Source organism: Lytechinus variegatus, chromosome 11 (genome assembly GCF_018143015.1).
Source record: "Lytechinus variegatus isolate NC3 chromosome 11, Lvar_3.0, whole genome shotgun sequence".
Classification (NCBI taxonomy): Eukaryota; Metazoa; Echinodermata; class Echinoidea; order Temnopleuroida; family Toxopneustidae; genus Lytechinus; species Lytechinus variegatus.
In genome coordinates, this window is record NC_054750.1 from 29267396 (window position 1) to 29547266 (window position 279871).

Consider the following 279871-nt stretch of genomic DNA (forward strand, 5'->3'; position numbering starts at 1 on the left):
GGCGTCAAGAAATCTGAGTCTGAAGTGACTGTTGTTACTTAAAAATGGATAGGGTTCATTCAAAATCCACCAAGGACATATGATTTTGGTGTCCACTCAATGATTTCATGATTAAAATGATACTTTCGACTGGTTAAAAAGATATGCATTTGTCCATTTTGCCTAAATATCCAAGAAAGTTTTCAAAATGGCATCTAAAACGACTCCTATCACTCAATAATGGTTAAAGTTTATACAATATTCATTTGTGTTGGTGTCTACATGGTAGTATAAAGGGTCATGTAATACATTCGACAAGTAACAAGATAGTTTTCCATTTTGTCAAAAAAATCCATGGTAGATTAAAAATTTCATCAAATGGGTGCTGTTACAGACTCATGAATCAATATCGCATACATTTCAGTGTAGGCACCAAATATTTCTCACAGGTGGATATTGTATGAATGATGTATCCCCTTTTAAGTAACAATAGTCATTTTTAGAACCCATTTTTGGAAGCCAACTTGAATTTAAAGGCAAAATGGATAACCGCATAATAATTTTAACCAGTCCTTAAGTATTTCAACCCTTGAAATAATATTGTAAACACCAAAATAATATCCCCATTTATATGTTTAATGTTCCATATCCACTTTTAAGTAACAACAGTCATTTAAAGAGAAATGCCAGTAGTTGCAGTAAACACTGATTTCACGAGAAAGTTTGTAAAACCAGGCTTTATTGTAAGCATATCATCGAGGATCTAGATCTGGTACAGTTACATAAACTGATCTTTGTGAAATCTTGAAATTTAAACTGAAAAATGTTCACACTGAAGATAACCAACACAGATAGGCACTCGTGGGACAGTGTATTATTATTGCTGGAATAAAGACCCGACGGAAGTGACCAAATCCGCGCTTATTTTGCTGATTTCTCAGCAATTACACAATTTCTTCCAGAATCCTTTGGCACATATTTTTTATTCATGCAAACAGACACTTGGGTGGTCATTATATTAAACTCTGTAAGAAGTCATTTTGAGATCGTTACCAAAACTGGAATTTATCTTTAAGATCTGCACTCTTTTAAAGGAGAATGAAACCTTTGGAACAAGAGAGCTTGTGTGAAAACAGAAAAATCAAAGGAACAGATCAACAAAAATTTGAGAAAATCGGACAAATAATGAGAAAGATCCTCACATTTGCAATGCGACAAAGATGTGTGTCACTTGTGAACAACTCTCCCCATTGATTTAGTATATATTTCACTTGCTTTTTGTAAATTGCCTCTTTTATCACATCTATCAGTAGATCATGTGTTCTTTCTATAGGAGGGCATGTAATACATCATGGATAAAGAGTTTGTATCACCATTAGAAAAAGCAAAAAGAGACATTTTGAGGGTATTTTATAGTCCATCAAAGGGAAAGTTGTTCACATGTGACATCACATATTCCTGTCGCATTGCCAATGAGAGGATCTCCATAGCATTAATGATTGCAATATTCAAATGCTCATAATTATCTCATTATTTGTCCGATTTTGCTCAAACTTTCTTTATTCTTATCTTTGAATTTTCTGTTTCGACACAAGCCTACTTGTTCCAAAGGTTTCATTCCCTTTAAGCAATCTTGGATTTTTGGACAAACTTGACACCCAGCTAAACTGATGTATGTTTTGATTCATCCAGGAAAGTTAAATATCGGTGGAAAAAATAAATCTATTCATCTGGAATTACTTGTTGAAGTAAATGACAGTTTCACGTCCGATCCGGGACGCTTCTTCAGCTCTTCTGAACTGGCGGGAAATTGTTGTTGCCGATTGGCGCCGAAGCACCGTCGATGTTATTGTCTTGGAGACGTCGAGGAATTTTTCGAATTACATCCTGTAATCCAAAAAATTCCTGTGCGGGAATTCGAAAAGACGTCGAGGAAATTAGCGGAATATCGCAACAATTTGAGGTTTAGTCTACGGTGCTTGCAGTCGGATATTATACCACGCAGTTCACGGATCAAAGCCACTGTCAAAGGATTTCGTGCTCATACCATCATTCATAAAGCAGAGAGATCTTTAGTGAACGAACGTATCAGGCAAACAAATTTTACCGTCGACATTTTACACGGGAAACTTGACAAACTAAGGAAACATTTGGTGGAAAGCCTACCACAGGATTTTTATGAACGCGTGGTAAAGTTCACCGAGAATGCGCAGTTGATCATGGCCGTTCTAAGAGTCGTCAAATCAACAAGTTCGCGAGGTAAGTTGATCGAGAAAACCACTCTACAGCAGCGGACAGGGATAAACACTGGAGAAATCGTATGTCCAGTGACATTTTGTTGGAGGAGAACGAAGTTTGGGTGAGAAATCTATCGGACAAACAGCTTAGCAAACGCGAAATATCTGTGTTAGCTCGCGGTTGCCCCAGAGGGTATACCGTACGTTGACTACATTACAGCCACCGAGTCCGCGATCAAGAACAATCGTATCAACCAAGATTTTGCCGCGGAAATTCGGGGGGAAAGTTACGGCCACTCTCTCGAATGAAAAAAAAACCACCTCCCAATTTATCGACAGAGGAAACTAGCCGCTCAGTCTTTGACGAAGGACAAGGATATAATCCTCAGTGCAGACAAGGGGAGATGCACAGTGGTTTTGAATAAGACAGATTATGATAGCAAAGTTGGTCTATTGTTACATAACAGTGTTACCTATGAACATGTAAAGCGAGATCCTTCTTCCAGCTTCAAGAAAAGAGTCATTGAAGTGCTACAACAGTTGGAGAAAGGTGGCTTTATTGACAAATCTACTTACTTTAGTTTGTATCCCGGCAATGACATTCAAGCCTTTTATGGTCTACCAAAGATCCACAAGGAGGATATACCTTTGAGACCTATTGTGAGTAGCATTAACAGTATTACGTATAACATTGCCAAGTTTCTTTCATCTGTTCTCAGCCCTTTGGTGGGTTTATCGGAGCGTAACGCACTCAATTCTAAAGACTTCATTGAGAAGGTACGGGACATCAAAGTTGAAGACGATGAATGCATTGCCTCCTTTGATGTGTCCGCACTTTTCACTAGCGTTCCTCCGAATAAGACAGTAGAAACAGTTAATTCGCAAGCGCCTTATTGACGATCCCAATTTAAGCTCAAGAACTAAACTTAGCCCGGATCAACTTTGTCAACTTTTAGAACTCTGTCTTTCCACCACTTCACATATAACGGCAATTTGTACAAACAAAAGCATGAATGTGCCATGGGATCACCAATTTCGCCAGTTCTTGCCAATTTGTACATGGAAGACTTTGAGAAATTTGCCCTGAGTTCTTTTCCCGGCATCCCACCTGCCCACTGGTTTAGATACGTGGACGATACTTGGGTCAAGATAAAGACTACGGAACTTGATTCTTTTTTCGATCACATCAATAATTGTGACCCGTCTATTAAGTTCACAGTGGAAAGAGTCAAGGACAAACTAACTCGCGTTCTTGGATTGCCTCATTATACCATCGAGGAAGACGGATCGCTGAGCTCGTCAGTCTCCCGGAGGGGCCACTTACATTGACGAGTGGATACCATGCGCGACCAAAAAAACACGTAAAAAGGATGTCTTTTTCACGATAGGGCACGTTACGTACGTAACGTGATAAGGGTGGCAAAAACACAAAAATAATGAAAAAAGGGTATCTATTTCGCTAGGAAAATTACGTGTTTAGGGTCTAATTTGCGGGGATGATAAAACAAAATTAAAATGTTTTATAAAGGATGTCATTTTTGCCCCAACACTTCGTGTTTAGAGTCCGATTTGCGCGAGGTGTAGAAGCTAGTGGGGTCGTACTAAACCAAATAAGGTAAAGCCGACGACCGAAGGAACCGTAACAATAAAACATTCCTGTACTTGTTTAGGGGTCCATTTCAGGGAAAATTTGCCAGGAGTGTCGTTTTTGTTTCCAATACTTGTTAAGGGTAGGGTTTCACACGCCAATACTTGTTAAGGGGTTCATTTTCAGAATATGGAAATTACGTGTTTAGGGTGCTTTTCGAGACCCCTTGGTCGCGCATGGTATCCTCTCGTGAATGGAAGTGCCCCCCCCCCCCGGGGTCAGTCTTCAGAAAAGACAGCCACACAGATCAATACCTGTTGTTTGACTCTCATCATCCGCTCATCCACAAGTTGGGAGTAGTGAAGACATTGTTCCACAGAGCTTCATACATTCCTTCTTCTGAGATAACCAAGGAGAAGGAACAAAAACATCTCCGAGAGGCTCTACGTAAGTGTGGTTACCACGGGTAGAGCATAGAGAAAGCCCTTCACCAGCGACGCCAACGTGAGAACAACCTTCCTCGACCGACCGAACAGGGGCGTCGCTTCGGTGTCTCTGTCCCCTACGTCAGTGGCCTTTCAGAGAAAATCCGAAGGATCCTGTCTTCTTACCGCATCCCAGTGTATTTCAAACCGACTAACACACTTAGGCAGAATTTGGTTCACCCGAAGGATAAAGTTCCCAAAGACTAGAAAAACTAAATTGTCTATGCTATCCAGTGCCAAGAGAAAGGTTGCAGCGCTAATTATATTGGTGAAACCAAACAACCCCTCTCCAAGCGGTTGTATCAACATCGCAGATCTGGCGCATCGGGATACGATTCTGCCGTATACTCCCACCTGACTACGTCTAAACACAACTTCAAAGATAAAGACGTGCTCATCCTAGACAAGGAACGTTGGTGGTTTGACAGCGGGGTCCGTGAGGCGGTCTACGTCAACGCAGAGAACCCATCTCTCAACAAAGGAGAGGATTACGACATAACCTCTCTCGGATTTACAATCCTGTAATCCGAAAAATTCCTCGACGTCTCCAAGACAATAACATCGACGATGCTTCGGTGCCAATCGGCAACAACGATTTCCCGCCAGTTCAGAAGAGCTGAAGAAGCGTCCCGGATCGGACGTGAAACTGTCCTCTACTTCAACAAGTAAGTCCAGATGAATAGATTTATTTTTTCCATCGATATTTGACACCCAGCTGTTCTTAAAACTTGACACAATGTATTACTTCAAATCCACAATGTGAATTTCTAATGAACTATGTCTACTTTTAAGAGCCACAGTCAATATAGACCCTGCATTTTGGAGGCCATATCACATTTTTGACATATCAGACCACTGACTGCCCCTATTAACTTGTCCTAATGTATTATTTTGAACCTTGAAACCAGTGGTTTAGCCACCAAAATGACATCTCCCATTCCGATATGAAATAAATTGTATCCGCTTTAAGTATTAGCAGCTGTTTTAAGATTAATTTTTGGAATTCATCTTGGAATTATGGACATACCAGACCACTTACTGCCCTTGTAACTTATCCGTATATATTACTTGACCCTTAAAACCAGTGGTTTAAAGTTAAACATCGAAAATTTCATCACATTTCCCTGGTCGATAGGAAATCAGCCTATGTCTTCTTTAGGTTTTAGCAGCCATTTCAGAATAATTTTTTTGAAGCCATCACGGATTTTTGTGGAGCGTTGTGGCCCAGTGGATTAGTCTTCGGACTTTGAAACAGAGGGTCGTGGGTTCGAATCCCAGCCATGGCGTAATTTCCTTCAGCAAGAAATTCGTCCACGTTGTGCTGCACTCGACCCAGGTGAGGTGAGTGGGTGTCTGGCAGGAGTTTATTCCTTGAAATGCCACCGCGCTGTAAAAGGCTGCGGGGCTAAAGCTAGGGTAATAATATACAATGGAGCGCATAGGGACGCATTTGGCAGTGATATGCGCTATATAAGCATGTTGGTATTATTATTATTATTTTTGGACTCACCAGACCACTCACTGTCCTTGTAACCTTTTCCAATTTACTACTTCACCCTTAAAATCATTGAATCGAAACCACCAAGTTGCGGATTATTAGCACAAGGCAGCCATTTTTTGATGCCATCTTTGAATTTCAGGTACCCTGGAGTCCTTATATTCACTCTACCCCGTGTCAACAAATTTTTTTGCCTCCTAGACCATGGAGTATGAAACCAATTATGATTCTAGGGTGGATAATGAGTGAGTCATATTCATTAATTTTCAGTGAATGGTGGCCATCTTGGATACTATCTTGGAAATAACCACTTTCCCTTATCATGCTGATGCGGATTTTTGTAGATTTCAGTATAACATTCCTGAGGTCAAATAGTACTAAAAACTGTTGAAAAACAATTTGTTGCAATTTTTCCGGGTTAGGGTATTTTTGGCCGTACATTGAATAGTCTATAATAGGCTCTACCTTAGAAATTGAGGCACAATGCAGGTTTTTAAGTTCGGAAGTTCTATAAATCTTTTAAAGGTCAATAAATGAAACATTACATATTATTTCAATACTGATTATATTTCAGTTTCAGTTTTATTTTTTTCTCATTTCCAACAAAACAGTAGACAAAATCCATCATGGATACAGTTATAACAATTGAAATGTAATAAAGAAACATGTAACTATATATATATATATATATATATATATATTCATCTAAATTATACATTTGAAACTTAATATGGATTATGGAATATTTCTGGCTGAAAATGGAGAGGTCCACTGTGAAGCTGTGCTTGTAAATCGTGGACCCCTCAAAATAAATTATTCATTAATATTAGATTACATAATTAAAATAATAATAGTGGCCAAAAGAGGGAAGGGAAATGAGAAATAGACAATAACATGATGCATGAAATGAGTAATGCACGAAGAATAACAATGAGAGACGATGAGAAGAACATACCTCCATGTGGACTAAAATAAGAAAATGTTTTTAACATGCATATTAGTATGAAGCACACGGGCAAAGGAAACGGATCAAAGTGTATGTCTTGTTGAGAAGTGGTGACGAGTTCTTCGGATACCAACAATAATAACAATGATATTGATAATAGAGATAATAATAATGGTGATGATATTGATATTCACAATAATGATAGTGGTAATAATGACAATAAAACAAGGGGCAAACTAAGTACAACAGGGAGAGCTAGGTTTTATACGTAGCCAATAAAAATGTCTTAATTTTCTTTTTTTGAAGACTGCGAGTGAAGGGGAGTTTTTCAAATCTATATGCAAAGTATTCCAAAATTTAGAACCTTCAAAATTGAATGTATTTTGTGCTGAAAGTGTTTTTAGTAAAGGTAAATGAAATTCCTCAGACTGTCTAGTGGGATATTTATGAATAGTTTGATTCTTTATAAACATGTCATGAAAAACTAAGGAAAGGGCACCAGAAATGAATTTATACATAAATTCGCCAAGATGAAACAAGTAGAGATCGTTTACTTTGAGAATATTATGTTCAAGGAAAAGTGGATCTGAGTGGGTAAGAAACGGAGCATTGCAGATTATACGAATTACTTTTTTGTAACAATTTATTTTTTTCTAAAGGAATTTGATGGGTGTTTCCCCAAAGCAAAAGTCCGTAATTGAAGTAGGGTAAAACAAGGAATAATAAAGAATAAGCAAAGATCGTTGTGGAAGATGTGATTTTAGTCTGTTAATGATATTTCGAGAGATTGTTTTGCAAATATTTTCAATATGTAACTTCCAGGAGAGCTCGCTATCAACCAAAACACCTAAAAATTTTGTATGAGAAACCTGCTTAAGTGGGGGTATTGTCAAACATAATTTGAGTCGGTAATGAAGCTAAGGATAACGAAGACCTCTTTGTGTGAAAAGCTTTGCATCATTTCAGTAATTATGTTTGCATCAATATGATTTCTTTTGTTCTCCTTTTCTTTCTTGTAATACATGCACGCATATAAGAATAAGTCAACTATAATTTCTTCATTTCCAAGGGGGATCCACACTTTACAAGCTTTGCTTTTTAGTGGATCCCCCTCATTTCCATTTATGCTCTATATTATATTGTTTTTTCTGTTTTACGAAGTGAGAATGCCCTATGAAATTGTACTTGTATTTGTATTGCTTTATATTACTTTGTGTTTATATGTTTTGAATGTAAATGAAATTAAAGAATTGAATTGAGAGAGGTACTAAATAATATGTAATTCGTCTTCAAAAGACTTAATGACAGTTTATTGGTTCTTATCCATTCTAAAACATTTCGCAACTCTACATTGACGACATCAACAAGAACATTAGGATCTCTGTGTGAAAAACAAGTTAATATCATCTGCAAATAATATGAATGACAGTAAATTGGACGATTTATGAAAATCATTTATATAAAAAATAAACAACAAAGGGCCTAAAAGCCTCCCTTGTGGAACACCACAAGTAATATTTCTAAAATCGGATTCTTGCTCATTTAAATTAAACAAAATGTTTTCTGTTAGAGAGGTAACTCCTGAACCACTCAAAGGTCTTTCCACGACACCGATATGATTGATTCTATAAAGTAAAATGTCATGATTTATCGTATCGAAGGCCTTGGAGAAGTCCAGGAATATACTAACTGTGTGAGAAGAAGAGTCAGTTGAATTGGCAACCTTTTCTACCAAAGTCATTAAAGCATGAACAGTACTATGTTTCTCCTTAAAACCAAATTGGAAGTTTGAAAAGATATTTTTTTCTTTAAGAAAGTTATCATTCGAGTGAACACTATTTTTTCTAAAATTTTGGAAAAAGAAGACAATAACGAGATTGGCCGATAGTTACCTACTTCAAGTGTGTCACCCTTCTTGAATAATGGTATGATTTTAGCAAGTTTCATGGAATAAGGAAATTCATCATGCAGCAGTGATAAATTAAAGATATGGACCAATTGATCTACAATGTAAGGAATAATGGCCTTTAAAATAACGTTACTGATTCCATCAAAGCCGGAACTTTTTTTATCTTGTAAGTTGGAAACAATGTTTGTGACTTCTTGTCTATTCGTAGGAAAAAGGAAAATAGAACTTGGATTAGCAGGACCTAAGTCAGTAAAACACCTGTCAGAAGGGAGAATATTTTCAGACAGATAATTTCCAATTGAGGAAAAGTAATTATTGAAAATATTCGCTATATATTTTGGATCTTCAACAATTTCATTATTATTCCTGATTCTATTTATTTCAGAAACTCCTTTAGTTCATTGCCTGTTTGATAATTTTCCATGTGTTTTGGGTATCGTGTTTGAACATTTCCAAACGATTTACAAAATATTTTCTTTTTTCTAAACGAATGATATTGATTAATGTGTTTTTATAGGACGTATACTTTAATTTTGCTTTCTCAGTACCCTTTAATTTGCATTTATAAAAAGATTATTTTTTGATTAATTGAGCGTAGAATAGATTTTGAAATCCCAGGAAGTTTTCATAATTTGTTTTATTTTTTTTGTTTTGGCATATTATGTCCAGCTGATTGCTTCATATATTTAGGAAAAAGCTTCATATGAATTATTTAAGTTTTCATTTATGTAAACATTCGACCAATCATAATTTTCCAAATTAATACCAAGACGTGCCAAACTTTCGGCGTTAACTTTACGTCTGAATAGTGAAGAACTATTGGTAATTATAGGTTGTTTCAGTGGATAGTGCATTGCAATAGGGTAGTGATCAGTGATATCCGAAATTATTATATAAGAATCAGGATGTGGAATTACATTTGAAAATATATTATCGATTAAAGTAGCAGATGTATTTGAAACGCGCGTTGGTTCGGAAACGAGTGGCAGACAAGAGGCCGATAAAATCAACTCAAGAAATTCTTGAGAAACATTGTTCAGTTCATGGTTCAATTAGTCTAAATTAAAATCTTCCATCAGAAAAAAAATCTTTATTGTCAAAATTAATATCTCTTAATAAATCTGAAAAATATTGTAAAAAATCTTGAGTACTAGAGCTTGGGGATATATAAATAACATCGGCGATAATATTCTTATTTCCAGTAATAAAAATTTCAATGAAGAGTGATTAAAAAAAAAAACGAAATTTCATTCAAAATAGTATAGTTAACTGATTTTCGAACGTAAAGAGCAACACCACCACCAACTTTATTTTTTCTATTTTTATTAATAAATTTATAATCCTTTATATGAAATGGGTGGTTTAAATCGTGATTTAACCAGGTTTCCGTAAGGCCGATTAGAGTGAAAGTGAAAGAAGTTCATCAAAATGTCGATTCAAAATTCTGATATTTAGGTGAAGTAAGGAAAATGTATTTGATTCAAATTCTTTCAAGACACTGGAAAACTGATAGACGGTTATGTAATTAGTAATTCCTCGTTGGGCTGGGTCATCAAAATCAAACTCTAAGTTTACAGATGAAGAGTTCATGCTATCTCTGATAAGATTGTCGTATAAATTAGTAGATGTAAGAGAGGCATCATTAGATTGAATAGGTCGATGTAACTCGAAGAAATCGTCATCACCAAGTCTATGGAAAGGCAATGATTGTCTAAATAACGAATCATACATCGTCATAGATTAAAAAAGTATTTTCTCATCACAGATACTTGGCGATTTAAAGGAATCATGTATAAAATGGCTCTATCAGCAAGTTGTAGAGGATGTGGGGAATGAACAACGTCCACATGAAGTAAGATTGGAGACGAGTATATGGATAACAAATGCAATAGGAAGAAAGTGGCGATACAGAATAAAAAAAGATTGGAGAAATGAACACACGATGATGATGATGATGATGATGAATAAGAAAGGAGATACAAACACAGAGTCTCTGATGGCACAAGAAACTTGTGCCATCGTGTGTGTCTTTACTTCAGAAAAAAAGAATCTAACGGCTGGAACATCATAGGAAGAATATCAGCATTAGAGTTAATAACAAGAGCTTGTATATTGAAGAATTTTGATAGAGGTATAAATCATGAAATATACTTGTAATGACTTCATTCTAGTGAGGAAAAAATGGCAATGTTTTATAAAAAGTAGCAAATACTACTATACTGATAAAACAACTCTTATTTAGTTAATTTGGAAGATATTTCATTCGCACCACTAAGGACAACAAAAAGGGTAAGCTAAAAGATTGAGGATATATTGTTCATTCAAATAAATAGTAAATGTGCATGTGTGTTGGGGAGCCAAAAAATAGAGTTTATGTGTTTCTTTCTGTCTATCAGTAATTGGAAATTAGCCGAGAAGAATATAATTGACAATTCGAATAGAAGTCCTTTAATCGTAAATTGTATTCTAGAACGAGTGGCCGAATGGTAAAAGTTGTATGCCAGTCAGGGGGGCTAGGGGAGGGGATATGGTTGGTAGGATGGTTATCTAACTGTAAGTCTTCAGATAAAAACATTCTAGCTGTCTAGGGATGATAAAAGACCATAAAACAGTTCAATTTTTAACCAGGCGCAAAATTGCTAATACATCTGATTTTAGGGGGTCTTGATATAGGTGATCCCCCCCCCCCCTTCTCAGGCAGTGGGTGAGGGTCGATAAAATTCGAATCCCATCATTTTTGGTCTAAAGGGACTCTATTGAAGCCAAAACAACCAAAAAAAAATCAATTTTGGCAAAGAAAAATCCTACGGGACTGCACACCATACCGCACTAGTAGGGAATCACACAAAAGCTGTTATCTTTTTAATGATAAATTTTTGCTGTCAATTATTAAACTTTTTTTCTCATAATTTGTAAAGTTGGGAGTCCATCTTTTTATAGCCCTTTCGCGTGGTACTCTTTAGTCGATAAGCAATAAAGAGATATAATCACTGAACATCAACAGCATTGACCAATGAGAACCAATTAAACATTAAAAAACTTATCACTGTCACGGCTTAGCATCAAATAACGTCTAAATATAGGAATATAAACGATGTAGATAAGAGTTGTCATTGCCGCAAATACATTCAATTCAAACCACAAACATAACCAGAATCAACTCTCCAGACTGCTTTTCGGTGGCAAGAGTGCATGCAAAAGGAAGACCTCGGCTTTTAAATTGATTGGAAAATATTGCATGCATCAAGGTATATTGTATTGTATTATATCAGATTTCAATTTACCAATGTATGTACATGTCAGCAAAACAAGGATGAAACCTCGTTGAAGAAAGTTGGCCTTTTCGATCTGTATAGAAAAAATGAAAAGAATTAAAATCAAATAGTTGAAGTATGGTGATGAACCGTGTTTGTAACACGTAAGGTTATCAAATCTCTCCACTCCTCACCCCTCAAAAAACATTACGTGGAAATGTTATTCTCATTTCCCCTGCCTCTATCTCTTCTCCTCCTCTTCTCTCTATTTTCTTCTCTTCTTCCCCCTGTTTTTCTATCTCTCTTTTCTTCCCTTCCTTTTCCCTCTTTCTCTATCCTTTATTTATTCTTACCTCCCCTCTTTCTATTTCCTTTTCGCTTCTATTCCTCCCCGCCTTTCCCCCCCTCTCTCTCTGTCTGTTTCTCTCTCTGTTCTCATCTCTTTTATTTCACAGTCTCTTAGACCCGTTTGTATGTTCGCAAGGTCATATATTTAGTGAAAAAATATATTATTGTCGTCGATGTTGATTCTTAATGTTTATCCGTAAAAATAGAATGAGAGAACTAAAGTATACTTTCGATCTTGCAAAGGATGTGTTTTCTGCTATTTTGAAAAACTTAAGATATTCGCAAACTTTTAAAACCCTCAAAATCAATAGGAATATAGTCTGAAGGGTCATGTTCACCCCAGAAAAAATGTTGATTGAATCATTAGAGAAAAACCAAACAAACATGATGTAAAAGAAATAACATTTTAAAACTGCGCTGATACTTTTCACAAAACATTTATGCGCACAACTCAGTGATATGCAAATGAGAGAGACGATGATGTCCCTCACCAATTGTTTTGCTTTTCATTGTTTTAACTACACAACATTGCATTATATACGGACAATAATGACCAACCTAACTGAACCAAAAACTGTTTAAACATTGGTAATTCCACATGTTGAGAGAGGAATACACCTTTTTTCACGTGACAATGAGGAGAAAAATAAGATTCATATTTCATAAAAGAAACAGTGAGTGGGTGATGTTATCTCTTATCCTATATGTATATTGATTGAACATAGATTTTATTAACGGAACAATGGGCAAACAAAGAGCCGAGTTTTGAAACCTTCCAGGAAATTCTAGACAGTCATAATAATACAAGATATTAATTTTACCATAATGGTTCATTCAACCAACCATAATACCCCTGTTCACATCAATATCAAAATGAAACATATTTTAAACTTCTATCTTCTGTAAAATTTTGATACCAATTTGAATTTGTATGTTAGGTTTTCACTTGTAGTTTTTTACTTTGTTCATGCATGCCATGTAACAAGGCTTCAAGCAAATGCAATTTTGGTTTGATTTTTTTTTCATTCTTGGTTTAAATTTGTTATAAGAATGGTTTGTAATAGGAAGCTGCACACTAAAGGCTCCGTTTTAGCAGGCCCTCCATTCAGGGTTGGCACATGTTAAACGGTGTGTTTAAAACGTGTCTTAAAAAGTATTTTTAAACACCCGTTTTTTCCAAAAAAAAAACATGTTTAAAACACCGCATAGGCTTGCGTGTTGTAAATTTCCATGGATGTGATTTTAGATGAATGTTTTTTTTTTGTGGTTTTTCTGAAGTGGTGTATTATTTTTTTTCTAATTAATCAAAACTCTTTCTCATAAATACCACTCCTTTTCCTCTTTCCCCTTCCCCCTTTATTCTCCCTTTCTCCATTGCTTTGTCATGTTCCTTTTCTCCCTGTTCAGTTGTGCACATCAATCCATATAAAGAATATCATCATTTTAACAAGCATATCTGAGTGTTGCACTCAGTTTTGGACAGGGAAATAATACTATTCAAAATAAGCTCAAATACATAAATGTATAATTGAACATGTTGAATGAAATGGAACTGTTGCACAAGCATAATGATACTCTTGAGGTATACACGAAAGCAGGTGAAACTTTGCACTTCGTAAAGATGAAGAAAAGCACCTTAAAGAGAATAAAGTCAGCCAGCAAACCATAACCCTAACAATCACAGGAGACCTTAATTGCCCCTCAAAAAATTATATGATAAATCCCTAAACGTGAGAGGGCCACGCCATGCTGTTCAAAACTATTTTGGGATGCATGTATGTATGTATGTATGCGGTTATGATATTACACAGCAAGTGCATGTCAGACCCCTGAATTGCTAAAAATGTGATTCATGTATAGAGCCAATCGTAAATTCTCGCCAATATCCGTATCTGTATCTTTATTTGTACTTTCTGTTAATGATTGTAAAATTATTGCCAATAATTTGTTATTCAAAAACGCAAACAAATTCTTTAAAAATGTACATAAAAAATAAAAAAAAACAGATAAAAACATTAAAAACATTACAGATTATTTTTTTCTAATGTGCGTTGATCAAAATTCCACCATGAAAATTAATAGGCAGTTCAAAGCTTTTCTTCATAGATTTAACTAAAATTGGCACAATTGATTCAAATAAAATGCAGCATAATGATTACAGGGGTGGCGGAATGGTTTTCAAAGTGGGGGGGGGGGGCTGACCATGCAAAAATCCTAACAATATAGTCATTTTTACTTTCTTGTACACGGTTTTGGAAAAAAAATGGGGGCTGAAGCCCCCCCCCCCCTTCTTCCGAGGCCCCTAGATTAATCAAATTAAAGTTTGAAAATTCATAGATTATGTCAGTTTATTCCATTGTGCAGATTGACAAGACTGAAAATGCCCCAGTACTGTATGTATATAAACATGTATAAGGGAATAAAGTTATAAAATGTCCACTCACTTTAGTGTTCAATTTCCATGATTTAATATTTTTGGGGGAAATAAGAAATTTTCTGTTAGAAAGACAGTAAAAATAAAACTGTAGTCATCTCCAGAGTCTTGTTCCAAAATATTTTTAAGACATCAATAGCTTAAATCAGACTGTAAAGTATAATTGATTTACGGAAGATTGTGTCATTCGTTGGAGAAAAAGAAAACGCTTTAAAACAACTAAAAACGTTTTATTTGTTTTTGTCCCGCCTGCATAGCAGAGCAAAGCTATTGGCACCGCTTTTCACCGCTCGTCAATATTGAAATCTTAACCAAGGTTGAGTTTTTTTAAATGTCATCATAACTTAAAAAGTATATGGACATTGAACATAGAGGTAATCAAGTATCACTAAACATTTTCCTCAAGTTTCAGGTTACATGACCAAGGTCATAAGTCATTTAGGGTCAATGACCTTAGACCATGTTGGGGGAATCAATGTCGAAATCTTAACCAAGGTTAAAGGGTGATAGTGTATCATGGAAGATCCTGCCTAAGCTCCAGGTCACATGACCAAGGTCAAAGGTCACTTCGGGTCAACAAACTTTGACCATGTTGGGGTTATTTGTGGAATTGTCATCATAAATTTAGGTAAGTTTATAGATCTAGTTCATGAAACTTGGGATATAATTATTACGACCCATTCTCTATTCCAACTTGCTTGTATTAAAATCTTGATTATATATTTAATAAAGAAATTTACTAAATGTTTATTGGTTATATCGTTTGAAATAAATGAAACAAAAGAAAATAAAGACTCACCATTTCCATTGGTGCTGGAAAAAAATCAACAGTAAAGATTCGACGAAATAAGCAAACTATGATTGGTAGTATTGTTCGTGTTATGTTGTTTTTACTTCAGAAAAAGAATCGACACTCGGCCCGGGGAGGCAATGTTTGTATATATATTCGAGCTCAAATGTGACCAATTGATCGAACAAAAGTCTCTCCTAGGCTGTTGAACGACGTCGCTCGTTGTAGGTACAATGGAAGTCTTCTCACGGGTTACAAGGCGATTCAGGATCTGTTCCAAGAGATATAGTCCCCCTTTTATAATTTTATTCAAAAATATGTTTTTTCTCGATAATTTAAAAATATAAAGTAGAGATCAACTCAGTACTAATAGAGTCTAGTTTAATCTATATAACGATTCTGTGTAGTTCATGTAGTGGAACGAGATATGATGAAACCATTTCGAATTATCACTCCTTCGCGCATCTATTCTGCGTATCAACTGTCGACCTTTACTGAAGTCTGGATGGAACTGACTTCTATCCTAACAGATGTATTCTAATTATCTTCTGCTTCCTCTGCTGTGAGCAGTTCCCATCGCGCACCTCCCACCGACATGTAAATCTGGTGATCACGTGACCATCTCAAACGCCAATCAGACACCAAAATATTGTCCGACTGGAATTTATTGGCAAATTTATCCCCTTCTCTCTTTCAAGCCCGACAGTTTTCCGTATCCTGTGTAGGCCTCTTATGTGTGTGTGAGAGAGAGAGATTGATAATTATGTGTATGTACAGGTATGTTTAAGGTTATCCACTCGTCTTGGTGATAACTTTTACTACAAAACATAAAACAAAATTTGAAGCGCGGATCCGGGGGTGGTTCTGGAGACCAAGAAGACATTTTCTTGTCCATCTAGATTTAAATTTCAAGATTTAGAACCAGAAAAAAATTGACAAGCAAAAAAGAAAAAAATGGGGTCTTCAACAGGTTATAAAGGACATTTCGCACCAGAAAAAATGACAAGCAAAAAAAAAAAAAAAAAAAAGGTATTCAACTTAAGATGGGACCACTGGCTCCTCAGGAATTGGTTGTGACTCGTCGGGGGGGGGGGCAGGGGATAGGTCCTTTGAATGTTTGGTGATTCGTCAGGGGGGCAGTCTGCCCCCCTGCCCCCGTAGGTACGCTAATGGTGACGTCATCACCACTCGTAGGTTCTATTGTTTGTATAATATGGAAATAACCGTTTTAAGAAACCAAACTAAATTTTCTAATGCCATTAACTACTTTACATCAATTTTTTGAATGAAATTCTAAGTGTTAGATTGACCCCATCCCCTCCCCATGTTTTTAAGCATTTTTTTCATCTACATTTATTAACAGAGGGTGCTGACGTAAATCTAACTAAGCAAAATAGGCTCATGAAAAAATGAAGGTAATTTGGTCTCGACAAATTTGACAAGCGAAAAAAACTGTTTCATGACAAAATCTTCGTAATTTTCCTTAAATTTACTTTCCAGAGTTCCAGTGGTGCTGTCTTTGGAAAATAACACACGCAGCACCCCCTGTCCCATGGCCATTGGTGAACCTCCTCCTTTAAGGAACACGTCGACTACGCCGTCAAGTCTGAAAATAATTTTGTCGACACTTTTTGTAGGCTTGCACGCCCGACCCCCCCCCCCCCCCCCCGCCCCCCCCCTCTCCTCCGGGGTCGGAGGGACCGCATGCGTGTTCCCCAAATGTCTGGTAAAGGGGTACTTTTTGCGGGACAATTAATTTTTTCCTCTCTCTCATTCTCTTAATTTTTGGAGTCTTAAGAAATTAAAAAAGGGGTTATTTAGAATATCTTGAATAGTCATAGAAAACTTGATCAAATCTCGGGATCACTTTTTTTAAATTCCTGCTAGTTTTGAAAGCTTGTCCTCCAACGTGACATCAGGGAACCTGTATTGTAATGACAGCTTACCTGAGATGAAGGGGGGGTGTTGTCTGTCCCTGAGATATTGATATGGGGTTGGAATGAGAGCTTACCCGACATAGGGGGGGTACATTGACTCATTGAACAGTGTTCCGGATTTAGGGGGTCTCCAAGGTAGGAAAAGCCAACGAAAGGGGGGTTCAGAAATTTTGGCAGATATGAGATAGGGGGTGCTTTCAAAGGGAGGGAATGAGCATAGGTGTACCCTAACACTGAGGGGGGTGGGGCAGGCTCCCACGCGTAGAAACATTTAAACATGCCTTTATTTCACCGGAATAATTCAAATCTTTAACATTCAATAACTTCGTTATTTATTATCATATTTTGATTGAAATTAATTTTCAGCATTTTAATCTGTGAATATTACTCTATTTAGTGAAATATCAATATCCTCAGCCTGGATTTAAAGAGCTATGTTTTCCAATTTTAGATTTGACGAAATACAAGTTATAATTGGACATGGGGGGGACAGGATGTTTTATTGTCAGTGTATGTGGCATCGGCACATAATCACTTATTTCTAATTTTTTAATGCGTATAAATTTTCTATGAGAGGGAAGCAACACCAATTTTCAGCAATAATGATAATGCAAATTAGCCTTCATGCGCCACAGAATTCGAAATTAACTTTATTTCATCCTGACATTTGTTTGTAGTCAAGGCAACCTAGTATATTCAAAACAAAAGTAAAGCATGAAATATGGTGAGATGTGACGACAATAGAAAATTATATTACTCTCCTTTGAAGTAACAGTAATTTTTCCCCAACATTGGTCAAAAGTATTAATGTTTTCACTCCACATTCACTCTATGATCCACTCTTGATAACAACCTAATTCATTTTACACAAAGTGTACACTTAAAAGATTAAACTCTCCAAAGAATTGCTGAGACAAGACAAAGTAATCTAAAACCTTTCTATTGTAATTTAATATTATCATTTTGGTCTTATTTCCTGACCTGATTTCTTGCCGTGAAAGAGCAAAGTAAAATCAAGCTTGGGTAGATTCGGTGGGTCAAATGGGCCTGTAAAAACAAACTTGTAAAAAATATCATTGGTGAAATGAATATGAAATATTTACCAGTATTACATTTCACGTGTTATGATAAAACTAATAATAAATCCACCCCAACACGTTGGGAATAGTGAGCTGATGACGTCATCTGTTCTTTCACTAGTATTACGTCCAGTGTAACTTGTGAAATTAATCGAAAGTATTAGTGATAACTATCAATTTACTTCATTAATGTTTTTTTTTTTCTAGTTCAAAGCTTGATTGATTTTATCTCTCTACTCATGTCATTTTTTTGTAGGCTTTCCCCAATTAAAGAAGGAGAGAAGGAACAAAACCAAAAACAGAAACGGTGAATCATGATGCTATTTTCAGGTATTGTGTGAGAAAATAACACAAAATTCGTTATTCATTTTGCAAAAAGTCATTTTTTACTCGCTCGCTTTGCTCTCTTGATCGGGATTTTCGATATATAAATTTTGCCACACACACCACGCTGTGCCCCCACTGAACTATACCACACGTATAGTTCAGTGTTTGCCCCTAATCTTTTGGACCATTACACCACTGCTAACTGCCATTTTCTCAAGCACCTAAACTGGATAAATGATGTTGCACTTATGAATAATTAATACCTGTAAAATGGTTTGCAGCTTTGGGTATCGGCCCATTGTCTCTTATGCTAATTATTTATGGATCTAGCTACACACGAGGGGAATCAACTTTCAGCAATTATACTAATGAGTGGAAGCCTTCATGCCCTACATAATTCAGAATTAATTCTTTTTAAACCTCACGCATTACGAAGTCATTGCAACTTTATGTTTACCAAAAAAAAACTTTTAATAAAAGTATTTAAATAGTTAAAGGAAAATGAAACCTTTGGAATAAGATAGCTTGTGTGAAGACAGAAAAATCAAAGAATGAGATCAACGAAAGTTTGAGAAAAAAATGAATGAATATTAAGAAAGTTATGAGCATTCGAAGTTAATTATTGTAATGTAGATCCCCCATTGGCAATGCGACAAACATGTGTGATATCACGTGTGAATAACTTTCCAATTGCTTTCGTATATATTTCACTTAAAATGTCTCTTTTATCACATCTATCAGTAAATCTTTATTTCTTTCTATAGGAGGGCATGTAATACAGATTTTTAAAGAATATATCATGGATTAAGAGTTTGAATCACCATAACAAAGGCAAAAAGATTCATTTTTGGGGTATTTTATAGTCCATCAAAGGAAAAGTTGTTTACTTGTGGCATCACACATATTTGACGCATTTTTTTTTCTTTTTCAAGATTTTTTATTTCTCAACTCATTCCATACATAAGTATCACATGCACAGATACATCATAATTAAAAACAATGGCATACATTTCAAACAATTCAAATAAATGATTCATTTTGTATACAAAATATTCCATTTTTTCGATGCACGTTCATCAAATTACGTTTAAAAGGAATAATTCTCTCGGTTGTTTCAATTTTTTTCCAAACCAAGCATAAAATGAGCAAGAGTGGGTTTGATATTTCTGTATTTACATGAATAGATGAAATGTTTTGCAAACAACACAATAATATTGCTTAGATGAAAATTATTGAGGGTTATAACTCCAAAACAAATCTCAATGTCACTGAATTGTGTACTTCTAATATGCTTGGCCTTCAACCACTCGTGAACTTCCTTCCAAAATGAAATTACATATTCACATCTAAGAAATAGGTGAACAATTGTTTGAACGTGGTTTCACAGAAATTACATAAAGGAGAATCTTTTACTCCAATTTTAATAAAAAATCTTGTGTTGAAATTCTTCTGTTAATGAATTTAAATTGGAAGTTTCGAAATGTATTATCAATTGATGACTTATGTAAAGGAGGGAAGTGAGAGTTCCAAATATGAGAGTCTGACAAATTATCACTCAAATCATCTTGCCATTTGATTTCTTGGTTCGTCATCGAAATGGACATGTTCCTTTCTAAAAAAGTATTAAAACACAATTTCGTAACCCATTTACTTTTCATAAAATGACCTAATCTATCGTCTACCATGTGATCATCGTGATTGATGTCATGGACATTTTTTATTAACGTTTTTCCATTCTAATGGTAAAGCATGTAAAAGAGAAAATAGCATAAAAACGATTCATTTCCAAATTTATTACATATTTATTCATATGACATAAATGAACCGTCTAAATTTAGTCGATTTGACATTTTCCGAACCTAGAAATGTTCTTTCCGATGAAGTTTTTTTCTTGATTCGTGTTCATATGGGGTCCTAGAACAAATTCAGCTTGGTTGCCAAAATTTGCCGTTTGGGCAATTTTGCTAATTTGCATAAATCCAAAATGGCCGCCAGATGCCATCTTGAAAACCTAACTTTTGAACCCCTGTCCACAAAATGATGAGTAATGACTCGTTTTAGGGGCTTAGAGATGTGTAGAACTGATTTCTGTAATCATTTTTGCAATATAAGGTCATCTTTAGGTCAAATCCAAGATGGCCGCCATATGCAATCTTGAAAAATTGACTTGTGTTACCTTGCCCCAGAATGACGAGTAATACCTCTATTTAGGGGTTTTAGGAAGTGCAGAATACATTTCTGCTTTCTATTTTGCAATATAATGTCATCTTCAGTTCAAATCCAAGATGGCCGCCATATGACGCCATCTTGAAATATCAATTGTTGAACCCTTTGCCCCAGAATCATGAATAATAACTCTATTCATGAGTCATTAGGTATGTTGACTCAATTCATGTAGTTATTTTGCACAAAGGATCATCTTCAAGAACACGCCGTTTTCACACACAGATTTTCAAAAATTTTCCCTACTGTGGGAGGGGGGACACCCCATCCCACCCTTCCCCCTCGCTTGCTCCGCTCGCTTGGACTCCCTCGCATACCACCCCAACCCCCCCCCCCTTTATAAAAAGCTGGATCCGCCCCTGCTCTCTCTCTTTCTTCTCCTCTTCCAACTCTCTCCCTCTCTGTCTGTTTCTCTCTCTGTTCTCATCTCTTTTATTTCACAGTCTCTTAGACCCGTTTGTATATTCGCAAGGTCATATATTTAGTTAAAAAAATATATTATTGTCGTCGATGTTGATTCTTAATGTTTATCCGTAAAAATAGAATGAGAGAACTAAAGTATACTTTCGATCTTGCAAAGGATGTGTTTTCTGCTATTTTGAAAAACTTAAGATATTCGCAAACTTTTAAAAACCTCAAAATCAATAGGAATATAGTCTGAAGAGTCATGTCCACCCCAGAAAAAAAATGTTGATTGAATCATTAGAGAAAAACCAAACAAACGTAATGTAAAAAAATAAAATTTTAAAGCTGCGCTGATACTTTTCACAAAACATTTATGCGCATTACTCAGTGATATGAAAATGAGAGAGACGATGACGTCACTCACCAATTTTTTTTTCTGCTTTTCATTGTTTGAACTACACAACATTGCATTATATACGGACAATAATGACCAACCTAACTGAACCGAAAACTGTTGTAATTCCACATGTTGAGAGAGGAACAAACCTTTTTTCACGTGACAATGAGGAGAAAAATAAAATTCATATTTCATAAAAGAAACAGTGAGTGGGTGATGTTATCTCTTATCCTATATGTATAATATTGATTGAACATAGATTTATTAACGAACCAATGGGCAAACCAAGAGCCGAGTTTTGAAACCTTCCAGGAAATTCTAGACAGTCATAATAATACAAGATATTAATTGTACCATAATGGTTCATTCAACCATAATACCCCTGTTCACATCAATATCAAAATGAAAAAAAATTTAAATTTCTATCTTCTGTAAAATTTTGATACCAATTTGAATTTGTATGTTAGGTTTTCACTTGTAGTTTTTTTTTTTACTTTGTTCATGCATGCCATGTAACAACGCTTCAACTAAATGCAATTTTGGTTTGATTTTTATTTTTCATTCTTGGTTTAAATTTGTTATAAGAATGGTTTGTAATAGGAAGCTGCACTCTAAAGGCTCCGTTTTACCAGGCCCTCCATTCAGGGTTGGCACGTGTTAAACGGTGTGTTTAAAACGTGTCTTCAAAAGTATTTTTAAACACCCGTTTTTTCCAAAAAAAACATGTTTAAAACACCGCATAGGCTTGCGTGTTGTAAATTTCCATGGATGTGATTTTAGATGAATGTTTTTTTCTGTTTTTTTCTGAAGTGGTGTATTATTTTTTTTCTAATTAATAAAAACTCTTTCTCATAAATACCACTCCTTTTCCTCTTTCCCCTTCCCCCTTTATTCTCCCTTTCTCCATTGCTTTGTCATGTTCCTTTTCTCCCTGTTCAGTTGTGCACATCAATCCATATAAAGAATATCATCATTTTAACAAGCATATCTGAGTGTTGCGCTCAGTTTTGGACAGGGAAATAATCACTATTCAAAATAAGCTCAAATACAAAAATGTATAATTGAACATGTTGAATGAAATGGAACTGTTGCACAAGCATAATGATACTCTTGAGGTATACACGAAAGCAGGTGAAACTTTGCACTTCGTAAAGATGAAGAAAATCACCTTAAAGAGAATATAATCAGCCAGCAAACCATAACCCTAACAATCCCAGGAGACCTTAATTGCCCCTCAGAAAATTCTATGATAAATCCCTAAACATGAGAGGGCCACGCCATGCTGTTCAAGACTATTTTGGGATGCATGTATGTATGTATGCGGTTATGATATTACACAGCAAGTGCATGTCAGACCCTGAATTGCTAAAAATGTGATTCATGTATAGAGCCAATCGTAAATTCTCGCCAATATCCGTATCTGTATCTTTATTTGTACTTTCTGTTAATGATTGTAAAATTATTGTCAATAATTTGTTATTCAAAAACGCAAACAAATTCTTTAAAAATGTACATAAAAAATAAAAAAAACAGATAAAAACATTAAAAACATTACAGATTATTTTTTTCTAATGTGCGTTGATCAAAATTCCACCATGAAAATTAATAGGCAGTTCAAAGCTTTTCTTCATAGATTTAACTAAAATTGGCACAATTGATTCAAATAAAATGCAGCATAATGATTACAGGGGTGGCGGAATGGTTTTCAAAGTGGGGGGGGGGGGCTGACCATGCAAAAATCCTAACAATATAGTCATTTTTACTTTCTTGTACACGGTTTTGGAAAAAAATGGGGGCTGAAGCCCCCCCCCCCCCCTTCTTCCGAGGCCCCTAGATTAATCAAATTAAAGTTTGAAAATTCATAGATTATGTCAGTTTATTCCATTGTGCAGATTGACAAGACTGAAAATGCCCCAGTACTGTATGTATATAAACATGTATAAGGGAATAAAGTTATAAAATGTCCACTCACTTTAGTGTTCAATTTCCATGATTTAATATTTTGGGGGGAAATAAGAAATTTTCTGTTAGAAAGACAGTAAAAATAAAACTGTAGTCATCTCCAGAGTCTTGTTCCAAAACATTTTTAAGACATCAATAGCTTAAATCAGACTGTAAGGTATAATTGATTTACGGAAGATTGTGTCATTCGTTGGAGAAAAAGAAAACGCTTTAAAACAACTAAAAACGTTTTATTTGTTTTTGTCCCGCCTGCATAGCAGAGCAAAGCTATTGGCACCGCTTTTCACCGCTCGTCAATATTGAAATCTTAACCAAGGTTGAGTTTTTTTAAATGTCATCATAACTTAAAAAGTATATGGACATTGAACATAAAGGTAATCAAGTATCACTAAACATTTTCCTCAAGTTTCAGGTTACATGACCAAGGTCATAAGTCATTTAGGGTCAATGACCTTAGACCATGTTGGGGGAATCAATGTCGAAATCTTAACCAAGGTTAAAGGGTGATAGTGTATCATGGAAGATCCTGCCTAAGCTCCAGGTCACATGACCAAGGTCAAAGGTCACTTCGGGTCAACAAACTTTGACCATGTTGGGGTTATTTGTGGAATTGTCATCATAAATTTAGGAAAGTTTATAGATCTAGTTCATGAAACTTGGGATATAATTATTACGACCCATTCTCTATTCCAACTTGCTTGTATTAAAATCTTGATTATATATTTAATAAAGAAATTTACTAAATGTTTATTGGTTATATCGTTTGAAATAAATGAAACAAAAGAAAATAAAGACTCACCATTTCCATCGGTGCTGGAAAAAACTCAACAGTAAAGATTCGACGAAATAAGCAAACTATGATTGGTGGTATTGTTCGTGTTATGTTGTTTTTACTTCAGAAAAAGAATCGACACTCGGCCCGGGGAGGCAATGTTTGTATATATATTCGAACTCAAATGTGACCAATTGATCGAACAAAAGTCTCTCCTAGGCTGTTGAACGACGTCGCTCGTTGTAGGTACAATGGAAGTCTTCTCACGGGTTACAAGGCGATTCAGGATCTGTTCCAAGAGATATAGTCCCTCTTTTTTAAATTTTATTCAAAAATATGTTTTTTCTCGATAATTTAAAAGTATAAAGTATAGATCAACTCAGTACTAATAGAGTCTAGTTTAATCTATATAACGATTCTGTGTAGTTCATGTAGTGGAACGAGATATGATGAAACCATTTCGAATTATCACTCCTTCGCGCATCTATTCTGCGTATCAACTGTCGACCTTTACTGAAGTCTGGATGGAACTGACTTCTATCCTAACAGATGTATTCTAATTATCTTCTGCTTCCTCTGCTGTGAGCAGTTCCCATCGCGCACCTCCCACCGACATGTAAATCTGGTGATCACGTGACCATCTCAAACTCCAATCAGACACCAAAATTTTGTCCGACTGGAATTTATTGGCAAATTTATCCCCTTCTCTCTTTCAAGCCCGACAGTTTTCCGTATCCTGTGTAGGCCTCTTATGTGTGTGTGAGAGAGAGAGATTGATAATTATGTGTATGTACAGGTATGTTTAAGGTTATCCACTCGTCTTGGTGATAACTTTTACTACAAAACATAAAACAAAATTTGAAGCGCGGATCCGGGGGTGGTTCTGGAGACCAAGAAGACATTTTCTTGTCCATCTAGATTTAAATTTCAAGATTTAGAACCAGAAAAAAATTGACAAGCAAAAAAGAATAAAATGGGGTCTTCAACAGGTTATAAAGGACATTTCGCACCAGAAAAAAATGACAAGCAAAAAAAAAAGAAGGTATTCAACTTAAGATGGGACCACTGGCTCCTCAGGAATTGGTTGTGACTCGTCGGGGGGGGGGGGCAGGGGATAGGTCCTTTGAATGTTTGGTGATTCGTCAGGGGGGCAGTCTGCCCCCCTGCCCCCGTAGGTACGCTAATGGTGACGTCATCACCACTCGTAGGTTCTATTGTTTGTATAATATGGAAATAACCGTTTTAAGAAACCAAACTAAATTTTCTAATGCCATTAACTACTTTACATCAATTTTTTGAATGAAATTCTAAGTGTTAGATTGACCCCATCCCCTCCCCATGTTTTTAAGCATTTTTTTTCATCTACATTTATTAACAGAGGGTGCTGACGTAAATCTAACTAAGCAAAATAGGCTCATGAAAAAATGAAGGTAATTTGGTCTCGACAAATTTGACAAGCGAAAAAAACTGTTTCATGACAAAATCTTCGTAATTTTCCTTAAATTTACTTTCCAGAGTTCCAGTGGTGCTGTGTTTGGAAAATAACACACGCAGCACCCCCTGTCCCATGGCCATTGGTGAACCTCCTCCTTTAAGGAACACGTCGACTACGCCGTCAAGGCTGAAAATAATTTTGTCGACACTTTTTGTAGGCTTGCACGCCCGACCCCCCCCCCCCCCCCCTCTCTCTCCGGGGTCGGAGGGACCGCATGCGTGTTCCCCAAATGTCTGGTAAAGGGGTACTTTTTGCGGGACAATTAATTTTTTCCTCTCTCTCATTCTCTTAATTTTTGGAGTCTTAAGAAATTAAAAAAGGGGTTATTTAGAATATCTTGAATAGTCATAGAAAACTTGATCAAATCTCGGGATCACTTTTTTTAAATTCCTGCTAGTTTTGAAAGCTTGTCCTCCAACGTGACATCAGGGAACCTGTATTGTAATGACAGCTTACCTGAGATGAAGGGGGGGGGGTGTTGTCTGTCCCTGAGATATTGATATGGGGTTGGAATGAGAGCTTACCCGACATAGGGGGGTACATTGACTCATTGAACAGTGTTCCGGATTTAGGGGGTCTCCAAGGTAGGAAAAGCCAACGAAAGGGGGGTTCAGAAATTTTGGCAGATATGCGATAGGGGGTGCTTTCAAAGGGAGGGAATGAGCATAGGTGTACCCTAACACTGAGGGGGTGGGGCGGGCTTGCACGCGTAGAAAAAATTGAACATACCTTTGTTTCACCGGAATAATTCAAATCTTTAACATTCAATAACTTCGTTATTTATTATCATATTTTGATTGAAATTAATTTTCAGCATTTTAATCTGTGAATATTACTCTATTTAGTGAAATATCAATATCCTCAGCCTGGATTTAAAGAGCTATGTTTTCCAATTTTAGATTTGACGAAATACAAGTTATAATTGGACATGGGGGGACAGGATGTTTTATTGTCAGTGTATGTGGCATCGGCACATAATCACTTATACTAATTTTTTAATGCGTATAAATTTTCTATGAGAGGGAAGCAACACCAATTTTCAGCAATTATGATAATGCAAATTAGCCTTCATGCGCCACAGAATTCGAAATTAACTTTATTTCATCCTGACATTTGTTTGTAGTCAAGGCAACCTAGTATATTCAAAACAAAAGTAAAGCATGAAATATGGTGAGATGTGACGACAATAGAAAATTATATTACTCTCCTTTGAAGTAACAGTAATTTTTCCCCAACATTGGTCAAAAGTATTAATGTTTTCACTCCACATTCACTCTATGATCCACTCTTGATAACAAACTAATTCATTTTACACAAAGTGTACTCTTTAAAGATTAAACTCTCCAAAGAATTGCAGAGACAAGACAAAGTAATCTAAAACCTTTCTATTGTAATTTAATATTATCATTTTGGTCTTATTTCCCGACCTGATTTCTTGCCGTGAAAGAGCAAAGTAAAATCAAGCTTGGGTAGATTCGATGGGTCAAATGGGCCTGTAAAAACAAACTTGTAAAAAATATCATTGGTGAAATGAATATGAAATATTTACCAGTATTACATTTCACGTGTTATGATAAAACTAATAATAAATCCACCCCAACACGTTGGGAATAGTGAGCTGATGACGTCATCTGTTCTTTCACTAGTATTACGTCCAGTGTAACTTGTGAAATTAATCGAAACTATTAGTGATAACTATCAATTTACTTCATTAATGTTTTTTTTTTCTAGTTCAAAGCTTGATTGATTTTATCTCTCTACTCATGTCAATTTTTTGTAGGCTTTCCCCAATTAAAGAAGGAGAGAAGGAACAAAACCAAAAACAGAAACGGTGAATCATGATGCTATTTTCAGGTATTGTGTGAGAAAATAACACAAAATTCGTTATTCATTTTGCAAAAAGTTATTTTTTACTCGCTCGCTTTGCTCTTTTGATCGGGATTTTCGATATATAAATTTTGCCACACACACCACGCTGTGCCCCCACTGAACTATACCACACGTATAGTTCAGTGTTTGCCCCTCATCTTTTGGACCATTACACCACTGCTAACTGCCATTTTCTGTCGCGACTTGTTTCACACTCAAACACCTAAACTGAATAAATGATGTTGCAATTATGAATAATTAATACCTGTAAAATGGTTTGCAGCTTTGGGTATCGGCCCATTGTCTCTTATGCTAATTATTTATGGATCTAGCTACACACGAGGGGAATCAACTTTCAGCAATTATACTAATGAGTGGAAGCCTTCATGCCCTACATAATTCAGAATTAATTCTTTTTAAACCTCACGCATTTCGAAGTCATTGCAACTTTATGTTTACCAAAAAAAAACATTTAATACAAGTATTTAAATAGTCAAATGAAAATGAAACCTTTGGAACAAGATAGCTTGTGTGAAGACAGAAAAATCAAAGAATGAGATCAACGAAAGTTTGAGAAAAAAATGAATGAATATTAAGAAAGTTATGAGCATTCGAAGTTAATTATTGTAATGTAGATCCCCCATTGGCAATGCGACAAACATGTGTGATATCACGTGTGAATAACTTTCCAATTGCTTTCGTATATATTTCACTTAAAATGTCTCTTTTATCACATCTATCAGTAAATCTTTATTTCTTTCTATAGGAGGGCATGTAATACAGATTTTTAAAGAATATGTCATGGATTAAGAGTTTGTATCACCATAACAAAGGCAAAAAAGATTCATTTTGGGGTATTTTATAGTCCATCAAAGGAAAAGTTGTTTACTTGTGACATCACACATATTTGACGCATTTTTTTTCTTTTTCAAGATTTTTTATTTCTCAACTCATTCCATAAATAGGTATCACATGCACAGATACATCATAATTAAAAACAATGGCATACATTTCAAACAATTCAAATAAATGATTCATTTTGTATACAAAATATTCCATTTTTTTCGATGCACGTTCATCAAATTACGGTTAAAAGGAATAATTCTCTCGGTTGTTTCAATTTTTTTCCAAACCAAGCATAAAATGAGCAAGAGTGGGTTTGATATTTCTGTATTTACATGAATAGATGAAATGTTTTGCAAACAACACAATAATATTGCTTAGATGAAAATTATTGAGGGTTATAACTCCAAAACAAATCTCAATGTCACTGAATTGTGTACTTCTAATTTTGCTTGGCCTTCAACCACTCGTGAACTTCCTTCCAAAATGAAATTACATATTCACATCTAAGAAATAGGTGAGCAATTGTTTGAACGTGGTTTCACAGAAATTACATAAAGGAGAATCTTTTACTCCAATTTTTAATAAAAAATCTTGTGTTGAAATTCTTCTGTTAATGAATTTAAATTGGAAGTTTCGAAGTTTATTAACAATTGATGACTTATGTAAAGGAGGGAAGTGAGAGTTCCAAATATGAGAGTCTGACAAATTATCACTCAAATCATCTTGCCATTTGATTTCTGGTTCGTCATCGAAAGGGACATGTTCCTTTCTAAAAAAAAAGTATTATAACACAATTTCGTAGCCCTTTTACTTTTCATAAAATGACCTAATCTATCGTCTACCATGTGATCATCGTGATTAATGTCATGGACATTTTTTTATTAACTTTTTCCATTCTAATGGTATAACATGTAAAAGAGAAAATAGCATAAAAAACGATTCATTTCCAAATTTATTACATATTTGTTCATATGACAAATGAACCGTCTACATTTAAAACATCTTTGACATATTGCATACCTCGGAACCAATTTCTGTATAAAATTATTTTTTTATCAACTTTGATATGTGAGTTAAGCAAAAGAGTTTGAGAGATAATTTCTTTAAATTTTACAGGGTTGTAGTATTTATAAAAAGTCCATGCATCAAGAACATCTTTACAAAATACATTGTCAAAGTTTATATGCAAATCAACAGACTTCATATTACATTGAAAGAACAATACATCGTCAAACCTGTCAAGTAACGTTTCAAAAACAGTTTCCACTTCCCATTACTGTGTCTAAGTAACGCTTTAACCAAGCTGTTTTTATTGCATAATTAAAATTCAACACATGTGGCATTCTAAGCCCTCCTTCTTTATAATCGTTGTGAAGTAAATATCTTTTTATCCTATCTGGCTTGTTACTCCATAGTTCAACAAAAAAGGGGTGCGGTGGATTCGGTATTATACCAAATACATATATAAATTTCGGGATAATAAGCGTTTTTATAATCACAATTTTGCCGTATAGGGTAAGAGTTCTAAGATTCCAAATGCGAAGCGTCGATTTCACTTCTTTAGTTTTTGTTTGTAATTGAGCTCATAATAATAATATAAATCGTTAAGTGGAATTTTCATACCAAGATACAAAATGAAATCACTTGGCCATGAGAAAGGAGTATCTCGACAAAGAAAACCTTCAAAATTACCAAGTCTAACGACGCTACATTTATCAATATTAACTTTCAGTCCTGACGTAGAGTTAAAATCATTCAAAACTTTTAAACACATCTGCAAGTTGGATTCGGTAGGATGGAGAAAAATCGCAGTATCGTCTGCATATTGGCTTAATTTTGATTCATTATTTTCTATGGAGATTCCTTTTATATTCTTATGTTGACGGATCATTATACCTAGAATTTCTTCTACCAAAAGAAAAAGATAGGGAGAGAGGGGACACCCCTGTCTTACTCCTCGCTTTATTGGACAAAGGGTTTGAGGAGAATCCGTTATTGATAACACATCATTCAATGAGTATAACAATTGTACCCAACTTACAAAATATTCATCAAAACCAAACTTACGTAATACTGTATGCAAAACTTCCAATCAACCATTTCGAACGCTTTTTCGAAATCTATACAGAGTGCAACACCAGGTATATTTCTATATTTACAATAATCCATTGTGTCAATAAACAGTCTAATATTCTCGCCGATGTAACGGCCTTTTAAGTAGCCACACTGATCTTCATGAATAATTGGGTCTAATATTTTTTAACCTCAATGATATTATCTTAGCCAAAAGTTTATAATCATTATTCAATAGTGGAATAGGACGCCAGTGTTTCAAAAGAAGTATACTTTTGTCTTTTAGGTAAGGTAATGATTCCTTCTCGCATTGATGGGCAAAGCGAGTTAATTTCATAACATTCATTAAAAACGGCACATAATAGTGTATAATAGAGTGTTGATATCATTCCAAAGAGTTCTATAAAATTATATTGAAATACCGTCTGAACCCGGTGTTTTATCATTAGCAAAAGTACACATCACATCAAAACATTCCTTTTCTGTTATTTTTTACCTAACAAAGATCGTACATTTTCACTTACTTTTGGTATATTAAGTTCGTCAAGAAAATTCAAAGTCTCAACACTATCTTCTGATAAATAGAGTTTACCATAAAAAAGTATCTCTTCTTCCAGTATTTCTTTCATATCTTTAACAAGATCATTAGGGGAAGGCGGGGTAAGTTGTGACAGGTTTTGCTTTTTGCATGTTAGAATTGATATGATTAATAATCTTGTCGAAATAAGTACCTTGCCTTGAAATTTAATTCTTCTGAAATATTTTCCACCTATATATAACTTTCTATTCCCACACTGATAGTCATCGTGACCTTTGAAAAAAACGATGTCAAATGGCTCAACTTGCCCCATATATGGGGTAAGTTTGAGCCACCTTCTGGGGTAAGTTGAGCCACAAAAACTATGTACAAAATATAAGAGGGGAGAACCAGCATGTAAATTTTTTGTTTAAAGTCTTTTCACTTGCTAATTCTCTATAAATACTAACATCCTTTAAAAGGAAAAGAGCAGTCATGTAAATTTGCTCCTTTCAGCCAGCATTTCAATCGATTTTTATGGTTTGTTTGTTTGTTTTTTAAGATACATTACCATAGGAATTACCACGGCTCAACTTGCACCATGCTGTTTGGCTCAACTTACCCAAGTCCGAACTTAGTGCAATAATTTTGTATCCACGCATTTATTATGCATCCATCATATAAAAGACTATGACAAGAATGAAGATCCATACCTGGACTAATATAGTAATAATGTTGTTATCATGTCTTTATTATATTTAAAGACGTGTGTGTTTATAAAGGACATCTATTTCACACTCTTTTTTACTTTTTGGCTGAAATTCATATTTTTCCCTCTAAAAAACTACTTTTTGTTTCAAAGTTGAAAACAATATGGTGGGGTTAGGGGTTATGCTATGGGTCATCAATACATGACACCACCACAATGTCTGACTCATTCATTATTGGCCTTGGGGCTGGTGGCTCAACTTGCCCCTATGCTCAACTTACCCCGCCTTCCCCTACTTGTCTCCAATTTTATAATACATTTCTTTTCGTAATTTCTTTTTTCCAAACTGAAAAAATATTTTGTATTCCGTTCTCCTTCCGCCATCCATTTTGCTCTCGTCCTTACAATGTTCCCTCGGATTTGTTCTTCTTGTAATTCCTCAAATTCTTGTTTCTTTTTTTCTAGGCTTTGTAGCAATTTTTCGTCTGAGGTTTCTAGTTAGATATTAGCCAAAAGATTTATCTCTTGTTCTAGTAAACTTAATTTTCCCCTTCTCTCTTTAGACTCATTCAAAGAAATTTGAATACAGATTTGTTTTACTCTGAATTTCAGATACTCCCATAGACTCATGGGAGATAAGTTACTAAACTCAGACAATGTATGATGTATTTCATTTCTGATAGTTTCTACATTATTTTGTTAAAGGAAGTGTACTGTTTCCAGAAATCTGGTACTCCTTTTGGCACAGATTTCCTCAAGGACAGTGATATACAAGAGAGTGATCAGTTTTATAGCCAAATGATATATCTGATATTTCAACAGATGATGCAAGGCTTCTCGATATAAGAAAATAATCCAATCGACTTTTTCTGGTAAAATCTGGTGAATTCCATGTATATTTATATTTATGTTTATTTATCCTTAATATTTATTTATCCTTAAGGTTCTCCAAATATCTATTAAATCCATATCTGAAATTATATTTTAAATTGCATCACTACATTTTGGGTGGTTTTGAATTGGATTCGGGTACCTATCTATTATAGCATCAAACACAATGTTAAAATCCCCTCCGATAATAAATGGATCTTCCCCTTTCTCATTTAACTTAGTGTGTAATTTCAACAAAAATGCATCATCATCAATGTTTGGGCCGTACACATTGGCCACGGTAACCGTTTACCATTCATTTTGAAAATAACTATGAGAATCCTTCCAGAGTCATCGCGTGTAACATTTAAAATATCATAAACAGCAGAAGGTTTAAACAATATACCTACTCCTGCACTGTCCGATCTACCGTGACTAAATACAATGTTAAAGCCCCATTCTTGACACCATATCTTTTCAGTGTTTGGAGTGCTATGTGTTTCTTGAAATAAGCTAAGATGAAAATCAGAATTTCTAATCAAATTCAATATTATCGTCTTTCAAAAGAATTGCCTAACCCTTTCATGTTAAGAGTGCATATCTTTATTTCAATTACATTTTCTGTCATAACATAGTAAGATTGTAAGTATGCTTATAATTCTACAAGTAATGATATATTTGTTATGGAATTACTTACAAATAAACTTGCATATTCGTTTTTCGGAAAGAGTTGAGATTTTATCCTAAATTTATAGGATAGTATGGAAAAAACAGGAAAAAAGTAAGAAATTGAATAAAAAACGAACATTGTAGATTTATACTAATGCACGCTTAAGAAAAAAAATCTACAAGAGGGTTCAATTTAATTCCCTTTCAGGTTCAAAAGGAGAGCAGGGACAGTTTATATATCATGCCTTCAAGATAAATTAATGTTCAACAATACAATAGTCAAATTGAGCATCTGACACGAATATACAGAGATATTTCCAGCAAGTATCCACTGTATTGTATGAATTTGTTTGGTTGGTTGATATGACTGGTGAAAGTAAATTATAGAAACTTTTGTAAATAAAGTTACTTTAGGCCTGATTTTAACGTCAGTTTTATAAGTCCGACACTCGTAATGTTTTTAGAGCACCAGGAGTTTCCTTTGGTCCATCTTTGTATTTAATCAGACGGGGGACAGAATTCGGGATACAAGCAAACTTGCTTTGCTGTCGTAACTGTTTTACCTTTTCCATTAGTTTCTTGTGCTCTTCTCTCGTGTCGCTGTGTACGTCGTCGCTAATGCCGACCTTCTGGCCTTTGATATGAACATCTTTCAAAATTTGCGCTGCGTTTTAGTATGCTGTCTCTGTCCGTGAATCGAATCGGAGAAGCTTGACGTGCATTGGGCGTGGCTTCACTGGACCTTTCCTTGATTGGCGGACTATGCGTTTCCCACTAAGATGTTTTCGGATTATTGGACCAACATTTGCCAACATGTCGCGAGGACGGTCAATAAGACATTTGTTTTTAATCAGCACAAAATGTTATCCCAGTTAAGTTTTTCAAACCTCTTTTTCTCCTTCTTTTTCTTCCACCACTCCCTTTTTCTATTTTTCCTTCTCTTTCTCACTCTCTCTTTTCCCCATTCTTTTCTTACCCTTTTCGTCTCCCTTTTTCGACTCCCCATGGATCAGTACATATACCCATCAAAAGTTTTACGGCCAAAAAAGTGAACAAATGAAAAACGAAAGTAAAGCAAACTGGGCTAAATATTGGATATTGTTTTCTGAATATTGGTACTTTCTAAAAAAAATACTAGATTGTTTTAATTATACAGAGTTATGAAAAAAATGTTAACTCTCGACTTTTCTCGAGCTATTTGAAATCGTATATCTACAGAGATGTATATATTGCCAATATAATGCATTTTTATGTATCTATCACAATGCTACCACGAAATGACAAGACGTCAGTCATAGAATACTTTAGATATTTATTGAATACAATCAATCACGGATGATAGAAAAATACCACATTTGTGGCCATTTTGAAATATCCATAGGTGTAGTGATTACCAATCTTCATAAGTTTTTTTTTAATTCATAACTTTCTTATTGTCCGATATTCAAACTTTCACCAATCAATTTGTCTGATTTTCCTTTTTCCACTAAAAAAACAATTTTTTTATTTATTCATTCATTCATTGCAACCATGACAGTTGGATTATTGACAATGATATTGACAGGTCTCCGAAATATATTCCACATCAACTTTATGTTCATGGAGTAAGACTGAAAGTTCATCAAGCTTCGGTATTAAAGATCTGGAATAGGTTTCATTAAAGTTGGCATATTCCATCTATCACATCCAATTCGAATCAAATTATAATGTTTAATGCGTCTCGTATCTGGGAGACTGGTCTTACTATGGTTGGCAGTTGTAATCAAGACTTGAATATTTCGTTGTTTCTAGAACCACCTCTACTTCCACGATATTTACATAGTCTTCTGGATATACCGAGGGATTTTATCAATTTACATCAGGAGGAATTCTTGCACCTACAGTTACATTAGAAGAAAGAAGCAATATGTGTACTATTTAGGTGTCTATAAGACGCTTATTTACAAAATCGGGGTTTGCCTTGTAGTTTTAGCTTTTTATTCTCAATAATGGTTGTTTTCAGGGTTTATTAGTTCTAATACATGCACTTGTACACATGTTTTATCTTGGTTTGAGAGTTTTTTAAATCGGCTGCTCACAAAGTTAAACAATACCTTTAATCAATGTCCAACATAGGGACGCCGATTAATGTTCGATATTGGGGCGTCGAAATAATCTTCAACTTACGTGGGCGCCGAATTGATGCTCGAACTAGGGGAGCCGAATTAATGTCTGACAAGGTGGTGCCGAATTGATGTTTGACATAGCGGCGCCGGATTGATGTTCACCCCATAAGGGGGGGGGGGGGATTCGAATTAATGTCCGACAAAGGGGCGCCGAATTCATGTTCAACATTCGGGCGCCAAATTGATGGTCAACTTGGGGGCGGCGCTGAAGTTTTACCTCTGGGCGGCAAATTGGTGTCAGGCATAGGGCCGCCGGATTGATGTCTGACCTAGGTGAGTGGAATTAATATTCAACCAAGGGGGAGGTGGCGCCGAATTGAAATTTTTCCTAGGGGCGCCAAACTGAAGTTCGACATAGGGGCGCCGGATTAATGTTCGACATGGGGGGATGCCAAATTGATGTTCAACCTCGCGTCAATTGTTTAGTAAGGTGACCATCCTTTTCATTGATAGAATGTCTATCTTTGGGTCAAAATATTAAATATTTTTGCAGCTCGTGCTTCGCGCTCGCATGAAATGTTTCTTTCGATACTCATCCTGTTCATGATTACCAAAAGTGCTTAAAAGGGTCCAAATTTTAGGTTAGAATGTCATTTATCAGCTCGCGCTTCGCGCTCACACAATGGTTTAAATAGATATCCATCCTTTTCATGTACACGAATTGCGCTCAGAATGTCAAGTTTTGGGTCGGAATATCAAAGAATATTAGCTCCCGCTTAGCGCTTTCATAAAATGATTGGTTAGATACCAATCCAGTTCATGAATACCAATAGTGCTGATAATGTCAACCTATTCATGATCACAAAAAATGCTTAGAATGTCCAGTTTTGGGTCGGACAATCAAAAATTGTCTGCTCGCATCTATTGTTTAGATATACATATTTTCACGGTTGCACAAATTGCTCAGAACTTTCGATCGGGACACACATAAATGAAAATATAAGAAATGTTCGATTGGTAGAATACATCTGAAATGTTTCTCATTTTAATAGAGCTTCTATGTAACAATGAGTAAAAAGTTACCCAATATTCAAGGAATGTGCTTGTTTTGTAATTCAATGTACGTTTCATTGGTAATTTTCAAACAATATTGCATGAAAACTAGTGTGATTTTATCCAACAAACATCATTTTAACCTGATATTGTGCAAATCCCTTTTTAATATGTAAAATATCACGCATTTTTCTTTGCATGGCGTATCCCCCTTTGAATCTCTATGCAAAACTAACATTTTTTTTCGATAGCAAAGGGTATATACACAAAGTTCATGAACTATTCTAAAAATGTCATCAGAGAACTTAATGGCCAAATTTGAGGTTAGCGAACATTTATGAGACTGACAGATATTGAAGCAGTTCTGGCATGAACGACAGCATAACCACTTCCGTGAGTGTAATTTCAGTTTTCATAGATAACTATAATCGCTTATATGTTAACTTTTTTTTTTGTTTTTTGTTTTTTACATTATATACATTTCCCACTTACAAGGGAGAATTCTGACCGGCCGCTATATTTACAGGTGCACGCATACGACACACAAATTGAATATTTACTTGTGAAAATTTGGTCTATTTATGCCAAATATCCATACTTTTGCTTGGCTGATGAAAGCATGTGTCATTGACTATCAACTTCAATGAGTGCCCACATAAACAAATCTTTATCCATGTCCAAAATGTTGGGACCTCCAGGAAACGGCCCCATGTAATGTCTCTGTGGACTGGGCCACATCATCATCGTCAAAGAGCAAAGCGATTGATCGCTGCTGTTCTTCTGTTTGTTGCTGTTGTTGTTGCTGGTTTCACTTTCATTTCTGTTTTGTTTTCAACGATTGATCGTACACAATAATCAATGTAATCAATCGTAGAAATCAGACCCACCATCATTTGCTGAGCCTCATGATAATGTCTGGGCCAAGGTTGTCCTTACTGTTCTGGCTGTCCGACTATATGGAGTGATTGCATGGGGATTTACAACTAAAAGAAATATACAGAAAATTTTTTACTTTACAAAAACGAGCAATCCGTCTAATAACTCATTCCAATTACCTCTCTGAAAGTGCACCTCTTTTCGAATGAAACAATATCTTACCGATTCAGAATATCATATCATTACAGACCTGTTTATTCATGTACCAATGCCACAACCATATGTTACCTAAGTCTCTTCAAGATTATTTTAAAATGAATAATTTATATCACTCATATCAAACTAGAAATTGTAACAGTTATCACCCTCCTTTGCCACGCATAGCTTTAACTAGACGATCTGTTTTTTTATTTTGGACCACTCTTTTGGAACTCATTACCGAATTCTGTTAAATTATCAAAATCTTTAAATCAATTTAAACGTGCATGTCTTCAAAACAAAACACTTTTAAACACGGCTTTCCATTTATTGTAATGATTTGTTTTCACCCCCCCCCCCTTCCCTTCTATTTGACGTATTTGTAATTATGTTATGTTTATATTGTTTGTTTACTTTACATGTATTAATATGATTTATTCTATACTTTAGGGGCCAATTTATACAAGCAGTTATGCTTTCTTTGACCCCTCCACGTGTAATATATCTTTTAATGTCAATGATTTGTATATACGTATATTTTTAATTGTGGAAATAAATTTGAATATACTGACAAATTGTGTAAATTGACCACGAGCATGGTACGTCGTACCATTTGAGAAGTTCGGACCTCCAGCGCTTGACTGCTGCACAGTCCGCTTCTCAGTAGGAGCTACCGTCGGGCTCTCCGTCGTTCCACCCTAGTGAGAGAAACATATATTTATAACTCCAGGTTCAGAATAGATTTAGAAAACAGAATGGGACTGAAATAATTATCAAGCCCTATCGCTCGCAATGGTGGTCTCCTACATTCCTCTAAATAATCATTTCGTTCAACGAATGATAAATTTTGTTGATATTTATTTTCATTGCTTATGTATAATGTTGTTATACCTGTGTGTATGCCATGTTGTATACTCACACTATGATGTGAATGCAGAAATGAAATAAAATAAATCATTTTGTTTAGTAAATCGAGAAAAAAAAATCGTTTTTTTTTCGACGAAGCAGTAATTCAAGAGGCCAGTGTTCCCCCCCTTATTGTTTTCTTTGTTAAAAGCGTCATTCCCATCGTAATATTATTCCAAATATTGATCATGATAATATGCGCTTTCGTATTTATTTTGTATTGTGATTTATTGTCTACTCATTGATTTGTATCTCTGTCAAAATTGAACATACATAAATAAAATGTGTCAGATAGTTTTTTCCCAAAATTCGCTATGAAATCCCTATAAAATCTTAAAACATGATAACATTCACTGCAATATATATATATATATATATAATCTCCAAAGCCATTCAGTAACCACATTTGAATAACATGCTGTACACTGTGAAAAATATTGTTTAAAATTTTTAGAGGGTAATTATGTTCAACCAATTTGAGACAGTATTTTAGCCACTGCGGGAAGCATCTTGTCCAAAAAAAAGAGAAAATGATAAGCAGCAATTATCTTAGAATGGGCAAAATTTTCATCACACTGAATAGAAAACAAGTGGAATGCCTCTGGCAGTCTCGCCTGCATTACGCAATTCGATATAGCCGCAGTGCTGACTTGAAAACAGCTAATGAATAATTATTAATTATTCACAGAAGAAAACACTAATGATAATTAAATATTGTGTCCATTCAACCAAAATGACCTTTGACCGTGATCATGTGACCTAAGACATGTGCAAAAACAATCATTCATACTTGATTACCCTTATTTCAATGTTTCTTGAGCTAGATCCATAAACTTTCTATGTTATGATGCCAATTCAACACATACACCCAACACTGCCAGATGTCAATAACCTTTAAATGACACCTTTGATCTTGGCCATGTTTTTGGTGCTTGCATTGTCTTTTTAACAAGATATACAATCTGTTGTACTAAAACCTCCCATTTTCAAGTCAATATACACAAAATATATTTCCTCGCACTTCAAATTATTATTGTTTTATGTATTCACATATGCTTCTTTTCATGACTACTTAAAGTGATTAGTAGTAAAGGTACGCGTATATTACCATAATTTACTTTTGTTCTAAACAAGATTATGGATCAATAAGTAAAGTATGAAATGATAAAATATGGATCGATAAGTATGAAATGATAAAGAACATGTGACAACGACGTCACGGACTGAGGAATTCGACAAAAACAAATGACGTTATATGATTGTGAAAAATAATAATGACGTAATTCAAAACATAATAATGACGTCATTCAAAACAAGGTAGAACAAAAGAATTTGCGGCAAGCCTCGATAATGGCAAAACAAGACAAAAGTTAGGAAAATAAAACAAATAACGCAAATGACTATGATTTCATATTTATCGATCCACATTTTTATGATTATCGATTCATATATCGATAATCAATAATCATATTGTATACAGCAATAGGGGTTATAAATATAATCCCTTAATCGTATTGTTTACAATAATAGGATTATAACTAAACCATTATTTTAAGTCACGTACTTAACATTCTTCCATATAGTATTGTTACGATACTGCAACAAATAACAAAGAAGATTTTTAAATATAAAGTTTAAATTTTCCTTTTTTTATTACAGGAAATAATTATACATAAATAAAACAAATAATGATCTTACATAAATCTCTTGAAGTGTCTGATGTACAATCCCGAAGTGATGATACTATATCCAAGTAATAATCCAAATGATAAAATCCCAGTTGACTGGCGAAAATTCACAATGATGGCGATGATGAAACTGATGTTGAAGTCCGATGAATAATAAGAGTCACTGCAACGAGTTGAAATGTCCGTGAAGACGATGTTGATGATGATTAACAGTCAATTTCAGCAATCCATGGGTTGAAACGTGTTCATTGAACAGGTTGATGATGTTGATGAGAACTGATAATTTCTCTCTCAAAATAACTGCAAACAGTTCATTGATGCATAAACTGCTCTGATCTGATCTGGTGAAGTGATCTCATATGATGTGATGTGATCTCCTGCTCTCATATGATGTGATGGTGTGATGATGTCCTTAAAGAAACTGCAGCTATATATACTAAGTTTCAACTAATCTAGAAGCTTCTAAAAAATGTCACCACCATAGAAGGTTCTAACACCTTCTTCCAAAAGAACATTCTCCTATAATGGAGCAGTCAAAAATCCAGAAGACTCTTGAATGACCTCATTGAAATCAACAGTGTGTCAATAACATAGCTAAGCCTATTGTTCCTAATCTCTATTCAGAAATAACAATACAACTCCTTGGCCTTTTAAATAGGCAAGGCCTGCATAATAAAAAGACATCTGGAACGTTCTTACAAACATGCTGTGGAATGTACTTGATCATTCTAGGCTATTCTTAAAGAGGAAATAACTAATAGATTAATGTAACTGCTTTCACAATTCTTCTACAATTATTCTTATATATAACACCTCCCCCACCGGGGAAAAGAAAGCTTTACCGTAGTAAAGGTTTCTTTAAGATTACTTTTTTCTTTTAACTGTTCAAAGTCATCTTGATAAATCATTTACAGTTATCGTGTACAAAGATATAGTACTTAACGAACATGTTAAAATAAATGAACATCAAAGATGTTTTCTTCAAATGACACACTTGGTCAAAATCATGAATAATTTCACTTTTTATACTCTTGATAGAGCATCAGCAATTACATTATTCTTTCCCTTTATGTGTACAATTTTCAAAGGGAATGGTTGGAGCATTAGGCTCCATCTGTACAGTCTTTGATTCTTTGTTTTGAATTTCTCCAAAAACACAAGAGGATTGTGATCTGTATAGACTGTAATCTCTCCATTGGTTAGATACACCTCAAACTGCTGAAGGGCTAGTACGAGACTCAGGGCCTCTTTTTCAATAGTTGAGTACTTCTTCTGAAATCTATTGAGTTTCTTAGAGAAGTAGCACACTGGTTTTTCGATGCCTTCTTCATCTTCTTGGAGCAATACTGCTCCTACTCCAACATCACATGCATCAATTGCTACTTTGAATGGCTTTGTGAAGTTTGGAGCTGCCAAAATAGGCTCATTCACCAAAATGGCCTTTAATTTCTCAAATGATCTTTGACATTCGTCAGACCAAACATACTTCACTTTTGCCTTCAGCAGGTTTGTCAGAGGACTAACCACTGTACTGAAATTTGGAACAAATTTCCTGTAGAAGCCACTCATACCTAAGAATCTGAGCAATTCTTTCTTAGTTGTGGGAATTGGGAAGTCTAAGATAGCTTGTATCTTGGCTTCTCTTGGTAGCACTTGCCCTTGACCAACCACATGACCAAGATATGTGACTTTTGCCTTGGCAAATTCACTTTTCATCAGATTCACTACTAGATTGGCTTTGTCCAGCCTGTCAAACAGTACTCGCAAATGATTCAGATGATCATTCCAAGTATCACTGTATACTAGGATGTCGTCAATGTATACGACACAATTGTCAAGTCCGGCAATCACTTGATTTGTCAACCTTTGGAAGGTTGCTGGTGCATTTTTCATTCCAAAAGGCATGACTTTGCATTGAAACAAGCCTTCAGGTGTAACAAAGGCTGATATCTCTTTGGCTCGGTCAGTCAGTGGCACTTGCCAATATCCTTTAAGCAAGTCTATCTTTGTGATATAGGCAGAATTTCCAACCCTATCAATACAATCTTCTAACCTAGGAATTGGATACGAGTCAGTCTTAGTTACTGCATTTACCTTTCGGTAATCAATGCAAAATCTCTGAGAGCCGTCTGGCTTTGGAACCATTACAATGGGAGAACTCCAACTACTCTGACTCGGTTCGATTATGTCATTATCTAACATAAACTGTATTTCCTTATTCACCATTTCCAACTTGCTTGGATTGAGCCTATAAGGATTCTGTTTGATAGGCCTTACATCACCTACGTCTACATCATGTACAGTTAAAGATGTACGACCTGGTTTGTCTTTACACACATTCTCATATTCTCTTAACAGGCCAGATATATCATTTCTCTGATCTTCAGGCAGGTGTTTTAATGCCTCATCCATATTTCCTAACATCTCTGAGTTAGACAACTTTACACCACATGGTTCGTTCTTAGATACATCTGTATAAGACAATTCATTATCTGTCTTTCCATAGCATTCTTCTTCATGAACATCTACATGTTTTTCTTCTTCTTTGACCTGTGTTGTACCTATTGGCTGACTAGCCTCTCGCTCAAAGTATTCTTTTAACATGTTTACATGACAAACTCTTTGAGACTTTCTTCGATCAGGGGTACTGATCACATAGTTGACATCATTCAATTTCTTTTTGACTATGTAGGGACCACTAAACCTAGCTTTCAAGGGCTCACCTTGCAAAGGCAATAACACTAACACTTTGTCTCCAGGCTTGAAACTTCGCTCTTTTGCATTTTTGTCAGCGTGAGCTTCCATTTTTCCCTGCGACTCTTTCAAGTGTTCCTTAGCCACATCACAAGCTTTTGAGAGCCTTTCTCTAAACTTTGACACATGTCTAGAAGGTTTACATCATCATCCTGAACCATAAACCTCTCTTTGATAAGCTTTAGAGGACCCCTAACCTCATGACCATAGACCAATTCAAATGGACTGAAACCTGTGGACTCATTCGGGGAATCCCTAGTTGCAAACAGAAGGAATGAGATCCCTTTATCCCAGTCATCGGGATAGTCTTCACAATAAGCCCTAATCATGGTCTTCAAAGTCTGATGATAGCGTTCTAACGCTCCTTGGGACTGTGGGTGATAAGCAGAGGACTTGATCTGCTTTATTCCCAACTCCTTCATAACTTGCTGAAATATTCCTGACATGAAATTTGACCCTTGATCAGATTGAATTTCCTTCGGCAGACCGTACCTAGTGAAAAACTGCACTAACGCCTGCACCACTGTCTTTGCAGTGATACTTCTCAAAGGTATCGCCTCTGGAAACCGTGTAGACAAGTCCATAATCGTCAGGAGAAATCTGTGACCCGACCTCGTTCTGGGTAAGGGTCCGACACAATCAACAAGAACCCTAGTAAAATATTCATCAAATGCAGGAATGGGTATCAATGGAGCAGGCTTGATAGAAGGCTGTGCCTTACCAATAATCTGACATGTGTGACATGTCTTACAGAAATGCACAACATCTTTGTGCATCTTAGGCCAATAGAAATGCCTCATAATTCTATCTTCTGTCTTCCGAATACCGACATGACCTGCCATAGGTAACTCATGAGCCATTTTCAGAATATCTGTGCGGTAACAAGGAGGAACTACAACCTGGTGAATTATACACCAATCTTCATCAGCTGGTCTCCGGGGAGGTCTCCATTTCCTCATCAAAATGTCATCTTTGATATAAAAACACTCAGGAACCTTATCAGCCTCAGCCTCAGAACATGCTTTCTGTGACAAGCTTTTTAATTCTGGGTCTGCCTGTTGTGCCTGTACGAGGGAGGATTTACTAAACAAACTATCATTGTTAGCAACAGAGCCTTCAACACTATCCCCATTCAAATCCTTGAAAAAGGTTTCAGCTAACCAGACATCAGTACTCTCCTCTACATCAGCAGATTCCGCATCATCCTTTTCAGCTCTACGAGTCTGAGACCTAGTAACAACACAATCCGGGAAAATCCCTGGAAAATCTTCCTGCAACAATTCAGTTTCAGCTACCTCAATGGGCTTTTCCGAAACCACTGGAGATGCAACAACTTTATCTCCAGCCAAGTCGTTACCTAACAAGAAATCAACACCTTTCATGGGTAATTCTGGAACGACACCAACAGTCACAGGACCACTAACTAGGTCACACTTTAAGTCGACCTTATGCAAAGGAACCGACATGAAATTTGGGCCAATACCTTGAACTAAGACGTTGGCCTTTTCTGAACTCTCCGGAGGAAGAGCCGAATCACCTGGCACCATCAGGGACTGTGCAGCCCCTGTATCCCTAAGGATCACCACTGACCTACCAGCAGCACCAGTCGAACAATGGGATACTTCACCATCATGCAAAAAACTTCTAAAAGTTTCATCAACCTGTTTGACTTTATCAGCAAATACTAGAGAAACACTCTCAACATCTCGATTGGGCTCTGATGGAACAAACTCCATCGAGAGAACACTTGTTTGCTTGACAAAACCCATGTCTTTCTTAACTTTGGTTGGCATTCCAACCAATTTCCAACATGATTCTTTCAAATGTCCCGATTTATGACGATGAGTACAAATTTTGGAACTACGACTCTCAGACCTTTTGGTTGATTCTGTGCCCCCACTAGCCTGATTCTTGTTAGCGTCTTTGTCCTTGCTTGCATATTTTCCCTCACTAGGTTTATTGTGGGATTCAAATGACCCTTTACCTTTCTTTTTCCAATAATTCTTGAAAGGAGGCCTATCTCCACTACCCTTATGTGTGACCTCAAATTCATCAGCTACTATGGCTGCTTTACTGACTTCAGTAACTCTATGGTCATCTAAGTGAGATTTAATGCCAAAAGGAAGACTCTTTTTGAATTCTTCTAGGAGGACAACTTCCCTAAGGTGAACAAAATCTTTGTCTACTTTCAGTGATCTGTACCACTTATCGAACATCATTTCTTGTTCCCTAGCAAATTCAACATACGTCTGGCCTGATTGTCTTTGCATGTTCCTAAATTTATGTCTGTACGCTTCTGGTACTAACTCATATGCATTGAGAATTGTTTCTTTTACTGTAGCATAGTCACATGATTGCGTTTCAGAGAGCGAAGAATAGACTTTTGCAGCCTTTCCAACGAAAACACTTTGGAGGAGAAGAGTCCAGTATTCCTCTGGCCAATTCAGTCTCTTGGCCACTTTTTCAAATGACACAAAATATGTATCAACTCCCTCTTCATCAAATTTTGGCACAAGGCGAATGTTTTTCGCCACATCAAAGCCTTGGGGAGATTTATCTTTAGCAGAGTTAGTATTTGCATGAGCTAACTCCATTTCTTTCAACTTTAACTGGTACTCCAATCTCATTCTCTCCTTTTCAATGTTTATTTTCTCCATTTCAAGGTTTTCTTTGATTCTTTCCTTCTCAAGATTTTCTTCGATTTTCTCTTTCTCGACATTCTCTTTCGTTTTCATTTCCATTTCAAACTTTGCCAGTTGAATCTGAGCATCATCTGAAACAGTAACAGAAGTTTCAGACTCCTCTGTAAGCTTCATGTGACTAGCTAACAAGTCAATTATCTCTGCCTTCTTTAATCCTGGGGCTAGAGATACACCCAAATGATCACAAACTGTTATCAAATCATCCTTCTTCAGTGACTTCAAATGATCATATGACAATTCTGTCATTGCAAGAAATTCTTCAACATCAAATGTAGCCATAGTGAATATACACAAATACAAGCAAGTAATAACACAGTACAGTATATTCTAGAACTTTCCAAAAATTTCCAAAATGTTTCCAATTCAAATTGGCTTTTGTTTCAAATTGACTTTCGTCTCAAATTGGTTTTTATTTCCTGAAAAACTGTTTTTAGTTTCAAATTGGCTTATACAAATTTGGTTTTCGTTTCAAATTGCCTTGGCTTGTACAAATTTGGTTTTCGTTTCCCGGACAAGCCCCCAAAATTATTTGTTACGATACTGCAACAAATAACAAAGAAGATTTTTAAATATAAAGTTTAAATTTTCCTTTTTTTATTACAGGAAATAATTATACATAAATAAAACAAATAATGATCTTACATAAATCTCTTGAAGTGTCTGATGTACAATCCCGAAGTGATGATACTATATCCAAGTAATAATCCAAATGATAAAATCCCAGTTGACTGGCGAAAATTCACAATGATGGCGATGATGAAACTGATGTTGAAGTCCGATGAATAATAAGAGTCACTGCAACGAGTTGAAATGTCCGTGAAGACGATGTTGATGATGATTAACAGTCAATTTCAGCAATCCATGGGTTGAAACGTGTTCATTGAACAGGTTGATGATGTTGATGAGAACTGATAATTTCTCTCTCAAAATAACTGCAAACAGTTCATTGATGCATAAACTGCTCTGATCTGATCTGGTGAAGTGATCTCATATGATGTGATGTGATCTCCTGCTCTCATATGATGTGATGGTGTGATGATGTCCTTAAAGAAACTGCAGCTATATATACTAAGTTTCAACTAATCTAGAAGCTTCTAAAAAATGTCACCACCATAGAAGGTTCTAACACCTTCTTCCAAAAGAACATTCTCCTATAATGGAGCAGTCAAAAATCCAGAAGACTCTTGAATGACCTCATTGAAATCAACAGTGTGTCAATAACATAGCTAAGCCTATTGTTCCTAATCTCTATTCAGAAATAACAATACAACTCCTTGGCCTTTTAAATAGGCAAGGCCTGCATAATAAAAAGACATCTGGAACGTTCTTACAAACATGCTGTGGAATGTACTTGATCATTCTAGGCTATTCTTAAAGAGGAAATAACTAATAGATTAATGTAACTGCTTTCATAATTCTTCTACAATTATTCTTATATATAACAGTATTTTTTCCCGCCACTCCTCGAGTTCATCCCTATTAACACCCACCAAACGCTCTATCCAATCAGAGAGCTATTAATAGCTCTCTGATCCAATTAAGCAATGTCTCAAAGTGGATGACCAAATTCATTCTTTGACTTAAAAACGGTCTGCTGGGAAGATAACGATTAGCATATTTTTCATTCTATGAAAGTTTGTATTGAGCCTTTATCTGCATTATCACATTCCCAGGTTTCAATCACCAAGGCGTGGTTATGCACCGCTGATCATTTCCCACTCTTCAATGAAACTTTCTATTAAACAATAGATGGCGGGTTCGTGTAGTCACTGTCCTTGTAATCCCTACCGGTCTTTTTGACAGTGCTTATCATTCTTTAAATCCTTTGTTTGTTTGTTTTTGGGGAATTTACAATTTCCAATGTTATTCTAAATGATCGCAATCTTAACACAAATTTTACTTGTTTTATGACTGTCTGAGAAGTATTTTACTTTTCTAAGATGTAAGAAACATAATCGTTTCTGGCTAATGGATCTGACGTCATGTTTGCTTTTTTTTATTCTTTTTATTTTTCTTGAAATTCATCTCTCAAAGTATACCAACTCATGTCCTTTAAAAAAACAGTCATTTTTTTAACCAGTAGAAACCTCTGTAATAATCAAATGTTCTTTATAGCCAATTTTAGGCTCAGCTTTTTTTTTCATTATGTCTTGTCTCATTTCCCCCGTTATAAATTCTAAGTTTTGCTTCTGAAATTGTTTTATTGAATTTTTTTTGGGGGGGTGGTCGGTCTTGCTATTCTGCCTATACATCATTGACCAAAATGGCCCTTATTCATTTTGTACTTGTATATTATGTTCCAATTGCTGATACACGAGCACCACTTTTCAACATGAACACACCTCTATGCACGCACACACTCACCTGCACCAATTGCAGTTGACCTCTCTCCAAACCTCCGGTACTTTACATTTTCACGCCCCCCCCCCCCTGTTTAAGTCACATAGTTTTACCCCAGACATTATCATTGAGAATTCACAAAATAGCAAATATTACACTCCCCAATAATTTAACAACAAATTAAACAATACTTCAAATAATATTTCCCTTTTTCATGCAAACATAAGAAGTATAAATAAGAACTTTGAATATTCAGTTAACCTCTTTAATACACTCATAAAACAACTTTCCGTTTTCCGTAATCGGCTAACCGAAACATGGCTACATGAGCATTCCCCAGATATTTTTAATCTACCTAATTATAATTTGATAAGGACAGACCGCAAAGAAAGACGAGGTGGTGGTATTGCTATTTATATTTCACAAAATGTTAAATTCACAGTTCGTTCTCATGCAAAATTATCTCATGCAGAATCCAAAAACATTATCATTGGATTGGTTTATAGACCCCCTAGTTCAAATACAAACCTCTTTCATGATGAACTAGAGCAGTTTCTTTATAAAATAGGGGACGAAAACAAACGTATTTTTCTACTCGGGGATTTTAACATCAACTTCTTGCCCTCAACTACGGAAGCTTAAAAATGCCACCTACAAATACATTGTTAAAAGAAGAGGGTATTTTTTTTTGTTTTGAAGTGGTACATTAGTAGTATAAAGACATATTTAAAATTCAATAACTTCGTCATTTATTATCCGATTTTGATCACATTTTCAGCATTTTGCACTGTGAACATTACTCTATTTAGTGAGATATGAATATCCTCAGCATGGAGCATTTCTTTAAAGAGCTATGTTTACCAATTTTATAGAACTTAGAATGAAATTCAAGATATAATAGGACATGGTAGGAAAGAGGATGTTTCATTGTCAGTGTATGTTAGGCACATAATCACTTATACTAATTATTCATGCGTATAAATATTATATGAGAGGGAAACAACACCGCTTATCAGCAATTGTAATAATGCAAAGAAGCCTTCATGCACCACAGAATTCGTAATTCGTCCTTACGTGTTTGTAGTCAAGGCAACCTAGTACATTCACAACAAAAGAAAAGCATACAATATGGTGAAACTGTTTGAAAACCTAAATGGGACGAAAGTAACAATTTACATTTACTCTCCTTTTGAAGTACATGTAGCAGTAATTTTCCCCTGACATTGCTCCAAAGTATTAATGTTTTTACTCAACATTCACTCTCTGATCCACTCTTGACACCGGCCTATTTCATTTTACACAAATTTCACTCTTTAAAGAGTAAACTCTGCAAAAAATTGCTGGAACAAGACACAGTTATCTAAAACCTTTCTATCATGTCTATTGTAATTTAAACATTATCATTTTGGTCGAATTTCCTGACCTGATTTCTTGCCGTGAAAGGGCAAAGTAAAAGAAAGCTTGAATAAATTCATTGGGTCAAATGGGCCTCTAAAAACAATAAGTCCTAGCCAAAAATATTATTTTCCTCTTTTCATTTTCAGTTTTATTTTCACCACCATTTTCTCCCTCACCCTCTCCTTTGCCTCCCTTTTTCCATTCTTTAATTTCTACTTAAAATTTGTATCGTTATCATCGTTATCATTAAAATTATTATCTAAATTACTTTCCATTCTCTTTTGTCGCTTATTCGCTCTATTTTGGTATTTTGTAGAATATGTATTTTAAGTTCGTTTTCAGTCCGTCTCTTGTATATAAGTTATGTTAGTTAGTAATGGTAGTAAGTTTAGGGACTTGCCCTTTTTACAAGCTCTGCTTTTCTTGGCAAGTCCTTCCGTTCAGATGATTTATCTTCAATATTTGTTATGAAATGTCATAAACTGTATGTGGGCCTATTATTTGAGAATGTATTATTTTGAACATGTATTTACACTGTTACTTCGATTATATCATTTTTGGAGCAGAAATAAATAAATCTAAATGTAAATTTAGACCTATTATTGTTGAATATTTTTATCAAATGAAACCTACTCATAATTCAGCGTAATGAATATTGACTAGTGTCAAATTTCACATGTTATTATAACATCAATAATAAATCTACTCCCAACTCCTTTGGAATAGTAAGTGGATGACGTCATCCATTCTCTAACTACTATTACGTCCAGTGTAACTTATTAATCGAAAGTATTAGTGATAACTTCATTATTTTATTTCATTCATTTTTTTTTCTAGTTCAGAGCTTGTTTGATTTTATCTCTTTACTCATGTCAACCTTTTGTAGGTTTTCCAATTAAAGAAGGAGAGAAAGAACACAAAAGAAATAGAAACAGTGAATCATGATATTTTCTGAAATTGTGTGATAATTCAACACAAAATTCGTTATCCATTTTGTAAAAGGTCAAAAATTTTGACTCGCTCGCTTTGTTCCCTTGATCGGGATTTTAAATATAGATATGATGTCATACACACCATGATGTGCCCCTCATCTTTTGGACCATTACACCACTGCTTACTGTCATTTCAGTCACAGCTTCTTTCACACTCAAGCGCCTAAAAGACAATTGTATATCTTTACACTGGATAAATGATATTGCAATTATGAATAATTGATAATAATTGATTCCCGTAAAAGGGTTTGCAGCTTTGGGTACCAGTCCATTTTCCCTTATCCTACCTTTTTTTATCTAAATATACACGAGGGGAATCAACTTTCAGCAATTAAACTAATGAGTAGAAGCCTTCATGCCCTACATAATTCATAATTAATTCTATTACAACCTCACGTATTTAGAAGTTGTTGCAACTTTATGTTTAAAAAAAACTTTTAATACAAATATTTCAATAGTTAAAGGAAAATAAAACTCTTTGAACAAGATAGCTTGTGCGTAAACAGAAAAATGAAAGAAACGAATCAACGAAAGTTTGAGAAAAAAATGAATGAATATTAAGAAAAATATGGGTATTCGACGTTTAGATCATTATTGTAATGGAGATCCTCTCATTGGCAATGCGACAAAGATGTGTGATATCTTATATGAACAACTTTCCCATTGCTTTTGTATATATTTCACTAAAAATGCCTCTCTTATCACATCTATCAGTAAATCTTTAATTCTTTCTATAAGAGGGTATGTAATACAGATTTTCAAAGAATATATTATGGATAAAGAGTTTGTATCACCATAAGAAAGAGGTAAAAGATACATTTTTGGGTTATTTTTGTAGTCCATCAAAGGGAAAGTTGTTCACATGTGACATCACACATATTTGTCACATTGCCAATAGGAGGATTTTCACAGCTTTAGTGATCGCAATATCCAAATGCTCATAACTCTCTCATTATTTGTCCCATCTTTCTCAAAGTTTCTTTAATCTTTTTTTTTCTCTTTCCACACAAGCCCAATTATTCTAAGGGCTTCATTTCCCTTTAACTATTGAGGAGTATATGAATTCAGAGTAGAGAAAATGAATATTTGCTCTCTTTTTGAAACGACTGATTTTTCCCGAGGTTGATCAGCTGGCGAAGAAGAAGAAGGAGGAGAGGTAGACGAGGAAGAAGAAGGAGGAGGAAGAGGAGGAGAAGTAGGAGAAGAAGAAAAAGAACAAGAAGAAGAAGAAGGAGAAGATGAACAAGAAGAAAAACAATTAGAAGCAAGAAGAAGAAGAGGATGAAGAAGGAGGAGAAGAAGAACAAGTACAAGAAGAAGAAACAGAAAAGGATGGAGAAGGAGAGGTAGACAAGGAAGGAGGAAGAGGAGGAGAAGTATAGGAGGAGAAAAAGAGGAACAAGAATATGATGAAGAAAGAGAAGAAGACGTAGAAGAAGAAGAAACATAATTATTTTTATGGTGGTCTAGTGGCCAATAAAAAGTCGTCAATCCAATTTGTAATAGGTCCATGATCCAATCTCCTCTTCACCTTGACCCCCCCCCCCCCCCGTCACACTTTCCTAGCTAACTGATCAAAGCGGGATCTCTTCAGTATGTTGATGTTTTCTTTTCCATTTTGTTAAATTTGAGTTATATTCAATGGTATTCTAATTCTATTTGGTTACAAAGGCAATCTGTTGAATTACCTTTTTTCGAAGAGTGGTCAAACTAGATTTTTTGGGGGATTATTGGATTTTCGGCCAACATTGGCCAACATGTCGCGAGGACAGTCAATAATTAATTAGCACAAAGTTTTACCCCATATAAGTTTGTCATACCTCCTCCAACATGTCCAACAAAAACTCTTATCATAACCTCCTCTCTCTTTAGTACTTTATTTCTTCTCTTTCTCACCCTTCTTTTGCCTCTCTCTATTCATCTTTCCCGTTCCTTTTTATCATCTCTCTCCCTCCCCACGCTCTTATTTTTTTCTTTCGGTCCCCCTTTTTTACTTTCTCTTTCTATCTTGCTCTCCCTATCCCCTTCCTCTTCGTACCTATCAATTTCCCTTCCTTTCCTTCGACTGGCTCTTTTTCCCCTTCCCTTTTCCCCCTATCCATTTCATTTCTTTTCCTTCTGTTTTTCCCCTCGCCATTTCCCTTTCCCTTCTTCCTTTCATTTCTAGTTTCCTTTTCTTTCTTTTGTTATCCTTCATTTTCTTCCACCACTCCCTTTCTCTATTTTCCTTTTCCTTCTCTTTCTCCCTCTCCCTCTCTTCCCCATTCTTTTCTTCTCCCTTTTTCGACTCCCCATGGATCAGTTAATAGGCTTGTACCCATCAAAAATTATACGACCAAAAACAGGAAAAGGGAACAAATTAATGAGAAACTAAAATCATGCAAACTGGGCGAAATATTGGATATTGTTTTTTTTATATATTAGTACTTTCTAAATATTATTATAGAATATTACATTTTTCAATTATACAGATTAATAAAAATTGTTCACTCTTGACTTTTTAGAATTCTTAGATATCTTATATCCACAGATATATATATATATATAGGCCGAAGAAGGCCGAACTAAATGGCCGAAAGCTTGTATTAATAAAAGTTGAAGAAATCCAGGCTACGTCTGCCGCTTCAATGCTTTTTGAGCTTCTTCGCCAATACATTACTCACTGAAGCACCCACGCAATGTTTAGGTCTTTGCTCATCACAATTATATATATATATATATATATATTCAATATAATACTTTTTTATGTATCTATCACAGTGCTACCACGAAATGACAAGACGCCAGTAATAGAATACTTAAGACATTTATTAAATACAATCAATCACAGATGGTAGAAAAAATACATTTGTGGCCAATTTGAAATCTCCATGGATGTAGTGATTACCAATATTCATAGATTTTAAAATTCATAACTTTATTGTTTGTCTGATATTATTTAAACTTTCACCTATCAACTTGTCTGATTTTCCTTTTTTCCTCTAAAAGCAAGATTTTGTTTGGGTTGGATTTCCTTTAACCTTAGTCCAAATGTGGTAATAAACGGTAATATTAAATGTAGGTTAAAATTTTGTATTCCGATGGCAAGGTTTAAATTAAAAGGAAAGTTGCCCTGATGATAGCCTGGGTCTAATGAAACCAGAAAATTTGAGAAATGTGTCGGTGGAGGTTTGATGGAAATCCGTAACATTTTATTTTGTGACGTCACAGACGAGCAGTTGCTCTATACTTCGTGTAATATAAAAAGAAAATCCCAATTTACTTTCAAAATTGGGAGTGATTTTATTTCTAAGGTGGACATATCACCACACACACAAATTTATATTACCTTTTGTACGGTTAACATTTTATTCATCATAATCCATTTGAAAGTGAAATTCATAGAATTTAACGATGTATTACTACATGGAACTGGGAAAGTTTTATTTTTCTTTACTGGGGTTGCTGATGTAAATTTTTAAAGAAAAAAAAAACCCAATCCATTACAAAAATGGAGGTCAAATTGGTCCCGACAAATTTGCAAATATATAAAACAAGGTTTCACTACAAAATGAACATCATTTTGATTACATTTTTATGTTTTTTTTACACATATTCCAGAATACGTGGGGATATGTAGCCTCTGGGGAATAATAAACGCCGCATCCCCAAAGAAATTTGTGGGTGCTAGCACCCCCAGCAACCCCGCTTCCCAGGTCAATTTATTACAAACTGCAGACATATAAAACAAGAACTTCCAAAAAAATCATAACTTTTTTACCTGTTAATGGATTTTCATACATCCCTCACCTATATATATATATATATATATGTGTATTCTCATTTTCAGCTTTTAATTGAACGGACTTATCGTGGAGGTAAACTTCCCCCGTATGATTTTTAAAACATAGGCCCTACGTATTCGAAAACACACACAAAAACATCAATCCATGCATGAAACGGCATTTAGATATATAGAAATAATTAGGAGCATTTTCTTATTTTTACAATGTGTCGCAAACAAACATCATCGACTATTCACAAAGAACAAATTTTCACTTAAACGTATATACACGAATTATTTTTGTATTTTTAACACAAGTTTTGAGTTGTGTTTCATTAAACGCAGATTTTCAGCAACAAGCCTCAGAACTGTCAAAGCAGAGCGGGTGCTGCTCAATATATTCGAATGCTTCTTTAAAATAGTTCATTTTTTCTTATGGTGCTGCGCCCTAGGTTCGACACAAATACCACAAGCAATTGGGTGAATTGTTCCTTAAGACGCTCATCCTGATTTTTTTTTTTATAATACAGATAATATAAAAGGTCATTCTAAGACACTGAAATATATATGTTGCGAGACCGCGATCACCGGCCGAGGTCTTAAGGGGAGGGCCGGGTATCTGCCCGCACGCCCCCCAGCCAATGTATAGCTCATAGTCAAAATCCCGCCTTACTGAGGGTCGAGAGGTTGTCAGTTGAATTGGATAATAAAAAGAGAAAGATATAAGAAAAATAGTTTGGCGGAAATGTATCCACAGGGAACACACTTTATTGCTTAACATCCAACAAACTGTTTCACTCTTGCTTCAGCAAACACTTTATAAAATATCCACCCATTCATAACAATCCACAAGCATGATAGGAAACATAAATTTATGGAATGGTGGTATAAACAGGATGTTAGGAGCGGCTGGAGGTGTTGTGAATAGTCTGCTAAAAGCCCCTTTCACAATTTATGGTGAGACTGCTTACGACCGCTACGATTGTGTGCAACATAATTACATCATGTATATTTTGACCAAAATATGATTGCAAACGATCGCACGATCATTATTTTGAAAGCCCCTTAGCCTAAATGAAGGGGGTAGGCCTATTAGACATGTTCGATGAGTAGAATACATTTCAAATATTTCTCATTTAAACGAACTTCTCTATAAACAATGAGTAAAATGTTACCCAATATTCAAGGAAACATGCTTGTTCGGTAACAAAATGTATGTTTCATTTGTAATTTTCAAACAAAATTGCATAACATCTCGTGTGATCTTATCCAACCAATACCCTTGTAACCCAATATTAAGCAAACCCCCTTTTATAGTGTAAAATATAACCCATTATTCTATGCATGGCGTATGCCTCTTGAACCTAAATCCATGCAAAACTAACATTTTCTTTTCTAAAACATAGGGTTTATACCCAAAGTTCATGAACTCGGCTGAATTTAACATAAGACTTCGTGGCCAAATCTGAGGTTAGCGATTATATGAGACAGAAATTAAAGTTCTGGCATGAACCACATTACCACTTCCATGCGTGTAATTTCTACTATTTCAGTTTTCACAATTAGCATTAATCACTTATATGTTAACTTTTTTACATTATATACATTTCCCATATATAGGGAGGATTCTGACCGGGTGCCATATTTACAGGCGCACACATTGACACACACACAAAATGAATATTTACTTTTGAAAATTTAATAAATTCATACTAATAAAAACTATACAATTGCTTGCTGATTAAAGCGTGGGTCATTGACTATGAACTGCACCGTAACAACATAATGAAATCTTCAATCATGTCCAGAGTGTTGGATTGGACAACATAACACAAAGTTTCAAAAGCTTGATGTTGTTGTTGTTATTGTTACTGGCTTTCGCTTTAATTTTTGTTTTCGTTTTTAACGATTGAGCATACACAAATAAATATTATAGTCAATGTAATCAATCTTAGAAATCAGACCCACCATCATTTACTAAACTTCATGATATTGTCTGAGCCAAGGTTGTCCTTACTGTTCTGGCTGTCCGACTATATACTGACATATTATGTATCTTTTCGATGAGCATTTTACGTCCTTCCATTTGAGAAGTTCAGACCGCTGGCATTTGACTGCTACACAGTCCTGTCCATGATTTTGATTGTTGGGCTGTCCTTGATCCCGCCCTATTGAAAGAAACATATATTTATATTTTCAGTTTAAGATCAGATTCAGAAAACAGAATGGGACTGAAATAATCATCAAGCCTAATCGCTCGCAATGGTGTTCTCCTGCATTCCTCTAAATCATCATTTTGTTCAATGCATAATACATCTTGTTGATATTTATTTTCATTGATTATAAAACTACAATCATATTTCCGTTTTGAAATACCTTCGTGTACGTCATGTTGTATAATCATATTTCAATTCAATTCAATTCTTTATTCCATTTACATTCAAAACATAATACAAAGTAATATAAAATGATACAAATCAAGTACAATTTTACAGACGAGCATTCTTACTTCGTAAAACAAAAACTAGTATAATATTGGACATAAAAGGAAATGAGGGGGTCCACTAAAAAGCAACGCTTGTAAAGTGTTGATCCCCCTTGGAATCAAATGATGTGAATGCAGAAATAAAATGAAATAAAACAAAATATATAATTTTCTTAGTAAATCGAGAAACATTATCGATATTTTTCGACATAGCAGTAATGCCAGTGTTTTGACCAGCGTTTATTTTCTGCTTTGTCCCCCCCCCCCCCTCACTCCCTTCATAACTCGCTGTTGATCATGATTATATGCACTTTCTGCTTTATTTTGTATTGAAATTTATTGTTATACTCATTAATTTGTAACTCAAAAAGAAATAAAATGTTTTAGATTTTTTTCCCAAAGTCGATATTAAATCCTTATATCCTTATAAATCCTCATACTTCTTCCTTGAAGTTAATAGCCGACGTCACTGGGGGTTGGTCTGTTTATGGTCAAGGTTTAGGAGTTAAATGGTATTGGGGGTTTGTGAATTGTAAACATGTGAATTTGAATGACTGAAAGGAAAACAGGAAGTTAAATACATACTACATAACAGTAAAACAAAATATAGGGTAAATGTGTAATTTTTTTACCGCCAAGAGGGTGATTATGTGTCTAACCATATTAATACAGATTTGACAATAGGACCAACTTGAACCATATAGTATCAGACAATGCTAATTCCACATATTCAGGGAGGAATTGATTGTTGTTTCACTTGACAATGGGAAGAAAAGTAGAATACTTCATATTTCATAGAATAAAATAAATTACAACAGAAATAGTGAGTGGATGATGTCATCAGTCTCCACATTTGAATACCGATCAGGATGTGCATTATAATTGTTTTTTGAAAGTACGCAATACTTTGAAATGTCCCTACTTTCTTATTGTAAATCCAATTTTGATGAAATTTTCAGTGTTATGCAAGTTGGATTTTTCTCTTTTTTATCCAAATCAACCTTTTGTTGGGGTAGACTTGTCCTTTAACGACATATGATTTCAAATCTACAAATGGCTGATCGTCGATCCATTGTAAATCCATAGTTTACTCATGGTTATACGACTATGATTACAATGGATTAACCACGGCTACGACGGTAAAACTGAATGGTATTTTAAGCCTGTCTTTGACATATTTTTGAACATACATGTTCTATTATTATCAAAAAGGTCGATTAATGTGTACTTACACGATGAGCTTGGTGGAGTTCCATTACCATCGACATCACAGACGAATTCTCCCTCTGTTGCTAGGTCGTTACAGTTGATCCATACGCTCTTCTTCACGTCGAAATTTTCCCGAAGAAAGACGGCCTCTTCTTTAGTGTTGAGAAAGAGTAGAGAAGGCAATCTGTATCCATACGTAGTGTTAACCGGGTCTAATTCAGAACAGAAGGCCTTAGCATCAGTCCAGTTTCGTAGCGGCTCATCATACATACTATAACATTTAGAAGATGTACACTTCCATCCTGGAGCTAAATGGGTTATTGAAAAGATAAATCGCAATCATGAAAATTAATAAGCATATTAATGATTTTCTCATTAACACCAAATCGACGAAAAACAGCTTTGCTGATTCGATTGTTTCTTCTTTTTTTAGTCTGTACAAATACAATTATGTTAATAAAAAATGATTTCTTTTTGTTCTTTAATTCGAGAGAAATGACAATGCATATATACAAATACACATCAGACAATTCGATAAGATTAAGGATTATGTAAGGAGATAGTAATGAAGAGCCCAGTCGAAGACCAGTGATTTTTATTAACATTTTAATTGAACTTATTTTGTAATTTGACACATCTTGTCTGCATAACTTATCAGGCTGCTCTGGAGAAAGATTTACAATAAATTAATTTTCAAATAAACACACACAAGGGACATTTTTGGATAGCAGTTGGTCTAGTACCCGTTTTCTTTCATTAATTTCGCCAAATTAACACTTATATTAGTCCAATGAGAACAACTGCTATATGGACAAAATGGCTATTGGACTAACCGGTAAGAAATTGTGAGTGAACGAATTGGCAATAAGACCCTGTGCATAGTGGACGAACTGATGGTTGACCAATGACAGTAGCCGATTTGGTCATTGGACAAATTGGCATTGAACCGCGAGCCGTACATCATCTTAATTCCCTTTACATTCATGACTTTATAAGTTATACTTACGAGCAGGAGAAAATTGTGGATTAGTGGATCCTTCCGTGGTGATCTCTTCGTCTGAAATTGATTTTAATGCAGAAACAATTCAAACCAAAATACGTTAACTCATATCATTTGAATAAAGTAACTAAAATAATAGGGTTTCAGTTGACGAAAGTGAACATATGGTCACACTGTTGAATTTGCGCATTTTACAGTGTGTATATTTTCTAATGGTCCCCAATGTGAACACGCTGTGAACAGTCCCATTGTCGAGGTGTCCTCAGTGTAATAATATCCTCACACTGTTGAATTTGAGCATTTTAAACGTGTGTATGTTTTCAAATAGACGAAAATGTGAAAACACTGCACTCTAAAAAATGAAGTGCTAATTTAGCTCTTAAAGAACGTGTATAATGACTGCACTTCGGAATGCTGATTTGTCCAGTTCAAATTTGAACTAGACAAATCAGCACTCCGAAGTGCAGTCACTATACACGCTCTGTAAGAGCTAAATTAGCACTTCATTTTTTAGAGTGTGTGATCACAATGAAACTGTGTTGTTTCCAGCAACGGCCATTCAATTATTTTTCACATTTTCACATGTATGCATCTATACCCATTACTTGATTTCTAGACCTAGAGTTTTTTTGGGCAAAATAGTCATTTCATTTCATTGTCAAGCATAACATATCTAAACAGTCATTATCAGTACTTGCCCTTGAGTGATACCGAATTGCCTTATTTTTACACTGCAAAAACTCCAGTGTTAAATCAACACCAGAGTTTTACAACGTATTATTTCATTAGGGAAAGGGGAGAAGTGCATACGACAGAGAATGAGAGAGGAATGCTTTCTTACCAGTGTCAGTGGCAGTGTTAGAGAGTGTTGTAGTAGTTGTTGTCGTGTCGTCCTGGATGAAAGTTGATTCTGACAAATAATGACAATATAATATCAAATGATGTGAAAAGAGCCATAATTGTGCAAGGGTAGTGAGACCTTATTGCAAACAACACAATGTCCCACAGTATGTGCCACGGTGTGTTCTCAGTGTGGAACGTAATATGAAGTCCACTTCAACAAAAATTTGATTTGAATGAAAAGAGAAAAGTCTAACAAGCATAACACTGAAAATTTCATCAAAATCGGTTTAAAAAAAAAAGAAAGTTATGACATTTTTAAATTTTACTTAATTTCACAAACCAGTTATATGCACATTCCCGTTAGTATGCAAATGAGGGAGCTGATGACGTCACTCACTATATCTTTTGTATTTTATTATATTAAAATTCTAATTTTCTCCTTATTGCCCTGCGTAACGAAGTTTTATTTCATCCTAAACATGTGAAGTTACCATTAACCTATACCATGCTATGGTTCATTCAAGTTGGACCTTGTAAAATCTGTAAAAAATAAAATATTGTATAATTCAAACAATACAAAACAAAAGAAATAGTGAGTGAGGGACATCATCGGTTCTCTCATTTGCATGTCATTTGACTAAATTGTACATATAACTATTTTGAGAAATGTGAAATGAAATTTCGTGAAATGTGGAATTACATTTTCTGAAATGACTCTAGAATATCATATAACTTTCTGACTTTACATCCGATTTTGATGAAATATTTAGCTTTATGCTTGTCTGATTTTTCACTATTGATTTAAATCAAAATTTTCCCGAAGTGGACTTGACATTTGAATTTGACCATTTCATTTGATAGTCCACTATGTGAAATATTCACACTCTTATCGCACTGTGTGAAGGTGTGTTCTTTCCAGCAGGGGTCATTTCCTTATTTTTTTTTATGCGTAAAGTTATTACTTGATTTCTAGGTCTTAAGTTCTTGCAAAACTTTCACGCAAAAGTTACCAAATAAACTACATAATCGTTATTATATTATCAATTGCCGTTGAGATTTGATGATTATACCAAGTCATGATATTTTTGTTCTTATATTAGTAAAGGGAAGGGGATAACGTGAGACAGAATGAGAGAGGAATGCTGTCTTACCAGAGTCAGCGGCAGTTGGAGAAAGTGTAGTGGTAGTTGTTGTTGTCGTGTCGTCCTGAGTGGAAGTTGATTCTGACAAATAATGACAATATAATATCAAATAATATGAAAAGAGCAATAACTGTGCAATAGTTTGACCTTATCGCAAAGAACACAATGTCCCACAGTGTGTGCCACGGTGTGTTCTCAGTGTGGAACGTAATATGAAGTCCACTTCAACAAAAATTTGATTTGAATAAAAAGAGAAAAGTCCAACAAGCATAACACTGAAAATTTCATCAAAATCGGTTTAAAAAAAAGAAAGTTATGACATTTTAAAATTTTACTTAATTTCACAAAACAGTTTTATGCACATTCCCGTCAGTATGCAAATGAGGGAGCTGATGACGTCACTCACTATATCTTTTGTATTTTATTATATTAAAAATTCTAATTTTCTCCTTATTGCCCTGCGTAACGAAGTTTTATTTCACCCTAAACATGTGAAGTTACCATTAACCTATACCATGCTATGGTTCATTCAAGTTGGACCTTGTTGTAAAATCTGTAAAAAATAAAATATTGTATAAATCAAACAATACAAAACAAAAGAAATAGTGAGTGAGGGACATCATCGGTTCTCTCATTTACATGTCATTTGACTAAATTGTACATATAACTATTTTGAGAAATGTGAAATGAAATTTCGTGAAATGTGGAATTACATTTTCTGGAAATGACTATAAAATATCATATAACTTTCTGACTTTACATCCGATTTTCATGAAATATTTAGCTTTATGCTTGTCTGATTTTTCACTATTGATTTAAATCAAAATTTTCCCGAAGTGGACTTGACATTTGAATTTGACCATTTCATTTCATAGTCCACTATGTGAAATATTCACACTGTTATCGCAATGTGTGAAGGTGTGTTCTTTCCAGCAGGGGTAATTTCCTTGTTTTTTTTTTCCTGCGTAAAGTCATTACTTGATTTCTACGTCTTAAGTTCTTGCAAAACTTTCACTAAAAAGTTACCAATAAACACATAATCGTTATTATATTATCACTTGCCGTTGAGATTAAGGATTTGATGATTATACCAAGTCATGATATTTTTGTTCTTATATTAGTAAAGGGAAGGGGATAACGTGAGACAGAATGAGAGAGGAATGCTGTCTTACCAGAGTCAGCGGCAGTTGGAGAAAGTGTAGTGGTAGTTGTTGTTGTCGTGTCGTCCTGAGTGGAAGTTGATTCTGACAAATAATGACAATATAATATCAAATAATATGAAAAGAGCAATAACTGTGCAATAGTTTGACCTTATCGCAAAGAACACAATGTCCCACAGTGTGTGCCACGATGTGTTCTCAGTGTGGAACGTAATATGAAGTCCACTTCAACAAAAATTTGATTTGAATAAAAAGAGAAAAGTCCAACAAGCATAACACTGAAAATTTCATCAAAATCGGTTTAAAAAAAGAAAGTTATGACATTTTTAAATTTTACTTAATTTCACAAAACAGTTATATGCACATTCCCGTCAGTATGCAAATGAGGGAGCTGATGACGTCACTCACTATATCTTTTGTATTTTATTATATTAAAAATTCTAATTTTCTCCTTATTGCCCTGCGTAACGAAGTTTTATTTCACCCTAAACATGTGAAGTTACCATTAACCTATACCATGCTATGGTTCATTCAAGTTGGACCTTGTTGTAAAATCTGTAAAAAATAAAATATTGTATAATTCAAACAATACAAAACAAAAGAAATAGTGAGTGAGGGACATCATCGGTTCTCTCATTTGCATGTCATTTGACTAAATTGTACATATAACTATTTTGAGAAATGTGAAATGAAATTTCGTGAAATGTGGAATTACATTTTCTGAAATGACTATAAAATATCATATAACTTTCTGACGTTACATCCGATTTTGATGAAATATTTAGTGTTATGCTTGTCTGATTTTTCACTATTGATTCAAACAACATTTTCCTGAGGTGGACTTGACCGTTAAATTTGACAATTTCATTTCATAGTCCACTATGTGAAATATTCACACTGTGATTGCACTGTGTGAAGGTGTGTTCTCTCCAGCAGGGGTCATTTCCTTATTTTCTGTGCAAAGTTATTACTTAATTTCTAAGTCTGAAGTTCTTGCAAAACTTTCACGCAAAAGTTACCAAATAAACTACATAATCGTTATTATATTATCACTTGTCGCTGGGTTAAGGATTTGATGATTCTACCAAATCATGTTATTTTTGTTCTTTTCTTAGTAAAGGGAAGGAGATTGCATGAGAGAGAATGAGAGAGGAATGCTGTCTTACCAGAGTTAGCGGCAGTTGGAGAGAGAGTAGTAGTAGTTGTTGTCGTGTCGTCCTGGGTGTAAGTTGATTCTGACAAATAATGACAATATAATATCAAATAATATGAAAAGAACAATAATTGTGCAAGAGTAGTTTGACCTTATTGCAAAGAACACAATGTTCCACAGTGTGTGCCACGGTGTGTTCTCAGTGTGGAACGTAATATGAAGTCCACTCCAACAAAAATTTGATTTGAATAAAAAGAGAATGTCCAACAAGCATAACACTGAAATTTCATCAAAATCGGTTAAAAAAAAGAAAGTTATGACATTTTTTAATTTTACTTAATTTCACAAAACAGTTATATGCACATTCCCGTCAGTATGCAAATGAGGGAGCTGATGACGTCACTCACTATATCTTTTGTATTTTATAAAATTAAATATTCTAATTTTCTCCTTATTGCCATGCGTAACGAAGTTTTATTTCACCCTAAACATGTGAAGTTACCATTAACCTATATACCATGCTATTGTTCATTCAAGTTGGACCTTGTTGTAAAATCTGTAAAAAATAAAATATTGTATAATTCAAACAATACAAAACAAAAGAAATAGTGAGTGAGGGACATCATCAGTTCTCTCATTTGCATGTCATTTGACTAAATTGTACATATAACTATTTTGTGGAAAAATAAGCGGAACTTTAAAGTATCACAACTTTCTTATTTTTCATCCGATTGTGATGAAATGTTAGCATTATGCTTGTCTGATTTTTCACTATTGATTCAGATCAATGTTTTACCAAGGTGGACTTGACCTTTAAAATTTGACCATTTCATTGTCCACTATGTGAAATATTCACACTGTGATTGTACTGTGTGAAGGTGTCTTCTATCCAGCAGGGGTCATTTCCTTTATATTTTCCACGCAAAGTTATTACTTGATTTCTAGGTCTGCAGTTCTTGCAAAACTTTCACGCAAAAGTTACCAAATAAACTACATAATCGTTATTATATTATCACTTGCCGTTGAGATTTGATGATTATACCAAGTCATGATATTTTTGTTCTTATATTAGTAAAGGGAAGGGGATAACGTGAGACAGAATGAGAGAGGAATGCTGTCTTACCAGAGTCAGCGGCAGTTGGAGAAAGTGTAGTGGTAGTTGTTGTTGTCGTGTCGTCCTGAGTGGAAGTTGATTCTGACAAATAATGACAATATCAAATAATATGAAAAGAGCAATAACTGTGCAATAGTTTGACCTTATCGCAAAGAACACAATGTCCCACAGTGTGTGCCACGATGTGTTCTCAGTGTGGAACGTAATATGAAGTCCACTTCAACAAAAATTTGATTTGAATAAAAAGAGAAAAGTCCAACAAGCATAACACTGAAAATTTCATCAAAATCGGTTTAAAAAAAAAGAAAGTTATGACATTTTTAAATTTTACTTAATTTCACAAAACAGTTATATGCACATTCCCGTCAGTATGCAAATGAGGGAGCTGATGACGTCACTCACTATATCTTTTGTATTTTATTATATTAAAAATTCTAATTTTCTCCTTATTGCCCTGCGTAACGAAGTTTTATTTCACCCTAAACATGTGAAGTTACCATTAACCTATACCATGCTATGGTTCATTCAAGTTGGACCTTGTTGTAAAATCTGTAAAAAATAAAATATTGTATAATTCAAACAATACAAAACAAAAGAAATAGTGAGTAAGGGACATTATCAATTCTCTCATTTGCATGTGACTAAATTGTACATATAACTATTTTGTGGAAAAATAAGCGGAAATAAAAATGGCATAACTTTCTTACTTTTCATCCGATTGTGAAGAAATTTGTAGCATTATGCTTGTCTGATTTTGCACTATTTTCCTGGAGTGGACTTGACCTTTGAATTTGACCATTTCATTTCATAGTCCACTATGTGAAATATTCACGCTGTTATCGCACTGTGTGAAGGTGTGTTCTTTCCAGCAGGGGTCATTCCCTTATTTTCTGTGCAAAGTTATTACTTGATTTCTAGGTCTTAAGTTCTTGCAAAACTTTCACGCAAAAGTTACCAAATAAACTACATAATCGTTATTATATTATCACTTGCCGTTGAGATTTGATGATTATACCAAGTCATGATATTTTTGTTCTTATATTAGTAAAGGGAAGGGGATAACGTGAGACAGAATGAGAGAGGAATGCTGTCTTACCAGAGTCAGCGGCAGTTGGAGAAAGTGTAGTGGTAGTTGTTGTTGTTGTGTCGTCCTGAGTGGAAGTTGATTCTGACAAATAATGACAATATAATATCAAATAATATGAAAAGAGCAATAACTGTGCAATAGTTTGACCTTATCGCAAAGAACACAATGTCCCACAGTGTGTGCCACGGTGTGTTCTCAGTGTGGAACGTAATGTGAAGTCCACTTCAACAAAAAGTTTATTTGAATAAAAAGAGAAAAGTCCAACAAGCATAACACTGAAAATTTCATCAAAATCGGTTTAAAAAAAAGAAAGTTATGACATTTTTCAAATTTTACTTAATTTCACAAAACAGTTTTATGCACATTCCCGTCAGTATGCAAATGAGGGAGCTGATGACGTCACTCACTATATCTTTTGTATTTTATTATATTAAAAATTCTAATTTTCTCCTTATTGCCCTGTGTAACGAAGTTTTATTTCACCCTAAACATGTGAAGTTACCATTAACCTATACCATGCTATGGTTCATTCAAGTTGGATCTTGTTGTAAAATCTGTAAAAAATAAAATATTGTATAAATCAAACAATACAAAACAAAAGAAATAGTGAGTGAGGGACATCATCGGTTCTCTCATTTACATGTCATTTGACTAAATTGTACAGATAACTATTTTGAGAAATGTGAAATGAAATTTCGTGAAATGTGGAATTACATTTTCTGAAATGACTATAAAATATCATATAACTTTCTGACTTTACATCCGATTTTCATGAAATATTTAGCTTTATGCTTGTCTGATTTTTCACTATTGATTTAAATCAAAATTTTCCCGAAGTGGACTTGACATTTGAATTTGACCATTTCATTTCATAGTCCACTATGTGAAATATTCACACTGTTATCGCAATGTGTGAAGGTGTGTTCTTTCCAGCAGGGGTCATTTCCTTTTTTTTTTCCTGCGTAAAGTTATTACTTGATTTCTAGGTCTCGCAAAACTTTCACGCAAAAGTTACCAAATAAACTACATAATCGTTATTATATTATCACTTGCCGTTGAGATTTGATGATTATACCAAGTCATGATATTTTTGTTCTTATATTAGTAAAGGGAAGGGGATAACGTGAGACAGAATGAGAGAGGAATGCTGTCTTACCAGAGTCAGCGGCAGTTGGAGAAAGTGTAGTGGTAGTTGTTGTTGTGTCGTCCTGAGTGGAAGTTGATTCTGACAAATAATGACAATATCAAATAATATGAAAAGAGCAATAACTGTGCAATAGTTTGACCTTATCGCAAAGAACACAATGTCCCACAGTGTGTGCCACGGTGTGTTCTCAGTGTGGAACGTAATATGAAGTCCACTTCAACAAAAATTTGATTTGAATAAAAAGAGAAAAGTCCAACAAGCATAACACTGAAAATTTCATCAAAATCGGTTTAAAAAAAAAGAAAGTTATGACATTTTTAAATTTTACTTAATTTCACAAAACAGTTATATGCACATTCCCGTCAGTATGCAAATGAGGGAGCTGATGACGTCACTCACTATATCTTTTGTATTTTATAAAATTAAATATTCTAATTTTCTCCTTATTGCCATGCGTAACGAAGTTTTATTTCACCCTAAACATGTGAAGTTACCATTAACCTATATACCATGCTATTGTTCATTCAAGTTGGACCTTGTTGTAAAATCTGTAAAAAATAAAATATTGTATAATTCAAACAATACAAAACAAAAGAAATAGTGAGTGAGGGACTCATCAGTTCTCTCATTTGCATGTCATTTGACTAAATTGTACATATAACTATTTTGTGGAAAAATAAGCGGAACTTTAAAGTATCACAACTTTCTTATTTTTCATCCGATTGTGATGAAATGTTAGCATTATGCTTGTCTGATTTTTCACTATTGATTCAGATCAATGTTTTACCAAGGTGGACTTGACCTTTAAAATTTGACCATTTCATTGTCCACTATGTGAAATATTCACACTGTGATTGTACTGTGTGAAGGTGTCTTCTATCCAGCAGGGGTCATTTCCTTTATATTTTCCACGCAAAGTTATTACTTGATTTCTAGGTCTGCAGTTCTTGCAAAACTTTCACGCAAAAGTTACCAAATAAACAACATAATCGTTATTATATTATCAATTGCCGTTGAGATTTGATGATTATACCAAGTCATGATATTTTTGTTCTTATATTAGTAAAGGGAAGGGGATAACGTGAGAAAGAATGAGTGAGGAATGCTGTCTTACCAGAGTCAGCGGCAGTTGGAGAAAGTGTAGTGGTAGTTGTTGTTGTTGTGTCGTCCTGAGTGGAAGTTGATTCTGACAAATAATGACAATATAATATCAAATAATATGAAAAGAGCAATAACTGTGCAATAGTTTGACCTTATCGCAAAGAACACAATGTCCCACAGTGTGTGCCACGGTGTGTTCTCAGTGTGGAACGTAATGTGAAGTCCACTTCAACAAAAAGTTTATTTGAATAAAAAGAGAAAAGTCCAACAAGCATAACACTGAAAATTTCATCAAAATCGGTTTAAAAAAAAGAAAGTTATGACATTTTTTAAATTTTACTTAATTTCACAAAACAGTTTTATGCACATTCCCGTCAGTATGCAAATGAGGGAGCTGATGACGTCACTCACTATATCTTTTGTATTTTATTATATTAAAAATTCTAATTTTCTCCTTATTGCCCTGCGTAACGAAGTTTTATTTCACCCTAAACATGTGAAGTTACCATTAACCTATACCATGCTATGGTTCATTCAAGTTGGATCTTGTTGTAAAATCTGTAAAAAATAAAATATTGTATAAATCAAACAATACAAAACAAAAGAAATAGTGAGTGAGGGACATCATCGGTTCTCTCATTTACATGTCATTTGACTAAATTGTACATATAACTATTTTGAGAAATGTGAAATGAAATTTCGTGAAATGTGGAATTACATTTTCTGAAATGACTATAAAATATCATATAACTTTCTGACTTTACATCCGATTTTCATGAAATATTTAGCTTTATGCTTGTCTGATTTTTCACTATTGATTTAAATCAAAATTTTCCCGAAGTGGACTTGACATTTGAATTTGACCATTTCATTTCATAGTCCACTATGTGAAATATTCACACTGTTATCGCAATGTGTGAAGGTGTGTTCTTTCCAGCAGGGGTCATTTCCTTTTTTTTTCCTGCGCAAAGTTATTACTTGATTTCTAGGTCTGAAGTTCTTGCAAAACTTTCACGCAAAAGTTACCAAATAAACTACATAATCGTTATTATATTATCACTTGCCGTTGAGATTTGATGATTATACCAAGTCATGATATTTTTGTTCTTATATTAGTAAAGGGAAGGGGATAACGTGAGACAGAATGAGAGAGGAATGCTGTCTTACCAGAGTCAGCGGCAGTTGGAGAAAGTGTAGTGGTAGTTGTTGTTGTGTCGTCCTGAGTGGAAGTTGATTCTGACAAATAATGACAATATCAAATAATATGAAAAGAGCAATAACTGTGCAATAGTTTGACCTTATCGCAAAGAACACAATGTCCCACAGTGTGTGCCACGGTGTGTTCTCAGTGTGGAACGTAATATGAAGTCCACTTCAACAAAAATTTGATTTGAATAAAAAGAGAAAAGTCCAACAAGCATAACACTGAAAATTTCATCAAAATCGGTTTAAAAAAAAGAAAGTTATGACATTTTTAAATTTTACTTAATTTCACAAAACAGTTTTATGCACATTCCCGTCAGTATGCAAATGAGGGAGCTGATGACGTCACTCACTATATCTTTTGTATTTTATAAAATTAAATATTCTAATTTTCTCCTTATTGCCATGCGTAACGAAGTTTTATTTCACCCTAAACATGTGAAGTTACCATTAACCTATATACCATGCTATTGTTCGTTCAAGTTGGACCTTGTTGTAAAATCTGTAAAAAATAAAATATTGTATAATTCAAACAATACAAAACAAAAGAAATAGTGAGTGAGGGACATCATCGGTTCTCTCATTTGCATGTCATTTGACTAAATTGTACATATAACTATTTTGAGAAATGTGAAATGAAATTTCGTGAAATGTGGAATTACATTTTCTGAAATGACTATAAAATATCATATAACTTTCTGACTTTACATCCGATTTTGATGAAATATTTAGCCTTATGCTTGTCTTATTTTTCACTATTGATTTAAATCAAAATTTTCCCGAAGTGGACTTGACCTTTGAATTTGACCATTTCATTTGATAGTCCACTATGTGAAATATTCACACTCTTATCGCACTGTGTGAAGGTGTGTTCTTTCCAGCAGGGGTCATTTCCTTTATATTTTCCACGCAAAGTTATTACTTGATTTCTAGGTCTGCAGTTCTTGCAAAACTTTCACGCAAAAGTTACCAAATAAACTACATAATCGTTATTATATTATCACTTGCCGTTGAGATTTGATGATTATACCAAGTCATGATATTTTTGTTCTTATATTAGTAAAGGGAAGGGGATAACGTGAGACAGAATGAGAGAGGAATGCTGTCTTACCAGAGTCAGCGGCAGTTGGAGAAAGTGTAGTGGTAGTTGTTGTTGTGTCGTCCTGAGTGGAAGTTGATTCTGACAAATAATGACAATATCAAATAATATGAAAAGAGCAATAACTGTGCAATAGTTTGACCTTATCGCAAAGAACACAATGTCCCACAGTGTGTGCCACGGTGTGTTCTCAGTGTGGAACGTAATGTGAAGTCCACTTCAACAAAAAGTTGATTTGAATAAAAAGAAATAAGCCCAACTAGCATAACACTAAACATTTCATCAAAATTGGATTTTAAAAAAGAAAGTTATGACATTTTTAAATTTTACTTAATTTCACAAAACAGTTATATGCACATTCCCGTCAGTATACGAATAAGGGAGCTGATGACGTCACTCACTATTTCTTTTTTTATTATATGAAATATTCTAATTTTCTCCTTATTGTCCTGCGAAACGAAGTTTTACTTCTCCCTGAACATGTGGAATTACCATTACCATAACATGTTATGGTTCATTCAAGTTGGACCTTGTTGTCAAATCTGTAAGAATTGAAATATTCTATAATTCAATCACTACAGAACAAAAGAAATAGTGAGTCAGGGACATCATCGATTCTCTCATTTGCATGTGACTAAATAAAATTGTATTTATAACTATTTTGTGAGAAATAAACGGAACCTTAAGATGTCATAAATTTCTTACTTTACATCTGATTTTGATGAAATTTTAGCACAACATTGTCCTGAGGTGGACCATTTCATTTCATAGTCCACTATGTGAAATATTCACTCGGTGAATGCACTGTGTGACAATGTGTTCTTCCCAGCAGGGGTCATTCCCTTATTTTCCAAGCAAAGCTATTACTTGATTTCCAGATATAAAGTTTTTGCAAAATTTTCACGCAAAAGCCACCAATTAAACTACATGATCGTAAAATAAGTAAAGGGAAGGAGATAACATGAGAGAGAATGAGAGAGGAATGCTGTCTTACCAGAGTTAGCGGCAGTGGTAAAGAGTGTAGTAGTAGAATCGGTTGTTTTTGTCGTGTCGTCTTGGATGAAAGTTAATTCTGACAAATAATGTAATATTACCAATGCAACGATGATGTATGTTTGTCGATTCAAGACATTTTCGACGCAAGGTAATACATTTATAGCAATTAATACTTGAATTCCTGAGCTTTGTTTTTCGCATCACCCCTTTATCCCCAAGGTGAAGTAATACATGACAAAAAAAGGTTGTGATAAATGCATAAACCAAAGTTAGTGAAAAGATGCTTACCAGCTGTAGAAGTTGATGTCGGGCAATGGGGAGTCTGTGAAGAAGTTGATTCTGAACATAAAGCATTAGATAAAATTCTAAATATTTTATGAAAAGAGAGAGAGGGGGATGGGAGATAGTTGGGAGGGAAAAGGAATATATAATGTGAATAATACACAAAAACATAACAAATCCACTTAATGCTTATTAGCCTCAAATTTTTGACGATATCCGTCGTCTTCTTTAGGAGTAAATAGGCACCTTTCGCAAACCTCTACAACGCGAGATTAGAGTCGGGTAACTCAAAAGTTAACGATTAATCATAGAATCGATTTTCTAGATTGATTGTACATTACAGTCAATACAATCAAACGTAGAAAGCTGTTCTACAATCATTGCTAAGCTTTGTGTTACAGGCCCTATAGATCTTGCTTTTCGTGTACAAAGCTCTTTCATACGATTCTAGCATTCCATGCCATTTGCCTGCCTGAGCTCGCGGCGTGACTGTACCTGTATCATGGCTATGACTCCAGCTGGCTGGAGACATGCGAAATGTAGATTATGGCATGGATAAGAAAGTGGTTTTTTCAAACAAATCGAGTACATATTGAGTAAGTAAAAACTTACCGAATTAAAGCTTACATATAGATCATTACAGTCCATTGAATCGATATTGCATTTAATGTGCATTATTGGTGGATCACTGGCAATTGATTCCATGGGTCAGATCACCTCTCCAGCTAGCAGAACCATTTCGCATGCGTTGACATGTACACAGCATGTAACAGGCCATAAACTTTCTAAATTTGCGGGGTTTTTGTCTTTTGCCTGCTCCTTCTACACAAACGATATGCCTCTCGCACACAATGTAATGGGCAGTATGTTTTATTTTCCGCAGAAATGGGGGATTTCCCGGGGGTGGAACACTTCCATTGATGAGTGGATACCAGGCGTGACCATAGGGTTTCGGAAAGCACCCTAAACAAGGGCAGTAAGTCATTTTTCCAGATTATGAAAATGCATCTCTTAGCAAGTATTTGGGTTGTGACACCCTACAAGTATTGGTAATATATCCCTTTTTCAGTATTTTAATCATCGTTTTTCACACCCTAATAACGCTACATAGGCCTATACGTAACGTACTTGCCCACTCTGTCCCCTATTACGCGTGGTCGCTCCTCGTATCCACTAATCAATGGAAGTGGGCCCCCGGGCGGCCTCTCGAGCTCTAGGAGGAGTCAAAAGTGGCTTTGGAAAGTCGTCCTCAATCGGATTTATCGCTGTTACCATAGTAGCAACCAGAATTTTGCACACGAAACAAATATTGAATGTTTCCGTCGCAGATGCGAAACGAAAAAAATCTCATGGCACACAATTTGCATTGCAGGACAGAGTTTTACGACCATGATGACGGGCCCAAAAAGTCTCTTCCAAAATCAACTACCGTCGTAAATAAGCGTGCGCGTCCTTTAAACGAAAGATCGGGAATGACATGAAGAAGACGAAGGGTATCGTCGAAACGAAAATTTAAGGCTAATAAACATTCACTGGATTTGTTTTGTTGGTTAACAGTTAAGTTAAGCCAGTAAGTAAAACTATAAGATGTTTGGACCACGGATAAATATATATATATATATTTAATATAAATGCATAAAATATCACGTATTGACTTAATCGATAACAAGACAAATACAATCAATGCTTTTGCCAATTAAATCTTATCTTTATCAATATCATTGGCAAAATAATTAACTAGACTTCTTTTGTTTTGTTCTATATATATATATATATATATTGCGTGAAAGAAATGGATAAAGAGAGCAATGGTAGGCGTTGCTCAAATCACGGTTCCGCAGAGCTATCTACCCTTTGGAAAATTGGTGATGCCGAAAAAATGTCTCTGCCGGGAATCAAACCCGGGCCCCCAGCTTTGAACGCCGGTGCCTTAACCACTAGACCACAGAGACGGGTTAGTGACTAGGGCGACCCCGATCCTATTGACCGTCAGATTTTCGACACTACAGTGCGAATCAAAAAAAAAGTGTACACTTTGAAAAAAGCCCTGGGAATTTAAGAATATACAACATGTTGGTAATTTTATCACATATAATCTTGGGTTTGGGTCTCATCTATCCAATGAAAGTAAAAGTTTTGACAGAATATTACACTTGAGTGAGCACTATCCATTCTTGCAAAGCTCGCAGAAATCTGTTTGCGCAGAAATGCTCGTTTTCACGCTGTGTCAAGGGGAAAGGGCAAAATCAAACTTACCCTGCGGAACATTTCTCATACATTTTCCTTGCACTTTTAGTCAATTGAAATAAAACGGATACATTCAAGCATTTTGTAACAATTTTGCCACCCAAATTGAAATTTCAACACTCAGTAGGTACAACCTTTACTTTTCTGTGCCAGCTGGATCTGAAGACATAAATGAATCTGAAAAAAAGTTTATATCAGACATCTCCAGCATTTTTTCACTGAGTTTTTATAATTTAAAGTGGGTTTACATGTCATTTTTTCATTTAATACTTGTTTCTCCACACTTTTCCCGAGCTTGACAATGAATAACAAAATGAAAATCAAGCCCAAGCCAGTTCATGTAAATCACAGCTCAATGTAAAGCAAATTTCGTCACAATGGCCTCGGTGTGTGGGGGAGTGGGGTGGGGCACAATGCACTCTTTGAAGTGTTTTGGGCAAGAAAACAAGTTAAAAAGTGTAAGATATCTTCAAATCAATATTACTAGCTAAATTCCTCGTGTTCTTCATGATTAAGGCCTACTTTTATTCGCATGAATATTTCAAAGTTCTGCGCAAATCATTTTTCACTAACTTTTAAAAAGTAAGTGGTGCTTACTCAAGCGGAAATACTTTTTGACAGATATATCGTCATATGCTTAAATGGATCAGTACCAATGATAAAATGTGGAAAAATTCTCAGGATATTACAAATGTATAATTTTACAGGATTTTTCCGAAGTGTAAACGTTTTTGGATACGCACTGTATACCAATTATAATTTCCTTTGTCGGGTGTAGGTGGGTTTTGAACAATGACAAGCCGCCATGCCTCAGCTGGATCAAAGCTATTGCTTTGATGCAGTACACGTATGGGATAAAGTATACAAATGTGTGAAGTAATACATGTACAACAGCTTATATATATATATATATATATATATATATATATATATATATATATATATATATATATGTGTGTGTGTGTGTGTGTGTGTGTGTGTGTGTGTGTGTGTGTGTGTGTGTGTGTGTGTGTGTGTGTGTGTGTGTGTGTGTGTGTATAGCGAGAGAGAGAAATGACATTTTGATTTGTGCACACTAGACCCTTTCCATCGGTATATACATAAAGCAATGAAGTCAAATCGTCTTTATTTTTTCATTTGAATATATTTACCAAAACAATACCTTTACTGTACCATCAAACAAATTCAAAGGAAAAATTGAGCATGCATTCATACATAGTATATTTGGACCATGTTATAATGATAATCATATTCATTTCTCACGTGAAGAGCAGTCACTCCCTCTATACCCGCGAGAACAGTGACACTTGTAGCCTTTCATAGTCTCCTCACACCAGCCGTTCTTACAGCGATCTTTAATACAATCTGGCAAGATAGATAATGAAAGAAAGAAAGAATACGAAATGAAGTTACTTATAGGCCTACTCCAATAGCATGAGGGGGCACTAAATGGCGTCTGTGACAAAATTTATTGTAACCTAACGTGAGCGAGTCGAGCGAGCAATTTTTTAAAACTTTTTATAGATAAAGATATAACATGGTGATAAATGTTGGCATTTTATTCCAAAAATGAAGACATTTTAGGCTTTTCTTGTTTTCTTTCTTTTCGTTTCCTTAGTCCCCGCGAGGAACTTATTAGGGATCATGGTCCGAACCCGCATCTATAAGCCATTAAGCAATAGGCCATCTTCTCCTTTTTTCTGAAACTGATACGAGACATTGCCAATGACACCAAGGAGGAAAAGTCTGGTTCGTGCTACATGAAGATAGAAGTCTGTATTTCGAAAGGCTTGAGAGCACTTTAATAGCATTCTCTAGTAAATGCTTTAGAAGATAATTTCTAAGGTGGGTAAAGGCTATGCAGTCACTAACTAACTAAAAGTGAAAGACAGTTTCCGCAGGTCCATGGCAAGCAGGACAACTTAGGTCGGAAACTAGTCTGAGGATCATGCACATTCGACTTTGGGTGAGATCAGTGCTGGTAAGAAGCTGTGCTTTCATATGGATGGCTACCCAGAGATGTACATGGTGAATGGCGGACGGGAATACATGATAGGGAAGCACCAAGTCAATATCATGGAACAGAAGAAGGGATGACTTAAGGGAGGTTTCCTCGGAGAGGGCCTTACTTTCCACTGCATTTGTTACTCTCATCTTCCATGTCAGATACGAGCAACCTTGCTGCAGGAGATCCAGTAGAGCTGGAGGATTGTACTTCTCTAGCAGAACCTTGAGGACTTTGATAGTAGGAATAGTAGGCTCATGGCAGACAACGCTCGAAAAGATCCTGTGCTCAATTCTGTCAAGTGAAGTGAAATAATCTTTCCCAGATAACGCAGGTGTAGGAAATTAATTGAGTCAGATAGAGGGGAACCTCTGTTAGCAGAGGAACAGCCCCATGTGCATGCAGTTGTCCTAGGAAGACCAAGAAGCTTTTTGAAAAGGTGGTTCTGCATCGCATCCAAGGGCCTCGTATCTCTTTCCGGTAGGTTAAGAGCCTCAATTTCGTACGACATTCTGGGGGCACAGAATGTTTTCAACAGTGAGGAGACAATGACAGGAGACAAACCACTCCGGTAAGCACCAGTACCTTTCAAGCTGTACAAGGCCCTATTAACTTTTGAAAGATCTCATGGGTGCGGTTCGGTTTATAAGAGGAGCACAAGACACCAAGGTGAGGATGGCAGGCCTGAACAGGAATGGTGTCTGAACCAAAGTGCCATTGGAAGACTGCAGAGTTACGTCCTGGGTCTAAAAATCATTACAACACTTTTAGAGGGATTGATGGTGTAGTGCAACTGTTTGGTGTACTCCAAGAATATCAAGCATACGCTGTAGATCTTAAGGGCTGTTGGCGAGAAGTACTACGTTATCAGCAAGCACGAGGGTTCCTGTGTATCTGGTAAGTACTTCACAACATGTGCCGCTCAACAACACAGGAATTAATGCTTATATACATATGATAAGCCGTGAATTTCGGATGAAGAACAAGCGAATAAATAATTAAGAGGAAATGAGAATGGTGAAGATTGAAAAAAAGAATGCCATAACTTCATAAGATGAAAGGTTGAAGAAGAAGAAAAAATAAGAAGTCAACAGTGCAGGGGCCGCGGAACGGTTTTCAAATGGGGGGGGGCTGAGCCAAAAGTTGGAGGCTGACCATGCTAAAAATCACAATCATATGGTCATTTTTACGTTTTTGTACACGGTTTTGGACAAAAAAGGGGGGCTGAAGCAACCCCCCCGGTTCCGCGGCCCCTGCAATGGATAATGACTGCTCACAAGATATCTGTGTAACGGCTTTAATCAACACTTTTGTAAAACAAAACACCATTTCAAGTTTTTTTTTTTTTTTGCAGGAGTTTCTGCATTTATTGTAAAGTCAAAATAAATTTTACAATACATAAAACATAATCGTAATATGACATGAAAGTACATTGTAATGTGACAGATTTATAATAGTATAAACAAAATTTTAGACATGAATACAATAAGGATAAGACAAAGTAATGAAAAAAAAAGCAAATGCAGTGGCACACTATATAAGCAAAAAAAATGCTTGAGCAATAGCAGCCAAAGGGGGAAGAGCGCTACATGGAAACCTAATATTTTATACTGGTCCGGGTCTGGAAGAAAATGTTACGTCACAAATTATTAGAAAAGGAGAAAGAAGAAAAAAGAAGAAATGAAGAGTGCGTGTGTGTGCAAGTGGGTGAACGTGCAGGTGTGATACTAAGAATACTTCGATAAAAGATATTTTTTCAATGAAGCTTTAAAAGAAAAGATAGATGCAGTGAGTTTTATATCATTGGGCAAATCATTCCAGATGTCTGGGCCGTGATGTCTGATCGTTATATGTGCGAATATTGTTATCGGGTTTGTGAGGTGGATGTTGGATGAGTGGCGTGTAGGATATGAATGAATGTTGCTGTTGTAAACAAAAATATCTTGAAAGGGTGTAGGTATAGATTTAGTTGAAAACTTGTACATAAAAATGGCAGTTTGGAAAGTATGAATGTCATGAATTTTTGATGTTTTCAGGTTCCGAAAAATTGGATCAGTATGTGCTAAAAATTGCGAGTGAGAGCAAATGCGGAGTGCTTTCTTTTGGAGGCGTAGAATTGAGTCTATTTTGGTTTTGTTGCAATTGCCCCACAATATGTTGCAATATGATATATGTGACAAAATAAAAGAATTGTAAAGCATAAATAGCGATCTTTGGGAAAGACAATATTTCAGTTTGAATAGTATGCCAATACCTCTGGCAACAAGTGTGCTAATATAACGAATGTGACTATTCCAAGTTAAATTAGAGTCAATGAATACACCTAAGAATTTCGTTTCTTGTTTTTCAGCAAGATGGATGTTATCAATGTTAATGGAGCCACGAAATATATGCTTAGAGTTGATGTGTTTAAAGTACATGAAATTTGTTTTGTTAATGTTTAAGGAGAGTTTATTTGATTTAAACCACTTGGACAATTTATTCAATTCATTATTGAGTACTGTTACAAGCGTTTCTAAGTTACTGTGTGAAAAAAATACATTGGTATCATCTGCGAAAAGAACATAAGTAAGTAGGGGTGAAGCATTGATTATATCATTCATATAAATTAAAAATAACAAAGGGCCTAAGATAGAACCCTGTGGTACTCCACACTTAACATTGCAAACTTCAGAAGATTTAGAGTTAAAATAAACATATTGATATCGATTGTACAGATAATCTTGAAACCATGATAAAACAATCCCTCTGATTCCATATTTTTGTAATTTATTCAACAGTATATGATGATCGATAGTATCGAATGCTTTCGATAGATCCATGAAAACTCCGACAGTATGCTCTTTTTTTGAAATGGAATCTGTTATTTTGTTGTATAATTGTAAAATTGCATAGTCAGTTGAATGTTTTGACCTGAATCCGTATTGATTAGGAATTAATAAGTAATTTGTGTCCAAAAAAGAATATAGTCGTTTGTAAATTATTTTTTCAAGTATTTTGGAAATGCTTGGTAATAATGAAATAGGGCGGTAGTTGGCGATTTGGCAAGGGTCTTCTTTTTTGTATATGGGAATTATTTTTGCAATTTTAAGTTGATCGGGGAAAATTCCATTTGTGAGAGATAAATTGAATATATGTGATAGTGGAGAAGCCACAAAATGAATTATTTGTTTAAGTAAATGTACACTGATACCGTCATGACCACTAGATTTAGTAAGTTTAAATGATCGAACTATTTCTAAAATTTCATAAATATTAGTGGGATTGAAAAATAAGGAATTTTCAGTATGGTTGTCTAAATATTTTGTAAAGTCGTTTGCATTAGTTACTATTTTAGATGAAAGGTTAGGGCCAACATTGGTGGAAAAAGAATTGAATGCATTAGCAATTTCGGAAGGATCTTGCGTTTTATGCCCGTTTAGAAGGAAATCAACATTATTAAGATCATGCGTTTTTTTACCTAACATTTCATTTACTGTGTTCCACAATGTTTTGTTATTATCTTTGTTGTTTTCTATTTTGTTAGAAAAATACGATTTACGAGCTAGACGGATTATTGATGTTAATCTATTTCGATATTTTTTGTATTTGTGTATATGTTCTAGAGTGGGAGATTTAAGCGATATCTTATATAATCGATTACGAGTGAATATTGATTTAATTATACCTTGGGTGATCCATGGTTGTTTATTCTTCTTTTTACTTGGGTTGATTCTCGTCAGAGGTATATTTTTGTCATAGTATTGAAGAAGTTTATTTAGAAATATATCATACGATCTATTAACATTATCTTCTCCAAAAACGTCTTCCCATCCCTCTGCACTCAAATCAGTTTTAAGAGCATCTATGTTATGTCTAGTTTCTTTTCGCCGGGTGACTTTTCCTTTAATGTGTGGCTTATGTAAATGTTTATAATCTCGGCATATCGTAAAGATTGGTAGATGGTCAGAAATGTCGTAGTAAATTATTCCGTTGTTGTTATTATTATTATCTAATAAATTTGCATTGCAAAATATATTATCTATTATTGTGTGTGATGTACTTGTTATCCGCGTTGATTTATTTATCAGAGGTTTAAAAGAAAATGATGAAAACAAATTAATTAACTGTTGGCCAAGAGGAGAGTAAGGCATTGATATGTCTATGTTGAAATCTCCCATGAGATAAATATCCTTGTTTTCGTGTGATATTGTTTCAAGACAGGATTCCAATTTATCGAAAAAAATGTTAGCGATGTTATTTGGTGGTCTATAGACTACACCGACTAATTTGTTTTTATTGTTATCATCAATAATTTCAATGAATAAAGATTCTATACCTTCAAGTTGAATGTCATGTCTTATCTTGAAATGTAAATCATTATGAATGTAAAGAGCGACACCCCCTCCCATTCCACGTTTACGATCACTATGTTTAAATGTATAATTGTCAATATTAAAAATGTTTGGTGAAGTTGAGTGTAACCAGGTTTCTGATATGGCGATTAAGGAAAAGGGAAATGTATTCAATATGGATAAAAACTCACTGAAAGTATCAAAAAATTTTTGCAAGCTTCTAATATTTATGTGCATAATGCTAAAGTCGGTTGGTTTGTCGATTTTGGCTGTGTTGAAAGCTGAATTAAATTCGTTTGCAGTGTAGTATTTACACTGGGGTGTAAAGACTTCATTATTCATGAATACGTCGTTTATGTTCATAAAAGGTTTAATAAACTTCGGTTTGAAATAAGGAGTAGTGAATTTGAGGTGAAAGGTGCGTGCAGGTGAGAGTGAAAGTGAAGTATGTACATAATAATAATAATAAGGGTGTGTCGGATGTTTTGAGCGTACATGATTGTGTGACGAACAGACTCCGGGCTGCACAGTATAACAAACAAGAGAGGAAAAAAGAAGGGGGATCCTCCGGAATTTTGTTAACCTGTACAAATGCATGTCTTTGGTTGAAATAAATCTCGAGGTTTCATTAGTCTCAGAATAATAAAAAAGGTGAAATCTAGGTTGGCATAATACAATGAATACTAACAATGTTCTATTTAACTTCATGGATAGGATGTCACCGAAAAAAAATCAATTTACCTATCATTCAAGCGTATTATGGAATGTAAGAGCGAGGAAATCAAATTGTTTACAAAAGTGAAGTATGTTGACAATGAGGATATCCATTTACATATAAGAATCGTATCCAGGTCATTGATCTACAGTTTTAGGTCTATATTGTCGATTATGTAAAGATGCATGCAGCTTACATTTGAAAATCGGAGTGAAAGTAAGATACTATTAAAATGGAACAAGGTGATTGAAATAACATGAATAGACAAACGTTTGCATGGAACATAGAAAGTATGCAAATGATTAATACAAGCAGGGAGATAATACAGCAAAGGCATAGATACTATAGAAATTACTTTCGACAAGGGATCTCATTTACATAATGATTGTGAGAAAATTCCCGTAAGGGTAATATGCACATGCATGTACCACACTATACTATTCAAAGTGGATTAGAGCTTCATTGAATCTTGCATAAAAAGGAAAATGGGTTGCAGAATTACACGCTGTGTGTAGCGAGTTCAAGCGAAGCCAAAAGATTATCAGATATTTTTAGCATAGTAAAAATAAAAAATAGATCCCTAATGTGGAAAAAGAACAGTATAAAAAAATCAGACAATGCAACAGGTAACAAAGTGACCATTTTAGAAAATTGCAATAAAAGAATCATTTAGTGATGAATAAATTCAGGATACCAGGGGTTACATATCGTGACAACAGAAAATTCTTATATGGAGAATGAGAAAAAAATTGTTCCTGTACTGAGAATATGAAAAGTGTCATCAACTTTAGATTGTCAGTTATGTTCAAAGACATATTTTTAATGAGTATAATACACAAGGAAGACTCGCTCCAATTCAATGAATTCCTAATTTTATTTCGGAATTCGTCATTACAGAAAAAAAAACTAGAATTTTTTTCCCATTATTTGGTTACGGATTTTGCAGAAAGATCAACAGTTGCAAAATGAATATTTTTTTTTTTTTAATGTTACTTTATACATTGCCCAAATGCAAAAATCTGAATATTAGAATAAGAGAATGCGTCATTTATAATTCACGTTCATGTAATGCTGATCTGACTCTGTCAACCTATCGCAATATAACTTTTTTTGTCGTTAAGATCGCATCGACCAAAGAGAACATCCTTTTTAAATTATACAGAGATAGATCCTGTGAAAGGACTCGGAATATCTAAAAAGGTTATAATTTCAATTACAAACAAGCGAGACAATTCTGAAAGTAGAATAATATACTATTAGTTTGGTTTGATTTTGGCTAGAATGTGGTGAAATTTTTAGATTGAACTAGCTGATATGATAATGTAAACTCATATTATCACAAACAAATTGAGTTATGCATACGATTCAAGGGTGTATATATATATATATGTATAGACAAAATACATGTTGATCTATTCTGTTAACATAAAATATCTCGTTTATATTGAAAAAAAAAATGCACTCCTAAAAAAGTCGAGAAAATAAAATATATCAAAAGGGGAAATGTCTAACCCTGACTATTATTTGAGTTGGAAACAGCTAGACTAGTTTGTGATGGCTTTTCAAATAACCAAATAATTCGATATGACTCATACTGTCTACATGACCATAATTATATAAATCTGTTCATAGTAATATGATAGAAAATTCCAAAAGTATATACACAGAGTGTAGAACAGAATAGTACATTTGGCTGGTTAAGAGTTGAATGTAAGTATCAACCGTTTTCAATATGTTAGACCACTTTCCCGGTACAGCATATTAAAAATGTCTTCGTACCTGATGGGCGTCTATGACGATTATTCTTTTTTTTTTTTTCAAAAGAACATGTACATAAAAGATAACATCTAAAATCAGATAATCTTTGTATATTACTGAACTGTCGTGAAATTAACGTCAGATTGACGCACATATAATGAGAAATATCACAAATCATTCAAAATAGGATTATAGGCAAAAAAGCAGAATATCTCCAATACATCAACGAGAGAGACTCCAATGAAAACATCAACAAGGTATACTCCAGCATGTATGACCAAAAAGATTCTGAAATATCAATATATTAGTAGACAGTATAAATTGTTGTTGTTAACAAATAAGATAAAGGAAACTTGGAACTTTAGACAAACATCTGCTCTTTCCGAAAATAAAATAACCAAAGTAATTAGCATACCCAACTGCCATGACTGTATATTTCATTCATGATAGATACAGATATGGATAAAAAAAAATTCTGTATTAAGCCATTTCAGGAAGTTAAGTAACCAAACTAACTAACAGATTTGATTATGTATGTCGTGATGAATTACAGTTATATCATCGTTCGTACGTAAAGACATACGTCAACAACATAATAACAACGAATTAATTAATTAAGTTTAAGCAAAACATTAGGAACGTATAGGAATATCCATGTTACATCATAGAGGTGGACTCCAATAAATTAGAATAATTGAAAAGGCTTGAATAACCCCAGAGAAGTAAATTGCTTTATAAAAAGTAGACAATTTTTTGGGCAAATTGTAACTTGAAAACAAATACTTTAGGAAATGGAGTAACCAAGTTTTGTCACGATAAATGAAGGTAAATGTTTTCAGTTGGTGCATCTTGAGTCTGAAGAGTATGAAATACCCCTTAGGAAGTAAGATGCTTCATTCATGACCATTTTATTTTGTTTATTATTATTTTTTTATATTGTAAACAAAATCAGGCATTTTAGCATGGTGGAGTAACCAAAGCAACTGAGGGGTTAAACAGCAAAAGTATGATAAATATCGCTATGGAATCTCCAGTAAATTCATCTTTGAGTCTCAAGAGTATGAGATACCATTTGAAGATGCTACATTTTTAGTACATGTATATAAATTGTAATCTAACATGACTATAACAGTTATTTCTGGAAATGGAGTTACCAAAACAACTGAGGGAGTACATAAAGAAACAGATTTACTGTTCATACATCTTGAGTCTGTAGAAATAAGATGCTACAAAGTTGATTTTTTTGTTCTCCTGTATAAACCAAAGCTCCATTTCTAGAAGCATGGGAAATGATGTAAATAAAGTATCTGAGATGTTGAACTGCATGCAGGTAAGTACAGTTATTAGTCATAATAAATACCTAAAAATTGATTTTCATGAGAATAATTGAAAAATAGCTGTCAAAAACTGGTTAGATTCCTTGTTGTTGCATGATAACAGATTTCTTTTTTCTTTCAAACATAGTATTACATGAAAATAATCATGAAGAAGAATTTCATTTATTCATCCTGGTGCTGGTAGTCATTCCAAGTGGACGCTCCTTTTGGTTTCCATTGAAGACAAACCTTGGTGTTCTTAAGAAATATCTTGGTCGAGACGCCATCCTTTTTTCTCATGTCATATGCAACCTTTGCGAGATGACCGCGTCTGGCCTTGAGGGCAGGGGGGAGGTCGGTGCGGATCGAGATGCGTTTTGGAGTAGGACTACCAGGCATGGGTTGCGCGTTGACTCGTGGTCGTCGATCTCTATTTTCGAAGGCTGATAGAACTTTATTTCGGTCGGTCATATACACAAATTTGACTATTATTGGGTTTGGGCGCTGTAGGTTGAAAGCTTGCGTCATGATTTGCGCGTCGGAGAAGGCGATGAACGTTGACAAACGCCATGTTGGCCGCTTCGTCTGCGTCTATTCCTAGGTCAACGATGCACTTGCGGATGACTTGAAATACATTCTCGTTAGGATCCTCATGTAGACCATAGAAGAGCAAGTTGGAACGGCGGTTGTAGATCTCCATCGAAGTGAGCTGATTTTGTAGGTCAGCAATACGAGATTCAAGGTTGGCAGTAATTTTCGGGATAATGTCCTCGATCTCTTCGACTTTTCCAGAATTAAACTCAACAGCTCCTTCAATATCACTCACTTTGGTTTTTATAGCTGCAATATCACCTGTAAGATAGTCCAGCTTTTCAAAGACCCTTGCAAACGAAGTTTCCATGTTTTTGTTCACGTCCATAAGTGAAAGCGATCTGTCCGATGTAGCTGTGAGCTGTTCGTTGCGTGTTACCGAAGACTCAATAGCACTGGGGCCAGAGGCGTGGCTTCGCTCATTGGTCTTAGGGTTCGATTGCGAGCGTAAGTCGCGAGGCATTTTACCTTGTGTTGTTCACTCTAAATGTTATCAAAAAACATGAAATGAATACAAGGTATCCTTCCAAAAATAGGTCCAGTGTATACTATAATCCCAAAGCAAAGTTCGTAGACTGTAATAATCCGGAAAAATGACGACAGTGTGGGTGAAATTAGAGGTAAAATAGAGCAAATCAGCCCGGAGCTGTCTGAGTAGTTGTTCACACAACGGTGTCCATGTAGCAAAACGTAATACATGTTCCAAGTATTACGTTTATTACGTTTTCCCCTTAATCCATCGCATTATTACATTGAAATGAAAAAACGAGAGTTTTCGTTCTTTTCTTCATAATCCGGTCATTCTGATGTAACTTTGTTGGCATTTACATCAGTATTGGTATCACATGAGCACAATAACATAACATATACAAAAATAATATATAACGAAACAACGATACAATATTGAAATACAAACAATATATCAACAGAGTATTATACTCATTCAACAAAATGATAACTTAGAGGAATGCAGGAGACCGCCATCGTGAGCGAAATAAGGTTAATAATGAAGGTGGCCTTGTTAGATGGTGCATACATGTTTCCTTTCAAACCAAGACAGTGGGTACCACTCCTGCAACCCAGTCATTACAAGTTCCAGGGTCTATAGCTTTGAAGAATCAATCATATCAGGTAACTTGAATATAATGAATTATTCATATTACACTAAATATGCTAAATGGACATTAGACCAAGAGTGAATTAGACCAAACGGTCAGGAGACCATAATGACAATTACACTATAAGTGATAAGTACTGGTTACTGAACCAAATTACATTTAGAATAAGGGTATAGCTAGAATTGTCCATATGATTGGCAAAATAGCCCAAGTAAATAATAAAGAAAGTGGCATGTAGACGAAGTGAATGTCAGACTATCTGGAAATTGGACGAAGTGGAAATTAGACCATTTTTGTTAGACCAACTGGAAATCAGACTAAATGGTTTTGCCAAACTTGTCATTAGCAATATTCAAGTGCAGATAATGGATAATAGACGAACTGGTTGTAGAAGAAGTTGGTTTAGATCATGCAAATTGGACCAACTGAGAATTATACAATGTGGTAAAGGACCAAAAGATATTTCCCCGATGATGTGATGTTTAAAGTTTCATCAAATTGATTCAACTAACCATTTTAAGCCTACTCCACTTATTTTCATTTTTTTAAGCACTGAAGTTCTGCTCTCATATTTCTTCATTTCTTTTCCATTTTGTTTTCATATCATTCGTGTTGTTTCCCTTTTCTTGTTCTTTGGGGTTTTTTTTGTTCCTTTGCTGTTCTATTTCCTGCTTCCTATGACTATTGTACAATAATTACTTAGAGGTGTCCACTCACTGCCAAATTGATTTTGATCATTTTAGTGGACCCCTTCATTTTCCAGATCTTTATAAAGTATATGATGATTTGTTTTTAAATAATACTTCGTTTTCCTAACGGGAAAATATCATATATTGTACTAGACAGCTGGCAGCCGTCTGTTTCGAGGATTTTTTTTTGCATTTCTTAATCTGTGCTTTCTCCTCGGGAGCCAACGGAGTTCAGCGGAACGACCAACATAACATAGACCGAACTTTTTGGTCTAATATTGTACCTACCTCAACTAATACTGTTTGTATAGGTTTCATTTGCAAATGTTCTTGTAATTATTTTCACCCATATCATTTTTTCTGTTGAAAATGATATAAACCAAAACCATTCAAAAAAATTGAACGTTCTTCTGCTTGTCAACTGCAGAAGTTTTTCACGGATATATTATCAGTCAATAGCAGTTGCCGTGGTTGAAGGGCGGCGTCAATGAGGGGGGGGGGAGGGCGAACAAGCATGAATTCATATTTTCACAGTTGAATCCCACTACTTAAAGGTGAAGTCCACCTCAGAAAAATGTTGATTTGAGTCAATAGAGAAAAATCAGACAAGCTCAAAGCTGAAAATTTCATCAAAATCGGATGTAAAATAAGAAAGTTATGAAATTTCAAAGTTTCGCTTATTTCCAACAAAATAGTTATATGAACGAGCCAGTTACATCCAAATGAGAGAGTCGATGATGTCACTCACTCACTATTTCTTTTGATTTTATTGTTTGAATTATACAATATTTCAATTTTTACGAATTTGACGATTAGGACCTCATTGCCTGAAGCACAAAATGTTAAAATAATGGAATTCCACGTGCCCAGGGAGGAATGAAACTTCATTTCACATGACAGTAAAAAGAAAATAAAAATATTTCATATTTCATATAACAAAATAAAAAAGAAATAGTGACTGAGTGATGTCATGAACTGCCTCATTTGGATGTAACTGGCTCGTTCATATAACTATTTTGTTGAAAATAAGCGAAACTTTAAAATGCCTTATTCTTATTTTACATCCGATTTTGATGAAATTTTCAGTGTTTGCTTGTTGAATTTTTCTCTTTTTATTCAAATCAAGTTTTTGTTGGGGTGGACTTGTCCTTTAAACCCCTTTAATTTATACTATTCTTCCACTTTTCTTACCTTTCTTTTTTTCACCCTTTTTCCTACCTTTCTTTAGTACTTGAAAAAAAAATCAGAGGGTGCTCCATGGATCTATCCGCGGAGGATTATTCAATTATTACTTGGGGTGCTGAGCATTGTCACAGCACTCATAACAATAGATAATCCTCTGTGGATAGGACAATGTGGTACTCCCTCCCCTCCCCCCCCCCCCCCCCCGTTGCACTGTCCCTTTCTCAGTAAATCCTAACCTAGGATTTTATTATAGTTCTTATCAGTGGTTAAAAAAGTGATGTAAATACGCAGCGATGTTGATATATATCTTTTTAATACTCATGGTTGTAATTGTGAAAGTACTCAAGCCTAATTCGATAATTAATCATTTAGTAATGATGATTGTGAACATCGCTTTGTTTATCACTCTCTGTTAATTGTCATTTCATGTTGCTAAGGCACCAAACAACAGAGGGGAAAATCACCAGGACTTGGGGAGCAGAAACATATCGGTACTAATTAGATATATCTTCATACGATAGTTAAAAAAAATTCATTACAATATACACACCACAACGAATGATTTCTTTCCCCTGTCACTCGCCATTACACGCTTGTCACAGAAGACGCGTCGTATGGTGGGGTGAGCAGAAAATGTGAGAAGCATGGGCCTATCTACATGTGGGCAATTCAATTACATTAAGTTTCAAATGACATACCTGAAAAAAAAAATCATTTTATTTTATTCAAAATCATAATTCAATAAAGGTTTCCCCAACAGTATAATGAACAGGGGTGTCGAATTCACGTTTCGGACGTTTTTTCTGGGGAGAGGGGGAGGTGTGAGCAAAAGTTGAAAGTGCTAAAAGTTTAATCATATTTTTGCCATTCTTAAAGGTTACATATTGCTTTTCAATGTTCTTTAAAACAACATATTTGCATTTCACAATTGATTTTTTTAAAGTAAGTTGTCATTTTTTATGCTTGCACACCTCCTCCCCCCCCAAAAAAAAATAAATAAATAAATAAAATAAAATAAAAATTAAAACTAAAAAATAAATGAATAAATAAAAATACAATTAAAAATCGTAATAAAATAATGATTATAATTATATAAAAAGAGTTTAAAAGTCTTAACTCACATGGGAATCTGCACACCCTGTGTCCCGGTGGGATCCCGAGTTTGCTCTTCCTTCTTGGGCAGGCAGCTTCCTCAGCAGTGTAAGGAATGATCTTAGGAATCTTCTGCACCATGCTACCATTGGGATGGAGTTCCTTCTTACATTCATGGAACATTGGTATGGTGTAGTTGAGTCCTAGTCCGTCTGAACAACAGGAGGCGGGATTCTCTATCTCACTTGAGGAGACCAAACAGGCTTGGAAAAATATAAACAACCAATAAAATATCACTTGTATTGGTAAAAAGCAGAAAATGGGTGGCAATGGCGACATTTAACTACAGGTATGTTAATAAAGGTGTAATAATGCAAGAAAATGTATCACATTCAAATGGTATTTAAAACTTATGACATTTTAACAATTTGGTATAGTAATGGAGGGACCACTGGCATATTGACCTAAAAAAATATGGATGTCGGTTACGTTCATACGAGGAAGTGTAGAGACCTAGCATAAAAATGCCATTATTTTACAAATGAATGGGCTCTGAGGGCCATCGAAAATTCATCTCCCGCTAGCAGTTAACCATGTTAACATGGACTAAAATCTATAACAAATGTCGCAGAACAAATTTGAAAGTTGCGTGATGAATATGCATGAAATCACAATTTGATAGTTTATTTCTTTATTTATTTCTTTTAATATGGTAACAGAGAAACGTGGGTTTGGGGCTGCGCTGTCGGATTGTAGTTTGCAGTATATAATGATAATTTCAATTCAGGTGAATTCATTTATACTATATACAGGGGCCACACGGAGCGAAATCGGAAGCGGGTATGAAAATAAATGAAACCATATGATGGTCATTTACACTCTTGTTAAAGGATGATAAAAAAGTATGGCCCCGGACTCTCCGTTCCGCGGCCCCTGTAGTATTCCCCGTGCGAACATTAGGTTCAGATGGTAGATTTCAATAAGATAATTTGGCATTGTTAAATTTACGTTAAGCTTATAATTGGTTTACACATGTTAAAATGAATATTGATTAGCGCGCTTACTGGAAAGAATACAGTGCCCTACATTGTGAGTAACAGTGTGAAATAAACTTTACTGAGCATTAAGGTGATGGTCGACCATGTGAACACGCTTTAAAACGACACACCGTCGAGGTGTCCACATGCGAAAATATATTTACACTGTTAAGGTTGTGCATTTTATAGTGTGTAAAGTGTGAATATTTTCACTTTGTCCACTATGTGTACACACTGTGTAACACTGTGTTCATGTGCCCGCGCCACAGGCTGGAGGGGGGGGTAAACTTAAGTGAAAAAAACAACAATCCAAATGAGAAAAATAATGAATTCAGTGGTTGGTTGGTACAACAAATTAAAATGTTATTTCATGACAGCAAAAAATAATAGAAAGACTTTGATATCAATAGGGAGGAAGAGAGAGAAAGCGAGGGGGAGAGAAGCACGAACGACGGAGAAGAGAGTGAAATACAGAAAATAAAGCAACAAAAAAAAGAATAAAAATCATTAATCATGATGAAAACTACATGAATATTCTGTATAAGACACAGATACATTATCTTGCTATAAGATTTAACACAATTATTATTAGAGTTTATGCGACTTTCGGGTCGCAGAATGTTTTTTTTTTATAATCTAAAATTTGTAATCAATCACTTTGAAATACCCTCGACTCTTGCATTCTAATTTAATTTTCTAAATTGCTTTCCATTATCTCTATTCAGAGGATATATTTGAAGAGTGGTACTTCGTATTTTTACAGCTAAACACAATTCAGTTTATTAAGGTTGATACAGCAGCGGTAGGGAGGTGTTAGCCAAATTGTCTTTAGATATTTTCATTTTAATCTACTTTTTTTAAATTTTTTTTACGAGAAGAGATGCAGTGAAACTCCTGACGCCCTCGTATTCCGATAATGAGCTTTTACATCAAGGCTTGAAATCGAATACATTATATTATTTGTTCTGATTATTTGTTACATGACTACGCTTTTCTGTTGTCATTTTAAAACAAGTAGGTGAAGGCGGGGTAAGTTGAGCCACCACCCCCAGGCCGATAATGAATGAGTCAGACATTGTGGTGGTGTCATGTGTTGATGACCCATAGCATAACCCTTAACCCAACCACCTTGTTTCCAACTTTGAAACAAAAAGTGCTTTTTTAGAGGGAAAAATATAAATTTCAGCCAAAAAAGTAAAAAAAGGTGTAAAATAGATAAGTGCTTTTTTTACCCACACACGTCTTTAAATATATTATAGAAATAAGAACAATATTGTTAGTCCAGGTATGGATTCCCATTGTTGTCATAGTCTTTTACATGGTGAATGCTTAACAAATGTGTGGATGTGAAAATATCGCAATAAGTTGGACTGGGGTAATTTAAGCAAAATCAACATGGGGAAAGTTGAGCCATGGCAATTCTATGGTGATGTATAATAAAATATTCAAAAAATGTAAAAAGCCATTATTATGCAGGCAAAAGGAGCAAATTAACATGAAAGTTCTTTTACTTTTGGATGTTAGTGTTTATAGAGAATTAGAAAGTGAAAAGACTTTAAATGAAAAATTGATATCCTTGTTCTTCCCGCATACATTTTGTACATAGTTTTTGCGGCTCAACTTACCCCAGACGGTGGCACAACTTACCCCACAGATGGGGCAAGTTGAGCCATTTGACATCGTTTTTTCAAAGGTCACGATTCAGTGTGGGATTTGAAAGTTATCTATACTTAGGTGAAAAGGATTTCCCAAGAATCAAACTTATAGGCAAGGTACTTATTTCGACAATATTACTAGTCATATCAATTCTAACATGCAAAATGCAAAAAGTGCCACAACTTACCCCGCCTTCCCCTTCTATTTTTCATTTACCCAAATTCATCTCATGCTGCAAAACATTCTTATGGAAGAGATTATTTCAAATGTTTTTGTTTTGATTTACTTGATTTGATTCTCATAATCGGGTTAATTTCATGTTTAGTTTCATTAACGTTATCATTATCATGGTCATTATCATTATCATCGTCATTTCTTTTTTTTATTTTTATCATCATCATAACACTAGCATGTACATTCCCAGGAGTAGTATATTATTACTGTCTTTATTATCATCACTTTACCGTTATCATTCTGTTTATTATCAGTATCATTATCAATATATTAGTAAAATTGTTTTGGCTATCACAATCTGCATGCAGCCCCTCAGAAGTCCACCTATTTTCGTCTGCAAGGATTTTTATTTTAATGATGTAACAATATAGTCCAGTCAATATGGGTATAGACCCACTACTAATTGCAACACGGGATATTCAACTGCGATGCTTTCCAGGAAGGTCACCTTAACATACAAAATGTCGCCAAAAAATCCAAGCAGTGGAAATATATGAAATTTGTATATTGTGCAAATTAGCCATAAGAAGTTTGAAAAATAAGGAAAATAGTCCAAAGATTACAGATTAAGTCTCCAAAACAATTTAATTTGAGCGAAAACCCTTGATAAATAAACATATTCAATGTTTTTAAAAAAAATGTCAACAAATCTATTTCATTTTCATATTATGCAAATATAATCATCCTTCTATGGAGAAATTCCAAGATATTGTGATTTTTCTTACTGACTGCTTGAAAACATTTCATTAATGTGGAAATTCGTGTGCTTCTATCCCTACAATTAGGCAATTCTATCCAGAATAGCACTTTCTAAAATGCCTAATCACATCCTCTGATCTTGAAAACGTAAATAATATACTGAATATTTAAGCGTTTGAGAAATTCCCGGTTTTTACCCACAGACAAGGATAATTTGCATAAAATTCATAGTTCAAGTATTTGAATGTCTTAGGACTTCAAAATTGGTGTTTGGGAGGATTTTGCTATATGAAAATTTAAATTGATCATTTATATTCAATTATCGAAGAACATATTACCAGTATCTTTCCTTGATTTTGAATTATATTAGGATCAATTTGCATGCTTAGTGAAGGCAGCATATTAAGTTGAACACTGAAGTGAAATGTTTTCACTTCAGTCAATGAGAGAAAAATGAGAATTTCTTGTCGTTTTCCATTTAGGGATACTTATTTGCATAATATGCAAATGAGGCAGATTTGCTTGCTTTTTATCAAATACATTGAACTTATTTGTTCTTCATGAACGTTTGTTCAAATTGCAGTGCTTTGGACCCCTAATTTGTAATTTGTGGATTATTTTACTAATTTTAATGGCTAATTTGCAAAATATGCAAATTGATTTTCAGGAATTAGAATTAATTATCATGCTTTGTGACAGTAGCATGTAAATGTAAGAAAAATCACAATATCTTGAATTTTTTTCCATATAAGGATGCTTATTGTGCAAATGAGGTAGATTTCTTTGCACATTTGATTAAAAGCATTGAATTCATGTATTCATCATGAACTTTCCTTGAAATAATATTGTTTGGACACTTAAATTGTTTATATTTTGAGGACTATTTTCCATTTCTTTCTAACTTTTTATGGCTAATTTGGCTAATATGCAAATTTGATAAATTTCCACTGCTTGGATATTTAGGGACTTTTAGTAAGTTGTTTAGGCGACCTTCTTGGGAAGCATTGTGGTGGGCTATCCTGTGTTGCAATTAGTAGTGGGTCTAACCCTATATTGACTGGACCATGTTGTTTCATCATTAAAATCAAAATCCATTACAAAAGATGTTCAGTGTAGCTTTGGGACTAGGATCGCATCTTGAGTGGCCTAAGGTACTCCTCTTGGCCCAATGAATTTTAGGGTCTCTTGGTATGCTGTTCAGGCGACCTACTGTTATGTGATGATAAGACATATCTCACATATTCAATATTATATCTATACATAATCAATACTAAATCAATACCTCTACAGGAAGTATACCAGCTCCAACTTTCATTAGAAAGTATTAATTACTCATTCTTCTTCCAGCTAAACTTCTGACGCACACACATTTTATGGGTTTCTTATTCACTAGAGTCTAGACCAGACCAATATAAAAGGGGTTCACTTCTGAACCAAAATCAGATGGTTACAGATTACTTCAGAGATTGTTACATTGGTTAGAGGTGACTTTACAGATTGTTCCAGAATACAGACAGCTACTGAAGAGTTTATATTTTATACTGCAGAGTACAGTCACCATCAGACTTACTCATGTTCCTGTATTATTTGTCATCATCATCACCTTAGCTATCATCTTCAATAAATGTATATATGAACTGTACAGGCTTTGTATTGACTCCTTCATTTAAGTCTGGTTGAAAGTTATAGTGCAATCGATCCAGACCCCAACACAACACTACCTGGAAAGCATTGTGGTGAAATATCACGTGTGGCCATTATATGGGTCTAATCCTATATTGACTGGACTATATTGTTACATCATTAATATCGAAAACCATAATATGCAAATGATGTAGATTTATTTTTGCACATTTTATTAAAAACAGTGAATTCAGTTATTAATCATGTATTTCCTTCAAATCAAATTGTTTGGACACTTAATTTTTGATTGTTTCAATTATTTCCCTTTTTAAACACTTTTATGCCTAATTTGCATAATATGAAATGTCATAAATTTCCACTGCTTGGATTTTGGGCGACTTTAGTATGCTGTTATTGGTGGGTTACCCCCTATTCTGGCTAGTTGACCGAACTGTTATTAAATATTACAATTATCAGATCTCAACTTACCCATGCATGTAAATGTCAGCAAAACAAGGATGAAACCTCGTTGAAGAAAGTTGGGCTTTCCAATCTGTGTTAAACAATGAAAAGAATGAGAATTGAATAGTTTGAAATAGTAAAGTAGTGAATCGTGTTCCCTCCTCACCCCTGACAAAAAATAATAATCTGGAAATGTTATTCCCCCCCTACTCTCGCGCTCCCTCTCTCCCCCTCTCCCTCTCTGTTCGTCTGTCTGCCGGTCTCTCTCTCTCTCTCTCTGTTCTTATCTCTTCTATAGACCCGCCCCTCCCATTGAAACATTGACTATGAGAATGATGGATATACTATGTTTGTTTATTGAAATGTCGATTATAAATGTTTCTTCACAAAATAAAATAAAAGAAAACTAGGATACTTTCCATCTTATGTTTTGTACAAAGATTCTAACTTAAGAGATTGGAAGAAAAATAATTTAAAAAATCAAAAGCAATAGGAATATAGTCTTAAAGGTCAAGTCTACCCAAGAAAAAAAATGTTGATTGAAGCAATAGAAAAATGAAACAAGCATAGTGCTGAACAATAAAAGACGTGTTAAATTTGGGTTACTTTTCACAAAATATTTGTTCTCACAACTCAGTGATAAACAAATAAGAGAGAGAGATGACGATATCCCTCACTTATTATTTCACTGTTTGAATTTCACAACATCTCAATTTTTACAGATTTGGGAATAATGACCAACCTAACTGAATCATAAAATGTTAAAACATTGGTAATTCATGGGCATACAGATGGGGGAGGGGGATTGAGGGGCTCTTGCCTCCCCCACCCAACCACCCCCCCCCCCCCACAAAAAAAAAAACACGTCACGACCAAGAAAAAAAAAGGAAAGGGATAAAGGTGAAATATCAAATTATTTTCTGAATATCATGGCAAAATCTATCATAAACTTTGAGTTTTGTAATTAAAAAATGTCGAAATTTTTGCTCGCTCGCAACTTCTTACACTCTAAAAAAATGAAGTGCTAATTCAGCTCTTAAAGAGCGTGTATAGTGACTGCACTTCGGAGTGCTGATTTGTCTAGTTCAAATTTGAACGAGAAAAATCAGCACTCGAAGTGCAGTCACTATACACGCTCTTTAAGAGCTGAATTAGCACTTCATTTTTTAGCGTGTAGTAATTTTAAGCGATACGTATTATCTAGTTCCCTCCAAATGTTTACTTCATTACACCCAATGTGGTAATTCCACATGTTCAGAGAGAAATAAAACTTTTTTTTTCATATGACAATAAGGAGAACATTGAAATTCATATTTCATAATATCAACAAAAAATAGTGAGTGGGTAATGTCATAAGTCCTCTCATTTGCATACCGATCACTAGGATAGGCATACATGGATAGCCGTTTGTGAAATTTAACGGAACTTTAAACAGCTATATTTTTTACATCGAACTTTGATGAGATTTTCAGTGCTATGGTTGTTAGATTTTGTCTCTTTTCATTCAAATCAACTTTTTGTTTGAGTGGATTTATCTTTTTATATTGACCGAGTATAAATTTATTATCAGAATACTGAACAAACCAAATGCCGGCTTTAGAGACGTTCCAGGAAAGTCTTGACAGTCACAAAATTAAAAGATAAATCTATTTGACCATTTGGTTCATTAAACCATAACACCACTGTTCTTATCAATACAAAAATGAAACCTATTTAAAATAATATCGTTTTTTAACTTCTGTAAATTATTGAATAACAATTAATTTCCCAAAGTCTAATACTTGTCTTAACCATAATACTCCAAGGATGGCTCGGCTGTGGAATTCACTCCCCTCCAACACATTCCCTTTAGCTCCCAACATGGAAGATTTAAGAATAGTGTTAAGTGATATTAATTAGCTTTATGGAAAACCTTGTATTTTTATTTAATGATGTTTTTTACGTGGCAGTCATGGGTCACTTTTCATTGTTTCATGATGGCAACATCAGGCCCAAACAATATTCTAAAAAATAAAAATATTTGGTTTTCACGAATGGCCTTTTACGTCCTCAATATTTTGTCTACAAATTGAAGAGTATTGGCGTCCAAACTGCCGGGCAAACTGCTAGCTGGGCTTTGGTTTAACTAGAAGTCTGCCAGGTCAATTGCTTTGCTTCTTTATTTAAATCAATCATTATACAACAATATGATATTACAACCTATCAATATGCAGAAAACGATGATATTGAGGAAAAAGATGCTACGACGTTCTGATAAATTTCTTGTGTACAGAAATTATATTATTTTTTTCGTAGTTTCAACTACAATGCGTCCATGCATATAACAACACATTAGGCAAATTATTGGTAAGAACGTTCTTCCTTTTTATGATCATAAATTTTGGTGGGAACTTTTTTCTTCTTGATTCAATTTATTCTAAGAATGTTTTGTAAAAGGGTGCTGCACTCTAAAAACTCCATTTTAACAGCCCCTCATTTCCAACCTGTTTGTAGGACAACCTTGATTGTATATTATTTACTTAATGTTTTTTTATTATATCAAGATGTTCGGGCCAAACTAAATGTTTCAAATGAACGAAAAGAAAGAGAAAAAACGATGACAAAGACTCATCATTTGCATGAAGAAATCTGCTAAATATTTGTGCTTATGTCATGAGGTAAAACAGACATAAATCAATGGATATAAACGAAATTTGAAAAAAAATAACAAAGACTCACCATTTTCGTCGACGTTGAAGAGAACTCGATTGTAAGATTTGACAAAATGCAGCAGAATATAATTTGTGGTACTGTTCGTTTTATGTTGGTTAACTTCAGAAATGGAATTGGGTCTCAGGAGGCAATGATTATTGGTAAATTCGAAATAAAATGTAACAATTTCATACAAGAAAAGTCTCTCTGCAAGGCTGTTGGATTACGTCGCTCGCTACAGGTATTTTTTTTATGATTTCAAAATATGAAGTATAGATCAACTCAATAACACAATAGTCTAGTACAGTGTATATTCCGATTCCGTTAACAATGAAATGATATCACTCAAATTGGTTTACGTAGTGGAACTAGATATGATGATAACATCTCGAATTATCACTCCTTCGCACATCAGTTCTGCGGATCAACTGTCGACCTTTACTGAAGTTTGGATGGAACTGACTTCTATCCTAATAGATGTATTCTAATTATCTTCTGATTCCTCTGCTGTGAGCAGTTCCCATCGCGCACCTCCCACCGAAATGACAATCAAGTGATCACGTGACCGTATCAAACTCCAACATTTATTTCAATAAGACACCAACATTTTGTCCGAGTGGAATTAATTGACAAATTTGTCCCCTTCTGTCTTTCAAACCCCGACAGTTTTTCGTATCCTGTGTAGGCCTCTCATGTGTGTGTGTGTGTGTGTGTGAGAGAGAGAGAGAGATAGTTAGATATGTGTGTGTGGGCGTACGTATGTGTGGGTGTATGTATGAATGCTTAAGGTAACTTTTTTCAATAGTTTCAGTCCAGTCGTCTTGGTGATAACTTCAACAAAACATAAAACAAAGTAATAAGCGCGGATCGGGGGGGGGGGGGATCTGGAGACCAAGAAGACATTTTCTTGCCCATCTATATTAATAATTAGAAAAAACAGTCCTGATGCGTGAAAGGGCAGCGCAAAATAATTATTCTCCCATAGTTCTTTCGAATGGTACTGAATTTACCACAATTTGCTTAAGATCAACGAAGTGATCATCCGATCAGGTATTCATTTAGCACAATATATATTTCCGTTATGGTTGATGCTACATATCATATTTTTTTAAATAAATACAACAGAAATAATAATTGGGTGACGTCATCAACACTCGTCGGTTCTATCGTTTGTATAATGTGGAAATAACCGTTTTTAAGAAACCAAAGTAAATTTTCTAATGCCATAAACTACTTTACATCACTCTTTGGATAAAAAATTCTAAGTGCTAGATTGACCCCATCTCCTACCCATGTTTTTAAGCAAATTTCTTTTTTCTTCTTTTTTTTAAACAGAGGGTGCTGACGTAAATCTAACAAGCAAATAGGTTTCACGACAAAATGAAGGTAATTTGTTGTCGACAAATTTAACAAGCGAAAAAAAGGTTTTATTACAAAATCTTCGTAATTTTCCTTAAATGTACTTCTTAGAGTTCCAGGGGTGCTGCCTATAGAAAATATCACACGCAGCACCCCGCGTCCCATGGCCATGGTTGAACTTCCTCCTTTAAGGAAAACGTCGACTGCGCCTTTAAGGCTGAAATAATTTTGTCGACACTTATTTGTAGACTTGCACGCGTAGAAAAATTTGAACAGGCCTTTCTTTCACCGGAATAATGCGGAATAATGCAAATCTTTCACAATCAATAACTGCGTTACTTATCATCAGATTTTGATCAGAATTAATTTTCAGCATTTTGATCTGAGAATATTACTCTATTTAGTGAGATATGAATATCCTCAGCCCGCGGAGCATCCCTTTAAAGAGCGATAATTTTCAATTTTAGAGAATTTAACGTATTGTATGTAGGTTTCGGCACATAATCATTTATACTAATTATTTATGCGTATGAATATTATATGAGAGGGAAGCAATACCAATTTTCAGCAATCATACTAATGCAAAGAAGCCTTCATGCACCACAGAATTCGGAATCAACTTTATTTCATCCTGGCGTATGTTTGTAGTCAAGGCAACCTAGTATATTCACAACAAAAGAAAAGCAACAAATATTTTATTTCGCTCGCGCTTCGCGTTGTTTGTCCAATATTGTTCAAACTTTCACCTATCAACTTGTCTGATTTTTCTTTTTCTTATAAAAACAAGTGTTTATTTGGGTTGGATTCCCCCTTAACTACATAAATATTTCGAATCTCAGTACATGTATTTACAAATGTTATTGTTTGAAAAATATAATGGGTCCATTGTTGTACACTGTATACATGACCAATTCAGTCATTTCACTACGACTCATATTTTTAATAAACCTTGAGTTAAAATCGAAATTGAATATAAATTCCCCCAAAAGATATCACAAATAATTGACAGTGATTGTATTAGTGCGGGTGAAAAAAAATCGGACAAATCATTTCATATAACAGATACAGAAGTGATTGATTGATTGATAACGAATTTATTTCATTCCAAAATTTCAACAAAGTTACAAAGTAAAGCCAAATGTAGTATGTTATTGAAGGTTTCCTTGAAGTATCAAGATACCTGACAGAAATAGCCCATCATATTTGACATGGCTTATGGGGTCTTTAGTTAACTAAAAATTGATGACAAAGTATACTGATGAAAATATCTACAAACTACGTCAAACCACACTTTGATTAACTGCTCTATAGTATTTGAGTGTTCTTCAAAATCGAGCAATGCGTATGGTCTTAAGAGTTGATTATAGATATAGTTTCAACCTGTTGTATTTGAATCTGAACACTGACAAATTAGAATTACGAAGAAAAAAAACAGGGCAGTTTCCTTTATATTTGAATTACTTCATGGACTATTTCCATCTTTCTTGCGCTCCAAAATAGGTATCAAGAAAAGTAATTATTCTTAATTATTATTACCAGTGTAGGATTAGTCTCGAAAGAGGAAAGACCTTTATTTAGGTATTTAATTATTGAATTATTATCATCAGACATTTACCATTATTTTTCTCTAATTTGTTTACTTTTATGAAAACCAACTTATCGGTAGGGTGAATTTCCCCTTGATCATTATCACTTTCATTTGAATTCACATACAAAATAATGAAAGGCAATGAGTGTTGAATACTGTTTTTCATTTAATTTATTCAGGACAAGTCACATTTCATAAGACTGCTATATGCTGTCTGTTGTTGCAGCATGAGCTTCCTTCATCACGTTGATGTATTTCTCTAACATTAGGGACGTTGCTACTCCAAGTTTGGAGCCCTTCATTAAATAACAAGAGACTATCGGGGTTTTTCGGCATTCTTTTGGGATTGAAGTCTTGATCGTTGACAGCTTATTTTGTCCATTTCAATTCCTGTTACATATTGATTATTTTCTCTCACATTAATAGCTCACCTAAAATGACTCCTAATCATGACTTGTTTCCTTATCTTCGGCAGTTGATATAGCGAGATAATTCAGTAGGCCTAACATTGTCTGCTGAGATCTGCAAGCATTTCTCCCACCACTATCAATTATTACACGAAGAGTGAGTTTTTTGTTACAAATATGGTGCAGCGTCCAATGGAATCCTCCTGAAAATATTTTAGATTTATTTCAAGGGGTAGGTTACTCATTGTCTAAATACAATGATGAACGAGTCAGAATTTCAGCCACCGTTCCTTATGCTTCAAATGCGGCTCCTATAGTTCTTGTAGCTTTGTAAGTTCTTCCTCGTCTGCCATCTTTATTCCTGTATTGACGAATCGATGACATATTCTGTTCTTATCATTTTGTATGGAGCCTGTAGAACCAGGTAGAAGGTGAAGGTCTTGGATCCCTTCTTGCCCCGAAAGAAGAGCTCCCCTAAATCATAGTCCAGATACTTGCAATTTTTTATATGGTCGAGCGTTTCTAGGTGAAAAACGAAAGTCATGAGAAGCATATGACAAAGTTTGCTACCGAAGGCATGTTATTTTTACAAGCAAAAGATTTTTCTTTAAATAAAATACCCCCATAATGGTTAGTCGCGTGCATTTGAGTAATGAAATTTATTACCCTTTCCTTGGCATTCTCTGGAATAAGAATAGGAAACATTAAACTGTTAACATGGTTAAAGCAGATACGAACCAATATCGCAATCTCGAGTCCTCAACTTCCCATACCTGGCCAGTTTCCCGACCCATAATGCTAGAGTAGTCTAGTAATATAGACCCACTTGAATGATGTTAATCAACTACTCAATACATTCATACTGAAATAATTATGTTACTTAGTAGCGAAACAATTACTTTTCCTCTCAAAACTTTTTAATTTCTTTATACAATACAATTCATTCCCTGTAGTATTACTAGATATCTGGAAACGTATATTTTAAGATTATGCATTTATAACACAGTGTCAGTGAGGGACCGCACACAATTCACTCCCCCTTTAAAGCTAACATTATGCTTACTTGTGAAATTGACTGCTATTGACGATCGTGACAATCGAGTTCTCTTGACCGTAAACCTGCGACCATCGCAGGGAATTGGGAGTGAATACAGTTTCCAGCTGGTATTATTGGCCTCTTTCGGAATGTAGATATTGTAAAGAGAGGTCCGGCGGGAATGAGTTTAACCCCTCTTAACCTCTATCAAGAATAATTCAGCACTTCCAATTACCACTCGCTATATGCCCTGATGTCATGCTCCCTCTGCCTCTAAAAAATTGCATAAGAAAAAACATTCAGCAAAATAAATAATTCATAAAAAGAACCAACGAAGAGATCACAATGACGTAGTTTTTATGACGTTACTAACATTTATTCAATGTATCCTGTTTATTTATCATCCTACGAATTAATTTTATTTGATGTGTGTTGTGTGTTGAGGCAAAAAATGAATGAATAACAAATATATATGTCATAATACTTTAATTTCATTAATATAAGAGCTATAGATAGAAATAAGTGAAAGCATGATAGCCGAATGGTCTCCTGATACTTCTCAATGAATTAACAAAAATTCTATTAATCACCTGATATACCAAGAGACACAGTTGCCCCCATTTCGATCCATTTCCTTTCCGTACATGCTCTAGAGGTAGATTGCAGCCCATACCCTTTGGCACCCATACTTTCCACCTTGTCGGTCACCATCATTTTGCAAACAGCCTTCTCAGTTGTCTGATCTACCGGTGTAACAAATTGGGTACAGAATATGAAATTTGAAAGAGATTTAGAGAATATTTTCATGCATCATCAAATACAGTAATAATGCATTAAAGTTATATTTAATGAATTTTCAAAAAGTGTATCACCTTCTTATCACCCCATGCACTTCGTTAACCCATTAATATTTTGCATCTCTGATTAATATTGGAGAAGTCATTTCAAGATGAACATCTGGTAATAAGGGCGAGTTTGAACGCAATCTATTCTCAAACAGGATCTAAAACACCAAACAATTTTCACACGCAAATGAAGAAGTCTCTTAAAATGGCAAGAACTTATTCACCTGACGGTATGCTCTTGCGTAGACGCCTCCCTAACGTCATCAGTTCCAGAAAATAATTTGCACCCCACACCCAAGTCTCTCACGTCATCTGTACTTCCCAGTGCCAAGAGCACTTCCAGATTACCCCTGTGTCTTCCATGTGCGTCTGTTTTCAGTTACGTAGAAACTCTTTAAGACAAGCTGTTGAGGTAACTAGGGCCACCCTGTCATTTCTAATCGGCTGAAATGCACCTTCTTCCCAATCCAAACAGTCTTCTTCTCATTATATATCTAGTGTTAAATTGCAGAACGAGCACTAATAAAAAAGTAGATCATGAAACATTGTTTGCATCATACCCTTAATTAATCGAGACACGAGCGAAAAGGCAAGATGTGACTACAATACAAAGTCGCAATTAAGGGAAGGTCCAGGCTGGAGATGTTTATATCTCAATAAAAAGATTAAAATTCACGAAGCAAAATGCTAAAAATTTTATCAAAATCAGATAACAAATAACAAAGTTATTGAACTTTAAAGATTTGCCCCATTCCGGTGAAACAGTTCAAGGCATGTCTTTATGAATATTCATTAGGTGGGCTGATGATGTCACATTCCCAAATGTTCTCTTTTTATTTTATTATATGAAATAAGGTTTATTCAAATTTTTTCTACCAAAATCTAAAATAATTGGATTGACAACTGATTAAGTGCATTATTTATTGCCGCAACTTATTTCATCATAATGGACACACATCATTTACACATGTATGAAATAATGAAACATTTATGATCTCATGCGATAACATACGGAAAAGGAAAGTTAGAATATGAAATCATCAGCCCAACTAATGAATATTCATTAAGATGTGCATATAACTCTATTTACAAAATATTGATAAATTTTGAAATTTATTAACTTCGTTATATGTTATCCGATCTTGATAATATTTTCAGCATTTTGCTTTGTGAATTTTACTCTATTTATTTAAATACAAATATTTTCAACCCGGACCATCCCTTTAAAATGCCTTTTACGCACTTTCTTTTAAAAAAAATCTCTGTCTGTAATTGTGAGAAATATATGTTTGGAAAGGGATTACCTGATGTTCCAAGAAGACTGATTCCAGTTTATCTCCCAGAAAGCTCTCCCATCCTCAGTTTGAAGCCTCACCATGGTTCTAACTTGATCAATCAGTTTGGTGCTATGAAGAAAATTAAGTTACACTTCGTAATTCCGAAGGTTCGTTAGACCGAAAAACGATATGAGGTTCGTAATTCCGAAGGTTCGTTATTCCGAAAACAAAATGAACAACGAACCTCATTTCGTTTTCGGATAAACGAACCTTCGGAACAACGAACCTTATTTCGTTTTCGGATTAACGAACCTTCGGAACAACGAACCTCATTTCGTTTTCGGATAGTCGTACCTTCGGAACAACGAACCTTATTTCGATTTCGGATTAACGAACCTTCGGAAGTACGAACCTCATTTCGTTTTTGGATAAACGAACCTTCGCAATTACGCCACAAATGTTCGGATTAACGAATCCTTTTTTTCGTTTTCGGATTAACAAACATCAAGGTATAGGCAATTTACGTATTTCGGAATGCATGATGAGTACAAGTCAAGTCTGCGATTTAAAAGTCATACACATTTATGGGAAGAAATTTCTACGGTTCAATGACTGTTAAAAAAACAATTCAAGAAACTGGAATGAAATCAATAACTTCATATCTTATTAAGATCAGTGACCTGGAGACACCACGCCACATAATGTTTTCCAACACAAATATTTTGTAAAATTTACTTACCTCTCCCTGGCCTACGCTGTACTTCTAGACTGAGAGCCTCTTCATTTTGGTCTTTCTTGCAGCGGACTATCGAGCCACGGACATCAATCCTACTTTCGACTAGAACAGCTCATCAATGCCATATTTTCTTTGCCTTTCTAATGTTTCTATTAAAAAAAGGTAATAACAATACCTTTAGAAAGAGCAGACACGTTGCATATCGAAAATGTGTACCTACACAATAAAATCAACTAAACAATGGTGATATTTATGAGAATGCATTGATTATAAAGTTATCCTATTTGAATATCCAACCTGACCATGAGATACAATTACCAGTTGTACTGTCTCTAGAGTACTTTGATAGCTTCCTCACCTTCCCCTCAGATCGGTCAATATCTTTGGAGCTCTGCTAGCAATTTGCAGTGGTCACTTATAGCTGCCTTGTCTCCTGTTTTCATTATACCACTCTGCTTGCGGAATCGTCATTTCCTATTTTTCTGCAAGTCTTTTTCCCTCCGAAATATCCTTCTACGTCTTTCCTAGATGATTCTTAGATTAGAATAAGAGAAACAAGATCCTGTAAATATACCTATGTTTTATATCGATACAACTGTCATTCTATGGAATGTTTTCGCTTCTCTTGTTAAAATATTGTTTTGGGTATTTTCATGATTGATATTGTGTACCTCATGATGTTATGCAACATCATCTTAATATTAAAGTAAATAATGCAGGTTTGGTTTGATTTCCTAAAGTTACAGATGTGAATGTTTAATGTTGTATAAGACGGATTTAGCATTTACTGTCCTTTGATATCATGATGAAGCTGTACTTTTCTATGATTTTACCTTACATTGGTTACTGTAGTACATCTTGAGGAAGCAGTGCAAAAATACATTTAGAAAAGATACAAAAACTTCAAAATAAATATGCCAGGATGCTTTTGAAAAAAGATTATAATACATCACCAATTTCTTTGTTGCAGTCACTGAAGTGGTAATCAGTAGATCAGCGTATAAAATATCAGTATTGTGTTCTTGTATATAAAATAATGAATAATTTAGTTTCAAATTATTAAAAACCTTTAGTATGTAAACGGCCCGTGAAATACAGGACACGGTTCTCTTTGCGATGCCCCCTTCAGCTTCCCAAAGCTAAAATTGAATATAAAAGAAAATCTTTCACATATTTCGGACCCAAATTATTTAATGCACTCCCTTCAAAGTTACAAGCCTGTACCTCCTTGTTAGTTCTTAAAAAATTATGCAAAGCCTTTCATACGAATTGATAAATCGCGAAATAATATTACATTGATTTACAATGCTATGTACTTGTATGTTTAAATTGTCACTTCCCACTCTATATTTTGGTGTTAATTGTTTCTGATGTTAAATAGTTTGTATTTTGTATTTCTGACGTTGATTTTTTTTATGACATATTTTATAGTTATCTTGACATGTATTTGAAACTTCAGGGCGCCTTTGTAAAGCAGTTTTAAGAACTGAACAGGCCTACCCTGCAGTATAAAATAAATAAAACAAAATAAATAAATAATAATAAATAAATAAATAAAATGCAAGATGGAACGAGCCCAATTGTCGATATTAGAGGGAAAGAGATTTCCTTCTAACTTATCTGTTAGACACTTTACTTCATCAACTAAATGTTTTTTTTTTGCATACAATGCATCATGTTTCATTTCAACTAATGCCATGGTAATGGCATGTCATTAAGATAGGTTAACAAAAGTATAGTAACCTTGTAGGCATATTGTTGTGACTCCATTTACTGCTTTTTCAGACCAATCAACCTCTGGTAAGGTTCGGGGACCTTTCTATTTACAGTCTACTCTTCTATCTGCCATATGAATTGCACTTGCATCATCTACATTTAGATAAAAAGAATGCAAAGTTAATCTATAATTCAGTAAGATTTAAATTTAGATTTATTCATTTTCCCTTCAAAAAGCACAACAAAATCAAACAATACATAGTCAAATTTAAAGTACAACATCAATCGGAATAATGCATAAGAATTAGACGGTATAAACAATGAGAACTAATGCGAATTAAAGTAACTTTGACTATAATAGCTATATGAAACAGAACGGAGGGGCTTGTCAAGGAAAGAAAAGCTTGTATGGTAGGCAAGCCCCTGTAACTTAGTTTCAATACGTATATTACAAAACTAGTACAAAGGACAGACGGAAGACAGTTTAAAAGGAGGCTATAGAAAATATCGAAGGTAACAACGAAAGAGTGACACAAGTTCGAATAAATGATAAAAGTAATAATTATATGATATAAATAAATAATAACAATATGGTTACAATATTTGTGATAATCAGGGGAGGAACAGAGAGGCAAATGTAGGGAGAGGGGGTGCAGGTACAACTGGAGGTGCAAAGAGGAGCATGGCAGGTGCCGGAACAGGTCGGCAGGCAAGTTGTATCCTGGGAGGTTAAAAAAGAAAGTTTTTGTTGTATATAGTTTTGGTTATATGTTAGATTGACTTGTTTGTGTAAAGTATTGGCAAATAAAAAAAACTTGCGATGCTTGGCGATTCCATAAAGGCGTTGGGCAAAGAATTCCAATATAAGGGACCAGAAAAGACAAAAGAATTTTTTGAAAGTAAATTCGGGTTGGAGGCAGGTGATAAGAGTTTCGTTGTCTTGTAGGATAATCGTGCAAAGAGGGGTTTTTGCAGAACATTACTGAAAAAAATGCGGGGAGATCATCTTTATTTAGTTTGTAAATAAATTGGTCGAGTTGGAACAAATACAGTATACCGTTTACTTTAAGGATTTTATTTTCAAAAGATAATCTGTGTGACATCTGAAATGTGTATGAAATATTATCCTAAGTGCTTTTTTCTCTAAAAAGTATCCTATGTAATTGTGTTTGAATTGCACATCCTACGTAATTGTGTTTGAATCGCACAACCCTATGCCAAAATACTGCAATTAATGTATGGTAATATTAAGGTGTGATATAGCGTATGCATTGTACGAGATGGAAGAAAAAATTGAGCTTGTTGATAATTCCAATATTTCTTGAAAATATTTTACATATATTGTTGATGTGTGGTTTCCATGAAAATTTATTATCAATAAGTACACCTAAGAATTTTGTTTCAGAAAAATTTTCAAGGATAGTGTTATCAAAAATGAGATTGTCGGGCAAACTATTTATTCTATTATTAAAAAAAAACATGTAACTGGTGTTTTGTAAGTAAAGTGAGAGTTTATTTGCCTTGATCTATTCAGTCACATGCATGAGTTCAGAGTTAACAATCCTAATAAGTTGGTTTATGTTACCATGAGAAAAGAAAATGTTGAAAGAAAAATGAAAAATCATCAGCAAAGAGTATGAATGAAAGTAAAATTTTAAGTATTGTGGATGTCATTAATGTAAGTGATAAAAAAGAGGGCCGAGCAAGCTACCCAGTGGTTCCCCGCATGTAATTGGAAGGTTGGATGAATTGTGATTATTTATTGATATAAACCGAGTCATCTGTAAGGTAGCTCTTGAACCACTCCAAGTGTATAAGTGTGTAAGCTGGGAAAATTACATCAAAGATATTGAGCTTTGGAAGGATTCCCAGCACAATAATTAAACATTTAGAGATTGTAAAAAACGTTTAACCATTATTAACCTAAATGAATGTATTACAATAATTTGCCAGATTTTGGGTAAGAAAGAATATATTTGTTCTGATTTGGGATCGTATATCAAAATTACATCAGAATTCATCACGCTAGTTTCCTGCTGGATTCTCGAACCAGCCATGGCCTAGAAACCTTGTCAGCAATTGGTACTTCCTGCTCGGGCACCCACTGATCCGAGTAATCACCAGATGGCTCCTCTTGATCAGCAGGCCTTCGACATCCAAAAGCATTTCAACTGGAGTGTTCCTGAAAGCAAATTTATATGCATAAAAGAAAAGGTAATAAAGCAAATACCAGGAATCATATCTTTCTTCGCAATGAAACTGGAAAACTTAATCCAAAGTGCAAAGATTTTTATAATATTTTTTCGGAAAATTAGCAATAAGTTATTGAATCTATTCAACCTTTGGGGTTAGAAAAATATTTTATTTCCATTTCAAAGTGACACTTGGTAAACATTATCATTTACCTTTCATGTTTATATCGTTAGCAGCTGGATTTTTCCTCTGTCTATGGATACGGAACGGTAACCAATAAGACTATACTGCATCCCAGAGTAGATAACATCTATGTCATCCACGGGTCTCCAGCTAGCCCCGGGTCCGCAACCATGATCATTGTCTCACAAACTTGGCATCCACGGGTCTCCAGCTATATAGCCCTAAGTCCTCAACCATAATCTTTATCTCACAACCTTGGCATCCACAGGTCTCCAGCTAGCCCCAGGTCTATCAACCATGACTTTTGTCTCACAACCTTGGCATCCACGGGTCTCCAGCTATATAGCCCAAGTCCTCAACCATGATCTTTATCTCACAACCTTGGCATCCACGGGTCTCCAGCTATATAGCCCAAGTCCTCAACCATGATCTTTATCTCACAACCTTGGCATCCACGGGTCTCCAGCTAGCCCCAGGTCCTCAACCATGATCTTTGTTTCACAACCTTGGCATCCACGGGTCTCCAGCTATATAGCCCCAAGTCCTCAACCATAATCTTTATCTCACAACCTTGGCATCCACGGGTCTCCAGCTAGCCCCAGGTCCTCAACCATGATCTTTGTTTCACAACCTTGGCATCCACGGGTCTCCAGCTATATAGCCCCAAGTCCTCAACCATGATCTTTATCTCACAACCTTGGCATCCACAGGTCTCCAGCTAGCCCCAGGTCTATCAACCATGACTTTTGTCTCACAACCTTGGCATCCACGGGTCTCCAGCTATATAGCCCCAAGTCCTCAACCATGATCTTTATCTCACAACCTTGGCATCCACGGGTCTCCAGCAAGCCCCAGGTCCTCAACCATGATCTTTGTCTCACAACCTTGGCATCCACGGGTCTCCAGCTATATAGCCCCAAGTCCTCAAGCATGATCTTTATCTCACAACCTTGGCATCCACGGGTCTCCAGCTATATAGCCCCAAGTCCTCAACCATGATCATTGTCTCGTAACCATGCCATCCACGGGCATTCAGCTGGCCCCAGGTCTCTCAACCATGATCTTCATCAGAATCGCTATCATCAGTTCCGATCTGCCTCAAGATTGTGATCTGCTTGCTGAACTCCCGCAGTGTGGGCCTCTTATTTGGGTGACAAGAGTAGATGTGAAAGCCATAGTTTTCGAGTTCTTTCAGACCGGGAATCTCCTGTCCAACGAAGGCGGCAAGTCTTCCCAAGGAGTAGACGTCAGTGTTTGGGGAGAAAGGTCGCTTTCTGAAAGCGCACTCTGGTGCTATGTAATTATATGCCTGCCCACGCACGTAGTCACGCCTCTGCTCAGCTGAGAAAGGCATCTCAAATGGCCAGATCATATCACTTGCCCATCCGAAATCAATGATCTTAGCACGCCATTCTCCTTCAGACTTCACCACAAGCACATTGTCCTCCTTGAGATCATTACACAAGTAACGCTTCTTGTGCATCACTGTGAGACCATCTGCTAAATCCAAGAAGACATTCATCCATGAGTCTCTGTCCAGCTTGGGTCCATTGCCTTCGATGCAATCCAGGATGGTATAACTCTCAGCCTTTTCCACATCTCCGCAGAACTCCATGGCAATCCCCACAATGTTATGACGGATCATACAACATCCATAGAACTCTGGGAACCATTCCATGGTTCCAAGCTTCTTGAGGATTGTCAGCTCGTTCTTGATCTTCTCAATTGCGAATTTTCCTTCTCCGTCAACATCCTTCTTTGGGGTAGGAATTTGGATAAGCTTTAAGGCAACTGGCTCATTGGTCTTGGCATGGCGGTAAAGGAAGACTGTTCCGGACATTCCGCTTCCAAGCTTGATACAATCATCATTCCCTTCCGGGTCACGAAAGGGAAGAAGGTCTGACTCGGCTTTCACGATAGTGCCAGCTTTAGCCTTGCCTTTGGCCTTTGTGGTGACCTTATCCAAGTCACGATTTGCCTCTTTTATAACATGCTCCAAAAGTAGCTCGAGCCTCCGTCCTAACCAAGGCACGGATGGTACCCTAAGTAAAGAGATAAAATGAAAAGATGATAAGCACACAGAATAAACATATGTTCTAGTAAGTCCATGATGGAAGCAAGCAGATAAGCGGTATCGGTATCAACAATATCCAGGGTTGACAACACTCCGTAACAATTGTAAGCAGGTCGAACACTGTAAGCAGGTCGAACACTATTTTTAAATAATGATAATATCCAAAGAAAGTATGTGTGTTCGTTAGAGAAGGGATATCTTTTGTTATTTTCTTTCTTTTAATGGAAAGGAAGTCTGTTGGTAATTAATTTCTCTAAACATTTGTTTAAAACAATACTTACCATTGATTAATCACCCGTGTTTCAACGGCACTGGCCAAAGGAGGCACCTTCTTCGGGTTAGTAGAGAGGGCATCATAGAAGATCTCCTTTGGCCTAACTCCTGAAAATGTATTCAGGGCATCATAGTAGACCTCATCATCGAGGGAAGACAGAGCATCGTAGAAGAATTCCTCAGAGCTGGCATCGTAGAAGACTTCTCGTGGATTACTCTCAGTCTGGGTGCATGTGGTTCGGACTGGCTTTGATAGATGTCGCTACAAACATAAAAACGGATGTTGGTATGGTTTAGGAAATTATTAGGTTTAGAGAAATTATGCTTAGACGCCAGTAACAATCGAGGAATAGACATGATTTTTGAAAGTCAAAGTGTATGCATACATTTTAAACATTCTGAAAAAATACCATAGGTATTCCAGACCATGGACCAATTCATGTCCAGACATAGCAATAAGTAATGAATGAAAATTGTTTACAAATATTGTAAGTTGTATTACAAAGATATGAAATGAATATCTTGTTACGAAATAAAAGGAAAGGAACATCCAGAGATATTGATCAGTAAATGATAAGTAAAAATGTCTCTAAAATCAAGATAGCACCACTTAAAAAGGTGTGTTAAATGAAAAAAAGCAAACATAGTGTATATCTGCAATGATTCGGGTTACACTTCGTAATTCCGAAGGTTCATAATTCCGAAACACGTAAATTGCCTTGGCCTCGATGTGCGTTAATCCGAAAACTTAAAAGGGTTCGTTAATCCGAACACTTGTGGCATTATTCCGAAGGTTCGATAATCCGAAAACGAAATAAGGTTCGATGTTCCGAAGGTTCATTAGTCCGTAAACGAAATAAGGTTCGTTGTTCCGAAGGTTCGTTAATCCGCAAACGAAATAAGGTTCGTTAATCATTACGTTTTCGGACTAACGAACCTTCGGAATTACGAACCTCATTTCGTTTCCGGATTAACGAACCATCGGAATTACGAACCTCACCTTGTTTTCGGACTAACGAACCTTCGGAATTACGAACCTCATTTCGTTTTCGGATTAACGAACCATCGGAATTACGAACCTCACCTTGTTTTCGGAATAACGAACCTTCGGAATTACGAACCTTCGGAAATACGAACCTTCGGAATAACGAAGGTTCGGAATTACGCGATGATTCGTTAGGTTTTTCTTGAAGGCATTCTTATTCCAAGTATCTATGATTATAATATTATAAGAAAGTTGGTTTACAAATAATGTCTATAGTTTGTCATGAACTTGCAGGAAACCTACCTGAAGCTCATCTTTTGCGTGTTTGCATGCATTCTTCTCAACCTCCAAGTTTCGAATCAGTTCATCAACTCGGTTCTTGGTGATCAAAAAACAAATATCGGGATAGTTACAAGGACTACGACATAAAAACACTCAATGTATCAGTCACCTTGTACTGAAGTAAGTTTTATCAATTTTAAACTGTTTGTTTATTTTTTTTAAACATAATTTGAAAGACATAAAAAAGACGTTTGTATTATTTTTTCTAGGTATAACCGATAACACATCACGAATACAATCACTCCTACTGCTGTTGTCGCTACTAGTACTAGTACTATACTACCACTACTACTACTACTACTACTATTTCTACTACTACTACTACTACCTCTACTACTCTACTACTACTGCTGCTGCTGCTAGTACTATTACTACTACTACTACTGCTGCTGCTACTACTAGTACTACTACTATTATAGTAGTACTACTACTACTCTTACTACTACTACTACACTAATCGGCCTGTTTTTTTTTTATAAAGATTAAATAATTTACCTGAAGTGCATCATGTGAAGAAATAGCCAGCTTCCTCTCATCTTCAAGAGTTGTGTCCAACACTTCTATTTGTTTCTGAAATATCAGTGGTAATTTAGTTTGAGGAAAAATTCTTAAGTGATTTGCATATTGATATTGATAAAGACAACATTCATTGTATTGGTATTGCCTTATACATATATTCTTTCAGGGGAGCGTCTCATCAACCTTTTTGTCTGACAACCTTCCATGTATAGCTCAGAAGCTATGTTACGATGGTAACTGTCGGATAAAACAACAAGTACTTTCATGAAACACTTCCCAGCAGATATAAAAAGAAATTTATATTAAAAATGAAATGAATATTCATATCTATTGAATATTCATTACCTGCAGTGCATCCTGTGATTCCCTGGCCTGTTGTCTCTCTGTGTCTAATGTTGTTTGAAGACATCCGGCAACACGGTGAGCCTTTGAGAGCTTATCAAGTATCATAGTCAGGATAGATGTATGGCAGGCGTAGGGTTGCATACCAAGGGTCTCAATCAAATCCTAGAAGAAATGTTTCATTCAGTCATAACTTTGTAACCTCATTCATTATGTTTCGCACTCTTAATAGTTACGTCAGGGAGTAGAAATTCGCACAATTCTGCTGTATTATGAATGTAATCTTTGAATGCCTGGCACGAAGTTTCTTTAACCTAGATCATTTCTCTATCTGTTTCTGTCTGTATGCCTATCTGTTTCTTTCTCGTATCTTATCCTCTCCCCTTCTCATTTTCGTCTTTGTCTTTTCCCCCTTTTGCCCATTTTTCCCATCTTCCCTTATCTGTCCTCTCTAATATCTTTTCATGATAGGACCTATAGTACAGGTAGCGAAAATAACTTTAAAGATCTTACCTCGATGTTGTAAGTCAAGATTCGAATCTTATCTTGGGTGATCTGGGTGGTGAGTTGACCAGGCTCAAAGCGCCATACCATGGGAATCTCCAGTGGATCCATTGGCTCAACTGTGACGTCATCCACATCAGCACTAGTGACGTCATTGGTCTCTGCTTCATCTGCGGGGTCAATGAACCCCATTGCTGCTCTAACCTCGGGAATCTGATGTGAATCAAGAAATATTACATATTTTCTTTTTGTCTTCAATTTAGTATCGTGTCGTTCTTGTGGAATTATTATATACTTAGATAAAATTATCTAAGTTGCTGTATTATTTTTGGAGTTCTATAGTTTCTTCCCCTTGATTTGAAATGGAACTATACTTCTATGGTGTATACCACTTTTTATCTATCCTCTTTTTTATCGATATTTATGGTTCCATATCAAGATAAATGTATTTACTTCCAAGCAACAATACAGCAAGTTAAACAAAGAAACCCATCTATTGCGAAAAATATATTCCCATCCAGATCATGAACTTAGTGTCAAATTCTTACACTAAACCATCACAAATAAGATTGGACTTACCGTAACATTCCTAGTGCATTGCCACAGCTTCTTACCATTCAAGGTAAGGATGACTCTTGTATCCTTTGGTGGGGTCTGGATGGTGCTCTGTGCACGCACAATCAAATCAGGAAGATCCTAAAAGGTCAGAGAAAGTAGGGGAGAACGATTTTTCCTTTTTGTCAAATTTTTAATTAGTCTCTTGATAGCATGGAAAATCTGACATCTGTGGGATGAAATTTACAATTATTAATCAATTAATCTATCCATTTGTTTATTTATTCAATTATTTATCTGGTTATTTATTTATTTAAATATTTATTCATTCATTCATTTGTATTTATTTATCTAAATTTATGTTTTTTCTTCTTTTTTATAAATAGGCTTGTCCCGTTCAAGATAATTGACCTGATTTCGTTTCACATGAAAATGACGAAAAATAAAAATTTTCATATTTTTTCATACAATAAGATACAAAAGAAATAGTGAGCCATCCGTTCCCTCGTTTGCATAACGACCAAGATGTGCATAATTTTTATAAATGTTTTGAATTTTAAAATGTCATAACTCTCCTATATTACATTCGATTTTGATGAACTTTTCAGTATTAATAGTTGCATTTTTCCCCTTTTATTCAAATTAAAATGTTGCGGGGTGGACTTGTCCTTTAAGCATGAAATTGGACGAGAAAATTTAATTATGAATTCATTTCCGGATAGGCATTACCATTATGACTAAATTCGGAAGATGTTTAAATGGCTTTTGATAAAAATAATAAAACATCTGGAGTGAGCGCTTATTCTGATCTGAAATTTTAAATCTTCACAAAGAAGCAGTCAATGAATTGTGTGAGATTGGAATGTAATTTACAATAATGAAAATTTTCTTTTCGACGGACCTCAAAATAGTCTAAAAGAGTAGAATTCAGTCTATTCACAGCATGTCTAAAAATGACTGGTCATTCTTACCATGACTCAATTCCGACCAATGTTATTGGTGAATAAGTGTCCGATGAACATATCGAGTAGAAATAATATAATATAATAATATAGGGTATTTATATTGCGCACATATCCACCTTGTTAGGTGCTCAAGGCGCTCCTATATTAGCCGGTTCAGCTAGGCGTTCATAGTGCACACAGCTTTTTAAGGAATTACTTCCTACCGGTACCCATTTACCTCACCTAGGTCGAGTGCAGTACATTGTGGATCAGTTTCTTGCTGAAGGAAATGTAATGGTTTGAAAAACATTAAATTGGTTTTAAAAAAATCAACCTCCAGTTAACTAGTCCAACTAATACAATGGTTGTGTTTGGTTTTTAACCGATGAATCTCGGTCAGTATCAATTTTGATCCTCAACTTTCCTAATCCTATCTTGATTCGTGTATAATCCGACTCTGGCCAGTTTATCTCATCTAACGGGACTGTACTGTGGAAAAGGACTTAAGATCGATTGTAGCATCATATCTGGGGGCGTTTCATGAAAGGACTTGTCGGACATTTTATCCGACAAATACCAGTTTATCCGACAGTTACCTATTAGGAACAGTGCCTCTCAGCAAATCATAATCAAGGAAAGATGTCAGATATGACAACTTGTCGAATGAAAATATTGATGAAATGCTCCCCTGTAGAATGAGTGCTCAATGTATTTCACCGCTTCCTGAGATTTTAGCATTGACGATTTTGGTCCATTTGGTTTGCTTATGGAACACCATACAGAATTTCAATAAATATCAATTAGTTTGCATGATCAATAAATTGGTTGTCTATTGGCCATTTCAAGTGACGAATAAAATTAGTACTGTTTGACCAACACTGGAGAGAAAATAATCACTGTCGTTGACCAGGCGCTCCCCTCCCCCCCCCAAAAAAAAAAGTGCCCAAAAAGAAAAAAAAGGAAAAAAGAGAAGAGAAAAGGAAAGGAAAAGCGAAGGGAGGAAATGGATGAAAGGTAGCTTTACAGTTTTTCTTTTTATTCTTTTTTTTCTCAAAAGAGAAACTCCTTTTACTCTTGCTCTAAATTTATATATATAAATTTTGCTTCCGAGGTGCACGCGGCTGAATTACAATATTGCATTTCTCCTTTGTTTCCCTCACCCTTTCTCTAACCCTGTTTTTCCACCTCAGCTATGTGTGTTTTTTGCCGTTCAAATGTATAAATTAGGGTATGGAATTAGAGTAAGATTAGGCCGAAGTATATGAAGTTATCTTTTTTTTTTCAAATTGATTGTGCAACTTGTGGTTGGGTTGGCTCCGGACGGGTAAAATATTTATATCGAAAGCTCCCCCTCCCTGCAACCAACCCCTAGGGAGGGCGCTTTGTGCGCTCTTTAAGTGTTGACTCGCTTCGCGTGCATTTACCGCCCTCTCCAAAATAAAATCCTGGCTACGCGGTTGTCGTTGACCAAAACGATATATTATCAAATATGACTGCAATTATATAGTTGCACCATGCATGTACAGATATACAGGTTCAAATTGGTTTGTGAATTAGCTTGACTGCCTTTGAATCATTGTTGGTTGTATATATTCCATGCAAATAATTTCTGCCGAAAAATTATGCTGAATTGATTTACACTTATTTGGAAAATGTTCTTTCCTAAGCTTAGGCAAATCTCAAACCAATTTTTGACTGATAAAGTATCAATGTCAGACTTGTGTCGCATCGGGTCGAGCAATCGCGTATATCCGACCATTTGTGAAATGGACACCTTCGATTCCCAAATCGTTGGGTCCAGTTTACCCGACTATTCGAGAAAAGCGCACCCTAAATTCCCGAAAGGTCGACTTCAGTTTACTGTGTGTTTAGTAAAAATAATAGCAAAATTATGACCTTCTGACCTATTACTGCCCAATTCCATACAAACTCAAAAAAGTTTTGAAATCTGACTTTGACTTCATCGGTTTTAGTGAATATTGATATGTGATTGATACTAATGAAAGGATCATTTAATTATCTTTAAAATATGATATGATTTTGGTTCACATTGTCACATTGTGTTTTATGTGAACTTGACTTATTAATCTACTCAGGCTGTTTGACCACCCAAGAATTAAACTATAAGATAGGATTGTACATTTCAATCAAAATGAAGTTATTATATATATCCATACTGCCATTATCCAGGCTCACATGCTGACAAAACATAAAAAATCAATAAACTTGTATCAACAAGTTTTTGGAACAATCTGTCTTAAATTGATATAATCTAAATAAAGTATTGTGACCTGCTATTCCTATTCAAAGAGCATAAACTCTGTTTATGAAGACAATTATCTAGGATACCGACTTCATAATATGGAGAAAGTTCAGTTCCTCAAGTCTTCACTCATCACGTCAGACGTCGAATGCTTCAATGTCCAAGTTGATCATACGATGCTGAAGAAATGGATGAGCTGTGCGAACGGAAGACGATATGGGATGAACTTGCGAATGTGATGAACTTGTCAAACTAGAAGAAACCGGATAACCTAGATCTCAGGACTTTCCCGTGAATAACGTAGCAATCGTAGAACGTCGTAAGACGTGGATAAATCATCAATAAAAACGGCCGTAGTGTGGACCTTGAATTCCAACCAGTGTACCAACCACTGCTGGCTTACATGCCACTCCAAATAACAAAGGCGTGGCACCAAAGTGCTGGCTTTCCCAGCCAAGGAGCTGCTGAAAGGTGCTGCTGCACCCTATGCTTGCTTATCTGCAGTCTGCTCAACATTTGCTTGCATAGCCCTATGCAGTGCACACACACAATAGCTATCAAACACAGTGAGGGGTTGCCTACTCTAGCAGTTAGGTTTGGTCTATTCATAAACAAATTAAAGAGTTACTCAACCAAATAGGCTCTTCCACTGGCTAATAAAGGGGAGTTTAAATGAGCTTCTGACACACATGGAAGTACAGTGCCTTGAAATGTGGGGCAAGGTCAGATTTCAAAAGTTGCAAAATGACACAATATTGAAATTGGCTGTTCTTTTTTCCGTGGTGATGAGTAAGTTTCTCAGCGGTTTCTTTTTCCATGCACCTTAACATCAACATTAACATGGAATCAAACACATCTCTTGAGCAGTCTTGAAGAGGATATTTTTCTTCTCCATCTTAATATTCGTAGTGCCAACAAAAATTTCGATAAGTTAAAATTATTTCTTGATAATAATCAGTTTCCCAAACACTCAGTCATTGGATTAACTGAAACGTGGTTTTCGGAAAATCCTTGTTCTCTTTATGCACTCTCTGATTTTAATCTAATTGTTAATAACAGAACTCTTAGACCCGGTGGTGGTGTTGCACTTTATATACCCCAACAATACGAATATAATCTTATAAATAATATGACTTTATCCAATGATGCTTTAGAATCACTCTTTGTTGAAATCATTAACCCTAAAGGAAAAAATCTGATATTGGGAGTTTTATACCGACCTCCAAATTCGAATACTCAACATTTTCTGGAAACCCTCAAAGAGTTTTTACTCAATCCAGTTCTTAAAAATAAAGAATGCTTTTTTATGGGGGACTTCAACATCAATTTAATGAATTGCAACACTAACAATATTTCGCAAGAGTTCCTTGAAATGTTCTTGACTAATTCTTTCTTACCACTAATTACTAAACCAACGAGAGTAACTAGCACTTCTGCAACTATTATAGATAATATTTTTAGTAATGTAACTTACCCTGCCCCCATAGCTGGTATAGTCCTTAGCGATATTTCTGATCACTTTTCAATTTTTGCGAAGTTGTCTAAAAATAAACTTTTTAAGAATGAATCATATAATACTTCCTATCGTAAAATAACCGATGATAACATTTCCCGTTTAATTAATGATCTAGACAATACAGACTGGTCGACCATTTTTGACTCCACAGACGTTGATGTAGCCTACGACTCTTTTATAACCAAATTAACATCTTCTTTAGATACCCATGTTCCTATTATTACCAACCGAAAATCAAATTATAAAAAAATCCCAATACATCCCTGGATTACTAAATCTCTCTTACGATCTATTAACCGTAAAAATAACCTCTATTATAAATACATCTCTAAACCAAGCGAAAACTCTCGTTCTAAGTACACTTGTTATAAAAACACCCTTACCACATTATTACGTATCGCCAAAAGGGAATACTACACTTCTCAATTAAACATCTACAAGAATGATATGAAAAATACATGGAAGATTATCAATAATGTACTGAACAAAAAGAAAAAAAGCTCTACAATCACAAGAATCAAGTCAAACAATACTATCACAGATGACAGTAGCATAATCACGGGAGAGTTCAATTTGTATTTTTCAAATGTTGGCAACAACTTGGCTAAAAATATACCTCGAGCTAACAAATCATTTTCCGATTTCCTCGATGACCCTAACCCAAATTCTATGTTTTTTAATCCTACTAATCCAATGGAAATAATAAATATAGTTCGCAATCTACAGAATAAGAAAAGTCCGGGGTACGATGGCATACCTAACTTTCTACTAAAAAAAATTATTGCAGCCATCGTTGACCCATTGGTACATATCTTTAACACCTCTCTTAGCACTGGACGGGTCCCAAATAAAATGAAAATCTCCAAAGTCATCCCACTGTTCAAAAAGGGTGATAGCCAACTCGTTTCCAACTATCGTCCGATATCCTTACTAACCTCATTATCTAAAATTCTCGAAAAACTTGTCCATACCAGAACAAGTGCTTTTTTCAAATTACACAACATTTTTTCAAACTCCCAATTTGGATTCCGTGAAAACCATAGTACTTCCCATGCAATTTTGTCATTTATTAATAAGGTCACCACTTCCATCGATAATAGTTGTCATACTGTTGGTATTTTCCTGGACTTCTCCAAGGCCTTCGACACTATAAACCATGAAATTCTTCTTCATAAACTACGTCATTATGGAGTTAGAGGGAAGGCCTTGGAGTGGTTCAGGAGCTACCTCACTGACAGGACCCAATTTGTATCAGTTAATAATAGCATTTCATCTACTCTTCCAATTACTTGCGGTGTCCCCCAGGGTAGCCTACTAGGCCCACTTCTTTTTATTACTTATATCAATGATATTAAAAATACATCAGATTTGCTTTCATTTATACTTTTTGCTGACGACTCCAATATTTTTTTTTCCCATGATGATATTAATCAACTCGTTAGAATCATAAATTCTGAACTAACAAATGTTACAGATTGGATCAAGGCCAACAAACTTTCACTTAATCACCAGAAGACAAACTACATGCTTTTTAGCAATAAAATTAATACTCTACCAGACAGTATTTTCTTCGATAATTTTGTTCTTAGTAATGTTTCCACTACCAGATTCTTGGGTGTCCTTATTGACAACAAATTATCTTGGAAGCCTCATATTGATAGTATATGTAAAACAATTTCCAGAAACATTGGAATTATTAATAAACTAAAAAATTTTCTCCCTTCTCGTACTTTATTAACATTATACTACACCCTTATTCTACCATATATTAATTACGGAATAATTGCCTGGGGATGTGCAATACAAACACAACTAAATAGAATACTACTTCTCCAGAAAAAATCTCTAAGAATAATTTTTCAAACACACTTTAGATCACATACTGATACCTTATTTTTTGAAAACAACATTCTCAAAGTAAGTGACATATATCTCTTTGAACTTAGCCAATTTATGTTCAAATTAAGCAAGGAGGATCTCCCCACTATTTTCTCAAATATGTTCCAAAAAAATGCATCAGTACACTGCTACCCAACACGGCAACGACAATATTATCACCTTCCTTTAACAAGAACTTTATTTGCAAAGAATTCATTTGTCTTCTCCGGGCCTGCCTACTGGAACTCTCTGCCTCAAGATTTTAAAGAATCCCCTAATATACATATTTTTAAACGCAAACTGAAAAAAATGTTAATTTTGCAATACTCGTTGCAAGCAGGTCATGCTGAATAACTGTTTTTTTTCTTTCTTTATATTCTCGGCGTCAATGTATATGTGTATTGTATGCTTTCATATTATATACATATACATGTATAATTTGTTATTGCTTTTTTCTTTCTAATCGTAATTAGCCAAAGTACCTGCTCCTGCTGCCCGCTTTCTTTCTACGTCATGTGCACTGCACTTCTCTATCCCTCCCCTCTTCTTCCCCTACCCCCCCTTCCACCTTAATGCTGTTTGTATTTATTTGTAAACAAAAGCTCTACATATCATTACGACTCAGTGTTTTTTGTGTGTAATGAAACTAAGTTTATTTAGGGTCTTGCCTTTTGTACAAGCTTGGCTTTTTTCGGCAAGACCCTCCGTTTTACTTTCAAATACAAATGTCATATTAATGGGTTGTTTTTTTTTTTTTTTTTTTTTTTTTTTATTTGTTAAATCATGTTCCTTAAGTCTAAGATTATGTTATATATATCTATTATGTTTTGCAGTATTTTCGACCTTATCATGTTATATTTATCATTCTTATGTTGTGAAACGGAAATCAATAAAATCAAATCAAATCAAATCTCTGCACAAGCAAACACACACAAAAAACATGCATGGGTATTTCAAACCACGACTCAAACTATGATATCTCACAGAACTATCACCACATAAACCACAGCAAAACATGAAAAATGAAGAAGCAGGGGCTTGATATGAATGGATTTTCATCTAATGACACAGAGAAAAAAAAACAAGTTCTTTATTGACCCTTCATGACTATTTCTGCTTGTTTTGCAGCTTTTTAATTCGGACCTCATCCAACACTTTTGAATCGTTCTCTTCTCGTGATGGCATGATCTTAACAAGCATGGTATCATTTTAAAGAGAATTAAATGATCTTTTTAATTATATCAAACAAACATTGTGTAAAGTTAGGAATTAGGAGAAATTGATGGCCAGTCTCAGATTTCCAACTCAGATTTCCAATTGTTTTTGAGGGATTTAGTTAATAATGATTTAGTTTAGCTAATTTGTTGTATGAGTGGAGGTATAATTGTCTGCGAATTTTTTTTTTCAATTCAATTCAATTTTGTTTCCTCACACACACGTCGTCGTCATCACCATCAGTTATTACCATCACTATTTTCACCGTCATCATTGTCATCACAATCGTCATCATCTTATTCATTATCATCATCGTTATCATCATCACCATCATCATCATCAACACTAGCATTATCATCATCATGATCACCATCATTATCATCATCTTCATAATCATCATCATCATCACCATTATCATATTCATTAGCATCATCATCTTCATCATCAATATCATTGCCACTGTAAACGATATCGTCACTATATGTTCCTTCTTGTCCTCGTCCTTCCCATTACCCTCTTTCTATCCCCCCCCCCCCATCTCCTCCGGATCCAAATTCCCCCCTTTCTCATTATAAGCAGCACCAACAAATCCTTCTCCTCATACACCATCATCATCCCCATCATCATCATTATCATCATCATCATGACCATCATTAACAGTATCATCAACATCATCTTCATCACAGACATCTTCATCGTCATCACAGTCATCATCATCATCAGCCCCATCATAATTAGAAATGATAATGAACATTCATAAAGCGCTTAATACGCATTGTTTCTATAAGCGCTGGATACATTTACAAAAATAAGAACAAGTACGTTGTCAGCGAAATAAAAAATGAAAAAATATAACTTAACTTAAGACTACCGAAAATAAAAGGAAACTGCATAAACACACTGTTTGATAAATTAACAAATTTCAAGGAATATATCACAAATAACAACAAAAAATTATACGATTTGCTACTGATTAAAAAGGTAGGTTTAAAGTTTAGTCTTAAAAATGTGTTTGAGAGTCACGAACGAAAATCATCATCATTATTATCATCATAATCGTAATAAATAATGCTATTTATATATCCTTACAACAAAACTATTTTTATCACGCAATCGTTACTGCTCCTGCTCCCGATCATAGACACCACTACCACTAGCGATATTGTCGGGGATATTGTTTCCATTACACAAAATTAAATTGATATTATTTTTTTTATAATTCGATAACATCAATGTTTATGCAGAATCTCTTGTTCCACAGGAATTTATGAAATATCACTATTATCATTATCATCACCATCACCATCAATATCAACAATAGTCGTCATTAGTATTATTGTCATTGTTATTTATATTATTACCCTTTTTCTTGTCACTACTTCTTCTCCTCCTCCTCTTTCTCTTACTTTACCTTATTAATCTGTCATTCTTTCTTTCCGTTCTAGCTTTTCTGATTTGTTTCATTTTTTCTGCTTTCTTTCTTTTGTTTATTCATTTTTTTTCTTGTTTTCTCTGTCTTTTACTCTCTCTTTCTTCGTTTTTTTCCTTTCTGTCTTCTCTTTTTCTGTCTGTCTTTCATTAATTCTTCCGTTATTTATTTTTTTCTTTCTGTATAGATTTCTGTCTCTATTTTTCTTCATCATCATCTTTTTTTTATCAACATCTACATCATCACTATTATCATCTTCATCACCGTCACCGTCATCATCACCATTATCATCGAAATTATCTTCACGATTTCAAAGTAGATATCTAAAAAATGAAAAGAAACTCACCCGATTTCCGATGTTGGCATCCTTGATAATACCTTGACTGAAGATAGGGGTGTTGTCTTTCTTCAGCCAAGAATCAAATAAACGACGACTTGGTGCAATGTCAGACATTCTGTTCGAGCGATATGGAAATAGTAACATTTCGATGAGTAAAATTCTATGTGAAATTTATAAACACCCAAACATAAATACAATATAAACAATATAAAACTAAAATCCATCAATGAACGTTTGGCCTAAAGTTGAATTCAATTTTCATTATAAATGTGTTTTGGGGGGTTTTTTTAGGGGAAACGGATATAAATAATGCATGAACTTACGTGAATCGATCGTCCAAAGAAATATTGATAGAACCGATAAACTATGCGGCCGTATAGTTTGAAAGCAATATCAATGTAAAGAATAACAAAACTTTCTAGTTGGAAAGTTCTCCAAGATGAACGCGCACAGTGGTACGTCATAATGATTATGATACACAATACGCATCGACCCTTGAGACTGCAAACTTTTGACCAATCACGAAAGAGTATTTGCGGAGAAGTTTGTTGACCCGAAAAAGTTCGCTAGATTCGCTGTGGATGTATGCGCACACTCTTATTATAAGACGTTTGCGCATTCCCAGGCAAACTCATGAATATGCAACAGCAACTCAGGGGAGCGTTTCATCAACATTTTTGTCTGACAAGTTGTCAGATCTGACATCTTTCCTTGATTCTGATTGGCTGAGAGGGACTGTTACTATGGTAATTGTCGGATAAAACAGAACTTGTCGGACAAAGTCCCTTCATGAAACGCTCCCCAGATCTTTCGGGTGCAGTGAGAAAATCACTACGTTGAAAAAGATATCTTGAAAAAAAAAATATTGTCAGAGTCGCACAGACTCAAGACAAAATTTGTAAAAGCTCTGTAAAATGGACTATTAAACGCAAATAGTTTTGTTTTCTTTGTTTTTTTATATTATTTCATGCTGAATCAACGCCTTTTGCGCCAAAGCCATTTAAAACTGGTGAAATATCTCGATATTCCCTAATCAGCCAATATTTATGTTCATTTATTTGTATTGCCATAAGTGCCGTTGTTGTTATTGAATTACATGTCAAATTGAATTTGAAATAATTATCAAGACTGGAAAGGTCACACATTTCATCAGCTGCAAAAACACGACTTGATATAATTCAATTTAACCACAAACTTCGTCTGGAATCTAACTCATCAAATTTTAATAAATATTTGGTGAACATTTTCTTCATTGATGAGTAAAAAAAGTACAAAAAGGCCCTCCAAAATAATCAAGTATAATGAATAAGACACGCAATAATCCCCTCTTCCCTTCTCCTCTCTCCCCATACAACCTTCTCCCCACTATCCCTCTCTCATTCTTTCTCCTTCTCTTTCCATCTCTCATCTGTTCTCTCTCCTAATATCCCACACCTGACAATCTCCTTCCCCCTTCACATACACACACTTTATGTTAATTTCTTTCCTCCTCTTTCACCTTTACACCGTCATTCTCTTAGATCTTAATATTTATAGTTCCCAGTAGTTTTCTTCTTATAATACTCTCCCCCAACCATTTTGTCTTTAACTTTCTACTCTCATTCGATTTCATTTCCATCTCATTCTATGTTCGTTTGGGGCCTATTTCGCAGAATTGTAATTATGGTAACTGGCATTATTTACCATGACCTTGATTGTGATTGGCTGCTGAGCCGTTACCATGGTACTTACCATAATGAAAAAGTTACCGTAGTTGCGTGTCTTTATGAAATGGAATCTGTAAATTCGTTCAGCTTCTGCCCCATCCTTCTATCTCTCTTCCTTCCGATATTTTCACCATAGAGATATAAACTAATTAGTATATATCTCTATTATTTTCACTCACATTCAAACTACTAGTAATCAAATCTGACACCTGCACATCCACTGATAACCCTGACTCCAACATTACCATTAATAATTGAGATCATAGAAAACAATATGGAAATAGAAAGCACTTAACATATTTAATTTCAAAGAGGATTGGTGTTATCAGTGCCAATGATCACTACATTAACCTTCTCTAACACAACATCATTATACAAAGCGCTCTACACATTTCACCACCTTAGCTAAATTAATGGTCTAGTTATACCACTACTGTAAATGGTAAGGAATGAGAAAAAAACCCGGACTGATTAGAGATGACTAGTGCCCTAAGAATGGTCATTTGATATTGTTGAATGTCCAACTGAGGTAGTAATTATTCTAAGTGACATGAATTCAATTTTTGTGGTAATAAACCAAATAAACAGAATACAGTATAATACAAGACATTATGAATGCATCTGAGTTTGACAACCTGAAAAAATAACCTTAACTCTAAAAACACTTTGGGGCCTAATCTTGAAGGTGTTTTATTTTTTTTTATCTTTTATTCGTATTTTTTTTTGGGGGGGGGGGTCATTACAGATATCTGTAGTGGATAAATAGCCCCTATAGAAACGACAGAACAGAGTAATCAACTGTAAATGCATCAATGTCATTTACGGCAGAAGATATTACAGCTTAAAATAATCAATTCTGAATTTAAGTCCTTTTGAAGACCATATAGATGTCAGATCACCATGAGGTATGCACTATACAAGATGCTGTATTATATTACCGTTGAATTTATCACTGAATGGAAACTAAATGGGATCTTAAATAGAAATTCCAGCAGTTGAAGTAAACACTGATTTCATGAGAAAGTCTGTAAAACAAGGCTTAATTGTCAGTATATCATCGAGGATCTAGATCTGGTACAGTTACATAAACTGAACTTTGTGAAATCTTGAAATCTACGCTGAAAAATGTTCAGACTGAAGATCCCCAACACAGATAAGCCCACTTTGGTGGTCATTTCATTGGATTCTGTACGAACTCATTTTTATATTTTTACCAAAACTAGCATTTACCTTTAAGAAGACAATTGATGTGTGCTTGTTGTCTTTGTTAAAAAATTCTCTGAGTGGAAGGAGCCTCTACATGTACAAACATTTTATACAATAATGATATGACCATGAATTAACACATGACATGAAAAGACAATAAACACATTTTATGATTTTATCAAAGGTTTCTTCCACGCTGAAAATAACATGATTTAAATAGAGTGAAGTCAGACAAGCGGAACACTGGCAGTTTCATCAAAATTAGACAAGGAATAATAAAGTAATGAAATTTTAGAGGTTTTCATTTACATGTATTTCAGTAAAACAGTTATATATTCATGTCTCCATAAATATGCAATGATGAAGCTGATGATGTCACATATCTGCTTGTTCTTTTAATGTTTTATCAAATTATTTGTTATAAACTTAAAACATTTATTAAAATTTTTGCCATCAAGAAAGAAAACAATATTGGACTGAAAACTGATTTAATGCATAAGATATCCATTGCTACAAGGGAAAAACATCGTACACACATGTACAAAATTATGATTTCATGTAATAATGGAATAAAAATGTAGGATATGACATCAAAACTATCTAAATGAATAATCATGACGCCATGCTGAAAATGTTTCACACAAAATATTGCTCAATCAGATTTGGATGAAATTTTCACGGTTTTGCTTGGTAAAGTTTGCTCTAATCATTTAGCTATAATTATTTTCAGCTTGGAGTAACACTTTAAACAATATTCTTTTTAAAAATGCCACTAAGCAACTTTGAGTATTGAATTTGAAAATTTTTCAATAAACCAGCTTTTTCAAAAAATAGCTGTTTTTTATAGCACTTTTTCAAGAAGATGCAAAGCACAACTATACCCCAGCTTCAGCTTGAGCTGCTGCTTGTTTCTGGTGAACAATGCATTCAAATAATAAAACCTTCCATGTATCCAATCACCAGAGTTGAGTGCAGCACAATGTCTATAAATTTCTTGTTAAAGGAAAACATACCAAGGCTAGGATCAGATCACACAACCTTCTAATTGAAGGATGTGGATCAGAACTACGAGACCAGACCATGCTCAGATTCATTAACACATTGAATGATAATGGTGACAATCTATCTTTATTTAGGGCTCCATAATTCGGAACAACCTCCTGAAGTACTTCAGAATTTTAATTATTTCATTCCGCATTTCAAGTGCATAGAGAATACAGGGTTACAAACAAGACAGTGAGAAAGAAAATTAAATCTAGATGAGAGTTTGAGATGCTGTCTGGGTTTGGAAAAAGGTTAACTTAATAACTTCATAACTTCAATAATAACTACATTCATGAATGTAGAGGTGCTGTGGCTCAGTGGATAAGTCTTCGGACTTTGAACCACAAGGTCTGGGGTTCAAATCCCACCGCAGCACTAGCGTCCTTTGGCAAGGCGTTTATCTACATCTGCCACCCTCGACCCAGGTGTAAAATACCCGGTAGGAAGGAATTCCTGGAATGCTCGATGCACCCGATCAGGGTAGCCGGGGTAATAGTATGCAGTGCTTAGAAACATTTGTATTAAGCACTATATAAAAATGTTGCATATTATTATTATCATAACTATAACCTGCAAGTGGAATGCCTCTGGCCGTCTCACCTGCATCACGCAGTTCAACATAGCAGCAGTGCTGACTTTGAAAACTACTATACTTCACACAAGATGTTCAGTGATACTTGGTTACATTTATTTCCACGTTTTATGAACTAGACCAATACACTTACAGACATAGGATGGTAATTCAACAAATACCCCCAATGTGGCCAAAATTCATTGACCTCACATGACCTTTGACCTTGATCATGTGACCTGAAACTTGCACAGGATATTCAGTGATAATGATTACTCTTATGTCCAAGTTTCAAAAGTCAGATCAATAAATTTGCAAAGTTATAATGGTAATTCAACAGATACCCCCATTATGGCCAAAGTTCATTGACCTTTGACCTTGGTCATGTGACCTAAAATGCGCACAGGATGTTCAGTGATACTTGATTACTCTTATGTCCAAGTTTTATGAACTAGACCAACATACTTTCAAAGTTATGATGGTAATTCAACAAATACCCCAATTCGGCCAAAGTTCATTGACCCTAAATGACCTTTGACCTTGATCATGTGACCTGAAACTTGCACAGGATGTTCAGTGATACTTGATTACTCTTATGTCCAAGTTTTATGAACTAGACCAACATACTTTCAAAGTTTTGATTGTAATTCAACAGATACCCCCAAATCGGCCAGTTCATTGACCCTAAATGACCTTTGACCTTAGTCATGTGACGTGAAACACATGCAGGATGTTTGGTGATACTTGATTAACCTTATGTCCAAGTTTAATGATCTAGGTCCATATATTTTCTAAGTTATGATGTCATTTCAAAAACTTAACCTTAGGTTAAGATTTGATGTTGACGCCGTCGTCGGAAAAGCAGCGCATATAGTCTCACTCTGCTATGCAGGTGAGACAAAAACCACCCGGTTTTCAACAATCAATGTCCACACAGATCTCTCCCGTCTTTCCTTTGAGTGAGCTTGACTAGTTTGCTGATTATTAGGTGACTTTGAACAAGGTGTGCATCATGCTAAGGCTGATAACTTGCCCTGTGGTGATCTCCATCTTCCAGGGCAGGCAACACAGACTACCCTCCTCAACAGCCTATGACATTGCAAGTTTGAATATATCTAGGATAGATAGGAGTTCCCAGCCACCATGCCGCTAGAGAAAACTTTTCCCTCCAGACTTTGTAGACAGCCCAAGGCCAAGACCAAGGCTTCAAAATTAGGTGCTGAGGCTTGTTTCCACTCCATCCCTAGGATATACACTAACGTTCATTGCCAGAACTGGCTGATTCTGTCCTGTCTAGAAGTGAGTTTGCACAAAGATGATAGAGCTGGGCATTGATTCTTCTCAACCTTGTTACCTCGTCTTCATCGGATCTTGGTTGCTTCTGGAATTTGAATATCTGTCAGGGGGAAATATTGAAAGAGGGTATGAATGAGCAGAGTTGTGGTAAGGAAAAGCATCTCACGTTTATAACTCCTAGATTCATTCCATTCTGACCTCTTCGCACATCATCATTAAAGAGAAATGCCAGTAGTTGCAGTAAACACTGATTTCATGAGATAGTCTGTAAAACCAGGTGGGTGTTTCATAAAGCTGTACGCAAGAGCGACTTTAAGAACGACTGGTGAAACTTTCTTACGCGCTAAACCATCATTGTCAATGAATATACCATTTACCACAAGAAAGGATCACCAGTCGTTCTTAAAGTCGCTCTTAACTTACGAACAGCTTTATGAAATGGCCCCCAGGCTTAATTGTCAGTATATCATCAAGTATCTACATCTGGTACAGTCACATAAACTGAACTTTGTGAAATCTTGAAATCTACGCTGAAAAATATTCACACTGAAGATCACCAACACAGATAAGCGCATGTGGGACAGTGTATTATTATTGCTTTGAATGTCGTGCCCGACGCTTGACCCGAATCCTGTGCTTATTTGCTAATTTCTCAGCAATTACACAATTTCTTCCAGAATCCTTTGGCACATATTCTTTATTTATACAAACAGACACTTTGGTGGTCATTTCATTGGATTCTGTATGAACTCATTTTGATATCGTTACCAAAACTGGCATTTACCTTTAACTCATTGTATCAATGATATTCTGTTACTTGTAATTTTGTTCCCCCTTCACTTGTGTGCCTTGAGATAGATATGGCGCATAACAAATTGCATGATTATTATTATTATCATTATTCTTAACGCATAATGCAACATTATGAGGATGGTAATCTTGTAATATAGGCCCACTGTCAGGGAAGAAATTTATTAAATTTGATTCCTTTGATTAGACTCATGTTCTGAGTTTATACAGATAGCACATGTGTTGTGGATATTTAAACCTAAATAAAAATGTACATGTGTTAGGAATATCCATCACGTCCCTATCAGGTGGATGACAGATTTTGTACAAGTGTTTTAAATAGTTATGAATTATACGGTTCTCTTTAACAAATAGATCTGTGCAAGTGCAGAGGATGTGTCTTGTTTTGTTATAAGAATGTATTGCCTTATGCACTCATCTATTATTGAAATTCCTTGAATTACTTTATAGAAATTTTACAGTTAGTCCTACTAACGGTAGGGTATATTAGGAAGTAAATTTCGGGGAGAACCACCTAAGCTAGGATAGACAGCACATGTTAGAATAGGCAGTTAAAGTTAAAACTGAGGGACTACGTCGGTGACGAGATAACAACCCTAGCTGCCGCCGGTTTTCCATCGACATGATTCGTCAAAATTCATGTCACCATTGGGGGCTCGATCTCGTCCACTAACTCGTCGAAGCGACATCTCTCTGATCTGGGGGCTACTCATCAAGGGCAACTGTCTGCGGAGGCCGAGGCCGAGCAGGAAGAGACATCGCAAACTGCGGAGGCCAGGAACTGGACCGACCACCAGGGCCGAGTGGGGCATGTCAGGCCAGAAGAGATGATTGGGGATCGAGTTGACAATTATTGTTAAATTGAGTTGTTATTTTGGTATCAATTTGTATATTCTCATGTAAATTATTGTAAGACAAATCAAAAGGAAACAACATAATGATTTAATCCTATCTAGGCCGGGGTATTTTCGGAGTTCATATGGCTGGGGGGGCCTCCCAGGCCCCCCCCCCTTGAGATCTCGACCGTCGACCGCGCGATCGCGCCGAAAATTGGCACGCAGGTTGTCTGTTTTATATTGTTTTTTGCAATTTCTTATGTATTTCTTTGTTTTTTGGACCTTTTGTTTTTCATTGTTTTTTCAATGAAATTTGTTGGGGACTCTTCTACGATCATAAACAGCATAAAATACATACATTTAGGCCAGCAAAACTAAAAATAATCATACATTTGTGATTTTTGGTTGAAAACACAATTTACATTGACTTTGTACACGAAATCACGTTTTTGAGCAATTTTTGGTCTGACATGCACTTACATAACGTTGCGTAACTTCAGAACCGCGTACCCAGGTGACGCAAAATTGGTCTCAAAAGTTGCGCAAGACTTGAAAGTAAAAAGTCAGCGAGCAGCGCAGTCAAAAAAATTTGCGTGGCCAAAATATCGTGCGACTCATTGAGGGGGGCCTCCGAGGCCCCCCCCCTGGCCTAGAAAGGGTTAAGAGATTTTATAAAACCTTTTAATAACCGTATTTATCAGTTTTCCGTATTCCTTATTTGGTGTCAAGCAGCAGCAGGTAAATAATTTTAAAAAGTCACGCCCACGTGACACTCACTTGGAAGATAACACACTAGTTCACTACTGAATACCTTTATCCTGCAGCAATTATGTACCAAGCAGTAAAAAATGTACCTTTCCTCTCAAAACATATCAGTTTATCTGGAAGGGTATATTTCCAGACTAGCTATCTATTACATACACTCTGTTTCTGTTTGTTTATGGTAACTCCCGCAGGAACTCATCAGGACAGCATTTTGCTGGTAAACGCCACGTTGGTATACAACCAATTACCTACATGTAGGAAACATTTTACATCTTGCTTAATCGGTCATAGTGGCTGACATTATAGACGAACGACAGATATCACTCTCTGGCCCTAAATGGGAAACCAGACATGGTGAGGGTCATTTCACACCCCCTTAAAAAGGGAAATTCACCCTGATGAAAAAATTTGTTTATAAAAAAATGCAAGAAAATAATATAAAATATTTTTGAAGGTTTGAGGAAAATCCATTTAAGATTAATAAATTTATTAGAATTTTAAGTTCTGAATTTGTGACTTCATAAATGAACAGCTGCCCCATATGCTATGTAACAAAAAATGCATAAATTTCAATTTTTTAATGGCTCGTGATGACTTATTTTGTTTTCTTTTTATAAATGGGTGTGAAATGATCTGTCTAATGATATTCTAAAGGTGCATTAAATTCAATTTTCAATTTTCTGACAAAATGACATTTCATTGATTTTTACCATACGATTGTAGAGATGCTGCTCGTATGTGAATCACAAATCAATACTAGTAATCAAAATTCTAATTACTTTTTATTCTTTGATGAATGTTTCTCAAACCTTTGGCACTATTTTTTTAATTATTTTTTCTCCTATTTTCACAATAAACTTTTTGTCGGGATGAACTTCCGCTTTGAAATGTTAGTCTGTACCACTCTAAAAGTTAATGGAGTAATACAAAAATTATAACTATTTTTACCTGAGCATTTGCATCCTGGACGTTCCTTGGTAAACCAACTTCTTCCTCATACTTCTCATCAGTATCCTAATGATGAAGATACAATAGAATTAAATAAAATCCAACATTTAACCTACCAACAAATTATTTCATCACAGAGTTTTTCTAAATTTGCCACTCTCCAAACCAGGTGTACCCAGGGGGCCGTTTCATAAAACTGTTCATAAGTTAAGAACGACTTTAGGAACAACTGGTGAACCTTTCTAACGTGCTAAACCATCGCCGATGAACATTTTGGTGTTTATCGCTTACCACAAGAAAGGATCACCAGTAGTTCTTAAACAAACAGCTTTATGAAATAGCCTCCTGGAGGAAGAAATTCCTTACTTGAATGCTCGAGCACCCAATCAGAGTAGCCGTGCTTAAGCCGGGTAACGGTATATAGCGCTTAGAAACATTGTATCAATTGTCAAATAAATGTTGAATATTGTTATCATTATTAACAATAAAATAACAATTACATAGATACATGAGGACAGAAGAGAATTAACCTTTATTGTAAAACCAGCCCCATCTTTCTCCATTCTAACTTCATTTTTACAGACTGCTCAAACAATGATAATTTGAGAACAATAAATGAAGTAGAAGACACTTCAGGAAATAGCCCCATTGGACATACATATTTATGGAATTATCAATGTTTCATTTGAAATGTATACAATGAAACCAAAGTTGTTTTTTTCTTTCATGTATTGCCACTCACAATACATTGGATATAAAGCTGAAATATCTACATAACGGACTAATTCATTCAATCTAAGAATTCATAAATCACCATTATCGAGTTGCTAAGTATAAAGGGGCTAATGAATCTGGAAATATTATCAAACATGTCTGTTAATGATTCTAATTGAGATTCAACAACAGCCTTATGAATCTAAAAAATAGAACATGTCATTGCCAAGTCCTGAGGGAGCATAGCTTGAAACAAGGTCACAAAATCATTATTATCTTCTTTGATGGTCTTCAGATACACCATGCACTGAAAAGAAAATCAAAATTCAATCATTTTACCTCAACAGGCCTAGAAATCTTGACAGCACAACCGCCTTCAAAACTACCGTGAACCGTTGCGTCACCAGCCCCAGACCAGGAGAAGTTCCTCTGAAACGGGGAAAGAGGGGGCAAAGCCTTGGGAGGGGGTGCATTGGTTGGAGGGACGACAGGCCGCAAGACAAATTGTACAGCCCCTACCGATGCTATGTTGTGAAGAGAGAGAGAAAGAGAGAGAGAGAGCGATTAGATGATGATGAGAGAAGTGCTTAGTGAAATTATTAAGGATCACATGTAGTGTGTAATTGTTAAATACTACAATTCCACTGACCAATGTTTATTAGCTTTGTGGTATCCACCACTAATCCAGCTCTGATTCACAGGTCCAAGGTTCAAGCCCTGAACCAAGTCTTTCAGATGGCAACCTGAAGGGTAAGCTCCAAACATAAATAACAGATACATGTATGCATATACCTGCTATACACCAACCTGTCTTCTAATGAGAATAGACTTTTAACTCATAGAAACTTTGATAGCATCAACGATAAAGAGTGGCCACAGAAGTGAACCTTGAGGGACTCCATAAAATCTGAATTTAAATGTACAAATGCTGGCATACCTTTGTGTTGTATAACTCTGATGCACTGTCCACTTCCTATATCCCATATCCTTGCAGTGTTATCAGTACTTCCTGATGCTAACATGCTTCCATCCAGACTGACGGACAGACATGTGACAGATGAACTACAAACAGAAAATAACAATTATCATTCATGTTTCAATAAAATATTCATATAATTACAATATACTTACTAATAGCTCTTGCTTTGGAGCTCCCAAAACTAGCCTTATCTCAATTAAGACAATGCTGGTTTTCAGATGGCTCTCTTGCTTATTTGAATTTAGTTCTTTTAGATAAGGGCAATTCCAAGCAAAAGTGGACATCTTCCAAAAAATTTTATTGGCTCTATTTCAAATCTGGATCAAATTTTTCTATCAAAACTGGAATAAATACAAAAGGGGAAAATAATCAGCTACAATTTTTTTTCTTACGCATCTCCTTATAGGAGTATCCAAACCATACAAGAAATTTTATACATGGGACCACATATATATATATATATATATATACATTACTTAATTTAAATTTACAGAAAATGCTTGTTTTGTAAAATTTTCTTTTGGATAATCTGAAGGTCATCATTTTACATCATATCAAACAACAATTTTGAAATAAGTTCATAGAATTGGCCAATAAAAATCATGGATGTAGGGGCAGTGATTTTCCATTAAAAAAAATTTCCTTTTCCGTTTCAGAAAATCTCAAATTCCGTTTTAGCATGTCAGAAAACGGAAATTCCATTTCCCCATATACTTTGTACATGCGGAAAAGTAACAATTCCGTTAACCCATTTCAATAGCAATACATGTATAAGACTCGCACTGGTCAAAATTTGTATCTGCTACTGTACCAGTAACGCAATAGAATCCTTTCTAATCGGATCTATGCAGGAGCAAAAAATATTTTGACAAACACATGTAACACAAATACATCCTCACCTTTCACGTTATTAGCATTATCTTACGGATAAATAAAATTTCATCAATAATTTGGGGTTTTTTGGACATTGTTATCCGCAGTCAACGACTTTCACCATTCCGCCATTTTGGATTTTAAAACCTCGTTATCGTGCTGTTATATCTTCGAACATAGAGGGCAGCAACACACAACCGTGTTGTTCGAAGGATGTGTGCATGTGAAGCCTAACCCATCCAAGGGAAATGTTTCTGGATCCAAGAACACTACGGCCAGGTACTGGCATGGGGTACGATCGAGAGGGACAATATCAAGTGCAGTCAGGATGTGTGAATTGCCATGATTGTAGTGAGATCATGTTTTCTGGGTTTTGTGGCCATTTAATATTCATATTTTGTTAAAATTTTGGAGGAATGTTTATTGCTGTTGTGTGTATTTTGAGGAAAAATACGTTTTCCCTGATTTCCGTTTGAAATGCCACTTTCCACTTCGAAAGGCCCTTTCTGTGAATTCCATCCGTTTTCCGTGATCGCGGAAAATCACTGTCCCTATGGATGCATGTGCACGTCATTTGACATAACCAATACCAACCAATCACAGTGGTTATCTGAAACAAGAGAGTTACACACTAACCTATGACCTTGAAAAACATTGACAGCTGATTGATCAGATTTACTGATGTGCCTTTCCTGAGAGGATCCCTGAAATACAAATTAGACACAAAACAGCAGAACACTCAGCAAATTTACATGAAATAACTGTTATGGGAGGCAAACTTTACTCATGGAAATAGAGATATGAGAATGCATTTCAATGAACTTGCTGAATAACTAATAATACTAATAATAATAATATTATATATTATCAACAACATTACAGATAATGCAACAAACAAAAAAGGAAGAAAAATCCAGCAAATTTCTTCAAATCTGGCCAATTTCTAGTAAAACAATCAAAACTCTACACAATGTTTTTGCACTCCCATCTTGAGCATCTACATGTACATAACATTTTTATGTCAGCACTCGATGCTCTTATAAGTTTGCGCATAAGGACATCGGAAATTGATAATAGACTGTTGTGGGAAGTTTTTGAACAAACATAAGCGCTGATTAGAGCATATGAAAATTTTTGGAAGTTAAGTTTCAAACTGATACATTTTCAAAGTCTTTGACGATGTAAATTGTCCTTATGCAGTTCTTTATTTCATCTGTTTGGCAGAGTGGGATTGTGTAACTTTGACCGGCAGCATGGCCGTCTATTGTATAGCACCTACTTAGTTTGTTTAATGCAATCAATGGGAGGCTGAAAGTGTATAATTTGTTCCGTTGCATATGTACCATAAAATTGTACCATTGCATGGCTTAGGAGATGACATCACAATACAATTCAATTAATTGCACTTAAATAAATGCAGGTCCAATACGGGTATAGCCTATTGGTTAAATGTGCACTGACAGACATATAGCATGCCTGAGGGATTTTGCCTTTGCTTTCAATAATTTGTTCTTTATTTGTTATACTGGAACAAAAACCTGATTGTTTTTATTTTGGCTTGCAGGCTTTGTACTACACAATTAGCAAAATATTCTTATTTGTGCAATGTTACAGCATTTTGCATTCAGTGAAAAAAATAAATGCTCTATTCGGGCATCTTTCTTTCACCTTAGGCGACATCTTGTACCATCACACTCATGCTTATTAGCTATTTGTATACTGGTCGACTGATTCGATTCAGGCTCCGTTATCATCATAACCCTCATAATCAGCATCAAAACCATCTTCATGATCATTATCAAATCACAAATCATATAGATTTTACCTCATCAAAGAGATGGACTAGGTATATGGCACCATCAGAACACCCAGCAAACATACAGGTCTCTGCACCATCAGCCGTCACACATTCTACCGGGACATCAAATAGAAGATTGCACAGCTGTTGACCAGAGCATAACTCCCAAACCTAGAATGAAATGTAGAAAAATATAGAATTACTAATATAAATACAGTATTAGATTCAAATTATCAGGGGAGGGGGTTATCATAAACTATAACCTTTTGCTGACTGTAGTCACACTGTGAGTAACCCTTTACAAAGTCGACGGGAATCACAGAATACAGTATTTGATGGGATGATTTCCCTACTTTTTGTTGGTTGTCTAGTTTGGTTTGTCACTTCCAAAATGAGAAAACATGCTATTGTTACACCGGTCTTAGTGTATCTGTTTATCTCCAGACTTTCCCTGTAGAATGATTCCATGTTAACACACAAAAACAAATCATAAAGAAGCTTTTTCCTCAGCCAAAAGTCAGGAGCACAGCCAAGGTCCCAAAACAGGGGACCTAGACTTTTGAGGTGAAATTGCAAAATCTGCCCAAAACACATGTTTTCTTATGGAGGTCATAAACATCACCTGGGGGCTGTTTCATAAAGCTGTAAGTTAAGAGCGACTTTAAGAATGACTGGTGATCTTTTCTTACGCGCTTAACCATCGCCAATGAATATATCACTTACCACAAGAAAGGATCACCAGTCGTTCTTAAAGTCGCTCTTACGAACAGCTTTATGAAACACCCACTTGCTGCAGTGTGAATGGATACATGAAATTTATCCCAGGACCGTGCCGGGATAACTTTTCTACTATGAATGCATTTATAACGGGTTTATAGCGGTGTCGCCGTCCCACGACAGCACCGGGATATATTTGGAGACCAGCGTGAAGATGGTATAGGTGTCGTATCATGATTTATAATTTGCCGATGACAATGCACTTTATTTTTCTACTCACTTTGCATGAATGATCCTGTGATGCTGATATAATATGAGCCATCGGACCTCCAGCTCCGACAAACAGGTCTGTCACAGGAAGGGTGTGGCCGGATACCACATGAAGAGGGCTACAAGATTTACCCAGGGTGCACTGGTGCACCACTCTGTATATGATAATAATATAGGGTATTTATATTGCGCACATATCCACCCTGTTAGGTGCTCAAGGCACTCCTATATTACCCGGCTAGGCGTTCATAGCGCACACAGCTTTTTAAGGAATTACTTCCGACCGGTACCCATTTACCTCACCTGGGTTGAGTGCAGCACATTGTGGATCAGTTTCTTGCTATATCAAAGATGAATATTTCATTTAAAAGCCTGCAATTGCTATAAAATCGACTGTAATTGGTTCTTTGGTATTTCAAATTAAACAATATGTTTGGCCAGTATCCTACTTACAATAACAGCTTGCCAAGGATGTAAGTGCAACAAAATAACTAAAACTGCAACATAACTATATATAAGATAATCCATAAAGTCCCATTGCATGTCCCCTATACTGCCTTGAGGCACCTACATAAAATTTGTTTATGAATGATGAGCTACCAAACTATTGATTTTAAAGCTACTGAAATGATGTTGTTTGGTTGACTGATAGTAATCATGTCATTGAGAATATAGACAACCTACATGTATAAAGCTATGCGACTGATCATGGGCTGATTTCAATTATTGATAAGGAACAATAATCATTCTATCAATTGTAAAAATCATCCCTACAATTAATTGTTTGCCAGCACAGACCCAAATCTGACACTTTTAGCAATTATTACCGTGTTTACACTAATCGGCTTTTGAATCCGCTTTTTCATAGCGTGCAAACGCGAGTAACTTGCATCGGCTCGCGGTTCAGAACCGGCAATTTGCACCACCAAAGTAGTAGGTTCTGAACCGCAAGCAGATGCAGAATCGACTTTTTTACTACATGTAAACAGAAAGCCGATTCTGCTTTGGCAATTTGTGCGCATTTCATTTACTTTATCATTGTGACGTAATTGTAAGCGCACTGATCCAGCGTTGTCTTTACTATGACGTATATTGTTGGTGTGCGTATCATTTCAGGTTTTTGCATCGGCTCGCAGTTCTGAACTGCGAGCTGTAACAGCGTGTAAACGCAATGCAAGATAAACCAAAAGCCGATTCTGCATCGGCTTTTGGTTCAGAACCAAAAGCCGATCAAGTGTAAACACGGTATACAGGCATATGATGTATAGAGCTGAAGACTAGATGCCAAACTGTGTCAAATGAGAGGCTTTAGTAAGGCAGCCAAAGCACATAGCAAAGCTAGTCTCACTACTTCAGACTCTGCATTAAGCACTATTATGCACGAAAAGTGAAAGGTATGTACTTGCAGACTAACAATCAATTGTTAATCTTTATGTTAAAAGGCCCTGTTCTTACTCTGACATTTCCCATATTAAGATCATGTTGTCCTTGCTAGCAGTAACAATATGGCTGCCATCATCCGTGAAGCACACCTTTGTAACCGTCTGGTAGTGGGTCGTCAGAACAGCAACAAGCATTCCATCTGTAAGCTGTACATGTAACAAAAATTTGATTTCATGATTCACTTGTTATCACTTCCATATTTCAAAGTATTTATTTTAACTCGTTGTATATATACAAAATAAACATTTTTCCAAGTCAATACGCAATGTGATAATAACGAACAATTAATGCCTATGCCTAGGGATCAATACCATGTATTATAATGTGAACTTATCAAAACTCAATGGAACGTCAGCTTTCATTGGTAATTTGACACTATGAGAATATTAGTCACGCTTGATCAAACCATGGTTAATCAGGATCTATGACTAAGTGAACTCACTTCATGTAATGCCACTAAAAATACCTTGAGGTAAAGCCATTACCTCACTTTACCCGAGGCGTACAAGTCTTGGTCAAAGATTTCTCACTGGAAGGCTATACCATGTTCGCTTTCCCCCCAAAGATGTCTCTGTTACAGGTATTTCCATTGCTTTTCACAAAGTCTGGGGTCAGCAAATACGTATACATTCGTAATTCCGAAGCTTCGTATATTCCGAAGGTTCGTTAATCAAAAGCAAAATAAGGTTCGTTAGTCCGAAAACGAAATGAGGTTCGTTGTTCCAAAGGTTCGTTAATCCGAAAACGAAATAAGGTTCATTGTTCCGAAGGTTTGTTCATCCGAAAACAAAATGAGGTTTGTTGTTCATTTCATTTTCGGATTAACAACCTTCGGAATTACGAACCCAATTTCATTTTTGGAATAACGAACCTTCGAAATTACGACTCTCATTTCCTTTTCAGATTACGAACCTTTGGAATTACGTCACAAATGTTCGGATTAACGAACCCTTTTTCGTTTTCGGATAAACAAACATCGAGGTATAGGCAATTTAGGTGTTTCGGAATTACGAACCTTCGGAATTACGAAGTGTAACCCAGCAAATAAACAGCCATTACCCATATTAAAGATCTGATCCCCCACTTGTGCTGTTTAACATTTTGGCTTTCCATAGGTGGAAAAGAAAAATGGCACTTCGCAGCAAAGTGGTGTCGATCTCATCTTTTGTTTTATTTGTTGAAGCCTTTGCTTAGGGTTATGTAAATCTAATGTTGTGGTCAAGTTAATTGCTGTTCAACTATGTGAACTGAGTTCCAGTTTCCCATCTTTTAATGTAAGTGTTACGCTATTACTTTTCAAATAAAAGTGTTAACTAAGATTTGATACAGAGACCTATTTGTAATTTGTTTTATTGCACAAATCTCACTGTACACTCTACAGGTTTATTTGTCTTTGAACTGTGTCATGATCTTTTACTACTGGATACCATATGAAGTCTAACTTGTCTTGCCATGTGTAAACAATTATTGCAGTTTCTATTAGCTTCACAGATTATCACATATTTTGAAAATTTGTGTCAGAATGTCAAATTGTTATGCTTTGATATATGTTATCACTGCTTTCTATTCCCCTCCTATTTAAGTCTCAGTACAGACAGAAGGCATAATGCAATCTTGTTCATTATAGTACATGTATCTTGTTGAATTAACCTACACTTATAAGGGAGTTTTTGACAAATGTATTTGAAGTGAAATCTATCTTGTATATAGTTTTTAGTTGGGCTGTCTATTTCTTTTTATAATATATCAAATTATTTATGTAAACTACTTTCCAGAAATTCAGGAGTCATTAATTCATTGAAGAGTATATTCCCAAAACATATTTTATGCATGTTGTACTCAACTCTCATTTTGCCTTACTTGAATTATTGCATCCTTGCCTGGGGTAACGCTGCTAAAGTTCATTTGGATGGGTTATTAAAAGTGCAGAAAAGGGTAATTAGACTAGTATGTGGAGTTAGTTCACGATATCACACTAATATTTTGTTTCATGAAAACAAGTTCCTTAATTTACATGACATATTTGATCTCAACCTCGGTTGCATTATATATCAATTAAATAAAATAGAACTTCCTCTTGCCCTTTATTCATTATGTGTTAGAAATGACCAAATCCATTCTTACTATACAAGACAAGTTTCTTTTCTCCACTTGCCATTGGTCAAAACTAGTTTTCGGCTAAATACATTTGTTTATACTGGGCCAAAATTATGGAACTCCCTTCCTTCTTCTTTGAAGCAATCAGTTAGCCTCAGTGTTTTTAGAAACAAGTTAAAGACCGATTTGCTGAAGAAATACTTCTATCAATCTATCAAGTTCATTTATTTTTCATTCACCATAAAAACATGAATACATACAAAGGAGAAATATTATAAGCAATTAAAGGTAATAAGAACAAAAGAAAATACAATTACATAACAAAAGGTTTTATGGGAACTGAGGACGACAAAAAGAGCTAAAAGCCTTATAAACGCCGACCTCTTATACAAAATTAAAGCAATGCGTTGTATATATACAGAGTAAGAACAGCAAGAAATAAACAACAAACAGATGGATGGGGGGGGGGGTAAAAACAAGAATTGTATCTATTAAAAACGGAATTACTCAATCAAAGTCATACAAACTCAAAAGATGGGATTTAAAATGTTTTTTAAAACTCTTTGAAGAAGGGATATTTCTTATATGCATTGGGATATTATTCCAAACTATTGGACCTTTAAAATAAATTGAATTTTTTGCAACATTTGTTCTTATCTTGGGTAAATGAAAATTTGTGGCAATGCGAGTGTTATATTCATGAAAAGTATTATTGAGAGAAAATTTAGAAAGTATATATGGTGTTAATAATTCTTTGGAACACATAAACATAAATGAGGCAATATTGAAAACATTTGTGTCATATACGTTCAACATGTTCAACTGAATAAAAAGAGGTGATGAGTGGGCATTGTAAGGGGCATTACAAATTATACCAATGGCCATTTTTTTGAAGTATAAATAATCTAGAAATAAAATAATAATTCCCACTAGCCCATGCAATATTACAGTAATTTATGTGTGATAGAATCATTGAATAATACAACATAATTAAAATATATCGAGGAAAGTGTTTAAGTCTGTAGAGAACACCCACACATTTTGCAATGCGATTGCACACGACACCAATGTGCTCATGACAAGTCAGTTTATCGTCAATATACACACCAAGAAATTTAACCACAGAAACACGGGATATGTTTTGACCATTGAATCGTAAAATTGGATTATTAAGGTTAATTTTTCTTTTTGTGAATATAATAAATTGTGTTTTTTTTACATTAACGACTAGTTTATTGTTGATCAACCAGTCATTCACATTGATCAATTCATTATTAAATGTATCTATCAATAAATTTAAATTTGGACTTGACATGAACACACTGGTGTCGTCTGCAAATAAAATGAAGTGCAACAGTTGTGAAGAACTAATAATATCAATATAAATCAAAAAAAGTAGTGGGCCAAGTATGAAACCCTGGGGCACTCCGCATTGAATCAACTTATATGAAGATTTATGGTTATCGAAATCAACAAACTGAAAGCGATTAGACAAATAATTTCTAAATAAAGATAACAAATTTCCATGAATACCATACGTTTCTAATTTTTTTAACAAAATATTATGATCTAAAGTATCAAACGCTTTACTTAAATCTAAAAATAAACCAATCATGTAATCCTTAGAATCTATAGAATGTGAAACTTTATCAATGAAATCGAGAAGCGCCATCGATGCAGAGTGACCCGAACGAAATCCATATTGATTACCAAATAAAATATTACATGAAGACAAAAACTTATATAACCGTTTATATAAACATTTTTCTAATATCTTTGAAAATAATGGAAGAACAGAAATAGGTCGATAATTTGTCATGTCACTGGTATTACCGTTTTTGAAAATTGGTATAACTTTTGCTATTTTTAGTTTGTCTGGAAATAAACCATTTGAAATAGATGAATTGAAAATAAAGCAAAGGGGAGCAGAAATTAAATTGATTATCCTTTTTATAACATGAATATCGATACCATCATATCCTGCACTTGTTCCATTCTTTAAAGCAGACACAATATTAACGATTTCCTTGCAAGTTACAGGGGGAAAAAAGGCAGATTTATTATTTCTAACTATCTGGTGGTGGGATCTAATATTACAATCATTATCTGTTAGATTAAAGCCAATGTTTACAAAGTAATTATTAAATGATTCGGATATATCAAGTTTATTTGTAACCTCCTGACCATCGACGATTATTTTATCAACTCGTTGCTTTGAACTAGAACCAACTCCTAATGCTTCATTGATTGTTTTCCATGTGGCTTTCATATTGCCTTTATTATTATTAAATCTGTTCTTATAATATTGATATTTAGCTCTTTTAATTTCACAAGTGACTCTATTCCTATACTGTTTAAATACACTCTTTCTGAATTCGGTTGGCTTTCTAATGAATTTTTTTATACAATCGATATTTCTTCTTTACCATTTTTAAAAGGTCATAAGTAATCCAAGGTTTGTTTTTACGATTATTTTTAATATTTATTTCACATAAAGGAAGGCATTCATCATATATACGTAAAAACTTATCCAAGAATTGGTTATAACTAACATTTGGGTCATCAGATTTTAAATTCCAACTAGCGTTGTGCAACCGCTGAATTAATACATTAATATTATTATCATTAATTTTTCTTTTGTATATACGATTTATTTTTTCAAATATCTTATAACAGGAAATACTGAAAACCGGGAAGTGGTCACTAACATCTACTACAATAACACCACTAAACTTGTTCATAATGTCATTTGTAAAAATATTATCCAATAATGTTAATGAGTGTTCTGTCATCCTTGTCGGGTGGTGGATAAGCGGGTACATGGAAAACGTTGTAAACAAATTCAAAAAATCATTAGATTCATGGCAAGAAGTGGCAGTAAGCAAGTTAACATTGAAATCACCTATGAAATACAATATTTTATGTTCATTATTAACAACACTAAGAATAGATCGTAATGTATCACAAAATTCGAGCAATGGTTGATCAGGAGGCCTATAAATGACGGCCAGTATTATGTTTTTGCCAGATGTATTTTCTATTTCAACAAAACAACCTTCAAAAACATCACTGTCCACATTCAAATCATGTCTACGTTTAAAACATAATGAATCTTCTAAGAAAACGCCAACACCACCGCCTCTTCTACCTATCCTATTGTTATAGGGTCATTCCATCTGGATTCACCCAGTGGTTGCACCCGACCGTCTCAGAATTCGTTGTAAATTGGTATACATAAAATTCAACATGGCCCAAGCACAAAACAGAAAAATTATTCAAATCGGTCCGTCGGTTCTCGCGCTACAGCCCGCCCTTTTCTCCTTGTTTTGACAAAAATGGGCGTGACCTTCAAATTTCAATGGCCATTGCGTCATAACGTGTTGACCAATTTTCATGAAACTGGTACCATTTGATAGGAAATTCAGAGAGGAATCCAAAACATGCATCAAATAATGTATTGGAACGATTTATAAGGTCGTGACCCTTGACCTATTCTTTGACCTTGAATTTGACCCCCGGACAAATAATTTTTTGACTTGATTTTCGTGTATGTTAATTATTTGTATGATATTGACAAAATATGTTAAAACCAATGATGATATTTTATTTCTTCACCTTTAAAAACTCTTCCAAAGATACCATGAAATTTCACTCTAGTCCCACATACTGATATTCATGTTAGTAAAGTGTTCAAAAGTTACATGATTTCTTCTAATCTTAAGTCACAGTATGCAAACACATTAAAAGAAATTAAGCTCATCAGTTCACAAATGAAACATTAAACATTTATGCTCATGAGTAGGTATCTGTTTAGGCATTTTGATGTTCAGCAATATATATCATATATGTATATATTCTTCTTAGTAAAGTGTTTACCCGGTACTTTTATCATCAACTTGTTGAGTATATGCTTATTTAAGGATCCCTAATATACATATATGATATATATTGCTGAACATAAAAATGCCTAAACAGATACCTATTCATGAGCATAAATGTTTAATGTTTCATTTGTGAACTGATGAGCTTAATTTCTTTACATGTGTTTGCATACTGTGACTTAAAGATTGGAAGAAATCATGTAACTGGTGAACACTTTACTAACATGAATATCAGTATGTGGGACTAGAGTGAAATTTCATGGTATCTTTGGAAGAGTTTTTAAAGGTGAAGAAATAAAATATCATCATTGGTTTTAACATATTTTGTCAATTTCATACAAATAATTAACATACACGAAAATCAAGTCAAAAAATTATTTGTCCGGGGGTCAAATTCAAGGTCAAAGAATAGGTCAAGGGTCACGACCTTATAAATCACTCCAATACATTATTTGATGCATGTTTTGGATTCCTCTCTGAATTTCCTATTAAATAGTACCACTTTCGTGAAAATTGGTCAACACGTTATGACGCAATGGCCATTGAAAGTTGAAGGTCACGCCCATTTTTGTCAAAACAAGGAGAAAAGGGCGGGCTGTAGCGCGAGAACCGACGGACCGATTTGACTAATTTTTTTTGTTTTGTGCTTGGGCCATGGTGAATTTTATGTATACCAATTTACAACGAATTCCGAGAGGGTCGGGTGCAAAATTGCACTTTCATTGGGTGAATTGGCATGGAATGACCCTATATACAAAATCATAACCCTGGATATGGCATAATCCTGTAGACATATCATCTTTTAGCCAGGTTTCGGTAACCCCTATAATCGAAAATTGAAAAGATAAGCTATCAAGAAATAATGTTATACCATCCATATTTTTCAATATACTACGACAATTGATATGTAACATAGACAGGTTTATAGAATCCAAGGCAAGATGAGCAATTTTATCATTCAATTCATTTGGCAAGTAAAACGATTCTTCTATCCCAATACTATCATTATTTACATTAATTGGTGAAAGAGCTTGTGAGATTGCATCTATATCTAATCTGTTAAGAGCATTATGGTAGAGAGTAGAGAGAGACATCATAAATACATAAACATTTCATAAACGACATCAAAAATTACAAAAAAATCAATTTCAAATCAAAATACAATACAATATTTACAAGTCCAAAGTAATAGGTGATGAAAGTTAGGAGGCTAAAAGGGTAACCGGAAGCCATAATCAAATAGTAGTCAAGTATAAGGCATTTTACATGTTTCTAAGATCTGAGAGTGATGTGACAAGCTTTTTCTTTCCTGTAGATTTTAGCAAGGCAATGATCCTACCGTCTGTTGACCAGGCAGAGGTGATTTTGTCTTTCATTTTTTGAACTGACGATAGTAGCTCAGAGTTGTGCTTGGTAAGGTCTTCAACAATCACCTTACCCGTACCTTTCAATTTCCGCCGATTTCTGAGTAGGGATTCTTTGGCCTTGTATGAAGTCATCTTGACGATGATTGCACGAGGTCGCGTTTCTGTAGATCGAGATACCTCAGCATATGAATGACTACCTTCAGTATTAGATGAAGGTCGCCGAGAGACACGGTGAGATCTGTCAATATCTCTTGGTGTAAGAGATATTCCAATACTCTTCGCGAGATCACAAATAACCTGATCAGTATTTTCATTCGGTGATTCTTGTATGCCTAGAACTCGAACGTTATTTCTGCGCGAATACTGTTCAAGGTTATTCACTTCACGGGTAACGCGATTCATTTCATTTTTCAACTTTTCCGTGGACTCTATCACAGAACGGAATTCCTGAATTTTTTTATCAACTGAAACTTCCAACTCATGTAGTTGACCAAGCTTCTCCTCAATAATATCGGAAAGCCTAGACTCACGCTTCTCCATGTTGCTTGTAAACCGTAACATTTCCTTCTCCATTGCCCGCTGAACCGCAGTCTGAACAGCATTGTCGATGCACTTCATGAACTCTGCGCTTTGCAGAAAGCAATCTGAAGAAGTACCTGGGGGCGTGTTGGTGGGTGTGTCAGGGGGTGTGTTTGTTGACATATCACGATAGTCGGCTGATGTTCCGGATGAATTATTCGACGGGGTGGCTGGTCTTGTTCTGAGGTTCGGTTTTGGCATTGTAATTGACTAAAGTTACGTAACCTAGCTTTCAACTGAATGAGACGAGTAGCAGGGTATCCCAACAATAGAATACGGTAACTAATGCTGTATAGGTATGCCAAAGGAGTAAATTAGGATGAAGTATGCAAGCAAAGTTCATAGTGACGTAGAATTGGAATTTTAATGATTAGCAATCCAGGTCACAGTACGGGCAACGAAGAAATGTAAGTTGTGTTGTGGCAAAAGCAAAGACATCGATTCTTGTAGATGGGACCGTTCTGTAAAAAACCATCGGGAAAGCTATCCGAATCAAAAACATATAGCTCAGAAAAAACTTACTGAAGATTGCTGGGTTCGGCAAGAAATGGCTTCCGATGATAAGAAACAGTATCTGCTGCCTAGTCCATTATTGCACACAAATTATCACCCACGATATTTCCATCAAGAGAAGAAAGATTAAAGAACCAAGTCGGTAGACGCAAGTTGATAAGATCTATATATGGGATAAGTATGTAACTTAGATCAGTAAACGAATGCCTGCTTGTTATATCTCGTCTAACTTTATAAATTGTATTCTTTCCACAATTATCTATGCAAAAATAGAGCTCTGCCTATTTTCTTTTTTTTTTTTTCCTCTTTTCTTTCTTCTTTTTGAATTTTAGATTCTTATAGTTTAGGTCTAATAGGATTTGTTTGCATTCTGCATTTCACTTTTTAGTGTATCTTTTGTAAATATGTATATCTGTACTTTGGTTACTACAATTTTTTGTTTGCTTGTTCTATGTTTTAAATGATTGCTAATGTAAGTTTTTAATATTCTGGTGGCCTATGGTCCACAAGCTAAGCTTTTTAGTAGGTCACCACGTTTCATTTCCATCTATTCTCATGGGTGTTATTTACATGTACATGTGTATTATATAAAAAGTAGTGCATGTATTATTTACTTTTTGTTCTTTGCTATTAGCTTGTATCACATTGATTTACTGTTGTTCTTGTTTGTTATCGGATTTGAAAAGAAATAAAGATTCATTCATTCAGTTGTATGAATGGAACCCAAGCATTACAGATCTTTGGGTAATTTTATCTCTGTTTGCATCATCGAGAGCTTGGAAGTGCACAAACCAAAGTTGATAGCGTCATCCCATTAAAGTATATTATTTAGCCTCCTTTAAATCCTCAGTGGAAAATGTCTATGGTTTTTAGGGAAGTTTATACAGATTTTTAATCTTACTTATGATAAGCTGTTCGTGCCAAGATGTGATCTTTTAAAAGACTTAAATATTTGTGTATAAATCAGTATGTACAGTGGAGGCTCGACATAACCTGTGTTAATCAAGGTTCAGGGTTGGATCCTTCCCCTGTTTTGTGTTATTAGAGCCTGATTTCTTGTTGAGATGAGATTATATCTGTTACCGCTAAGATTGAATTTTCTTTTTTCTGCTATGTAATGTTTCTACAGAATCTTTGGTGGTAGCTGTTTTAAGATTCAATTAATTGGCAAAAATTTACTTTCTTCTTGTTTTTATACCCAAATTCTGCTGTAACCTTTTTGTCCGTAGTCAATCATACTGCAGTTGATTTAATTCATAACATGTGCATTAATTTGTACTTGAAATTTATATAATGTGTCTGTATACTTAATTTAGACAATTTTCTTGTTCTTGTTGTGTACGTTTCACAGTTTTACCATTTATGCAACACCAATAAAGACTGGTACGCCAACTCATAAGCTTTTTCCCAGACTCATCTTATTGCGAGGTAAGCTGGCCTGGTGATGAGTGTTTACACCCCGAGACCAGCACACCACTGACTTAGAAAGACATTTTAAATGACTTCAAGTGGTCTTCTGGACTACAGCCTCACATATCTCTGTACATAAAGCGATTGAAAAATGTCCAACAGGCATTTCAAAAATCTACCACATGCTGGGCAGTGGGTTTTTTTGAAACTTCAGCAACAAAATGTGATATACACATTATTCAAACTATCAATATAAACAAGTTCAATACAATGCACTGCCAAAAGGAAGCAAGTGACACATCAGTCAAATTTGAGTTGCTGTTGTTTCTGAAATACCCTTTGTATGTTGCACGTTCAAGCAAACTTTGGGGAAGAAATGATCGTTCTATCTAAAGAAACATACTGTATATAGAAGAAAATATGCTGTTAAATTGGATTGACGCCTACAATATGTGTAAATGACGAGCACACATTGCTCATTTACAACAAATGATACTTTTGTAACTTGCTTCCTTTTGCCAAAGTACGGCAGCACACCTAATCATTGAAGCTAAGGTTTATTTTCACTGACCTGCCATATGTGGACTTTCTCTGCGATACCAGCTGCTATGTAATGGTGATCAGCAGATGTCGCTAGAGCTGAAACAATTCCTGGGCACATCTGACGTTGTGGCTGCCCATCCTGTGAATAAAGAAAATTATATGCAAACAGGATTTTAAAATAATTCAATTTTTCAAAGGAAAATCAACTTTCTTCAATAACAAGGCAAAAGCGAATTTGCGTCTCGCCCACTCATGAAAATAACCAGAAATATTGTGGTTTGCAAGGGCACGCATGACAGCATTGTATCAAAACTTCATTGTGAAAGGACTAGGATGGAATAACACTTGTCATAAGAGCCTTGCACGTAAATTTTAATAATGTTGACCTGAAAATTACATTTGACCTTATCATGTGAACTCCGACTGCAGCATAACATGCAAGTCCCCCAAGTCCATCTACCATCCAAGTTTGGTTGAAAAGTAACTTACGGTCACTCATTCAATCATGAACAAGGTTATGCAGAGTTACATGTAGGTGTCATAAGAGTCTTGCACCTAAACTTGAACGTTGACCTGAAAATGACCTTTGACTTTACCATGTGACCTCCAAATACAGCATTAGATGCAGGTCCCCCAAGTTCATCTACCATCCAAGTTTGGTTGAAAAGCGACTTACGGTTGTGGAGTTATTTGTCATTAGGTTTGTGAAGGACGGACGACAGACATTTGGGATCCTAGTCTCAACTTCACCTCTGGTGGGCGAGACAAAAAGGAATTACCTTAACGTACATGTACCTTGGCGGCAGTATGATAAGATAATTTGTGTTTCTGATTTCGAAAAGTAAAGAGGAAACGAGAAGGCATGCTCAATTTTCTGTTTCATGAAGTTGAAACAGAAAACAGGAGTTTCGATTCAGTTTTCTGTTTCGTGAACACAATACAGTGCAGTAAAAGAGGAAACGAGAGTTTTTAAATTTTATTCAATTTCCTTTTCCTGAACTCGAAAAACAGAAATAGGAAACAAAATTAAATTTCAATTCAATTTTTTATTAAGGAAAAAAATGAAAAATAAAGATGTGTAAAAACAGTAAACAGAAAAATGAAACGTTTTTCTGCTTTCCTGTTTATTTACAAATTCATTCTCTAAAATGAAAATATTGAAAAATGACAATTTTTCTGTTTTAATTAAATCTTGAAAATCATGAAAATATCATAAATTTTCACTCAATATTTCATTTTTGTTCTTTCCGTTTCAAAAATCAGAAAAACAAATTATCTATTAAACAGTTCCTTGATTTATTATCTTTAACTTGGTTTTGGTCTATATTATTATGACTGTATACATGAGTGACGTACCACTACCACCGCGACCTACAAACCCTTTCCCCGGCTTCGTGAGGGTACTGAGACCCGGAAGTACCGCTGGACATGCTGATGCTTACCTTTCGTGATCCTCGAAAGTCCCATACACTAAGAATCGGTCTGTCTTTTGATGCAATGATGAGTCTTTCTTTAGTTGAACAAAGGCTTCTATGGCAACTGTATCCAGACTTGAAAGTGGCAAGAGAGGAACCAGTAAAAGGATCTACTAGAGACGCTGTCCAGAGTTGGCCAGAAGTGTCTGTACTCAGGAGCGCTTCCATTTTGCCCACGTGTAAGTTAGAATGTGGAGAGCACGTGTTTGACCTTTCGGTTTGTTTTGATGACCTTCCATTAGGCTATATCGCAGACTCACATTAATAACATTTAATAACATTAAATAATCTGCCGGGTAATTGACCATTAATTTTGATTGATCGAGATGCAAATGACCGGGGCAAATGATTCATAAACTTTGGATCAAGTATTGCCCCTAAATCAACAATATACACGTTCAACTGGAATAACAAATATACCCACATAAAAAAGTTGTGTGATATCCAGACAACATTTGGGGTGCTGCATGGGGCACTTCGTTAGGTGTATTAAATAATGTTCAGCATCTCAGGAGTAGGGACTATAAAAAAGCATCATCAACAATCGGTACACCATTCTATCCAAGGGCGGAAATCCAAGGGGACGTGTTCCCGTCCCGGGGGGGCCACTTCCATTCACGAGTGGATACCATGCGCGACCATGGGGTCTCGAAAAGCACCCTAAACACGTAATTTCCATATTCTGAAAATGCACCCCTTAACAAGTATTGGCGTGTGAAACCCTGCCCTTAACAAGTATTGAAGACAAAACGATACTCTTGGCAAATATTCCCTGAAATGAACCCCTAAACAAGTACAGGAATGTTTTATTGTTACGGGTCCTTCGGCCGTCGGCTTTAACTTATTTGGTTTAGTACGACCCCACATTCTACACCTCGCGCAAATCGGACTCTAAACACGAAGTGTTGGGGCAAAAAGGACATCCTTTATAAAACATCTTAATTTTGTTTTATCATCCCCGCAAATTCGACCCTAAACACGTAATTTTCCTAGCGAAATAGATATCCTTTTTCATTATTTTTGTGTTTTTGACACCCTTATCACGTTACGTACGTAACGTGCCCTATCGTGAAAAAGACATCCTTTTTACGTGTTTTTTTGGTCGCGCATGGTATCCACTCGTCAATGTAAGTGGCCCCCCCCCCCCCCCGGGGTTCCCCTAACAAAAATAGTAAATAGGGGGGACATAATGAAATGTCCCCCAAGATTTTTTATGATGGAGAAAAATACAGCATTCACAATCGAAACAATACATGTATTTTGGACTAAATAATAATAATAATAGCGGCATATTTACCCAGGGTGGCCACTTCAGTTCCGAAAACTGTTCTCCCAGCCTGGCCCTGCTATTATTACCCCGGCTTTAATGACCTTACATTTTAGGTGACACCTTTTTGGGGCGGGGGGGGGACTTGTCAGATTTTCCAGCCCTTAGTCGGCCCACTACCTTTAGGGACTGATTTCCGCCCATTCTATCTCAGATAGATTACCCTCGCATTTACTTTTTTTTTCATATTTCTCTCATCCTCTGATAAATTCTGGTACCCTTTTCACATGCAGGCCTTATTCATTGCATACACCAAAACAAATTGCTTATAATATAATAGCCCGGATATATAGGCCTATTATCAGTTTAACAGTAGCGTACCGAGTATTTTCCAAAAAGGGCAAATTCGACCACCAAAAAATTTGACAAGCAAAAAAACAAGGTCTTCAACCACCAATAAAGGACATTTCGCACCAGAAAAAAAAATTGACGAGCAAAAAGAAAAAAATAAAGGTCTTTAACCGCAAATAAAAGACATTTCGCACCAGAAAAAAAATTGACAAGCAAAAAAAAAGGTCTTCAAGTTCCAAAGAGGGGGCAACGTGTGGCTCGTCAGGGATCAGTTGTGACTCGCCAGGGGGCCGGGGCAGGGGTACGTCCCTTGCATGGGTTGTGACTCGTCAGAGCAGGAGGCAGTCTCTCCCCCCCCCCTTAGTGCCTATTATACATTCATACAGTGGCGTAGACAGGTCCTTAGACCTGGAGGGATGATCCCTAGCTGGGTCATACTTTATATATATATATATATATAATTTATATATAAATATAAAGAATGAAGGAGATAACGTACTCGATAAAAACAAAATATCATGGGCCAAAGCAGACGAGTATAACAAAATAACACGATCTGCCTCATGGATTGTCTCGTGTGTCTTTTAATCACTTTGCTTTCAGCAATAAACAGAGCATCCAGTAATAAACAAACTTCCTTGCACATTTTTCATGGCAGTAATCTTTTGTTTGATTAATGACAATGAGTAAAGATGATCATAAGAGAAATGTCATTTGTCGGATTGTTGAGGACATGGCCAGCAGGGAAAAGGGTAGTGTATGTGTATAGGTAATTTCTTATTAATTCGTTTGAACAGTGTTAATGTGTTATGAAAGCAAGCAATTGCTCTGAAAGGGAGTGATTAAGCGACACTTTCTTAAATCTGTAATGAAATATTTTGAACTTATCTCCTTTGCAAATACATAATTATTATAAGCAAATGTACTTGGTGAAACTCTGAATAACGATCCTTACATGTATATGACGACGCAAGACAGTTGTTATTACTTAAAGCTTGTGTATAGTTTTGGTAAATCCACCAAAATGCACCTATCACTATTCCAATTCATTGCTAGCTAATATGAATGGATATGCCCTATAACAGGTATGATGTGGAGGATATGAAATGAAAATGTGTTTTACAGGATAAATTTTGCGATTTTACATGGAAATTTAACTTGATCGGGTCACCCGATCAAATTAAAATATCTGTGTGTTTTTGTCTTTCAATTAAATCCTATTCCAAATCATAGAATGGGCTGAAACTTTCAAGATATGTTCTTTGTCTGTAACTTTTGGATATCTAATCACTAAATTTATAAGATAAGTGCTTGAATGCCCATTTTTTAATTTAAAACAAACATCGCCGAGAGAGGGCGCTATATATCCAAGATTTGAATATTTGAAATTTTCTCAGAGAAGTGCAGTTGGAAAAATATATAACGGTCTCTACGCTTCAGTAAGACTGTCATATTAGATGATATTCGATTATCAATCACATTATTGACCCTTTACCAAAGCTATACACAGGCTTTAAAACTTGCAAGTTGTAAAAGCATATAAGATGATTGACTCTGAATAAAAGTCCAATTTTGATCATGTTTGTTATTGCTGTACGTAGTTTGTACGTTATGATTATTACTGCTATTATTATTGATTGATTTAACTAGCATTCATTGCTTTATTACTGTATAGTTTTGCTTCTTCCCCCCCCGGCCATCCCCCCCCCCCCCCCCCCGCTATCTACGCCCCTGCATTCATAGTTTTGTTTCTTTTGATATTTTGTATAGGTGACAGCGCCACCATCCTAATTGGGACTAAAATCATGACATATTGCTTTCAAACGATCAATTTTGTAAAATTACTAGAGAAATGAGAGGAATAAACATATTTATTTTACAAGACAATGAGGAGAAAATAAAAATACTTCACACATATGGCCTTACGACCCCAGAAATTTTAGAAAACTTACATTTTTTACTGAAAATTTTCAAAAAATACACCAAAAGTATGCATGAAATCTTTTGATTCCACTTTAAAAAGGCAAAAGCGCTCCAATGACAAACTCGGTTGCTTCTCGCCCTCACTTTCAATTTTTTTATCAAAAAATGTATGCATGCTGCCCCCCCCCCCTCCCCCATAGCGAAAAATTTCTGCGTACGGCTTTGATTTCACATTTCTTATGATAAAATACAAGGGTACTAGGGGGTGACATTATCAGTTCCCTCAGTACTGTTACATACCGTCCAGGATGTGCAGATATTATATAACCTATCAAGTTAAATAAATCTTAAAACATATATAATAATAATATCAATAATAACGTGAACATATTTGTAATGCTCCGGTATCCATCAGGAGAAGATGCGGCTGATGGCGCAAAAAACATTATTTTACACCCGATTTTGATGAAATTTTCACTAGTATTATGCCTGTTTGATTTTTTTTAATTATTCAATCAACCCAATAATGTTGTGGTCGACTTGTTCTTAATTTCATCGAGCCTTTGGTATAGTGCCCAACTTACTGTACACCTCAATAGTCAGGGTATCATTGGGTGACAAAAGTTTGTTTTTATTATTCCTATTTATATCGTTTTCATCAATTGCTTATACAGTGCGTATCAAATAAAGTTTACACTTAGAAAAAATCCTGTAAAATTATACATTTGTAATATCCTGAAGATTTTTCCACATTTTAACATTGGTACAGATCCATTTAAGCAAATGACGATATAACTGTCGAAAAATATTTCTGCTTGATTGATCACCACTTACTTTTGAAAGGTTAGTCAAAAATGATTTGCGCAGAACTTTGAAATAGTTATGCGAATAAAAGAAGACCTTAATTATGAAGAACACGTTGAATTCACCTAGTAAAATTGATTTGAAGATATATTATACCTTTTAAACTTGTTTCCTTGCCCAAAACACCTTTCGAAGAGTGCATTGCGCCCCACCCCACTCCCCCACACACCGAGGCCATCGTGAAGATATTTGCTTTACACCGAGCTGTGATTTACATGAAATGGCTTAGGCTTGATGTTTTGTTTATCATTGTCAAGCATGGAAAAGGTGTGGAGAAACAAGTATTAAATAAAAATGAAAATTAAACCCATTTTGAATGATAAAAACTTAGTGAAAAAATGATGGAGATGTCTGATATAAACTTTTGTCCAGATTAAGCTGTCCTGAGATCCAGCTGCATGGCACAAAAGGGGTAAAGGTTGTGTTTACAAAGTGTTCAAATTTCAATTTGAGTGGCAAAATTGTTACAAAATGCTTTAATGTATCTGTTTTATTTCAATTGACTAAAAGCGCAAGGGAAATATATGAGAAATGATTTGCAGGGTAGATTTGATTTCACCCTTTCCCCTTGACACAGCGTGAAAACTAGCATTTCCGCGCAAACAGATTTCTGCGAGCTTTACAAAAATGGACAGTGCTCACTCAAGTGTAACATTCTGTCAAAACTTTTACTTTCATTGGATAGATGAGACCCAAACCTAAGATTATATGTGAAAAAATTACCCACATGTTGTATATTTTTTAATTCCCAGGGCTTTTTCAAAGTGTAAACTTTTTTTGATACGCACTGTATAGGTAGAAGAGTCGGGGTTAAAAAATAATGGATTACACACGATATTGATAGGGACCAGTAAGATTCATGGACAGCGCCACCTCCCGAATGTCTGGCTTGCCTATCTTCGTGGTTGTATTTCCAAACGAACTTTTATTCAATTTAATTCAAAATGATTTATCAAAAATATTTTCTTTGCGGCAAAAACTAAATTGCAAAGGTTTCACTTCAAATAAATAACTTAGTACTATGAAAAAAAACTTAGTATTATGAACAAATCTAAGTATATCATAAATAAATTTAAAGCGATTCATCGATCAAAATAGGAAGATAGGCAACATATACATGTAAATATGTAATATGTGACCTCATAAAGATTACACAAATATGGTTATTGTGTGAACGTAATTTCAGGTATAGGCCCGGCGTGTAAATATATGTATACCATGCAGGATCATTTATCATTCATATTGATTCTGGCCTGTTTGCCTTGAAAGACCACATTACTGCATCTCGGCCTTCTTTTATCCCTTATCAAACACGGGAATCCCGGGCATTCTTATTTCCTAAATATTATTATTAATTATGTTAATTAATTATTAACATATTATTAATGAGGCAAATAATATCAATATTGATACTTGTTGAATTCAAATGAAATATTGTGTATATACTTCAATTATCGGATTTCCCCAAATTTCGGGTTCTTAAATGCAGAGGCAGTTTAACCTATAGATTAAACTAGAAAAAAAGATTAAACCTAGTTTTTCAAAATTTCATTTTGGGGGATGGGGGAGGGGGCGGGGGGGCTAAAGGGAAATGGCTAATCGATCTGCACTAATAACAGCCATATATCATTTCATGGTGGTTGGTAAAATATTTTTTGTTTGTTTTGTCAGTGTTTCCACAGCTTAATTATTTTTTATTTTTGTTTTTTAATTTTTTGTATTCTTTATATTTAAACCTGGCATTGAATCCATAATTTCATGGAATAGAGTTGCATTTCCATTAAAATCAAAACAGTAAAATAAGGTTCAGATAATTATTATGAAAACAATCCTGAAGTAGAAAGTAATTTAGGTCAAGGAATTTAAGAATTCTTTTTTTGATGCGATCCCTGAAATAAAGTTAAAAATCAATAATATTTGTGCTTGACATAAATTAGAGGCAAATCATATGAATGTTGAAACATGTTGAATTCAAATAAAATAATTATCGGATTTCCCATATTTCTGGTTCTCAACTGCAGATCGAGGCAGTAGAGTGATGAGCTGAAAAAAAATAAAAAAATAGGAGGGAGTTAGAGTCAGGCATGGTGAATGGAACAAAAGTTTTAAACTGAAAGAAACGTGCGAGTAGGAAAAAAAACTGTTAAACACATTTTGAGGATAGATTTTTTTAAGTATTAAGGAAATCATATAATTCACTCTTTCCTTTATTTTTCTTGCTTATTCTCCTTTTTTCTTGGTAGTGAAACTTTTTTTTTTTTTTTTTGGGGGGGGGTGGCATTTAGCTCCCAAGCTCCCCTATCTGTGCGACAGTGTCCGGATAAAGGGAAGCCTTTTTTCTTGGGGGGGGGGGTTGCTGCTGAACTGCTTTGCCGCAATTGACTCATTAGGGATGACAGTCGAATGTCAGAAATTGTTAAATTGTTCCCAAGGAAGGATGGCTATTTCATTCTATTGAAAATTATATTTCATCGGTTTTCCCCTTGCATTTCTGTCTTTCCCAAATTGTCTTTTTTTTAAATATCTTGGCCGTGAAACTGTTGCAGCTATAGGGTCCTTGCAATGCCCCAAGCCCCAAGGGCCGCCAAAGCATATATAAGCTAGAATCAGTGGAAGTGTTTCTTCTCCCGGAAATTCGGGAAATTTTTACTTTTTCCAAAAAAGATTCGGGAATTAGAATTTAAAAAATCCACGAAATCTGAAAATCAAACAATTGAACGCAGCAACTTTCAATATTCATAAAGTATTGAACGCAGCAACTTTCAATATTCATAAACTATTGTTTGTCACGTACGCATGCTCAAAATTTTACGCTCCCGCGCTCCGAGCTTGTATTTCGTAATTTTATTCCCAACCGAAAAAAGGCTATTAATTTCTTGATTTTGGCTACTATATTCCTTTCTATTAGATATGCTTACATTAATTTACTGTGTTTATCTCCACATTGCCAGATTAGATCAGAATAGTAATACAATACTCATCATCGTTATTTTTTTCACCAGTCGACTTAGTAATGACCAGTAGACTACCTTTCTGAATACCAATCATTCTCTAGTTGTAAACGCCAATCAGCTTCTGCATTTCATTATTATTTTATAGAAATTTCGCCAAACATTTGGCTAGATTATATTTTGTGCAATTTGTTTCTAAGTTGATATTTGTACGCAGTGCTACACGTGGGGGTGATATGCTTCCGAGCGACAGCTATTTATTATGATTTTATCTCCCCTGACCAGTATGTAGCACTGCTCCATTCTGTATTGTTTGTTTTTACCATGTATAATGTCATCTATGCTTGTATCATGATTTGGTCGAATAAATAATAATGATAATAATAATTGGACCAACTGTTTTGGATCTGTGGAAACCCTGATCAGTGGGGATCGGTGGAATGTGTCAACACTCTTTTTTGTATGTTGTATCATTTTCCGGGAGCATTTCGTGATCAGTATGATGGATGAATACACCTTTTACTTTTAACAAGTTTTGAAATGTGAAATATATTTTTTAAAGTGAAATATATATTTTTAAAAGTGAAATGTATATTTTTTAAAAGTGAAATGTATATTTTTTAAAAGTGAAACATGTTCTTTGGAAAAGGGAAATATATATTTTTTTGAATCGTGAATTTTTTTTGGAAAAGTGAAGTATATTTTCTTGAAAAGTGAAATATATTATTTGGGGAAAGGGAAATATATGAAACATATATTTTTTGAAAAGTGAAACATATTTTTTTTAAAGTGAAATATATTTATTTGATGAAGTAGAATATATTTTTAAAAGTGAAATATGAATTTCTTTGAGTGAAATGGTGTAGTGGAAGAGAAACATATTTTTTTCAAAAGTGAAATGTATATTGAATTGATTCCCTATTAACGTGCCAAATTAGTAGGCCTCGCACAATAATTTTTTTTTTATTATTTATTTTAGGATACCATACAACAGAAAGAAAGTCGTACGACGACGTCTGAGGCCTGCAGCGTAAATTTTTCCGAGAGGAAAGTGGATAATATTCAAAATGACTTCTTTCGACGTTGCTGAACTGATATCGGCATTTTCATCGATTTCTTTACTTTGTCGAGATATGTGCAGGCGTTTTCCTAAAGATCAGATGATCATCCTAAAGTCCCAAGCAGTGGCTGAAAAATATGTGGCCGACTTGCAGTAAGTAGCGTAGAGCAGAAAACGGGATCATCATTCTCGACCGCAGATATCACCGCAGCGCTCCTCGCCGAGGCTGTACACCCGCGGCTCTGCGCCTGCGATGCTACTTCGCTGTGTACACTGCGCTGGATAGGAAGAGAGAGAGAGAAAAAAAAATGAAGGAAATCGGGGCAGGAGGGGACCGGAGAAAGAGAAATTGAGAATGAAGGAGGCGATTGAGTGGTGGTCAATGATCATGATAGATAATTAATGATGGTGACAGTACCGTATAGACAGCTGCCTGGCAGTCGTCTGTTTCGAGGAGTTTTTTAACATTTTTTTTTATTTCTCATACACAGACGGCTCGCTATCGTCGTGCAGCCACAGGCATTAGGGGACTTGCAATGCAAAATCCCCGTCGGGGCTCTTCAATTTTTGTCTTTAATGAATAAAAATTTTGAAAATCAACACGACCAAAATGCAAATTAATATTCCCTCCTGGCTTTAATTGCAAAAAAAAGAGAAAAATCAAGTTAAAAGGAACAAAAACAGTGACTTAATTACCTCGGCTGTCGCGCAAATTCACTTCCCCATTTTATCCGATCTTAAGTACATAAACATATGGCCATTGAGTCCCCTGTGCAGATCGCACTAGAACTTCGGTCTCTGTATTTGGTGAGTGAAGCCAACGGAGTTCAGCTGAACAACCAACATAACAGAGACTGAAGCTTTTGGTCGAGTGACAGTAGGCCTATTAAAATTTCAATTTTGATTAGATTCTAGTCTAAATAAAGAGAATTCTGGAATGAGATCAGATGAAAACTTGAACTTGAAATTTCCAACCAAAACTATTACTTTTCTGACTTAAGAAAAGTAATACTAATTAGTAATAGTTTTGGTTCACTTCAGACAGATCAGAAGGACAGAGAGTCAGACTCGACTCAGAATGATACTGCCACTGCTCTGTAGCTGAAGTTGATAAGAAGGAAGAGTCCTGAGGGAGAGAAGAAAAAAAAAGTAGATGGAGAGAAGAAAAAGGAGGAAGATGTAAAGGATATAAGAGTGACTGAATTTCCAGCAATCGTAGCATAGTATATCCTAGACGACTGGCAGCCGTCTGTTTCAAGGAGTTTTTAAATTTTTGATATTTTTTATAAAATTTCTCCTCGTACATAGACGGCTCGCTATCGTGCGGTCACCATTAGGGGACTTACAATGCAAAATCCCCCGTCGGTGCTCTTCAATTTTTGTCATTAATCTATCATGATCATTGACCCGTCGGGGCTCTTCAATTTTTGTCCTTAATATATTAATCTTTTGAAAATTAATGCAGCTGAAATGCAAATTAATATTCCCTCTTGGCATTAATTGCCAAAAACGGGGAAAAATCAAGTTAAAAGGAACAAAAACAGTGACTTACCTCAGCTGTTGTGCAACTTCACTTCCCTGTTTTATCCGAACTTAGTACATAAACATATGGCCATTGAGTCCCCTGTACAGATTGCGCTAGAACTTTGGTCTCTGTATTTGGTGAGTGAAGCCAACAGAGTTCAGCTGAACAACCACCATAACAGAGACCGAAGCTTTTGGTCTAAGTATATCCCACTTTGTTCCAGGTTTAATACACTTGTACAAGCTAAAATAAACATTTCATCAGTCAGAGAGGGGAAAAAATTCTTAAATGTATTTGGTTGTAGGCGGTTTTATTATTTAATTTTCTTATTGATGCCAACAACCAAAATATTAACTATTACGGAGGTTGACATTAAGAAGTTGAAGATTTCACTGGGGACTTGAAAATTATTTTCGAAGAACTTTGAGTGCATATTTGATGATACAAATAATCTTAGTGAAAATAATGTAATTTTAACTTAATACTTGATGAACTATATGTTGTTTTTTCCCCTCACTCAATTTTGATCCTCAGGAATCCAGACACTCAAGGAATTGTGAAAAAAGCTCTCAAAGAATTTACTCAGGTAAGTGAAATACATAATTTATTATATTACAGTGTATATATTAATATCTGGCTGAAAATATTTATATCTAAATAAATAGAGTAAAATGCACAGATCAAATTGCTGAAAATTTCATTAAAATTGGATAACAAATAACGAAGTTATTGAATTTTATACTTTATCATTATTTTGTTAAAACGGTCATCGTCATGAATATTCATTAGGTGGGCTGATGATAACATCACATCCCTCTTTCCCTTTTCTTATGTTATTACATAAAATCATAAATGTTTCATATTTTCATTCATGTGTAAATGATGTGTCTCCATTATGATGAAATAAGTTGCGGCAATAAATAACTACCGGTAATGCACTTAATCAGTTGTCAATCCATTTGTTTTAGTTCTTGGTATTAATTTTTTGAATAAACCTAATTTCTTATAATAAAATACAAAAGAACAAGTGGGGATATGACGTCAGCCCACCTAATAATCATAAAAAACATGCTTAAAACTGTTTCACCAGAATAATGCTCATCTTTAAAATTCAATGACTTTGTAATTTAATATCAGATTGTGATCAAATTTTCAGCATTTTTTTCTCTTTGAATTTTACTCTATTTATTGAGATATAAATATCTAAAGCTTGGACCATCCCTTTAACTTCAATGTATAAAGATGGCAATGTGTGTGTACTTTTAGGAGATTGAAACAAGGTGGAACAAGTTGTCCGTGTGAAACATAAAATAATAAAGATGAATGAAAGTAAATTTGACAAACAATAAGAATTGCTATGGATATCCTCTTGTATACATGTGTATAACCAAGATGTACCGTAAACAACTCACTTTTGATAGACAAAAATGCCACAGAAGAATCTTTTTCTTGCTCATTCTTTCTGCTCAAACTCTCCATCTGTGGTGTAGGGAAATCTGTACACCTGTCTTAAAAAAAGGAACACTATACCAGAGGCAAATGGAATGAAATACATGGCCATGTGTCATGAGGTTGACCACCAAAAGGGATTTCATATTTTTGTTAATTTATTGAGTTATTCCTTAATATTTTCAAAACCAAGAGCTCTGTCAACAAGCCTGGAACCATTTTAAAGCTGAATTTTATTGGCTAACAATCTAGAAAGTTTCATGACTGGGATTAATAGAACATATAAGTTACACATCTTTAAAGACAGCACCGGGGTGGTGCTGGAAGCGGTGCCACCTGTACAAAGTCAACGGGGATTCTCAATATTCTGTGCTATTTTGGGTAAAATGTTAATATTTTTGTGAAAATTTGACTTCTAACTAGGAATTTGGTATCAGATTAAAGCTAGAACATTCTTCTTTACTGTTAAATTGGCAATCAGTTTGGCAATGTCATTGTCTTGTAATAAAAAAAACAAGGTCAAAAACATTGAAAAAGAAAGGGGAAAATTATAGAAATTTTTCACTAGTAGTAGTAACAACAATACTTAGAACTATATTTTCGTTATAGTTATTCCTAATTTCAGTGTAAATTTTTCACAAAAACAGAAAATGAGATCTATACTATTTTATAGGATGAAAGTTATAGGCTACTTTGTTTTGTCAAATGACATGGTTTATATATGTTGAGACCAACAATGTGTGGAGAATCTTTGAAGTGTTATTAAAGCTATAAAATTGTAACACAGCAGATATATACATGTATATCCTCCATGTATTAAAGCAAAAGAGCACACATAGTGTACATCTATTTTTGTAACCAAACTACATGATGTATTCCACAGCATTTCAGAGAAGCAAAAATAGTCATTACCGCAACCGTGTGTAAAAAAAAACATGCTCCTCAAAGCTGTAAGTAATGTCCATGTCCATGTAAAGAAAATCAAGTTTAAGGAAAATGAAACCTTTGGAACAAGATAGTTTGTGTGAAAACAGAAAAATCAAAGAAACAGATCAACGAAAGTTTGAGAAAAATCAGACAAATAATGAGAAAGTTATGAGCATTCGAATATTGTGATCACTAATGCTATGGAGATCCTCAAATTGGCAATGCGATTATGCGACAAGATGTGTGATGTCACTTGTGAACAACTCTCCCCATTACTTTATATATATTTCACTTGAATTGCCTCTTTTATCACATCTATCAGTAGATTATGTGAGATATAGGAGGCCATGTAATTAAGAGTTTTAAAGAATGCATCATGGATAAAGAGTTTGTATCACCACAAAAAAAAGCAGAAAGAGACATTATGAGGGTATTTTATAGTCCATCAAAGGGAAAGTTGTTCACATGTGACATCACACATCCTTGTTGCAATTCCAACAGGAGGATCTCCCTAGCATTAGTGATCGCAATATTCAAATACTCATAACTTTCTCAGTTTTTTCAGTTTTTTTTCTTCAAATTTTCTTTGATCTGTTTCTTTGATTTTTCTGTTTTCACACAAGCTATCTTGTTCCAAAGGTTTCATTCTCCTTTAATGTAAAGTGTGAAAAAGTGGTTTAAATTTCCTTTTTTTGTAACTTTAGATCTTTAAAATTATGGTCTCAACATTCAATGCTTGGTACTTATTTTTTCCCTCCAACTTCCATTGATTTGTTTCTGATACAGGGGAACATTTTTTAAAGTCAAACTTCTAGTGACATTTTTAAAATCATATCTGCCTTCCAAAGGGAATGATAAACAATTGAAAACTTATTATCCCATAATGACAGTAAATTGGAATATTTTTATGAATGATTATATGGCTTGAATGAGAAACTGAACTTTAAAATTTTAATATTTTCCCCTCAGTCAGTGGCTTTAACTGTATTAACGCATGTAAAGGTTTACAATTGGTACTTTGAAAATTTCATGTGAGAAATAGCCAATATGATCAAGCAGAAGGTACATGTAGTTAGGACGGTACAAACAAAAACGGAGTATGACAAAGGAAGCAGTGATGGTGATATTTTTATGTTCTTTTTAATTTGTTCCCATAAAAACATTGTTTATTTTGTCAAAGTGTAGAATGTTTGTTATTTTCAGAACAGTGGTGTTCAGTGACAAGTGTTTCACAAAACATCAGTGTAAAATGTACCTTTTAAGGAGTGTTCTTTTATCACTGGTTTTAATATTACTTAGAAAAATATCAGTCAGATTTCCTTTCTGATACTTCCAGCACTTACATACTGTACACTTGTACACCATGGTCCTAAGATGATTTTAAAATTTGAAGTACTATACATGTACATGTACTGTGCATTTTCCAAGATTGTATGAGACAACTACTGTGTGTAGATTTGTTCTAGAATTCATTTAAATAATGATTTTTTGTATAGTGAAATGAAACATGGATATCAGTCCATTATTGCTGAATGATTATTGATAAGATTCCATTTAAAGTATGGATAATATTGATTAGTTGTTCTAACCTAATGAAAAGTATTGATTCAAATGGCTTTGAATATACATGTATGCTGTATGTATGTGCCAAAAAGATATGCCTACAATAGGGGGGTGGGGGTGGGGGTAGTGAAAAACAATGATTCTTTGTTATTAAGCTTTATTAAATTGGTTTCCCCATTGTTTCACCATGAAGTACAAATTAAAATTTAATATTACATGCAATCATATTTGTTCAATGACAGCAAATCATGAATATCTTTGTGCAGCTGAAAGTTAATTTCTTAACCCTTAAAGGCCACATCTACATGTATCCCAGAAAAATGTTGATTGGAATTACTGGTAATATAAAAAAAAGCATAAGGCTGAATATTATTTTCATCTATTAATGGAAAATACTCAAAATAGAGAGCTGTGACATTCTAACATTTTGCTTTATTTTTTACAATGACAGGGCCAATGGTATCCCTCACTCAATACATGTATATCAAACTTTCATTGAGATTCAGTATTTTCAGGGGCTACATGCAGATATCTGCAATGCTTAAACATTGTGATGAATATGAGGATTTTCAGTGCTTCCTCCCTTTGTTAGTTCTCATGGCTCTTTTCTCCTTTGAGTATTTTTGGGGCAAAATCGCCCCCAGCCACGTGTGATTTTAATTAATCCTGAATTCCCGATAATGATCATCATAGTGTATCTTATTATCGGGTAATTATCATGACCAGGGCCCGTCTTACAAAGAGTTATGATTGATCCGATCAATCTCAACTATGTGGAAAGCCATCAATGCCATATAAGATTTCTTTAATAGGAGATTTGCTCAATGTCCTTTGAAAACAAATACCCTTTTTACACAGGCTAAAATTTCCTTAACCCCGTACTATAGGTGGGGCTAAATAGCCCCACCTATAGTCGTACGGGGTTAAGCTTAGCCCACTTTCTTTTTACACAGCATTTTTGCAAAGTGGGCTATTAAACCCCACCTTTAGTACGGGATTATTTGGCCCTGCAAAAAAGCAGGGTTATCCCAGCAATTGCGGTGCTAAGAGCGATAGTACGGGGTTAAGATCGCTAGTGTAAAACGAAAGTGGGCTAAGCTTAACCCCGTACTATAGGTGGGGCTAAATGGCAATTTAGCCCCACCTACAATGTATAGTACGGGGTTAAGGAAATTTTAGCGTGTGTAAAAAGGTACGAGTGAAGTACTTGTACTACGAATGATCGACAAAAACCACTAGTCCGGGGTTAGCGAGTTTCGTGTGTGAAAAGCAAGCATTGCTTATCCGGGGTTAGCAATAACAATTTGGCATGTGTGAAAAGGAAAAAAAATAGTACAGGGTTAAGAATAGTACGGGGTTAGCGATAGTCCGGGGCTAAGATAATCCTGTGTAAAAAGGGTACTAGAGAAGCATACTGCAATGTCAAGAAAACAGTGAATACATACATGTACATGTATGAATATGCATCATTTCTAGAAAATATTTTGAACAAATATGTAATTTTAGATGTTGCTGGCATTCATTGTTGCGACTGATCGGATCAATCACAACTCTTTGTTAGACGAGGCCCAGTACAGTATTTCAGTACATCATTATAACGCACGCATATCTGAATGTTTGTTCAGTAACAAAAATATTAAAAGAAACTGATGAATTTGACCTATATGTACATGTACGTGTGCATTGAATTCACCACTTCATCACCAGGATGATTCAGTGTTGGAGGAAATATGCAAGAAGACAGAAGGCATGTTTTTGTTTTATTTACTCATGGGCCCTGATATACAAAATGTTACGATTGATCCGATCAATCGCGACTATGGACGGCCAGCAATGTCAACATCTATAATGCATGTTTCTTCAAAATATTTTCTAGCTGTGATGTATTCATGCATTCATTGTTTTCTTGAAAATTCACTGTGCTTCTCTTTGCAGAAAAAGGACATTGTGCAAATTTTTCATAGAAAAAAATTATGACACTGATGAATTTCCATAGAGTAACGATTGATCGGATCAATTGTAACTCTTTGTTAGACAGGGCCCTGCACTGTACTTGTAGATTGAGATAGGGATGATGATAGTGTATTCAAGTATGGAGTGGGTATTTGGGGTGAGATGCATGCATGGCATGTATAATGAACTTGGGAGGATTGGGAAGGCATCCCGTAGCAGACCTGCTAGCTTTGGTCTGCTCTTTGACTTCTTGACATATTGGGAGATAGATTGTGGTATTTGTCATGCTGAGTCACTCATACTTGCCAGCAAGATGAAGTGCATGTGTTTTATAAGGATTTCTAAAAGATTATGCTACATGGAGGCAGTTCATATTATATTCACAAAGGTGGTTTTGGAAACCCATGGTTGAGTCCATGGTTTATGCAGATTTCCTGTATAAAGTACGCTTAATTTAGCGTGTATCTGGCGCGTGTATGAAAATTGCCCCATTCCGATGCGCGCTTTTGTCACAGTGCGCCAAATTGACGCCTGTTACGTTTTTTTTTAGATACGCTATTTTATTCATGAGTCCACTGTTTGAAGAATGGACTCCTGACTCCTTTCATCTCATTCTGCTCCTCTTATTCCACTCCTCTCCTCCCCTCCATCTCTTTCTCTGCTTCTCTTATTCTTCTTCCCCTTCATCTCTTCGGCTTCTAACTACTCCTCCCCTCCATCTCTACCTCTGCTCCTCCTATTCCTTCTTCCCCTTTAATCCATCTCTTCTGCTCCTGACTCCCTCCATCTCATCCTCTGCTTCTCTCGTCCCTTTCCCTTTATCTCTATCTCTTTGTTCCTCCTATTCCTTTCCATTTCTTCCCCTCCATCTTTTCTGCTCCCCCTTTTCCTTCCATCCATCTCTTCACCTGCTCCTTATTTTCCTTCCTCCTCTCTTAATACCCTGCTCTCCTCCCCTCAATCTCTTCCCCTCCTCCCATTCCACTATTCCTCCTCTATTTCTTTCCTTGCTTCTCTTAATTTCCCCCTGCTTCTGTTCCTCTTCACCACCTTCATCTTTCCCTACTCCTTTAAAGGGGAAGTTCACCCTGAAGAAAACTTTGTTGTAAAAATAGCAGAAAAAATAGTAAGAAATATTGGTGAAGGTTTGAGGAAAATCTGTTAAAGAGTAAGAAAGTTATTAGAGTTCAAAGTTTTGGATTTGTGACGTCATAAACGAGCAGCTGCCCCATGTGTTCTGTAACATAAAAGGCATGAATTTCAAATTTTGCTTGGTTCCTGATGACTTCATTTTGTTTTCTATTCATTATCTGGTGTGAAATGATTTGTCTATTGATATACAAAAGGTACAGTGAAAACCATTTTCAATTTTCTGAGAAAATGACATTTCATTGATTTTTTACCATTCGCTATGTACATGTAGGAATGCTGTTCGCATATGACGTCACAAATCAAATAATTGAAATTCTAATAACTTTTTAATTATTTGATGAATTTTTCTCAAACCTTCGACAATATTTTTAATTATTTTTTCTGCTATTTTTACAATAAACTTTTTGTCAGGGTGAACTTCCCCTTTAATGTTCCCCCCTCTATCCTTTCCCAATATCCTCTGCTCCGGTTATCACTCCACTCTTCCGCTGTTCCATTAATATTTATTTTTTCTCTTATCCCTCCTCTCTCTTCTTCATCTCTTCTTCTACTCTTCCCCTCCACCATTATTTGTCCCATCCCTCGGCTGGCCCTCTTTCCACCCTTGTCTTCCTCTTCTCTTCACCTCCATCCCATCTTTCTTACCATGTATCTGACAAATATCATTGTTTTACATTCATCACCACATTTCATACATTGCAGATCCTCCTTGACGTGAGTTTCTTGGAAGAAAATCAGCTAGTAGAAGATGAATTTCCAATTTCAGATGGAAGGGCCAGAATGACTAAATTAATGGGTAAGTAGATTTTGCCTCCCATTCCCTCAATGAAAATCTATAGGAAGCTATTTCAAATATCCAGGTGTGAAATGATTTATTTCTAGGATTAAACTTGTACATCACTGTAAAAAAAATCAATATTTCTATCAAACTTTTCAAAATGTTATGTCATCATTCAACTTGTAAAATTAATAATTTATAGTGAGTAACATTTTAAAGAATTAGATTTTAAAGAAAAGTAATATGGCATGCAATTCAACGAAAAACGGTAATATTTTTTATATTTATAGAAAAGCCATTTTCTGTCCTTTGATTTAAGAATCCAAATGTAGAAAGAGATATTTCTATGCAAAATAATGTCATTACGGACTAAATTTATTCACTTGTTGCCTAGCATAGCACACATGCAGTTCACCTAAGCCTCGATGCATGGATTATTGTTTAACAAATGAGTGATACAATAATTAGTGCTTTGTTAGATTTCCAAAGTAATCTTGATTTAATTACGCTCATAGTGTCAGACAGAATTTGAACTCTACTTGCTGGTAATGTGACTTTAAATGATATTCCAAAAAAATTATGGTGCTCTTGCTCTTTATTCATTCAGGCATGATATAGTCCTATTTATTTATTTATTTTCATGTAGCCTATGGTTCATGATAAGACATACATGTAGGTAATGGAAGGTTTTGTGTTTGTGAGAAACACTTTACTTGTCTTGTTCACGTATTAGTGCTGTCAAACAGTCTAGTCTATTTTATGAATATAAATGTATTTGTTCGACTTTGTAATGTGAGACTGAGTGATTGTGTAATTACCAGGGAAACACAAGGGTGGATTAAAGTGGTTTTGTGGTTGGTTGACATTTCTGGGTGGCTCAATGCATATTAAACTGGATGAAATACATGTACATGATCCATGCACATGCGATATGTTTGCAGTTTGTATGCAGGTGAATGCACAAAATGCACATTATGCCTTGCCCTTTCCATTTATAATTGATTTTTTTTCTCAATGAACATTACCTTGATGTTCAATGAAGAAAAATCAAGGTTGACTACATGTACAGGTGTATGTATTTTCTGTTTATTTGCAAGTCAATGTTCTCATTATGTGTATGGATATATGTATTATTGTGGTGCAATAATTTTGTGATGTTGATACATGTATGTTTATAATCATTATTACTAGAAATGTAGGACCAGCTAATAATTTCTTGTTTGATTTTTTTTCTTCAAACTCATATAGATTTTCAATCATTTCCAGTACATGATTTATAACTGACTATGAATCATGATATTCATGGATTAACCCTTGCTTTTATAGCTCAAGCTGCCTTTCAGCACTCGGTGCATTCACCTCACCTGGGTCGAGTGCAGCACCATACATGCCAACCGTTCCCTTTTTAGACTATTTGTTCCTCTTTTTTTCTATGAATACACCAATACATTTACTTTGTTGTATTAAGTTTGTGTACTTAAAAAAAAATCCAATCATAGAGTATGTATTTTATACATTAGTGTTGTAGTCAAGGCTGAAACCTCCAAGGCCAAGGATTTAATACCCAAGGCCAAGGCTTCAATACCCAAGGCCAAGGCATTTCATACTTTTGATACATGGAACAATGAGCCAACTGTGCTTAGGCGGCACACATGGCACTGGGCATGGCACACAGGTCAAAATCTATAAAAGGTGTGAGTGAACGAACTGAGCGAGCAAAAATTTTGATCCATGTACATGTAAAACAAAATAATTTCAACATTTTATAGACATACACTGTAATAATTACACCTGTGTACATGTACAGTTAGCTTTGCACTTACATGTACATGTATCAAAATGGGCATTTTGGTACAAACAGGTATTTTCAAAATGAGATTATCAACTGTGTGTTTACAAACTTGAAAGTTTGTAAACACACAAACAAAGTTGAGCAAAGCCGTTTTTAAGTGATTTCTAATTGAGAAGATAGATATTTTGATTTAGGCTTTACTTTTCCATGAGAAAGCGTAGCGAGCAAGCGGTTTTGAGAAAAAAATCAATTCTTAAGTTGTAAAACTCAATTTTTGGTCAATTATGGCGCTAATCACTGTTAAAAGGGCATCCTTGCGAAATATTGCCAGCTCGAATCACAAGCTCAAACTTCTGGACATTTCGTGTAATTTGTGATATTCCAACCTGAAAACTGGACATTCTAAGCATTTTTTTGTGTATAGGAACAGAATGAGTACCTTACTTTAACAGTAATTGATGTGAGTGCAGAACGCGGGCCAAACATTTGTGATATTCCAACCTGAAAACTGGACTCGTTTGTAAGTTCCATGAACAGGACAATAATTGATGCGAGTGCGATCCATGATTTTTTAACCTAAATGTATTATTTTACTATAAAAAAGGTACATGTATTTCTTTTTGAAAGTGCATATTTCATTTGGAAAAAAAGAATTTTCGATTTTGGAAAAGGTCAGGTATTTTTTTTTCCTACAGGGAATAGTTTTTTTGGGGGGGACAAGAGAGCACAACGCAAATTGAAATTTTCAAATGCTGATCAGAAAATGAGTCATTTTTACTATTAGGACTATTTTCAGTTTTCATGGGTTTTTTTTCTGCTTACAACCACAAAGAAAATAAAGTTATATTCAAAAGGATAAAAAAAAATAAACAGGGCGCATCCCATACCCTTAGTTTGGGGAGGGTAAATCCCAATTATTCCTGGCTTGAACCAGTATAGCGTAATAGTTTCCATATTGACACAAAAACAAATACGTTATTTTCTCGAAACTGTAGTGAAATGAATTCATCGTCGAATCCATTATTTTTTAACCTAAAATGTATTATTTTACTATAAAAAAGGTACATGTATTTCTTTTTGAAAGTGCATATTTCATTTGGAAAAAAAGAATTTTCGATTTTTGAAAAGGTCAGGTATTTTTTTTTCCTACAGGGAATAGTTTTTTTTGGGGGGGACAAGAGAGCACAACGCAAATTGAAATTTTCAAATGCTGATCAGAAAATGAGTCATTTTTACTATTAGGACTATTTTCAGTTTTCATGGGGTTTTTTTTTTCTGCTTACAACCACAAAGAAAATAAAGTTATATTCAAAAGGATAAAAAAAATAAACAGGGCGCATCCCATACCCTTAGTTTGGGGAGGGTAAATCCCAATTATTCCTGGCTTGAACCAGTATAGCGTAATAGTTTCCATATTGACACAAAAACAAATACGTTATTTCCTCGAAACTGTAGTGAAATGAATTCATCGTCGAACCATAAGATTAAAAAAAGAAGTGAACATTTTTTTCTTACTTTGTTTTGTCTATCTGAGACACTACAATATGTATTATTGTGGTGCAATAATTTTGTGATGTTGATGTTTATACTCTATAAACCATTATTACTAGAAATGTAGGACCAGCTAATAATTTCTTGTTTGATTTTTTTTTCTTCAAACTCATATACATGTAGATTTTCAATCATTTCCAGTACATGATTTATAACTGACTATGAATCATGATATTCATGGATTAACCCTTGCTTTTATAGCTCAAGCTGCCTTTCAGCACTCGGTGCATTCACCTCACCTGGGTCGAGTGCAGCACCATACATGCCAACCGTTCCCTTTTTAGACTATTTGTTCCTCTTTTTTTCTATGAATACACCAATACATGTACTTTGTTGTATTAAGTTTGTGTACTTAAAAGAAATCCAATCATAGAGTATGTATTTTATACACCAGTGTTGTAGTCAAGGCTGAAACCTCCAGGGCCAAGGATTTAATACCCAAGGCCAAGGCTTCAATACCCAAGGCCAAGGCATTTCATACTTTTGATACATGGAACAATGAGCCAACTGTGCTTAGGCGGCAGACATGGCACTGGGCATGGCACACAGGTCAAAGTCTATGAAAGGTGTGAGTGGACAAACTGAGCAAGCAAAAATTTTGATCCTCGCACGTGTACATGTAAAACAAAATAATTTCATCATTTTATAGACATACACTGTAATAATTACACCTGTGTACATGTACAGTTAGCTTTGCACTTACATGTACATGTATCAAAATGGGCATTTTGGTACAAACAGGTATTTTCAAAATGAGATTATCAACTGTGTGTTTACAAACTTGAAATCAAGTTGAGCAAAGCCGTTTTTAAGTGATTTCTAATTGAGTCTTATTGAGAAGATAGATATTTTGATTTAGGCTTTACTTTTCCATGAGAAAGCGTAGCGAGCAAGCAGTTTTGAGAAAAAAATCAATTCTTAAGTTGTAAAACTCAATTTTTGGTCAATTATGGCGCTAATCACTGTTAAAAGGGCATCCTTGCGAAATATTGCCAGCTCGAATCACAAGCTCAAACTTCTGGACATTTCGTGTAATTTGTGATATTCCAACCTGAAAACTGGACATTCTAAGCATTTTTTTTTGTAAATGGGAACAGAATGAGTACCTTACTTTAACAGTAATTGATGTGAGTGCAGAACGCGGGCCAAACATTTGTGATATTCCAACCTGAAAACTGGACTCTTTTGTAAGTTCCATGAACAGGACAATAATTGATGCGAGTGCGATCCATGATTTTTTAACCTAAATGTATTATTTTACTATAAAAAAGGTACATGTATTTCTTTTTGAAAGTGCATATTTCATTTGGAAAAAAAGAATTTTCGATTTTGGAAAAGGTCAGGTTTTTTTTTCCTACAGGGAATAGTTTTGGGGGGGGGGGCAAGAGAGCACAATGCAAATTGAAATTTTCAAATGCTGATCGGAAAATGAGTCATTTTTAGGACTATTTTCAGTTTTCATGGGTTTTTTTCTGCTTACAACCACAAAGAAAATAAAGTTATATTCAAAAGGATAAAAAAAAAATAAACAGGGCGCATCCCATACCCTTAGTTTGGGGAGGGTAAATCCCAATTATTCCTGGCTTGAACCAGTATAGCGTAATAGTTTCCATATTGACACAAAAACAAATACGTTATTTCTCCGAAACTGTAGTGAAATGAATTCATCGTCGAACCATAAGATTAAAAAAAGAAGTGAACATTTTTTTCTTACTTTGTTTTGTCTATCTGAGACACTACACCCAAAACAAAGTATATGGTGCCATGAGCCTAATTACATCAGGAGGGCTCAAGATATTCGTTCGACCCAACCCATTTGAATTTTTTTCAATTTGATGTTGCTGATTGACAAAACTGTATGAATATGATTCAAAATCTAACACTGATTCTAGAAATGGTACATGTAACTACTGAACTTCCTCCGCCCAAATTGGGAAGATAAAAAAGTGACTTAGAACTATTTTTTTGACTGGCGGACTAATTAGGGCTATTTTACTGTCGATGAATATGATTGATTCATAGTTATCTTCATAAATGGCAATTCATTTTTAAAATGAGCTGGCTACGCTACCCTTTCCTGGTCAGATATGGAATGTCAGATATATATCCTATCCAATGGTAGTAAACATTCCACCCTCTAATTAATTTATTTTTATGAATTTTTCAAAAGTGGCATTTTAACACACAAGTCTATGAGGAATGTTTTACGCACGTGACACCTATAAGTGATATGGGAAATCCCTAGTAGTGGATGGAATTCCTGGTCAAACTCTTAAGTAGCAAACAATTTCTCACTGATATCAATATGTTTAGTCATCAAGAGGTGCAAAGAATTGATTTAAAGGCTAGCAAGGCCATATCAACTATAAAAGTTAGTAGGTATGTGTATATGTAATCCTATATGTAGACTGGTCAATGTACATGTATAGAGCGTCTATGCCTCTTTTTGTTCTGATTCTTCATTGGTTTGTGTTAGTGTACATCACATACTTAATATTAGAAAGACCTTTACAAATTGCTCATGTAAAAGGAAGGGGGTAGAGAGGAGCTTTGAGAACTTTACTGAAGAGAACTAGAGTGGTACCTTCAAGAAGGTATTTAGAAAAAGGCACAGAGTAAGGTAAGGTATCTAAGGGCTAATAGTGCTCAACTAAGGAGGGATGGGGGGTGGCTGTGTGCTCCAATCTTAGTCTACCCCCCCCCCTCTTTATAAGCCATGCCATCTATGAAATTATCTTTCTTTCTCTCTTTCTATCTCTCTTTTTTTTCTCTCTCTTCTATCTAATTTTATGTATCTCTTCCTTCTTACATCTGAGAGGCAATAGCCCTAGGAAAATTTTGATATAATAGGTCAAATGCAAATGTACTAAAGTAGTATGTTCTTATACTTTTATTGTTTCCTCATTCAATCTCATGTATATCTGGTAATTTTGTTTGAGGCAGTTCTGGTATCCTGATATCTACACAAAATTTAATACACCTTTATATTACAATTAATAGGGACCTATTGTCATTACATTCACTTCTGGGCTGTATGCAGGCAGGATATGTATGCATCCATATAGTGAATATAACATGTATGAGTAATACATTAAAATGGGTCATTGCATAGAAAATAGGAATTTTCAATGCATTTCTTTGTGCTAGTGTGAGTGTACAGATATGAAAGAATAGCAAAGTAGCTATTCAATAAAATAAAATTCATAGGTCATATAATATAGGTGCCATGAGCCTAATTACATCAGGAGGGCTCAAGATATTCGTTCGACCCAACCCATTTGAATTTTTTTCAATTTGATGTTGCTGATTGACAAAAATGTATGAATATGATTCAAAATCTAACACTGATTCTAGAAATGGTTACTACTGAACTTTCTTCGCCCAAATTGGGAAGATAAAAAAGTGACTTAGAACTATTTTTTTGACTGGCGGACTAATTAGGGCTATTTTACTGTTTGAGTCGATGAATTTGATCCATTCATAGTTATCTTCATAAATGGCAATTTATTTTTAAAATGAGCTGGCTACGCTACCCTTTCCTGGTCAGATATGGAATGCCAGATATATCCTATCCAATGGTAGTAAACATTCCACCCTCTAATTTCACATTTATTTTTTATGAATTTTTCAAAAGTGCCATTTTAACACACAAGTCTATGGGGAATGTTTTACGCGCGTGACACCATACATGTATATAAAAATAGAAGAGATGTACTGACTAAAAGATCAACATATTATCTGATTTTGCAGTACATGTATATTCTGCCTAACCAGCCAAATTATGCATCACCCCATCTGCCCTCGCATGTTTCTCCCCTTCTTCTTTCTTTCTTCCCATTCCTCTTTAACGCCTGTTAAAAAAAATCAGAACCCCAAACAAAAATAAAAAGAGAGAGAAGTTCCACCACCAAGAATAAACTTGGAAAAGGATTTAAAAAAAAAGGAAAGGGAAAGGAGTAAATGTGATATTGTTTCTGAACATTTTGTCACAATCTATCACAATATCAGGTACTGTACAGTATGCATGTAGGAGGAATTGTTACACTTTGATCCAAATTAAAAAAAGGCAAAAATGGTTGAAATGGTAAAACATCAATTTTGAACTTTAATGCAAGGCTCCACACTAACTTTTTTTTCTTGGTGGCCCGATCGGACCACCAAAGTCATCAATTTCATATTTTTGGTAGCCTGCAAAGCAAATTTAGTGGCCCCAAAACAATAGAAAACATTACAATTTATCAAAACTTTGGTAGCCAACAGGGCCACCAAGTGTTGGCATGTACAGAATTTTGGTGGCCCGACCCTCATTTTTTATTGCTGTGGGATACCCGGCCACTGCTAATGTCGAGCCCTGTTTTATGGCAGGCAATATGATGAAAAGAACTTAGGGGTTCTTGAAAGTTTGAAAGAATTTCCAATACAATAACCAATAGATTTTAAAAGTTACTTTTTTAACAATAATTCAATAATATGTGGAGACTTGCCCCCCTCCCCCTGAAAAATGAATAATCCACTGCTCAGTGTACATACTGTACTTTCAAAGCAAATTGAAATTTTACATTTATGATAACATATCACATCATGCTTTTTCCTTGACTCATAATAGATCTTTGCATATAAAATTACATTTAGAATTTAGCCCTTTTCCTTGGTTTGCTGGCTAAAATAATGTATTTTTGATTCTCTGATATGTTTGCCTCCCCCTTCTAGAAAAAAAAGAATGAAAAGTATAAAAATAAAAGAAAAAAAATAAACAATATAGATAAGTCTAATAAAAATAAATAATTGAAGAATGAATTAAAGATAAATTCCAGTTTTGGTAACGATCTCAAAATGAATTTTTACAGAATCTAATATAATGACCACCCAAGTGTCTGTATTCATGAATAAAAAATATGTGCCAAAGGATTCTGGGAGAAATTGTGTAATTGTTGAGAAATAAGCAAAATAAGCGCGGATTCGGTCACTTCCATCGGGTCTTTATTCCATCAATAATAATACATGTACACTGTCCCACGTGTGCCTATCTGTGTTGGTGATCTTCAGTGTGAACGTTTTTCAGCATAGATTTCAAGATTTCACAAAGTTCAGTTTATGTAACTGTACCAGATCTAGATCCTCGATGATATACTGACAATTAAGCCTGGTTTCACAGACTCTCATGAATGCAGTGTTTACTGCAACTATTGGCATTTCTCTTTAAAGGGGAAGTTCACCCTGACAAAAACTTTATTGTAAAAATAGCAGAAAAAATAATAAAAAATATTGCCGAAGGTTTGAGAAAAATTCATCAAATAATTAAAAAGTTATTAGAATTTCAATTACTTGATTTGTGACGTCATATGCGAGCAGCATTCCTACATAGCGAATGGTAAAAAATCAATAAAATGTCATTTTCTCAGAAAATTGAAAATGGTTTTCACTGTACCTTTTGTATATCAATGGACAAATTATTTCACACCCGATCATGAATAGAAAACAAAATTAAGTCATCAGGAACCATGCAAAATTTGAAATTCATGCATTTTATATTACATAACACATAGGGCAGCTGCTCGTTTATGACGTCACAAATCCAAAACTTTGAACTCTAATAACTTTCTTACTCTAACGGATTTTCCTCAAACCTTCACCAATATTTTTTACTATTTTTTCTGCTATTTTTGCAACAAAGTTTTCTTCAGGGTGAACTTCCCCTTTAAATACATATTAATACATGTAGGAGGATTTTTTTAATGACAAGGAAAGGGTTATGATTATGTTTCCTTTGTTTGCTGTATTTTTTAAAGTGTAATTCCCAGACATTCCTAAGCATAGTAAAGTTCACTATTTATGGGGCCTGGCTGGGTCAGTGTTAATTGTGGTGCCCCTTTATGCCGAATGCCCCCAACCCCGACCTCAATCCACCAGTACCAAAGCATATTGCATATTTCCACCACCTTCCAGGCGCCACACGATTGTTATTAATATTCATGATATTTTGTCAACCATGAGTGTTTCAATTTTGGATGACTCCATCTCGGGAGCTTGTTAAAAACGACACATTTTATTCTACTTCAGGGAATTGCAGTGTCCCAGTGTCTTGCGTTTATATAGGACAATGTGTTGAATGATACACTGTGCCTTTTATAGGCAAGTAGATGTATGTACAGTGCATTTAGCTGAGCACTGCACTACAGATAGACTTATCTGGGAAAGTATCCGTGTACGGATGTCATGTATGCAGGCTTGGTTCGGGTACTGGGTGGTGTTTCATAAAGCTGTTCGTAAAGTTACGCACAACTTTACGAACGACTGGAACATGTTATTATGCATATAAAAGTAAAGCTTCATAGGGATATCATATAGCACAAGTCACCAGTTGTGTGTAAAGTCATTCGTACCTTACAAACAGCTTTATGAAACGGGTCCCTGGTACTGTATTTTTAGAGTATTTCTGTTTCAGATTTCTATTTTGAACAAAAAATTCCGGATTTTCATTTATTGTCATTTTTCATTTATTTTCAATATGGTCATCTGTATACTGGGGAGCTTCAAGTTCATGAACAGTTATTAAACAAATCACAATTTTATACACTGATGTGCCTGGCTGATCGCATAATCCGTTGAGAGTGATTTTCTTTCTTTTTTTTTTGGGGGGGGCACCACGTCCCCCCCCCCCCCCCCCCCCCCCCGCATTCGTGGTTGCCTATAAAGGTATAGTGAGCATGAAGTTGTACTACAGCCTAAAAATTATATGTTCTGAACAGATAAAGTGAAATCTGACCCCCAAAACCCTGAAAATTTTATCAAAATCAGACAAGGAATAAAAAAAAGAGCAATGTCTTCATGAATATGTGATGAGGAAACTGATAATGACATACATGTATATGTATCCCCCACTTTATATTCATTTGTATTCTATTCATATGAAATTATACCAGTTCCGTCTTCAAATTCTGTCTTCAAATTCTGTCCTTCAAAATTGGAGGGGAAAAAATGAATCGATCTATAATAAGGAATGTATCAAAATCTTTGCTGTGATTTAATTAATTTGTTACAAGGGAGACAGACATGTACATGTATGAAAATATGAAATTGATAAATATGATCATGTACATGTAGTTGCCTAAGTAAGTAAAAGGAAAGTTGGGCCATGACATCATCAGCCCACCAATTGCATATTCATGACAGAGTGCTTGTAATTGTTTTCACAAAATTAAAAAAATGGCATGTTTATGCTGCATTTTCCTCCTTGTCCAATGTGCAGAACTGTATGCCAGACCTGTAGATCTTGTGAAGAAGGTGTTTGGTGATTTCTCACTTCCAATGGACATACTTGGGAAGGATTACGTGGAGTGTCTGCACTGGAGGAAAGGTGCCCTGATGTACATGTACTGCAACACACTCTATGAACAGACGGAAAGGGTCAGAGATGAACTCACACAATTCATGCAGGTTAGTCATGTTTGAAGGGGGATACTCCTTAAAAAAAGTCGCGATTGATTGGATCAATCACAACTACATAGTCAACATATAAAATGCATGTTTGTAAAAAAAATTCTATTTATGAATAAAACAATTGCTTTCTGGACAATTTGGTGTGTTCTCCTTTGTTCATAAAGGACATTTTGCAAATTTCCTGTAGAAAAATTATTATGACATTGATGGATTTCCTTAGAGTTACGATTGATTGATTGGATCGATCGTAGCTATTGAAATCCATCAGTGTCATCATTTTTTCTACAGGAAATGTGCACAATGTCCTTTGTAAACAAGGAGAAGCAGGGCCCCCGCCTTACAAAGAGTTACAATTGATTGGATCAATCGTAACTATGGAAATCCGTCGTTGTCATCATTTTTTCTACAGGAAATGTGCACAATGTCCTTTGTAAACAAGGAGAAGCACAGTGAATTTTCGAGACAACGATGACTGCATGAAAATCATAGCTAGAAAATATTTGAACAAACATGCATAATAGATGTTGACGTTGCTGGCCGTCCATAGTTGCGATTGATCGGATCAATCGTAACTCTTTGTACAACGGGGCCCCCGCCTTACAAAGAGTTGATTGGATCAATCGTAACCAGGGTTGGCGGATTTAAATCACATTGATTTAAATCGTGATTTAAATCGCGATTTAAATCACCATGATTTTTTAAAAAAAATCATTGATTTAAATCACTTCCATTGAAACATGTACAAATCATGGACAAAGTATTTGTTAAATGCAGTTTTAATTCTTCAAGTCAACTGAAAAACTTTGAATTAACTTTATATCAATAAAAGATCAACAAAGTCTTCATATCTACTTAAAACAAATTAAAATCAAATTAATAAAATCAGGTAATTCCTTAAAAACTACAGATGTATGTTGTCAATAGGTACTCATTTTTTGTAAATTATGTCGAGTTTTTCTTCTGAAATTTTACATTCTTTGTCAGTTATTATTAGTCAATTTCTTTCTTAACGTAAAGTTTTCACATAATCCAAAGACTTTTCAGAGAGCAGTTTGTAAAAAAAAAATATAATATATAAAAGTCGATGAGAAAAGGTTTGTTGGCAGTTTTCCAGTTTTGATCCTTCGCCTACACATAACTACTTCTGTCATGTAAAATAAAAAATGATACCTGCATGTAATCAACATATTTAACATGCCTCTTATTTTGTATTGTTACATTTATCATACATTTGATGTTTTGAATAACATAATTATAAAAATCACATTAACATAATGTAGTACAGTCATAATTTGACTGTTGAGAAAAGCTTTCTCTTATAAACCTTTTAAGTCACTGCAGCCCATTTTATGTTCAGTGCTACAAATAATGGAAGTTTTGTATCTGCATGTAATAATGGAAAGAGCTCTATAACAACAATTTGCAAAACTCAGAATAAACATTTAACACTGTATTTTAACGTTAAGATGCAGGTACTTCAGTTACAATCATTGGCAGTTGTAAGCTGTGTCTCATTTAAAATAAAATACTTCTTTTTGTAATACATATGTTGTAATTTAAGCAGTTTTGCAGTTTTTATCCTTTAAGTTAAAGTAAGTAGATTTTTTTTCATACTTCATGGATCAAACAGATTTTTTTGTAGAGAATATGGGAATAAAAATTGTAGATTAATGTAAAAAAATCACAGTAACAGAATGTAGTATAGTCACCCTAGAGAGTTTTTCATCTATATCTGTAGCAAGAGAAGAGCTTTTTATCAAAAAGATCCTAAACATATACAGTTGTAGTCTCTCTTTGACTATTGTAAAGCTGTGACTAATTGAAAAAAAACATTGATTTGAATTATTTCTCTTACAATATACATGAATACTAGTAATTGGCAAAGGGTTTGTTGGCAGTTTTGATAAGGGATTTTTTCTCTTGGATTTTTTAAATATTTGAATGAAAAATCCCAGAGGGGAATTTTCTCTACTCACTGGGAATTCCCTATGGAATATTCCTTCATAGGCCTATGTATGATAGAATTAAGTTCAGATACATGATTCCTCAAATTTATTTTTAATTGTCCATTTTTACTGGATGTGGTTTAGAACAATATTAGGGGTGAAATGTATAACATCAATATTGATGTCATTGTAAGAGTAAGGGGGGGGATAAGTACCCTTTTATTCAAAGGAACTTTTAAAAAAATCAAAAAAATCTGATTTAAATAAAAAAAATCTGATTTAAATCAAATAAATCCGATTTTTTTGATTTTGAACAGACAGAAAGGGTCAGAGATGAACTCACACAATTCATGCAGGTTAGTCATGTTTGAAGGAGGATACTCCTTAAAAAAAGTCACGATTGATTGGATCAATCACAACTACATAGTCAACATATAAAATGCATGTTTGTAAAAAAAATTCTATTTATGAATAAAACAATTGCTTTCTGGACAATTTGGTGTGTTCTCCTTTGTTCATAAAGGACATTTTGCAAATTTCCTGTAGAAAAATTATTATGACATTGATGGATTTCCTTAGAGTTACGATTGATTGATTGGATCGATCGTAGCTATTGAAATCCATCAGTGTCATCATTTTTTCTACAGGAAATGTGCACAATGTCCTTTGTAAACAAGGAGAAGCAGGGCCCCCGCCTTACAAAGAGTTACAATTGATTGGATCAATCGTAACTATGGAAATCCGTCGTTGTCATCATTTTTTCTACAGGAAATGTGCACAATGTCCTTTGTAAACAAGGAGAAGCACAGTGAATTTTCGAGACAACGATGACTGCATGAAAATCATAGCTAGAAAATATTTGAACAAACATGCATAATAGATGTTGACGTTGCTGGCCGTCCATAGTTGCGATTGATCGGATCAATCGTAACTCTTTGTACAACGGGGCCCCCGCCTTACAAAGAGTTGATTGGATCAATCGTAACCAGGGTTGGCGGATTTAAATCACATTGATTTAAATCGTGATTTAAATCAATGTGATTTAAATTTAAAACTGAAAAACTTTGAATTAACTTTATATCAATAAAAGATCAACAAAGTCTTCATATCTACTGAAAACAAATTAAAATCAAATTAATAAAATCAGGTAATTCCTTAAAAACTACAGATGTATGTTGTCAATAGGTACTCATTTTTTGTAAATTATGTCGAGTTTTTCTTCTGAAATTTTACATTCTTTGTCAGTTATTATTAGTCAATTTCTTTCTTAACGTAAAGTTTTCACATAATCCAAAGACTTTTCAGAGAGCAGTTTGTAAAAAAAAAATATAATATATAAAAGTCGATGAGAAAAGGTTTGTTGGCAGTTTTCCAGTTTTGATCCTTCGCCTACACATAACTACTTCTGTCATGTAAAATAAAAAATGATACCTGCATGTAATCAACATATTTAACATGCCTCTTATTTCGTATTGTTACATTTATCATACATTTGATGTTTTGAATAACATAATTATAAAAATCACATTAACATAATGTAGTACAGTCATAATTTGACTGTTGAGAAAAGCTTTCTCTTATAAACCTTTTAAGTCACTGCAGCCCATTTTATGTTCAGTGCTACAAATAATGGAAGTTTTGTATCTGCATGTAATAATGGAAAGAGCTCTATAACAACAATTTGCAAAACTCAGAATAAACATTTAACACTGTATTTTAACGTTAAGATGCAGGTACTTCAGTTACAATCATTGGCAGTTGTAAGCTGTGTCTCATTTAAAATAAAATACTTCTTTTTGTAATACATATGTTGTAATTTAAGCAGTTTTGCAGTTTTTATCCTTTAAGATAAAAGTAAGTAGATTTTTTTTCATACTTCATGGATCAAACAGATTTTTTTGTAGAGAATATGGGAATAAAAATTGTAGATTAATGTAAAAAAATCACAGTAACAGAATGTAGTATAGTCACCCTAGAGAGTTTTTCATCTATATCTGTAGCAAGAGAAGAGCTTTTTATCAAAAAGATCCTAAACATATACAGTTGTAGTCTCTCTTTGACTATTGTAAAGCTGTGACTAATTGAAAAAAATCATTGATTTGAATTATTTCTCTTACAATATACATGAATACTAGTAATTGGCAAAGGGTTTGTTGGCAGTTTTGATAAGGGATTTTTTCTCTTGGATTTTTAAAATATTTGAATGAAAAATCCCAGAGGGGAATTTTCTCTACTCACTGGGAATTCCCTATGGAATATTCCTTCATAGGCCTATGTATGATAGAATTAAGTTCAGATACATGATTCCTCAAATTTATTTTTAATTGTCCATTTTTACTGGATGTGGTTAAGAACAATATTAGGGGTGAAATGTATAACATCAATATTGATGTCATTGTAAGAGTAAGGGGGGGGGGGGGGATAAGTACCCTTTTATTCAAAGGAACTTTTAAAAAAATCAAAAAAATCAAAAAAATCTGATTTAAATAAAAAAAATCTGATTTAAATCAAATAAATCCGATTTTTTTTATTTTGAACAGACAGAAAGGGTCAGAGATGAACTCACACAATTCATGCAGGTTAGTCATGTTTGAAGGAGGATACTCCTTAAAAAAGTCGCGATTGATTGGATCAATCACAACTACATAGTCAACATATAAAATGCATGTTTGTAAAAAAAATTCTATTTATGAATAAAACAATTGCTTTCTGGACAATTTGGTGTGTTCTCCTTTGTTCATAAAGGACATTTTGCAAATTTCCTGTAGAAAAATTATTATGACATTGATGGATTTCCTTAGAGTTACGATTGATTGATTGGATCGATCGTAGCTATTGAAATCCATCAGTGTCATCATTTTTTCTATAGGAAATGTGCACAATGTCCTTTGTAAACAAGGAGAAGCAGGGCCCCCGCCTTACAAAGAGTTACAATTGATTGGATCAATCGTAACTATGGAAATCCGTCGTTGTCATCATTTTTTCTACAGGAAATGTGCACAATGTCCTTTGTAAACAAGGAGAAGCACAGTGAATTTTCGAGACAACGATGACTGCATGAAAATCATAGCTAGAAAATATTTGAACAAACATGCATAATAGATGTTGACGTTGCTGGCCGTCCATAGTTGCGATTGATCGGATCAATCGTAACTCTTTGTACAACGGGGCCCCCGCCTTACAAAGAGTTGATTGGATCAATCGTAACCAGGGTTGGCGGATTTAAATCACATTGATTTAAATCGTGATTTAAATCGCGATTTAAATCACCATGATTTTTTTTAAAAAATCATTGATTTAAATCACTTCCATTGAAACATGTACAAATCATGGACAAAGTATTTGTTAAATGCAGTTTTAATTCTTCAAGTCAACTGAAAAACTTTGAATTAACTTTATATCAATAAAAGATCAACAAAGTCTTCATATCTACTTAAAACAAATTAAAATCAAATTAATAAAATCAGGTAATTCCTTAAAAACTACAGATGTATGTTGTCAATAGGTACTCATTTTTTGTAAATTATGTCGAGTTTTTCTTCTGAAATTTTACATTCTTTGTCAGTTATTATTAGTCAATTTCTTTCTTAACGTAAAGTTTTCACATAATCCAAAGACTTTTCAGAGAGCAGTTTGTAAAAAAAAAATATAATATATAAAAGTCGATGAGAAAAGGTTTGTTGGCAGTTTTCCAGTTTTGATCCTTCGCCTACACATAACTACTTCTGTCATGTAAAATAAAAAATGATACCTGCATGTAATCAACATATTTAACATGCCTCTTATTTCGTATTGTTACATTTATCATACATTTGATGTTTTGAATAACATAATTATAAAAATCACATTAACATAATGTAGTACAGTCATAATTTGACTGTTGAGAAAAGCTTTCTCTTATAAACCTTTTAAGTCACTGCAGCCCATTTTATGTTCAGTGCTACAAATAATGGAAGTTTTGTATCTGCATGTAATAATGGAAAGAGCTCTATAACAACAATTTGCAAAACTCAGAATAAACATTTAACACTGTATTTTAACGTTAAGATGCAGGTACTTCAGTTACAATCATTGGCAGTTGTAAGCTGTGTCTCATTTAAAATAAAATACTTCTTTTTGTAATACATATGTTGTAATTTAAGCAGTTTTGCAGTTTTTATCCTTTAAGTTAAAAGTAAGTAGATTTTTTTTCATACTTCATGGATCAAACAGATTTTTTTGTAGAGAATATGGGAATAAAAATTGTAGATTAATGTAAAAAAATCACAGTAACAGAATGTAGTATAGTCACCCTTTGACTAAGCTATCTCCTATATTGTTCTCCAAAACTGAGAGTTTTGCATCTATATCTGTAGCAAGAGAAGAGCTTTTTATCAAAAAGATCCTTAACATATACAGTTGTAGTCTCTCTTTGACTATTGTAAAGCTGTGACTAATTGAAAAAAATCATTGATTTGAATTATTTCTCTTACAATATACATGAATACTAGTAATTGGCAAAGGGTTTGTTGGCAGTTTTGATAAGGGATTTTTTTCTCTTGGATTTTTAAAAAAATTGAATGAAAAATCCCAGAGGGGAATTTTCTCTACTCACTGGGAATTCCCTATGGAATATTCCTTCATAGGCCTATGTATGATAGAATTAAGTTCAGATACATGATTCCTCAAATTTATTTTTAATTGTCCATTTTTACTGGATGTGGTTAAGAACAATATTAGGGGTGAAATGTATAACATCAATATTGATGTCATTGTAAGAGTAAGGGGGGGATAAGTACCCTTTTATTCAAAGGAACTTTTAAAAAAATCAAAAAAATAAAAAAAATCTGATTTAAATAAAAAAAATCTGATTTAAATCAAATAAATCCGATTTTTTTGATTTTGAACAGACAGAAAGGGTCAGAGATGAACTCACACAATTCATGCAGGTTAGTCATGTTTGAAGGAGGATACTCCTTAAAAAAAGTCGCGATTGATTGGATCAATCACAACTACATAGTCAACATATAAAATGCATGTTTGTAAAAAAAATTCTATTTATGAATAAAACAATTGCTTTCTGGACAATTTGGTGTGTTCTCCTTTGTTTATAAAGGACATTTTGCAAATTTCCTGTAGAAAAATTATTATGACATTGATGGATTTCCTTAGAGATACGATTGATTGATTGATTGGATCAATCGTAGCTATTGAAATCCATCAGTGTCATCATTTTTTCTACAGGAAATGTGCACAATGTCCTTTGTAAACAAGGAGAAGCACAGTGAATTCAAGACAACGATGACTGCATGAAAATCATAGCTAGAAAATATTTTGAACAAACATGCATAATAGATGTTGACGTTGCTGGCCGTCCATAGTTGCGATTGATCGGATCAATCGTAACTCTTTGTACAACAGCAGGGCCCCCGCCTTACAAAGAGTTACAATTGATTGGATCAATCGTAACTATGGAAATCCGTCATTGTCATCATTTTTTCTACAGGAAATGTGCACAATGTCCTTTGTAAACAAGGAGAAGCACAGTGAATTTTCAACACAACGATGAATGCATGAATATACATCATAGCTAGAAAATATTTTGAGCAGACATGCATGTATAGATGTTGACGTTGCTGGCCATCCATAGTTGCGATTGATCGGATCAGTCGTAACTCTTTGTACAACAGCAGGGCCCCCGCCTTACAAAGAGTTACAATTGATTGGATCAATCGTAACTATGGAAATCCGTCGTTGTCATCATTTTTTCTACAGGAAATGTGCACAATGTCCTTTGTAAACAAGGAGAAGCACAGTGAATTTTCAACACAACGATGAATGCATGAATATACGTCATAGCTAGAAAATATTTTGAGCAGACATGCATGTATAGATGTTGACATTGCTGGCCATCCATAGTTGCGATCGATCGGATCAGTCGCAACTCTGTAAGACGGGGCCCTGGTTCAAAATAATATGGTTTGAAATGAACATATAAAAGGAACATCAGACAAAAAACACTGAAAATCTGATCAAAATCGTAAAAGGAGTAAGTTATCACATGTTGGTGAAACAGTTTGATGCATGTCTTCATAAATATACACGTACAATGAGCAAATAGAGGTTGTCATATCCCCCCACTTCTTCTTTTGTATTTTAATTTTTATCAAATGGAATATGCTTAATCAAATTGTGTCCTCCAAGAGTTATATTGAATTGACATCTTATTTAATGCATGAGTTAATCATTGCACCAACTCATTTTTTTCCAAGGGTAACATATAAAGTGTTTTTTGTCTCACCTGCTTCGCAGGTGAGACTATAGGCGCCGCTTTTCCGACGGCGACGGCGGCGGCGTCAACATCAAATCTTAACCTGAGGTTAAGTTTTTGAAATGACATCATAACTTAGAAAGTATATGGACCTAGTTCATGAAACTTGGCCATAAGGTTAACCAAGTATTACTGAACATCCTAGTAGAGTTTCATGTCACATGACCAAGGTCAAAGGTCATTTAGGGTCAATGAACTTAGACCATGTTGGAGGAATCAACATCGAAATCTTAACCTGAGGTTAAGTTTTTGAAATGTCATCATAACTTAGAAAATATATGGACCTAGTTCATGAAACTTGGACATAAGGTTAATGAAGTATCACTGAACATCCTGCTTGAGTTTCACATCACATGACCAAGGTCAAAGGTCATTTAGGGTCAATGAACTTTGGCCGAATTGGGGATATCTGTTGAATTCCCATCATAACTTTAAAAGTTTATGGATCTGATTCATGAAACTTGGACATAATATAACCAAGCATCACTGAACATTTTGTGCAAGTTTCAGGTCTCATGATTAAGGTCAAAGGTCATTTAGGGTCAATGAACTTTGGCCGAATTGTGGGTATCTGCTGAATTACCATTCAATTCAATTCAATTAATTTATTTTCTCTTTCAATCTTTTTACATTTACAATGATAGTTCAATAGACATATTTACAAAATATAATACATAAATCATCTCTATACACAACAAAAAAAGTAAGTCCCCCCCTAAACAAACATTAATAATTTCCGAACCAATGCGAGTTTTTGATATATTTTTACATGAGCGTGTAGGTAATTTTATAAGCTACCCTATGAGTAAATGTTGTGGATGTATCTTACGTCATGCTTCAGTGAGCACCGTCAGAAGGCAAAAATGTCACTTTTCAAAAGTCACAAGCAAAATATCACGACTTTGATTCCATTGTATTGGAACTAATTCCACATTCTCATCATGAAAACTAGTCAGAAGGCTTGGAAAGGGTACTTTCTAAAAGACGATACAACTTTTTCAGCTAAATTTCACGGTTGAATAAACTCAAGTCCAAATTTGCTATAATTGGATTTTTACACATTTCTTTCAATAAAAAATGCTAGAATATGATGACAGTTATTTTGGGGAAGACTATCTCCAACAATATTCACCGTTTCACGGTTCAATGAACATTTATTGGAAACAAAAAATGCGATTTTCAAATATCGTAGGCAAGTATTGCTTCATTTTTCTAACTGAAAATGATCTTTTCTCAACTTTTGTGTTATGTTCATGACCAATTAACATGCTTCAATGATTCAAAGGTGTCAAATTAAACATTTACGCTTGAATGAACATGTGGAATGTGATTAGCTCTTTTTTACGTTATTGGAAAAACTGCAATTTGTAACTATGGATATCTGTCACACAACTCCTTGCACAGTTCATTTGATTTGATTTTTATGAAAATCCCGATGTTTAATGCATCAGTGAGCACGCAATATTCGAAAATTATGCAAATGAGAAGAAAGTTCAAGGCCTTGGCCCCACTCTGTACCGAATCGAATGGTTATTTTGGTGTGCGCACATTTTGGATAGTGTTACTCTGAAGCCATGTGCGAAGTTTCATGAAATAACTTTTGGCAGAAGTAACAAAAACCGTCCATGAAACAAACCCTCATTTCATATTTGTTAAAATTTTGACTTCCTCTCTCATAGACTTGTGTACATTATGGGTGCATATGTTTAAGCATACGTAAACCCCTTATTTAATATGGTGGAACTTTTTTTCAAGACTGTCTTTAGCAATGTCGTTTGGCAGTAATGTTTATCAACCTATGGGCAGAATTCTGTGCAAAAATGAAATCGATTTGTTTGTTTATGGATGAGTGAGCACGCATCAAAGTGGGAAAATTGGTATTTTCAATGTCACAGACTCATTTTAAAGGGTAATAAAGTGAATATTGGGGGCAAATTTGGTTTGAAAGGTGTCTTTAATTGCTGTTGTTTTTATCATCCATCATTTCTATCACCAAACACTTTCCGAACTTTAGCCATTTCATGGTTGAGCGAGCACATTCGAAAATTTAGGAATGAATACTCTTTATACTGCATAAATGTATTCTTTTCCTAACAATTTCTCAGGATCAGTTGAATGTATGGACAGATCAGTGGTGGATCCAGAATTTTAAATGGGGGAGGGGCCTATAATCGGGGGAGCCATCAACATTTTCAAAGTTTTAACATGATCTAACAAGTTGTAAAAGATAATACCCCCAAAACCCTATGATGACACGTCACAATACAGGGGCCGCAGAGCAGCTTTCAAAGTGGGGGGGGGGCTGACCATGCCAAAAATCACAATCGTATTACATTTTTGTACTTGCTTATGGAAAAAAGTGGGGGGGGGGGCTGAAGCCCCCCAGCCCCCCCCCCCTCCCCGCTTCCGCGGCCCCTGCAATACATCGTGCTCACTCAACCATGAACATACGATATCAAAATTTGGTCTGAAATGGTTAAATGATGGATAGTAAAACAGCATTTACACCACAAAGTTCACCTAAAAATAATTTTTGCCAAACTTTGTATTTGCACATTCTGAAAAACGACTCTTGTGACTTTCAAAAATTGTCATTTTTAATTCAATCTTTAATTACTCATGCATGACTCAACCGATCAATCTCATTTTCCCCTAGGAATTGCTTAATGAGTGTATAAAACCACCCATGAAATATCATATCTCAAAATAATTCGGTTCAAAAGTTACAGCAGTTTGATTTAGGGGGGACTTACTTTTTTTGTTGTGTATATTATACAATAATGCTATGAAACCATCATAACTTTGAAAGTTTATTGATCTAGTTCATTAAACTTGGACATTAAAGTAATCAAGTATCACTGAACATCCTGTGCGCGTTTCAGGTCACATGACCAAGGTCAAAGGTCAATGAACTTTGGCCGAATTGGGTTATCTGTTGAATTACCATCATAACTTTGAAAGTTTATGGATCTGATTCATGAAACTTGTACATAAGAGTAATCAAGTATCACTGAACATCCTGTGCGAGTTTCAGGTCACATGATCAAGGTCAAAGGTCATGTAAGGTCAATGAACTTTGGCCATGTTGGGTTTTTTTGTTGAATGACCATCATATCTCTGTAAGTTTATTGGTCTAGTTCATAAAAAGTGGACATAAGAGTAACCATGTATCACTAAACATCTTGTGCGAGTTAAGAGTAGTTTTCAAAGTCAGCACTGCTGCTATATTGAACTGCGTGATGCAGGTGAGACGGCCAGAGGCATTCCACTTGTTTGTGTATTTCACCCGGGGGGGGGGGGGGCCACTTCCATTCACGAGTGGATACCATATGCGACCACGGGGTCTCGAAAAGCACCCTAAACACGTAATTTCCATATTCTGAAAATGCACCCCTTAACAAGTATTGGCATGTGAAACCCTACCCTTAACAAGTATTGGAAACAAAACGATACTCTTGGCAAATATTCCCTGAAATGAACCCCTAAACAAGTACAGGAATGTTTTATTGTTACCGGTCCTTCGGTCGTCGGCTTTAACTTATTTGGTTTAGTACGACCTCAGCTTCTACACCTCGCGCAAATCGGACTCTAAACACGAAGTGTTGGGGCAAAAAGGACATCCTTTATAAAACATTTAAATTTTGTTTTATCATCCCCGCAAATTTGACCCTAAACACGTAATTTTCCTAGCGAAATAGATACCCTTTTTTCATTATTTTTGTGTTTTTGACACCCTTATCACGTTACGTACGTAACGTGCCCCATCGTGAAAAAGACATCCTTTTTACATGTTTTTTGGTCGCGCATAGTATCCATTCGTCAATGTACATGTAAGTGGCCCCCCGGGTATTTCATAGCTTTTATGCTAGAAAATGATGAGACTTTGCAAAGGCACCGTTATGTTTGTTAGGTCTTTTTTTTTGGTAGGTCTCAAACTTCTGTTGACTCCTCCTTTCATGGAAAATACAAAAAAAAATCCTCAAGTTTAGTAATTATATGAAGACGCCTTCATGAGACTTAAGATTATTTATGGTTGTTGTTTTTTGCGAGTACAAAAATTTGAGTTTGATTTGGAGTGAATTCAGTGCAGTCATCATCATTATCACTGTCATGCATTTATACCATTATCATCATTACAATCATCACCATTTCCAAGTACATGTAGTGGTAATACATGTATGTAATTGTAATATTGAGTATTATTCAATCATTAAAAATACATATCACGTGTATATATTATATATCATCTTTCATTTAAGTACTATGTAGGCCCTATAGCACTCGCTTTTTTTACCAAGTCTTGATGTAATAAATTCACCCACTCAACTTTCCTTGACAAGGGAATTGATTAGGAGGGCACTATCAGGTGACTTGAGAATGACTTAGTGGGACTACACCATAGAGTCCTGTCTGTCATGATAATCAAATGCATCCTGAACACGTGTCATTGTCATTCTTCCATCATCTGATTGCGGTTCCAGGTATAACCTCTCTAGATCTTGTCGATAGATCAGTGGTGATGGAGTTATGCACGTGTACTGTGTGGTGTATGACTATTTTTTTTTCTTGTTGGGATTGATGATGTGAGGAGATGGAGATGGCATGTAGATTGGAATGAGAAACGGTGAAAGGTTGAGAGGAGAGAGAGAGGGTTGGTGGGAGATGACGGAAGTATTGTCAATGGATTGGAAGGGGGAAAAGAGTGACAGAAAGAAGAGAAGGAGAGAGTGGGAAGAGCGAAAGATGATGGAAGTATTGTTTATGGATAGGAAGAGGAAAAGGAGTGACAGAAAGGACAGAAAGAAAGAGGAGGGAGAGGAGGATAGAGTGGGGAAGAGCGAAAGATGATGGAAGTATTGTTTATGGATAGGAAGAGGAAAAGGAGTGACAGAAAGAAGAGAAGGAGGGAGAGGAGGAGAGAGTGGAGAAGATGAGGAGATGACGGAAGTATTGTTAATTGATAGGAGGAAAAGGAGTGACAGAAAGTACAGAAAGAAAGAGGTGGAGAGAGTGGGGAAGAGCAGAAGATGACATAAGTATTGTTAATGGATTGGAAGGGGAGAAAAGAGTGACAGAAATGACAGACAGAAAGAGAAGGAGGGAGAGGAGGAGAGAGTGGGGAAGGGGGAAAGATGATGGAAGTATTGTTAATGGATTGAAAGGGGAGAAAGGACAGAAAGATATTAAGTAAAGAGAGGAGATATTGGAAATAGTTTCATAATTGAAATAGAAGGGAAAAGAAGGGCAGGTAGATATGAGGAGGAGAGAGGGGAAGATGATATTAATTGATTGGAAAGGGGGGAAGTTTGACAGGTAAAGAGGAAAGAGAAAGAGCAAGAGGGAGGGCAAGAGAGAATGGTAAAAGCAGGCCCTGGTGGAAATATTGTAAATGAATAGGGAAGGGGAAAAAGAGTGACAGGTAGAGAGGAAAGAGAGAAGGATGTGATGAACAGTGGTAGGGACAAAGAATAGAGAGGTTCCATGGGGTAGAGAATGGTGGGGAGAGAGACAGAATAAGGTGAGTCCATACAGTGATGATGGAGATTTACGAGTCATATTAAAGGAAGAGATGGAAGTTTAAAATGAGAGATTCGTTTGAGAAGCCTGACATGCATCTGCAGGAAATGATGGGGATGCTATACATGTATATCAGGGCTCCACACTACCCTTTTGTTTTTACTGGTCCAATCTGGTCATGTTGGACCAGTAGACGCCCAGTTTTCCATTTTTACTGGTCCCAAAAACTTAAAAAAAGACTTGAAGTTTTTGCTGGTCGGACCAGCGCCATTATTGCACTCTGTATATACATGTACACGTAGAAAGGGGAGAGTGAAAATTGAGTTTTCAAAAGAAGAATAGAATAATGATAATAAATAATAATACACCTTTGGTATGCGGAGATGGAACATTCGTCTTTGCATCCTCAATGAAATATCAAACTCTCACAATAAGACAATCCCCAAGAATTTAGTTATTTCAGAAATCTCTTAAAAATCTTTTGTTTTAGGCAACTGCCTTCATTTAATATGTCATTCTGATTTTTTGTTTGTATGAATAAGTTAACTGAAATTGTGAGCACTTCTTTAGGCCATGTGGGAAAAGCATGTTATAAATATTGAGTATTATTATTATTATGCTTAATACATTAGAACAACATCTTGCTTCACAAATATCCACAGTCATCAGATAGTGCCCGTTTTACAAAGAGTTACGATTAATCCGATCAGTCGTAATTATGGATGGCCAGCAACGTCAACATCTATTACACATGTTCGTTCAAAATATTTTCTAGCTATGATGTATCTTCATGCATTCATGGTTTTCTTGAAAAGATCACTGCCCTTCTCTTTGCGTACAAATGACATTGTGCAAATTCGCATCTGACCTGGTACCCATTTACCACCTTCAATCAGCATTGCATTCACTCATGATGAATCCCATTATAGCTGATACATCTGAATTTCTTCATATTTTTGCAGTGTTTAGAGGAAGGAGTTAGGCATCTTGAATCCATGCTGGCTGTTCGACTTCCAACCAACAAGGTACAGATTGAATGTCAGGTCTTGACTGAAGATACTCTATCACTTATCAAACAAGGTATGAGGCATTAATATTCGATTAAACCTACCGTATTCAGATTAATTGACCATATGTTGTGGTTTTGCCCAATGGTTCTTGATTGGGGACCTAAAATTCCTCCCAAAAATAAATCATGAAAAATGGAAAATATTCTACACAAACTGAACCAATTTATGATACATTTACACATGTATCTTTTATTTTATGGTGAAAACATTCTGAATTAAAATATATGTAATCATTAGAATTCCTAAATTTGCAATTTGGTTGAGACCTAAAAATGGCTCACTTTAATAGATATGCAATTTACAAATCCCAATTTGTAAACACATAGTGCTAATGCATAGCATCGAAAAGGAAGACAAATGTGGCAAGGAAGGAAAATGATTAATGTTGCTAATTTGAAGAATAAATGCTGATCAAATAAATCTACAAACAATTCATTATCCTGAATCAGTTAATAGTCTTTACTCTGCTCTCATTGAAATCATTGGTAGATGAGTATTCATAAACAAAACATACATTAGGAGAATGGGAAGTCAATAAATCTGTGTAATCTTTTTACTTGAAGAGAACTTTGACATATTGAAGATTAAAACATGGTAATACAATGAAATTTTCCCAATAAATGTACAGTATTTGTGTGACTTTTAAAGTTATTTACTAAAATTTTTTGTGTTTTTTGTACATGATACAGAAAGTGTACATGTATATTGAGATGTTGGTGTTGTTGATGCTTTCAGGGCTATTCTCCGATACCCATGTCCTGGCTTTGATGTATGCTGGTGAGATGTGTTATTGGCACCACACGCTACTCAAGCAGAAGAAACAGAAGGAAGCAGCCACCCTGTCAGTCATGACCGGCGGACTCAACCACGCGTCACAAGAGGACATCAGCTCCATTACAAAGTCAGCCTCCAGTTTGGATATAGCCGGGGACGACGTGTGGCAGGCCAGACATCCTGGCAATCGACACTCCATCCACGTCTGCGAGGGCATGCTGCTCTTTGACAGCAAGGCGGTCGGGAAGCGCATGCTGCAGAGGTACGTGGAGGTGGTGAAAGGGCCGTTGCGATTCGTCGGATGGGACTGCGCGAGGGCAGAAGAGCTGTTGCGGCTTTTAGACGCTCAAGGCTGAACAGGGTTGGGGAGAGATTATATCATAGCTAGCAAAATAGAGATAGGTTACCTGGACATCATTGGTTGTCTTGATTAATCATTGGTCATTCCTTTGAGAACGTCCTCGAAATAGTTACCTTCAATATGCACCTTTTACTATTGTGGAGAACTATTTCATAGTTTGACGTATTGACCCTTGCCCATGTACTGTAGTGTGTTGTTAACACTATCTTGGTTGATCGTATTATCAGCCACCTGTGGAGATAGATCACATAATGTCTGAATGTTTTATTATCTTTATTGGGGCACATTGATCATAACCGGTTAGATCTGATGTCTATGCTTTGGAAAAAAAGTCTGTAGGGACGACACTTTTCAGACGTTTCCAACATACTTTTGGCAGTAGAGAACACCCCTTTCGGCTTTCAGGTTTTTCTAAAAATTCTAAGTCTCATCACTGAGTCTTCATATCATCTGAAGAACATGTTACCGATCACCACCAGTTATAATTACTTACAAGCTCAGATCATGTATTATGCAGTACAAATAATTTGTAATGTGATGAATGACAATGTGTTTCATATCGCAAGTGGTATTAACGATTGGATGGCACGTTGTTGCGATGCTGTTGTACTTGGTTCAAGTATGAACGACATTACAGATCTTCATTCACTGGTGATTGTTAGTGCTGTCAATCACAAGCGTTGATAACATACAAATGGTTTATTTCCAATCGGTCTAATGCCAATTCGTCCAATTACTATCTCGTCTACTATCATTTGGTCTACCATCAGTTTGTCCACTATCCACATGGTCTAATTGCCATTTTGTCCACTCACCATTTGGTCTAATAACCAGCTGGTCTAATAGCTATTTAGTCATTTGGTCTATGAGGCGAAATGGTCATAGACGAACTGGTGATTAGACAAAGTGATTATTTGACCAAATGGTCATTGGCCCAAGTGGCTGTCAGACAAAATGGCATTAGACTATGTAGGTAGACCATGTGATGAGTTAGCATCAGGTGGGTGTTTCATAAAATTGTTCGTAAGTTAAGAGCGACTTTAAGAACGGCTGGTAAACCTTTCTTACACGCTTAACCAAATCGCCAATGCAAATGCAAATCAAATCATATACCATTTACCGCAAGAAAGGATCACCAGTCGTTCTTAAAATCGCTCTTAACTTACGAACAGCTTTATGGAACACCCACCAGATGAATTGGCAGTTAACAGTATCAAACTTCATATCTCAGTGTACATTTATAATGGATTAGATGAATCAGTGAAAGTTGCTACACAGCCAGGAATTGTGATTATTTTTTGACTCGCCGATCCTCAATGATTCTTTAATTTAAATCGTTTTATATTCCCATTCTGTTCAATCTTTAGCATATCTATCCCAATGAGTACTGTGCAATTGTTCTCTATATATCTGACCAAGTGTTCCATTCAATAGGATCTTCTAATTATTGTATGCTAAGCACTAGATGGTTATTTCCCCATTCTATCTGGTATAGCTCGAGCCACACTTCACACTCTGAAATCAGTTCGTATATTGCAACTTGAATATGTTTTTTCACAATTATTTATATTTATACAATCCAGTTATACATCCATTGTTGTCTTTGGCGAAAAAAAACCCTCCTTTAATAAATATTACTATCATTAATATATAAATCATTGATTTGTGAAATTTGTTTGATATATATTGTACTTGCGCTAGTTGGCTATTGCCTCTGTTGTACCTCAACTTCCTAAAGCTCTATATTGTATAAAGGCATGTGTGTCACTCTATTTTATTCATCAGAAAGAAGATTGTTCAACTTCAGGGGCTGATGTACACGTATTTTCCTACTTCAATGCGGTGTAATAAACAAATAACTCGCTTAGTGTGCTGGGTCAAATTGGCACCTGAATAGATTCAAGATTCATCTTATTTTGCCAAAATCATTCAGAGTGAAATAAAATATTCATAAACTTAATATCGTCGGCCTTATGCCAAAAGGGCCTTAACCCGATTTTAGGGGTTCTGAATTTTTTATAATAAATTTAACACATTTCATGTAAAACTTAATAACTTAACACGTTTATCGAAATTGGCTTCAAAAGCAAAAAAAACGACCACAAACTTTTGATTATTAGAGAGGCCAAAACCTTTATAAACGCCATTATCTCGGAATGGCCAAAAGCAGTTAAGGCCCTTTTGGCATAAGGCGGACGATATCATTAGATGATCAGAAAATCAATAAGAAACACGGTAAAGACCAAAAAGAAAAGGTAAATTATTTGCATACTAATAATATTGATCACTTTGACAGGCAGGCAGTTTATGCTCAAAGCATTCAGGAATTCATTCCTACTTTATAATACAGTGCAACATGTGTATTTTCAGTGGCGAATATAGAGATAAGTATATTATCAAATCTAAAATGCATCATCTATTTTTCTTATGTGACCAATGTATACATGTAGATATTCCAGTGAAGTGTATGGTACAACTACAAATACATTGTTCATATGGATAAAAACAAATGTAAAAGCAGTTATTACTCTCCATTTCGTGTACATGTACTGTATGTGTGTGTTTGTGAATTTATCACTTATCATTCAATCAGTCAGCGGTCCTTTATGAGAATAGCAGAATGGAGGCCAAATTTAATTTGAATTCATTTTAAAATGATTGATTGAAATCTAAATACATGTATGCATTTTACCCCCATATATGGTAAAATACAAAATACATATATGTTTGTATCATATTATAATCAACTCAACAATGAAAAAAAAATTGAAGTTTTGTACCAGTGACAGTGCCAAAGGAGAATCGCCTTTTGTGTACAATACACGTATACAGTGTTTGCCCAAATTGATGTTGTCTGTACATGTACATGTATGTAACACAATGAGTATCAATATTAAAACAATGTTTCAAATTATAGTGAAGGGGTCATATTCCATTTGCCAAAGCAACCCCATTTTTAAAAGAGCCCAGTTTCCAGTAAAGAATCATTGGGACTGGTTCATGAAACAAATAGATGGTTTTCACAGGCTTATTCTGCGAATGGATATTGTGAAAAATTACAATTAAGTGGCCAACGATTAACTTGAAACAGAAATCTTGTGTCAATGTTGAACAAAATTATTTACATACTGTGTAAACTGAGATAAGAAATATTTTGAATTCATAGCCAAAATTTATATCATAAACATTGATAATCTGACCTTTTGTGAGTATCCCCTGTGGCATGTTGAATGTATCGTAAGATGTACTGTAAATGTGAAAAATGAAGACACTATTAATGTAATTGTAAGTAAACAATGTTGTGGTCTGGATAAAATGTACATGGATTGTATGCTGAGTTTATAATGTGTACCGTGTTTACACTCTGCCCTGGCTGGCGGATTATCCTGCGTCACTTACACGCTGCAAAAGCTTGTGGGGCAAAAACACAGATCAGTGGATAAAAATTTACGTCATGAAATGCGTGCATATCGCTGGGGCAGACTTGACTTGGTGTTCACACGGAGAAAATTTACCGTGTCTGCCCCGGCTCGTGGGTCTGATCCTACTACTTTTGCGGAGCAAAATTGCTGTATCTGCCCTGCAAGCCACCCGGCAAGGTAATCGCATTTTACACGCACAAAATTAGGCGAGTCTGCCCCGACTCGCCGGCCAGACCCACCAGCCGTGGCAGAGTGCAGGACTTTGCTTGACACATTTATTATGAAGGAAACATTTGTAGTTCTGCCAAATTCAATGATAACAAAACTACATTTGTGTACACTGTATTCATTCTTGATTAAAATATTAATTTGTTCTTGATTAACATATTTCCATAGCCTGATTAGCCATGACAATGGGTAACTTTTCTACTTTTTTATTTAAACTTTTTAAAATAAGTTAATATTGATTCACGTTTCTTGAATGCATGTAATGAAAGCCTGAACTTTCATTATCCCTATGCAATTTGTTTTACTCTTAATCTAATTTGACAGTACTTGTTTTTTGTATCAATTGTTATTTTTGTGCAATAATTTTCTTGTCGAGGTTCCGTCTGAACCTCTTTGACAATTATATTGTTTTATGATTCTATACTTTAAAAGTACTTCTGTCTTAGAGTTGTGTGTACAGCCAGTGTATGCAAAATGGCTAATGATCCTGCCAGCTTTTCCATTCCCTTCTCATTTTGTGTATATATATGTGTAGATAATGCAGAAAACATTAGGAGTATGATTCAAACACTATCCTATATTCTCATTCTGTCTTAACCCTATCTAGGCCGGGGGGGCCTCCGAGGCCCCCCCTCAACGAATCGCGCGATATTTTCGCCGTGCGAAATTTTTTTACCGCGCTGCTCGCTGACTTTTTACTTTCAAGTCTTGCGCAACTTTTGAGACCAATTTTGCGTCACCCGGGTACGTGGTTCCGAAATTACGCAAAATTGTGTAAGTGCATGTCAGACCGAAAATGGCTCAAAAACGTGATTTTGTGTACAAAGTCAATGTAAATTGTGTTTTCAACCAAAATTCATAAATGTATGATTATTTTTAGTTTTGCTAGTAAAAATGTATTCATTTCATGATTTTTATGATCACAGAAGATTCCTCAAGAAATTTCATTGAAAAAACAATGAAAAACAAAAGGTAAAAAAATACATAAGAAATTGCAAAAAACAATATAATACATAAGAAAATCATTTGATATCACAATTTTTTTCATGTACACTTGCTAAGGACACCACAAAGAGTTTCTATACCAAAAATTAGTACATTTGGAGCTTTATTTAGGGAGTAAGAGGAAAAAATATGATTTCGCATACTAATTACGCATAAATTAGCATAATCACTTAATAGCGATTCGCATGAAATAAATTACTATACAATCTTGTAGATTATGTCCCAGGCAACCCGCGTGCCAATTTTCGGCGCAATCACGCGGTCGAGATCTTAGGGGGGGGGCCTGGGAGGCCCCCCCCCCCCCGGCCATAGGAACTCAAAATACCCCGGCCTAGATGGGGTTAAAGGGGGGATTGATGTTACAATAAAGTTTACACAATTGAATTTTGCCATTCAGGCAAGACTACCACTAGCATTCCACTTGACTAGGTCTCTTTTCTTTTCATCTCTCTCCCTCTCCTTTCCAATCTTCCTCTCTTTATTGAAGTGTTCCTCTTCTCTGTTCTTAGTTATCAATGGGTGATTTCAAGTTCGGTGTTGGCCTTGGTGTTGGTGTTAGTGTTGAAATTTTGATTGCTTCCCCTAGCTCCAAAACTTATTCAGAGTTTGTAAAACTGATTCAGATCACATTATTGACATCTCAACAACGAGTGAGTGACTTTTTGGGACCATCCTCATTTTATGTTTGGTGTAACCGTGTAAAAATTGACCCAACACCAACACCAAAAGGTCAACACTGAACTTGAAATCACCCAATGTCATTCAGTTAAAATCCACACACATTATAGACATTTCATTACAAGATAGCTTTTATTCTTCAAAAAAGAATTATTTACAGGCTTCAAAAGTAATGCGAACTGCACATATTCTTACACTCTCTCCTTCATGATAAAAGTACAACTCGGCTTCTATCATTTTTATTACCTAATTCAATACCAATTCAAATTGATACAAAATAATAATGTCATTTACCTAAGGTAGTCACTTCAATTTCAAAAACTTGAAGTGGCTAAAAACTATTACCCCAGCTTTAGCTGCCCCTGAAAGAGCATTGGAAAATCTCTGTTCACTGCAACGTTAAAGCTTATTCAATTTTGCAGATTTAGGCAGTAGTGGCCCCGAAAATAAATAATTTTTGAAGATTTTCGTGATACCAGTTCTCTTCAGATAATACATTCACTTCTTGCAGACCTGTGTACATACATGTATGATGTTTATGTATAGTAATAAAGTGCCACTTGCCATCGATATTTGTTCACATTTATCTAAATTCATATTACATTGTAAGACATACTATGTATGATATCTATGTATTGTATTATTTAAAGAAGCAATAAATATGTCACTTATCCATAATCTCATTCATATTTCTCCAGTGTAGTTCTTCTGCTTGTAACTTTGTAGTTGGATAATTCATTATCAACCAAACAACCTGTTAAAGAGAAACGCCAGTAGTTGCAGTAAACACTGATTTCATGGGAAAGTCTGTAAAACCAGGCTTAATTGTCAGTATATCATCGAGGATCTAGATCTGGTACAGTCACATAAACTGAACTTTGTGAAATCTTGAAATCTACGCTGAAAAATATTCACACTGAAGATCCCCAACACAGATAAGCGCACGTGGGACAGTGTATTATTGCTTTGAATGTCGTGCTAGACGCTTGACCCGAATCTTGTGCTTATTTGCTAATTTCTCAGCAATTACACAATTTCTTCCAGAATCCTTTGGCACATATTCTTTATTTATACAAACAAACACTTTGGTGATTTCATTGGATTCTGTACGAACTCATTTTGATATCGTTACCAAAACTAGCATTTACCTTTAACTTGCATTGTTGAAGTATATTGTCAGTGTTGTTATGTATTTAAAGGTCAAGTCCACCCCAGAAAAATGTTGATTTGAATCAATAGAGAAAAATCAGACAAGCACAATGCTGAAAATTTCATCAAAATCGGATGTAAAATAAGAAAGTTATGACATTTCAAAGTTTCGCTTATTTTCAACAAAATAGTTATATGAACGAGCCAGTTATATCCAAATGAGAGAGTAGATGATGTCACTATTTCTTTTGATTTTTATTGTTTGAATTATACAATATTTCAATTTTTACGAATTTGACAATTAGGACCTCCTTGCCTGAAGCACAAAATGTTAAAATAATGGAATTCCAAGTGACAGTGACGAGAAAATGAAAATATTTCATATAATAAATTACAAAAGAAATAGTGAGTGATGTCATCAACTCATATAACTATTTTGTTGAAAATAAGCCATAAATGCCATAACTTTCTTATTTTACATCCGATTTCGATGAAATTTTCATTGTTATGCTTGTTGAAATTTTCTTTTTATTCAAATCAAGTTTTTGTTGGGGTGGACTTGTCCTTTAATACATTTGGGATGGTGACACATTTGCTCCTGCCACAATTGCTCTGGGCTTTATTTTGTCTGAGGTATAGGGTTAGGGTTGCAATAGGGTGGATTAGGTTCAATAATAATAATAATAATATAGGGTATGTATATTGCGCACATATACACCTTGTTAGGTGCTCAAGGCGCTCCTATATTACCCGGCTAAGCTAGGCGTTCATAGCGCACACAGCTTTTTAAGGAATTACTTCCTACCGGTACCCATTTGCCTCACCTGGGTTGAGTGGAGCACATTGTGAATCATTGTGAATGTTTTGGGTAGGGTATAGTGTTAAACCCAGGGTTGATGTTGGTCATTCGATTAGTGTGTGGAATTTAGAGCGGAGCAAATGTCATGCATTTCTTCAAAGGACAAGTCCACCCCAACAAAAAGTTAATTTGAATAGAGATAGAGAAAGATCCAACAAGCATAACACTGAAAATTTCATCAAAATCGGATGTAAAGTAAGAAAGTTATGACATTTTAAATTTTCGCTTAATTTCACAAAACAGTTATGTGCACATCATGGCTGGTATGCAAATGAGGAGACTATGACATCATCCACTCACTATTTCTTTTGTATTTTATTATATTAAATATGAAATATTCTAATTTTCTTCTCATTTTCAAGTGATGCAATGATTAATTCCTCCCTGAACATGTGGAGTTTGCATGGTTTAATACTATATGGTTCAGTCAAGTTGGTCCTTATTGTCAAATCTATAAAAAATGAAATATTGTATAATTCAAACAATAAAAAACAAAAGAAATAGTGAGTGATGGACATCATCGACTGACTCACCTAGTTGTGCATATCACTGTTTTGTGAAAAATAAGCGAAAGTTTAAAATGTCATAACTTTCTTATTTCACATCCGATTTTGATGAAATTTTCAGCACTATGCTAGTATGAATTTTCTCTATTAATTCAAGTCAGCATTTTCCTGGGGTGGACTTGACCTTTAATAGGGGAAACACACACTTTCCATGGCCTACTTACTTCAATTGTCACACAAGTCTGAAGTGCGCATACATTATAGAGATATGTATTTCAATTTCAATAACACAAATTTTGAAGGAATGACTATAGAGTCGGATTCGTGATGAAATTTTGAGCATGGTCTACTCGTTACGTAAATTTCTTATCAAATTGAAATATACAATATGAAGTAACATGGGTTGATCAACCTATTTTCTACAATGGAATCTATCAAATTGATTAATATGAAATTCTTTGTGCTGAAATTTGAGTGTCAATGTCATCCAGGAACTAAAAGACCAGTAGGCAGGTATGGGTGTTCTTTATGAGGTGGTGCTTCCTGTTGCCATGAAAACTGGCCCTTTGTCGTCGCACCTTGGATGAACGCGTATGTGTGAGTGTGTGTCTGCAGAATAAACAAGAAAAGCACATCATTTGCCAATCGGAATTTTATACACAGAAGATCTTGGTGTGACAAAGATTAGCAACCTGCATGAGTATGATTTGATAGATTCTGTAGACCCTTTATATACAAGGAAGAGTATGACGATATTACAAGAGTTATTGAAATCACTGTACATTTTATTATTATCTTTTATCACCAACAAGAATTCAACCCATTTAAATGGATTTTCCCCCTGTATAAATACATAGCAGAATAATTAAATTCTAGAATCTAATCAAGAAAAAAAATATGCCTTGGACCTGAGCATTATACGAATAAATCCATGTATGTCAATATGAAGAAAAGATTTGCTAGTCTGATTTCACTTGGGTGTCATTCATCCTGATAACGCTCACCTTATCCTAAGCAGCCTCATTTCCTCCTGTTGTAGGTATAGCTCTTACTCTTCCTAAAACTCTCAAATGGATCATTGATATCCATGCCAATTCCTTTGAATTTGTCCAAATCTTGACGAACATCCCCGCTTTCAATGGGGTTGACGATACCCTGTTCCTTGGCTCCGAGACCTTGACCACTCCATCCTAAAAAAAAGATTGTTATCAGAGAAAATTTAGTGTCAAATACAGGTAACTTTGCCTTGGTCAAATCGACCACACAAATCTGTTCGACTCTCGAGAAATTTGACTTAGGAGAGGTGCATAACTCTTGTTTTGGAATCGCACCTTGGTCCGACTAAGACTCTCGCCTTGTAATCAGAGGGTTGTGTGTTCCTATCCCACCATGGCCTAGTGTCCTTTGGCAAGGCAGCAATCACAATTTGCCACTCTCCACCCAGGTGTTAAATGGGTACCCAGTAGGATGCGAAAGCCTATGCAGTATGCAGCCTATGCAGTATGCCTAGCATACTGCTGGATTGATCCACAGGGAATGGAGAAAGTGTATACAATGTGTATGGACATGCCAGGATCCATTGACCGGCACTAGCATACCTACAGGGGGGATGAGTCACAACCCATGCAAGGGACGTATCCCTGCCCCCCCCCATGTGCTTAAGGACCTTTTTTTTTTGCATGTCAATTTTTTTTCTGGTACGAAATCCTATATTTGTGGTTGAAGGTTGATTTTTGGGCGGACGAATTTGCCCCCCCCCCCCGTGAAAAATCCTAGGTAGGCCACTGTTGACCGGGTAATAATAATTGCAATAAAAAGCACTTAGAAAACAAAATGTAAATGTAACTATTATTATTACCATGTTTTGCATAATCTGGTAATATTTGACTGAGAATTAGACGTGGATTAATTAAATTCCAGCCAGACAGGCTAATTGTTACCTTGTGCTAACAAGCAAGAGAAGAAGCCGACACTTATTTATTTTTTACTGAAATCACCATCAAGGTCTCACTTATGACCACCCTCACATCATTATCAACACCGAAACCACATCTATCACTATCAGCATCATGTTAACCATCCTCACCATAGCTTTGTCATCAGTCATCATCATTGCCATTATCATTATGATGGTGGGCCCCAAGTCTGCGCACCAAACATTTTTAGATAATAACATGAATCTCTTCTTCAGTCACAAATTAATGATTTTCCTTATATTATTAAGAGTAAGTGTATCAAATTTCTCATTAAAAAATGAAAGAAAATATGGGATTTTCTGGAAAAAAAAACTAGGGCAGTCATTTTCAGATTGAAAAAAAAATGGTACCCCATGTCTCCGCACTCATTCACTTTGCACACGATTCAGGGATTTTGATGAGAAAGGCTGCATTTTGAGGCCGTCACATGAAATGCCCTTAACTCATTATTTTTCCACCATTCTGAGTCGGAATTTTTCATGAATACCTGTCTATGTATTGCATGTGTAAAGTTCGTGCTCGTTGCGTATGTTCTTTTACTAGAATCGCGCAGATACGCGTGTGCGCAGACAAGGGGGACTGCGCAGTCTTGGGGGAAATTGCCATACTTCCACTGCCACCACTTTCAACACCATCAACCTCCACCACGACCCCCACAACCACCAATACTATCATCATCACCATAACCACCACCACTCTTTCAATCCTAATCCTCATTACTCACCCATTTTCTTCATGAGTTGATGTCCTTTGTTATCCTCTCCTAGCTTCACATCAACATTCATTTGATAGAAAGGTTGGCTAAAAATCAAACAAAGAAAAAAAGATTCAACAAGTTTAGAAACTGCTCTGACACAAACTGTGAGGTTTACTTTAATTAACCTATGCTACTACAAAACTGGTAATATGTCATGTCTTTATTAAAGATCAAGCATAACAAAAACCGGGCCCGGCAATCTATCAGGTTGGCCGGCAGGTTTAATTTACATTACACGATACATAAATCATAGTACATTATATTATTATATTACTGTTTGATACAGTATTATAACGATTATAACATTAAATATCTAAAATACTTTACAAATAAATTCAAACAACGATGAATGCATTCACATGGTACAAAGTAACACAGAGAGAGAGATAGTGAGAGATAAAAATCAAGGGAAAAAGAAGTAAGAGAGGGTAAGAGCGGGACAAAGAAACAAAAAAAAGCATTATAGATAGGATTGAGGAAGAGAGGGGGGAGCGGAGGGTGGGGGAGAAATTACCTAGCTAATATTTCTATGCACATTGGATAATATTCAGTAGAGAACAAATGAGATGGAGACCAACTTACATTCCATAGTCTGGTGTTGGGCTTCGCTTGGGAGACCGGCCTCTGCCTGGGGAACGGCCTCGGACAGGTGAACGGCTTCTGCCTGGGGATCGGCCTCTGACGGGGGATCGGTCTCTGCCAGGGGATCGGTCTCTCTTGTTATCTCTCCTATAGGGAGGTGATCTTGACCTTGAACGAGACCTTGACCTTGATCCTCTCCTGTAGAATCTCGAGGGAGGAGAGCGTGACCTTGAGTGTGTCCTTGAGCGCCTTGTTCTCCGTGGTGGGGAATGTGATGGTGACCTTGACTTTGAGCGAGATCTTGATCTGTAGGAACAGTATTACACAGAACAACAAATAACAGGTGAACCTGCCAAAGATAAAAAATCTCTTGGGGCCACAGAACTCAGGTGATATAGGCAAAAGTATCAACCGAAAATATGAAAATAATGCATGTTCGGATGGGGGGGGGAGATTAGAGTCACATATAAAGGGGAATGAAACCTTTGGAACAAATAGGCTTGTGTAGAAACAGAAAAATCAAAGAATAAGAATAAAGAAAGTTTGAGAAAAATCGGACAAATAATGAGAAAGTTATAAGCATTTGAATATTGCAATCACTAATGCTATGGAGATCCTCCCATTTGCAATGCGACAAGGATGTGTGATGTCACTGATGAACAACTTTCCCTTTGGTGGACTATAAAATACCCTCAAAATGTCTCTTTTTGCTTTTTCTTATGATGATACAAACTCTTTATCCATGATGTATTCTTAAAAAAATATATGTATTACATGCCCTCATGTAGAAAAAACACATGATCTAGGGATAGATGTGTGATAAAAGAGGCAATTCAAGTGAAATATATACTAAAGTAATGGGGAGAGTTGTTCACAAGTGACATCACAAATCTTTGTCGCATTGCCAATTTGATATCTCCATAGCAATAGTGATCGCAATATTCAAATGCTCATAACTTTCTCATTATTTGTCCGATTTTTCTCAAACTTTTGTTGATCTGTTTCTTTGATTTTTCTGTTTTCACACAAGCTTTCTTGTTCTAATGGTTTCATTTTCCTTTAAAGTTAAAGGTGAAAGCCTTTATATGCAGGGCGCGACAAACCCGCTTGCCCGCTTGCCCGGGGCAAGTGAAAATGACGTGCGGGCAAGCACTTCCCAAAGTCAATTGCCCGATCGGGCAAGTGGTTGTTGCGTCTTTTTTCTGTACCGTTCCTCGTTTTTCCATAAATCATCAAAAATCCACACTCAAAATCATGAATAAGCCTTTAAAAATAGCGAGTAGCGCAGTTTCAAATTCCAAAATTGCGTTATTTTTTCTGTACCACGTATTTCCATACATGGTACCAGGTATGAAAAAAATCAATGCAATGGCCGGGAAACAGTTGAATGTAGTATAGGGGTCCATTATAACTACCATCATGTGCAATTTCTAATGCACATTTTCCCCCTTCCGATATCACAATTCTGTGATAAAATAATTAGAATTACACAGGAAATAAATCACAGTCTAGTAACCGCGCATTGGTGAGTTGTCATTCGGCTTTGCTTTTCAAAACGGCCTATTAACATAAAAAATAACTTGCCGTATTTGTTGATTATAACTTAAAATTCATTTGTTTCCCTTTTTGAGGGGATGAGGTAAATATCAGACAATAAATCATCAAACAAAGCTCCATCTATTTTACAAGGCCGGCGGGAGCCTCACGCACGTGCGCATACTAGCTAGCCAGTCTGAGCTCTGTCTCTCTGCCAGAGCTCTGGGGGACAATTCGCTCAGTAAAGGCCTCAATGATGGTGATTTTCTGTTTCAGACAGAGTTTACATTTCGGGTATATTATTCAAAACTTCCAATAAAGTTTGATGATTTCTTCATTGTCATGTATATTTAAGTTATTAATGAATACATTCCCACCAAATTTAGACTCCCCCATGGAGAAATGCAATTTTCGTAGAAGTCTGCGTTTTCAAAGAACTTCAGGAAAAGTTAGGGTATGTGGGCCTTTATTACATGGCCGAGTACAGGTTATTGTACTGGAATAGGCGAAGTAGAAATTAGATATTGAATTCATTTATATCAAAGTTCAACTCACAGTCACACCCACACAAACACCCACACACACACACACACACACACCCAAGATTCTAAGCATAGTGAAAGAAATTACTTAAAAATCATACAATATTAAACAATGTTAGTAATAATTCATTAATAAGTGAACAGGTATTCCTCAAAATAGATAAAAAAGTAGCATGTGAAAACATGTAGATAAAATTATTGACAGAGTGGAACATCATAAAATTATGAAGAAAAGGCTTGATGGTTTCCAAATATTTTTTTTTTAAACAAGAAAATATGGAAAATAAATGACCATTTCATGGATTTAAAGATGCAAAATGTGAAATTTTAGCCACTCCACTTTTGATGATAAAATAATTTTTTCCGAGTCAATAAAGAGCTGAACATTTTTCACTGGCTTTCTTACTTTTCTAACTACGGTAAATGAAAGCAATTCTAAGGAAATATGGTACGCAGGAAGCAATTTCATGGATTTAAAGATGCAAAATATGAAATTTTAGCAACTTTTGTTGAAGGGTTTTTTAAAACCTTAAATACCCATAAAAAATTGATTTTTTTTCTCCAAAATAAACGTAAAGACTTAGGCCTACGTTGCTGAAAATATCCTTTTCAATGTGTGTTCTTTTATACTGGACATGATTCTCAATTGTTATTTTGTATACCTTAATAAAAACAAGAGTAGTGCCGTCATAATGAAAAATTATTTTAAAAATTGGGCAAGCAGTTTTTTCTATCGGGCAAGCAAATTATTTCATCACTTGCCCAACAGGGCAAGTGACAAAAAAATTTTTTGTAGAGGCCTGTTTATATGAACATGATACATGTACTTCAAGCAGTATTCTCTGCTCCTTGTCAGAAGTGGAGACATGAACTGAAGTGAGCTGTTATACATAGCACCTCGGTTCTTTTAAGAGCTCTCATCAGAAGATTACACAATGGTCCTTTTTTAGCCTATCCAAGGGGGGTGGGGCATCTGAATATCTCAATATTTTTGATGCACAAAATTTTTGGATTTTTGGACTTTTCACTTTCAAGTCTTGTGAAACTTTTGAGACCAGTTTTGCGTCACCAAGGTACGCTGTTCCAAAATTACGCAACATTATGTAAGTGCATGTCAGACCAAAAATTGCTCAAAAAAGTCAGGTTCATGTACAAAGTCAATGCAAATTGGGTTTTCAATCAAAAATCATAAATGTATGATTATTTTTAGTTTTGCTGGTCTAAATGTGTTTTTATTATGCTGTTTATGATCTCAGGTGTCCCAAAGAAATTTCATTGAAAAAAACAATAAAAACGAAAGGTCCAAAAAACAAAGAAATACATAAGAAATTGCAAAATACAATATAATACATAAGAAATTTATCTGATATCGCAATTTTATCATGTACACTTGCTGAGAACACCACAAAAAGTTTTTATACCAAAAATTAAAACCTTTGGAGCTTTATTTAGGGAGTTAGTGGAAAAAAGTATGATTTCGCATACTAATTTTTTTTTTTTTTGGCAGGAGTTTCTGCATTTTATTCAGAAATCAATGATAGATTAACATGTTCACATAATTGAATGAATACAAATTAAATGTGACAATTTAAAAGATACAATGTAAATAATACAAACAAGACTGGTAATTAAATCATACCTAAGCATGTGATATAGTTCGGTAAAATACAGGGGCCAGCTATTATAAGCACAGAGGTGCTTGAAGCAATAGCAGCCAGGAGAGGGGGCTACATGAAAACCATCATAAATTATATTTGATAAATTGATCGTCACGAAATATAAGATTTATATATATAAATATATATACATACATATTGGTATATAAAAAAAAAATTGGTAAAAAGAAGTGCAAGTGTGTGCATGTGGGTGAGTGCAGGTGAATTAAATTAGGTATACTTAGAAATAAGAAATTTTTTCAACGAAGCTTTAAACGAATAGAGAGATGTACATTGTTTTATATCATGTGGCAATGCATTCCAAATGTCTGGGCCACGGTGGCGTATCGTCTTATGAGCGAGTAATATTCTTGGGTTGGTTAAGTGGAGATCTGTTGAATGCCGTGTTGGATAATTGTGAATGTCTTTGTTGTAAACAAAAAAATTGCGAAATGGAATCGGGATTGTATTGGATGAAAATTTAAACATAAATATGGCCGTTTGATAAATGTTAATGTTAATTACGCATCAATTAGCATAATCGCTTGATAGTGATTTGCATGATATAAATTACTCTACAGTTTTGTAGATGATGTCCTAGACAACATGCGTGCCAATTTTCGGAGCGATCGCGCGGCCAACAGCCGAGATATCAAGGGGAGGCCTGGGAGCCCCCCCCCCCCGGCCATATGAACTCCTAAAATATCCCGGCATAGATAGGGGATGATTCACTTACACAGTGCATTGGTAAACCTCTTCACCTATCGTAGTCTTAACACCATGTTTTTTGGGAGGGCAAGTTGCCTTGCTAGAATAATCATCTGCAAAATCATCATCATCGTCATCATTGTTAATATAATCACTCTCATAATTATCCTCATTATCATCATAATTAACATAATTATAAAATCACCATCACCATTATCATCATCATCACCATCATCATCCTAGGGACAGTGATTTTCCGCGATCGCGGAAAACGAACGGAATTCACGGAAAGGGCCTTTTGAAACTGAAAGTGGCATTTCAAACGGAAAATCACGGAAAACGTATTTTCCCTCAAAATACACAGAATAGCAACAGAAATTACTCCAAAATCACAACAAAATGAGAATATTAAATGGCCACAAAACCCCAGAAAACACAATCTCACTTCGCTACAATCATGACAATTCACACATCGTGACTGCACTCGACATCAGCACACTCGATTGTACCCCGCGCCCGTACCGTACCCGGCCAGGTTGGGCTTCACTGCATTGTACACACATTATATTGTTCCAACTACACGGTCGTGTGTTGCTGCCCTCTACGTTTGAAGATGTAACAGTACGATATCGTGGTCTTAAAATCCAAGATGGCGGATTGGCAAAAGCCGTTGACTGATGATAACGATGTCAAAAAAAACCCCAAATTATCGATGAAATATCATTTCACCGTGAAATAATGCTAATAATGTGAAAGGTGAGGATGTATGCATGCTAAATGTCTTTGTAAAAATATTATATACACCCGCATAGATCCGATTAGAACGGATTCTATTGTGTTGTTGGTACAGTAGCAGATACAAATTTTGACCAGTGCGAGTGTACGTGTGTTTTTGCTATTCAATGAGAAAACAGAATTGTCACTTTTCCGTGTGTATAAAGTCTATGGGGAAATGGAAGTTAAGTACCAACCTGTATCTTCTTCTGCTTTCTTGTTTTGGGGGAGGGGTTGGCTGCTTTGCTGGAGTGGGAGGTGAAGGTGACCTCTCCATCTTGGCAGGCATCCTGAGAGGGGAAAGGGGTTTACGCTGCTTGGGTTTGTCCTTCTCTCTCTCCTTCTTCAGTTTGGAATACTTTTGCTTTGCTTTGAAGAATTCAAACAGACCATTCTGCTCCCATCCTTCACTGCAAGAGAAAAAAAGGCATATCATTTGTCAAGGAAATATTGAAAATCTTCTCTAACTCTAGTTTTAGTCATCTTTCTTGCAATGCATTATTATGCTACGAAGTAAGCGGGAACCTGACATGAAACAACTATAAAAGAGCAGAAAGATAGTGAATACTGGCACATGCATGTAGAGCATTTTTCGGACATCTCTATAGGGGAAGGATTCAATGTCATCCACAATCCACCCCCCCCCCCCTTGACAAGAGATGCTGAGGAGGGGGTAACACAAGCATACACTCAGTGAGCTTACCTATTTCTTGGAGCATCTCTTGAGGGTGGGGCATAGAATGCCTCGACAGCAGCCAGTAATCTCTCACTGGGGTGGGGGCCATTCACCCCCCCAACACACACTGAGCTTACCTATTTCTTGGAGCATCTCTTGAGGGTGGGGCATAGAATGCCTCTACAGCAGCCAGTTATCTCTCACTGGGGTGGGGGCCATTCACCACCCCCCCCCCCAACACACACAATGAGCTTACCTATTTCTTGGAGCATCTCTTGAGGGTGGGGCATAGAATGCCTCTACAGCAGCCAGTATCTCTCACTGGGGTGGGGCCATTCACCACCCCCCCCCCCAAACACACACAATGAGCTTACCTATTTCTTGGAGCATCTCTTGAGGGTGAGGCAAAGAATGCCTCTACAGCAGCCAGTATCTCTCACTGGGGTGGGGCCATTCACCACCCCCCCCCCCCCCCCCAAAACACACACAATGAGCTTACCTATTTCTTGGAGCATCTCTTGAGGGTGGGGCATAGAATGCCTCTACAGCAGCCAGTAATCTCTCACTAGGAGCCTGGGGAGGGGGTAGTCTGATGTCTTCGGGATCTAGAGGATTGTAGTCTGTATCTTCAAGCTGTGGAACCAATGAGGACACACCATGAAAGAATAAACATTATAATTTTATGCCTCTGCTAGAGTGCTCTTCATCATTAAAGGTGATTACCAATCACAAGTTTCATTCATCAATAACGTGACTAAAATCCATGATTTAATTGGTATGCAGTTACAAAATTATGCAACAGTAAGTGCATATCGTATCAAAAATTGCTCAAAATTGTGATTTCATGTACAAAGTCAATACAAAATGTGTTTTCAATTGAAATTCATAAATGAGAGATAATTATTACTTTTACTGACATGTCATATATCGGAAATGCCACAGACAAATTTTATCGAAAAATAATAATAAAAAGAACAAAAAAAATCAATATTAGAAATCAATTTTGGTACCACAATTGTTTTGCATTGACTATTGTTAAGGGTTCTATAAAAAAATATTTTCATAAAAACATAAGCTTTCTAGCTTTTAGTGAATTAGAGCAAAGAGTATAACTTCATTAACCAATTACCATAATTAACTAAAAATAGAATATATGAATTCAGTGCAATTATTTACCTATACAACCACGCAGAATGTCATTCTGTACCTTCATGCAAAGTATTGTAATCCCACAATCCGCAGGCAAGATCTTATGGGGGGCAAAAAGGCCCTATCCCCCAAAATTCAGCCCAGGTAAGTTAAGGTTAACTCAATATTCACAAAACTATCACTCGTTGGTATGTCTAATCTTGAAAAAAAAACCTCTACACCTGCCAATAAACACATGCTATCTACACAATGGAATAATGCTAAATTTACTAATCATTCTTCTTTAAATAGATTAAAAAATCACATTTCATTGCTACTCGAACAATAAATGCAAATGGGATTTCTATGGATAAATTATTGAATTACGCAAATAGCTTGGACAAAATTATTTCACTTACCGATACCAATGGTGCCATGAGTCCAGCTGGGAGATCATAGTAGGGCACCCTTGGCATTAGGGAGGGGTCATTAGGGTCCTGGGCTGGTGGGGGTTGAGATATGGGGGGCATGGGCATTGGAGGGAACTCCATACCAGGCATAAAGCCAGGAGGGGGCTTGGAGAAGTCGATGTTGGGAGGGAGGGCGAAGTTTGGAGGCAAAGCTGGGTGAGAAAGAGAGAGAGAGACAGTATGGATTATTACTTTCAAGTAGAATAGTGCACCTGCACTTCAACATCTTCAGGTTTTCATGTTTCATGGATTTGAATCTATAAGCCAGAGCTAAAACACATGAAAAAAAAAACATACCAAATATACTGACAAAGCAATGTGTGTGGCATGCTCATGGGAAAGCATAACACATAATATTTGTTTACAAACATTTCTTTGTTGTATAAAATCACCAAAACATTGAAATACAAAAGCTGCCAATTCCTTAAAGGAAACCAAAACCCAAGAAGAGAAGCAATCTTATTGGGAAGAGAAAAATGAGAGGAACAATTAAAAAAAAGTTTCATCAAAATCGGTTATGAAATAAGCAAGTTATGGACGATTAAAAAGTCTTGTTGTACTTACTATGTAGATCCTCAAATTGGCAAACGTGCTTCAAAATGGCTGATTTTGTGGACAACTCTCCATTTGTTTTGTACACATATTTTCAGATTTTCCCCTTTATTTTACATATTTCACGTTATCTCCTCCTGTCCTTGACATATATGATGTGGATTATATTTTCCTATGACATATGTTGTGCTCAGAAGGAGGCAAGATGCAATTTGAAAGGTAATGAGGAAAATCTGAAAATTTGTGTACAAAACAAATGGAGAGTTGTCCACAAAATCAGCCATTTTGAAGCACGTTTGCCAATTTGAGGATGCCCATAGAATTTAGAAAGTACAACAAGAGTTTTCAAACTCCCATAACTTGCTTATTTCATAACCAATTTTGATGAAACTTTTTTTTAATTGTTCCTCTCATTTCACTCTTTCCAATAAGATTACTTCTCTTCTTGGGTTTTGGTTTCCTTTAACACATTCAATACCCTTGAACTAAATTGTAATCATGGGAAAGTACACATTGACTGTCCAAGTTAGTAAAAGACACTGTATCAAATTATTTTTTAAATGCGTGTTGTACCATTCTATACAAAAGGCACTTTAGAAATGTAATTTTTATTATTATTAATCATGGGGCAACAAGAGACACAAGAGTGATTTACTCTCTAAAATGTCAAACAAAAATTCTGTCAAGTTCAATTCAAAGATCAGTTGCGATTAAGCAATGCAGACAAATACCCTTAGTAGAGCCAATACTAATATTTTGCTCAGGTTTGGACATTTCTTTTGTTGTTGTAACAAGTGTGCATGAAACTCTGTTACAAGGACCAATCGGCAGTAAAAAAAAGATAAAACCAACCAGCCGAGTGGCAATTTATCCCCAAAAGCTGAGAAAATAGAAACAGCTTTAGCAGAGAATTTTTTTTTATCCTCAATTTGCCAATACTCTGGAATAATTTGCCATTAACTTTAAGAAATATACAATCACTGGAGACCTTCAAATCGAAACTGAAATCTTATCTTTTTTAACAATATTAGTTATTGGCGCTTTGACACTCATCCAAACTTTCTCAATCTTTCTTTTCTTGTGCGCCTCGGAATCGAATATATCTAGATAGATGGCGCTGTATAAATGCCAATTATTATTATTATTACTATAAAAGGATAGTCCCAGATGTACATTATCACATCTGATTACTACAAGTTTACAAAATCAATCAAATCAGTGGCTTGTAACACAAAGCTTAGCAATCATCGTACAACATATTTTTTTACGATTGATTACAATGTACAATTAATCATGAAAATCAAGTGTACAATTAATTGCTAACCTATGTGTTACAGATCCCAGATCAACTTACCACCTGGAGGAGGGAATGGGGGAGGGAAGGGTGGTCTGATGTTTGGTGGAGGAACTGACGGGTTGAACACAGGAGGGAATCCACCTGGAAACATCGACGGATCCATTGGGGGTAAACCAGCTAGGAAGAAAATAACAAAGAGAAATGTAAAATATGCTTCCATATCAAATACATATATATATATACATGTATAATGCAAAACTGATAATTACGCTTACAGGTTCTTCCCAGTTAGGCCCCTCACAAAATCAAAACTGGTGTTATGGGATAGCACTGTGGGTCCACAATTTCTGCATGACAATCCTCTCATATTTTCTTTGATTTCAGAAGTGACTGAATATGAACAACTGTTCACAGTTCACTCTTTGCTGAGAAAACAACACAAATACTCCTTATTATACATTTCATTTTCCTGATCAATTTCATTTCGATCTCACGGACCAAAAACAAGAATGACAGAACATGACATTAATGGTTAATAAATGTATATAGCATCATCATTGGCCGAAGGGCTTACCAGGTAATTGTGGAGGCATTTGTGGTGGTGGAGGTTGATTTCCAATTTGTGGTGGCATTCCTGAAATAGATTTCAACATCAAGTAGATGTTTACAAAGCTTGTTTTGATACTTGAAAATGGTATTTGCACATACAAGTTGTTATCTCAGATCATTCACAAAGGTTTACAAGTGGGTAATTCCATAACGAATGCAGGTCCAATTTCCCAATATTGGGGACCTTCCTGGAAAAAGGCGAGCAACACTAAAGCCAGGGTTGAGACTTGTATGTTTTGTGCTGATTATTAGATCTAATAATTATTTTGCTGTGATCATAAATTCATATATATTATCAAATATAAATTTACACATAAACACACATAGATATGTAAAACAAAATTATTTGTCTCTGTTTTCAGTTCATATCAAGTTATCTTGGCTTGAGAAGTTCATAAAATGAAGGTAAAAATTGAAAACTTGGGGTCAGTCGAAGAAAAGGATTGCTAATTCTATGGAATTGGCCGAGTAGAAGTCAGAGAAAACTGACTATCATACATGGTGGTCATTGGAAATTCCTACTAGGGGACCGATTCATGAAACAAGCTGGAGAATATTTTTCTCTGACAAAGTATGTTTTATCTGACAGTTACCATACATGTAGGAACTGAGCTTCTTGGGTTTTGGTTTCCTTTAACCCTAAATCTCCCGGGGTATTTTGATTCTTGTCATTCCCGGGGGGGGGGCATTATGGCCCCCCCTTAAGATCTCGGCCGCCGATCGCGCGAGCGACGCAAAAATTTGCACGCTGGTAGTGTGCGATGTAATCTACAAGGCTGTATGGTAAAATTTTCCAAAATAATGAGATTTTATTTTATATGAATTAATTATGCTAATTTATGCATAAATCATACTTTTTGCTCTAATTCACTAAATAAAGCTCCTAGAATGCTAATTTTTGGTAAAAATTTTCTTTGTAGCATTCTTAACAATCGTAATTCAAAAAAACTTTGGTTTGGAAATAAATTTCTTATGTATTTTATTGTTTTATGAATTTCTTATGTATTTCTTTGTTTTTTATTGTTTTTTCAATGGAAATTGTTCCAGACATAATTCTGATCATAAACAAGGCAAAATTAATTAAGTTTAATCAGTAAAAGTAGAAATAATGATACATTTATGAATTTTGGCTAAATACGCAATTTGCATTGGATTTGTACATGAAATCACGTTTATGAGCAATTTTGGGTCTGACATGCACTTGCATAATGTTGCGTAATGTCGTAACCGCGTACCCGGGCGTCACAAATTTGGTCTCAAAATTTGCGCGAGACTTGAATGTAAAAAGTCAGTGAGCTGCGAGGTGAAAAAAATTCGCGCAGCAGATATATCGCGAAAATTGTTGAGGGGGGGCCATTATGGCCCCCCCCCGGGAGAATTAGGGTTAAAGAATCACAGTAGACTTGGAGTATGGATAACGACACACACACACACACATACCCACACACACAAAACCCTTTAAATTTTCTTCTAACCTGGAGGTAACGACGGTAAGCCTTGTTGTCCCGCGGGATCTGAAACAGGCACCATACCTTGGGGCAAGTTGACATTCTGGGCTAGTTGCCCCTGTGGTTGTGGTACCGTCGGTGGTGCACCCGGTGCTGCTACTACAGGTTGCTGGGCTTCTGATGTTGATGGTGGGAAACCTGAGACTGTTGGGATGGCACCCTGAGGCACAACCTGTATCATTAGAAATAATAATAATGAATATACAAATAGCGAATAGCCATGAGTGCGATGGTGCGAGATTTCACCGAATGCGATATCTCGCACCATTGCACGAATAAGAATATTCGCTATTTTTTGTTGTACAACGCCTCGGACTTTAGCGAAAATATCGGGGAAAAGGGAGTTTTTCCTTGCTGTATCTATAAAAAGGGAGCGAAAAAATTGACAGCAAAAAGCAAATCCCACAAGCGCACATGACCTCGGGCAGCATTGCGTATGTAGCCAGCAAGCTATGCACGTATTTAACCTTCATTTACTGAGCGCAATGAATTGAATCGTATTGTGGCGTCACCTCCCAAAGCCGTGCAACAGTACATTTTGGATGGTACATCTTGCGTGCAACGATACGAATGTTTGACATTCAGCCTCCCATTTGCTCGCGTACAACAAGCTAAGTAGGCGTTGTACAATACGCAACATTTATATCGCGCTCAATACGATGTTTCCAAATACTGCATTCCATTATTATACCTTGGCATTAGCATGGCTACCCTCATCGGTCACTGAACATTCAAAGAATTTCTTCTTACCGGGTACCCATTTACTCCACCCGAGAGTGGCAAATGCAGATAAATGCCTTGCCAAAGGACGCAAGTGTTGCAACCCCCTACCTTGCATCTCATTAAGATGTAACATTGAAACCTTTTCATGACTTTCAGTGTTAAACAACCCATTCACAAGGTGCTATATTCATGATTTCAGGCATACTTTTGTGTGCAGAAATGGAGATATACAGAAGTGTAAATTTTGCTGTTGGACTCATGAAAATAATGGAGGCTTCATGGTTAAGTGGAGGCACATTGGTGAAGTGGTTCCGACTCACCTTAAATGAGAGGGTCTTGGGTTCAAACTCTACTCTAGGTATAAATTTCTTTCAGTAAGGAATTCATCAAAGGTATGGTATATCAGAAGGAATTTTTACCTTGAAATACTGAGTACGAAACAGCTGCTCTGCTAAAGCAAGAGTAATTATGTTACATCGACTGTAAAGTGCTTTAATGGAGACCTCAAATAAAGAGGTCGCACTATGAAAGCTCATTATTAAAAGAGAAAATACAGCCTCTGAAAAGATTCGGGCCATTACAATCAACAATCATGACTTAGGCTAAACATCAACTCAAGAAGCAAGCTTTGCTTATGAACAAACAACAAAATAAAATATACACATTAGCTTGAAAGATCCCATTGTACAATGCCTACTTAGCTTGTTGTACGCGAGCAAATGGGAGGCTGAATATCAAACATTCGTACCGTTGCACAAAAGACGTACCATCTAAGATGTACCGTCGCACGGCTTTAGGAGGTGACGTCACAATACTTTTTAATTCATTGCGCTCAGTAAAAATGAAGGTGCAATACGCGTATAAGCCTGCTGGCTTAATGCGCAATGCTGCCGAAGGTCATGTGCGCTTGTGGCATGTTACTTTTCGCTTTTACTATTTTTGCTCCCTTTTCACAGATTACTACAGGAATTAAACTCTTCGTTTTTTCATATTTTCACTAAATTTTGAGGCGTTGTACACCCTAAATAGCGAATATTATTATTCGTGCAATGGTGCGAGATTTCACATTCAGTGTGAAAGAAAGAGACGCTAACGCCATGTTGAATGGAGCATCTTTCTTTCACCTCATGCGAAATCTCGCACCATCGCACTCATGCTTATTCGCTAATTGTATATCGACATACAATATGGCCTTTTTTCTTTACCTGTGGTTGCATTGGTTGCGTAACTTGTTGCGTCACTTGTGGCTGCACTTGTTGCGTCACTTGTTGTGGGACTTGCGGTGGCACCTGCTGGGACATCGAGAATGGTGTTGGCACCTGGGGGAGAGAAGTTGCCACTGATGCTGCTACAAGCTGCTGCTGGGCTTGTTGCTGTTGTTGTTGTCGCTGCTGCTGATATTGTGCCTGCTGTTGGCGCATATGTACCACATAATCATTATGTTGCTTCTGAAGACTTGTTAACTGGGTCTGGGTGGATATTTGGAGTTGTTGGATGGCCTCCCCATTCTCGGTGATCTTCTTCGCCTGTCATGGAGAAAGAGAAATTATCCAAGGTTAGGAACCTTTTTCAATTAATAGTCAACCCTACTGAAATCATGCAATTTGATTGGATAGAAGAAAATCTGCCACAGAATTTCGGCATCTATTTCATTCAAGAGCATCATGCACAGGACCCAGTTTGTTATTTTTTTGTGTGTGTTTTCATATTTCTCTTAGCTGTACTTTATGTTAGTGTAATCAGGCCTGTGAGTGGGGTTTCAAAAAAATAGCTGAAAAAAGCTGAAAATTTACCTTACTATTTACTTCTCGTCTTTTGCTTTTTAGAGGTATCTTGCTTATCATGGTGCTCTTGAATGTCTGTATGCGCTCTTTTGAAAGTCGCCAGCTTCAGTTTGGTTTTGAAAGTCATAGAAATATTTCCAATGATTCAAGAATATAAACAACAAAGTCCAAACTCCAAAGTCAGAAAGTTCAAAACACTAACTTCGTAAACATCCCGAACACGTGAACTGGTTCATTTACTCGCGAGTCTCGATCGTATGTACATGTTCGTAACCAACAACGTGCACACGCAATGATTTCCGTGTTGTATGCGTTTTCCGTCCGCTGACAATGCATACAGATTGACGGGCCCATATGCCAACAATGGCAACGGTGCACGGTGTGATCCACAGCAGTTTCACAGAGTTACATATACTAAAAATTCGAAACTTCGCAAAGGCAAAATACAAGGCCCCGTAACGTGTATATTCACAACACACACATTCTGCTCGCATCCATTTACCTAGACTTGTTTTCCAGTCGTTTTGGATAAAATAGCGGAATTTTGACTTAGAAAAAACGGAAATGGAACACAGGAAAAAAGTGGAAATTGAAATCGGTCTTAAAAATGAAAATAGCGGATTTCCGCTAAATTGCGGAGATTTCACAGGCCTGTGTAATAAAAAAAGCTATTGGTAATGCTTAAATTATGGAATGTGCTGTGCATTTCAAAACAGAGAAAGTCCAAAGTAAATTTGAGAGAAAGCAACATTTTAAAAAGTCACTTGCAAACGTGCCAGCCAACTCACATTACGGAAAAACCTAATCGTCAATTAAAGCTGGGCATTAGTGTTATCACTGATGCCATTTCTCTATAAAGATACTTGCAAGTGATGGGCCGATGAGATCAATGCTTACCTTTTGACCTCATACATGTAGGTACTGGAGTACTGATTTTTTTTGTTTAACTTCATGAGATAAAATACATATTTCAAAAATAATCCTGACTTACCTGATACTGAGACAGCGATTCTGACGGATTCTTCAATTTCTCCATGACACTTCTGTCAAAATAATTGTTTGTTTCCCAAAGCTTCAATACCTGAAATAAAACAAATGGATCTCTGAATATCAATAACAATAGAAATGGTATTCTCTTGATAATTCTGGGGGGGTATTTCACAAAGATTTAAAGTCACTCTTAAATGTCCAGTTGCGCATGGTACAAAAGTTATGACCATATTGATCAAATAATGTTCGTGGAATGTGCACTTTTGCATATCAATTTGTGTGTTAAACATCAATGTGCGAGTTTGCACTCAAGCATGACTTTAGTTTACACTTCATTCTTTGTGAAAACGCCTGACCTGCATGTTTAAACAAATGTTTATGTCGGTTACTTTGAAATAAAAAAAAATTAAAAAGATATGTTTAAAAAGACAACAGTAATCATATGGAAAAGGATAAGTGAAGTACTACATTAAGTTCAAAAATTCCATTCAAATAAGGGCATCTTTGTAGAATAAACTCTACAAAATATAGTGTCAATATAGTGTCTTTCCATTCAACAGCATTTTGAAAAAATTTGACGTCAAATGAAATATCTTAGCATATGGAAAGAAAATTATTTAAAAATCTTCACAAAACAATCTGACGAATCTCCTATTTGAATATTTGGCCACACTTGACAAGTATATTGGAAAAAAATAGCATACCTTTTCAAGTTTTCCTTTCTGATCCTCGTCTGCTACTGCATGTGTTGAGCAAAAGATTGGAACGACCGTGTCTTCTAATGCATGCTGCAGATCCTGAGCATTGCGTCTTGTACTGTTCAAATAAAGATGATCAAAAAGAGAAAAAAGATAATACAAGTTTATTTTCTGGTTTATCTGGAAGCTTCAATGGGTTGGAGTCACATCGAAACAATAGACAGGTTACAAAGTGATTCAAATCTATGGAATGTCCTTTCTTGGGAACCTAGTGACGAAGCATTAATTCAACCTGAGAGTAACAAATACCACAGACACTACTACTTGGAATCCATTCTTTTCATCATGCTATATGAGGAAAGCTTTTGAGTTGTCAAGCACAATTATTTTATTCATAATGTATGCACAAGGTCTAAATTTGCAAACAGTTCTACACCTTTTGAGCTGTGCTACATGCCACAAGTATAAAATATGTCAAAAATGTGTACCACGGGGGGGGGTTAAGAATGGTAAACAGATTCTTGCAATATATTTCCATAGAGTTTTGTGTGCTTCCATAAAAGGGGAAAGCTGTACTGTTACCAAGAAATCAGCTATTCAAATGGCATTCATAAAATCTTAAATTCCACAAAACAAAAATTGATGTACTTGCAGTGAAGCTATGTCCATTTCAAGTGACAACGGTATCAGTGGAGTGAGTGGACACATTCCTAGTGATTAATTCATCTTAGCTTATCAGATACTGTGCTAGATACGTGTCATGCATTAACTTAAATAAATCTAAAAGTTTTGTATTTTCTCAGCATGTCAATGTCACGTGTAGCATATTTCGCAAGTCATCACATGAAATTTTAGTTGTTCACAAGTATTTTCATACATGTCAAAGCGCTATTACTACTATACTTCCTAATGATCACATTTCTACACTAGTACATTACCAGTGATATAGGACATCGTTAATGAGGTATATGAGATGGAGCTTGGCTGTAAATGGGGCCGCCTTGGCTAGAATCTGATGAAGGAGATACTTAGCTATCAGCATACAATGCTTAGGGGAACGGGCAGTTGAAAAGATCCACTGCTTGCCATTCTAAAAGGGGCATGAAATGAAAGTCACATATCAGCATGACAGGAAGGATAGTATCTTCGACATTATACAAATAGCGAATAGGCATGAGTGCGATGGTGCGAGATTTCGCATGAGGTGAAAGAAAGATGCTCTATTCAACGAGGTGTTAGCCGAGTTGAATAGAGCGTTTCTTTCTTTAACCGAATGCGAAATCTCACATCATAGCACGAATAAGAATATTCGCTATTTGTGTTGTACAACGCCTCGGAATCTAGCGAAAATATGAAAAAACCAAGAGTTTTTCCCTGCAGTAATCTATGAAAAGGGAGCAAAAATATTGAAAGCGAAAAGCAAAATCCCACAAGCTGGGCCCACAAGCGCACATGATCTTGGACAGCATTGCGCATTTAGCCAGCGGGTTGTACGCGCATTGTCATCTTATTCAATGAAATCGCATTGTGACGTCACCTCCTAAAGCCGTGCAATGGTACATTTTGGATGGTACGTCTTGTGTGCAACGGTACGAATGTGTGACATTCAGCCTCCCATTTGATCGCGTACAACAAGCTAAGTAGGCGTTGTACAATATCTATAATCAAATCTTAGTGACCATACCTATTGCAATATCATAATGTTTCAGACCAATAAATTTAAGCCAGAGGCAGCGGAACGTCAGGCTCATGCAATGAAAGTGGAGGGGCACCTATTGTTTGGCAGACAAAAGGTGCCCCTCCACTTTCTTTGTCCGAGCCTGATGTTCCACGGCCTCTGATTCAAGCAGAGGAACTTAAGAAATCCTCCTTACTAATCTCATTGCCATGGTTCTTAGTTGACTGAAGATTCTACATTTAACGATATATAAAATTTTGTATATCTTATATCTATTCTTTATTCTTATATCTATATAACGAAATTTCGTTTTTTAATAGAAGACATTCCATCGTGGTGACGCTGGATTTCTTACACACTTCTCAATGTCACTGATCCACTGGTGTCTGCCCCAAAAAAAAATCATGAGGGGACATCAGCTTTAAAGAATGTTATTGTTCATGCCTTAATGATAGATAATATTCTCCGCAATTAAAAAATCACTGCATTTGAAGCAATTAAAAGATGAAAAGTCCAACCTGTTTCAACTATTTTTTAACTTGGTTACTGAAATATGACACAGACATAAGAAAAGTAGAATACATATTAAAGTATCAATCAAGGACTTGAGATCTATGAGAACTTACTGATATAGCATCTTTGGTACAAGCATCTATTATAGTTTGAAGCCTGTTATCTAGCTCAGAGAGATTAACATCAAGGTCAGAAGCCAATTCAATCACTGCCTTCTCTCTGCTACTGGCAAGAACAGAATCTATCTGGTCCTATAGAGGTGAGGAAATAACGTTTAAAAAAAGATAAAGCGGAGAAGTGAGATTACATTTTAATCTTTTCCCTCAATTTACCACACGTAATAGTTTGCAAATAGAATGAGGCACCTTTCTTCAATCGATTCATACATATCTCAGGGATAGACAAGATTACGAACATATTCTAGCATACTTTTTCCAGCAAACACTGTTCTCAACAACATTCATAGGTTGCCAGAAACTTGTCAGAAAAAAATGCAACATATCATTATTATTGGAGTTCATTCACTACAGGCTAAAGGAATACACTGTTCAATGTTATTAGGTTCTCAAGAATAAATGCGAATTGGAGTCACTGGGCAAATGGGCCGTCCTCCATAAGTTTTAGTTCCAACAAAATCTAATACACAGATAAGGTATATTTGGATATTTTCATAGAGAGCTGTCCACATTAAAGAAAATTATGAATCACTTCCTTTTGAGATATAATAATTACTTGTTGCGCAGTAATATGAATAAAAGAGATGTGTTCAATGTTTCTCCCTTCGCATGGATTGGCTAATACACAATAAATGCATACTCGTGCTAAAATTCTGAATTTTTAGGAGAATTTAATCAAGCAGTCTTGAATTGTAATGATTATAGATTCTTAACAGTCAGCAGATCTTCTTCGAATATACATTTAAAAACATTCTTACAGTTTGTTGCTGCAGGAGAACCTGTTTCTGCTTTCCAAGGTTGTCCTCACTCTGGCTGATCTGCTCTTCAATCTGAGAGATCTGTTCATCAAGCTGCTGCTGTTGCTGGATCTGCGGTTGCCATGGCGCCGACTGAATTGAATGCTGGGTAATCACATCCTGGATGATGGCCTGCTGATGGGCTAACTTCTCCTTCTGTTGCTGGATGGCTGGTGGGGATAAGGGAGGAGTAAGGTGTATGGTCGAAATTGGAGATTGGAGGAGTGCAGGAGAAAGGCAGAGGAGGGGGAGGGAGAAAGAGTGTGACAATGAGAAACAGCAAGGGGGCGAGAATAGAGGGGGAGAAAGAAAGTTTATAAATGAGAAGGGAGACATTTGAGGAAGGAGGATGAGCAAACAAAGGTTAAGGGAGGGAAGATGGTGGATGAGAAGGGAAAGACAGCAAGATGTAGAGAGGTCGGGCAAAAAAAATGATAGAAAATGGAGACAGCAACAAGAGATGGAGACAGCAACAAGACAGAAACAACAGGAAATGATAAGAAAGGAACATGTGTAAAAAACAAGAAATAAGAATGCACAAGTATATGCAAACAACATGCTATAAAATGTGAAAAACATGTTGTATGCAAGAAAAAACACTAATTGTTTCTTGGCAGTTCCCTTCATAGCCTTCTTAAGAACACAAGTACATTTTCTACCTTTATATAAAAGTTTACAAATATATTATCAAACTTTTTAGGTATGTTACGTGGATGAATTATAATCAAACAATCAGGCAATCATGACTGGTCTATGCAATTCATATTCCATTGACCATTCGAGTAAACAAAAATCTATTTCAAACTTAGTAGAATACATGATGTTTTTTTACAGTATACTTACATCGTTGTTCAGATGTAACTTTGTATTGATAATAATTGTAATATTCTCCTCCAAACAGGAAACGGAACTTTGGATTATCTTTCTGTTTCTCCTTCGTCATCATCTCAAAGTCGGTGCCATTTCGAGCGACAAAGTTGGCCAACTTGTCGATAATATTCTGCAGATCAGTGTCTGAAATATATGGAAATAAAAATATCATAACCTTGTGCATTGGACAAACATGTGGAACATGAACATGCCCCAGGCATCCAAGGGTCTGTATCACTTGAGAAAAATACTTAAAGGACAAGTCCACCCCAACAAAAACTTGATTTGAATAAAAAGAGAAAAATTCAACAAGCATATCACTGAAAATTTCATCAAAATCGGATGTAAAATAAGAAAGTTATGGCATTTTAAAGTTTCGCTTAAAAAAAATAGTTATATGAACGAGCCAGTTACATCCAAATGAGAGAGTTGATGACATCACCCACTCACTATTTCTTTTGTATTTTATTATATGAAATATTTTTATTTTCTCGTCATTGTCATGTGAAATGAAGTTTCATTCCTCCCTGAACACGTGCAATTCCATTATTTTAACATTTTGTGCTTCAGGCAAGGAGGTCCTAATCGTCAAATTCGTAAAAATTGAAATATTGTATAATTCAAACAATAAAAAACAAAAGAAATAGTGAGTAACATCATCGACTCTCTCATTTGGATGTTACTGGCTCGTTCATATAACTAGTTTGTTGAAATTAAGCGAAACTTTGAAATATCATAACTTTCTTATTTTACATCCGATTTTGATGAAATTTTCAGCATTGTGCTTATCTGATTTTTCTCTATTGATTCAAAGCAACATTTTTCTGAGGTGGGCTTGACCTTTAAGTCAAAAAAAGGACTGTCTAACATACAAACTTGTTAGCTCGCCATCCCAAATACACGTAATTGGTCTTCAACCTTCCATTTTGCAAAAAGAAATTCATAAGTTCCCCAAATATTTAAAGATAAAAATATCCACTATGAAAATTTTCATCCTAAATTTGCTGCATTTTTAAGAAAGTCATGAATAATGCACTTGGGTTAGTCCAAGAAAAGGTCACCATAAAAGACAAAATGTCATCTTTATTTTTAAGTTAACTTTGGTGGAAAAGAAAGCCCAATATTGAATTTAAAAATGTATAATATGCAAATTTATGCTAATTTTGGAACCTAATTTGCATAATTGGTTAAATGGGCATAACATAAGAGACAATTATATATTAAAACTCATAGAAAATCAAAATAAAACTTGTGGGATTTATTCACACATGTAGGTAGGACATGGACTCCACATCTTACTGTAGCAGCTGTTATTTTCGCGGGGGTTTTATTTTCGCTGATTTCGCGAATTGCCATCGGCCGCGAATTTAACAACACGCGAAAATATTGACACATTTCTTAGTCAGCGCCAATGCCCCCAACAGCAGAGCTATGCTATTGAAAACATCCTGCATACTGAGATAATGGAGATATGCACCTCTATATGTACAAAAAATAAGGCTTAGAAAGTACAGTTAGTGATTCAAAAAGTTAGCTAGAATTTCACTTTTTTTAATTTCTCAAACAAAATCAGGGCCTAAACTATTTTCTAACATTATTTTATCAATATTTATACACTCACTGTAATATTAAAATGTATTTTCCATGAAATAATTTCATTTTATTGTCATCTGATTGACTCTATACACACGTATTGGTAGCTATTTGCATACTCATTAATATTCATAAGTCACATGACCAGAATTTTGAAGGTGAACATTCTGTTCACAAAATTTCACAATTTTGCACTTTTTACCAACTTTTTGAAAAATGAATCGAACCAAACACAAATTCCAAAGATTGCTTAACCCTATAGATCCTGTGGCATGATGAATTTTTAGATCTAAAGGTTAAAAAAGTGAAATTTAAGCCACTTTTTCCACAATTTGTAACTGTTTTTACAGGGACATATTTATGTACAAAAGACGTATCAGCATGGTGACTTTGAGGTATGTACATTTGCAAATGAATTGCACTAGTTTTGCTTCTTTGAAATGCTGTGGAAATGTATCGTACATCTTCCGATCGCGAATTTAACAACCCGCGTCGGGACCCCCTCGATTCGCGAAAAATTCTGTACGCGAAAATAACAGCTTTTACAGTATTACCTTTTTTGGGAAAAAAGTGGTGTCATGTAATAAAATATGCAAATTAGGTCTTGAGTAAGAATGGAATGTCCCATACGTAACATTTTGAAGACGTTTTTGGAGTTATTTTTCAGAGTACAATACTTGCATTGTACTCTGAGAAATTTGTTGTCTTCCGCTTGGCGACAGCACGCAAATCGCGCGATTTGCATGCTGTCGCCAAGCGGAAGACAAAGAAATCAAGATGGCGACGTAAACACGGCCGTAAGCTCTTCCCATCTTTTCATAACAAATTTCTTGTTTTTTTAATGAATTCTTCTTCAAAAATATGATCAATATCGCAGAAATGATGGAAATGAAGTTGGACCCCATGTACATGTTTTAGGGCTAGATCTTTTAGAGGGAAAGTAGAATTCTCAGGGGCGAAAGTTTCTGGTTTTGTACCCGTATGTGGGGAAATATAGGTAGGGATCCCAGGCGTCAGTGGGGAGTGACCATACATATAGTATATGACTTTCACTGCCCAGACGCCTCCAGGCTAATGCCATCATGGCGCCAGTGGCACTGGCAGTGCCGATGGCGATGCGATGGACGTGGTCGTGTACGCGTCTTCGGCCAAACAGTAGAGGCGCACGGCCAATATGGGAGACTCTCTCCAACAAGGGAGACAATCTCCCATATTGGAGACTTGCTTTACAAAAGAACAAAAGAAACAACACCAACAAAAGTATGATTTTTTCCACCCAAACTTTTGTCCCACCAAGGTCAGAAGCCCATTTGTTATGTGTGTGGATGACTACAAAAATCCTTATAAAAACAAAAGTAGACGGTGAATTTTTAAAGTAGACGGTGAAAAGGGGTAATATTTCATGAGGAATCTGCTTATCACATTTTTATTTGCCGCCAAGGTAATCCTTTTTAAGCAAATGTAAACAAAGAAAATTGGTCTCCAAAACTGGAGACTGTCTCTGAAATAGGATACCAAAATTTTAATCTTTATGAAAGTCTGTGAGTGTGATATTCAGTAGAGGCGCTGGTCAGAAAATTGGGATCGTCCCAGTTTACAGGGACTGTCTCAGTTTATAAGGATTTCTTCACACAAGAAATCTAGGAAAGTTCATTTACCTGTCAAGTAAAGTGCCAACACCAAGTGTGCTAGTCAATGTAAACATATCAGGTTTCATAACAAGATTATTGGAAGACGGTAAGTCATGAAAAATAGACGGTGAACTGGGGGAATTGAGGTCACTGAATCTATTTTTAGCACTCTCAATTTCCGTAATTGCTGTCTTTGTCCCGTAGGGGGAAGTGAAAAAAAACGTCCCCATAATAAAAACAAGGACAGTCTCAGACATGATTTGTCTTGGTTTATGAGGATATCCTTGTTTTCTGGGACAATCCCAATTTTTGGACCAGCGCGCGCCTCTACTTGCCATCTCTCTCATGGGAGACAGTCTCCAAAGAGTCCAATATTGGCCGTGCGCCTCTACCAATGTCTAATGTAGGTATGTGACAAAAAAAATGAAAATCCTCAAATCTCAATGAATTTGGTATCATTTGAAAGCCCTTAAAAAGACCTTTCAAATGATACCAAGAACTCAAATTTTCATCAAGAAATTATAAAGTTATTCCAGTTTAAGTCGCGCATATTTATCCAAATTTGTGGTCATTGTCTTAATGTAAAGTCAATGGAGTGCATAACCGATTTTTGTGACCATTTTGTGACCATTTTGAACCCAAGTCTTCAACGGGCTCTAACTTCTTTGTTTTTGAGCCCTTTGAAGTAATTTAGGTATCAATGGAAAGGTGAAAGAAAACTCAATTGATGTGTAATCATTTCACTTGGTAATTTTTCTTCTTATGTGTAAAATAATTTCTTTTAATTAATTCTAATTAATTATGCAAATTACAATTACTCGCCTCTTTTTTTTGCCAAATGAAGGTGATAATGAGAGATAATTTGTATATAATTTAGTTGGCATCAAAACAGCATCATGTAGATAATTTCCTAAATAAATTAGTTTAAAGTATTGTTTTTGTAATTTCTAATGTATTTCTTTGTTTTTCTGATATAAATTACAATTAGCTCTTTTTCAACTTTAGTATTGTGTACATGTATGTATGGGGTCTTTTTTTTACAAATGAAAAATATCATTCCTTTTGTACATGTACTTTGTATGGTATAAAAATACAAGTGTGCTTTTCTGATGTATTTGATTGTTTCACCAATTCTTTATGTATTTTATTGTTTCAACAATTTGTTTATAGATGGATAATGTAGCTTTCATTTTGGAGACCGTGGGCATTCGATTACAATTTTTTTTAGGAAGGATGAGCAGCAGAGTCTGAGGGTGTAAAGATGTAGCATTGCATGTAATTCAAGTATCAAGAAGGAAACATAAAAATTAAGCTTTAATATATGCATTTCTTAGATATGTATGATTACAACAAAGGCCATGTTTGAGCACTCCTTTTTTAATGAAAAATAAGTTCATATTCTAGCGTGAAATCACTGCACATAAATAAAGCTCTGAACAGCAACAAAAACAGGCATCAAAGCTCCAACACTCAAAACAAGAGAACAAAAGTGACACAAAAATTTATACAAATCCCATCCCCATTTCAGCTTATGAACACAACCCCCCCCCCCCTGCACCCTTCTTGAAAAAAAAAAAATAATTATAATAAAATAGAAAAAAAATGAATAACATAGAAAAAAAAATAGACAATAGAGCCATGTGGAAGTGAAATATTTCCTCTGAGAGTGAAAAATTAAACAACAAATTTTTTGCATTTTAATCATGGGCGGAAATTGGCCCCAAAGGTAGGGGGACGCTGGCATCGGCGGCGAAAGCCAACAATTTTAGGGGGGACCACCAAATTATTTTGATAATAAAAAAAATACACCAAAGGTTATCAACCAAAAATTATAGGGGGACGCAGAAAACTAAATTTGACAAGCAAAAAAAAAAAGAAAAGAAAAAAAAAAGGTTATCAAAAAAAAAAATTGAGGTGGGGGGGATCGTCCCCCACCTCAAATTAAGGGCGGGGGGGGGTACACTTCCCCCAGCTTTCGCCGCCTATGGATGCCGGCAACTCTGACAAGTTAAAAAAAAAGTTTATCCCCAAACTGTTGTAAGGTCATTTTAACCCCAAAAAGTTTGACCAAAAAAGAAAAAAAGAAAAAAAAATGTATTATTGTTACATGTCCCCCTATTATTTTGGGTAGGGGGACGTGTCCCCCTGGGATTTCCACCCATGAATTTAATTTTAGAAAAGTCAACATTGATATTCCACTGTCAAAAGCAAATCCAGTTTCCAAATGAAACGATAATCAACCACCTACACTAGACTCTTGACTTGAGTCACATAACCTTGGGATGATAAAATCTTTCTGTGACAAATGTATGTATTAAAATCAATATCAGAATAATTATCTACGGTATAATGACAGAGATTTCCCAAAAAGGCACAACATAATCATCAAGTAAGCAATTTACGATCTAGTTCAATCCAGCATGAACGACTCACTATCGACCGCTCCCATCACCCTGCCAACCGCAGGCGCATCGGGCAGCTCGACTGCCGAGAGACCGGCTGTGACAAGGGTAGCATCGCCCTGCCAACCGCAGGCGCATCGGGCAGCTCGACTGCCGAGAGACCGGCTGTGACAAGGGTAGCTGGCATCTCTTATATCTGGACTGCGCAGCGTCAGAATCGCGTAAGTTTGGATTTTTTGATAATTCAAATATTTTTCCAGTCTAATTGTATACCTAATCGGATTCTTGTTTTACTTACCATTTTAAAATTTCGAACATTTCCGCGTCCAAAAATTTGATGAACTTTCAAGCTCCGATATCCACACTTTACAGGCGAGTATCCACATTGAAACTTATATGTACAGAAAGAGCACATCTTCAGCTGTCTGTTAAAAGGCACGAGATTGCACCTACTATGTGCGCATGCGCATTAAACCCCATTTCCAATGAGCCGCCCCAGACAGAGGCGATGCCACTCGTAGTCGTAGCAAAACCCGCGCGAAAACCGTGCCACCAAAACCAGCGCTCGCGATGCCCCGTATTCGCACATAGCTATCTAATGCCAAACAAAGGCAGCCTTTCAGTTTCATTTTCAACTCAAGTTTCAATCGATCAGCCAAAGGTAAACAGTGAATTCTACTACAAAAGGTTTTAAAGGTTTTTGGCATTATCGTGATATTGGGAACCACCAATCACCATTCACACTTCATACAGCAGCGCTTAATCAGTCATAACTCACAAGCACGGTTCCTATTTATTTCCACCTCCATTCACTTTGTACACAACACAACAAGTGCTCGTATACAAACCGACGAGTGGTTCCCCAAAACACGATTTGGCCAGGTTTTTAAGGTTCAATATTACCTGCCGGAGGTTGTGGAGCCACTTCCATTTCCCGTCCTTTTAAACAGGATTTTGTCGACTTTTTCTCTCTCTCTGCCTGGATTTGGAGCCGGAGCTACAGTACAGCCTATTAAAGGAGAGAACCGCCGCGTTCCTCCGCGCTCCGCAAGAAGATCTAGCCGACGGTTTTTTATGCTAGCTAGTCGTGTTGCCGTTTTAATACGGTACTACGTACCGGTATATAGAGATTTGAATAACCAATAGTTTTGGCTGGAATTCAGGCGAAAATTTCACAAAGGAAGTTTCAAAGTTCAGTGACGCTAGCTATTTGATATGTATTTTGGGCGCCATCCATTGATCAATAAGGGACCATGGTTAATTCACCTACTTGAATCCACTGATTTCCCCCTCCTCTCTGCAAGGGGAAAATGACAACTATTATATCACTGGTATAATGTACTAGTGTAGAAATGTGATCATCTTTTTTCTCTATTTCACACTCTCCTTTCCGGTCATTTCTTTTCGCCCCCCCCCCCTCTCTCGATGGGCAGGAATCCAAGGGGGACAGGGGGACGTATCCCTACCTATAATAGTAGGGGGACACAATATCCAATGTCCCCCTACTATTTTTGGTCTTATATGATGGAAAGAAAGTGTCCTTACTATTTTGGTGATAACCTTTTTTTTTCAATTAATTCAAATTTATTTTCTCTTAAATGATCTTAAGGCATGGTCACACCCAGTGGCGTACCGTGGGTCACGGCATTGGGGGGGCACCAGCAAAAATTTTGAGTCACTTCGTGAGCGCGCGAAGCGCGCCCAGTTGCCAGGTATACTGACCTAACAGAGACATTTTAAGGACAGTGCCATTAAACGGATATTCAGACCTAAATAGGGACATTATAATCAGTCTTTTGTAACCATGATACGTACCTGTCTCGCTAAATAATGCGAGCGCGAAGTGCGAGCTGAAATTTTTTTAAATATTGACTCTCCAAACAGGAAGATTTTAAGGACTATATTTTAGGAATCCATTAAGAGTATACACATCTCACCATAGTCATCTAATGCGATTGCCCATAAGCGCTTGCTTATTTTGTTAGAATTACATCTAAACATGCACATAAAGCACTTGTAATCATGATTAACATACCCATCTCACTAATCAAATCTTGCGAGCGCGAAGCGCGAGCTGAAAATTTAGGAAATTCAGACCTGAAGGGGGGCATTTTAAGGCTTATTTGTAGGAATTCACGAAGGCCATACGTAGTTCACTAACCAAATGATGCGAGTGCGAAGCGCGAGCTGAAAATTTTTGATATTCAGATCAGAAAAAGGGACATTTTAAGGACTGATTCTACGAATTCATGGAGAGCAGACATATTACACAAAGCCACTACTGCGAACGTAAGCACGGACAGGAAATGATTTATATTAAGACCTTAAATGGGGCCATCACTTTTAAGTAGTCATGAAAAAGAAGCACACTATTGTACATAAAACAATAATAACTCGAAGTGCGAGGAAATCCATTTGGCAGTTTGTTGTATATTGACTTGAAAACGGGAGGTTTTATAGTATAACAGGATTATATATCTCGGTAAATAGACAATGCGAGCACCAGGAACAATGAAGACATAGGCCCTATGCAAATTATGTTTCATAAAGTTATGAAAAGAAATGTTTCTTATGTAATATAACATAATTATGATATAATATAAAATTATAATGAACAATAATGTCTTCTTTTCCACTACGTTTCTCTCCCTTCCTCTTTTTCTCCTTTTCCCCGTTTTTTTTTTTTTTTTGGTCAGCCGATTGGGGGGGCACGTGCCCCCCATGCCCCCCGTAGTTACGCCACTGGTCTTAAGACACCGCCCGAGCGTTGTTGGAGCGGTAGGGAAAGAGGGTCGAATTTCGCTCACATAATTGGGGAAAAAGTCGAAAACAAAAATCGAAAAAAAAAAAAAAATCGCAATCGAAAATGGTGAACGGTAGCGAGCGGTGATGATTTTTTCTCTCCGCTCCACGACCGCTCCAACAACGCTCGGGCGGTGTGACCATGCCTTACATATATGAGGTGATAATCTTTTTCTTTTCTTTTTTTTTTTGGTGTCAAATTTTTTACCCCTGGTCCACCCTTGGAGAAACGTCGCCCGGCTTATTTCTTTATTTCTCTCTTTTTTATTTCATTTCCCTTCTTTTCCTTCTCTCTTTATTTTTCTTTCCTCTTTTTTTCTTTATGCTTTCTCGACAGGGGATACAGCTTTTGACAACGTCCATTATGAAATCCGAAGGAAAAGAAGGGAACGAAGTATATATCAGGAAAAAAGATGGGGTTACTATGTGAATTTTGAATATCACGTAGGTCGAAAGATTATTAACTGTTAATCAACAAAGGAAATGGATTTTTCATATGTAGGGCCTTCTAACTTAAGTCTTGACATGCATGTCGGAGTGAAATTGATTTTCCTGTAAATATACTTCATCGGGACAGTTAGAATTACACTGTTAGAAAATTTATCCTTAAAATAAAAGAAGTTCCTGCAGCAGAGTCTCGAGATCATCTGTAATCTTACCGAACTGCGTAATCTTACAGGAATTTGGTATTTGGTGTATGGAATCTTACAAATTTCCTTGAATAAAACACCCTTTTCCCCTTTTTAAACAGACCTGTTATGTTAATTGCAGAAAAATTCCTGCTTTATGAATTTACAGAATGATTCTGTTATTGCTTTCTGCAAAATCTTCTGTTTATTTTCTGTAAAATCACAGGTTTTTTAAAAGTGTAGGCAGTTGTGGTGTGCGCCTGTAATCCAAGCTGTGGGGAAGTTTCAATTTGATGCAGAGGTTCAAGGTTCGAGCCCAATTGGTCCCGGACGTAAATAATCATATCTGATTAGTACACATCTGACAAAACTCAAATACACTCACAGTTAAAACTGTACGTTTATCACCATTTTATGGGAAACAGAAGACTTGAGACTATATGCCCTAATAGCATATATGCAATGAAGTCGAGGCATCCATGAAAACAATCGGTTCAAACGGAAATAAAAATGGGACCCGGATGCATATTTCAGGAACGGTCTATTTGATGGAAAATTGGGAGGGGGTATCTTTAATGGATTCCCTAAGACCCTCACCCGATATCATTTTAATTATTTTCTGCTATGTTTACAATAAACGTTATGTCAGGGCAAATTTCCCCTGTAATGAATTAAGTACAGTAATTGGGATCCAAATTAAAGTGATGTACGTGCTTCAAATTTGAATATTGGAAGAACGGTTTGACATGAGAAGGGCGTGCATACGTATCGAGGAAAAAAGAAATACCCACTCAAGTGTTATCAATGCGGTGCAGAAGATCTACAGTATGATGATTTTAAAATGTTTCCATTAGTCCAACATTATAATTCTAATCTTCTTCTCAGAATTTACTGTACATGGAGGGGTTATTTGTATTTTGGGGGGTTTAAGACTGGCAATTTTTACCTCAGTAATTTTTACCTCTCCACTATGAGGTCAAGTCAACCCCAGAAAAATGTTGAACTGAATACTACAGAGAAAAATCAAACTGGTAACACGTAAAGGAATATAAATGAGACAGTCGATTATGTCCCTCACTTTTGTTTTTATTGTTTGAATTAAACAATATTTCATTTTTTTATATATATTTGACAATACGGACCAACTTGACTGACTCATATGGTATCAAACACTGCCCATTCCACATTAATCGTTTCACTTGACAATGAGGAGAAAAAAATATTTCATGTAATACAATACAAACGAAATAGTGAGAGGATGACGTCATGAGTCTCCTCATTTGCATATACCCACCAGGATAACTGTTGAATTAAGCAAAACTTTAAAATGTCATAACTTTCTCATTTTACATCCGATTTTGATGAAATTTTCAGTGCTATGTTTGTTGAATTTTTTCTCGTTTTATTCAAATCAACTGTTTGTTGGGATAGACTTGTCCTTTAACCTCTGCCCTTTTTACCTATGCCATTTTTACCTCTGCCATTTTTCCCTTTGCCACTTATACCTCTGCCATTTTAACTTTGCTATTTTTACAGCTGCAATTTTTACACCGAGTCTAATATTGTGTTCATTACCTCTGGCATGATTGTCCATGTATAAAAAAAACTATATTAAAAAGATTAAATATTACTTTTCAATTTTTAAATCAGGGGAGCGTTTCATCAACAATTTCGTTCGACAGTTGTCAGATCTGAAACTTTTTCTTGATTTTGATTGGCTGAGATGCAGTGTTACTATATATATAATTGTCTGTCGGATAATAGCGTTTCATGAAAGGATTTAATTCGGACATTCATCCGACAAGTCCCATTTTATCCGACAGTTACCATAGTAAAAATGTACCTTTCAGCCAATCAGAATTAAAGAAAGATGTCAGATCGGACAACTTGTCGGACAGAAAATAATGTTGGTGTAGCGCTCCCCCTCGACTTGACAGATAAAACGTCTGACAAGTCCTTTCCTTGATCGAACGCTCCCCCTAAAATCCATTCTCGGCTAGCTCCGGGTCGGCATAAAGCCCGGGGGGGGGCACTTACATTGGCGAGTGGATATCATGCGCGACCAAAAAAACATAAAAAAGGATGTCTTTTTCACGATAGGGCACGTTACGTACGTAACGTGATAAGGGTATCAAAAGCACAATAATGAAAAAAGGGTATCTATTTCGCTAAGAAACGTGTTTAGGGTCGAACTTGCGGGGATGATAAAACAAAATTAAAATGTTTTATAAAGGATGTCCTTTTTGCCCCAAAACTTCGTGTTTAGAGTCCGATTTGCGCGAGGTGTAGAAGGTGGGGTCGTACAGGTAAAGCCGACGACCGAAGGACCCGTATAAATAAAACATTCCTGTACTTGTTTAGGGGTTCATTTCAGGGAATATTTGCCTAGAGTATCGTTTTGTTTCCAATACTTGTTAAGGGTAGGGTTTCACATGCCAATACCGTTAATAAGGGGTGCATTTTCAGAATATGGAAATTACGTGTTTAGGGTGCTTTTCGAGACCCCATGGTCGCGCATGGTATCCACTCGTGAATGGAAGTGGCCAATCGGTTAATTTGGTTTGTCTATTATTATCAGCAAACATTTTTCTCAGACCCTGAGAAAATGTATTTTAATTAAGGTTGTTTATATTATAATGAATTATGCTAATTAATTTATGCATAAAATAGAGAATTGTATGCATAAGACAGCTGCCCCAAACAGTCAATTTTCAATTCAGACTCTTTGTAGGATCCTGATCAAAGTATCATTTAAACAAAATTCGGTATCGCATTTTTGTGTATTTTCTTGATTTTTGAAAATTTCTTTAAATTTTTTTCTGCTTTCGATGGATTTTTTTGGACTTAATTCTGATCATAAACGAAACAAAATTAACTGATTTCATTCAGTTAAAATTAGAAATTATGAATATTGACTAAAACACATTTTTAGTAAGTGCATGGTCTGATCGATATGCATGCATTTAGATAATGTTGAGTATTATTTTGTATCCTTTTAGGATTGAAACTAAAAAGAAAAGTATATTCCTATGATATAGCCAAGAAGTGAAAACAAATCTTTATTAATTAAGATTCAAGTTGAGGAAACGGATAAAACCTAGTTGTACATTTCGAAAATATGAACCTCAGTTTGATTTTGAAATGAATGGCAGAGTTACTTTTTCCTTCTTTTTCCTTTTCTTTTTAATCCCCTCCTGTCCAATTAACGAGAGGCCATATTGCAAAAGAAGATGTTTTTTTTCTCTGTCTCTTTGCATATAAAGGAGAGGAAGCTGTGCTATGAGAGAGGAGGCGGCTCTTGTAAAATATGACAGCTTTTTGATTATATAAAGCCAAACAACCTGATAACCAATATCATGATGAAACCGTTTAGGTCTGAATGTTGTGGGGATCGAGGGGGAGGGGGTGGGCGCCGGCTGCGTTTTTTTTTCGTCAATTGGTGAACCCAACGCGAGAGGGTGTATGGAAGCTTAAAAGTGCCACCGAGATGTTGAGATAATTATCTCGGGAAGTCGACATCTTGATAGCAAAAGATAAGATGACGAGATCCTGGATCTCATCATGTCGACATCTTTTAGAAGAGATGATGAGATGACAAGATCCTGGATCTCATCATGTCAACATCTTTTAGAAGAGATGATGAGATGACAAGATCCCGGATCTCATCATGTCAACATCTTTTAGAAGAGATGCTGAGATGACAAGATCCCGGATCTCATCATGTTGACATCTTTTAGAAGAGATGATGAGAAGATCCTGGATCTCATCATGTTGACATCTTGTAGAAGAGATGATGAGATGACAAGATCCTGGATCTCATCATGTCAACATCTTAAGAAGAGATGTTGAGATGACAAGATCATCTCATCATCTCATCATCTTTTCTACAAGATGTCAACATGATTGTAACTGCCACCAAGTTATTTACACAAAGTCAGAAGATCCAACGTTTAGACGGATGTTGAAAGTTTATTTCCAAACAGTGCCGTGAAACTGTAACAAACATTGAACAATTAAAACAATTAATTTCATATTTCATAACATTGCAATGATATATCTTTTCTAATTAAACATATATTAATCAAGTCTTATTAAATTACTCTTTTAATGAAATTTCCTCAACTATGACATTTCAAACAAGACATATACAATCATATAACAATTCATACAATAATTCTTAACTAATTCTCATCATTCATAACCAAATGTCATGTCACTAAGTTTCAAGTACAATTACGTAATTTAAACAAAAGCACATCAATATCAACCAAGTTCCGAAACATAAATATCCATAATATTCCACAATCATTAGAATAATATTACATGAAAATAAAGAATTGATTAATAATTTATAACAGCAATATCATGAATAAAACTTCTTTCGATCCAACTCACCTCGTTGGCTGGACATAAATAACGTGTGCATGGCAGTAATGTTATAACAGATTTTGCAAAGAGGAGCCGTAAACAAAGGCCTCCTTCTATAGGTCAAATAACAGCAAAGTGACAAAATCAAGAAAATAGTTTTTTTGGGTTGTCATGGCACTTTGCGCGCATTGATATCATAAAAATATAATCAAGAAAAATATGTTTTATAATTACACTGAATTGGCAAGTTAGACCGAGAAAGTGTTGGAAAATATAAACTACTATTATACACAAGAATTATGATCCAATTCGTTCGATTAACAATTTAAATAATGTAAAAACAAAGAATTATCTTTAATTATCGGAAGAATCACTGGTAAAGAGACTTAAAACTAATTAGCGCAGCGCGTAGACAATAAGGTAAAAAACGCGCATCCACAAGGGGCGCGGGAAGCTGCCAAAATGAGATTGGGGGCAGCCACACTCCCACCCAAAAATCTTCTTTGATTTTTTTTTCTTTGTTTTTTGTTTTGAATATTATATAGATACACACATAATATCCAGAATGTGAATAAAACACATTAAAGTACAATCAATAGCAAAAAATATAATCACCATAAATATCAGGTAAGAAATCTCTTACACAAGTCACTCAAAGATAGGCAAATAAAAAGGGTTGTCTATATGTAAATATATATATATATATATATAACAACCATAAGACAAAATGATATCAGTGAAAGAGTCAAAGGGGTAAACTTAGTCGGAGTTAGGGACTAAGGAGATCAGCTTGTGGACAGGTCTTTCAAGCACAGTTCTCTTTTGGAGAGGTTTTCCATTCTTGTCTAAGTCCGGAGTTGCCTTGAGAAGTTTAACTCGACGAACGAAGCCATCATCGCTTACGAAAGTCTGAACAACCTTGGCTATACTCCAGTGTGTTCTACAAAGACCATCGTCTTGTAGCATGACTATGTCATTTACCTCGAAGTTTCGCTGTTGTTTTGGCCAGGTCTTCCTGGTTTGGAGGGTGTGAAGATACTCTTTCTTCCAACGAATCCAAAAGAGATCTGTTAAGTATTGCACACGTCTCCATCTTTTTGAGAGATAGAGGTCTTCTCTCTCAAATTTTCCTGGTGGGGGCATCACAATACCTGACTTCATGGTCAAGACATGATTCGGAGTCAAGGGGAGTGGACCATCCGCACATTCCAGATCTTCAACTGTCAATGGCCTGCTATTGATGATAGCCATAGCTTCGTACAGGAACGTTCGAAGAGAGGATGTATTTAGTTGAGTTCCTGACTGTTCTAATATTCCATCGAGAACATTTCTGACATTCCTGATTTGTCGTTCCCAGATTCCACCCATGTGACTTGAAGAAGGTGGGTTCATCTTGAATTCGCAGTCAAGTTTCAGTAATTGAGTGGCAACGCGATCTCCATCTAATTCACAGAGGCCTTTTTTCAATTCATGCTTGGCTCCAATGAAGTTAGATCCTTGATCACAACGAATGAGGCGAACATTTCCCCGGATAGCAATGAAACATCTTAGTCCATTGAGAAATGCATCGGTGGACAGATCGTCTAGCATTTCGATATGTACGGCCCTCATAGCCATACAGGTAAGAATGAGCCCATATCGCTTTATCTCCTTTCTTCCTTCCTTGATAGTAAAGGGACCAAAACAGTCAAGTCCACAGTAGGTGAAAGGAGGAGAAGGCTCTACTCTATCCTGAGGTAGATCGGCCATCTTTTGTCCTCTTGGCTTGCCTCGGGATTTGATACAGATTACACACTTGCTGATTAGAGATGAGACAATACTCCTGCAACCAATGATCCAATATCCACTGGAACGAATGGCATTGATGGTCAGATTTCTTCCTTGATGTGCAGTTCTTTGATGATAGTGCAAGGCAACGAGGTTGGATAGATGGCTTCGCTTTGGTAGGATGATAGGATGTTTTGCACCATACATCATCTCGGCCTTTTTCAACCGACCTCCCACCCGTAGAAGATTGTCATTATCAAGGAAAGGGTCAAGCTGCTTCAATGAGTTGGACTTTGAACCGACTGAGGGATTTGACTTGATTTGCTTCCTTTCTTCACGAAATGCTTCTTTCTGAATTGCACGGATAATATTCCTTTCCGCTATTCGTCTTGCTTCTACTTCATTAATGCTCAGGTCCTTCTTTCTGTAGCAGCACTTTACTATCACTGCAACTGCTGACACTGCATTATGAAGACTGGAGAACCGAGTCAATCTATCTTCGAAAGATGTGAAGTTCTCTACCTGTGTAACATGAACAGTAGCTGCTGATTTCACTTCAACATCGTCAGGAGAAACCTCAACATCGACATCTTGTGTAGGAATCTCACTCTTCCAAAGAAAGGTAGGTCCTGTAAGCCAGTTGGATGATAGCATTTCTTCTGTCGTCAATCCTCGAGAAGCATGATCAGCAGGATTCTCAGCACTGGATACATAATTCCATTGTTCTGGGCATGAAGTCTGAAGTATGCGTTCAACGCGATTGGCAACATACATATGGAAGCGCCTAGTCTCGTTGTATATGTAGCCAAGAACAACTTTTGAGTCTGTCCAGAAGTGGTGCGTGAGAGAATCGTAGTCAAGTTCATCATTTAGGATACTAGCAATTCTTACGGAGCAGGTAGCTGCCTGGAGTTCTAACCTTGGGATTGTTGTAGGCTTTAGAGGAGTCACTCTTGCCTTTGCCATGGCTAAGGAGCAGTGGACCTTGCCATTTTCATCCTTTAGACGCACGTAGGAGCACTGACCATATCCTGATAAGGAGGCGTCTGAAAAGTGGTGGAGCTGCACTTCCTGAGGTGTCCCAAAGTCTTGTGGTTCGAAGCAACGAGGGATGGTAACTTTGGGAAGTTTCAGAATCTCAAGTCTCCACTTTTCCCATTGTGGACGGAGATCTTCAGGAACAGGATGGTCCCAGTCCATCTTTTGTCTACTCATTTCCTGGACAATCTGTCTTCCAACAAGAACCACAGGTGCAATCAAACCGAGTGGGTCGTAAATTGAAGCAACGGTGGCAAGAATCCCGCGTCTTGTCAGGGGATGATCCTTGAGGGTTAGTCTGAAACAGAATTCATCTGAGTTGATGCACCATTGTATCCCAAGTGCTCTTTCAATTGATGTGGAGCCTTGTTGACCGAGTTCCAGACTAGTCTTTGCAACAACAGTTCGTTCCGATTCGGGGATACTGCTTGTCACTCGTTGATTGTTGCAGACAAACTTATGAAGACGCAGGTTACCTTTGGCACACATAGACACTGCCTTCTTGATAAGGTCAATGGCATCTTCTTCAGAGGATACACATTTTAGGCCATCATCGACGTAAAAATTCCTCTTCAAAAATTCTGCAGCTTCTACACCAAGGACTTTGTGGTCTTCTGCTATTTGCTTCAGCCCAAAGTTTGCACATCCCGGAGAAGAAGTGGCTCCAAAGAGATGGACCTTCATTCGATAATCCACTGGGGGCTTAGAGAGATCCCCATCCTCCCACCACAGGAAACGGAGATAGTCTTGATGTTCCTTCGTCACACGGAACTGGTGATACATCTTTTCTACGTCGCAAGTGAAGGCTATAGGTGCTTGGCGAAATCTACACAGAACTCCGATAAGGGGATTGATCAGGTCGGGCCCTTGTAGAAGATGATCATTCAGACAGGTTCCTTGGTATCGAGCACTACAGTCGAATACGACCCTGACTTTGTTCGGCTTTTTAGGGTGATATACACCATGATGTGGTATATACCAACTGCTTGAAGTAGACACTTCATCTGTGGGAATCTTCTCAGCATCACCTCGCTTAAGAATCTCATTCATGAAAGTCATGTAGTGTTCATGGTACTTTGGTCTCTTCAGGAACTGATTTTTCAATCCGTGAAGTCGGCTCATAGCAGCTTTCCGATTGTCAGGCAGATCAGGTTCACCCTTCTTGAAAGGTAAGGGCATTTCATAATACCCATCATCCCTTTGGTGGATTCCATCTTTGATGATCTTTAGAAATTTCTTGTCTTCCTGAGACATCGTTTCCTTTCTGTCTAATTCATGAAAGTCTCTTTCCATCATCTGAAGGAAGTCTCCAGCAGTAACTTCCTTTAACTGTGTCTTGTAAATGTACTTCACATTAGACTGACTGTCTGTCAGACTAGGATCTGCTACCTTCACATTGACAGTACGATATGTCTGCCCAATCGTGTCAAAGCTCTCTGTGGAGTCGTTCTGAGAACCACCGACGATGCTCCATCCCAACTCCGTCTCTACTGCAAATGGCTCATCATTCTTTCCAAGAATGCAATTCTTTGGTGCAAGAGCACGGGCACAATTGTATCCAATGAGCAGACCTATGGGGCAATCTTGCTTTGGTGCGAGCTGGTTCGAGATATTGTTTAAGTGAGTCCACTTGTTGGCTGTCTCTTCTGTGGGGATATGAGCTTCATGAAGAGGGATGGATTCCCTGGAGTATGCAGCAGGAAGAGGTATCTTTACTGCTGACTTAAAACCTCGAACGACAAGATTCTTGAATTTCCTACATGGAATTGTCTTGGAATCTGTCATTGTAGTCAAACTTAACATCGCAGTTTCAGAGGACACCTGTAGGTCATTTCCAATACTATCTGTGATAAATGTTGTATCCGACATCGTATCTAGTAAGGCATATACTAGTATCTCCTTCTGAGGGTCATCCAAACTAGATAGGTAAACAGGCAGCACCATCGATGTGAGAGAAACATCTACATCTGACCTGACTCTGTTGCAAGAAGCTTCTTTCTCCTTGGTAACTTCTTTGGTCTGAGTAGACTGTGCCTCACTTTGATCATGTTTTCTTTCCGTAGACAGCTGATTTAGTGTCTCATTGTGTAGACTTGTTGGGTGGCGCTTGTTGCACTTCTTGCACTCAGCCCTCTTTTGACACTGCTTTGACATATGACCTTTGGAGAGACATCCGAAGCAAAGACCTTCTTTCTTCACTAAATCTCTCCTTTGCTCCAAAGTTTTCTGATTGAAGTCCCAGCACTCATTCATCCCATGATTCTGCCGTTTGCAGAGGACACATGTCTTCTGGGTAGTGCTTGTCTTGCTGGCTACAGAGAAGGTTGTCCTTCGTTGACGAGATGTAGGATTCTTGCTTTCTTCCTGTATCTGGAAAGCATCGTTATGATTCTTGTCTTTTCCTGCCTTTACTGTGTCATATGTAACATACGGATCATTGGCAATATCAGTTTCTTCTGATAGAAATGAGACAAATTCTCTGAATGATGGATACCTGCCATTGTCTTTCTTGACTTTCGCTACCGTGCGATTCCATCTGTGTACAATCCAATCCGGAAGTTTCATGCAAATTCTGCTCATCTCCCGAATGTCATTCAAGATTTCCAAGTCTTTGATTTCTGATGATGCTTGAAGACATTGTTGCAAGAAATCTGAAAGTTTCTGAAGGCCTTTGGAATCCCTATTGCCGATCCTTGGCCATGAGTCAAGTTTGGATCGAAAGGCTTCTGAAATGGTGAAGGGGTTGCCGAAACGCTTCTCAAGTATTTCTCTGGCTTGTTCATATGCTTTCTCAGACCTCAGCAAAAAGAAGCCGCTGACAGCCTCTCTTGCCGATCCTCCAATGTACTTTCTGAGGTAGTGTATCCTTTCACCAGAGGGAATTCCACGACATTCAATTAAAGTTGTGAAAGCTGATAGCCAGTCAGGATATTGGAGAGGATCACCCATAAATACTGGAGGCTCAGGAATTGGTAACCGACTTAGTGTCATCGTTCGAGTGAGAACTTCTGCTAGACTTTCATTCTGTTGGGCCTTGCTTGAAGAATGAAATGGCTGGAAGACAGGTGAATCAGGATTTAAGGCCTTGCTCTTTGTGAGAGGAGGATCGATGGAGGCGTCATGTTTTTGCGACTTAACCCTTTTGTCATCTTGATTAGGGGATTTAATCAATTGTTTTGTCGATCTCATCGTATCTGTTGACGCACCATCATCTTCTACTTCGTCATACACTCTTATCATTGCCTCCTGTGCCTTTAGTTCACCTTCTAGGCGTTCCTCTTCTAGTTTTCTTCGTAGCTGTTCTATCTTGAGTGATGCTTCTTTCCTTCGAGCATCTTCTTCCATCTCGAGGCGTTCTAACACCATCTGGCATTCATTCTGGCGCTTGTGAGCAGCAAGTTTCTCTTGCAATGCTGCCGCTTCAGCTACTACAACTGCCCTTTTTGAAGAAATTGTAGACATTTTCGACATCTTAGACGCAGCAGACTTCTTTGAAACAGAGGGTGCTTCAATGAATGTTTCCCGTCGTAATTCAGAAACGGCAACCACAATTTTTGAAATTGTGTCTACAATAATTGGGGAAAGCTCATCTAAATGCTTGGCTATGTCCTCATTCACACCGCCTTGAATTTCTTCAAGTTCACTTGCAACTTTTCGCAGAGAATCGAATCTTGCAGAAATATCAGATTTCCGCAGAGAAAGTTCATTTTCGTTAATGGGGACTGAAGAGAGCAATCTATCAGTGTCCTTTAGGGTTGTTAGCAGGTCAAGGTGTTCTGAATAAAATTTGTCCTGCAACTCATCATCTTTATTTTGCATGATTGCTTTTTCTGTTAGTTTCTTTATGCGAGCAGAACGGCGCATATTCTCTACAGACATGCTATCTATGTCTACATGAATATCCATGCTACCGATGAGGGCATTAATTCAATAATCAACTTGCTGAATCACAACAGGGAACCTATTGTATATATTCTTCATAAAAAAAGCATAGAAATTCCAAATGGACAATATATAGTTACATCTGACTTCTCAACATAGAAATGGAAATTGTTGAATCATATAGCAAAGATTGAAATTTAGCTTCCGCAAAATAATCTGGAGTTAAATTGCAAGTAACAGATACTCCATCAAACTTCAAAATTGAGAAGAATGCATTCAAATAATTTCTCGGCAAAATATCTCAAAGACCGAAATATGAATTTAGAAAATATAATGAGATATATGAATTATATCAATCATTTGCAAACTGATGAAAAGAAATAAATAAAATGGTATGACTTACTGAAGACGAATCATGATACGATCGACTTACATGTAGATGCAATAAAATAAAATTAGTCCGGTTGTAACTCTTGCTTCAGTTCGTTGTTTGTCTACTTCAATTAATTGTTATAATTCTAAGCCTATAGTTCTAGTTCTCGTTCATTGGTTCTTTGACATCTTTAAAGTTCTGGGTTGCGTTGTAGATCTAGATGTGTTTCCAAGGTTTTGAAGCCGTCACTCAGTTGCCGAATATCCCGCGATGCGCCTTAACCGATGGCTTGAAGGGACCGAATGCACTGGTTGACATCGAATGGCTCAGCTTGATACATCTACACGATCATCTAAGCATACCGGTACTTGTTGGACAGGATTCAATGTCCATCGAGTTTCACTGTAACTGCCACCAAGTTATTTACACAAAGTCAGAAGATCCAACGTTTAGACGGATGTTGAAAGTTTATTTCCAAACAGTGCCGTGAAACTGTAACAAACATTGAACAATTAAAACAATTAATTTCATATTTCATAACATTGCAATGATATATCTTTTCCAATTAAACATATATTAATCAAGTCTTATTAAATTACTCTTTTAATGAAATTTCCTCAACTATGACATTTCAAACAAGACATATACAATCATATAACAATTCATACAATAATTCTTAACTAATTCTCATCATTCATAACCAAATGTCATGTCACTAAGTTTCAAGTACAATTACGTAATTTAAACAAAAGCAAATCAATATCAACCAAGTTCCGAAACATAAATATCCATAATATTCCACAATCATTAGAATAATATTAGGCCTACATGAAAATAAAGAATTGATTAATAATTTATAACAGCAATATCATGAATAAAACTTCTTTCGATCCAACTCACCTCGTTGGCTGGACATAAATAACGTGTGCATGGCAGTAATGTTATAACAGATTTTGCAAAGAGGAGCCGTAAACAAAGGTCTCCTTCTATAGGTCAAATAACAGCAAAGTGACAAAATCAAGAAAATAGTTATTTTGGGTTGTCATGGCACTTTGCGCGCATTGATATCATAAAAATATAATCAAGAAAAATATGTTTTATAATTACACTGAATTGGCAAGTTAGACCGAGAAAGTGTTGGAAAATATAAACTACTATTATACACAAGAATTATGATCCAATTCGTTCGATTAACAATTTAAATAATGTAAAAACAAAGAATTATCTTTAATTATCGGAAGAATCACTGCATGGTGATGACAATGATGACAATGATGACAATGATGACAATGATTTATTTACCCATGTCACCCTAATTCGGGTATTGGGGATATTATCATATAGAACATAACATATTCAAAATCATTTCAATTATATTTACAAAGTATTTACAAATATATACAATCACATGTTACAGAGTAATTGAATAAATACTACATGAAATTACTTTAGAGACGTAAAAGTAAAAGGAATGATGTGTCTCTAAATCAATTGGTGAGAGAAGGAGGAAAGACAAAATAGGAAAAGAAGGAAAAACAAAAGGGGAAGAGAGAAAGAAAAAAGAAAAGAACAAAAAGACAAATGATTGTAATAACAATAATTTTTAAAAGAAACAGTACTAACAATGATAATAAATAAATACGAATGAATGCGTGTTATAGAATTGAAAAAGTTGGAACTGCAATGCAAAGGCACCGATATGTGTATTTAACGTGGTTATATATATAATTATATTGGACTTTGGCATAAAAATTGATAAAAATTTATTTTAAGAAATTAGAGAGAATTAAAATTTAATTTATCCTTTACCTAATTATTGTTTATTTACATATATACATGAACGTGTTTTCAAATAGAAAATGTTAACATAAATATTTTATTTGTTTATTTATTAAACTTATCCATTATAATGCTACAAAATTTTGATAAATTTTTTGGTAAAGAGACTTAAAACTAATTAGCGCAGCGCGTAGACAATAAGGTAAAAAACGCGCATCCACAAGGGGCGCGGGAAGCTGCCAAAATGAGATTGGGGGCAGCCACAATGATGAGATCCGGGATCTTGTCATCTCAACATCTCTTCTAAAAGATGTTGACGATGCTGTGCGTATACTGTTTTTACAAAATATCATAAATTCACAATTCATTAACTTCATATTTGTTATCCGATTTGGATGAAATTTTCAGCATTTTGCTTTGTGAATGTTATTCTATTTATATAGATATATTTTCAGGCCGGAGTATCCCTTAAAAATTTCACACACTTATTTTCACAAATAAGAACATGATCATTCCTATTATCCATTTCTCAAATTGGTAGAAACTACTTTCCGTTTTGTTGTCTATCTTCGCTACTCCTCATTCCATTTTTTATTTTTGTAGATAAAAAAAACTCTTTGAAAAATAATAAGGATTATTTAATTTCACAAAATATATAATTAGAAGAATACTTTTGATTTTAACTTACAATTTGATAAAAAATTCTTACATGCGTATATTTTTTTCATTATTATCTCTAACTAATAACAAAGAATAAAAATTTATTCAAGATGGCTGCGTCCATGAGGCAAATGTTGTCGCGACTCTCTACCGCAAAAGAGGGGTTGAAGGTTCCAGGACGTCTTAAAACGGGTCTTCCCAAAAAGATAGGTACGATAAAAGATAATAAATTACAGAATTTATACTTGCCGTTGCCGGCCTTAATCTTAAAATGAAATAAGTCGCCTCTCTTCTCGTGTCGTGTGTCATGTCGATGACTGTGTACATTGTCATGCGTACAAAGTCAATGGGAGATAGCTCGGACGCACTCACACATTGTACGAGGTCACTCACACAACATGCGAGGTTAGTAATACTAACCTCGCACAACGCATGTGGTTTCATAGTGGACTTTGACGTTTTCATTCATCACACGAATGTGAGGGAATGAAAAACGCCAAACATTTGAGTATTTCTCCACTAATAATGGAAATTTGTTTTTATGATTTAACTTTTTTTTTTAAATGAATTGGAAATTATTTATAAAAGTGTTTTTATCGCTTACCTCCAAGTCTCAACCAGGATACTCCGTTCGATCCGTCCTTAATACTGCGGTGGAAAGTACGCAAACAACAATCGAAAAGCAATTTTTCGTATCGAACATTCTCAATTCAAGTCGTCAGCGCATAATAGGAAATTGTACCAAAAATCAACAGGTTGCATCTCATGTATATACTTATTGGTAAAGTACGCCATCTTTTGACAAGATGATGATGAAAGTGGATTGAACGAGCAAGAAAATAATGCTGATCGCCTAGAATGCAGCTAGCTTGCAACACCGTAAACAAAGGTACGGTAGGCACTTAAGAACCAAGTTTGAAAGGACACTCGTAAAATTACGTCACTCTCGCGATGAATAATCATTAGATCGTGGTCGTGCGTGTTCAATAAAAACTCTCTGCATGCATGCACTCAGTGTGTATTGCACACGCACGACCACGATCTAATGAATATTCATCGGCGAGAGTGACATAATTTTACGAGTATCCTTTCAAACTTGGTTCTTAAGTGCCTACCGACTTTGAAATAATATCGCGCGCCCTCTTTAGGCAAAAGTTGATATCAACAGATCAACGCTGATCAAGAGGCATCTACGTGAAGATCACGAAAAATGCTCTTATTTTATTAAAAACAACACCAAACAGAATTCAACAAACGATCCATATGGTTCGGTAAGTGTCATAGAATAAATATAATGCTTAGCTACGATGTAAAGTCATAGTTATTTTAGTAAAAAGGGTGTGAAAGATTCGCGTGCACCAGGTGCATATGAATCCTTCACACACGAGACGATTTGAAACCATGAGTGGTACGAGGTTAGTACGGTATGTACTAACCTCGTACAATAGACCGTGTTTGACCCTGGATTTTGAAGTAGTCGGCAAACATCGCTTCATTGCTGAAGTAATATTTGCCGAAGCTCCTTCTCGCTACGCACCGGGGCTCTTGCCGGTAAGTAGCAAGAGTTTGTTGAATATAAAAATAATAATAAAATAATAATCCGATAAAAAAAGCACATTTTGCTTACCTCGGCCTCGAAAGTGACTTCGCTTGTCTCTTCCATGGAAATACAAGGAAGCCCGTTGGTGGCGCTAATAATTTCACAACCTTGATTCAGCTCCTCGGTAATTTTATAACTGTATCTAAATTCTTTGAATGCGCAATCCTCATGATTAATTTACTAATTATGGGCACCAATTAATAAAATGCCTTCAAAAAACATAATTAATGATTATTATTGGTGATGATAACACTCATTTGCATTAATTTAAAAAGATGACTGATAAAAAAAAATGAAAATAATATACGTGCCTGGAAAGAAACCAGCAGTACAAGCTTTGACGAACGTCAAATACGTATACGGTATACCAAAGTCTATACAATGAAAAGATTGGACACTTCACGGACTTTGCGTAATGCCTTGCGTCGATATGCGTGTAAAATAGTGTAGGTGCCTATTCTTTCCCTTGTCGTGTCTTTGATATGAATATAAATCGCGCGCCCTCTTCAGGAGAAAATTGATATCAACGCTGACTGATTTCTATCTCCGTAAAATCTTCACTAAAGATCAAGAAAATATACATATTTTTAGAAAGAAACTTCAAGGAGAAGTCACGGAAGGATCTAAATGATTCGGTAAGTGTCATAGCAGGATGTGGAATATTTATTTATACATAGGCCTAATATTTTATGTGGGCAAAAGCCCACTGTATTTTCGAAGTGTAGTGGTGTGTCGCGTGCGTATGACTGATAATCCTTCGCTCGCGAGACGATATGAACCCATGGGTGGCTCGGACGAAGATCGTGCAGGCTCCACTCGACTTCACTACCGGCGAACCGCTACTCTGCGCTCCTCCTAGATCAAAAGCTTCGGTCTCTGTGTTATGTTGGTTGTTCAGCTGAACTCCGTTGGCTTCACCCACCATATACAGAGACCGAAGTTCATGAAGTTCTAGCGCGATCTGTACAGGGGACAATGGCCGTATGTTTAAGATCGGACAAAAACGGGGAAGTGAATTTGCGTGGCAGCCGAGGTAAGTCACTGTTTTTGTTCCTTTTAACTTGATTTTTCTCCGTTTTTTGGCAATTAATGCCAATAGGGAATATTAATTTGCATTTTGGTCGCAATAATTGTCAATTTTTGGGCCAAATCGTGGTTTTGGAAACCATGCACTCATAGAATTGTGTACGCGCATTTGTGTACAAAGTGAATGGAGGTGGAAATAGGGAACCGTGCGTGCGACTGAATAAAGCGCTGCTGTATGAAGTGAACGGTAGTTACCTATATCACGATAATGCCAATTTTTGTATTCATTAAACATATCAATTTGTTGTGTACAAAAAACGCTCCTTTTATAAGGCATAGAAATGGGACGTTTAACGCACAGTCACTAATACGCGCCGCTGTCTTCGCATCGTGCAGGCAGTCTACGTGTATAGTGGCGGGCTGCTACATTGCGGTGCAGGGGTGTTCAACTTACATATCGTGAGCGCACTCAGCTGCGTGTTTTCACTTCTCCTTTCTCTCCTTTTCTTGTAATTTTTCCTCGCATTACTTGTTTTCATAAATTTCCCTCTCACTTTCCTTGTTTTCTCACTCCCTTCAGTTTTGTAACTCTTCTTGATCACTTGCATTTATTGGCACACCCCCCGTCAAAAATGGTACGGTTCTATCCAACATACACTCAAGTCGTCACTGTACGAATAGTGAAATTCTTCACGCGCTGCGTTGCCTAGCTATGCGTGTTTACTGTGTACTGTACTGTGTACACACAATGCCATCGGCTGAACCGGCCGCCAAACTATAGTGACCAAAATTGCAAAAGCTTTTGCAAATGTGAAAAGTGACAGAGGTTTTTTTTATCCAATCAAAATCATTCTTAGGTATTCGCAATCTACAGCATTTTCTGCAAAATGTCTTTTTTTGATAGGGTCTATTGTGACGTATATATTTTTTTACAACAATGTGAAGTCGCACCAAACGTTTCGTTTCCCGCACTTGCCCATTGGCTCATGTACAAATGGATTTCCAAAATCATCAAGAAAGGTTCCAAAAACCTCAAAAGTGACAGAACTTAATTTGACTAAAATTGACTGAAAATCATATCATGTTCAAGGTGAGAATCTGCTCTATTCTATTCTATTTTGATAGATCACCTTGTTGACGCGTTTGGGAGATATCTTAGCAAATCCCTCAAAAACTGCGTATTTTCTATTATTCTCCATAGGGAAATAATTTAACACGCTACGCACTGCAAAAAAGGAGCGCAAACAAATTGATATGGACAAAAATTGAAGAGCCCCGACGGGGGGATTTTGCATTGCAAGTCCCCTAATGGTGGCTGCACGATAGCGAGCCGTCTGTGACTGTGTACGAGGAGAAATAAAAAAAAAATGTTAAAAAACTCCTCGAAACAGACGGCTGCCAGCTGTCTACGCTCCACCTACCCGAACTTTGTCTTCGGGACGGTGAACTCGATCGGATATTCCGAGTGATCAAGGTGGGATGGAGATGGAAATGTTATTTATTGTAAAAATTATAGAAGAAAAATATAATGAGAAAGTAAAATAGCTTTACTCTTCATTCTCTTCACCCATTTCACGGCAATTTCACTCCGTATCCATCCTCCAGCATGTCCAGTTATCCTCAAGTCAACATTGGTGATTTTGGGCCAGTATAATAAATAACATGTGAGGAATTTGATACTGGCCCAAAACACCAAATTTTAGGATAACCGGAGGATGGACATGGAGTGAAATTTGGGTGTCATTGACTCAGAGTCAGAGTAAGAAAAACTTTTACCAAGTCCAAGACAAGTTAGGGTTATTTGAGGAATTGTCATAACTTTAAAAGTTTATGGATCTAGTTTATGAAACTTGGACATAAGAGCAACCATGTATCCCTGAATATCATGTGCGATTTTCAGGTCACATTATCAAGGTCAAAGGTCACTAAGGGTCAATGAACTTTGGCCGTATTGGGGGTATTTGATGAATTTGTCATCATAACTTTGAAATTTTATGGATCTAGTTCATGAAACTAGGACATAAGAGCAGTCAAATATCCTTGAACATTCCTGTGCTAATTTCAGGTCACATGACCAAGGTCAAAGGTCATTTAGGGTCAACAAACTTTGGTAATGTTGGGGGTATTTGTGGAATTGTCATAACTTTAAATGTCTATGGATTTAGTTCATGAAACTTGGACACAAGAGCAGCAGTGTATCCCTGAATACCCTGTGTGTGTGTGTTTCAGGAACATGGCCAAGGTCAAAGGTCATTTAAAGGTCAATGAACTCTGGCCGTGTTGGGAGTACATGTATGTGTTGAATTGGCATCATACCTTAGGAAGTTTATGATACTTGCTCATGAAACATTGATATAAGGATAATCAAGTATGAATGATAGTTTTGCACAATCCTTACATCACATGCTCATGGTCGAAGGTAATTTTGGGTCAATGGACATATTTTATTATCTATCAATGTTTTCTTCTGTGAATAATTATTCATTAGCTGTTTTCAAAGGAAACACTGCTGCTATAATGAATTGTGTAATGCAGGCGAGACTGCCAGAGGCGTTCTACTTGTTTTTATTTACCCAAGTAAAAAAAAAAACAAAAGTCAAAAAAATAAGTAAAGTTGATCTGAATGTGGACCAAACAATCTCTTTGTTTACAATTAAAATAATTCAATGAATATCTGCAATGGAAACTGACAATGTTAAAAAAAACAACCATCTCCCCAAGAACAAGAAAAAATAAATCAAACTTTGCCAGCCATTGCCAATAATTATAACAATAATCATTTCCCTGTGTTACTTTTTGATTCGTCTTTCATTACAATTGTAAATCTGTCCTTCACTAAATTTGCTATTATTTCAGGTGGCTGAATTAATTAGGCTCAATTTCTCAAATGCAGAGTGAGAACCTGTTTAAATAATCTAGGATTAGTTGAGAGTTTCGTGAGGGGAAGCCCACTTATTTTAATTGAAACACAGAAATAGATCACAAAAGTTAATGAAAAAATGATAATCTGTAATAAATTTATTGGAAATCATTAGTAATGAAACCCTAGAATTTATACTGCTGAATTTATATAAAGTGATATCACAAAACTTCAAACTTCATCTTTTCCATATTTTCTGTTCTCTTCAAATTTAATGAGTGATTGCTTATTTCAATTGCTCTCTTATTTCACATAAAGACTCTGTAGACAAATAAAATTTATGATTTTTTTTAGTGATTTGCTTGTTAACAATTTGTACTTTCAGGTGATTATCTGAGCAACATGTACCGTGATTACCGAGCTGCTACCGTAGATGTATTCACCGACATGAAGGAACGTCCTTTCAAGGCAGCGTTTTACATTGCCACTTTGAGTGCCATCGGGTACATGTGGAGTCAGGCACCGGACGAGGAGAACTTTGAGATAGAACTAGTCAATGCCAGCAACGACCTTCTCTTGCTGAGCAATCTTACCAGGAACCAAAGCTCGGATGGTCATGTCCAAAAACTTACAGCTCTGCAGAACGCGGGTGTACTGCGATTCATGAACCTTGGCGTGTGCTCTTTAATCTGGGAAGATAACTTTGACAAGCGGGTGGCGATGTATGATGCAAAATGTGACTATCTTGCCGTGTCTTGGAGGGAACTACCTGACAGGATAAGAGACGTGGGTTTCCTTGGACGTTGGCATTACTTATCAAAGGCGATGACGGACTATGATATAAATGAATTTGAATTTCAAAACGCACCATCTGGATAGCCAAGGAACCAATAATCGCACAGAAACTGCACAGCAATAGTATCATGAAATACTCTATTCATGAAGAAATAATCATTGTAATAAGGATTGATTTATTAAGCACATGATAGGAGAAGTCTCTCTATGCGATTTGCAGTGTAAGATATATAATATTTACATACTATGAACCAAAGTGATTTTAAGAATTGTTTATATTGGGCCTGTACAGGTTTTTGAATATCCATGAATACATATACATGTACCTATTTGTTAAAATTATCTTATAATTATTACCAGGGAACAATTTTGCTTTACAAATTTGAATAGCATGTTTGTCATAAGAGAAAAGCTCTCAAATAAGTATTATGTACAGTCCTTTGTAAAAATATGCTATACAAAAGACTTAACGCATTGTAGTCTTTCAAAAATGTGGAGCAAATTGCGATGTGGTACTAGGAAAGTTATTCCCAGATTACTATATAATTCTACCAGGATATACCGTTTTGAGGGGCCGTCTAAAACAGTTTGTCTAATCTCTTGAGATTCACAGAGCTACCAAGTCTCACACATTATGCGTGAGACTCAAGCATTTTGGACTCTTGTTCATCCCCTCAAATCTCTGTCTCACGCAACTATCACAGCCTATCCCCATATACTTTGTACACAATGTCTGTGATCTCATTCAGATTCACAGAAAATCTCACGCATAGCTGGTCTTTGAACTTGGCATCTCTGGATTCACCCCTGGGGCCCGTTTCATAAAACTTGTTGTAATAACAAAATTAATTAAAAGCTGCTGAAATCATTCAATCTGATTGGCTGATTGGTAATTTGTTATAGAAACTGTGATACCAGGAAAATTATTCCCTGATTACTATGAAATTCTATCAAGTAGAGTGATGGAACCAGCAGGTAATACAACTTCACAGGCCATATTGTTTGTGCACAATGGTGGGACCGTCTAAAGTAGTTTGTGTATTCTCTTGAAATTCACTTATGGGCCTTGTTTCATGAAACTTATACTGATATCATTCAATCTGATTGGCTGAATGTAAATTTGTTATAGAAACTGTCAATTTGTTATTTTAACAAGTCTTTATGAAACGGAACCCTGAATTTATCAATGTTGAGAAATGATTAGATTCCTACATGTATCTGATAAGCCATTCTGTATTGATTAGCAAACTTTTTATCCCAGCTATATGCATTTCTTCAACTAATACATTATAAGATTCATCCTCTATAAGGTGATTTTGAAATATGGATAGTTTCATTTCCAAATTTACCAGATTCTATTTTAAATCATTTTGCAACATCGAGTTAAGATGCACATAACCAATGGTCTTGAAGACATGCCCAAATGTTACATTGTATGATGTACATGTAGTTATCAATTCTTGATAATTTGATCACATCTTTTTTAAAATTATGTCATTGTTATGCCAAATTTAATTGCTTAAAAAATGATCGTGATCTTCAAATGTACATTGTTCATTTTCAAATTATCTTGTATTTAAAGGTCAAGTCCACCTTAGAAAAATATTGATTTGAATTAATAGAGAAAAATCAGACAAGCACAATGCTGAAAATTTCATCAAAATCAGATGTAAAATAAGAAAGTTATGACATTTCAAAGTTTCGGTTATTTTTAACAAAATAGTTATATGAACGAGCCAGTCACATCCAATTGAGAGAGTCGATGATGTCACTCACTCACGATTTCTTTTGTTTTTTATTGTTTGAATTATACAATATTTCAATTTTTACAAATTTGTTGATTAGGATCTCCTTGCCTGAAGCACAAAATTTTAAAATAATGGAATTCCACGTGTTTAGGGAGGAATTAAACTTTATTTCACATGACAATGAAGAGAAAAACAAAATATTTCATATTTCATATAATAAAAAATAGTGAGTGATGTCATCAGTTCTCTCATTTGCATACCGACCAAGATGTGCATATAACTGTTTTATGAAATGAAGCAAAACTTTAAAATGTCATAACTTTCTTATTTTACATCCGATTTTGATGATATTTTCAGTGTTCTGCTTGTTAAATTTTTCTCTTTTTGTTGGGGTGGACTTGTCCTTTTATTTAAGTAAGATATCCTATTTCTTCATGCTGATACCTTTTAGTATGCTGTGATTACAAATACATTATGTTGCTTCAACTGGTCATTGATATAAACTCTATATGCAATGAGTTAGTGAATGCTGAAAAGAGGGTCCTGTAATTTGATATGCGAACTGAAGTCTGAAGGTGAATCATATTTCTTGTAGTACTATTTTCTTGTGGTTCAAATATATGTGGTTCCTAGAAATTTGAGGCAAAATAACCTTGTACTTCTTAATTGAACATTATAGATTATTTTTTCTTTTCTTTGAATAATACATTAATCCAAGAGCCTTTATTAGCTTTTGTGGAGATCTGTACTTGTTTAGTCATTGGTTTCATGAACAAATCTGCTTTTAATCAAACAGATGACAAATTTTGGCAACGCTTTACTTGAAAAATGGTGAGAAAACGTTTTATCACAATTATGAAATTTCACCTGTTTTGGTGAGTTTACACTCGCGGGTGAGCTTCAAGCTTTAACAGACCTTTGTTATTATTGTGAAAAAGAATGTTTTCTTATGCCATCACACCAATCAGACACTGTAGTGGAACAGATGTTTACTTAAAAAATAAATAGAAAAATTGATGTTATTTTAGCACCCATGGAAAACACATTTATCTTGAGAATAAATTTGCTAAGACTTGAAATTGAAAAGTCAAATTGTATTCAAATGTGATATTTTCATAGTGATAAATTGAAAAGACATGTTTTAATAATAACAAAAAAGTTGTTTTTTGGGGGAAGTGGTGTTGCTGTCATGTTTTTGCAGTTCTTTATCATCTACATATGATCATAAGATGAAAATGTAATACACTATAAATGTGTGATTATGTGTTTCAAAATAAATGGAAATCTTCCCTTTTTAAATAGATATTTCATTTTATATGATTACCTAGTTGTGTGAAATAGTTCATTTAACTCCCTCCCCCGAATGAAATCTTATTTCTTTTTGTATTTTATTGTATGAAATATAGAATGTTTCATGTTTTGCACATTTTACAATAAGGAATCATCTTCATGAATCACAAAATACAAAAGAAATACCGGTAATGAGTAAGTGATGTCATCAGTTCCATCATTTGCATACTGACAATTAACTGCTTTGTGAAATTGAGCAAAACTTTAAAATGCTACAACTCTCTTCTTTAATGCCGGATTGATTTGGGATGAATTTTCTGTGTTATGCTAGATTTGTCTCTTTCAATCTAAATGAGCTTTTTTGCTGGGTGGACGGGCCCTTTAACCGAGATGTCATGCATATCGAATAGGAATAATTTTTTCAGGGTATGCAGGTGCAGATCCAATGTCAGACTTTCACGGGGTGCAAATTTCCATTGCTCATTTCATGGGGTGTGCAATAAAGGCAGTCTATGGGAAGCACCATTATATTCTTTATCTTTTACCTTAGATCCACACCTGGTATTTTGTAGGTACCTTTTTCAGAAAAATCAAATATCATCAAAAAAACTTTACGAAAAATGAAGCTCGGTGAAAAGTGAAAACCAAATGCGAGTTGTGTAGGTGATTTCATTAATTCAATTAAGTCCACAGTCATTAGCAGTTTCACACAATGCGCAATATTTAGGTGGTCTGTCTCTGACCGATAAAATTTCGTCAGAATTTTATTTATTACTTGTTTATTTTTCCCATACCATTGTTTGTCGCCACCTTTTCTACGAATTGGCTCTATCAATTTTGCTGAATTTTTTGCCGTATATAAAGTCCATCATAGAGACGCAAATACTTAGCTTTTCATGGTCATCGGGTCATGATGACGTTATCTACAAGCCATTTTGTAAAATTCTTTATTTGATCATATCTGCAACAGATTATCAATAATCAATTCTATTTACATCAAATAAACTTTAGGCAAAAATGCGACTGTCAATGTCATCAAAGGTCATGAAGAGGTCATGACGCATGCGTAAAAATGGAAAAATGTTCAAAATCGTCTATGATTAATTTTGGGTACATTTCAGGTCTTTTTAGCATTTCAACATTTTTGCGGCAGCATAAATTCACTGGTTTTTTTCTGTGTGTATCCATTAATGATATAATTCTGATCAAATTGATACTTCGGTCAGCTCTCGACGATCATTGATGATATAAAAACACCCATTAAAGTTTGCAGCGCGCGAGCTCTCCATAAGCTCAATACGGGCAAACTTGCCTATTTTCACTGTAGCTCTTCAGAACGAACGGGGATCCCCTATTTTTTTTTTCGATAGAGTATGAATCATAGATATGATTTCATGTCTACTTTGACACTAACGTATATCATGACATCATCAAAATGGCGTTGGAAGTAAATTGCGTGTTATATGAAGCATTATCATGATTATGCAAATTTGGCTCTAACTCCGCGAATATTGGTCAATTTTCACCTAATTTTGGATATGTTGTATATCACGTCTCACTCTTTTTATAATTTCCCTTTAGTTTTCATTTTCTTAAACGAATCACTCTGAAATATGTCAATTCTTTAATAGAGGCATGTCATTTTTGCATGTAATCTCTATATGGGAGATGACTTTCTCAAAACACCTTACTGGATTGTACATTTTTTTTATTTCAGGAGTCATATCTCAATTTTTTCAAGTCAGTTTTCCTTGAGCTTTTAGTATGTTTTAGGTGAGATTTGAAACTTTCGGCAATGTTGCCTTTATCTTCCGATCAGATGGCGGGACCATGCCCGTATTCCAATTGCAAAATTGTATTTGAGATTCTCGCATTTTGCATACGTGTAAAGTCTATGGGAAATATTGTAGCTCGTCAGACTTGCATCTCATTCTGTCGTGCATGCGGGCACGAGTTCTAGTCCGAGGATATACATTTTTTTTTTACTATCTCGCACATGATCTTTTATAACAATTCCAGTGAATAGTTAAAATATTGCAAAATAAAACAGATTATAATTTTTTTCATATTCTATCTATCCCTCTAATCACATCTGCCTATCAATCTATCTGTCTGTCTATCTATGTACCTATATAATATATCCATCTATCTGCCTATCTCTATCTCTGTCTAATCATATCTATCTTTTTAAACGTCTATATGTCTATCTATCCATCCATCCATATATCTATCTACATGATATATGTATCTATGTGTGTGTCTAATCTGTTTAAATATGTCTATCTTTCTAGCTATCTATCTGTCTCTCTTCTCAGATCCGTCTTGAGTCTGTATATCTATCCATCTACCTACATGATATATCTTTTTATACGTCTATCTCTCATGCAGTCTAATATATATCTATCTAAATATGTCTATCTATCCATCCATCTATCTGTCTGTCTATCTGTATTTACATCTGTCTGTCTATCTATTTTCTATCTATCTTATGTCTATCTGTGATATGTCTGTCCATCCATTTATCTTTCAATCTATGAAATGTCTATTGATCTGTTTGAATAATTATGTCTGTTTATTTGTCTGTCTATCTATTATTTATCTATGTAATTCTATCTGTCTATCAATCAATAAATATATATGATATCTATCTGTCTGTGTATCTATTTATATTCATCTATCTGTCTATCTGTATCACAATCACCATTATCATCAATGGTCATCAATCATTATCATCCTCATCATCATCGTAATTAAGCCCTGTTTTGAAGTTATTGATTCATTTCAGAGAGAGAGTGAGGGGAAAAAACATGGTGACTGAAATATGGTTTCCTATCATATTCAAGGTCTAGAGACGTAGACCCATGGCCGTGTGGGCGGGGCGCGGCAGGTCCATACACGTACCACTAGCACGTCTGCAGACTCGACTCTGCACAAGCACTGCGCCAGCACTAGCGTAGCCTAGCTAGCCCGGCGATTCGGACATGTATACACGTACGACGAACCATTATCATCCGGCTGAGGCTGACAGACAGTTCTAGGTTAGACTAGAAGGGGGCTCGTTCCACTCCCAAGTTCCAGGGACCAGTCCAGACTTCGGGCGAACACATAATCTTCAGCATTCTACTAAGACAGACTAAGTCGCTTGGTATTATAATTTGACCGATTTTTCTCCATTTATGTTTGCGAAGTGTGGTGACATGTTGATAGCACCGGCTAATTTAGTGATTTCGCTCACGTGCTATTTAAAGGCATGAATCATGGAATTGTGAATGTTACATATTCTTTTGCGTGCGCTGAATATTGCATTGTGCAAGATAGTGGAAGGCGGCATTGGTAATGACTGATTTTCTCCTGAACCTGAAACTGTCTTTATTTCAGTGAAATTCAAGTCCCAGGGCAGAGATGCCAAGTTCAAAGACCAGCTATGCGTGAGATTTTCTGTGAATCTGAGTGAGATCACAGAGACGTGTACAATCTGTATCCGATAGGGGCCAAATCGTGGTTTTGCCTTTTGGGAACCACTCCGCACTCGTAGATTTGTGTACGCGCACTTGTGTACAAAGTGAATGGAGGTGGAAATGGGGAACCGTGCGTTTGACTGAAAAAAGCGCTGCTGTATGAAGTAAACGGTGGTTCACAATATCACGATTATGCTGGGATAGCTTCAGTCTCTGTATTTTGGTTGTTTCGCTGAACTGCTTTGGCTCACGATCGAAATATTTTCGAAATATAAAATTTATATAGTATCAATAGAAAGATTAGAGTCTAACGAAAATAGTGGACCTTCCTCCAAGATAATACAATGTCATTTAGAATCTAAAAGAAGTAAAAAATCTGGACAAAACCCGTCCGCCGAATTGTCGGACCAGATTACACATGCAGGCTCGTACTGACACATTACCGTCGGTTGTGAATATGTTGTGAATATAATATCATTTTAGGGCATATACAGCTATTTTTAGATCAAGGTCAAAAGATAAAGATGTGACTTTATGTATCATTTGGATATTAAAATACAACCTTAAAGGAACAAGATTTGCAATTATCAGCCTAAAATCATCATTTGTGTTGAAATGACACATAAGTGAAAGTCGGTGTAAACAACCTTTAATGGTGGGATATTGGCGGATTAAAGATTTTGGGTGAATTTCAGCCATTTTTTCAAGGTCATTGTGGTGTGAAAAAGAATGAATTAATAAAAGATCCAAGTACTCATTATGGACTAGGCCTACCAGTAATGCAAATATCAGCATGATCAGGCTTTTAGTCTGCGAGAAAATAAATTATGAAATGTGTTGTAAAACTCACAGGTGTTGTAAATATGCTAATTTTAAGGCATATACAGCTATTTTTAGATCAATGTCAAGGTCAAAAGATAAAGATGTGACTTTATGTATCATTTGGATATTAAAATACAACCTAAAAGGAACAAGATTTGCAATTATCAGCCTAAAATCATCATTTGTGTTGAAATGACACATAAGTGAAAGTCGGTGTAAACAACCTTTAATGGTGGGATATTGGTTTAAGATTTTGGGTGAATTTCAGCCATTTTTTCAAGGTCATTGTGGTGTGAAAAAGAATGAATTAATAAAAGATCATCCAAGTACTCATTATGGACTACCAGTACTGCAAATATCAACATGATCAGGCTTTTAGTCTGTGAGAAAATCAATTCTGAAATGTGTTGTAAAACTCACGGGTGTTGTGAATATGCTAATTTTAAGGCATTTTCAGCTATTTTTAGATCAATGTCAAGGTCAAAAGATAAAGATGTGACTTTATGTATCATTTGGATATTAAAATACAACCTAAAAGGAACAAGATTTGCAATTATCAGCCTAAAATCATCATTTGTGTTGAAATGACACATAAGTGAAAGTCGGTGTAAACAACCTTTAATGGTGGGATATTGGTGTAAGATTTTGGGTGAATTTCAGCCATTTTTTCAAGGTCATTGTGGTGTGAAAAAGAATGAATTAATAAAAGATCATCCAAGTACTCATTATGGACTACCAGTACTGCAAATATCAACATGATCAGGCTTTTAGTCTGTGAGAAAATCAATTCTGAAATGTGTTGTAAAACTCACAGGTGTTGTGAATATGCTAATTTTAAGGCATTTTCAGCTATTTTTAGATCAATGTCAAGGTCAAAAGATAAAGATGTGACTTTATGTATTATTTGGATATTAAAAAACATCCTGAAAGGAACAGGATTTGCAATTATCAGCTTAAAATCATCATTCGTTTTGAACTTACACACAAGTGAAAGTACGTGTAAATACAGTTTAGTGCCCTATAATCACGGAAAATTGACCTGATTTATTGTTTATAATGATTTTCAGCTGTATTTTTCAAGGTCATTGCCAATAAGTCAAACTATTTGTGATGCATATCCTTTTAGTACTAATTACAGACTACCATTACAGACAATACCAGTGTTTGTTGGCTTTTCATTTCTGATTTATTGCAATGTGAAGTGTGCTGATAAACCTGTATGTATCATTTTGCATTGGTTTTGGGGTGTTTACGACCATTTTCGAATGCGTAAACGAGCTATTAAACATTTCGGTCACAAAAAATTTTAAGTATCCCATGAAAATATAGGTAATTGTCTATCAGTATACAGAAATTGGTGTTGTTCCTCGATGGGACGAGGGGTGATCTGTGACCTTGAACTTGGCAACTTTTAGAAAAAATCCAACTTTGAGGGCGCCCTACAAGAAATCGACGCTCACGTTTGGGCCAATTTTTTGTAGGTCTGTTGAGCAAGTAATAGTCTTCAAATATGCATGATACTGGGCTAGAAGCTAAATTGAATTTGGAAGTTATGAGCTTCCAAACATGCACCCGAAATCACTGACTTGGATGCTTAACACCATTTTCGGCGACCTCGTGCGCAATAACGGCTGGTCAGATCCGTGCCGTAATATACTGTGCATGTTAAGACTAAAAAGTTCTTCCAATTTCCAGAAAATAAGCACTCTACCTCATCAAACTTGGTTGCAGCAGTCGATCAAAAATAGCAAATTTTTTTAAAACTTGGTTGTTTGGCCACGCATTGGTTGCTAAGGGAGGCCGTATCAGCAATTGCAATTATCAGCTTAAAATCATCATTCGTTTTGAACTTACAAGTGAAAGTACGTGTAAATACAGTTTAGTGCCCTATAATCACGGAAAATTGACCTGATTTATTGTTCATAATGATTTTCAGCTGTATTTTTCAAGGTCATTGCCAATAAGTCAAACTATTTGTGATGCATATCCTTTTAGTACTAATTTCCAGAAAATAAGCACTCTACCTCATCAAACTTGGTTGCAGCAGTCGATCAAAAATTGCAAATTTTTTTAAAACTTGGTTGTTTGGCCACGCATTGGTTGCTAAGGGAGGCCGTATCTTAGCAACCGTTTGACCTTGGTGCAAAATATTTCAGATTTTTCCGTCAGACATTTGGGGGAACATTTGGTGCGAGTTTAAAGAAAATCGAAGGGGGTCGGGTGACAAATTGTCTGAAAATTGGTTGATTTGACGTGGATTGACCCTCATGACTTTCTTACGTATTTTTATTGTTTTTCTTTTTTTTCTTTTTTTTCCATTTTCACAATTTTTTCGCTTTGTTTTTATTTATCAATATTCATAACAAATCAGTCTTTAAAAACTAAAGAAAAGGTAAATAATCACTTTTTAGAGCACACTTGAAATTTGTTTTTCTCAATTCACTTTGTACACAAATCTCCCCCATTGACATTGTGTGTAAATGTCCCATACGTAACATGCTGTCCCATACATAACAATTTTTGATTAAATTTTATTTAACCCTAAAAAGACTGTGGGGGCTGATTCAGCCCCCCCCCCCAACATTTTTCGCGATAAATCTGCGGCTCGAATGTTTTTGACCACGTTGCTCGCTGACTTCACTTTCAAGTCTCGCGCAACTTTTGAGACCAAAATTGTGACCTTCGGGTACACGGTTCCAAAATTACGTAACATTTCAAAAGTGCATGCAGACCCAAAATTACTCTAAAACGTGAATTTGTGTACAAATCCAATGCAAATAGTGTTTTTAGCCAAAATTCATAAATGTATCATTATTTTTCCTTTCACTGCTTAATATCAATTAATTTTATCTTGTTTATGGTCAAAATAAAGTCCCCGACAATTTCCATTGAAAAACAATAAAAAACAAAAAGTCGAAAAACAAGGAAATACATAAGAAATTTAGAAAACAATAGGATACATAAGAAAATAAATGTTTTTTTGAAATTTTTGAAAAATGAATTTGATCAGATGCCTATCTAGCGGTATGTGAAACAAAAATTAGCAATTTAGGGGCATTATTTTATTAATTAGAGCAAACTTATTATTTTACGTAAATAAGCATAATTAATGAGCAAGGAGATTTTTCGCTGAATTTGATATAATAGTCTTGGAGATAATGCCATGGGTAACGCGCATGCCAAATTTCGTCGCGATAGCGCGATCAATGGCCAAGATCATAAGAGGGGGGCTGAATCAGCCCCCCACCCCCCAGTCTTCTTAGGCATCAAAATAGCCCAGTCTATTTAGGGTTAAAAGTACACTCTATTTTTGAAATTTTTTGTGGTATAACATTTTCATGCTTAATAAATTAGAACTTCCCAGAGATGCAACAGGTATTGTATTATGAGAAATAACTTAAAAAACATCCTCAAAATGTTATGTATGGGACATTCCATCCTTGGACAATACCTAATTTGCATAATTGATAAGATGACACCACTTTTTCCCCCAAAGTAATAAGATGTTAGGGGTCCATCCATATCCCACCTATGACGTTATGAAGTTTTGCTTTCATTTTCAATGAGTTTTAATAATTATCCCATAACGCCCATTTTACCAATTGTGCAAATTAGGTGCCCAAATTAGCATAAATATGCATATCAAAATTTTCTTAATTAAATTTTAAAATTCATTATTTGGGCTTTCTTACCCCACCAAGGATAACTTCTGAAATTAAAGATGATATTTTGCATTCTAGGATGACCTTTTCTTGGAGTTGCCCAAAAATAAATAAATGGGCAGTTTCACAGTTTGACATTCAGAAACAACTTTTTTGCATTCAAACAAAGATATCACTCATATTTGAATAGTTATTTGCCAAGAAATGGTGCCTGACAGTAGTTACTGACACCCACTTTTCAAAATGATAACATTTGTTATTTTGATCCATTGAATTAATGAGATATGAATATTCATAAACATGGTTACAGATTGACACAAAATTGACATGCATATTTGATGAGAAAACTTAATGCTTAAACTCTGTGAATTTTGAACTGCAATCATAATTTTGATTTATTGATTGGATTCTATGTACTTCTAGCTGTAATATGCTGCATTACATTAAAAAATTGGTGTATTATTTCATTAATTACGACTTAAAACGTAAACCCATACCCGGTTACGGAGTGACGGTTACAGAGTGACATCAGAAATATCCACTCATGGGCAGCATAAAATGAACTCATATTTTAAAATTTTTGATTGATACAATGTAATCCCATGTATAGAATTTCTTGTATGGTTTGGATTCTCCTATAAGGAGATGCATAAGAAAAAAAAATGTGGCTAATTATTTTCCCCTTTTGTATTTATGAAATTCCATATGAGTTTTGATAGAAAAATTTGATCCAGATTGGAAATAGATCCAATATAATTTTTTGGAAAATATCCACTTTTGCTTGGAATTGCCCAAATGTCATTTTCTTTTATTGTACATTCAGTATATCAAAAGATGGATAATGGATATTCCTCAAACCTTCATTTTATATTTTTTAACTATTTTTTTCTAGTATTTTTTAACAAACTTTTGTCAGTGTATACTTCCCCTTTAACAGATAAACATTATATGGATTTCATTGCAGGTTTCAGTATGCCTCGGTCCAAAGACAAAGAGGATGCGTTAATGAATAAGGCTCTAAGAACCACCAAGACACCTTGCAATTCAGCAGCAAATTCTCTTGATGTGAATGCCGTCTTGGATCTGGGTGATGTTTGTGTGAGTATGGGTGAATCATTATCAAATATACATTGTAAATTATTTTAAGTTATAAATACTTAGGCCTACATGCATTTAGGGCGAGGATACTGGACAGCTGCTCAAACGTGACATTACAATTTTAAAACTCTAATACTTTGTAACTCTGAAAATTTGAAACTTTTTGTTATATTTTGCTGGTTTTGTATCAAAATTGAAGTCTAATATGAAAAATGAACTTTTTATCAGAGCAAAAGATACATGTCAAAATTGTTAATCTTCACAGTACCCCATTCCAGAGCTGCCAAGTAGTACGGATTTTCAGTATTTAGTACTGAAAAATGAGAAGAATACTGATGGTTTCATTCAAAATACTGATTTATCAAGTTCCAGTTTTATGTGTTGTCCTATGGTATTTCTTTGAAAATACTGACTTCTTCGCCGAAATACTGATTTTCAGCTTTGAAAATACTGAAATGGTCTTGTTCAGGTTGGCAGCTCTGCGGCATTCTGTTCAATTTGGAAACAAAATACATTTGCATTTTGTAGCTACCATTCATGGAGTTTGACTGCATGATCTGGTATGAGTGGCTGTAATCTGATCGGATTTGGGGATCAGAGATGGGTCTTGAAGACCATGCTTCATTGTCACAACAATATGAAAATCCAAAAGATAAATAAAAATTATACTTGATTCATGCATTACGAGAGTGGTGACCTGATGGTTTAGAAGTTATGTGTGCAGTACTAACTTTCTGGCGATAATAACAGGACATAGATTTTGATGAAGTGCACTAGTGCAGCTCAAGAGCCCATCTAGTGTTGTATGAAAAACTTAAAAGAGCATAAAGAGCAGATCTGGAAGTTTCAACTGAATAAACATTAAAAATAGAATTATAAACTCATTTTCTCCACTATAATAGTAAATTATAAATTACTACTGTTTGTTGTCAGGTTGATTCTGATGTGTTAACACCCCAGAAGGTTGCTGATCACCTATCAAGTGCAATTCATAGTGAGATGGGGGAATGTCCAGTAAGATCCATGCCTGATAGTGTTATGCTAGAGATACTGGGATATCTATCTGTAAAGGATCTCTGCAGAGCTGCCTGGTAAGACATCTTATCATGATTGCTATACTGAAATTGTTTCAAAGAGTATTCTAAGACACCTGCATTGACTAAACCTATGAACAGAATATCTGTAAAAAAAAGTGTTGAAAAATAACATGTTAATGTTCATAAATATTCACACTTGAACATGGTAAGCACCTTAGAATCCAAAACAGCAAGAACAAAAGTATTATAAATTATGTCTGTATTAAACAGTCATATTTCTCTTGTATCACAAATTTTAAAAAGTCACATTACTCACATAACAAAATCTGAACTTTGATCATGTTTATCTCAACATTTGTTTCTATTTACTGAAACCCTCTTAGATGGTTTGTGAAAACAGTGAAGATATATCAGTGAAATGTCTGTACATAAAAAAAAGAAATTGAAAAGGTGTAGCGTGACGATGTCATCTCGTTATTATTTCGTAATTTTAAAAATAATTGGAATTCTGGATCTTGAAATTGTAATTTGAAACAAGGTTTGATTCTTCCCTGAACATCTGATTCACTGAAGAGCTTCCTCATAGCCGTTTATCAAGAAAAGGGGGAGGAGTTGGAATTTTTGTAAATAATAGTGTGCAATACATAAGACGCTCCGACTTAGAACACAATGATAGTTGTATCGAAAGTGTATTTGTGGAAATTGTCAATAATAATTCTGGTATTATTGTTGGTTCAATCTATAGGCCCCCAGATCAGTCAATTGATGATTTTTTGAGAGATGCTCAAATGTTTTAAGTATTGTAAATAATGAAAATAAAATAGTTTATTTATTAGGTGATTACAATATCAATTTATTAAATGTGGGTAAAGTGCAATATGTTGATAATTTTATAAATTTATTAATATGTATCCATTGATTGACCATCCTACCAGAATCACGGATGACACAATCTCTTTACTTGATAATATAATCACCAATGATATACATGCAGACAAAGTTGAATCGGGAATACTAATAACTGACATCAGTGATCATTTAACTGTATACTCTATTAGCTGGAACGACATCAACACACAGGAAAATTTGGATAAACCGCTTCGAATAATCAATGACAATAGTATTAAGTGTTTTTTAAGATCTCTTCTAATGGTCAATTGGTCTTGCCACAATAATAATCCAAATGCAAATTACGTGCAATTTTTAGGTAAGTTTTTAAATGTATATAATTCATGCTTCCCCTTGGAATATTTGAAGAAAAAACCTAAAAAGAATAAACCATGGATTAATTTTGATATTTGAAAGTTGTCAAAGAAAAAATGTCGTTTATATCGACTTTATCTAAAAAATCCATCGAAAAGAAGTGTACAGAAAATGTAGAAATAAAGTCAGTAATATGATTAAAGAAGCTAAAAAACATTATTTCTTGGAAAGTTTTGCAAATTCCAAAGGAAATATGAAAAAAACTTGGAATACTGTTAATTGTGCAATGGGTCGTGTAAATAAAAAGTGCAATATTGATTTTTTGAAATGTAATAATCAAGTATTATATGATACCTCTGATATTTGTAATGTATTCAATGAATATTTTATCAATATTGTAACTGAAATGAATTTTCCTGTTGAACAGGGTAATAATTTAAATTTGAATTTTTGTAGATATTTGGATAGAAATCCAAGGACTTGTTTTTTCAAACCAATCACTTGTACTGAGATAATTGATATTGTGTCAAACATAAAAAGTGATTGCAGTCCTGGGTATGATGATATAAGTATCAAGGTTATAAAAAAATCAATACATATTTTATGTCAACCCCTTTGTGCAATATTCAATCAATGTTTAGATCTCGGTATATTACCCGATGAATTAAAGATTGCTCGTGTTGTTCCAGTATATAAAAATGGTCCAAGTGAAAACGTTTCAAATCAGTCTTGCCATTTTTTTTCTAAGATTTTAGAAAAGTGTATATATATAATAGATGATTTGATTTTATTAACAAGTGCAATATATTATCTCTCCATCAATACGGTTTTCGTGCTGGTCATTCAACTTCTTCGGCTCTTCTTGATTTTGTCCATACTGTTACCAACGCACTTGATGATAAGAAATATTTGATAGCAATGTTTTTAGATTTGAAAAAGGCTTTCGATACAGTTGATCACGCTATTTTATTGAAAAAACTCGAATTGTATGGCATAAGAGGTAATGAACTTAAATTATTTAAAAGTTATCTATCTAACAGAAAACAATATGTTGAAATATCCAAATGCAAATCACAGCTTCAGATTATCTCATGTGGGGTTCCTCAAGGTTCTATTTTAGGACCGCTGTTTCTCTTTATAATGATCTTAGTAAAGTATCCAACTTGTTACATTGTATTATGTTTGCTGACGACACTAGTCTGTTTTTATCTCACACAAACTATCATGTTTTACACAATTTATTCAATTCTGAACTTGAATTAATATCTGAGTGGTTTTATGCAAACAGAATGATAATTAATCTTGCCAAAACCAATTATATGATATTTAGTAATTTATGTTTACCAGATAGTCTTTCAATTCGAATGTGCAAAACAGATATTAAGTGTGTATCGTCAGTAAAATTTTTAGGGATAACAATAGATAATAAGTTTACATGGAAAAATCATATTGATAATCTGTGCAATAAGCTTGCCAAAAATATAGGGATTATGTATAGATTAAGATCATTTCCCAAGGAGATTTTAAAACTGATGTATTATGCTATTATATATCCATACCTCAATTATGGTATTCTAGCCTGGGGAAGTGCAAGTAGCATTCACATTTATAGATTATATATTTTACAAAAACGTGCAATAAGAATTATGTCTCATGCTCCTTATCTTGCCCATACGAATCCTCTATTTGTCGAATTGAATGTATTAAAATTTTGTGATATTCATGCATTTCAAATTCTTATATTTATGTATTTATGTAACAATAACCTCTTGCCAGATTATATCAAAACATTTTTTAAGTTCAATAGTGATTTCCATGGATACAACACAAGAAATGCAAAGGATTTTCATCTACCTAAGCCAAGACTCTCATCTTTTAAAAACTCAATTTTATTTCAAGGACCACAACTCTGGAATTCTGTTTCTGTAGATATCAGGCAATCAGTTTCATTAAATGTTTTTAAGTCAAAATCAAGGCAAATTATTTTAAATAGTTATAAAGTTTGTTTGTGTAAATTTAATTTAGGCATACTAGGCAACCCCCCCCCCCCCCTTTATGTTGTAGTTTAGTGATTTTTTTTCTTTGTTATTAAAGTCTTTGTATGATTATTATGTTATAGGGTCAGCTAATCACAAGGCTCGTTCCTTTCTTGCTGTCCCTCTCATATTCAATCCAATGTTTATTTCTATTTGTTGTTGTTGTTTTTCTATTTTGTTAATACGATGCTTTGTATATGTTGTGTTTTTGTATGGATTTTTATGAGAAAATAAATTGAAATTGAAATCGAAATTGAAAAATTGAAATTTATAGTGTTACAGAGAAGTAGTGTGTGTGCGACATCATCGGCCATAAGTATCTAATTTGTATACATAAGTGTGAGTTACATGCTTGTAACTATTTTCTGAAAGTAAGTTACTCAAATTCACTTTTCCATTTGATTGTTTTCTTTGTATTCAGATTTTGTTGATGTAGGCTTGACCTTTTAATAAGAACTTTTTTGTTTATTTTATTCATGCAGTGTTTGTAGAGGATGGAACCATCTGGTAAGACAGAAACCACTGTGGAGAGTAGTGGATCTTTCACCTTACAAGATCAGTCTGGTCAACATTCGTAAGCTAGTCTTTGCTTACTTCAGTGATTCCCTACGTAGCCTCAGTCTCGGTGGCTTCCTCTCATCGGTCAAGAATACAGAGTGTATCTCAGACTCCTTGCTTCAAGAACTTGGAAACCGCTGCCCAAAGCTCCAAGAACTCTGCATCAGGGGGGCCGATTTATCCAAGGCAAGCTCAACCAACCTGCCACCAAAATTACAGACTCTGAAGTTGATATCATGTAACTATCCCACGTTTTGGCTAACTGCGGCATTTAAACAGTCCAAACTTGATTCGCTAAAGCATCTAGACATGACTTGCTCTAATGGTTTTGGTAATCGAGACTTAGAATCCATTACACCTGCCCCTATGACATCTGTTCTTGTTCTGAAGTTAAGGAACTGCTATCGGATCACGCCACGAGGGACGAGTCGCATCACAGACAACTTTCCCAACCTGCAGGAGTTGGACCTAAGCAAGTTGCCTCAGACCAATGAGACCCTCCAGAAGATCGGTCGTAACCTGACACAGTTAAGAATCCTTAGACTTCATCAGTGCACCAATAGTGAGAATGTCCTCTTTGATTTACACCATCTGTCACCACTGAAGCAGCTGGAAGAACTTGATGTGAGCACCATGCCTGATAACAGCCCTTTCTCAGAATCACCTACCTATGATGGTAATGTCCTAGCTGGCTTAGCCAATTCTCTACCTAAATTGAAAGTTCTGTTGGTGTCCAAGAATAAACATTTTACAGAAGGCCATGTACAGAGAGTTAACAATGGTTGTGTAATGCATCAAGAAGGAGGTGATGCTAGGGCTATGTGGAGGATTGGTTTCTATCCACATGACAGGTTGATCAGAGTAGCACAGCAACAAACCCATTGATGCCCATTCTATCACAATAAAACAATTTTGTTTCCCAAATGTCTTCATGGCAAACTGCACTTTTCCGACAATGGTATAAATCAGATGCGTAATGAGCCAATCAGTTTGAGAGGGCCAGACATGGCATATTGGGTAAAGTTTCTTTAAAAAAACAAAGTGAGCAAACAAAGTGGGAGAGCAAAAGTTTTGTCCTCTTTTAATAAAAAAAATCTCATATTGTGTCAAATTTTTACCTAATATTCAGAAAAAAATATAATATTTTACTCCTTTTACTTTCCTTTTCTTCCCCCCCCCTTTTGTTGGTTGTTATTTATTTATGTTTATTATCATTTTTTGGGGGGTGGAGTCTTGGGAATGGTGCCATCCCCCTTTCCTGTACACCAGTGTTAAATATTAAATAACAAGTGGGTTATTTGAATGAATAAAAGAAAAAGCAAACAAACATAACACAAAGATATCTTTAATAAATATCAGATAAATAAATAAAGAGAACAGATAATGTTACATTCTTTGTACATTTATTTCCTTTTTATTTTCATAGGAAATATCAAGTATTTCATCTCAAGTTTTTTTTTCATAAAGCTCTTGATTGATTCATGGTAAGGAATTTCAACTGTTCTAAAGTCAAGTCTAATGTCTATTCCATTTCATTATTATATGCATAATCCCCAAAACAGTTGTTGAGTGATGGATATTTCAATGTGCTTTATTTGGTTGAATTTCTTTTATAATTTACTGATTTTACATCAGAATTTAATTTGATTGGGTGCCCAATTAAAATAGAATATCTGAATATTTTTATCTTGTTTGAATAAAATGCCTTCTCAATCGTGGAATGGGCTGAAAATATCAGGACATAATTCTTGTCAGTAGCCTTCTAATATCCATTCGCAAAATATGTGCATGTAAAGCAGAGCTCAAACGGCTATTTGAATCAAAATAATAACATTATGGAGAGAGGTTGCAAGATTTCAGTTACGATCCCAACAGCCCTCAAAATACCATGCATAAATTCTAATGGATATAAAATACATTTTAATGACTACTATACTTTTGTAATATTGTATAGTTCCATGATTTTTTAGTGTAATTCACATTGCTGACCTTTAAACTTTAAACAGGCTTTTATATCTTCAATAGGAATTATATACCATGTAAGTTATCAGGAGTGTAAGAGTAAGTGAAAGCTTGCTTACAAAATTTAATGATCATAGAACTTATAAAGTACATTGATGAGATTTGCTTAGTACCAGAAATTGCCACTGTTACTGTAACATCCTGTTTGTGTATTTGAATTCAAAATGGAAAATAATAGTATGATAATAATATAATCAATTTGACAATTAAAACTTTTTTCTGTTTATTTCATTATGAACAAATGTGACATACATTAAAAAAATCTTTGAGATATAAAATTTCATTTTGAAAGGTGGAATTGCAAATAAAGATTGATTCTGCCCCAGAAAAATGTTGATTTGAATCAATGGAGAAAAGTCAAACAAGCGTAATGCTGACAAATTCATCAAATCAGATGTTAAATGAGAAAGTTATGACATTTTAAAGTTTTGCTTATTTTTCACAAAATTGTTATATGCATAACTCAGTGACATGGAAATGAGAGTCGATACCCCTCACTCTTTGTCTCTTATGTTTTTATTGTTTGAATTATTTGACAATAGGACCAACTTGACTGAAACATAAAATGTTTAATAAAGCAATGATAATAATACATGTTCAGGGAGGATTAAACTAGGTTTCACAGGACGAGGAGAAAATTAGAATATTTCAAAGTTTCATATAATGAAATATAAATTAAATAGTGAGTAAGTGATGTCATCAGTCCCATTATTTGCAAATACCATGTAAGTTACATAACTGGTGAAATGAAACTTTAATATGTCATAACTTATTGTACACCCAATTTTTATGAAATTTTGATTGTTATGCTTGTTGATTTTTTTTTCTTTTTATTCAAATGAACTTTGTATTGGGATGGAACTGTCCTACAAGGAGATTAGATATTTTAGAAGATTAAAAGAAATATATATATATATATATAAAATGGATTTTTTAAATTATGAAATAATGTGTTTGTTAATATATTCATTTTAATTTTTTATTGAATTTAAAATTCAGGAAATTTAAAATTGCAGAGAATATACTCATTCCTGAAGCATTAGAGCAAATATTATAGTCAATAGTCAAGCTGTTTCAAGATCAATAGGCCTATGTTTTATTGTCCAGCCTCGTTTGGTATATCACTTGATGTACATGTCAAAGAACATGTAAATTTTAAGTCTATATATTGTCTTGTAAAGATAGTGAAACTTTTGTGTCTGTTTAATTTGAAGTATAGATTTTTTGTTACTTGTGTGTAAAGTGCCATTTAATGGATAAAATAGATAATATATTGGCTGTTTCACAGATTTGACTTAGAGTCGCACTTTAATGCCGGCGCGTATATGATATGCAGTGTGTAATCTTATTAATTAATACACAGTAGTTTGCATCCTCTGGGCATGGTCTGACCAATGCGGATAACGTACATGTATACAAATATTAAAGCATTGCAGTGCAACTCTAAGTCATATCTGAATCTTTTTGAAACAGTACCCTGGAATAGTATTCTTTATCATTATTTTATGTTTCTTTGCCATGCAATTTGTGAATGCTTAATCTTGCATAAATTTATCTCACTTATATCAAAACCTTACAAGTTTATTGTATCAGTTTGTGTATTTTTAAAGTTGTCTTGTGATTTAAAAAACTCTTGTAAAAGTTTACAATAGTTCATAATGTGTATATTACCATGAACAATTACCCGTGATCTCGCTGTCCATTGTAAATTGCATAAAGTTATTCCTGCCTTAGTTTATACTTCAAACCAGAATACTAGATACCATTGTTCTCAAATAGCATCTCCAGTGTTCAAAATTGTTACGAAGTTCAAAACATACCGTAATAATTTCTCCATCATAATATTGATTGTAAATTTATTTGTAATCATCTAATATGTTAATCATGTGCCACTTTTAAATCCATGATTTAGACTTTAGATCAGCAATTAATTTTTAAAAAGCAACATATTTTTTACATGTATGTAGGTATAGGTGTTGGCATTGTGTAATTATTATCCCATTTTTGATGGGATAATCAGTCTTCCTAATTTGATAAATGGAATTTCTAAAATAGAAAAAAAAGTTAGAAGGGATGAAAGTGCAGAAAGAATTAAAAAGATATGAGAAAAGGATGAATAGAAGGATAACACGGAGAATGAAAAAATGGAGGATATCAAACGCTGGCTGAGTGATTAAATGACCTCACGTACCCCCCCCCCCCTGGAAAATATGAATTTATCGGATACATGTATGTTTAAATGATGATAATAAAAATAATCCTAATGATACTAATATTATTATGAAAATAATCCTAATAATAATGATATTATTAATAATTGTGATTTATTATTATTATCATTATAAATCATTTATATAGTTTAATACAATGTTTCTGAGCCCCGGGGGGGGGGGGGTCCACTTACATTGACGAGTGGATACCATGCTCGACCAAAAAACACGTAAAAACAGTGTCTTTTTCACGATAGGGCACGTTACGTACGTAACGTGATAAGGGTGTCAAAAACAATGGAAAAAGGGTATCTATTTCGCGAGGAAAATTACGTGTTTGCGGGGATGATAAAACAAAATTAAAATGTTTTATAAAGGATGTCCTTTTTGCCCCAACACTTCGTGTTTAGAGTCCTATTTGCGCGAGGTGTAGGACGTGGGGTCGTACTAAACCAATAAAGGTAAGGCCGACGACCGAAGGACCTGTAACAAGAAAACATTCCTGTACTTGTTTAGGGGTTCATTTCAGGTAATATTTGCCAAGAGTATCGTTTTGTTTCCAATACTTGTTAAGGGTAGGGTTTCACACGCCAGTACTTGTTAAGGGGTGCATTTTCAGAATGTGGAAAATACGTGTTTAGGGTGATTTTCGAGACCCCATGGTCGCGCATGGTATCCACTCGTGAATGGAAGTGCCCCCCCCCTGGGTTCTGAGCACTGCATTTCTCCGGCTAGCTTTAACCTTAAATAGACTGGGCTATTTCGACGCCTAAGAAGACGGGGGGGGGGGGCTGATTCAGCCCCCCCCCCTTATGATCTCGGCTGTCGATCGCGCGATCACAACGAAAATTGGCACACGCATTATCCATGGCATTACCTACAAAACTATAACATCAAATTCTGCAAAAAATCTCATGTCTCATTAATTATGCTAATTTATGCGTAAAATCATAAGTTTGCTCTAATTAATAAAATAATGCCCCTGAAATGCTAATTTTTGTTTCACATCCTCTAGATAGGCATCTGATCAAATTTATTTTAAAAAAAATTCAACATCACACTTATTTTCTTATGTATTCTATTGTTTTCTAAATTTCTTATGTATTTCGACTTTTTGTTTTTTATTGTTTTTTTAATGGAAATTGTCGGGGACTTTATTTTGACCATAAAAAAGATAAAATTAATTGATTTCAAGCAGTAAAAGGAAAAAATAACGATACATTTATGAATTTTAGCTAGAAACACTATTTGCATTGGATTTGTACACAAATTCACGTTTTTGAGTAATTTGGGGTCTGCATGCACTTACGAAATGTTGCGTTATTTCGGAACCGCGTACCCGGGGGTTACAATTTTGGTCTCAAAAGTTGCGCGAGACTTGAAAGTAAAAAGTCAGCAAGCGATGCGGTCAAAAAAATTTGCACGGCGGATTTATCGCGAAAAATGTCGAGGGGGGGCTGATTCAGCCCCCCCCAGTCTTTTTAGGGTTAAGCACAGCTGCTGGGAGCTACCCCGATCAGTCGCTTGAGCATTCAAGAAATTTGGCTACCTCCCGGGTACATTTACTACACCTGGGTGGAGAGTGACAAATTCAGATTAATGCCCTGTGCCGAGATTTGAACCACGGACCTTTCTTTAATGATGAACTTTTTTAAAATATTGTATTTCTCTTTAAGAGATAAAGAGGGAAAGAAAGAGTGACCATGTAGATGGGAAGATGACACCGCAAAGATGGAAAGAGGAAGATATAAGAGAGGAGGGTGTTGAAGACAAATAAGGGTGAAGAAAGAAAGAATGAAAGGAGGATAGAAGGAAGGTAAGGAAAGATTTTGATGAAACTTTCATTTCAACGTGGTTAACTTACTTTCAGCCTTTTGATTATAGCTGTTCTTCACTCCGGCCATTAATTCTGTGTGGGAAGAAAATATTAATTTGTGAAGTAAAAAAAAAATGAAAGGGAATTGTATTTTGATTATTGTACTCGAAATGGGAGGGAAACTAATTATTGCAAGAATTATGAGACAGCTAAAACTGTATTATATATAACTTATTTTTGAAAAGTGCATGTTTAGAATAATACAGGAGATTGTAGCAGTTGAAGGAAATGAAGCAATCGGACATATGATGCTTACCATATTCTATATAATTATGCAGATCAATCATCAACTGGTATACTCTTGTTGAAGCATACTGTAGATAAAGATATTAACAAATGATGCATATTTCACAAATAAACAGGTCTTAGTGGCGTAATTACCCCCCCCCCCAAGAAAAAAAGGGTGGCACGGAGGGGGAGGGCACTTTTATTGACGATACGTCCGCGACTATTGGGGTCTCGAAAAGCACCCTAAACAAGGATTTTCCATATTCTGAAAATGCCCTTAACAAGTATTAAAGCTTTGGCATGAAACCCTACCCTAACAAGTATTGGAAACAAAACGATGCCCTTGTCAAGTATTCCCTGAATTAAACCCCTAAAAGAGTACAGTGATTTTACCTACGGTACATTAGTTAGGTAGTACGGCGCCCCACCTCACACCTCGCTCAAATAGATATATAAAAAAAGTATACCAATGTATAATATTTGAAGGGCGATACAGAGAGAAATGTTTACCTAGGAAAAATTAATGTCAAAAGGAGAAATGGGGAAAGATTAAAAACAACTTAATGAACATTTTAACATAAATATTATATTTAACCATGGAGCTCTGTGTTATGATTTAACCAATGTTGAATGAATAACAATAGATTAAAGAGTGGATTGTATGAAATAATACTTGCTTTTTTTTAGAAAACAAACAAACGAAAGCTATTAAAGGGTCAAATTGAACGGGAAAACATGTATTCCACAAAAGATTAGTTTTTAAATGAAACAGTGGTCTGGGATGGGATCGTTCTCGATATGCTTACCTAACTAATGTACCGT

At 35.4% G+C, this 279871-nt stretch overlaps 8 protein-coding genes and 2 long non-coding RNA genes across 11 annotated transcripts; 4 read left to right on the plus strand and 6 right to left on the minus strand.

The window, feature by feature from the left end:
- Positions 1-59928: 59928 nt before the first annotated feature.
- On the minus strand, positions 59929-62339 carry LOC121424414. The gene is made up of 3 exons (XR_005971370.1): positions 62245-62339; positions 61082-61153; positions 59929-59997 (listed from the first exon to the last, which is right to left on the minus strand). It is a non-coding gene; the product is annotated as an uncharacterized LOC121424414 (long non-coding RNA).
- A 982-nt stretch (positions 62340-63321) lies between these two features.
- LOC121423517 lies at positions 63322-97000 on the minus strand. Its single transcript, XM_041618868.1, has 6 exons — positions 96894-97000; positions 94203-94266; positions 88494-88727; positions 74925-75026; positions 71421-71471; positions 63322-63467 (listed from the first exon to the last, which is right to left on the minus strand). Exons 1-6 carry the CDS (start codon positions 96894-96896, stop codon positions 63322-63324), a joined length of 600 nt encoding a protein of 199 aa, XP_041474802.1. The 5' UTR covers positions 96897-97000.
- A 12118-nt stretch (positions 97001-109118) lies between these two features.
- LOC121423518 lies at positions 109119-116927 on the minus strand. Its single transcript, XM_041618869.1, has 9 exons — positions 116922-116927; positions 114983-115024; positions 113825-113941; positions 113255-113458; positions 112745-112906; positions 112376-112450; positions 111842-111916; positions 110562-110815; positions 109119-110248 (listed from the first exon to the last, which is right to left on the minus strand). The coding sequence occupies exons 1-9, from the start codon at positions 116925-116927 to the stop codon at positions 109258-109260; spliced, it is 1926 nt and encodes a 641-aa protein (XP_041474803.1). The 3' UTR covers positions 109119-109257.
- An 11836-nt stretch (positions 116928-128763) lies between these two features.
- Positions 128764-151439, minus strand: LOC121423977 (WD repeat-containing protein 18-like). Its single transcript, XM_041619532.1, has 10 exons — positions 151194-151439; positions 149780-149890; positions 139374-139507; positions 137929-138073; positions 136959-137102; positions 135770-135837; positions 134219-134343; positions 133621-133805; positions 132568-132633; positions 128764-129308 (listed from the first exon to the last, which is right to left on the minus strand). The coding sequence occupies exons 1-10, from the start codon at positions 151392-151394 to the stop codon at positions 129168-129170; spliced, it is 1320 nt and encodes a 439-aa protein (XP_041475466.1). The 5' UTR covers positions 151395-151439; the 3' UTR covers positions 128764-129167.
- An 8134-nt stretch (positions 151440-159573) lies between these two features.
- LOC121423793 (UPF0600 protein C5orf51 homolog) lies at positions 159574-196069 on the plus strand. The gene is made up of 6 exons (XM_041619282.1): positions 159574-159795; positions 161702-161753; positions 168914-169007; positions 179582-179769; positions 194508-194625; positions 195351-196069. Exons 1-6 carry the CDS (start codon positions 159650-159652, stop codon positions 195743-195745), a joined length of 993 nt encoding a protein of 330 aa, XP_041475216.1. The 5' UTR covers positions 159574-159649; the 3' UTR covers positions 195746-196069.
- Positions 196070-196611: 542 nt separating this feature from the next.
- On the plus strand, positions 196612-197685 carry LOC121423794. The gene is made up of 2 exons (XR_005971310.1): positions 196612-196750; positions 196943-197685. It is a non-coding gene; the product is annotated as an uncharacterized LOC121423794 (long non-coding RNA).
- Positions 197686-204129: 6444 nt separating this feature from the next.
- LOC121423745 (calcium homeostasis endoplasmic reticulum protein-like) lies at positions 204130-233219 on the minus strand. Of its 2 annotated transcripts, XM_041619224.1 has the most exons (18): positions 233126-233219; positions 226570-226740; positions 225688-225896; positions 224867-225004; positions 223501-223652; positions 222569-222680; positions 221866-221955; positions 220296-220616; positions 218335-218539; positions 216825-216884; positions 216308-216427; positions 214351-214553; positions 213303-213436; positions 212325-212537; positions 206913-207218; positions 206298-206374; positions 204602-204787; positions 204130-204206 (listed from the first exon to the last, which is right to left on the minus strand). In XM_041619224.1, exons 1-17 carry the CDS (start codon positions 233151-233153, stop codon positions 204618-204620), a joined length of 2709 nt encoding a protein of 902 aa, XP_041475158.1. In that variant the 5' UTR covers positions 233154-233219; the 3' UTR covers positions 204130-204206; positions 204602-204617. The 2 variants fall into 2 exon arrangements, with proteins under 2 accessions (XP_041475158.1, XP_041475160.1); XM_041619226.1 differs by lacking the exon at positions 216825-216884.
- A 7561-nt stretch (positions 233220-240780) lies between these two features.
- Positions 240781-246732, minus strand: LOC121423519. The gene has a single exon (XM_041618871.1). The coding sequence runs from the start codon at positions 246730-246732 to the stop codon at positions 240781-240783; it is 5952 nt and encodes a 1983-aa protein (XP_041474805.1).
- A 2887-nt stretch (positions 246733-249619) lies between these two features.
- On the plus strand, positions 249620-256486 carry LOC121424315 (mitochondrial import inner membrane translocase subunit Tim29-like). The gene is made up of 2 exons (XM_041619949.1): positions 249620-249730; positions 255392-256486. The coding sequence occupies exons 1-2, from the start codon at positions 249631-249633 to the stop codon at positions 255883-255885; spliced, it is 594 nt and encodes a 197-aa protein (XP_041475883.1). The 5' UTR covers positions 249620-249630; the 3' UTR covers positions 255886-256486.
- Positions 256487-261976: 5490 nt separating this feature from the next.
- LOC121423960 (F-box/LRR-repeat protein 12-like) lies at positions 261977-273726 on the plus strand. Its single transcript, XM_041619511.1, has 4 exons — positions 261977-261984; positions 267746-267879; positions 268813-268970; positions 272638-273726. The coding sequence occupies exons 2-4, from the start codon at positions 267754-267756 to the stop codon at positions 273596-273598; spliced, it is 1245 nt and encodes a 414-aa protein (XP_041475445.1). The 5' UTR covers positions 261977-261984; positions 267746-267753; the 3' UTR covers positions 273599-273726.
- The last annotated feature ends 6145 nt before the right edge of the window (positions 273727-279871 follow it).

Excerpts from the sequence above, each read along its gene's own strand:
- LOC121423517 (XM_041618868.1), bottom strand. Across the intron at positions 88,728-94,202 it reads GCTGACATTTACATGCATGG|CCTGTTTGGTCTCCTCAAGT; the intron begins GTAAGTTGAGAT and ends TATTTTTCCAAG. Across the intron at positions 75,027-88,493 it reads CAGGGTGTGCAGATTCCCAT|ATTGTATTAAAGATCGCTGT; the intron begins GTGAGTTAAGAC and ends CTATCTTGCCAG.
- LOC121423518 (XM_041618869.1), bottom strand. Across the intron at positions 113,942-114,982 it reads CTGCACTCGACCTAGGTGAG|GATCTTCCTGATTTGATTGT; the intron begins GTAAATGGGTAC and ends CTGACCTTTTAG. Across the intron at positions 112,907-113,254 it reads TCTTGACTTACAACATCGAG|GATTTGATTGAGACCCTTGG; the intron begins GTAAGATCTTTA and ends CATTTCTTCTAG.
- LOC121423977 (XM_041619532.1), bottom strand. The coding sequence starts at position 151,394 with ATGGAAGCGCTCCTGAGTACAGACACTTCTGGCCAACTCTGGACAGCG. Across the intron at positions 138,074-139,373 it reads TTAATATGGGAAATGTCAGA|AGTGGTGCACCAGTGCACCC; the intron begins GTAAGAACAGGG and ends TATCATATACAG. Across the intron at positions 134,344-135,769 it reads AATGTTTTTCAAGGTCATAG|TTCATCTGTCACATGTCTGT; the intron begins GTTAGTGTGTAA and ends TTCTGTTTGTAG.
- LOC121423793 (XM_041619282.1), top strand. The coding sequence starts at position 159,650 with ATGACTTCTTTCGACGTTGCTGAACTGATATCGGCATTTTCATCGATT. Across the intron at positions 159,796-161,701 it reads AAATATGTGGCCGACTTGCA|GAATCCAGACACTCAAGGAA; the intron begins GTAAGTAGCGTA and ends TTTGATCCTCAG. Across the intron at positions 161,754-168,913 it reads CTCTCAAAGAATTTACTCAG|ATCCTCCTTGACGTGAGTTT; the intron begins GTAAGTGAAATA and ends CATACATTGCAG.
- LOC121423745 (XM_041619224.1), bottom strand. The coding sequence starts at position 233,153 with ATGGAAGTGGCTCCACAACCTCCGGCAG. Across the intron at positions 218,540-220,295 it reads CGCAACCAATGCAACCACAG|GTTGTGCCTCAGGGTGCCAT; the intron begins GTAAAGAAAAAA and ends CTAATGATACAG. Across the intron at positions 216,885-218,334 it reads CTTACCGTCGTTACCTCCAG|GAATGCCACCACAAATTGGA; the intron begins GTTAGAAGAAAA and ends AATCTATTTCAG.
- LOC121423519 (XM_041618871.1), bottom strand. The coding sequence starts at position 246,732 with ATGGATATTCATGTAGACATAGATAGCATGTCTGTAGAGAATATGCGC.
- LOC121424315 (XM_041619949.1), top strand. The coding sequence starts at position 249,631 with ATGGCTGCGTCCATGAGGCAAATGTTGTCGCGACTCTCTACCGCAAAA. Across the intron at positions 249,731-255,391 it reads GGGTCTTCCCAAAAAGATAG|GTGATTATCTGAGCAACATG; the intron begins GTACGATAAAAG and ends TTGTACTTTCAG.
- LOC121423960 (XM_041619511.1), top strand. The coding sequence starts at position 267,754 with ATGCCTCGGTCCAAAGACAAAGAGGATGCGTTAATGAATAAGGCTCTA. Across the intron at positions 267,880-268,812 it reads TGGATCTGGGTGATGTTTGT|GTTGATTCTGATGTGTTAAC; the intron begins GTGAGTATGGGT and ends GTTTGTTGTCAG. Across the intron at positions 268,971-272,637 it reads GATCTCTGCAGAGCTGCCTG|TGTTTGTAGAGGATGGAACC; the intron begins GTAAGACATCTT and ends TTATTCATGCAG.